At 46.8% G+C, this 261,765-nt stretch overlaps 6 protein-coding genes, 3 long non-coding RNA genes, 1 other non-coding gene and 3 pseudogenes across 19 annotated transcripts; 9 read left to right on the top strand and 4 right to left on the bottom strand.

Moving 5' to 3' along the window:
• Positions 1-4,759: 4,759 nt before the first annotated feature.
• CD19 (CD19 molecule) lies at positions 4,760-11,693 on the top strand. Its single transcript, XM_006201235.4, has 15 exons — positions 4,760-4,847; positions 5,097-5,384; positions 5,703-5,906; positions 6,026-6,319; positions 7,346-7,456; positions 7,733-7,781; positions 8,095-8,183; positions 8,580-8,693; positions 8,817-8,921; positions 9,007-9,054; positions 9,162-9,218; positions 9,329-9,385; positions 9,946-10,038; positions 10,138-10,239; positions 10,397-11,693. Exons 1-14 carry the CDS (start codon positions 4,760-4,762, stop codon positions 10,227-10,229), a joined length of 1,689 nt encoding a protein of 562 aa, XP_006201297.1. The 3' UTR covers positions 10,230-10,239; positions 10,397-11,693.
• Positions 11,694-16,089: 4,396 nt separating this feature from the next.
• NFATC2IP (nuclear factor of activated T cells 2 interacting protein) lies at positions 16,090-24,541 on the top strand. The gene is made up of 8 exons (XM_006201427.4): positions 16,090-16,624; positions 17,330-17,402; positions 19,653-19,767; positions 20,466-20,546; positions 20,640-20,826; positions 21,929-22,073; positions 22,198-22,307; positions 23,521-24,541. Exons 1-8 carry the CDS (start codon positions 16,238-16,240, stop codon positions 23,677-23,679), a joined length of 1,257 nt encoding a protein of 418 aa, XP_006201489.4. The 5' UTR covers positions 16,090-16,237; the 3' UTR covers positions 23,680-24,541.
• Positions 24,542-31,743: 7,202 nt separating this feature from the next.
• Positions 31,744-39,435, top strand: SPNS1 (SPNS lysolipid transporter 1, lysophospholipid). Of its 2 annotated transcripts, none has more exons than XM_072942842.1 (13): positions 31,744-31,841; positions 32,087-32,365; positions 32,462-32,527; positions 34,247-34,383; positions 35,491-35,642; positions 35,739-35,805; positions 36,495-36,640; positions 36,946-37,101; positions 37,376-37,565; positions 37,927-37,992; positions 38,257-38,355; positions 38,627-38,798; positions 39,088-39,435. In XM_072942842.1, exons 2-13 carry the CDS (start codon positions 32,125-32,127, stop codon positions 39,180-39,182), a joined length of 1,587 nt encoding a protein of 528 aa, XP_072798943.1. In that variant the 5' UTR covers positions 31,744-31,841; positions 32,087-32,124; the 3' UTR covers positions 39,183-39,435. The 2 variants fall into 2 exon arrangements, with proteins under 2 accessions (XP_072798943.1, XP_072798944.1); XM_072942843.1 differs by having other exon boundaries at positions 31,752-31,841; positions 32,161-32,365.
• Positions 39,436-39,773: 338 nt separating this feature from the next.
• Positions 39,774-45,327, top strand: LAT (linker for activation of T cells). 5 transcript variants are annotated; one of them, XM_072942840.1, is made up of 12 exons: positions 39,774-39,810; positions 40,149-40,465; positions 40,653-40,680; positions 40,806-40,840; positions 41,089-41,176; positions 41,299-41,363; positions 41,464-41,641; positions 41,712-41,806; positions 43,408-43,470; positions 43,704-43,766; positions 43,869-43,943; positions 44,114-45,327. In XM_072942840.1, exons 2-11 carry the CDS (start codon positions 40,363-40,365, stop codon positions 43,934-43,936), a joined length of 786 nt encoding a protein of 261 aa, XP_072798941.1. In that variant the 5' UTR covers positions 39,774-39,810; positions 40,149-40,362; the 3' UTR covers positions 43,937-43,943; positions 44,114-45,327. The 5 variants fall into 5 exon arrangements, with proteins under 5 accessions (XP_072798941.1, XP_006201488.1, XP_031543338.1 ...); XM_006201426.4 differs by lacking the exon at positions 39,774-39,810 and adding an exon at positions 39,891-40,063 and having other exon boundaries at positions 40,304-40,465; XM_031687482.2 differs by lacking the exon at positions 39,774-39,810 and having other exon boundaries at positions 39,892-40,465; positions 41,464-41,493; positions 41,578-41,641.
• Positions 45,328-50,138: 4,811 nt separating this feature from the next.
• On the top strand, positions 50,139-55,970 carry LOC140686955 (uncharacterized). The gene is made up of 3 exons (XR_012060962.1): positions 50,139-50,207; positions 53,426-53,499; positions 55,389-55,970. It is a non-coding gene; the product is annotated as an uncharacterized lncRNA (long non-coding RNA).
• Positions 55,971-68,434: 12,464 nt separating this feature from the next.
• On the bottom strand, positions 68,435-72,988 carry LOC140687007 (MICOS complex subunit MIC10-like; annotated as a pseudogene).
• Positions 71,569-95,095, bottom strand: SBK1 (SH3 domain binding kinase 1). 2 transcript variants are annotated; one of them, XM_072942839.1, is made up of 5 exons: positions 94,226-95,095; positions 92,520-92,666; positions 77,507-77,739; positions 75,939-76,141; positions 71,569-75,157 (listed from the first exon to the last, which is right to left on the bottom strand). In XM_072942839.1, exons 3-5 carry the CDS (start codon positions 77,730-77,732, stop codon positions 74,348-74,350), a joined length of 1,239 nt encoding a protein of 412 aa, XP_072798940.1. In that variant the 5' UTR covers positions 77,733-77,739; positions 92,520-92,666; positions 94,226-95,095; the 3' UTR covers positions 71,569-74,347. The 2 variants fall into 2 exon arrangements, with proteins under 2 accessions (XP_072798940.1, XP_072798939.1); XM_072942838.1 differs by lacking the exon at positions 92,520-92,666 and having other exon boundaries at positions 94,226-95,094.
• Positions 95,096-140,429: 45,334 nt separating this feature from the next.
• XPO6 (exportin 6) lies at positions 140,430-236,658 on the top strand. Of its 2 annotated transcripts, none has more exons than XM_006201228.4 (24): positions 140,430-141,084; positions 169,272-169,362; positions 172,331-172,443; positions 173,489-173,686; positions 178,745-178,904; positions 180,798-180,875; positions 189,107-189,560; positions 192,802-192,928; positions 197,693-197,802; positions 205,394-205,502; positions 206,920-207,012; positions 208,155-208,224; positions 213,347-213,506; positions 216,760-216,852; positions 219,891-220,035; positions 221,595-221,741; positions 222,604-222,793; positions 227,573-227,728; positions 228,699-228,813; positions 228,981-229,152; positions 230,544-230,705; positions 233,178-233,276; positions 233,421-233,651; positions 235,966-236,658. In XM_006201228.4, exons 1-24 carry the CDS (start codon positions 141,082-141,084, stop codon positions 236,065-236,067), a joined length of 3,378 nt encoding a protein of 1,125 aa, XP_006201290.2. In that variant the 5' UTR covers positions 140,430-141,081; the 3' UTR covers positions 236,068-236,658. The 2 variants fall into 2 exon arrangements, with proteins under 2 accessions (XP_006201290.2, XP_015092328.1); XM_015236842.3 differs by having other exon boundaries at positions 180,798-180,896.
• Positions 222,861-223,483, top strand: LOC140686996 (EKC/KEOPS complex subunit TPRKB-like; annotated as a pseudogene).
• TRNAA-GGC (transfer RNA alanine (anticodon GGC)) lies at positions 225,987-226,059 on the bottom strand. The gene has a single exon. It is a non-coding gene; the product is annotated as a tRNA-Ala (tRNA).
• On the bottom strand, positions 227,030-228,300 carry LOC140687098 (uncharacterized). Its single transcript, XR_012061194.1, has 2 exons — positions 228,136-228,300; positions 227,030-227,331 (listed from the first exon to the last, which is right to left on the bottom strand). It is a non-coding gene; the product is annotated as an uncharacterized lncRNA (long non-coding RNA).
• Positions 236,659-240,563: 3,905 nt separating the features above from the next.
• Positions 240,564-240,681, top strand: LOC116284267 (U11 spliceosomal RNA; annotated as a pseudogene).
• A 2,537-nt stretch (positions 240,682-243,218) lies between these two features.
• Positions 243,219-258,944, top strand: LOC140686954 (uncharacterized). Of its 3 annotated transcripts, none has more exons than XR_012060960.1 (4): positions 243,219-243,361; positions 257,153-257,346; positions 257,715-257,889; positions 258,509-258,944. It is a non-coding gene; the product is annotated as an uncharacterized lncRNA (long non-coding RNA). The 3 variants fall into 3 exon arrangements; XR_012060959.1 differs by lacking the exon at positions 258,509-258,944 and adding an exon at positions 258,120-258,314; XR_012060961.1 differs by lacking the exon at positions 258,509-258,944 and adding an exon at positions 258,120-258,314 and having other exon boundaries at positions 257,680-257,889.
• Positions 258,945-261,765: the final 2,821 nt, after the last annotated feature.

Raw genomic sequence — 261,765 nt, 5'->3', positions numbered from 1 at the left:
TGAAACTAGACAGGCTCACTCCTTGGATACACCTGTCCCGTGTAAAAGGTTGCCGCCCCGCCGCCGGCATTAAAAATGGGTGAGGCATCACCAACAAATACCTCGTCCAGCTGTGAGCCTCTGGAGGCTCTCCGCCTACCGTTCAAACGCAAATCGGTGACACTAGTCCCAATTCCTAGCTTAATGCGTGCCACCTGCTGGGCTGATGCCAGCCAGCTGAGGACCTTGCCTTCTTACCCACATCTTCTTACCAGCGCTCTGCCTCACTATACTTCCTGTTTGCTGTTGTCCCAGCGCGCTAATCCCTTCATTTCTCACCCTTGTTCTAGCTGCCCATGAGTTCCTGACTTGATGTCTTTTATGAAATTCTTCTTTCAGAATTAACTACAATCCCCGCCGAAGATCTTCTCTCTTTCTCTGCAACTCAGTTCAGGGGTTTCATTTTTGATCTGTATCTTCAAGGCAGTTCAACCAATTTTACATCTGATGAGATTAATCTCTATTTAGAGTACTAAAAATGACACTCCTCTTTGTTCTGACTCTCCTCTGCACTTTACCTCTACTGTTACAGGAAACAGTTTCTTAGAATGGGCCTTCACATATGCTAGTACATTTAACTACTCTAACTGCTGGGTTTGTGGCCGACCTGGTGTCTGCATTCTCCGGGTTGCCATGGTGGGTTTCACCCCTACAAGGATCTGATTGGAAAGAGTTTTCCACACTTATTCGTCAATTGATATTTGCTATGAATGAAAACACAACTCGTCATGACCCCTTAAACCCTCCGCCCTGTAAAGATTTTGAATTCCTATGTGAAATTTCTAACTATGATCCATCAAAAATGGCCTATGGAAAACACCACTAATTTGCCAAGCCACAATTTTTCATTCTCTTGAACGGCCACAATTCAGGGAATGGATAAGTTACCTAAAATGCCACACCAGAGAAGGTCTGGAGATGTTCAAAGTCCTCATGAGTAGCTGAAGGCTTCAACCAACTATGGGATGGAGCTAACTGGTTAATGCCTAAATACGGCAGATTGAGCATAAAAACTCCCCAGTGTTGGGAACAAAAAAAAATCATTCCTTGTCTCAGTGGCTAACTCCGCTCGACATCTGGGATGCATTCTTTTAAAATAGTGTGTTCATCGTATAATTTTATAGGCTACTGATTATCTGGCCACCAAATGGCAATTTAAACCGTGGCAATACAGACCCACCATATGGCCAGCCCCCAGTGGAACTCACTGGATCTGTGGCATTAACCTCTGGCCATGGTTGCCCCCAGGATGGATTGCTTGATGCACTTTGGGCTTCCCCTGGGCACAGGAACACAGATATTCCACCCTACAAAGTACAAAAATTGCAGATTTTCCTTTTATGCATGCCCGGTGGTCTCGATCTGTTTTTAAATGATACGATCACCTAATACATTTTTATTTTCCCTCCAGTGGTCCTGGAATATGTAATTCTGCATGTGGAAGCCTTAACAAAATCTATACAACAAGCACGAAATGATACCAGGGAAAGTATATTTTTGGTCAATACAGAAATGACCTTAATGAGGAGAACGATTTTGCAAAATCACATGGCTTTTGATATCCTCACAGCTTCCCAGGCAGGCACATGTACAATAATACATACTGAAAGCTGCCCCCATCTCCCTGGTGTGTGGTAATTTCACTTTGCTCCTCACTCAACTACAGAGTGACATAAGTACTCTAGGGGATAGCAATGCTCACAGCAAAGAGGTTAACAAACAATTTTCTGACATGCTCTAATAGTTTTTTTTGGATTCCAGAGGGAATAAGGTCCTTTTTCACAGGGATTTTAAAATTTCCCCTCTCCATCCTTTTCTTGAGATTGGCTATTTATCTTGTATGCATTTATTCTTTATGTTGTTCCCCTCTCTTATAAAAACAATTGTCTCTCTCTTTGAGGTCCAAGCTCCAAAGAAACAAAAACAGACGTCTCTCGCAAGCCAGAGATGCCATGGCCCTTACCAAAGGGATGCAGCCCTTGGATGTCAAAGGGGGTTATTTTCAGGCTGCCCCTTAGGCAGTCAGATTCTTGGGGAGGACCATCTTGGCCCCACACCCTGGACAGATTAGCACGATAGTTAGGGACAGCTTGACACTCATGTTCAGCAAGAAGTAGTTCCAGAAGAAAGAGACCTCCACCCATGTTCCAAAGATTGGTCACTGCCAATCTGTCAGGGGGAAATGTGGAGCCGGCTGGCTGGCGTTCTCTAAAGCCACTCTGAAGTCCATAAAACCCCCACTCCTGGGCTCTCCATGTGCCTGGGGCCCACTGGTACCCTTAACCCCCACCCCCCACTTCAGGACCCTCCACATACCTGCATTTCTGCAAGATGAAAACATCTCCCTTGACATGTGTTTATCTTAACAAAACTAACCACCCCCAGAAAATGGCCAGTCTCACAACACCCTAGGCAGACAGGCCTCACGGCGCATCTGCCCTTAGGAGAGCCGTAAAGTCCTTTCCTCAGAGTAGCCCCTGACAAGTCTTACAACCAATCAGGTAGCTGTGCACAAACTGATCATGCAGCCCACCCGCCCCTTGTGTTCACAGCCCCTTCCCCCAATAAAAGACCCTGCACCTTCACCCTCGGCGCTCACACCTCTCGTCTGTGTGGCCCACTGTTGCCTAGAGCAGCGTATCCATTAAACTCTCCTTTGTCTCTTAAACGTTCTATGTTTCTGGTAAATTCTTTTACTGCCCTTGCACTGCCCGCCATGTCCCCCAACATAGTTGATTTACCGTGTTGTATTAGTTTCAGGTATACGGCAAAGTGATTTTATATATATATATATATATATAGCCCATATATATATGGGTTTTTTCAGATTATTTTCCATTACAGGTTATTATAAGATATTAAATATAGTTCCCCGTGTTATACAGTAAATCCTTGTTGCTTATCTATTTTATGTATGTTTGTATCTGTTAATCCCATACTCCTAATTTATCCCCCTCCCCTTTCCCCTTGGGTAACCATAACTAACTTCTTTCCTTTGTATGACAAATACTTATTGAGCACCTACTGGATGTCAGCGAGCCAGATAGTAAGGAGTCCTGTTGTAGCAGAGTGAATATTCTAGGGCAGGAGACAAACTAACAAGTAAGCAGGCCGACTTTAGGATGGGGGCAAATGCTAGGAGGGAAATAAAACAGGGGTATAAGATTCAAAGTACCTGGTGGGTCAGGGAAGGACTCTCTGAGGAAGTAACATTTGAACTGAGGCTTGAGCCACAGCAAGGAGCCAGTGGAGCGAAGAGCCGAGTAGAGAGATCCAGGAAGAAGAGCAGCAAGTGCAAAGGCCCTGAGCTGGGGCAGAGTGGCAGAGGGCTGAGGTGGGAAATGTCGTCAGGGGCAGCTTCCCTCAGGCCCTTGGAGGCCATGGTATGGAGTGTTTACTTTGACATAGATGAAAGTGGTTGCAATGTTCTAAGTTGGGGGCTGACACACTCCAGCAAGAAGACTCAGCATGTGAGGCAGCTGGGAAACTGGTGAACGGGATTGGAGAGATTTTGTTGAGTGAAAGGCAGATGGGGTCCTGCCCCCTTGCCCGTTCCATTCCCCTGATGCCCCACTCTACCCCCTCCCAGCCAACCCAACCTGACCAAAGAGAAGTGAGGGCCCTGCCAGCTGGGGGGAGGGGTCCCCTGGGGTTTGCCCGAGGCAAACAGGAAGTCACAGCTCAGTGAGACTGGCCTGGGAACCAGCAACTGAGAGAGCAGGTCTCCTGGGTCCCTGGCCCTTTTCCCTGAGTGATGGCAGCAGTAACACAGAGATTCACAGGCAGAGGCAGGGAGAGGCGAAGAGAGAGAGAGATAGGGGGTGTTTGGCAAAAGAACAGAGTTAACTTTAAGAGTTAAGACTCCTGGATTCTAGTGCCCGGTTGTACCCCCAGCCCAATGTGTGATCTCAGGCACCACTCTGCCCTTTGAGGAGGCTTCATTCAGCTGGAGCAGCAGAATGGCTTGAGCCAGTAGCCATTCATGGATGCTGTCTCTCAGATCTTGCTGTGTGCTGTGCTGGGTGGAAAATGCCGAACATGTATTGCCCTGTTTAATCTCCACAGAAGCTATTTTGATAGTACTATTCTTATCCCCAGTTTACAGAGAAAGAAACTAAGGCTAAGAGAGATGAAGACATTTAGCCAAATGGTGGAGGTGGAGGATTCAGACTCAGGTCTGCCGTATGTGTGATAGGCTGGGAGTATGGAGATGGAAGAAAGCCTAGGAAATGTCAGTTGAATGAATGAAGAGGCCATGTGTGAAGGGAAGTGAATTCAGAGCCTGAGGTTGAAGGGTGGCGGGGGCATGTAGGAGGAGGAGAGAGGACACTCATTCAACAAAGATTTCTTGGGTGCCTACAATGTGCCAACCACTGTTCCAGGGCACTGTGTGTACAGTCATGAACAGGGTGAAGTCTCTGCCGCAAGGGGCTTACAGTCAAATGAGGGGAACAGAAAGCCAGCAAGTAAGTAGACATGCAAATAAGATCATTTCACATGACAAATGCTGGGATGAAAATAAAAGTGTAGCAGGGAGGAGGCGAGTTTTGTGGTTCTGGAGGGGTGCATGGAGAAAGCGCCTGAGGCGTGACCACCCCTTCCTCTCGGGGGGACTGCCCACCCGCCCCCACAGACGCCCATGGTTCAGTGCCCACCAGGTTCCCGCCTACCCCAGCATCCCCCGCGCGCAAGGCTGGGCACCCCAGGGAGTCTGATCACCATGCCATCTCCTCTCCTCCTCTTCCTCGCGCTCTTCCTTGTCCCCGCGGGAATCAGGGCCCGGGAACCACACCTAGTGGAGGTTAAAGGTATGTCCAGAGGGCAGAGGTAGACGGAAGGGCTGGAAACCTGGGTTCCGGCTGGGTGCCCTCGGCCAAGTAACTTACCCTCTCTGAGCCTCCATTTTCTTATTTGTAAAATTCAGAGAGGGATTGAAAGGAATCTGAGGACTCATCCACTCCCAGATGGTGGGGTTATTGGGTTTATAACCCTGTGCAAAGAGTGAAGGGGCCTAGAGACTCCTCTCTCCTCCTGTCCGTTCTTCTCTCTCTCCACAGAGGGAGGCAATGCTGTGCTGTCGTGCCTTGGAGGTCCCACAGATGGTCCCACTGAGCAACTGGCCTGGTTTCAGGGGCCCCAGTCGAAACCCTTCCTAGAGCTGAGCCTAGGGTTACCAGGCCTGGGCGTCCATGTGGGGCCTCTGGGTACCCTGAAGGAGCCCCAGGGAACCCTGCTGTTCATCTTCAATGTCTCCGACCAGATGGGGGGCTTCTACCTGTGCCAACCAGGCCCCCCTTCTGAGCAGGCCTGGCAGCCTGGCTGGACGGTCAGCGTGAAGGGCAGCGGTGAGGTCCGGGCTGGGGCAGGGAGGGCTGGATGAGAGGAGGGAGGCCCACTATGGGTGGAGGGGCTCTGGCAGCTAAAATGGATCTGGAGGGAGGGCCTGGAGGGTCGGAGGGACAAACTGGGAGCCAGTTTTAGGTGGCTTCTAAAAACTACTGCGGCTTCATGACGTCAACCCTGAGCTGCTCTGTGTCTTCCACTCTTTCTCTCTGAGTCACCGTTTCTGTCTCTCTCTGGGTCTTTGTCTCTGCCTTTCTGGGTCTCTGTATCTCTCTGTCTCTCCTGGATGTCTCTGTATCTGGTTCTGGGTATCTTCCCAGGGGAAATGTTCCGGTGGAATGCTTCAGACCTCAATGACCCAAGCTGTGACCCGGAGAACAGTCCCTCAAAGGGCAGCAGGCCCTCTTCTGGTCACCCTACAAGGCCTCAGCTGTATGTGTGGGTCAAGGATCACCCTGAGATCTTATACACAGACCCTGCATGTGCCCCACCTAATGGCAGTTTGAACCAGAGCAATAACCAGGGTAAGGTGCTAGGGAGATGCCAGGAAGTGGGGGGATGGTGACTGGGAACTGGACAGTCTGTGAGGGAGGAGACCCCCTCACATATTACACTTTCTTAGCCTTGGCTCTCCCTGCCCCAGACCTCACCGTGGCCCCTGGCTCCACACTCTCGCTGACCTGTGGGGCGTCCCGTTCCTCTCTGGCCAGAGGCTCCGTCTCCTGGATCTACGTGCATCCCAACAAGCGTAGAATCCCATTGCTGAGCTTAAAAGTGAGGGAGGATGCCCAATCCAGAGAGAGGTGGGTCCTGGGCACCCCTGGAGGAAAGGCTGTTCTAGTGCTGCCCGAGGCCACAGCTCAAGATGCTGGCACCTATCATTGTAACCATGGCAACATGACCACCCAGATGCGGCTGAAGGTCACTACCCAGTCAGGTAGAGTTTCTTCCAATTGTGGGGCATCTGACTGGGGCCACTGGGAAGAATGGGAAGTCAGGCAATCTTGGCCCCCCAATCCAACCTGAGGGCTAGTCCAAGCCTCATCTGGAACCCCAACCTCTACACTGACCACTGGCTCCAACTCCTTCCTCCTTGCTTCCAACACACGACTCTTCTCCTCCCACTAGGTCGCTCCTTCCCATCGACTCTGGGAGAGTACTTCCTCCCTCATGCCTCACTGTTGGAGCCCTGAGCCCTCTTTTTAACCTTGTCTATATTTTCTCATCCTTGTCTACACACTCCTGTTTGACCTCCTTGACTCCCATGGCTCCTTAGGCCACCATGCCTTGGTGAGCCCCACACCCAGCCATCTCCTGGAGTTGCCATTTGATGTCCCACTGACACCACAGGCTCAATATGTACAAAATCAAACTTGACATCCTCCCCAGGCACAGTCTTCCGGGTGGCCCTGTGTAAGTGAAGGACACTACCATCTGCCCACGTGTGCCAGCCAGGAACCTGGGCATCCTTCTTTTTTCTCACCCATCCATCAAATTGGTTACAACTTTCTGCCCATTCTATCTCCCTTAATTCAATCCCACCATGTGGTTACAGTGGTAACCACAATTCTCCAGCTCAGTCTGAACTTTCTCTCCAAACTTTAGCACATTGCCGCATCTCACCTTTAACCTTGAGAACTGAACTCTGCCCTTCATATTGACCATGGCTGGCCTTAACTGCAGCAGGAAGCTGATCATCACGCTCCCCTTAATCTGAACATAACCTCTGACTATAGTCATAGTTTGTTGGTGGTTTACTTAATAGATGCTGCTCCAGGCTTTATGCTAGGCTCTGGGGCACAGTCCCTGTCTTCACAGGGAGGGAGGAAGGCCCTCCTTATAGCTTGAGACACTGAGGATCTATGTCTTGCCCCTGTTCCCCAGACTTATGGGCCTTTGAGGTCTTGAGGCTGGGAAGCAAGATGCCAGCCCGGGTCTCCATCTCATAGCGCTTTTCCCCTAGCAGTATGGCACTGGCTGCTGGAGACTGGTGGCTGGATAGTCCCTGTTGTGACGTTAGCTTATCTGATCTTCTGCCTGGGTTCCCTGGTGGGCTTTCTTCATCTTCGAAGAGGTGAGTCATGTCCCCCAGCTGGTCTTCCAGATCCTTAGGTCTCCTTCCTCAGGAGAGCCCTCACTGGTCACTCTGACAACCATCTTTCTCTCCTCCCTCACCTCCCTCATGGACCTCAGAATTCTGCCCCCACTCCATCTCTAACCCCCGCAAACTACTCGAGCCCTTTGGAATTGGAACTTCTGTCTCCTCCATTGACTCAAGTGACTTCCCCAGCATCCCCTAAATCTTCACTCTTGAGCTTCTCCTCTGATCACTCCCCTTAACTCCCACCAGCCCTGATCCTGAGGAGGAAAAGAAAGAGAATGACGGACCCCACCAGAAGGTAATGATGCCAGTGCCCTCCCAGCTCCCCTTCACTTTATGCTTTGCGTTTACTGTTGCCTCTGCTGAGAGTGTCTTTTCTCCATCCCTACGGTTGAAATACTGCCTAACCTTCAAAGTCCAGCACCAAAGCTACCTACTCTGTGAAGTATTCCTTGGCGTAATGGCACACCCCTCTGTAGACTGTGGCAGAACAGAGGCGCTAATTACAAGTGACCACATTTTAACCTCTGAGGGTCTAGCCTGAATTTTGAGTGTCCCCTCCAGTCCCCTCCAGGCCTGGCCTCACAGTGCAACTCCCCTTCGTTCCCCAGGTTCTACAAAGTGTCGCCTCCCACGGGAAACGGGGCCCAGAGCCAGTACGGGAACATGCTCTCCCTCTCCGCGCCCCACTCTGGCACGGGTAGGAGGCACCGCCAGGCTCCTGACCCAGAGCTAGAGTCCCACCCATTTTCCTCATCCTTCCAGTTCCCAGAGCTCCAAGCCTTCCCAAGCTCCGAGCCCCGCCTTCAGAAAAGAGCCCGCCCCAGGGTGCGGAATCCTGCCCAGATTTTAACCCCGTTCCCAGGACTCCGGACCTGAGGTCCTTCTCTGAGAGCAGAACCTCGCCCAAGACTTCAGGCCACACCTCTAGATTTAGATCCCGCCCCTGTCTCGCTACCCCCACCTCCCCCATCCCGGCTCGAGGCTGGGTACCTGGACCCGGAGTCCTCCAACAGAGCCTGAAGCATCCTCGGCCCGTAGCCCTGACCGCCCCCATCTCTTCTCACCCGCCTCGCTCCAACGCTCCTCTCGCCAGGACGCGCCCTGCGGTGGGCTGCGGGCCTGGGAGCCGCCGGGCAGTCCTACGGAAACCCGCACAGCGACGTCCAGGAGGCCAGAGCCGCGGGGTCCTGGAGCCCTCCAGGAGGCGGTGACTGAGCGGGGATCGATACTCACATGGAGGGTGCTGGAGGGGTCTGTGGCGGGAATAGTGGACTGGGGCCTGGAGGAGGTGGGCCGTGACCTGATCCCCATCCCCATCCCCAAACCCCAGGCCCAGAAGAAGAGGAAGGGGAGGCTTATGAGGAGCCGGACAGTGAGGAGGGCTCCGAGTTCTATGAGAATGACTCTAACCGTGGGCAGGACCACCTCTCCCAGGGTAAGACTGCCCTCCCCCATTGGCTCCCTCACTTTCTCTGCGGTGGGCTGCGGGCCCCCGCTAGATCTCCCTCCTTCTCCACCAGATGGCAGTGGCTATGAGAATCCTGAGGATGAAGACTCCTTCTCCAATGGTAATTTGGGGTCCTTGTGGGGCCTCAGAGACTCGGGAGGACCCACAGGACCATGGATCCCCTACAGGGCAGGAGTGGTCCCTGGAGTTCTCTTTTTTCTGCAGCAGCTGAGTCTTATGAGAATGAGGATGAAGAGCTCCCCCAGCCAGTCGCCAGGACAACAGGTGTGTTTGAAGATGGTCACATTCCTGCAGGGATGGGTAGGTGGTGGTGGTGGGGGGGGAATGTGATGGGAAGGCCAGGAGGTGTAGTGACTTCCTCCTTCCTTCTCCAGACTTCCTGAGCCCCCATGGGTCAGCCTGGGACCCCAGCAGGGAGGCAACCTCCCTTGGTGAGAAGTCCTTGGGACCTTCCTGTTTTGTCCAGACTGTGTTGATGTGGCCTTGGCCCTGACTTCAGGCCTAACCTTAACCTTGGCTCTGATCCCAAACCCAAGTCCAATCCTAACCTTAGATTTGACTCCTAACTCTAATCTCAATACTGACCCCCAATACCCATCCTGACCCCCAGTATTTACCCCATCCCTCACCATCATCAGCCCTGATCCCAATCCAAGTCCAGACTGGAATTTGTCCTCCAGCTCATCCCAGCCCCAATGCAGATCTCAGCTTCAATCCCAGCTCTCTCTACAACCTCCTCGCAACTCAGACTTTGACTCCTTCCAGTGCCGTTCTTGACCCTTTCTCTGACCATGACCATAATCTAACCCACGCCTGATCAGACCCTACAACTAACAAGGGCCCCGAACCTCACTCCTTCCTCGTACAATATTGGTCAACCTTCTACCTTCCTCTGCCCCTAATTTTCCCATCATATCTTAGGCTGCCCTTCCCTTCCCCAAGCCCCTAGTATGGCTCCAGGCCTCCAACTCTCCATCCCCTGCCCAAGCAGGGTCCCAGTCCTATGAGGATATGAGAGGGATCCTGTATGCAGCCCCCCAGCTCCGCTTCGTTCGAGCCCAGCCTGGTCCCAATCATGAGGAAGGTGGGTGCTTCTCCAGCTGTATCCTGTTGTCCTCGGAGACTTACTCCCTCCCAGCCTACTTTCTGCTACCTCATCTTACTCCTTCCTGGTCCTAACCAGATGCAGACTCTTATGAGAACATGGATAATCCTGATGGGCCAGAACCAGCATGGGGAGGAGGGGGCCGCATGGGCACCTGGAGCACTAGGTGATTCCCTCCAGGTGAGCTGGGAACTGCCCTCTAAGGATGGGAAAGAAGGAAGGAGAAAAGCAGGGATGGAAGTGAGATTCTGGTTCTCAGGAAGGGGGAAGGGAAAGGGTTTCCAAGGCTGATGCTCAGGCTCCTGGACCCCTCCCCATCACCATTTTCTCCATATAGCCTGGGCTTCCTCAGGCCCCTGAGATCCTCACCAGACTCTGAAATCCGGGACCCCAAGCAGATGGTGTCGGCCTCTGGAGCAGTGTTACTCAGGATGTCTACCCATGTGTGTGTACACAAGTGAAGCTTTGACCCACTTTGCACTTCCCAGATAAACTCAGTGAGCTCTTCCAATCTTGTGATGTAGTGCCCTGTATGGGAGGGGAAGGGAAGGTGAGGATGGCTGTACTCCCATCCCTTCCCTAGCCAGCAGAGGAGGGAGAGCTGCATCTCGGGTACCACAGGGCCTTTACCCTCCTGTGGCTTGGTCTGCACTCATTTTCCTCGCTTGCCTGCCATTCCCACCATACAGTCATTCAATTATTGTTCATTTAGCAGTTGTATGTGGGGCTCCCAGTGAAGAGAAAGCAATCCAGGAATTGGCAGCCATCACTGCCATTTACTGAGCATCTACTAAGTTCTAACATCAATGAACATATTTAATCTTACCATAACCTCAAAGGTTACTGAGCTCTTATGTGCCAGGATTGTATCAAAGTATTTTATGTATATTTTATGTATTTTATGTATATTAGTTTACGTGATCTTCACAAACAACCCTATTTCATGGAAGAGTATTTAACATCTGAGGCAGAGATGCTAAATAACATGCCCAAGGCTTGCCTACCTAATAATTGTTGGGGTCAGAACTTGACCTCTGGCAGTCTAATTCCAGAGTCTATATCATTCTTGACACTCTCTTCCTAGGTGCAGTTTTGTAGATGGAAAACCAAGTGCCAGAGAGGCCAAGTAACAGGTCTAAGGTCATACAACAAGCACTTCACAGAGCTGGAAGTGAATCTCAAAATCTGGCTGCAATTCTAGCCCTTGTGCCTACTACCTGATAAGCTGCCTATGATATAAACCAGGAACACAAAGACTTTCAGAGCTAAAAGTCCCCAGGCCCTGAAACCATTACGTAGCAAGCGCCACCACAAACTCCTGTCACAGGCACAGGCAGAATCAGTCACCTGAGGTGGATAGTCCTGGTGTCTACTGCCTGGTCTCCCCAACTCCAGTACTCTTCCGAAACCCAGGACTGCTACCTGAAACCCAAGTCCCTCTCCTGCTCCAGAAGTTTCCATGCTCTCTGTAAGACTGCCTAGATTTTTTCAGTACCTACGTTTTTATTTCTAGCATTCCTTTTCTTAATGTTCCAGTTCTTTCTACATAATGTCCTGTGTTTGTTTTAAAGACTCTGTTTCTTCTTCATCTCTGAACCTTTAAAATGGGCATTCTAATAAATTCTAATAAATGCTTTACAAGTAGCATCTCATTTTATCTTTATGACAATCCTATGAGGAAGGTATGCTTAAATTATTATCACCTTATAGCTGAGAAGACTGAGGCACAGAGAAATTAAATACTTTAATTGCTAACTTACTTTAGGCTACTTACTTAACTCAGGGACCCTCAGTTTTCCCAGTTATAAAATAGCATTAGGGAGGAGGTAGGGTGTGGTTACTGTCATCTGTACAATGGGCTGAATTCTCCCATGGCAATGTCACCATGGAAGGATTCTTTGACTTATCTGTGTTTCTCCTGTAGGAGTCCCGTGAGTTTCTTGGGCCCCACTCACATCTCCTAGAGCCAGCCTGATTTGGCTTCTGCCACAGTCTTACATACTACATGGGGTTCTGACCCTTTTATTCATGAGTTTCTCAGAGCAGGCTTTTGCCTCAGAGGTCTGGTCTGAATCCAAGCCCACACTCTGGTGACCATGAGGAATTCTAATTTCCTGCAGTAACTTTTTCCAAACTGCATTCCAAAGTCTGTGAATGGATTATTTTTCCCTCTGTCTTCCGTGCCCAGAGGAGACAGCCTTTTCACAGCTCCCAGCTTTGGGCAGGGGGCTTAGATTCAATTCTCTGCTATTCCTGGGCCCTCAGCCTTGACTTCTGTCCTCATGTGACTCCAATCCTAGGGATCTCACCACTCCCATGGGCTGCCGCCTCGCTGTTGTGGCTTTGATTTCCCATTAAGAAAAAGAAAAGAAAGCAGTGTTTCTTGTTATATTTGCATAGGGTATGTTTGGAGTGTAGGAAGTGGGAAATGAACCTTCAGCATTTCCTTGGGCTTCCATCTTGGGCACATGGGCAAAAATAAAATAAAATAAATAAATAAACATCCTAAATCCAGCTTAGAATTTACACCCACACCTTACCCCTCGGCTAACATAAGCTTTCCCTATCACCATGGTCCCCACCATTCTCTATTGCCTTTCCCCAGCCTGCTGCATTCATGGTTTCCTGCCTGAAGCACTGGAACACATGACTTCTGGTGAAAAAACATCCTTCTTTTTTCTTCTTTGGCGGGACATAATTAGGTTTGTTTTTTATTTTTAATGGAGGTACTGCGGATTGAACCTAGGACCTCATGCATGCTAAGCATGCACTCTACCACTGAGCTGTACCCACCGCACCATCCTGCCTTCTTGAGGGTAAATTCATGTCTGGGTCTTTTCTGTGCCCTTGGTACCCAGCCAGGGGATGGCAAAGATCAGGAACTCAGGAAATGAGTGGGGGAAGGAGGAGTGAATGAAGGATTGTGGCAATTCCTGAGATTCAGGGATCAGGGAATGGAGCGACTCCTATGATCATCCACCACCCAGGGAAGTCTCATGGGAAGATGAGGAACTGATGTGTGCTAACTCCAGCGTGGTGCTCTGGATGCACACTATCTGGATTTGAATCCCAGCTCCACTTGTTCCTGGCTGTGAGACTCAAGCTCTCTGTGCTGCAGTTTCCTGGTCTATAAAATAAGGACAAGCTACCTTAATGAGCCTTACATGAGATGGAAAGCACAAGACAGTGGCATAGGGGGCACTCGGACATTAGCTATTATTATTATTTGGCACTGATTAAGGGCCTACTGTGTGCCAGGAGCCAGAGGGCACCCAGACCGTTTGGACTGGGACTTTTTCCAGTGCAGGGACCTGTTCAGAAGAAAGCCACATTCTAAAGCTTCTCAACTTCCCACTCCATGATCTTTTTTTTTTTTTTTTTGGCAGGGGCTAGACTTTTGGCATAGCTCTGGAGTGAGATTTAGGGAGAAGGAGGCTTGAGGGAAGTTTCAGACCCTCAGGGTCACTCCTGGTTTGCAGTGATCTCCCAAGTGGGGCCCAAGGCTGCAGAAAGGACTTTGGTGCAAACTCTGCATCTCCAGCCTGGCAACAAAGAGTGGCTGAAGGTGTCCTGGGGCTGGGAGGTCCTTGGAGTCCCCTCTGTTCTTGGGAAACAGCCCCACCTGCTGGGGGTGTCTGCCTTCAATCTTGGCCTTTGGCTGAGTCTACGTGGAGGACTTGGGATCTGGGCTGAGTTGGGGTCCACATGTGGGGGATATTAATTTGGTAGAGGAGAGGGATGGGATGAGATGTGGGTGGTCGTCAAGATGCTATATTGGATGGGTGTGCAAAGTACAAGTTATGTGAACGTTATATGTGTGAGAGACAGGTGGTACTGGGTGTATGCTGTGTGGGTATTACGTGTGAAGTGTGGTGTGGCATTTACGGTGTGAAGTGTCAGGGGTGTGAAAATGAATAAAGGGAAACCTCATCAAAATAGAGTCGGAAGGCTAGAAGCGGGGGGAACTTTCACACAGTATACCACTAGCCATCAATTACAGGAAGAATTGTCAGTAAAGACCCCAACAGAAGAATCATGGACAGAAGAGAATCATCAGTTACAGGTCCCAACAGGAAAAGATATACGTTGCATCTCCTAGAAGAAGTCTACTACCCCAGTAACTCAGGCTATGAGAAACCATCATTATCCTGAACTCTCACTTTTTTCCAATGGACTTTCATTCAAAACAACCCTTCCCAACACCCTCCCTTTTCTCTATAAAATCACATTCTTCTTTGTTTGACTGGTCAATGGCTTTTTGCTATAGCTTACTTGTCCTAAATTGCAATTCCTCTGCTATACCTGAATAAACCCATTCTTGCTGGTAAAATAGCTGACTTTTATTCTTAAGGTCAACAGGGTCATGCAGTTGAAGGCAATATGGGGGTGTCTGTGTTGTACTGGGGTGCACGTTGAACAGGAGTTGTAGTTGTGTGGAGGATATGGTAGCCTCTGAGGTATGTGATGTCATTCATTGGTGGGTGTGTTGGGGAAATATAATGAAAAAACAAAGTCTTCTTCCAACCCAGAAAACCTCTCCACAGAGATAGTAGGGACAGAAAACAGTTTTATTATTGAATAGGCATTAAACCAGAATGCATATCACAGGCAATCCGCTAAGACTGATTGCAAAGGCAGAATGAAATCTCACCCTCTTATATATAGCCAAGCAGGTACAACCCATTATCCTGTTTTCAGGATAAATTTTCAAAGACCCACCTCTCTCTCTTCCGATCACAATGCTATGAGACTAGAAATCAACAAGGAAAAAAACTGCAGAAAAACACAAACTTGTGGAAGCTACGCAACATGCTACTAAACAACCAATGGATCACTGAGAAAAATAAAAGAGGAAATCAAGATACCTAGAGATAAATGAAAACAAAAACACCATCATCCCAAACCTATGGGACACAGCAAAAGCGGTTCTAAGAGGGAAGTTTGTAGCGATACAAGCTTACCTTAGGAAATAAGAAAAATCTTAAATAAATGGTCTAATATTACACTTTGAGCAATATTACAATAAGAACAAAACCCATACCTCGTTTTCAAGAGAAACAATAACTAGGCGTCAAGTAAGAGGGCTTGACAGCACCTTTTGTCACACATAGTTCATCCTAACTTTATCGTGGTGATTGATCGGCTTTTATCCAAGGGAGAAAAACTTTTCATCTGTTTTTGATGAGGGGTGGTTTTGTATATTGCAGCAAGGCCCCCAGGAAGTTAGGCTCATTCTCCCGCTGGAGCGGAGATCGGGAGGCTGAAAGCTATTTCTTGACGCTTGCATTTCAAAAAAAGACTGCTCACAGGTCCTGGAGTTCCCGACTTACGGGCAAGAGGCTTATTCAGCCATTATCAAGACTTACAAACATTTCGAAAGAAATTCCGAAAGACAAAGGAGGAAGGGGGAGAAGTCACGTACCTTATTTTCAACAGGGAGAATTAAGTTTCCAGTTTTTCACATGTATTTGCCCTTCCAAGTGTTGTTTGTGAGGCGAGTGGTGTTTAAGCTTATATTGTGGGAGGGTGTCGCAAGGATGTACGTTGCGTTGACTTTGCGCTTGAAGCTGTCTGGTGTGAGGGAGGGTGTGTATGCTGTTGGAGGTAATTCGGGGAGTTGCATGGTGTTGAAGTCTTGGTCCAGGTTGTGTACTGTGTGGATTCTGCAAGTGAGGAGGGGTGTCTGCGAGGAATCGGTGTTGAACGGGATTACTCCGCCCACTTGTGGTCAGGGGATAGAAAGAAGAGGATACCCTTGTCGCCCGCTGTTTCTGGAAGCAATTTCCAGCCCGCCTCGCTCCTCTCTGCGGCCTGAGGACTAGCCGCCGGCAATTCCCAGGATGCTCTGCTCCTTCACCAACCGGAAAAAAGAATCTCTTTGATGGGCGGGGCTAGGAGAAGGCAAGAGAGGCAGCTCAGCCAATGGGTGAGCCGGATCGAATCGAAACCTACGCCGATTGCGTTTAGACTGATTGGAATGTTTGGCGCCTTGGTTTCAGTGGTGAATGCATGATGGGCGGGTGCAGTGACCAGTGAAAAGGCGGGAGGCGGACCCAAAGGGTATGGGCGGGGTGAGGCGCAGACTAGCAGGCGGTTAGCCCAATAAAGGGCGGAAATCGCTGGAGGGGGCCGGGCGAGTCGACTAGAGGCGGGCGACTGTCGCGTCCCGGTGTGTGCCATGGCGGAGCCGGTGAGGCAGCGGGGCCGGCGGCCCAGAGGCGGTGGTGTCAGCCGAGGGGCTCGGGGGTCCCGGGGCGGCCGGGGTCGGCGTCCTCGCTCCCAGGGATCTCCAGCCCGACGCACCCTGGACTCAGTGCTGGTGGACTTGGTCAGCGACAGCGATGAGGATGTCTTGGAGGTCGCAACGGCGTGCGGCTCTGCGGACCCGGTCGAGGTCCCGCTCCCGGAACCCCCTTTGCCGGCCGCACCCCGGGACGACAGCGACAGTGACAGCGAAGGGGAGGACGCACGGCCGGCTGGAGCCCCTCCGGTCCTGGTCAGGCGGCGGCGGCGGCTGCTACTGGATCCAGGCGAGGCACCGGCGGTTCCAGTGTACTCCGAGAAGGTGCAGCCGGACACCCGGGAGGGCTAGGCTTGGGAGTGCTGAGGATAGGGTTTTCTGGGGTTGGTCTTGGGGGACGAAAAGGAAGCAGGGGTAGGGCCTTGGAGCCAGAGAGGTGGCAGGGTTCATGGGGTTTCTGCAAATTGGGGAGGTGAAGGGGTTTGGATTGTGTTGGGAGTTTGGGATTCCCGGGAGCTGGCGTGTCAGGAGTTTAGAGAGGCCAAGGGACTGGGATCCCTGATGGTTTACAGAGGAGCTGAGAGGACCTGGGGCTGGGATTTGGGGCACGTTGGGTTTGAAAGGTTGAGGCCCATTACTAAGGATCCAGGAGAACGGGGGCTGCGGTCCTTGGAAGTTCAGGGAGGACTGGGGGCTCCAGGAGGCTGGAGTCCTCACGTGGTAGGGTATGTTAGAGGGGCTGGGATTTCCAAGGATTCTAAAATAGCTAGATTACTAGCACCCTCCTAAAAATGGGAAACTACGCTTGTATTCTTATAGTGCATCAGGGAAAGGGGTGTAGGAGTCAGGGTATCCAATTCTGGATCCTGGGTAAGCTGAGCTTCTGAGTCCCTGTGAGAGGGCGGTGGGGTCTACATCCTTAGGGAGAACGTGGGAGCTAGAGGAGACCTGAATGGGATGGAAGAATCGACCCCAGTTTTCCCTTTAAGTGGAGGGAGGCTTTGGGACTGATCTACTTTTTCTTTGCAGGTGAAAAGCAGCCTCCACCTCATCCCAGATCACATGTCCCTCTTGAAATTCTGTCCCCCAGGGACTGAGGAAGGTAAGGGAGGGCTTCCAGGGAGAGGTGCCCAGCACTGGGCTCTCTGAGACTTTCTGGAGTTTTACATCCCTATAGTTAGTTGTTCCCTGAGGCTAGGGGAAGGAAACGGGAGAGGTGACTCCTGCATCCTAGCCTCCTGAAAGGAGCTGGATAACCAGAAGGCACAGAAAGTACTGTCAAAAAAAAATCTTCCCCCAACTCTAATAGACATAAGAAGGTGCTAATACACTGATTTCCAGGTTCTATCCTCAGAGATTTTGATTCTGTAATCCTAGAGGCTGGGGAGGAGGAGGTGTTGAGAACCTGTAACATCTTGTTATATCTGCAGCAAGTTTCTTGGGAACACTCTGGAGCCAACAGGATGTTCTTTGAATCTTATCAGGGCTGCCCAGTCTTTGTCCTCCCCGAGTGATGTGACTTTTGCAAACCATTCAAGGGCAGTGAATAGGAATCAAGTCTAACAAAGAAGTGATCCAGTGGGAAAACGCAGACCTTGGACTAAGACTTCTGTACCATGAGGGAGTATGGCAGGACGATTAAGAGCTGATTCAGGAACTAGCTGGCCTGGGTTTGGAGTCCCAGTTCCACCCCTTAGTAGCTGTGTGACCTTGGGTGAATTAATCTCACAATGTTTCAATTTCCTCATCAGCAAAATGGGGCTAAGTTATGGACCTAGGTCAGAGGGTTTTGATGACAAGTAGAATATATAGAAAGCCCCCTCGTGGGCTACATACATGGTTTAGTACAGTACCTGGAACATAGAATTACAAGGATACCTCTGTCCTTGCTACTTAAAATGTGGGCCCAGGAGTGCTGAGCATCCCCAGGAGCTTATCAGAAATGCAGAATCTCAGGCCTCTGGCAGCTACTAGGACAGAGTTCCTCAGCCTCAGTGCTACTGACGTTTGGACTGGATAATTCTTTGTGTGGGGCTGTCCTGTGCATTGTGGGATGTTCAGCAGCATACTGACATCTACCCACCAGATGCCAGGATCACACCCCAACCCCCTCCCCCTCTCATTGTGATAACCGAAATTGTCTCCAGACATTGCCACATGTTCCCAGGGAGGCAAAATTGCCTCTGGTTGAGAACACTGATCTAGGATTTATTATCAGTGTTGTGTAATCACAGTATTTATTTTTATGGTTAATGATGATCTTTTATTGTGGCAAGCAAATGGAAAAGAGCTATATTCTAGAATAGTACCTGGTTTCCTTTTGTTAGACATTTAAGTTAAAATGAGTAATTTGGAGGTGGGGGTATAGCTCAAGTGGTACAGTGCGTGCTTAGCATGCATGAGGTCCTGGGTTCAATCCCCAGTACCTCCTCTAAAAATAAATAAATAAGTAAACCTAATTACCACCCCCCCAAACAAACAAAAACAATGAGTTATTTATTTATTTATTTATTTTATTTGTGGGGAGGTAATTAGATTTACTTATTTATTTTTGGAGGAGGTTCTGGGAAATGAACCCAGGACCTCAGGCATGCTAAGCACATGCTCTACCACTTGAGCTATACCCTCCCCAACAATTAGTAATTTAAAGAAAGGTATTAAATAATACAGAGATATGTCAAAATGATAATGATGCTCACATGGATGAAATTTGAGAAACATGAGCTTAGCAGGCCTGTACTTACCTCTTTACCTCATCCCCTCCCCCACCACCCCAAGACTCACATATTCTCTCTGTGCCCATCAACTTGAGAATGGAAAGAAAATAAGAGAAATATTTTTAAAAAAAATCATCCTTTGACAACATTTGTTGTAATGTATGTTTTATACCATATATACTAATATGTACATGTATGGTAAGTAGGGTATGTGTGTATATTAAGTAAATATATACTTTCTGGGTTGTGTGCTCAGTTTTGTTCATTTGTGGGGTGCAGGTGATCACAACTGAGCAGAGCGCTGCTTCAGTTGGAGTGGGCCACCTTCCGACAGTCTGCACGTTGTCTCCTGCCTTAGTGCAAGGCTCGGACTCTCCTGCTCTATGTCAGACTCCAGCTCATCCTTTTCTCCGACTTAGGCATCCTTGTCTCCGAGTTAGGCATTCCCCTTTTGACTCATGTCCCTGGAGCCCTTCCCTAGTATTATTGTGTGGTCATGTGTGTCTGGGGGCCCCTTAGTCTCCTCCTTCCTCAGAACCTTCTGAAGCCCCTGACTTGTCTCTCCTTGGCCTTCCACCGCCCTCTCTTGGCTAACCCTTAACACTCCTCCCCCCCGGCCCCCTGACCGTCCCCAGAGCCGGACATAGCAGATTCCAGCAGTCCCCGTGCTGAGGATTCCCCATGTCCAGAGTCTCCCTGGAAGAAGAAGCTGAGGAGTAAGGATGGAGAAGAGAAGAAAAAGGTGTTACCGTGAGTGAGGCAAGGGCACTGGGGCTATCGGAGCAGAAAGGGAGTTGGTGGGGTAGGCTGAGGGGGGCAGGACCCTTGGCTAGCTCCTGAAAGGGTAAGGAGAAGGGATAGAAGGAGTCTGGAGGCGCCAGTGAGGAATGAAGCTCTTGGGAAAAGAAGTGGTCCCCACCTGTGGAGGACAGCAGACCCTCAGGACCCCGCAGGGGAAGTGTTTCAGCTTTTTGTCTAAGATGGTCATGATGCAGGGGTGAAGGAAGTAGCTCAAGACCTCCCTGTGGTTCAGATCCTGCCAGCTGGCTCTTAACCATCCTCTCTGTACATCAATTTCCTCTTCTATAAAATGGGGATAATAGTGGTACCCATGTCAGAAATTTTGAGTAGATTAGAGTGAACCGTTGGCATATAATAAGTGCTTGGTGTCTTTTGGATGTTATCAGACATTGACCTGGGAAGTCACTTTTCTTAAAAGTTAGGAATCCTCCTCCCTCATATTTGGGTCATATAAATATAAAAATGATGACTCAGATTTCTCCTGTCCTTACCTTCCCCTACCTTCCAATAAGATGGATATTACCAGAAGGTGCTCCCTTCTGATTCTCCAGGTCCCTCTCTGGTCCTCAGGGGTCTATAGCCCATGAAGAGAGGTGTGGGGCTGGGGTCTCACCTTGTTCTCCATCCTGTTCCTCTTTTGTCTGCAGGGTTGAGGACACCTCTCCTTTGCCCCCACCTCCACCACGAACCAAAAGCAGAAAGCATACTCGGGCACTCCAGAAGTTAAGGTGCCAAGGGCAGGGGGCTCTGGGCTGGAGTGGAAAGGGACAATATGGAGGTGGGTCCACCCTGGCTGACCCCAAGTCCTTTCTGCACCCCAGGGAAGTGAACAAGCGCCTCCAAGACCTCCGTTCCTCTCTGAGTCCCAAGCAGCCCCAGGGCCAGGAGCACCTGAGCCAAGAGGATGAAGTGGTCCTGGTAGAGGGGCCCACTCTCCCAGAGAACCCCCGAGTCTTGCGGCTCAAAATCCGGTGCCGGGCTGACCTGGTCAGATTGTCCATCAGAATGGTAAGTGCCTGACGGGTCTGAGAGAAGGGTTCCCAGGAGATGCGTGTGGAGAGACAGTGGTGTCCGGGCAGAAGGGACCATGTCTTCCTTTGCCCACCATGTCGTCTGGAGCTGCCCTGCGCTCTCAGTGCCCCCACCTTTGTGCTCACTGTTCCCTTTGTCCAGATTTTTTCCTCCTCCTCCCCTCTCTTTCTGGGAAACTTCCCACCCTTTTTTTTTTTTAATTTTTTTTGAGGGGTGGTAATTAGGTTTACTTATGTATTTATTTTTAGAGGAGGTACTGGGGATTGAACCCAGGACCCTGTGCTTGCTAAGCATGGGCCCTACCACTTGAGCTACACTGCCCCGCCCCCCCCCCCCATTCTTCAAGGCTCCATTTAAACATCCTAAGAAGCTTTGCTTGGTGGGGCCTCCCCAGGGATGTGTCCCTCCCTCTTTCCTTCTCTTAGACCCTGTGTTTCTCTCTCGTGCTTGCTTTTACTGCATTGGACCCCCAGATGTCACTCGCTCCTTCCAAGCTCCCCTGGCTTCCTGGTGAAGACTCCTGTTTTTGTAGGGATGACCCCAATTCTAAACCAAGAATTGATAACAGAAATGACCATTTAGTGCATTGGGCAAGCAACTAAGCCAGAGCTTGCACACTAGCAGCCTGTGGCCTGATCAACAGCACATCTGTTGCACTGTAGGGTGCTTTTAAAACATAGGCGTTCACAGCCAACCTTTGCAATGGGCAATTTCATACCAAGATCAAGATTTCCAGTTTCTCTTAAACAGGAAGATGCAGTACCTGGCTGCTGTTCCCATGTGGTACCAATCAGCTGGAGCTTCGGAACAGCTGGCCTGTTTAGATGAGGCATATCCGGTTCTGATTTGCTGCAGTCCCCACTGCTCCCTTTCTTCTCCTAACCCATGGCTGCTTCGTTTCTTTGTGTCACTTGCCTGAACCCTTCATTGACATGATTTTATTCTGTGCCTTGCCAGGTCGATCTGGTGGACCTCACAGCTGAGGAGTTCAGAGAGTGGTTAAGGACAGAAACTGGGCAAGGATTGGCAGGGAGCACACAGGCAGGAAGGCTTCCTTTGCTTCTTGTCCCCCTCCCAGTCGGAGCCCCTACAGAGTGTGGTGGACCACATGGCCGCCCGTCTCGGGGTGTCCCCAAGCAGGATCCTCTTGCTCTTTGGAGAAACAGAGCTGTCCCCTACCGCCACCCCCAGGACCCTAAAGCTTGGAGTGGCTGACATCATTGGTGAGAGGAAGGCAGGGAGGCTTGAGGAGGCTTTTCCACAGGGAGGGGCTGTGGGGAGAGGCCCGAAGGGGGCCCTGCTTCCAACCCACGCTCAGGCCTGGCTTCCTCATCCTTCCTCTTGCAGATTGTGTGGTGCTGGCAAGTTCTCCGGAGGCTGCGGAGACGTCCCAACTGCTCCAGCTGCGAGTGCAGGGGAAGGAGAAGCACCAGATGCTGGAAGTCTCGCTGCCTCGAGTGAGTGGGAGAGGTGGCTCTCGGTACCCCTGCCCATGCCCTCCGCTGTCTCTCTCGTCAGTTGGTGGAGGGTGGAGTCACCACTTTCTGTGGTCTTGGGTTCCCGCCCATCCTAGATGGTGGGAAAAGGCCAGGGTTCAGCTTCCCTCCCTCTTCTGCTGGGAACCTTGGCTCTGGTCTCCTAACTCCTTCTCCTGGTTAGAGTGGAAATCACCCTTGGACAGTAACCAATAAAGCCCATCAAACTAACAGGCACACTTCAAAGAGAAGTGGACAGTCCTTGTGCTAAGGATGGTTACATTCAGGGTGTTAGTGAATTTCACAACAATCTCACGTGGGAATGCACTGCAGTTACCCTCATTTAACAGATAAGGAGTCCAATATCCATAGAAGTGGAGTAACTTGCTGTATTAGTTTCCCAGGGCTGCTGTAACAAAATACGACAGACTGGGTGGCTTCAAACAATAGAAATGTATTCACTCCCAGTTTTGGAGACTCGAAGTCCGAAGTCAAGTTGTCGGCAGGGTCATGCTCCCTCTGAGACTCTGGGTAGAATCCTTCCCTGCTCCCTCTCAGCTTCTGGTGGTGGCTGACAACCTTGGAGTCCCTTAGCTCATGGCATCACTCCAATCTCCACCTCTTTTATCACATGACGTTCTCCCGGGTGTCTCCCTGTATGTCTGTTTTCTCTTCATACGAGGGCACCGGTCCAATTGCCTTAGTGCTCACTGTGTGTCCCATCACATATGACCTCATCTTAACCTGATCACATCTTCCAAACAAGGTCACATTCACGTTTACCAGGGGTGAGGACCACCAGTAATCTTTTGGGTGCAGTAGGGACACAGTCAACCCATAGCTCTTGTCTAAGGTCACACGTCCAGTTCAATGGGAACGCCTGGCCCCCAGCTCTGATGACACTCACCCCAGAGCCCAGGCTGGCTTCCTCATGGTCATACATGCCTCCACTGGTGGGAGAGACTGGCCTTGGAGAACCTGCCTGATCCAGAGCCGACGTCCCAGCCCTGGGCTCTGTGGCCCAGCTCCCTAGTGAGGAACCTAGGGAGGAACCGGCTGTGCTGGCTTCTTTGATTACTCGCCTTCCCTCTGTGATCCCTTGTCCTCCCTGTCCCAAGTCCTCCGTCCATCCCTATAAGTTCTCCTCAGCCCCTCTTTTCAAATTCTTGCATCCATTTTTTTCCTCTCCCTCCAGGATTCTCCTCTCAAGACCCTCATGTCCCGCTACGAGGAGGCCATGGGACTCTCGGGCCACAAGCTCTCTTTCTTCTTTGATGGGACAAAGCTTTCAGGCAAGGAGCTGCCAGCTGATCTGGGCATGGAATCCGGGGACCTCATTGAGGTCTGGGGCTGAAACCCCACTCCCTGTTTGGAGGCCCAGCCTGGACGTGGGGAGACCGGCTGCCCCCTTTTGGCCCCATAAGGGCCATCTGAAGCTGAGGTAGACCTTATCTTCAAGCTGAAGCAAAATCAAGGAGTGATCTTTGACCCCCTCTCCTGTCGACCCGTTTCAAGCCGTTAGCTACCTGATTAGTTGTGTGGTTGTCCTTGCCACCCTGGGTGGACCGTGGCTCCATGCACATCGGGTACTGAGTTTTGCAGCCCCCTGGGATACGCAGAAGGTATCCCTCACCCTTTTTTTCACTGAAATCTCTGTTATGAAACTGCTCGTATTTAAGGAGCAGTTGAAATAAGGGTTGGGTGTGGGATTCCAGGCCTGGAATTTATGCCACATCTAGGACCAGCAGTGGCCTCAGTGTCACTTGTGGGTGGGGGTGAAGTTTGCAGGAGGCACAGGGCTCCTTGGCTTGCAGGAAACTAAATGATCAAGCTCACGCACATATTAGCTTAAGCATAGCAGATCACGGGTTAGTCTTTTAAAGAATATGGTAGATTCTCAGCCTGGGGTGTCCTCCACCCCACGACCCTTTAGAGCCACCTTCCTGATGCACACACATTATTTAAGGCATAGTTGAGCACCTTGAGCCTTTTGGTTTCAGATCTCTGGATTATAGTCCACGCAAGGCTTCTCTAGTTTTGTGACTTGTCCCCTTCCTTCACACTGTCCTCTCCTGTAAACACCCATACTAATGTATTGATTACGTGTCTTTGAATGTGACTGTATCCTTGAAAAATGCCACGTTGTATGTGTGAATATACTTTTTCCGTATGTAATATTATGCTGTAGATCTTCTGCTGTTCCTTTTTTCACTCAACCTGTGTGGGGTTGTTTGTTCGTTTGTTTGTTTGTTTGAATGGAGGTCCTGGGGATTGAACCCAGGACCTTGTGCATACCAAGCATGTGCTCTACCACTGAGCTGTGCCCCTCCCCCGCAACATGCATTGCTTATGCTCCATCTGCATCATTTCTTTGACCTGCTTTGAGGGATTCCACGGTGGGTGTCAACTGCCTTTTACTCCCATATTTGCTAACTGGTGGACACCTGGGTGCCTCCGACTCCCTAGCACATATACGAGGCCACGATGAACATCCCTGAATGCATCCCCTTCTGCGCTTTGTGGAAAGTTCTCCAGCAGAGGTATCCAGGATGGGATTATGGGTTAGACAGGTTAATTTCTCTATTTTTTTTAAGAATGGTCACTGACCCTCCCACTTGAAGCTTCCCATGTCTCCTGATCCTCCCCAGCACTGGTTACTGCCCAGCTTTCTAATTTTTGCCAGTTGGATGGGTGCACAGTGGTGCTGTGTTTTAACATACATTCATCTGATCACCAATAATTTGGGGAATCTCTTCATAGACCTGTCAGCCTTTTTGGTTTCCCTTTCTGTGAATTGTTTATTTATCTTTGCTCACTTTCTCATGGGGGCCTCCTGTCTTTTTTGTTGTTGTTTAGTCTCAAGACTGCTCATCTATTCCTGGGCAGTTGCAAATAACTCTCAAAATGGCACCTATGTTTGCATATCCAGGGGTGTCCTTCACTGAATAGTGTAGATGACTTAACTTTTAATGTAGAGGAATTAACTATTTTGTTGTATCATTTGCTGCTTTTTTAAAAAAAAAATTACAGTCTGTTTACGATGTTGTGTTAATTACTGGTGTATTGCTTTTTGATTTCTCATTTAAAAGTTGTTAAGATATTTGACATTTTCTTCTGTTAGTTTATTAGCTTTTCTTTCACATTTAGGCCACTAAATATTAGGCTGAAGTCCAGCTAGTCCATGCTGGTATGTGTGCTGGCTGGCATCTGCTCTGTGTGGTCAAATATTTGTTCTCCTTGGCTGATGCCAGGCTGGACTGGCTGCTCACTGTTAATATGAATTTTCAACTCTTTGAAATTCACCTTTGCCTCTGGGATCCAAGTTTTATTTTCACCATATAATGAGCCAATTTTCTCAGCACTGTTTACTAACAAAGCCATGAATTTTCCACTGACATGTGGTATAATTTTGGCAAAAGCATATCACTTTCTTAAAAAAATTTTTGTGTTGGAATGTGGTATTCCTTTGAACTTATAAGATGGGAAATATAGAGAGAAAGAAATCTTTTTAACATTTAAATAATCCATGATATGGTGTAACTAATTTTTTTCAGATATTTTATGTTCATTACTAAGTCTGAACACATTAAAATTATATATTCAATCTCAGCAGAATAAATGGGAATACATTTAACTTGTGTATACTTGAGGATTTCTGTCTTTGTGTCCCTCACGGGAGCACCCCCCATGGCCCCTGTGGCTGAGACCATTAGTTGTCCCACTCACATTCATTCTTCCCTTTCCAGGGTAACAGAACCCCTGGTTTTTAGCAAAGCACAGAGACTTCAGCATGAAGACAGTGCTTGCCAGCCTGTTGTAGCCAGGTGTGACCAAATGCAGATTCAGGGGAAGGGGGTGTGACTTCCAGGACGTGTCCATAAACAGGCAGTGTGTGTCCCTCTCTTTCACTGTCTTCCTGCCTGTGACTAGAAGTGGAGCATCCTTACTGACACAAGGTGATCTTGGGGAAGGAAGATACGCAGGGCAGGACAAGGAGAGAAGGAGCCTGGGGTTCTCAGCTTCCACACAGCATCTTACCAGCCCTGCACTGCTGACATCTGGGCATTCGAGGGAAGGGGAACTTCCTGTCTTGTTTAAATCACTGCTATTGGAGAATTTCTGTCACTTGTAACCAAGGACGTTGCTACTGCAAGCAATATTGTAGTGATCCTGAGTGGGCATTTTCTCAGGTTTATATCCAGGTATGGAATTGTGGATTTGTCTATGCGTCTGCCCACTTTCTCTTGAGTACAGATGGTCGGACCTCTTTCTAAATCCGTTAGTAAGTGCTAGAAGGTTCCATTTTCTTCTTATCTTCCCCAGCATTTAATCTGGGGAGGATATGGGAAACACTACTCATTGTAAGAGAATTTGTATTACTTCTATGACGAGTGAGATTATTCGTCCTTTTGGTTAAAGAGACTGACCACTTGTCAAGAAATCTTTCTGAAACTCTCCTGAAAGAAACCTTCAAAACTTGAATGACCCCTGACCTGGTGTCACATACTACGCTTGGCACTTTTCATCACCTCATTTGTCCTCAGAGCAAGCCCGGGAGGAGGTGGTGTTATTACCCATTTTACAGGAGAGAAACAGAAGCTTAGAAAGATGAATCAACCTGTCCCAGACCACGCAGCCACTGAATACAGAGCCAGATATAAAACCAGATGGGCCTGTGGAGGACTCAGAATTCTTAATGAGACATGGGCTTCTCACACTTTAACGTGCACACAAATCAGCTGGGAGCTTGCAATAATTCCCAGGAGATCAGCAGTTCTGGGGCAGGAGATGCTGCAATTCTAATAAGCTCCCAGGTGTTGCCACACTGCTGAGTGGCAAGATGTTTTCCTTTTTTCTATAGCTTCATGCCTTTAAAGCCTCCCATGTCTCTACCCTTGCCAGTCCCTGCGTAAAGCCCCCCCACAGGACTGGCCACATTCTCTCTTGCGTGTCCCTCCTTAGCCTGGAACAGGGGTCTAACTCAGCACACTCCTGAGCTATGTTTTCCTTGGTCTACATCTTTCTTCCCTACTAGACTGTAAATTCCTTGAGAACAAATACTACATCTTGTTCTTCTCAAAGATCTCCAGCTGTGTCTGACAGATAGTTGTTACCTAACAAATGTTTGTTGAATGAATAAATTCTTTGTCTCAGAGAATCCCACTGCATCCATCTCATTGCATGAGTCCCAAAGCCCAAAACCTAAGTTTCACTCTTTTTTTTTTTTTTAATAGAAGTACTGGAGATTGAACCCAGGACCTGGTGCAGGCTAAGCATGCGCTCTACCACTGAGCTATTACCTTCCCCCATCCCCCAATCTTCTCCATCACCAAATCAACTTAACTGCCCCAAAGAAGTTTACTTCCCTTCCTCTGCCCCATCTTGGTATAAATATCACAGCCTGCAGCCTAGTTCCACAGCCACTGACAGTTCACTTTGTTGCCCCTCTGGCCCCTTCCCCATCCAGCCGGAGTGATTTTCTCAAATCCAATTCTGATTTAAAATGAAGAAACTTAAACATGGTTGAGAGGCCCTGCCCAGCCTGACCCCTGCCTGTTCCCCAGCCAGCCTCCCCATCACTGCTCCCACACCGCTCGTCTTTCATTCCTTCAGTTCATCATGCTTGCTTCTGTGGCAGGGCCTCTGCATGTGCTTCCTGCTGCCTGGATCGCTCTTTCTTCCCTCCTGGAAAGTCGATGATTGCCCCTCCCCTACATGTGAGGTTTTATTCAGGGTCTGACCGAGAACTATGGCCCAGGAGATGGCTTCTCAGATAGCTCTGAAAAACTGCTCCGAAGAGGTAGAGGGTGAGGCCAGTTTACATGTAATTTTTTTTTTTTTTTGGTCAAGGAATACAAGCCGTCAGCATATATTTTGGTAAAAGATACCTGCTACTCACAAGAACAGTTTTCTCAAGTTAGTGATTACAGCGCTTTTCTTTATCTTTTACACGACTCCCCCCACCCCTGCATAGTGCTTTTCTATGTACAGGAAGATGCAAGAAGAGGGTTCATTAAAATTCTTCCTGAAATGCTTATTAACTATCTAACAGCCTGTCTGTCCAAAACTGTCCAGAGCATCCTGTCATCCTTAATTTCCTCTGTCTGAAGCCCAGAAAGCTTCATCCGGTTATCGCCTTAACTTCTTTGTCCAAAGCATCGAGTGCACGGTCAGTCAGCAGCTGCAGGAGGTTAATCTCTGTAGACTTGGATGCCGAGCCAACTGCTCTTTGCTCTTCTTTTGTTTGCAGAGCCCAACGACCACTTCCTCAGAGAGGCTCTCAAACTTCCCTGACCCGGTCAAATGCCCCAGTTATTAGGTCCTCATGATACCCATATGCCAGACTTATTTTTTTGTCTCACTTGTCATACATGAACTTTTTTTCCAAGAAATTCCACATGTACTTCTATTTCACAAGCCACAATTTCCAAAGCTAATAAAGCAAAAGTTGGGCTCCACTTTAAACCAATAGGCCTGTACAGACATATTTATTTTATCTAACCTTAAAGGAATTTTAATAGAGGGATCCATTACATTAAAAGGAACCTGTATTTGGAGAACAGCCAAATATTTTTCCCATTTGGCAGAATCAATTAGCATCAAAATATTTGCCTTTATAACCAGAAAGTTTTTTTTTTCATTCACATCCAGTGGTATTGTGTTTGGGCTACAGGCTTACAAAAAACAACTTAATGGAATTTAATTTATATGCCTAAGCATTCACTCATTTTAAGTCTACAATTCAATGAGTTTTAGCAGATGTACACAGACCTGCAAACGTTTCCTGGTACCTGTTTGTACCTCCTCCTCCCCCCCGACACCAGGCAAACACCAATCTGCTTTCTATCATGTCAGTTTTGCCTTTCCTAGATTTTTTTAAACTTTTTTTTTCCCTTAAGGGAGGCACTGGGGATTGAACCCAGGACCTCATGCACACAAAGCACGTGCTCTACCACTGAGCTCTACCTGCTACCCTCTCTAGATTTTTGTATGAATGGAGCAGTACAGTATGCAGTCTTTTGTGTCTGGGGTCTTTCACTTCGCACAATGTTTTTGAGATTTATCCATATTGTATGTATCGTGGAGTAGTATTCCATTGCATGGATAAACTATTCACCAGTTGATGGACACATGGGTTTTTTTTTTCATTTTTTTGGCTATTATGAATAATGCTTCTGTGAAAATCTGCATACAGGTTTTTTTGGGGACAAGTTTTCATTTCTTGTTGATAGATATGCAGGAATGGAGTTGCTGGGCCACAAAGAAAGTGCATGTCTAATTTTTAAAGAAACTGCCGAACTGTTTCTCACAGTAGCTGTACTATTTGCATTCCCAAAAGCACTGTATGAGGTTCTTTTTGCTCCATATTATTTCCAGTACTTTATCAGGGCTTTTTTTTTTTTAAGCTATTCTAGTACGGTGGTATCTTAATGTATCTTCCATAATGACCAGTGGTGTCATACTTGCTGGCCATTCATCTGTCTCCTTTTGTGAGATGTCTGTTCAAATTTTTTGCCACCTAAAAAATTGCTTTTTTGTCTTATTGAGCTCTTTATACATCTGGATGTAAGTCCTTTGTCAGATACACACTTTGCAAATACTTCCCTCCAACCTGTGGCTTGCCTTTTAATTTTACAGGTGCAATTTTACATGGTATGAATATCTGTCTCCTCCAGATAAGCTCCGTGAAGGTAGGGACTGAATTTGCGTTTGCTTGACACCTGGCACAGTGACAGGCACATAGATGCTCAATAGTCTCAAGGAAGAAGAAACATAAATGTCCATCAACAGATGACTGGATAAAGAAGTCATGGTGTGTACACACACACACACACATGCACACACCCACACACAGGAATGGAATACTACTCAGCCATAAAAAAGAATAAAATGATGTCATTTGCAACAACTTGGATGGAACTGGAGATCATCATACTAAGTGAAGTAACCCAGAAAGAGGAAGAAAAATATCATGATATTACTTATATGTGGAACCTAAAATAAAGGACACAAATGAACTTATTTACAAAACAGAGACAGACTCACAGGCATAGAAAACAAACACGAATATATGTATGTGTATGACTGGGACATTATGCTATGCACCAGAGATTGACATATTTTAACTGACTATACTTCAATTTAAAAAAAAAAAGAAAACAAATTAACATGGTTGGGGGGGTATGGGGGAGGAGGGAGTGCGAGGGAGAAATTGGCAGCCGGGATTTGTAGATACTAAGTACTATATACATAAAATTAACAACAAGGTCCTGCTGTATAGCACAGGGAACTATATTCAATACCTTGTTATGGCCTAGAATGAAAAAGAATATGGAAAGGAATATATATGTATAAATGAATCACTATGTTGTATACCAGAAATTAACACAGCATTGTAAATTGACTACACTTCAATAAAAGAAAAAGAAAAAGAAATAGTCTTGAGGAAATTCAGTGACTACAATCCGAAGTTCCACTCCATCTCTTTCCTTTAGACCCTTAAGGGAGACCAGGCATAATGTTACGAAATATGAAGTATCTCCTGGGGCAACGCCAAGTAGAGCCATGACTGGAGTTTCTGATAAGGCCTCTTGGGGGCCCCCGTGCTCACAGGAGACTAGAATTTCAGCAGAGGGGCTTACAAGTCTGGTTGGATTATGGGTCTTGAAGCTGTATTTGCATAGAACTACACTAATTTTACTTAAAAGTATGTTAGCTGTAGCTTGGCGATGGGGATGTGGGGCACTACGGAACCAAGCTATGTTTTGGTGCCAGGGCTCTGTGGTTTGAGTCCAGTCCGCGGCTAGGAGTCTCCTGAAACCCCGCCTGTTCTAAGTGAGACCATCAGAGGGCGCATGGGCTTCGGTCTCAGTTGGAGGTGAGGAAGGACCGGCTCCGGATGCGGTGGCTGGGGTCTAGGAAAGCTTTTTTCAACTTCTGCAGGGAAAGCTCAGGGCTGGGAAATCCGAAAGATAGGGACCAGGTCGTGTGAAAACCCAGGGCTAGGGACCGTTGTTCACCATTCATTCACTCATCCAAAACTTACTGAGCATGTATGAAGCCCCAACGGGACACCGTGGGGAAGAGAGTAATTATCGAGACCAAGAACTGTTCGTTGGCACTTCTAGAGATATTTACTATTTCGAGAACCTTTTAAGGTTCCATTATCTCGTTTGATCTTGGGTAAAAAGTGCGCCGAGTGCGCACTGCAGATAAGGAAGCCGAGACTCAGCGGGAGGGGCTGTACCAGCTCACCCAGACAGCTGTAGGTCGGCAGTCACGGCGGGAACGCAGCCGGGTGAGGACCTCGGTGACCGGCCGCAGTCACGTGGTGCGGGCGCGGCGGAGAAGTCGCAGGGGCGCGCGCGGCTTGCGTAGCCGTGTTGGGGGCTGGCCCGCCGTGGCGTCTGCCGCGCGGGCTCCAGTGTCACATGACTGGCTCGTAGGCAACATGGCGGCGGCCGTGGTGCAGGGCCAGGGCTGAGTTGCTGCGAGTGCGGTGGGCTCCTACCCGGGGTGAGGGGTGGCTTCAGTCGGGGGACTGGGAATCGAGCCTTCCTCAACAGTTGCTGTCCTCGATCTCGCCCGAGTTCCACTCGTCCCCTCCGTGCGGTCTGTCTGCCGGGGCGGGGACGCATGATAGAGCCCGGGTTCCATCCCCCGTGCTCTGTGCTTCGGGGCAAGCTCCTCTCGGTCTCTGGGCGCACCTCCCTGTCCTGGGCTCCCTTCATCCTCCTTTCTCCAGCCTCCTCCCCTCGCAGGTGGGATCGTCGGTGGGACCCGAGCGCTGGCGGACACGATGTCCGGGTCCGACACCACGCCCTTCCTCAGCCAGGCAGATGACACGGACGACGGGCCGGTGCCTGGTATTCCGGCGATGCCAGGGTCCATGGGGAACCCAAAGTCCGAGGATCCCGAGGTTCCGGTCCGGGAGGGATTGCAGCGCATCACGGGCTTGTCTTCGGGCCGTTCGGCTCTTATAGTGGCCGTGCTGTGCTACATCAACCTCCTCAACTACATGGACCGCTTCACCGTGGCTGGTACTGACTTCTGAGAGAAATTTTAGACGAGGGGAAGGGAGCGGGGTCCCGAAGATGCGACTGCGTGGCCGAGCCCATCCTGAGTCTTCTTCCCAGGCGTCCTTCCGGACATTGAGCAGTTCTTTGACATCGGAGACAGTAGCTCCGGCCTCATCCAGACCGGTGAGTGAAGGTTCTTCCTCGGCAGACAGCAACTCTTTTTTCTTTTCTACCCTAGTTGGGGCCACGTACGTGGCGTGCCTGGGACCTCATTTATGGGAGCTATGGTGACCAGGAGCTAGGGGAGGAGATGGCCGTGATTCTGCTCTGGGGCTGTCCTGTTTAGTTAGGAAACCACATTTAAAGAGGGAGTCAGTTTAGTGTAATGATTAAGACAGACCTGGGTTTAAATCTCAGCTTTCCACTATGTGGTGGTAGGCAAGGCCCTCAACCTCTCTAAGCCTCACTTTCCTTGTGGGTGAGATGGAATTAGTAACAGTTCACCGCATAGGGCTGATGTACGCATTAAAGGAGATAATGCCTGTGGAGTGCACTGTACAATGTTGGGAAATGGTAGGCACCCAGTAAGTAATGGCAGAAGAGGGTGTCTGGAAGGGGGAAGGGTGAGTTTTACTTGTTTAGAACTTTGGGATTGGTGGGAGAGGCAAAGCCAGGGCCAAGTCCTCTTTTCCTTCCTTCCATCCCTCCTTCATTCATTTCTGAACACCTCCCACTTGCCAGACCCTGGGGAAGTGCTAATTGACATCCAAAGAACTTGCCTAAGACCTTTTATGCCCATGGTTTTCTAACCCTTTCAGCAGCCCAGGAAACAGTGTCATTATTTTTATTTTATAGGGGAAGTAGGTGGTATTATCTACATTTTTTTTAATAAAGAAACTGAGGCTTGGAGAAGAGTTAAGACTTGCCTAGGGTCACACAAGTTCAAGGCTGAAGAGGAGTTTGAAACCAGGTCTTGCAGTGTTCTTTGCTCCATTCCAGGCCGCTAAGGAACTGGAGGCATTTAAGCCAAAGTTTAATGGAGTGAGAATGGGATCATAGGTCCAGGGCTGCAAAGCTCTAAAGAGTTGTTGAATTAGAGAAGAAACAGGCCTTTCTCAGGTGCCCCATTCGTGTTTTCATTCAACACACGTTTATTGCGCACCTATTTTGTGCTAGGCTGTGTGTTAAGGGATGGAAAGGCGGTCAAGGCAAGGTCCTTGTCATCCTGGAGCCAATGTTCTGCTGTACATGGGGGGCAACAGTCCCTAAAAATCTAAACTAATAATGAGATAATTTTCTGTAGGAATAAATGTTACATAAAAGATGGAATAAATGTGGGGGTTGGGTATAGCTCAGTGGTAGAGCTCATGCTTAGCATGCACAAGGTCCTGGGTTCAATCCTCACTACCTCCATTTAAAAAAAACACAAAAAAACGACCAAGTAAAAGTGATAGTAACTGGATATGTGGCGGATGGGAAGGTTGGGAGCTGAAGGGTACAAGAGCTGAGGTCTGTGAAACTCAGGGGAGAAGACAGACTGTTCCCAACAGAGAGGACAGCAGGCGTCCAAAACCTTAAGATGGTATTGAGCTTGGCAGTTGGGTCACTGGGGTGCAGAGAGGGAAAGTGGATGAGCGTGAAGTGAAGTTGGAGACATAGGGAATGGCTAGATCAGATAGTGCACCCCTGGGCCATCCATTCTTCAATGGAAGATTTGAAAGATGTTGCAGATGGGGCTGGACAACACCCTTCCCACTGCTGGTCCCCTCCCTCCCCCACAGGAAGCTCTGATAGTTTCAGGGTTGGGAATTATTCCTGCCCCGGCTACCCGCCTCCCCCAAGCTGGGGTGGGGGTGGTGGAGGGGTACTGGGGCTGGGCTGTGACTCTCTGCTTCCCCCCAGTGTTCATCTCCAGTTACATGGTGTTGGCACCTGTGTTTGGCTACCTGGGTGACAGGTACAATCGGAAGTATCTCATGTGTGGGGGCATTGCCTTCTGGTCCCTGGTGACACTGGGGTCGTCCTTCATCCCCAGAGAGGTGAGGTCCCGCGCTGTCTCCTGCTTCTGGCCCTTCCCACCCCTCCCACTCCCCTATCAGTCTTTGCTGCTGCTCTTTGGAGTCACTGTAGACGGGGCCCGGGGATATTCTGCAGTTTCCTTGGTCCATGCCATCTTATATCCCTTGCTTGCCTGAGTTATCTGCCCACCCTATCCTCTCCCCCTTTTCTTCCAGAACCTTCTTCTGTCCATCATCCCCTCTCCCCCTGACCATTGACTCCTTCCACTGCATACCTGAACATTCACGTTTCTCTACCATGGGAAAGACCTTACCTGGGCCGTCCTCTCCCTCTTTCTCTTCCTAGTCAGACTTCCCCAAAGGCCCCCTTGACATAGCTCCACTCTGGGTGAAGAAGCAGCCAGGGAGGAGCTCTCATTTGCCTGCACTTCCTCTCCTCCCGCTCCTGCCTTGAGCGCTGCTGGCTAACCTGCCCCCACCACTCCATTGCCAAAGTCAACAGTGCCTCCTACTTCCCAGTCTTGTTCTCGCTAAATCTCCTGCAAGCCTCTGGCTCTGTTGACCCACTTCTTCCTTCTGGAAACTCTCTTCTAACTTCTGTGCTGCCGCTTTTCAGGTTTTTGTCCTGCTTCCCTGCCTGTTGCTTCTTAGCGCCTTTGAAATCTCCTCTTTCTGTTCCCACTCTCTGCCCCAGACACTACCTCCTGTGTGACGATCTCCTTGGGTGATAGTGCTTTGTCCTTAGCTTCTGCTGTCTTTGGCAGACAAATCAATGCCCCCACCTAAGATCATTATTCACTATTGGGATGTCTAGAAATTAAGATTTATTCTGTCCCTACTGGGGGCCAGGTAATGAATAGACCTTTTGTTGTCCAGCTCTCACAACAGTGAACAAATTGTTATTATCCCCCTTTTGCAGATAAGGAAACTGAGGCTCAGAGAGGTTAAGTTGCTTTCTCAAAGTCATAGATAGTAAGTAGTGGAGCCAGGATTCAAGATCAGGTCTGTCTGATTCTAAAACCCAGGCCTCTCCTGCCATCCCTGGCACCTCTCCAGAGCTGGCTGGTGAAGTGGGCTGGGAGGCTGGTTGTAGGGTGGGGTGCCACCTCCCCCATTCTCGTTCCCCAGCAATTCTGGCTGCTCCTCTTGACCCGGGGCCTGGTGGGAGTCGGAGAGGCTAGTTACTCCACCATCGCGCCCACCCTCATCGCTGACCTGTTCGTGGCAGACCAGCGGAGCCGGATGCTCAGTGTGTTCTACTTTGCCATCCCAGTGGGCAGGTGAGTGGATCTCTGGCCTGGTGGGGAGGTGGAAAGGTCTCGCCTGGGACATGACTGACCCTCTGTCTCCTCTCCTCCCCCACCCCTTCCCCACAGTGGTCTGGGTTACATTGCAGGCTCCAAAGTGAAGGATGTGGCTGGGGACTGGCACTGGGCTCTGAGGGTGAGTCTGGTCACAGCTTGGGGGGAGGTCGGCAATGTGCTCACTGATTCCCCCTTCCCAATCTTTAGACACCCCTCTTTTAAGGCAGTGCTCACTCTGCCAAGCCTGCAAGAAGCCTAACTGCCCTCACCGTGAAGCTGTGTGTTAGACAGAACTCTTGGTTGCAGGTGACAGAAGCCCTTTGTAAAACTGTAAGCCCTCACATGAGACTGTATTGTTTCTCATAATGGAAAGTCCCAGGGTGAGCTTCAGGTAAAGCTGGTTCCAGGACTTTGACACTTTGACAGGAATTCGATCATCCTTTTCTCAGCTCTGCTTTCCTCTGTGTTAACTTCACTTTCAAGCAAGTGAAAGCTCCACACTTTTATCTTCCTATTTAGAAATATTGCCACTCAGGGTCCTTGAGTAATAGTCCTGGAACAGGGGTCACCTGCCTGCCATTGAATCAATCACCAAGGCTGTTAGGGTGCTGTTACCAAAGAGGGAACAGTTAGGCTTGCAGCAACGGGGGACCCCCAGTGGCAGTCACCCCTCCCCTCAGTCACAGGTTCAGCTTCCTGGAACGGGCACTCACAGGGTGTTTGGGGTCCTGGGGCCTAGGTTGACTTTACACACCCTCGCATTCTCCCAGCCCCCAGGATTGCGTGTCTCCCTGTCTATGCCTTTCCTGAAGCCCACTCTGTCCCCAGGTGACACCAGGTCTGGGAGTTGTGGCTGTTGTGCTGCTGTTCCTGGTTGTTCGGGAGCCCCCAAGGGGAGCTGTGGAGCGCCACTCAAACTCACCACCCCTGAACCCGACCTCCTGGTGGGCAGATCTGAGGGCTCTGTCAAGAAAGTGAGTTTAGTTCCATCCTAATCCAACATCTGAGGCCCTTGGGGAGATCCTGGGGTCTAGTTTTAAAGATACATGTGGGTGTGGTCTTTATTTTCTGTCCCGTGGCCCTTCCCCAAAGCCAGGAATTCTGTCACCACTGCCCCCTTGTGGCAGCTGCTTGAATTACAGGCCCAGATCCCGGCAGCCAGGACAGCCTCCCCACCTAGTGCCCTGACTTTATTAAAATAAGACAGGAAGGGAGAACAGAGGCACCTGACTCTGATACCTCAGTGGAGTCTAACTTCCTCCCTCCTAATTGTCTGCAGTCCTAGTTTCATCCTGTCTTCCCTTGGTTTCACTGCTGTGGCCTTTGTCACGGGCTCCCTGGCTCTTTGGGCTCCTGCTTTCTTGCTGCGTTCCCGTGTGGTCTTGGGAGAGACCCCACCCTGCCTTCCTGGAGACTCCTGCTCCTCCTCTGACAGGTACCCAGATGGGGCTGGGCTGGGGGGCCTGCAGGTGGCAGTGGATGAAGTGGAAGGAGTCTTGTGATTCAGACTCAGGCAAGGAGAGTTTGAATCCTGACTCTGCAAGCTACTTCCTCTCCCTGTCTCAGTTTCTGGTCTGGGACATAGGTGCCTTCCTCTTGCCTGGATTGTGAGGGTGGCTGGGATGGACCATCTTTTTGGGCCAGGAGGGTGAGGCTAGGGGGCTTTGCTGGCAGAGGGTCTAGTCTCCTGCCCCTCCCTCTCCCCTCAGCCTCATCTTCGGGCTCATCACCTGCCTGACCGGGGTCCTGGGTGTGGGCCTGGGTGTGGAGATCAGCCGCCGTCTCCGCCGCTCCAACCCCCGGGCTGACCCGCTGGTTTGTGCTGCTGGCCTCCTGGGCTCTGCACCCTTCCTGTTCCTGGCCCTCGCCTGCGCCCGTGGTAGCATCGTGGCCACCTATGTGAGTAGCCAGCAGGTGTCAGAGGGGGTGTTTTGGGTCCAGAGGGGAGGAATGGTGCACTGGGGTAGGACTGAGGTCAGAGCCGACTCTGGAGTAGGAATGCCTGGGTTTGAATCCCAGCTTTGGCCCTTCTGAGCTGTGTGACATTGAGCAAGTGACTTAATCTCTCTGTGCTCAGTTTCATCTTCTGGAAAAATAGGTATAATAATAGCACCTGTCTCCTAGCACCTGTTGTGAGGGTTAAATGAGTTAATAAATGGGCCCGGTACCTGGTGAACCCTCCATGTGTTTGCTCTTCTTGTAAAGAGACTGATGCCCACCCCTGTTGCCTCTCCTTCACCACCTACCTCCCATTCTCCAGATTTTCATTTTTATTGGAGAGACTCTGCTGTCCATGAACTGGGCCATTGTGGCTGACATTCTGCTGGTGAGTAGGTGGGCCGCTGCAGGATTACCCCAGAGGCTGATGGGAGCAGAGAGTTGGGGCAGGAGGCCTCACTCGCCTTGAAATGTGGCCTTTACCCCTTCTTCAAAACCCAGCCCTGACTTCAGAGTTCAGCCCCAGATGGGCTTGTAATCTGGGCCTACCCTGCCCTTCACCCTAGCCACAGCTCTGAGCTGGGGTTCACTTGACCTCAGCCTAGGCTGAGCCTTGGCCCTGTCCTCACGCTCTGCCCCTCTCTACCCCCAGTACGTGGTGATCCCCACACGACGCTCCACTGCCGAAGCCTTCCAGATTGTGCTGTCCCACCTGCTGGGTGATGCTGGGAGCCCCTACCTCATCGGCGTGGTGAGCACTGCCCCTTGACCTGGCCTAGGATGGGGCTTGTGGGACCCTACATTCCCAGCACTGGCCGAAGTAGAAGGTCTGACCCTAGTGAGGCATCCATGTCCCCTGTGCGGGGCACCCCTCACCTTGGATCCTCAGCTGGATGGGCAGGGTCTTGTCTTTGCAGATTTCCACCAGAGGGTCCAGGCCTGAGCCTTCTTTGTCCTTCTGGAGTTTGGGGGTTCCATCTCCATGACTTTCTCCTGCTTTTTCTTTCCTTGTCTCCCCACAGATCTCCGACCGCCTCCGCCGGGACTGGCCCCCCTCCTTCTTGTCTGAGTTCCGGGCCCTGCAGTTCTCGCTCATGCTCTGCGCCTTCGTCGGGGCTCTGGGTGGTGCGGCCTTCCTGGGTACCGCCATCTTCATCGAGAGCGACCGCCGCCAGGCCCAGCTGCACGTGCAGGGTCAGTCAGGCCTTCCCTCTGTGTATCCACCACTCCTTGCCTAACTTCGTGATGCTACCTGCTTGTCCATCCATCTGCCCTCCCAGTCCCATGTACCTGGCAGCTCTCAGTCCCCAGCCCTCCCCTCACTCGGCTTCTGGTCTGCCTGTCCCGTGGGCTGATGCCCTGCTGTGTGTCCACAGCACTGCTGGCTCTGCTGCCCCATCCATTTGTCACTGCCTGTTTGTCCCTTCCTTGGCCTTGTGTCTGTCTGTCCATCCAGCCCTGGCTCTGATCCTTCCCCTGGCAGGTCTATTGCATGAGGCCGGGCCCGCCGATGACCGTATTGTGGTGCCCCAGCGAGGCCGCTCCACCCGGGTCCCTGTGTCCAGTGTGCTCATCTGAGGAGGTCACCGCTTGCTACTTGCACACCTACCACAGCTGGCCCTGGGCCCACTGCAGGGGGTACCGGGGCCCAAATCCTTGGCCTGGCTCATTTTCTACGAGGGGCCTTGGGCCGTGTTCCAGCTCCCACACACTACGCGGGCGGCCAAGGAGGGATGCTGGGGAACGCTGGGGGTCCAGGAGGGAAATCCCCCCATTGGAGCAGCCCCAGGGGCTCGGTGCTATTTGTAACTGAATAAAATTTGTAGCCAGACCCCAAGTGTCTGCTGGAGTCTCTCTGGGTACTGATGACCTCTGACCTCTGGATTGCAGGGGATGCCCTCTCTCAAGTCCCAGGCTCCCAGGGGCTGTTGGGTCACTCCTGTGGGGCCTCGGGCAAATCCCTGCCCTTCTGGGCTGGTGAACAAGGGGGTGGACTGAGCTGGCTCTGTGTGACCATGAGTCACGCCCATATCTCCCCTAGGGCCCGCCCTATTAACAGGCCAGCCAGGGTGAGGTGGGGGTGGGCACTGCCCACGTCCCTCAGAATTCCTGGGGCAGAGCCTCCCTCCTTGCTGCCTCCTTGGGCCAGGGCTGTGGAGGCCACGGAAGCTGGCTGGCCTGCTAGTCTCTTTACCCCCTCCCACTGGTATGAGTTACCCTTGTCCTCCTGGAGACCAGCAGACCCTTCTCAAGGGACTGGGCCTGGATCCTAAGGCCTCCTCCTCCCCCTCCCCACTGGCTGGGTTGGGGTGGAAGGGGGCGGGTGCAGCCGGCTGAGGAGCCCCGATGATTTCCTGCCCTCACCCGGCGCTCACCACAGCTTCCTGCCACAGGCAGGCAGGCAGGCAGGCAGGCAGGCAAGCAGGCTGAGGAGAGGCGGGTGCAGAGACGAGGGGCAGGTGAGGCTGGGGTTCAGGGTCTGTGTAGGGGTGGCTGGTGCCCCAGACTCCAACCCAGGCCCTGGCCTGATCTCCCTGAGATCAGGGGTCTTCCAGAGCCAGGGCTGACGCCTACTCAGCCCAACGAAGGGAGAAGACCCCGGGAGCCCCCAAGGAGGGCACAACTGTCCCGACCAGGCTCCCAGCCCGGTGCCCGCTGGGTCCTGCACCCTTGCCAGCTTAGCCCTTGCTGTGCTGCAGCTCTGCTCCTGAGGGGCCTGCGGCGAGCAGGCAGGCCTGGTCCTAGCTCCCCGCTGCAGATGGAGGCGGTCAGCCTGAGCCCCTATGTGCTGGGCCTCCTGCTGCTGCCTCTCTTGGCCGTGTTGCTGATGGCACTATGTGTGCGTTGCCGAGAGCTGCCAGGTGAGTGGGAGCTGGCGGGGTGACCAGATGCTCAGACATACCGACAGGGATCCTCACCCCCTCCCTGAACCCCTCACTCCCTCTTTAACTGTCTCTCTTGCACTTGGAGAAGCTGAGAGCCCCATACTCTATCACCCTCTGCCCTCATCATCCCCTTTTCCTGCCTCACCGGCCCTCTTTTCTCCAGGCTCATATGATACCGCTGCCTCTGATAGGTGAGTCTGCCCCACTGACCCCGTGTGTCTCCCTCAGTACCCCATGCGAGGCTAGGCCCCAGGGAACTGGGGTGGGAGCTGGGGCCTCTCCTGGCCTCTTACCCAAACTGTGTCTCTCTTGCCAGTTTGACCCCAAGTAGCATCGTGATCAAACGGCCTCGTGAGTACATGGAGGGTTCCCTCCCTCGGGAGTGGGAACAGGGTCCCCTGGCATGGGGACCTCGTGCCTTTGTTCAGGCTCCCCCTGTGGCTGCCCATGTGACCTTGACTCGAGCTGGGAATGGGGAGGGAGATAGGTGCCTGTCCAGGGCACGGGGGTGTCAGGAGTTAGTCCGCCCTTCGAGGCCTTGACCAGGGTAGGGGCGTGATGTTTGGAGTCATTCCTTCAGCTTGGTCCTGTATCCTCAGCCACTCTTGCCCCCTGGCCACCAGCCACATCCTACCCGCCTGTGACATCCTACCCACCCCTGAACCAGCCAGACCTGCTCCCCATCCCGTAAGTAGCCCCTTCCCCTCCAGATTCTCCCTTTTTATCCTCTCACCTCCTTGGATTGGGGGCCTCAATCCCGCTTGCCCCAGAGGCCCACACCAGCATGACTTCTGACCCTTGACTCCCAGGAGGTCCCCACAGCCCCCTGGAGGCTCTCACCGCATGCCATCTTCCCGGCAGGCCTCAGATGGTGGTGAGCGTGGAGTGGGGGCCTTAGGGCTGGGGCTGGGGCTGGGCAAAGGGGATAGACCCGTCTGAGCTGACTCAGTTTCTCTCTTGTGCTTTCTCTGCAGCCAACAGCGTGGCGAGCTACGAGAACGAGGGTGTGCCTGGGACCCTGGCAGCCCTGACTGGGAGGAGGCTGGGGCCTGTCTGGGGATCGACTGACCCTGTGTCCTTACCCCCAGAGCCAGTCTGTGAAGATGAGGATGAAGACGAGGATGAGGAAGACTATCACAACGAAGGCTACTTGTGAGTGGCCAGGAGGGAGGTGGGGGCTGAGGCCGGGGTCCTTGCTCACCTGCTCCTTGACTTCCCTCAGGGTGGTGCTTCCTGACAGTGTCCCAGCCACCGGCACTACTGTCCCACCAGCTCCTGTGTCCAACAACCCCGGCCCCCGAGACAGCGCCTTCTCCAGTGAGTCGGCCATCTGACCGCTCCCCTGCCTCTTCCCTCTCCCCCGGATGCTCTCTCCCCCTCCATGTTCTCTCTTCTCTCTTTCTAGCTCTCCTGTCCATCAGAGAGTGGACTTCTGGCTCTGATCTTCTAATCTTCTTACCTTTTCTCTCCCTTTTCCTCTTTGTCTTTTCCTTTTATTGTCTGCCGGATTTCCTTAATGTTATTCATCTTTTGACTCTCTGCTTTTACTTTGTCTTTCCTGTCCAGAAGCTCTTTCTTCATTTCTGAGTGCTCCTTTTTCATAGCCTCCTGTTCTTGTTTCGTGAAGGGGATATCATCTTCTGAATCTCTAAGGATACTGACTCTAGGTTGTCTTTTCTGGGTTTCTTTGAAAAGTTTTCTTCTGCTTCTTGGGTTGTTTCAATTTCCTTTGGCCTGCTTTTTTCTCTTCATTGATCTTGATCGCATTCTGCCTGTTAGAGCCTTTCCTCAATGTCTTGTGATTGTCAGTGTTCTGTTACTCTCCTTTTTCTCTATACTTGCCCTGGGCCATCACTTCCACTCCCCGGGTTCATTTGCCATCCAGATTACCAACTTGCTACCTCTTCCCTGAGCTCCAGACTGTCTGTCCAAGTTCTTATCTTCATTCATTCATTCACTCATTCATTCATTCATCATATTGACTGAGTGCTTCTGATGTAATCCCAGCTAATGAGATAAAGTCACGATAAAAGAACGAACATTATTGAGGGCCTACTACATGCTCTACTAAGAGTTTTATATGTATTAACTTATCAAACCTCACAGTTCCCAGGTGCTGTTGAGCCTGTCCCTTCCCCTCCTGCCCTTCACTTATCTCATCTGTACGATGATGTATTTATTTGACGCTTGGCAGCACTTACTGTATGAGAGGCCCTATTTTAACTCACTGCTTTAGTCCTCACAAACCCTTATGCCATGTGTACCGTTTCTCACCCTATTTTACAGGTGAGAAAACTGAGGCCCAGAGAAGTTAAGTCGCTTGCCTGAGGTTACATGGTTAGTTAATGCTAGAGCTGGACTTGAGCCTGGACAGTCTGGCTTAGAAGCCTGCCTTGTCCACATCCTCATGGAGAAGTAAATCAACACCTAAAAAATAAGATGCTGTCAATGGCAACAGGCACTATGGAGGGACAAGGACAGGAGAGAGGGTCAAGGAAGGCCTGGGTGGGGAGGAGGGCCCAGCTGGGCTGATGGCGCCTCTGACTCAGCCCAGCCCTGAATGTTGTTTCCTTTTCCACACTTGCTGCACAGCCCCACTGCTCCGAGCTCCTCTCCACCCCTGCTCCTCAACCTGGGGGACACACTAGGATCTGCTGTCTCTCCTCCCATAATTCTCTTCCCTCTAATCAGTTCTGGCCACATTGCTCTACTTCTCTCCATGGCCACCAGCATCGCTGGTCCAGACCACCCTCTCTACATCCTCTGGGGCCAACCGTGGGCATGGTCTCGGGGTCTGTGTGCCAAAGTCTCTGGCTGGTTGTGTTGAAAGTCTTTGGTGGCTGCATTGGGAGTCTCCGGGTGTCCGCACTTAAGGATATCTGGGTAACAGCACTGGGGGGGCCCTGCTTTTCCTGTAGTGGAGTCGGGGGAAGATTACGTGAACGTTCCTGAGAGCGAGGAGAGTGCAGATGCGTCCCTGGGTGAGTGGCTGGGGCCCCCCTTGGTGTTCTCCTGGGGTCTCCCTTCCTTCTCTCATCCTCACCCCTGCTACCCCCTCCCCGCTCTCAATGTGGTCATTCTCCATCCCTGGGGGTGCCCACAGCCCCCTCTGTGGCTCCCTTGCCCTTGGTCTGGGTGGCCTCCTGTTCTCACCCTCAGTGTGGCCTGTCCCCCTTTTGGTGTGGCCGTCCCTCCTTCTGACCTGTCCCCACAGATGGGAGCCGGGAGTATGTGAACGTTTCTCAGGAGCTACAGCCTGTGGCAGGGACCAAGCCTGGTGTGTGTGGGGCAGCACTGGGGGACAGAGGCTGGGGGGGCTGCCTTGGAGGAGAGGCAGGATGGTTTGTGAGCTGAAGACCAGCCTCCTCTTCCCTTGCAGCCACTCCAGGCTCCCGGGAGGTGGAGGATGAGGAAGCTCCAGATTATGAGAACCTGCAGCCTAACTGAGGGCCTGGTGAGAGGCCCCACCCATCCCAGCCCTGCCCTGGGCCTGTGGGCTCGTGACCCTCCCAGCCCCTCTCTGCCATCTCAGCCCTCTCCTTGCTGACTCTGGGGACCCCTCTGACCCCCACGACCTCCTGAACTCACAACCCCTCCTTCTCTCCCCGTCCTGTTGTGTTTCAGGGCGAGGCCGTGCCTGTTCCCGAATCAACCTGGCCTGGGAGAGCTGAGCTGGGCGGCTGGCAGTGGCTCTGAGGCACCCTGTCCCGGCTCCGGCCTGACCACAGCCTGAGAATTTTCCCTCTAACTTATTGTCACTTTGGGGTCCAGTCCAGTGTGGCCCCAGTACTCTGCACCTTCTGAAGCAGCCTGAGAATGAACTTCCCTGGCCCCAGCCCTACTCTGTAATAGAATAAAGGCTGGTGTGGTCTGGAGCACTCTTGGCTTTGGGGGGTGCCCAGTGGGTTGGAGTCAGGATGAAGGTGGGCTGTGTCCGAGGGTCTGTGTGTGTGTGTGTGTGCGTGTGCGCGCGTGCACACGTGTGTGCGTGTGTGTTTATGGGTCTCCATCCTCACAGGCCCTCCGAGCTCCCGAGGGTCCTGACCACATCTGTGTGGGTGACCCTGTGGACCAAGCCCGGGACACGTCACCTTCTGAGCGAGGCAGTTCTCATCCAGGCTCAGACGCGTCTCTCCATGAGGTTGTCCACGGAGCAGGCAGACAACGGCTGTGATGTTGGGGGAACAGGGTGTGGGGAAGTACTGGGTGGGCATCTAGGGAGAGACCCATCCCCCAGCTGGCCCCAGTTTCTCCATCTTTAAAACAAGGGGGTGAACTTGACAACCTCAGAGGGCTTTCTTAGCTCTTACTTTCTGTGGATCTTAATAAAACAGGACTTAAAAGATGTCTAAGCAACTAAAAAAGTTAACGTGCTGCCCAGTCCTCTTCAGACCAACTTGCAGGTGGCTCACCTGGGAGGTTGTGCTAAAATGCAGATTCTGATGCAGTAGGTCTGGGGTGGGGCCTGAGACTCTGCATTTCTGAGGATCTCCCAAGTGGTTCTGCTGCTGCTGCTCTGAGACCACCCATGAGGAGCAGGGGCTGGTGGATGCCCCGGTCACTGTGACTGGCTCTGGCGTGGGCACATGATGACCAAAGTGAGACTCAGCGCTGGACGTGGGCAGAAAGTGTCAGGAAGGAGAAGCTCTTTTTGTTCATGGCGGTTGTGCAACTGGGAGAATATGGTCCTGGAACCCTGCCTGGAGAAGGAAACCAGCATGGAGGAGAGGAGGCCCGGAAGTTGGCAGGGCTGGCTTCCTGGTGGTGTCAGAACTCCTGGATCCAGTCACACCTGAAGCCTGACACCCCCTTAGACTTCAGTGGCTCAGGCCAATAAATGACCAGTTTTCTTCAACTGGCTTGACTTGCGGTTTCTGTCGTGTACCATCAGAGTCGTCCTGAGTGAGACACAAAGTTGTTGGCGTCCTCTGGGCTCCAAAGGTAATAATCACAGCTCCTCTATGGAGCATCTGCTGCATTTCCTTGCTTATTTCGTCATCGTCACTCCCCTGTTGTTGGTTACTGTGTGTATCCCTGATTTGCAGGTGAGGAAACGGGCTCAGAGAGGAGCAGTGATTTGCCCAAAGGCATGCAGCCAAAGTGGCAAATCTGGGCTGGGATCGGTGGCTGTTGGCCCCCAGGGTCACTGTTGCCGGCACCCTTGCTCTGGGTGTTGTACAAGATGCCGGCTGCCCCAAGCAGGGAGGTTGTAAGAGGCCTATTGGAGAAGCGGGAGAGGGAGGGAGGTCTGAGGAGGGGCTTGGACAAGCCGTTATCAACAGGTAGAGTTAAATCATTGTATCTGGAAGAAACAGAAAAGGGCAGAGGCACCTTTATGCCTGGGCTGAGGGACAGAAACTTTCAGCAAGGTTATGTGGGGACAACCACCCTGAGAATAATCTAGCAACATCAGTGAAGCTGAAGATGGTGTGTCCCTTTACCCAGCAAATCCCTGGGTACAAACCTGGACAAACCAGCACATGGCTAAGGGGGTGGGGTACAGGGGGCTCGGAGCAGATCGTAAAGGCCGATAGCTGGAAAGAACAGATACCGTCACCAGGAGAGTGGACGGAGGGGTTTCAGTCCAGTGACACTGTGGGGACTCACCAGCAGAGAACGATGAGTGAGCTGGGGCCGTATCTATCAGCTCCGATAACTATCACCAACAGAATGTGGAGTGAGAAAAGTTTTATTGTGGAGTTTTACTTACAGAGACTGAAAAACATGAAAAAAAACCTGTACATATTGTTCAGTTCAGGGACACACATAATGTGAGGGTATCAATATAGGGAAACCAGAGGGAAACCAGACTCAGGAGGATGGTTACCTTGGGCCGAGGGGGAGGATGAGCGAGAAGGAGTTCAGGAAGGCCTCAGTGGTATGTGTCATGTCTTATTTTTAAGCAGGATTGGCTACACACGTGTTTGGTACCTGATTCTCTTAAGTATTTGCATATCTGAACGATTTTGTGGGAAGAAGAGAGACCAAGGCCTAAGGGGGGAATGGATGGGGGCAGGGAAGTAGGGCGGCTTTAAGAGGCAGTAAACTGGAGGCTGAGAGGTGCTGGTCTGTCTGTGCCAAGTGCGTGAGTTGCATATGGCGCTCCAGGTCTTAGGAGAAGCATATGCAAAGGCCCTAAGGTGGGATCAGTGAGGAGGCTTTTGGAGTGATCCTTGTGAGAAACTATGCTAGGTTAGCTGAAGAGGTGGCAGGGGCAAGGGACATGGGAGGCAGAAGTAAGGGATGTGGTGATGGGTTGGCTGTGGGCTGTGAGGCTTGAGGAAGTCCAAGGTGACTCTGGTCCTTGCCTTGGTGGATGCAGGGTGGGGGCATCCCCTGAGCCACTAAGCAGCTTCCCATTCGTGTCTCTTGCACCAACAAGAGGGTGTGACTTTGCTTCTACCAGTCGATGAGCCAGGCAGGACAGACAGTCAATGCAGTGAAGTCTACTGGGCTGAGACTGGGGTTCTGAGCACAGTGGGGTGGTCAGGGAGAATCCCTGCAGGTGGGATCTAGGGAGCAGAAATAGATTTTTTCGTGAAGTCTGTTGTTGGAGGAAAGGTAGATTTAATGATAAGTGTAAGGAATGTTTTCTGGAATTGCTGGGAGAGACAATTGGGTGCTTTTAAAGGAGGTAACAGCCCTCTTGCTTTGTGGTCTCTCAGAAGCCGTCCTTGAGACAAGGGTCACAGTGCAAGTAATTTATTTGGGAGGTGATCCCAAAAACACAAGCAGGGGATTGAGATAGGAAAGAGAAGGCAGCCAACAAAGGGTGCGTCACAGAGCAAGTTACCTCTGTGGGCAACTGTGGGCATGGCTAGGGCATGCCGGGAGCTGCATGGAGCAGGTGGGTGTGAGCCTGCCTGGGGAGGGAGCTGGGGTATCTGTACAGCCTGTCTCAGTATTTGAGGGCTGCTCTGGAGGGCGGGGGGGGGGGGGGCGCTGCTAATTCTTCAGAACTTCTGGCCAGTCACTAACACGGGCACAGTGGGCTCTGGTGGCCCCAGCAAGCCTGGAGCAGAGGAAGGCAGGCACCAGCAGGTGCGCGCGGGTCAGTGTGCCCTGATATGGTGAGGAGGGCTATGGACGAGGCATTCACAGTACCTGCTACAAGAGCTTGGGCTGTTTGTGGTGTTCAGTGCTGTTTTCCCCAAAATGCACTGTATGGCCCATGAGTCCCGGAGGAAGCTTCTCAAGAAAGGATTCTGCCATCAGGAGAATCTGGGAAAATCATGTTCTCTAAACCCTCCTGGCAGAGTTGAATGCGCTTTTATTTTATTTGGGGTTTTTTGGGGGGAGTGGTGAGAGGTAATCAGGTTTCCTTATTTATTTTTGAACCCAGGACCTGGTGTATGCTGAGCATGCACTCTACCACTTGAGTTATACCCTCCCCACTGAATCCATTTTTAATGGATTCATGGCTCTGAGGGATCCTGTGACACATCTTTGTTTCCTCTTTGTCTGACCTAGTATTCCCCAAATGTATTTGACTTTAGATCCTTTAAAAAATGTTATTATTAGCATTTTTCTAGCCACTCTTTAACATTTATAGAGAACTTCTTTTGTTTTTCCTTACCAATATCCATGCCTCCTTCTTCCAGTGAGGCCATCTGGGTTTGAAATGTCTCTGTGGCTCAGGTGGGACTGACTTAGATGTGCATGTGACCCGGGACTGGCCAATCATTATATCCCACCCTCTGGCCACCATCATGGGTTGATAGAAGGGCATGTGATCCAATTCAGGCCAATGAGACACAGCCCTGAGACTTTTGGTGGAACTAAGAGGAGAGAAATTGCTTTGTCCACTGAGGGTGTGAAGCCCATAAGACCTAGCGCTTTTGCAGGCTCCCATTGGAGGGAGCCTGCCTGAGAACGAAGGCTCCAGAGAGGAAAGCAGAATCGACAGAAATGGAAATTGGAAAATTGAATCCTAATAGCTTGTATAAGCACCCAGCTCCAAAGTGTGTGAGGCCATTACTCCCTGATCTTTTTTTTTTTTTTTTCGGTTAGGCCAATTTGAGATAGGTTTTCTTTCATTTGCCACAAAAAGATTCCTAATGAATAACCATGACTTCTGTCATTTCCACCAAATCCCAACCACAGTCAGGCCAGCCTAGGCTGGTGATGAGCCCCTGGTGACCAATGAGTGGCACCTTTCCCTCCCCCTCCACTCTTCTAAGTGCCCCTCAGAGACACCTGGGTGCACACTTTATGGCAGGTAACGCATCTGTCCTGGGCGCATGGGTCTGCGCTCCTACCTAATCCCCTGCAAGGGTTCCATCTTCCTCCTCAGCCCCCCAGGGAAATCTCAGTGGGTTTACCTTACTTTCATTTTATTTACTTGGTGTTATTAGTCTCAGAGCTGATGAGCAGTAATTCCAGAAAGAGGACCGTGTTTGGTGGCAAGAGCTCTGGAATACAAACAAAGAGACTTGAGTTCGAGTCCCAACCCTGCCACAAGATTTCTGGTCTCTGGGGACCTTTGAGGATGTTGGACTTAATTCTCACAACCTACTCATTCTGGAGTCCGTAGCCCCAAAAGGTATCCCTGAAAGTAAAAGAATGGGATCCCTTGTTGCTGAGAAGGTTGAAACTCAGGTATGGCTGGAGTCAGAGGCCTAACTGTCATCACTAACTTCTAGTTTCTCTTCAGTTGTCCTTTCTCCACTGACCCATCTTCGCAGTCTCTCCCTTCCAGTCATGTGAAGGTGCTAGCAGCTGCAAGGACCATGTCCTTCCAGGCCTCTATCCCAGGGGAGCAAAATGTCCCAGCACCTTCAGCAAAAGCTCTAAACTTACACTGATTGTCCTAGTTTGGGTCACAAGACTGTCTGAAGTAGTTACTGGCCAGCAGAACGCCATGTGCTAATTGCCTTGGGCCTAGGTCATATGCTGCACTCTGAGGGACTGAAAGTGGGGAAGGCACCCAGAGAAAATTAGGGGCTCTTGCTGGTAGATGGGAAGAGGGCTGCTGGGGTGCATTTATTCCTCATTTATTGTGTGCCACACTCATGATTTCTCTGAGTCTCAGAACATTCCTGTCTGTAAAGTATAAGGAGCCCCTTTTGTAGAGAAGGAAACAGGCTCAGGGAGGTTAAGTGATTTGCTTAAGGTCACAGAGCAAATCCCAAAGTTACTTATGGATGTGCAACCTAGTCTGGAGTGGAGGGAGGGAGGCTATGTACTGGTTAAAAGTTGGTGCAAAAGGAGAAAACAAAGAGGCCAACCAAAATTCCACAGAGGGCAAAGTCTGCTTCACACAAGGACTTTTGCTAGAACTTTTGGGAATAAGGCTCTCTCTCTTCTGCGACCCTTGCACAGAGAGGACATGGGCCTGTAGCTGCCAGGGGCCACCACATGAAGGGCACCTGTGAGGGAGAAGGCAGCATAGAGGTGATCAGCCCCAAATAGGGGGAGAAAGGGTCCTGAGAACATGGGTTGAGGGCCTGGATCCCTTTGTTCCTGAAACTGGCTCCACCCATGAACCACTTGGTTACAAGAGTTGATTAACACCCTTGGCTTGAAGTTGATTAACTTCACTTGGCTCAGCTCCAGCTGGGTTTCTTTCATTTACAAATGAAAGGGCCCTGACTCATCTAGACAGGATGCTGTGGAGCATCGACCTTCAACAAGGCCCACCTTCCACCCTCAGGCACGGACAGAGGCCACGCGAGGTGCCACAGACTTCACATATGTTTGGTCGTTACCGTGACCCTGAGTAAGTTCTCATTATCATCCTTTCACAAAATGACAAAACTGAGGCTCAGAAAGGGCAGGTGGCTAGACCAAGCAGGGTACTGGCTCTCCCTCCCCAAGCGGCCCAAGCAACCCCTATTCCCAAGTACCTCCTTCTGTACCCACCAAATCCCTCCTCGGGCCTCCCTATGCACCGCTGTCCCTCAGTGGGGTGGGTAACAGAGGCCACTCAGCTCATTCCCCTGCTGGACTTCAAACTAGGGCTGCTGGCTCTGGGCCTATGGGCAGTGGGCCTGAGCCACGTCCCTCTCCCCTCCTATGAGAACCCAAGGGGTGGACGCTTAGAGCATCTGTGGCCCCGTGGGGGTGGGGGGCCCCCTGAGCTCCAAGGACAAAGAGAGCATGGGGCCTCTAGCCTCCTCTCCCAGGGCCCTTCCTGCCTCCACACTTGGGCTCGCTGTCCTCATCTGTCTCCTCATGCACCTTGGCTGGGCCTCTGAGCACTTCTCACCCTCTCCCACCTCTCAGGCTCACTGCTTGTCTTTCTGCTTCTGGGTCCCCCACAGCACCCCCACACCCCAGCTCTCACAGGGCCCCCTCGCTCCCTGTCCCGCTTGCCACCACTTCCAGTTCTGCCCCGGTCTCAGTCTCCCAGCCTCCCCCAACTGTCTCCCCTCATCTCTGTGTGTCTCTGGGTCACCTGTCCCCTTTTTGACTCTATTTTTCTGTCTCTCTCCGTCTCCGTCAGCCTCAGTCTGTTTCTCAGTCTCTGTCTTGGAAGCTCTATCTCTCATCTGTCTCTCTTTGTCTCTGTGTGTCTCTTATCTCTCTGTGGCTCTCTGTCTCTCTGTGATCTCTCTCTTGTTCTCTCTCTCCCTCCTCCTCTCCCTGCCCCTCCCTCCCCACATCCTGAGTTGTCTTTGGGGAACCGGAAATTTGGGGGATCAGAGAGATACCGGGAGGCTCAGCTGCTGCCGCCTAGAGATAATGTGTGTTGGGGGGGCTGGGGCTGGATGGGGGTGGGGGGAGCCCAGAATCTGCTGCGTCTTCCTCCCAGCCCTGGTGCACACAGAGACAGGCAGGAATGATGTCACCCCTCTGGGCCTCAGTCCTACCCTCTGTGGACTGGGCCTGATGAGCCTGCCTCCTTCTCAGGGTGGGTATGGGATTTATATAAGGTAGCCTGGCTGGCGCAGGGGTTCAGGGAGACTGGGAGAGTGAGGGGCAGGAGGGAGGGCACATGCCGGGGTGTTCCAGAGCGAAGCTGGCTGGGGCTCGTAAGAGTCTGAGAGAAGGAAGGCTCCTGGGTTCTCTGAGTCCATCCTTTCCCCTCCCTGCACCTCAGGGCTCCCACTTGAATCACAGGGAGTTGAGGGGGGGTTATTTATTTAACAATATTTGCCAGCACTTACTCAGTCACAGAACCTGTCTACTATTCATTGCTTTAATCCTCATGACACCCCTAGGAGGTGGATTCTGTTATTTACTTTAACTTAAAAATAGAGAAACTGAGGCACAGAGATGTTGATTGACCTGCCCAAGATCACACAGTGGGAACCCTTGACCTGATAGGACACTGGTTATAATTAGACTGGTCATTGCCAGCATCTCAGTGCACCACATAATTGCTGTTTTAAACAGAAGCAGCATTAACTCACCTTAAATCCCACGAAGAGAAAGTTACTTTCTTCTCGATTCTGACTGTAGTTTTGGAGAAAGGCTCTTTTGGGCACTATTTACTGCCTTTAGACACTTACTAATCTCTCTTTTTGCACAGAGGCAGGAAGCCTTCAGCTTAGTGCCCAGAGCAGGGAGCTCAGTGGAATTTAATCATTTCTTTTGGTTTTGCTGGATTTGTTTTTTAGGGTTTATTTTTGTTTAGGGCAAGCAATACTGGGCTTCCATTTCAGAGTGTGATATGTAGTTGCCTATGAAATAAATCTGAGTTTTAAAAGGGAGTCGTTTTAAAGAAAAACAGTAAGACTGAGAACAGAGAGGTCCAGCTTGTGGATTCAGAATTGAATTTTAGGAAACCCAGAGCCAGCTGGTGGCTGAGAGCCCTTTACTTGCTCCACCACGGCCCTCCAAGCCTGGCAGAGCCCACGATTGCCTCCCTCAGACCACACAGCCAGTCGGTCCCAGAGCTGGGGCCCAAGGAGCCATCACAGGGGCTGCAAGGATGATTGTGGAGGCAGTGCAGCCTAGGAGACCCTCCGAATCCTCCAGAATTCCCAGGAGAAAGCAACAGAAACCAACTGGGGCTGTTTGATTCCAAGAGATTCACTGGACGGGGAGCCAGGCCCAGAGGATCACGGGAGAGGGCTGACGCCGGCTTGGAAAATCAGCAGAAAGTGAGGGGTGGCGGTGCCCAGACACCCCGGCCCTGCCAGTAGGCCATTGACTTGACCCTCAGCTGTCCCTGCCAGGCCCCACGCCCATGTCTAGGCTGCCTGAGGGCTGGGGAGAGGGTTCTCCCCCTAAGGGAAGCAGGGCCAGGGCCCTCCAGGGCCCCACAATTGTGGCTCCTCCCACAGAAGGGAGGGCCATGGGCCGTGGACACTTTTTCCTCCAGGCTGCCCTACCTCTGACCGGGGAGCCAGGCACCCCTCACCTCCAGGCCTAACTCCTGCCCTGCCCTGGACTTACCTGGAGCTCCTTCTCTGCTCTGGGCCTCAGTACACCGAGGTGTTGAGTCAGGGTGACAGGACCCAAGCACATCAGTGGTTTTAAAATCACTCCAGGGAACTAATTCAAAGAGTCAGCAGACACTGGCTGTGTCGAGGCAAATAGGAGACTCTGAGGGGCATCTGTAGCCCCAGCCTGTCTCTAGGACAAACCTGTTGTTATAATTTATTTATTTTTTACCATAAAAGAGAATGATACATCTGAACTCACAAATCAAGTTTATGCTGCTAAAAGACTGCTTTGCATCTGTTTCACGTACGGGGCCTGCTGGCGGTATTTCAACCAGCCACCTCCCCCTTGCTCTGCGTGAGTCAGTCCATGTTCCGTCCTCCCCACACAGGCCAGGCTCATTTCTTTCTCCGGGTCTTTGCGCATGCCCTTCTCTCTGCCTGGAGCTCTTCTCCCATGTGCTCACGTGGCCCTCTCCTTCTGTCATTTGGATCTCCAAGTAATCTTGCCCCCCTCCCCGTCACCCGGGAGCCTGTCACCCCAATGAACTGACATCATAACAATCTTTTGATGCATCTGGTGTTTATCATTTGTCCCCCTTTCTAGACTGTGAACTAGTTCCCTGTTCGTCTCTGTCACTCCAGGGCCTAGCAGAGAGCTTGGCACAAAGTGCTCGGCAGGTAAGTCTTGCTGATTACAAGAGAACTTGAGCAAGCACGTGAGCCCTTACGTGCCAAGTTCCCCGTGGTCCTTGCAGTCCTAATACATGGTACCCATCCAGCCTCAGGGAAGCACAGTCTAAGACAGAGATTGCAAACTGGTAGCCCACTGCAGTGTTCAATTCTTTTTTAAAATTGTGGTTAAAAGAACCAAAAACCCGTAACAGAAATTTCACCATCTTAGCCATTTCTAAGTGGGCAGTTGATTAGTGTTAAGTATATTCATATGGTTGTACATCAGATCTCCAGAACGTTTCCATCTTACAAAACTGAAACTATACCTGTTAAACAACTCCCCGTTCCCCTTTCTCCTCAGCCCCCCACAACCACCATTCTACTTTCTCTTTCTATGTATTTGACCACCCCATGTCCCTCATGTAAGTGGAATCTTACAGGATTTGTCCTTCTGTGACTGGCTTATTTTACTTAGCATATCTTCCGAGTTCACCCATGTTGTAGCATGTGACATAATTTCCTTCCTTTTCAAGGCTGAATAATGTTCCACTGTATGAATGTACCACATTTTATTTATCCATTCATCTGTTGATGGACACTTAAGTTGCTTCTACCTCTTGGGTTTTGGGAAAAATGCTATGAACATTGGGGTGAAAATAGCTCTTCAAGATCTTACCTTCAATTTTTTTGAGTAAATATGCAAAGTGAAATTGTTGGATCATAAGGTAATTCTATTTCAAGTTCTTTTAAGAACTGCCATACTGTTTTCCATAATGTCTGTACCATTTTGCGTCCCCACCAAGAGCACAAGGGTTCCAGTTTCCCACATCCTCCCCAATACTCATTCTTATCTGGTTTTTTTGATAGTAGCCATCTTAATGGATATGAGGTAATATCTCACTGGGGTTTCAATCTGCATTTCCCTAATAATTAGTGAGGCTGAGCATTGTTTCTTATGCATATTGGCCATTTGTATACCATCTTTGGAGAAATGTCTATTCAAGTCTTTTGTCCATTTTTTAATCCGGTTATATGTTTTTTTGTTGTTGTTGAGTTGTAGGATTCTTCATATATTCTGGATATTAACTCCTTATCAGATAAATGATTTGCAATTATTTCCTCCCATTCTGTAGATTGCCTCTTCACTCCATTGAGTGTGTCCTTTTAGGCACAGAAGCTTTTAAATTTGACGTAGTCCCCTTCATCTATTTTTGCTTTTGCTGTTGTGCTTTTGGTGTCATAGCCAAGAAATCATTGCCAAATCCAATGTCATGAAGCTTTCCCCCTATGCTTTTTTTTAGGACTTTTACAGTGTCAGGTGTTTAATCCATTTTGAATTAATTTTCTAATGTGGTGTTAGGTAGGTGTCCAACTTCATTCTTTTGCATGTGAATATCCAGTTTTCTCAACACTATTTGTTGAAAAGACTATCCATTCCCCATTGAATGGTCTTAGCACCCTTGCTGAAAATCCATTTGACCATCTATGTGAGGGCTTATTTCTGGACTCTCTATTTTACTCCCTTGGTCTATATGTCTGTCTTTATGTCAGTACCATACTGTTTTGATTACTGTACTTTTGTAATAAGTTCTGAAATCAGAAAGTGAGAGTCTTCTAAATTTGTTCTTTATCAAGATTGTTTTTGCTATTCAGGGTCCCGTGAGATTTCATATGAATGTTAAGATGGATTTTTTTTCTATTTAATTTTAAAAAGTTACTTGCTGTGTTAGATTGAAATTTGACTAAGACCTAACTCTAGTAGCTCAAGCAAAATAATAGTCTAATTCCTTGTGTAAATTAGGGAAAGATGCCCTATTTTGCAGACTCTTTCCCCGCCTATTGGAAAATTGTCATAATAGGCTGCTTTTGTAAGACAGTCAATTATTGTATTCCAGAAAATGGTCACATACACATATAAACTGCCATGTCCACCATGCCATGAATGTGCCCTGTGAGACGAGCAGCCCCCGGTCCAGGGAGGTGTGCCAGCCCTGCATCATCACCGAGGACCCAGCTTCCTTCTGTATTTCTGTGTCACCATCCTCAGCTCTTCACTCCATCCTCAAAGTCACAAGATGGCTGCCAGTGCTCACATCTGTGTTCTGGCAGGAAGAAGAGTTGGGGGCACAAAATGGGCTCCTCTCCCACCAACTCAAAGCACCCCCCTTCTAGATTTTACACATCTTTTCTCAGGGAGACCACAGCTTCTATTTCATTAGCCAATCCTAACTGCAAGGGAGGCCAGGAAATACATTTTTTATCACAATTGTGACTTCAAATCAGAATTCTGTAATTAAGGAAGAAGCAAGTAACAAGAGGGCAACTGTGGGCTCCCCACAGTTGCCAGTGAACACGGGTAATTTCCAGATGAAATTCCAGTTCTAGCCTCTCCTAAAGATGAGCAAGGTCTGGCAAGGCTGGATCTGCATTACCACGTGGCAACCACTTGCCAGAGCTGTGCAGAGCATGCCCCGTTTTATTTTCAAAGTTTTAAAACAAAAAGTGAATATGTTTTTAAAAATAGTGTTCCATTCCTGCATTTCAAAATCCCAGAGGTACTAAAGGGTATACAATGGAACATCTTCCTCTCACCCCGTCCCCTGCCACCTAGTTCCTGACCCAAGGCAAGGTGGGCGCTATACGTTCCCCAGGGATTTTTCACACACATATAATCAACTATGTGCAAACTCTCCACCCCTCCTTTTTTACATAAATAGTATAATCCTATGTGCTCTTTGTGTGTTGCTTTTTACGTGTAACAACATATTGGAGATTATCCTGCGCATGCCTCAAATCTTTACTCATTCTCTTTTACAGATGCATATTTTGTCCTTTTATGGATGACCCTTAATTAGTTCCTATTGATAAACATTTCGATTGTTTCCAATAGTTTACTTTACACACAAGAGCAATTGCAATAACGATCTTGTACCCAAGTCATTTAGTGTGGGAGTATCTCTGTATAACACATCCCTAGAAGAGGAGTCATTGGGCCAAAGGCACAAGCAAGTGTGATTTTGATAGATATTGCCAAATTCCCCTTCGGGGGAGGAGGCAGTCGACACTCCCACGAGCAGTATCCCACAAGGCCTGTCTCCCCACATCCTGGCCAATTTAGTGCTGTAAAACTCTTTAATCTTTCGCCAGACTGTCAGGTAAAAATTGGTTTCTAACTGTAATTTTAATTTGCATTTTTCTTATTATAAGAAAGGATCAGGCTCTTTTCACATGTTTAGGAGTCATTTGTATTCCCTTTTCTGTGCCCTGTCTGTATCTATTGCCCCTTTTTTGAGTAGTTAGTTTTTTTCTTATTTATTTCTAGGAACATTTTATATATTAGGAAGATGAATTCTTCATTGATGATATGAGGAGCAAACATATTGTCCCAGTTTGTCACTTATCTTTAAAAAAAACCAAAAACCTTTCTGAACTATAACAAACACAGCAAAGTGTTAAATCAGGAGTGTGCAACTTCACGAATGAACTTATTTACAACACAGAGACTCACAGACATAAAAAACAAACTTATGGTTACCAAAGGTGAAAGCAGCGGGGAGGGATAAATTAGGAGTTTGGGATTAACAGATGCAAATTACTATATACAAAATAGATAAACAATAAAATCCTACTCTGTAGCACAGGGAACAATATTCAACACCTTGTAATAACCTATAACGAAAAAGAATATGAAAAAGAGTATATATATATAACTGAATCACTATGCTGTACACCAGAAACTAACACAACATTGTAAATCAACAATACTGTAATTAAAAAAAAAAAAGAAGCGTGAAGCTTGAAGAAACTTCACAAAGCGGGTCACCTGTGTCCCTGGTTGTTTTGCGTGTGTATCGTCATTTATCCTAGGCTTTGTCACGAGAAGTTTCCTATTTTCACATAGTTGAGTTTATCAATTTCCTATTTTATGACTTCTAGGTTCTGTGTCAAAGTTAGGCTTTCCCTCACTGAGATTAAAAAAAAATTCTGATGATTTATTTTAGTATCATTGCTGTTTTGTTGTTTCCACTTAAATATTTAATGTAATTTCTGCTGGTGTAAAGTGCGAAGTATGCAGTCATCTAATTTTTTTCCAGGTGGCTAAACCTTGGTCCCAACACCATTTATGAAATAATCCATATTTTCTGTGTTAATCTGAAAGGGTGCCTATATGCTAAATTCCCTGGACCTGTTTCTGGATTTTTGGTCCATTTGTTAACATCTGTCTCTTCCTGGGCCATTTCAGTTGGTGACTCCTGGTTTGGGGGTTACTGCGCCATTCTGTGATGTGTGTTTTACACAAAAAAGCCTTGAACCCTCAGTTCGAATTACTGCCTCCAGTGACCTTGAGCAAGTGACTTCATCTCTCTGACCTGGTTTTTTTCATCTATGAACTAGTACCTACACCGGGGGGTGGTCGGGAGGGTTAAGGTACTTCACGTATTCTGTAAAGTGCCTCGAACAGTGTACGGTGTATAACACACGCTAAGTGAGAACTATTTATCATCACTATTTCAGGCCACTTTAAATCCTTCAGGCCTGAGATGTAGCAGGGATTGTTGATCCTTTTTCGGGACTAGGGAACTGAGACTTGGAGCCACAAAACGACTTTGCCGGTACTTTTGCGAGTGGCCACACTAGTTCTGAAAGGGGCCTTGCTCGTTCCGGAGCCCCACACACAGGGCCCTAGCTGCCTTAAACAGACAGATTTCTCCGCGTTCCCAGGGGTGGGAGGGGGCCCCCTCTTCCTCCCGCTCCCCCAGCCCAGGGCGGCTGTGGCTGATCCTCAGAAAGGAAGTGTCACACGCAGGCCCCAGCTGCTGGGGGTGGGATGAGGCTTCACCCAGAGGCTGCAGCACCAGCTCCTGTGTGAACAGACCTTGTGGGCTGAGAGGCCTGGAGCCTCAGCTGCTCAGCCCCTTCCGACAGGGCCTGCTAGTCTCTGCAGGGAACCCAGGTCTGGGCAGCCCCAAGGCCCTTGAAAGAGACCCCCAGCCCACCAGTCACCAGCTGTGTGACCTGCGGCAAGGCCCTGACCTCTCTCAGCCTCAGTGTCCTCATCTGTCAAATGGGCAGGTGGCAGCAAGACTCAAAGGGGAGAGTGTGGGTACCGCAGGATGGCGTGGAGGGGTTGATTTGTGGCGGCCTTTTAACGTGAGACATGAAATACTGTGTAGTTTTCTACCACCCCCCGCAAAAGCAGCTGGGGATGGAGCCGAAGAGCCCAAACCACCAGTTCAAAAGATGGTGCCAGGTGTGAGACAGAAGGGACCAGGGACGGGAGCCAAGTGGGAGAACAGGGCTTCTCCTGCCAGAAGAGGGAAAATGTACACCATCTGGAAAGGGGTCAGAGGGGAGAGTTTGAGATGGCAAGGAGCTGGGGTGGGGTTTCCTCCCTCCCCCTCCTGGGGGCCAGTCCAGAGGCAAGGATGTGGTGGGAAGAGGGCAGAGGGAAAGAAAGGCAGCAAAAGGGTCCCCCAAGAAGTGTGGGTCTTTGAGGGAGAGGGAGACGAACAACTCCCTCCCTAGCTGAATTTGCTGGCCCAGGTCCTTACAGACACATCCAGCCCCACGAGTTGCACTACCAGATCTGGCAAATAAAAATGCAATATTTGGGACGTATTTATACTAAAACATTATTTGTTGGTTTTCTGAACTTCAAATGTAACTATATGTCCTGTATTTTCTCCAACAAGCCTACCTACCCATGGGCGTGAAAGAGATGGGGCAGAGAGGGGATGGGAGGGTATTTCTGGGGAAGAGGGAGGGGCATTGCAGGGCCCCTGCCTGATGAAGAGGCCTTCCAGAAGTCTCTGCAGGCTCCGAGGGGGACACAGAAGGAAGCTGGGAGGAATGGCTAGCCTACCTGCCAACAGGAAGGCAAGTTCTTAGGGGTGGTGCGACCATGTAGCTGAGAGCTGGTGCCAACTGGGTGTCAGGCAGAGAGTTGAAAAGCCTCAGCAACAGCAAACACGAAGAAGAAAGCCTTGAAGCTGCAGGGGAAACCACAGCGCTCCTGCTCTTCCTCCCAACTGGGGCAGGTGGGAGGGGGTGGGACAGAAGTACCAGCCAGGCCTCAGCTCAGTCCAACTGGTTGTTTCCCCCTGATGCCCAGTAGCTTCAGGGGGCTCCTACCCGCCCCTCACCGGCCATGTGGCCTTGGGCCCCTGGCCCAGCCCAGAGGCAGCTGATGGGGGAAGAATCTCGTGACCACTGTCATAAAATGGCTGGAACTCAGAGTCTTCAATGTGACTAAAAATCACCAGTTCGGACTGGATTTCCCTGAACATGTCTCGATGATGTTGTCAGAGGCGGTGGGGGGTGGGGAGGGGGAGTCAAGTCAACAAAATTCAGTTTGGAAAGCAAGGTTCTACCATTTTCTTCTGCTCCTGGATTCTGGGGATTTTCTCCTGCACAGAGTATCTGGTGTGGAGCTGGACACCCAGCCCCGGAAGCTGGGACCAGAGGCTCTGCTGGGAGCAGGGCCTTAAGGGTCATGGCATAACCAGGGCATGGCATGGTGGAGGAGGTGGCCGGGGAAGTGAGCTCCTTGTGACCCAGACCTTGAGGTGGCCGGGGCAGGGAGTGAGAGCTGGCCAAATGTGGAAACTTGAAGGGGGTGCAGCTGCTTATTTGTGTTTCAACAACTATCATGCAGCATTCCTGTGGCCAGCCCTGCCTTAAGTGCTTTATAAATAGCCATTTGGTTAATCCTCATAAGAGCCCCTAGAGGTAGGACTACTGTTATCCCCACTTGGCCAACGAAGGCACTGACTTGCAGAAAGGTTAATTGAAGTGACTTGCACAAGATCATGCGTCCAGGAAGAGGCAGCTCCCCTTCCCCCAATCCAGGCTCAGCCTGGCCTGCCATTCGGTGAGTGCTGTGCTGGGCACCAACCCTGAGTCACCATTCACCTTCAGGGACCTGGACCCTCTGTCGTTCATTCAAATAAATCAAACATGTATTGAGATGTCCTCCAGGGCAGGCCCTGTGCTGGGCTCTGGGACAGGCATGGAAACAGGACACCGTTTCTTCCCTTGCAGGGCACTCAGTCCAGTCGGAGAGAGCGACCCATACAATTATAACCCAGTGTACACAAAGCAATGCTATAAAACAAGCTCATTTAAGGAGCATCCACCGTGGGCCAGGTCCTGTCATAAGCGTGTTGCCCAGCTTATCTCTTCATCTTTGCAACAACCCTTGGAGATATCGTTGGACCCATTTTATAGATGAATAAACTGAGGCTTAGAGAGAGTCAGTAATTTGCCAAGGTCACAGCAAGCAAGCGACACATTTGAGACTCACTAGGGGAAGTTTAAGGTTCTATGGGAACATATCCCAGAGGGCTTCCCAGAGAAGGTGCACTGCCACTGAATGGTACCAGAGAGGGTATTGGTCCAGTGGAGAGAAGGAAGAGGGTGTTCCAAGCAAAGGAAACTACCTACAAAGTCCTGGAGGCTGACCTGCCTGGCAGCCTGGGGGAGCCATACACCCATTCTCAGGGGCTCTGGCTGGGCTGAGCTCCAAGGGCAGGTCGAGGTCCAGGGCAGGGACCCAGGGCCCTTGGGCAGTGCTGGTGCTAGATGCTGCTTGTGGAGGGGAGGCCCAGAGGAAAGCAGCAGGCCAGAGAGGCAGGATCATGCAGTGAGTCTGTGCATGGACTCGGGCCACAGAGTGCCTGGGTTGGGTTCCCTGCTCTGTCCATTGCTGGCTCTGTGACTTTGGGCAAGTCACTTCCCCTCTCTGAGCCTCAGTTGCTTCATCCATAAAATAGGGACAATAGTACTTCATGGGCTTTTAGGAGGATTAAATGTCTTCTTCGATGCAAAGGGCTTTGAGCAGGGTCTGGCTGAAGTCAGCACTCCAGAAGCGTCAGCTGTTATTAGGACTGAGGCTGTGTTTGCCTGGCAGGGTCACTGCTTTCCCTTAGTTGAGGGAGGACAGTAATGGTTATAGGTGTCCCCCAGGCACCCTGCCCACATCTCAGGACCCGGCCTCGCCAGCCCCACCCACGGGGGGTGGCACTGGCAGCTCTGGCTGGGGATACAGAGGCTCCCGGCAGTCGGGGGAGGGGTGGGAACCAAGAGAAGTGGTGACTAAGACAGAACCCGAAATGCACTCACACAGAGAACTCCTCCAGGCGGTGGCTTCTTTCACTCTGGCTCGGGCGAGTGACTCATGCGGGGGCAGGTACAGAAGGTGCCAGGGCACAAGGTGGGTGACGCCTGTCCCTCCCGAGAAGCTGGTGGCACTGTGGGCTATGGAGGGTTTGGGGTTTCTCCCAGATTCTGGGGTTGGGTGGATAGAACCTGTGACTGGGGGGCCTGGAGTTAGAGAGACCCGTGTTCGGATTCAAGCACCGTTACTTTGTCGCCATGTGAACCTGGGCAAGGAAATTCCCCTCTCTGTGCCTCAGTTTCCTCACCTGTAACCTCAGACTAATTAAACCCACCAGCCAGTACTAAACCCTGCCTATAGCGCTTTATCCGATTGTGGTAACTCCCCACCTCAAAGACCTGCAGTGGCTCCCCGTTGCTCACACAACAAAGTGCAGCCTTCTGTTAGGGGGAGGGGGAGGGGACAAGGAAGAGGCACGTTTGTGGAATATTTGCAGACACTGCACAGCTTTTATCTTATTGAAACCTCACACAAAGCTACTTACAGCTGAGAAACCAACCCTGAAAAGCTGCCCAGGTGAACCTTGGTGACACAGATGTGTAATCTATAAAGGTACTATAACTTGGCTCTTGGGTCTTTGTTCTCTGTCTCCTAACTTATATTTTATGTTACATCACCTTTTATATGTGTATATATAATTGTTTATAAAGGCACTGGCCGTGACAATTTCAAAGACAAATTTAGCTAATCTTCAGATAGTTTAAACTGATAAAAATAAAGGTAATTCCAAAGTAACTTAAACTATTCTAGGTCACTGAAAAGATAGAAACTCTCCAATTTATGTTTTGAAGGCAGCGTGACCTTAATATAAAAATCTGATAGGGGGGCGGTATAGCTCAAACTGGTAGAACACATGCTTTGCATGCACAAGGTCCTGCGTTCAATCCCCAGTACCTCCTCTAAAAAAAAAAAAAAAAAAAAAAAAAAAAAAAAAAAAACTAATTACCTCCCTCCCCTCTCCAAAATCTGCTAGAGTGAAACAGTGAACAAGTTATAACAACAAAAAACCACAAGCCAATAAATTGCAGACCATTCTCTCTCTGATTTGGATGTAAGCATTCCAAATAAAATGTTAACAAGTAAAATACAATTGTATTTAAAAAGAATAACATACTTTGAGCAAATAGAGCTTTCTTTTGGGAATGCAAGACAGGGAATATCAAGTAATTGATCAACATAATTCTTTACACCACACTAAAAGAGTAACCACGTGATCATATCAATTGATGTTGAAAAAATTCAATAGCTTTTCCCACACAACTACTAAAAAAATGAGAATAAATGGGTATAGCTCAGTGGTAGAGTATGTGCTTAGCATGCATGAGGTCCTGTGTTCAATCCCTAGTATCACCATTAAAAAAAATAATAAATAAGCCTAATTATCTCTCCTCACAAAAAACAAAAAAAGGGAATAAATTGCTTAAGTATGATAAAAGTTCTCTGCCGAAACCTAACAGCAAACATCATTCTAAATACTAAAGCCATTTCCCTTAGAATCAAAACAAAACAGTATTTTGGAGGGTCTATCAAATATACCAGGATTTAAAAAACAAAATGCTCATTATTGGAGAAGAGATAACTCGATATTGTAAGAAATCATTGGTAGAAATATAAAAAGGAAAATATTTCATTCTCATTTATATTATTAGGGGATAAATTCAAGAGAGAAAATGCAGGACCTTAGTGAAGAAAAAACATGTGTTGAAGGACAAAGAGAAAGAGTTAGCATCAGAAAATGGGATGACTTAAAACATCAGAGAAAACATGAATGTCCTTACATGCAATTCCCATTGAAATACTGATGGGGCCTTTTAAAAATTAGATAACTTAATATAATGAACTTTGATATACGCATTCACGTGGAAAATGTCAAAAATCTGCACCAGGGCAACTAAGTAGACACCCCAAAAATAGATCCCATTACCTACAGGAATTTAAATCATAACAACAGTGGAATTGCAAATCAATCAGAAGCGGGTAGTTTATTTAGCAATAGGTGACAGCACAACTGACTATTTGGAAGAAATAAGGAAGTAAAATTGGATCACTACCATAAGCAAAAGTAAATTACAGATGAATTAAAGGCTTAATAAAAGTCTTAGAAGAAAGCATAGGAAACTAGACTTATGATCTACGGTTTGGGAAGAAAAAAAATTAAACCAAGAAAAGAAGCCAAGAGGCTACCAAAAATCTTTTAGATGAATCTATGTTAAAATTAGAGGAAAAACTATAGGAAGATACTGTAAGCATAGGTAAAGGAGGATTTGTATTTGCAAATATGGCAGATGAATGATCCAGGTCTGTTCTGCGAAGACAATACTTGCAGACTTATGGCAAAAAAACAGAAAAACAAAAAAACAAAAAAAAACCCCAAAAAACAACCAAAACAGCCCCAAAGAAAAATGGCAAAGGGTACAAAGAGACAATTCACAGAGGAGCAAATACAAATGACAAATAAATCAACTGGAGATGATCAACCTCAGTAGCAAGCAGGAAAAGGCAAGTTAAAGGCACTTTATCCCCGCAGGTAGGCAAAAAAAAAAAAAAAAAAAAAAGAATTGGTGGGGTTTGAGAGATGGGGGAACCTACTCTTGTATATTGCTGGTGGAAATGCAAACTGTTAACAGCCCTTTTAGAAAGCAATCTGGCAATATCCCATACAAATATTTGCAAGATTTTTTGCAAGGTCTGAAAAATTTTACTTCTTATGAATGCTTATGGGTGACTACAGAAGAATATGCTCCACTAAAACAAGAGAGGAAATCAAGAAAGAGAAACATAATTCACTGCAGGAATAAGAGCTCCAACACAGACAAGAGGGGAAGGGACTCCTTGGGGCAATGATGAAACCAGACAGACCCCAGAAAGACACAGCAACAGATCTAGAGAGCAGTCGGTTCACATGGGAGCAGGGCAGGGGGCTCCAGCGGAGATTTTCTTTAAGAAGATTAAATTTGTAAACCACTGAATCTAACTGATCATCTTGAGAAACAATTTAAACAACAGGTGGAGAGTTGGAGTTGGATGAATATGTTCCTAGATTTTTTTTAAGCAAATGAAAAATATTACTAACACCAGGAAAACAAAAAGTACAGAAAGGAAAGGTAATCTTAATTCACTAAATGGCTCAGCTCTGGGTTTATGTGTCTTTGTGAAGTTCTCTAAGATTCTTGGATGGACAGATTCATCTTTTTCATCAAATTTAGAAAGTTTTCAGCCATTATCCTTCAAATTTTTTCTGCACCAATAACTTTTTAAAGGATGGCTATTGCAGCAGGGATTGTGGCAGCAAAAACTGGAAACAAAGTGAATGTCCACCCAAGGCGAGATGGTTGAATGAAGGATCCACCCCTTGAATCACTATGGGGTTGGGAGACAGAATGAATTTGGTAGAACCATCCCAGCTGCCCAGCTGAGGGATTCCATCAGGGTTCTTAAGTGAAGAAAGCAAAACAGAAAGCAAAACAGAGAGAAGTGTGGAGTGTGGATTTGTAAAAAGAAAAAAAAAAAAGCAGTCTCCTTTCTATGTATATATGTGCCTCGTGGTTATATAAGATGGAGGAGGTACAGGAAGCGACACACTGCATTGTTGGCTTTGGTTACCTGGGAAGGGATGGAGAGGGGAGAGACAGGGTGGGAGGTAAGCCCAGAGAGGAGTGAAGACTGCCCGTGGTAAACAGTGCTATGACCCTGCCAACAACATACATCTCTATGTGTTTGTGCATCTAGCCTCTTAAAGGAATACCTGAAAGGTGGTCACCAAGCAAAATGGAAGCTGTTTCGGGGTAGTGGAATTCTAGGTGACTTTACTTTCTTTTTTATACTCTTATACATTATTTTAATTCTTTATAATGTACATGGATCATTATAATTAGGTAAGTTAATTAAGTGAAGATGAGAAGAAAAAGTGAGAGGTCTTAAAATCTCGGAGGGTAGGTTTTCTTGGCCTTGGCCCTCCTTGGTCTGTCCTTGGGAGAGGTCCAGGGTGCAACGACGGGTCCTTGCAGTTTAGTGTTTCTATGCGCACCAAGGGTTGGCCTTGTTCTCAGGGACTCTGGGAGCTGAGCTGTCACAGGCTAGCACTCATCACCCAGGACTGCAGGCTCTGTCGGACTGTAAGTAAGAATCATCTGGGGTTCTTTGAATAAATCCTGGTGCCAGGAATCTGATTTAATTGGTCTGGGTGGTGCCTCAGCGGCTGTGCAGCTGTGTTATTATTATTATCTGAACGTGATTATGAGTTTTTGTTTTCACATAGCTTTTGGGAACCAAAGAATCTAGGTTTATTCAGAGTGATCAACACATGAGCCAGCTTCTGGTTTATACTTTGATAATTATGCTTTCCTGGTGCAGACATTGGCAATTCTCCTGTGCTTGTCCATGAACCTTTTTCTATGTCATCCATTTTGCCAAGCCTTAAAAGGAAAACATCTTTTTTTAAAGCTATGAATTAAAAAAAAAATCAGATCATGTCACACCCTGCTTAAAATCTTCCAGGGCTTCCTCATGCACTCAGGATAGAATCCAAGGTCCTTAAACAACCCAAAGGGCCTGACGAGAGCAGCCCCTATTCAGTTATGCTGCAGCCACACCAGTCTGCTCTGCCCCCCAACTTCTCCCCAGCTTTTTATTTTTGAAATGTTCCAACATTAGAAGAGCGGAAAGAATGATCAATCAGCTAATTCAGTAGTTACCAATAATTGCTGTATTGCTTGGACCATGTGTGTGTATTTTGCAAAAACATTTGAGAGCTGTAGACATCATGACACTTAATCCCTAAATACTTCAGCATGAATCTGCTAAAAATATGGATATCTTCCTCCGTAGCCCCAGGCCATCATCATACCCAAGAAAATTAACAGTTATTCTCTAATATCGTCTAATTTGAGTCCACATTCAAATGAACCCAGTTATTCCCAAAATGAGTTTTCTAGAGGTTTAATTTCTACGTCGAGATCCAGTAAGGTTTGTACATTGCAGTTGGTTGTTGCCTCTTTCAGTCTCCAGTAGTCTAAGAACAGTTACTCACAGGGAGGTTTGGGACCAGCAGCTTCAGAGCACCTGGAACCTATTAGAAGAAATGCAGCTTCTCTGGCCCCACTCTGGACCTCTTGTCTCAAAACTCTAGGGATGGAGCCCTGGAATCTGTGTTTTAATCAGACAGGTGGCTCTTATTCATGCACAAATTTGAGAAGCACTGATAGAACAGCCTAATTCTTCTTCCTCCCATAATGTTTACTTAAAAAAATTTTTTTAAAATTATTTTTTAATGGAGGTACTGGGAATGAACCCAGGACCGTGTGCATGCTAAGCACATGCTCTACCACTGAGCTACACCCTCCCCTGCAATGTTTACTTTTTGAAGAGACCAGTTGTCTTGTAAATACCCCACACTCTGGATTTGCCCGATTCTTTCCTCATGGTGTCACTTACCTTGTTCCTCTATCCTTAACTATTTAAAAAAAAAAAAAAAGAACAAGACCCTGATGATAGTGACGCTAATGAACAGCCAGGTTAAGAGCTGCTGTGACAAACTTCTGGCCTCAGCCAGCAGAGCTCTGAGACCCCCTGAGTCCAGGATTCTCATGGAGCTCCATGGCTGGGTCCGGAGGTCAAGACCACAACAGACACCGTGGATGAACTGTTAAGAAAGAAATTCTCTTTTCTCATCATAAGCCAGCATTGCACCTTCCAGATCACTGAAGGGAAGTCACTTCAGATTGTTTTTTTCCAGCTGCGGGAGGGCAAGCAGATGAAGACAGAGAAAGTTGGACCATCTTCTGAGACTGGGAGGAGTTCAGGGACCTGAGGACCCCGGATAGAGAATGGCTGCAGGATGTCAGGTCTGCTTTGGGTGGAGAGGGCAAGGCTCACTTCCTCACTCTTTCTCCCTCTTTTCGGCTTCACTCTGAGATGATGCAAATTGGGGCGACTGGCAACCATCCTACATCACAAGGAGAAAGGAAGAAATCCAGGAATACGTCTACCCAGAGGAAGCAGAGCAGATGGAGAGAGAAATCCATCCTGGCACTGAAGTTGAAGCCTCTGCGTTAAGCTGCACCTGAAGCTGGTTCTACTTCTGGACTTTACTTTTTCAAATCAGTTTCAGATCAAGCAGTCTGCATTGGGTTTTCTGTTTTTTAGATCAGGGATTGGAATATGCCACTTGACCCGACCTGGGTCACGTGATCATCCCCATGGAGCCAGCCCCATTGGAACCACATGGGGAAAGAATATGGAAGGGTAACTTGGGGTGCTGAACAGGAAATAGCAGATGTCCACTACATCTTCAATTATTCTTAGCGTTCCATGGTCCTGTTCACAACTGTAATTAAATATAACCCCAATTCTCCACCTTCTGCAATAACCCTCCATTTTCCTTTGGGATTTTTTTTCCTATTTTTGTTTATTTCTTTTTTCTTTTCTTGAGGGGAGGTAATTAGGTTTATTTATTTTCAAAAAGTGGAAATACTGGGGGTTGAACTCAGGACCTCAGGCATGCTAAACATGAGCTCTACCACTTGGCTGTACACTCCCCCCGTTTTGTTTATTTCTTTTAAGACCACTTCCTTGCAATTTCCAGAGAGAAAAATACAAAACAAGAAACAAACTTGGTTTCAAATACATAAACAGCGTGCTGTAGTTTAAAGCATTACTGATAACATCATTACAGAAGAATGTCTGCTTACTCCAGGGCACTTCAGTATTCCTGAGGAATAAACAGGATTTCTCCTTCCCTCCCAGTGGGATGTTCTCAGGTGTGAGTCACTGCTCCTGCTCTTTGACATCTTTTCCATCTGTAGAAGATACAGAACCTGGAAATCATGCTGACAGAATGGAGCAGGCCATTCTTAATGCCATTCCAGAACCAAAGGCTAGTGGCCACATTCTTCTTTTAAAGAAGGTAAGTGAGAAAAGAAGTCCTAATATAAAACCAGTACCTATCTTCACGACCTCGTATGCCAAGCCCGGTCCCACTTCCTTGCTGAGCTCTGAATCTGACCTGTTCCCCACCGGCAGCTCCAGCTCTCCCAGAGGTCGTGCCCTGCCTCCATTTTCCTTTAATATCAAAATTAATTGACTTGAGCCCCTTGCCACATACTAATGATAGCCAGGCCCCTCCACGATCTCTCTGAGGATTCTCAAGTTGGGGCTCACTGTCTCATGAGTTAGACCATGCCCAGTCTTCTACTTCTTTCATTCTTAGTTTTATTGAGGTATAATTGAGAGATAAAAATTGCATATATTTAAAGCATACAACGTGATATTTTGATATATGTGTATATTATGAAATGATCACCACCGTCAAGCTAATTAATACATCCATCATCTCACATAGTTAGAATTCTTTTGTGTGGGGAGAACACAAGATATACTTTCTTAGCAAAATTAAAGTATACAATACAGTACGTTAATTATACAGCCTATTTCTTGGCTGCCCCATAAGCTCTTGATCTCTGAAGCCACCATCCTCTTTCTGCTCTTCTTTGGCTCCAAAAGGAACCCCCTGAATTCCTCCATTGCTCCAAAGCTCCATTAACCCAGCACTGAGTGATGAATATTCTCCTCCCCTCAATTGCTGGTAAATACCTCTGATTTACTTTTCTTACGTCCACATTTCCACCCTGAACCGGGCACTAGGTGGGTGGATGGGGCTTTACATTTTTGAGACAGAGATGCTGTCCGAGGACTCTTAGTCCTTCACAGTGATGTAAGTGAGTAGGCATCCATTGTCCTGCATGAAGAGTATAATGGAAACAGTGAGGTTGCCCTGCCAATACTCCTTGTCTTGGCATGCTTGGCTGTTATTGGCGAGGAGCTGGGAAATTTTGCATAATGCTCAAGAAGCATCTTGGGGGAAAAGGAACCAAGAATACAATCTCTTCTCTTCTGAAGTTCAATGTTATAGGATCCTTTCTGATGGACTGAGTTAGTCCAGACTGAAGACTGTGGGCACAAAAAGACACTCACTGTTCTCCAGAAAGAATTCTCCATGACCAAGAGGAGGTGGCCCAGGCTAAATAGACAGACATAAGGGACTTCTACAGGTTGGGCTGGTCTGTGAAATTGTGTGTTTGCGCGCTTGTGCATGTGTGCGTACGTAAACTCTTTGTTACACCACCTTGGCCTGGCGGGGTGATGGTTTTATCACCCCCAAAGGATGCGAGTTCAACTGCGACGCTGAGTGGCAGACAGAAGCTGACAGCGGGAGATTAACGCCCCCTAGTGGCCAGTCCTGGTATTCTCTTACGCCTTGAGAGTTGTAAAGGGGGATGTTGGTACTTTGGTAGATTTCCACTGAAGTGTTCTGTTAAGTAAAGGGGTTATTGTCCCCAGGTATCTGCCCTTATCACTACAGACAAGTAGCAGACATCTTGAAATGGCAGGGTTTTGATCAAATTCTTGGGTAGGAGCCTTTCCCCCTCTGATCTAGTCTGGATTTTTTTTTCTCTTATTATATTCCCCCTCTTTCTCTTTTACCACCCCCCCACCACCAATTTCATTGATAATTATGTGACCTATTTAATGTGTGTCTTCATCTTTAGAAAGTAAGCTTCAAGGGCTAGGGATTGTTTATCTTCCTTATTGCTGGATCCTGGGCCCCTAAAATTGGGTATTCATTAGTTAATTTGACAGACCGTGATGCAGTGCCTCTCACGTGCCAGGCATGGGGGTGGGGGCGGGGAGAGGAGCAGCAGTTTGCCAAACACTGACTCTCCTCTTGAATGGAACTTACCTTCTAGGGCGTGAGATGGAGAAGTACCTGGAGTTGCGAGTGGTGGTGAGTGAAGCAGGGTGGGGGGCATCTGTCCAGGAAGCAGTTTCTGATCTGTTGGCATTTGAGCAGGGACCTGAAGGAGGCGGTGGCTAGGGGTGGGGCTCCAGGGAGATTTGGGAAAGTCCAAGGCAAGGCCTGAAGGCAGCAAGGGGTGGAGCTGGGGATGGGGTTGGGACTTTGGAGGCCACCATAATGACTTCAGCTTTGATTTGTGGTGAAATGGGGCGCCGTTATAGGGTTTCCAACAGAGGGACAGGTGTTGTTTATGAAAAGACTCACTCTGGCTTCTGTACTGAAAAGAGCCTGAAGAGGCTCAGGAGAGGAAGCTGGGAGACCAGTGAGGGCCAACAGACAGGAGCAAGGCTGGGGGTGAGAGTGCTCAGACTCTGGGTAGATCCGTATCTGAAGACGGACCCAACAGAATTGTTCTGTTGACACAAGTAGGTAATTAATCAATATTTGTTGGGTGAATGTTGAATCACGAAACTCCCTACAGCCGGCCCCAGTTCCCCTGCTTTAGAACCACCATTTGCCTGTTGCCTCTGAGTCTGGAGCCATGGCCCAATCAGCTTCTTCCCACCTGCTGTGCCGGATGCCCAGACAACTCAGAATCCTCTGGTCTCCATCTTTGGGGAGTTCCTGACACCTCCAAACTCGATCCATTTCCCAGTTATGTAATTTCCCAGCACCCAGCCTTCCATGTGGGTAATGTCTGCTCCATCATTAGGTCACTGGCTGCCCGAGGACAGGTGCCCCATCTGTCCTGTTTACTGGCGTGTCCCCAGTCCCCGATAGGAAGCCAGGTGAACAGAATGTGCTCAGTAAACATTTGCTGAGCAGCAGCTGGATGAATCGCCTACTCTGTTCCTCTGGGCTTTTTGCCTCTATTTTCTGCCCAGTCTGAAGGATTCCACACTGAAGCTGGACTCCAGTCCCCTTTCCCTTCCCTCAGAACCCAGGTCCTTGTCCCCTTCATGCTCAAGCCCTGGCCTGGGCCTACTTGAGGCCAGAGAGGTCACGGAGGTAGCTGCCCTTGGACTCTGCAGACCCCACTTAAAACATGTCAGGTTTTCAGTTTCCCTCTCTACCCCGTATCTGAGACAAGACAGCCACCCAGTGGTAGTTTTTCTAAACTTGTGTTTATTTTATAGCAATTGTCATGATTAGAGAAGTAAATAACACATTTAAAAACCTTCTCAGGGCCAAAGGATGCCAGAGTATTTACAAACACAAGGCGGGGGACAGTGGCAATACATGAGGGTCTGGAACTGGGATTCCACCCAGGCCCTGAGCCAGGCTTGGATGCTGATACCAGCCACTAGGACTGTCCCACTGGCCACAGCATGGGCTTGGGGTGCATCAGTGGTCTTGGGGCTCTGCTCAGGGGGCCTGGTGGAAGACCCTCTAGCTAACTAGTGGCCCTACCTCCTGCCCTGGGGCTCCCCACACCCCACAGGCCAGCTCAGAGGGGCCTCTGGGAAGCACCGAAGGACAGGGGCAGTGTGGGGGGTCTGGGACAGAGGTCGGGGGTGATCCGGCCAGCCCAGGGTGGGACAGAAACACACGCGCTCGCGCGTGCGCGCGCGTGCACACACACACACACACACACACACACACCTTCACAGAAGAATTGTAAGGGTTTTTTTTTGTCTTCTAAGTCTTCATGTCTACGGTGTTTTTTTTTTTTTTTTTGCTATTTATTTTTTTCTCTGACAGTGACATAAACTGAGGTAAACATCTGTGACCAACACCTCTCCTAAGGGGCAAAGGGTCCCAACCCAACCAGCAGAGAAGCAGGTGGTGAGGGTGGCGGCAGCAGCAAGGCCCTGACGGCGAATGTGCGGACCTGGTTCCAGCCCTGCTTCCCCGTCAGGCTGTCACTGCCCCCTCTCTGTGCCTCTGAAAACAGGGGCTGGGCTACAGAACTAAGGTCCCTTCCCAACTCTAATATTCTAGATACTACGACGAGGGAGAAACTCCCAAACAGGATCTTAACAGAGAAAGAGAGAAAGAGAGAGAGGGCGCACGTGAGGGACGTCTACTTGGAATCTCGCTTCCTTGTTATTGCAGGAGACAGGATGTCGAGAGGCCTAAGGCAAAAGGAGAAGTCGCGGCTGGGAGAGGTGCCCGGATGGGCTCCAGGTGGGCCAGGGGCAGTGATGGGGGGGCCTTCTCTGAGACTGGGCCCTTGGTGGGAGGAGGGGTTTGCTACTTACCTGGCATGTGGAGGGCCCCAGTGCCCGCCGGGGAAGTGGGTCTCAAGAGGGATGGGCACACTGAGGAGGGGGAGGCCAGGCCCTGGGGCAACCGCACACTGTTTGTAAACTGGACCCGGGCAGGGCAGGGGGACCTATAGCCCTTTTGCGTGGTGGGAATGAGGGTGAGTGGAGAGGTGGGGTACCAGGCCGAGGGTCCCCTCTGGTCAGCCTGGCCCATTAGGGAGCCCCCTCAGATGGCCGAGAGCCCCAGGAGGGACCCTGGAAGGTGTGGCCTGGGACAGTGGGTGGGGCACTGCAGGCAGAGGGAGCAGCCTCACCCATGTTGAGGTTATTGCGGGGTCCCAGGCCTCCAAAGAGAGGGCGGGGCTCACGAGGGAGTACAGGGTGAGGCTGGGCTCCTCTGGTCTGTTTTGCTGCCTGGGGGCCTGAACCAACCTTCAGGTGCCTCCTGGCCGGGTTCCCTGAGGGGTGTGCTGAAACGCAGGCCTGGATGCCCTCTGGCAGCTGCCTGGTGGGAATCCTGGGGCAGAGTTACTGAGGTGTCTGGATGCAGCCACTGAACACACACGGCTACGTGCACACCTGTGCACATTCACCCCTCCTTCCATGGCCCCCCATTCTCACACCCACACTCCAGTACTAGCAACCTGGGGGACATGGGATGGGGTCAGCCCCAGGCGGACATGTTGGGCCCCAGGAGAAACCCAGGAGACATTCCCAGCACAAATCACCTTGCCGCCTGCCAGAAGCCCAGGGCACTGAGTCTGGACTGAGGCTGCGGGGACTGAGAGGAGCTCTGGACCTGGGGAAGGTGCAGGGACAGGCAGCAGGTGGAGTTGGGCCTGGTCTTGGGCTCTGCGCTCACTCCCCTGACCTAGGGATGTTGAGGCCCCCGCCCTGGGAGCCCTTCAGTTGTCTTGATATCCCTGTGGGGGAGGGGGAAGGCTGCCAGAACCCCACCTCTCTGGCTACGGGGAAGGGGACGCAGCAGGCCTCCCTCTTTGTGGGCTCAGTGTCCTCATCAGGGGACTGAGAAAGGGGGTAGTCATTGGATCCTTGGGGCCTGTGCCTACACACACAAGCTTCAGCAACATCCAGACATTTGCTACATTTTGCAGGGGGCTTGGTTCCTCGCCTCCAGCCTCCCAGGAAGGGGGCAAATCGCAGCTGAGCCACACCCCTGCCCTCAGCTCATGCCCTCCTCCCAGCCAGCACCCAGGGGCCTGAAGCCCCTTCTCTGCCCAAATACTTAAGTCTCTTTCTGTGCCCAGGGTGGGTTGGGGGGAGGGCAGGAGCAGGGGTGGGACCGCAGGAGGATGTGCCAGGGGGTGCAAAGGGCAGGAGCAACTAGTCAGGGTTCCAGGGTTTAGGGAGGTGTGGGGGAGTCTGCCGGCAAGCTCCCTTGCTCCTGGTGTCGGGGGCCTCTGAATCCTCAGTCTGCGGGGCTTGGCTCCCACAGGCGGGGCAAGAGGTCTTTTGGTGGCGATCTCACCAGCCCGCCGCGGACCGGGCGCCTGCCTCATCTACCGCTACTCCCTCCTGCCGCCGCGGGGGCTGGCCGGTTTGGCCCAGGGCGGCTCCCGGCGCCCCGGCCTGGCTGCTGCACGGCGCCCGGGCCCGAGGGCGGCGGGGGCGGCTCAGACGCAGATCTCGATGGCCGTGGCCAGCACCACCTGCCCTTTACTCTTGTCCGGGCGGCCGTCGGTCCTGCCGGGGGGGCCCCGGGGGGGCCAGGCCGGGCTCGGGCACGGGCACGGGAACGGGGACCGGGACTGGCACGGGGACGGGGACGGGGACGGGCCCCGGCCCGACGGCGGGGGGCGCGGGCCGGGAGCCGCTGCCGCTCTCGGTCAGCACCGTCCGCTTGAGCGGCCCGGGCGCCTCGAGGCGCAGCGGCCCGGCGGCCGGCGGGCGATCCCCGGCGGGCTTGCGCGCGCGGTGCGAGGGCCGGCGCCGCAGCTCGGACGTGAGCTCGTGCTTGAGGAAGCGGAAGACCTCCTTGGCGGGCCCGCGGCGCTCGGGCTCGAGCGCCAGGAGCCGCTGGAACATGCGCAGCGCCGGCTCGGTGAAGCGGCGCCACTGCGACGGCAGCCCCGGCAGGCGGCCCCGCTGCCAGCGCACGAACTCCTCGAAGAAGGCGTCGGCGCCCGACGCCGCCTCCCACGGGAAGTTGCCGGTGAGCACGCAGAAGATGAGCACGCCGAAGGCCCACACGTCCACGCCCGTGTCCACCGCGAAGCCGTCGGCACGGCCCGCCTGGCACACCTCGGGCGCCGTGTACGGGATGGTGCCGCTGACCCGCTTCACGCGGCAGCCCACGCGGCGCGTCATGCCGAAGTCGGCCAGCTTCACGCGGCGGCACTCGCGGTCGAAGAGCAGCACGTTCTCCGGCTTGATGTCGCGGTGCACCAGCTGCCGCCCGTGCATGAAGTCCAGCGCCAGGCCCAGCTGCTGCACGCAGCGCTTCACCGTGTCCTCAGGGAGCCCCACCTGCGGCCGGCGGGGCGGGGACAGCCGCTCAGGGGCGCCGGCCTGCCCCAGCCCTCTCCTTCCCTTCCCGCCACCGTCGCCGCCGCCGCCGCCACCGCCACGACTCCCTCCCGGGTCCCTTTCCCCATCTGGGATTCGCCTCCCTCCTGCGGCCCCGCACCCCCATCCCACCTGGGCACCCCCAGCTCCCTCCCCGCCCCCGTGCTCGTCGCCACCCCCTTTTCCCCCAATAACTATAGGTATAGTTATGGGCCAGGTGCTGTGCTAAGCGCTCTGCCCCGCACTGACTCAGCTCTGCTTGGGGCTGCTATCTGCCCATTTCCCTTATTCTGACGCTCTGAGAGGACTTGTCACTTATCCAGTAGTCCGCAGAGCAGATTCAGACCCTGTAAAGCCAGGTGCCTGGAGTCCCCCGGCATTCTGCCCACTCCAAGTCACCTCCTCTGGGAAGCCTCTCCTGGCCCTGCCACCTCTCCTCTTGTGTCCCCACGTGTTCCTATGCAGCTGTGGAGGAGGGGGGCTGTTGAACTTCGTCCCATCACTCAGGCTGCTCCTCATCTCAGTGTGTCATCCGGCTAATTGTGAAGTGTCTGTTTCTGCCACTAGGACCAGAGCAGGAACCTCTTTTCTTGTTTGCTGTGTATCCCCAACCCTCCAAAGAGTGACAGGCATACAGTAGGTGCTCAATAAATGATTAAACGAGTGGTCTGACTCCTCCCAGGCTCTCACACTTTGGGGACCCAGACGACCATCTCCTGTCCCTCAGCCCCCACCCAGGTACCTGAGGAGGAATGATATCGAACAGGTCCCCAGCAGGCGCGTACTCCTGGGCGAAGACGTAGCAGTCCTCTGTCTCAAAAACCACGTCGAAGACCTTGATAATGAAGGGGCTGGAGGAGAGGCTGTTCGTGATGCTCACCTCCCGCAGGAAGTTCTTCAGCTTGGTTTTGCTCTTGTTTACAAACTTCAGTGCCATCTTCGTGCCTGGTGGGGCAACAGTGACAGTGGTGAAGACCCCCCTTGCTGCGCCCCTGCCCCTCACATACCCATGTCTGTCTGTCCTCAGCTGAGGCCTAGAGAGACAAAAGGACTTGTCAAAGGCCATGCAGCAAGTGAGGGGTCAACCTGGTCTTCTATACCCAGCCCGCTGTCCTGAATGAGGAGGGTGGTAAGGAGAGCCTGTTGTTCCCTCCACCCTCCCCTTTTCTTCCTGACATACTGTGTGCTTATTTTGTCTGTCTCCCCCAGCTAGAGGCAGCTCCCTGAGCGCAGGAACCTTTGTCTTGTTCGTTGCTGTATCTCCAGTGCCTTCAGCAGAGTCTGGTACAGAGTAGGTGCTCAAGAAATGTTTGTTAAATGGATGAATGAATAAGAAGGAACTAGGCTCGGAGAGGTGAGGGTCTGCTGGGCACATGTCCTGGACTCTGAGCTTGAGTGGGCATCTGTACCCATGTGGGTTCCTGGCTGTGTGATGCATGTGTGCACTTATGTACCACACTTATGCACCATGGTCCCCGCCTTCTGCCCTTCACATTCACAACTCACTCCTCATAATGACCCTATCAGCTGGGCATTAATGCTACCTTTTTTACAAAGGAGGAAACCTAGGCATAGAGAAGTTAAGTCACTTGCCCAAGGTCACACAGCTAGCAAGTGGCAAAGCTCAGGTGACCCCATGTCCAGTGTTAACTCCCACTGCCCCCTGCCCCCACTGTGTGCAGCCATGGGCGCTCATGCTGCCCCCATCCCTGGCTGGCTGAGTTGGCACTCCTGTGAGGGAGGCATCAAGTTCAGTGGCTAAGTGAGAAGGCTCTGGAGCTGACCCCTGGGGTCATTCTAGCTCACACCCTCTGTAGCTGCATGACCTTGGCTGAGTGACTGAATCTCTTTGGGTGTCAGCGTCCTCAATGACCTGAAATGGAGGTGGCCATACTGACCTCACAGGTCACCTCCCACCCCATTGTAAGTATGGTGCCTTCTTCCCGAGGACCCCCTGTCAGCTCAGACCACCTCCCTGATGGCAGCTATCACTGATATGCTGGTGATTCCCCAGACACCACGACCAGCACTGACTTCTCCCCTGAGCTTCACATGTCCCTGGGTGCATCCCCTTGGCTCTCCCAAAGGCACCTTATATGGCCCCAAAGTAGCCCACCCTCCAGTCTAGATCCTCTGCCCAGAGATTTCGCCCTGTTCCATCTGCCTGATTCCCTCTTCCCTGGGCCACTTCAGACTACATGTTCTCCATCCGGACCACTAACTGCCTCCCTGATGGCCTCCTGGCCCCTGTAGAAAGCCCCAGCCAAGTCCCCACTCCTGTCTTAGAACTGGCTACCCACAGACACTCACCTGTGCCCTTGTAGGCTACCAGATCAACTTTCCCATAGGTGCCCTTGCCCAGCTCCCGGACGAGTTCATAGTGCTTGGTGACGTCACTCGCAGCCAGTGTGCGGAGGGTCAGTGCCTGCATGTCTTCAGTGAGGAGGGGCACGCCTGCACCCAGCCCAGGGGTGGTCCCTGGCCCGCAGCAGGGCAGGGAGTGGGGTGGCTCGGGCTCTGGGCAGCCCACGCTCATCTTCTCCCTGGTGTGGGGGGTGTGGCATGGAGTGTGACATCAGGCCAGGGCCCTCTCCTCCCTCCCCAGGGCCCAGGATCCCCAGGGCTGGGCCCGATGCCTGGCCTAAGATGACCACGAGGGGGCGAAAAGCATCTTCACTGCATCACCTTTACCCAAAAGCTTCAGGGACAGCCTTGAGCCAGCACTCCCTGGAGACACAGTCACTGCTCCCCAGCCCCTACTTGGGAACCGTTGGTCTGTCTCATGCTATTATCCAGACACAATGCCAGAGAAGGCACACGTATTTATTTCACACACAGACACACATGAGTTCACATGAGTGCTCCCATTCACAAGTATTGATCAGCACCTGCCGTTTGCCAGGTGCTGTTCGGAGCCCTGGGTACACAGCACCGAACACACAGATCAGAATCCGGCCCTCAACAGGACTTAGGTTCTAGGGTGGAAATGGACAATATACAGTGAACGCATGAATGATATACTGTGATTAAAGGTGACGTGGGCTGTAGAGAAAATAAGGCAGAGGTGGGGCAGGTGCGGTCTGAGGGCAGGGGTCACAGGATCAAACACCTCAGCCACAGGAGCCTCAGACAGGAGCCTCAGCCTCTGGCAGGGCGGTGCAGGTGTGGCCGCACACCCACCACAGCCTTATAATCCCTCCCCCAATCACAGACAACACAACCCCAGCTCAGCTACACACAACTGCAGCTGCGGTCCCAGGGTCCTGCCCAGCACCCCCGGACTCAAGGACAGAACACCTGTTCCACAAAGACCCAGCCCTCTACCACCCTCACCCTCCACCTTCACGGCCTGACTGACCCCTTCAGTGTCCACCCGCACTGGTCACCCCCTCAGGGGTACTGACTTTGTCTCCAGTTGGTGCTGGGGGTGCAGAGAGCTGCCGTAGGGAGAGCTCAGGGCTGGGTGACAGTGAGCATCCATCTGGGGCCTGCTCTTCTTGTCTGTTTAATGGGGGGAGGCTTAGGCCAGGGAGCTGAGCCTCCAGGAGCAGGTGTCCGTGTGTCCATGTCTGTGTGCGCGCCAGCAGCAGAGGCCAGCGCCGAACCCTCTCTGGGCTTACCCTGGGGCACTGCCTCCTGGTGCAGCTCCTCTGCCCTCACTCCCTTTGCCCCCAGTCCTACCCTGCCCAAGTTTGAATCCCAGTTCTGACTCACTAGCTAGATGTCCTCGTGCGAGTTACTTCATGTCTTTGTGCCTCAGTTTCCCCATTTTATAAAAAGGATGTAATAGTATCCTTTCCCTAAGGGTCAACAGCATGGAGCCTTGGTGCCTGGTACAGTGAACTCCCCCTCCCGAAGTGTTGAGTGTGGATGTGTTCTCACCCTCTCTTGCTGAGCACGGCTGGAGGCCGTGGGCAGGGGTGAGCCTGGCATCTTCACCCTGGTCTGCCTGCTCCCCTTCCAGGCCCAAACCCTCTTCTCCTCCCTCTGCCTTCCTCTTCCCTCTCTGCACGACCCAGCCTCCCACTTCACACGGAGAGAAGGAACATCAGGAGGGAACTTCCTGGCCTCCCACCCAGCCCCAAACGGAGCTCCATCTGCACGTCCTCCCAGCTGGCTGACTAGGGGAGCGGAGAGCCGTCCTTCCCTCCTCCGCTTGGGCTCCCGCCCCCTTCTGCTTCCTCAGGATCCTGTTCCCCGTCCGGCCCCCGCTCCCCACCATTCATGAATGAGCTGAAATCCCACATGATGCCCTCAGACAGACCCCTAGACGGAGGGATGGTGCCAGACCCCCAACACCTGGTCCCGTTTCCTCTGCAACTGTCAGTGTGTTGAAGCCAACCTTGCCTGGCACCATCCCAAGTCTGTGCAACCTCAGCTCCGGCCTGGACAGCACTGGGCCCCTCCTGCTACAGGGCTGAAGTGGGGTGGTATCTCCCCATGATAGTCTTTCTCTGGCTGCAGGGCTGGAAGGGCCAGCTCTCCAACCCCTGAATGAAAAAACCCAGGCCACCTGCTCTGGGGCCACTGGGACAGGTAAGGCCATTCCTGCGGAGAATGTGGGGCCACCCCCAGGGGTGCTGATGAGCACACACCCTCTTTGCCTTGAACTCTGCCCCCTGCCCACCAGGAAAAGACGCTGGGCTGCTCTGCTGACCTACTTCTCCCGATGTGTGTGGAATCCCCAAGGGCTGCTGAGGCGGGCAGGCCACGTGTGTGCAGGCACATGTGCGCACACGTGTGGCAATGCTCCCACTTTGGGTTCTGGCCCTGTCAGGTCACTTCGGGCTGTTTGCTGCATCTCTTGGGAGCTTGACTGGCAGCTGCAAGTTGCTAGAAGCCCTTCTTCCCTGCCCCCCTCACTCCCCCAGGGACTGCTGGGTGCCTGGCTGGTCTCTGCTGCTTTGGCCTCAGAGTTGCCCTGGGCAGGCACTGGGCTGGGTTAGGGGCACATCAGCTCCTCCCAGGCTCAGCCCACGCTCTGACTGCTGCCCAGCACTGCCTACCTTCAGCTCTAATGCCCTTCTCCAGTGCCCTCCACCATTCCCGCTTCCTGCTTCCACTGCCCCCTGCCCCACACCCCATCTCCTGTATCTTATGCTCAGGTCCCACTCCTCCAGGAAGACTTCCCTGCTGCCCTAGGTGCCAATTCCTGTCTCTGAGGGGCCCCAGGATTCAGAGAGCATCTATATGTCTATCTCTCAGGTCCCCTGTTGAATATCTTGGGTGGTCTCAGCTGTGTCCCTGTCTGTCCCCATCAATGGGCCAAAAGCACCACGGAGGCAGGTGCTACATCCAATTCAACTCTCTATCATCTCTTTCCTTGTTTCCTAGGGTCCAGTCTGGGGGTCCTCCGTATAGCCCCCTCACTCGTTCAACTTCCCTCTCCCATCAGGTCTGTTCTCTGCAAGGTGTCAGCAGGAGATAAGGAACTAACCAGCACACCGTCCCTGCTGGTGTGTCATCCCCCCAGGTACACCCTGCCTCTGACCCAGTTACGAGGCACGTGACTTAAGAGGCGCAGTGGGGAGTGACAGAAATGGTACGGGCCTTGAGGCTCAGTGGGCTTGGCCTTGATCCTATCGTGTGCCACTTTTTAGCTGGGTGACCTTGAGTAAGTCACATCACCTCTCTGGGCCTCAGCTTTCACATCCATAAGATGAATAATAACAACAGCAGCAATAATAACAGCAGAGGCCAACGCTAAATAGTGTTCACTACGTGCCAGGCCCTGTTCTGAGGACGAACTCATCTCATTTTCACAGTTCCATCAGTGGATAATAATACCACAACGTATTACTATTATCCCCATCTTAGGGGTGACGAGAATGAGGCACAGAGAGACTAAATAACTTGTCCAAGGTCATCTAGCTAGTGCTGGCACTGGCTCCAAAGTTGGTGCTTTTAACCACTATTTTTTCCCTCGCCACGATGTGGTAACATCACATCCAGATCCCTCAGTACCCGAGTGGGGAGACTGAGGCCCAGAGAGGGCAGCGCCTTGGCCAGGGATTTGCGCGCATTCTCGGAGCTCCTGTGGGGAGCTGACTGGGTACCAGGCACTGGTCCAGGGGTGTCACAACAGTCCCCGTGGCAAGTGCACCAGATCCTTTTTTCAGGCAGGGACTTGAGCCCACAGAGCAAAGTGAAACATGTCAGCTTCACCGAGTGCTTGAAGGCACAGAGGTTTGGCGTCAGGGGGAACTTGATCTAAAAGTATTTTACTCTCATTGTTGTCACTGCTTCCACTTGAAGGAGCAGCTGTGGACTAGATGACCGTGAACTTCCCAGCACCAGGCAGTGGAGGCCCCTGGCTGACCTCCATTCACCCTGTATAGTTGGAGCTGCATCTGTGCACACTTGAGCTGACTGTGCTGCCTCAAGTGCATGTCCTCACTGTCCCTGAGAGAGGCCCTCGAGCCCCCATCTGTGGTGCTGAAGGCGGGAGGGTGTCACACAGTCTTCATGGCAGCGGTCATGCTCTGACCACAAGGCTCTGGCCCTGTGGGCTGGGTCTTCCGTCGCATGCTGGGAGGGCTACGGTGGGGGGAAGGGAAGAGTTTCTCAAGCAAGAAGCAAGACCGAACCACCTACCACTTCCTGTTCGCAGGTGGCTCGAGCTGGGTGTCACTTTCATGAAAGCTACACCCAATTGGTAACTCAACTCAGGCCTACTTTGGGACCCCCTTCCCCACCACACACACATACACACACACAGTGCCAGCCCGGCAAAATTTCACTCACTGAGTCTTCATAAGTACCTTGAGAAGGGGGCAAGATGCTTTCCATTTTTAAAAAACAGTTGAAGTGACATATAACTTGCATATCACAAAATGCCCCCACAGCAAGTGTACAACTCATTGATTTTAGTAAATGTACAGAGCTGTGCAACCACTGCCGCAATCAAGTGATGCTTTCACTTTATGGATGAAGAGCAGAGGCTCAAGAGGTTGACGACTTCCTTTGGTTACAGAGGGCAACTGCTCTTCAAAACTTTGCGTTCCCACTTCTACGATACAGAGCTGCTTTGGACAGTGGCTGTCAGCAGGGAAGTACATTTCTCCCCTTCCTTGTATCCAGCTGTGGTCACCTGTGTGACCACCTGGGACTGGTTTTCCCCAGTGGCGTATGAACAGAAATGAGGTGTGTCACTTCTAGGCTAGGGCTTTTAAGAATGGCTGAAGTTTCTCTATTCTCTCTTCCGTGTGCTGGCCTGAGGCAGAGGACTTCAAGACTCTAAAAGGCGGTGGGCAAGCTGCAAGACAAAAGGAGTCTGGGTCCCCTGCGTGTGGGACGCCTCCTGCTGATGAGGGTCATCCGCTCTGCATTTTGTGAGCCAGAGGTAAACGTCTGTTTAGTTAGGCTGCTGAGATATATGGGGCTTATCTGTCACAGCAGCTAACACTACCCTAATTTAAGGCTTATGTAGCAAGTATGCAAAAGAGCCAAGATCTGAACCTCAGTGTGTCCAACTGCCAGGAATGTGGCCAGAGTAGGTAACCTGGATGGTGACAACACTGGCAATCAAGCAATAAGAACACAGTTGCAGGAGTAGGTGGAGGGTGACCGCCTGTAAAGAGAAGGGAACCTGCTCTTATCCTGTCTTGCCAGAGAATAATAACACTGGCAAATATTTATAGAGTGTTTACCATATGCCATGTGGTGTGTTAACACTGGATTAAATCACTTAACAATCACAAGTCTAGGAAGTGGGTGCTTCTATTATTATCCCCATTTTACAGAAAGGGATACTGAGGCACAGATGGGCTAAGTAACTTGCCCAAGTAATAATCAGCAGAGTGGAATCTGAAATCAGGCTATCAGGCTTTAGATCACATGCTCTATGCACTGTGTACTGTGAGGCTCCTGACGGCAGACCCAGGCAGATAGCAACTCAAAAGTGAGACAGTTCTCACGGTCTCACAGTCTCACAGCAGGGAGGAAGTATGTTCTCTGTCGCTGGGAGCAGAGACGCAGATACTGGAAGCCCATCTGTTGGGGAATCAGTGGGGGTTGAGGCTGGACCAAGTCAGCCAGGCCTTTCTTACTCTCACTCTGGGATTCTAAGATTCTCTGTCCCCATGCTTGGGTCCCCTCCCTCAGGTCCCTGGACCCATGCTATGCCCCGAGCACAGGTAAACCCCAAGGGTATCCTTAACAAAGCCCTGGCCTGGAAGGATGCCATTAAACAGTGACTATGCGTGGGTGGGTCACCTCTCTGGATCTATACTATTATTAAAAGTCCTGGGTAAAAGCAGCCACAAGGTGGAATTTCAGGTACTGAGTGGGGACAGGGAATCCCTCCAGCCTCTCTCACTCGCTTCACTTTGCTTCTATGTCATGTGAAGGACTAAAGCTTCATTCTCTCAGCCTGTGTGGCTGAGCCAGCTCCCCACACCCCCACATGCTTGCCTTGCCTGCCTCTAGGTTTCTCCCCTCCTATCCTCCCCATCCATGTGGTCAGATAAAATGTCTCAAGACCAGATTTGACCCGATCCTTGCCTTGCTCCCATGTTTTCGGTGGTTTCTTGTATCGGCTTGTGGTGTTTCTTCCTACCCAGCATCAGTTTCCCTTTCTTTGGGGAATGGTCCCTCCCTCCCTCGGTCCGTGTGGTTCAGTAGGGCTGTCTCCAACCAGGCTTTAAGGGCAGGCCTGACCCACGGCCAGTCAACCAGGGGATCCATCCCATCTGCCACGTCACCATGACTGGTTCAGAGATGAACACATGACCAAAAGTGACTCACTGAGATCTTGCCTTAGGACTTTTTGCTGAAGTTATCTGGAAACTGGAACAGCCTGGAGCTGCTGGGGACTGGCTCAGCCACCATCGGGGGTGGGGTGGGGAGAGCCCGAGAATGAAGCAACAAAGAGATAGGCAGAGCTGGAAGAGGGAGAGATTTCTGATGACCCTGAGCACCTGGCTCCAAACACGCCCAAAGCAATTTATACTCCTGAATGTTTGTTTCATGAATCAATACATTTCCTTTTTGGCTTAAGCCAGGTTGAGTTGAATTTATGTAACTTACAGCCTAAAGACTCCAGACAAGCATATCTACTAAAGCCCAGGCACCATGCTGGGTGCTGGCAGAGGGTAAGTCAGATTGAGGGTATGAGATAGATGTTATGAGCCTACAAATCAAGGAGGCAAATAAAATAAGGACTCAGATAATCATGAGACCAGGGAGGCCATGATCAACGCTCCAACATTTCCAAGAAAGGCACTGGCAGTGGGGATCGAGGTGCCTTCCTGGAGGAGGTGACACCCGAATGGGCCTTGAAGGGGATTAACAATCTAGCAAGAAACCCAAGAGCTCCTTGAAAGCAAGGCCCATGCCTTAATCTTCTTGCTATTCTGAGCACTTAACCAGGATGTGACAAATACTGGGTGAATAATTCTTTACGTGTTTGGGAAGCTGTAACTTTTTATATCTTGGCTTTCCTGAATGTGACCCTGCAGGCACATAGCTATTTTCCCAGGGGCCTGCGTGAGATATCATTAGCCCCATTTTACAGATGCAGAGACTGACGGTCAGGAAACTGATTTGCTAGAAATCACATATAAAGTCAGTGTCAGGGCTGGGCTAGAAGCCAGGGGCAAGGTGCTGTCTCCCTCTAACAGCCCCAGCCCCAAGCACAGCAGAGATAGGAGTGGCTGTGAGTGACACTGGCCCCTGTGAACACAGAGGCTGGAGTGCTATGATAAGAATGATGATAATGGAGAGGGAAGTTATAATAATAGCTGACACTTAAGGAACCCTGTCATGTGCCCAAGTCCCTCACATAAATTAACTCATCTAATCCTCACAACATTCTATGAGATGGGGACCATTATTTACTCCAATTTACAGACAAGAAAACTGAGGCACAGAGCAGTCATGTCACTTGATCAAGACCATCCATCCAGTAAGTGGTAGAGCCAGGATTCCAATCCAGGCATTCTCTCTGCAGCATCCAAAAGCTTAACCACTATGCTTTACTGGCTCTAAAATGATAAAGTTAAAATTATGATTTATTTTCTCAATTGCCAATGCTTTACATTACTGCTGTCACTCAATCTTCATGGCAATCCCATTTTACATATAAGGATGCTGAGGTTCATAGGGGTTAAGCAATTTGCCGGAGGTCTCTCAGCTGGTAAGAAGCAGAGCCAGGGACTGAAACTTGAACATCTCCTGCTTTGGCTCCCTTTTTCTACTCTTGGTCTCTGGTTTGCACCCCAGACCTCCCTCCAGCCCCGTTGTCTTCAGCACCATGGGAGTGGACAGCACCCAGGCCGGCCCAGCACAAAGTGCAAGGCTAGGGGAAGAGCAAGGAGGCCGGGCAGCAGGATGGAGGAACTGCTGACAAACAAAACCCAGGCCCCCAGGGATGGAAAGGTATGTATGGATATATGGACTGCCATTTATTTAACCACCTTACAGGTGTTGGGTGTATTCAACCTTTGCTGCCACAAACAATGAGTAGCCTTGCAGATAAGTCAGTTGCAGTGTGCAAGTGTGTCTATGATCAATTCTAGAAATGGGCTGCCAGGTTAAAGGGTGAATACATTTGGGATTTCTGTGGAGTGTTTTTGTCTCCAAGAGGGTGTGCCACTGGCGTCCTCCAGCCATGAAGGATAGGGTTGCTTCTTGGTGGAACACAGCAGCTGCCACCAGCTCCCTTGCCCTCTCAGGGCCTCTGTATCACTTTGTTTAGTATGTTACTTTGAAGTGCGAGAAAACAAGAATAGGTTCCTCATTTGCTTGTGTTTGCATAAAGTAACTCTGGAATCAACCTGACATTAATGAGGGTGCTTGACCGCCCTCAGCACTCACTCACTCCCACTGGTCTGAGCCATCATCAGCATTCAGCTACTGCAGTAACTTCCTAACTGCTCCCCTGCCCCCAAAATCTCTTCTTGACACAGCAGCCAGGGAGCCCATCCTATCCCAATTAGATCACACTATCCTCCAGCTCAGCACCCTCCACTGGCTCCCATCTCATTCCAAAGTCCTTACAATGGCCCTCAATTTACCCCTCTGACCTGTCTCCTCCCTCCCTCTGCTCCAGACACACTGGTCTCCCTGCTGTTCCCTGACCACACTAGCTCTCTGCCTGGGGGCTGTTTCCTCTGCCCCCAGATATCCACATGGCTCATTTCCTCCAAGTTCTGCTCAAATGACACCTTCTCAACTAGGGCTTTCCTTCTGCACTCCCCTTTTCCTGCTTTATTTTCTTCTCCAGTAGAGTGTATTACTTTCTAACGTAATGTCTATTGTGACCATCTCTCTTCTCCACTAGAACTTAAGCATCGGGACAGCAGGGACTTTGTCGGGCTGGTCTTGTTCACTGCTGTATCCCCAGCAGCTAACACAGTGCTTGGGGCAGAGTAGGCAGTTAATAAACATTTGGTGAATGAATGAATGAATGAGTGAATGAACAAATGAATACCTGGGGAGAGAAGTGCGAACTGAGTAAACAGAGGCAGGGTGAGAATTAAACTTTACACTAGATACAATCCTGTTGGGTCTGGGGAGCATAAGGAGCCATGTGTGGTTGGGGGTCCAGATGGTACCAAGTGACAGTGTGAGGGGAGGTTGTGCCCACCCGCCCTGGCTCAGCATCCCAGGGTGGGTATCCCCGAGAGGAGCCTGAGGAGGTAGGGTGGCCCAGCTTGGTTGACCTGAATTCCCATAGCAAGCCAGCCCATGCTAAGGAAGGCGGGGGCAGCTGGGAGCCCCAGAGATACCCACCCCTGAGGGGGGCCTTCCTCCTACGTCCCCAAGGCCAGTGTCCCAGTCTGGTTCTCTGCCACTTAACACCTTCCCCAAAGGGTGTCCCTGACCCTCATACTTTTTACCCCAGGGCAGAAATCTGGTCACATGTGGGTTCTCCTATTTGCTGCCAGGGAGTAGGGGATCCAGAGCTGGGCCCTCTGGCTCCAGAAAGCCCTGTCCAGTGCCCACCACCCCGCCCTTCTCTGTAGTTTTCCAGTCTATGAAGTGAGCTATCCAAGTGGTTCTTATCCCTTTATGGGTCCCCGAAGTCTCAGTACCCTTTCCCCTTAAAAAAAAAAGTCCCCAGCTACCACATGCACACCTCTATATACAACATCAGGGGGTCAGGGCCCTGGGGAGCTCACAGGAGACTCCAGGTAAGTCCTCTCCCTCCCCTTGACCTTTGGCACAAATACAGCGTTCACCAAGCGTTCTATTCCGGCTCAAAAGGAGGAGGAGAATCTTCTCAAATCTCTTCCTCGTCTTCCCCTTTTGGCACAAATTCTGGCTCCATCCCTTCTTGCTGCATGACTTTGGGCAGGTTATACACCTGCCTAAGCCTCAGTTTGTCTGTTAGTAAAATGGGGTGAGAATGCCTGCTTAACATGGTGAGCTTCTGTAAGAATTAAAGGGGCCCTTCCTAAAGTGCTCGGCATAGAGCAGATGCTCAGTAAGAATTCGGTGGACAGAGGGGCCTGAGACCTTGCTTCTGTCCTGCACTCTGCAGGTCTGCAGCTGGTGCCCAGAGCTGGAACAGGCTCTCCAGCCTCTTTCCGGCCTCCTCAGCCAGGCCGTGTGGGGAGGTGGGAGTCTTGGGTCTCCCCTCTCCCAGCCTCCCTGTGGTAGCCCCTGTGGGTGTGAGAGGAGGCATAAGCCTTATTGTCCGGGTGAGCCGGGCAGCCCAGCACTCAGGGGCCTTGGCTGGGGGTCTACCAATGGACAGGCAGAGGTCAGTGGAGAGACAGCCGGGTGAGTAGAGGCTCCCTGAAGAGACGAGCCCTACCCTAGCTACAACCCTCCCCACTCCCCTCTTCCCTGAGCCCTTACAGAGGGATGGAATGGGGGATACAGCCTAGCTTAGGAGCCTAGAGCCCAGATTCAGCCCCTCCTGTGTAGAACCAGTCACCACCATTTCTAGCCAAGAAGCTTTGTTAAGTCACTTACTCTCTCTGTGCCTCTATGTCCTCGTCAGTAAAATGGGGTTAATAATGGTACCAATTAAAGTGTTATTAATAATAGCTGACATTTATGAGCCACTTAAAGTATAAGTACTTTATACATTTTGACTCATTCAAACCTCATAATCACCTTAGGAGAAGCTGCTATTGCTATTCCCATTATACCCCTCACAGATCAGGAAGCTGAGACTCAGAGAAGGGACGATTAAGTGACGTGTCCAGTAGCACTCCAGCACATTCAATAAATATTTGCTGAGCATCTACTATGTGCTTGGATCTGGAATACATTCATGAACCAAACAAACAGCCCTGCCCTCAAAGAGCTTATATTCTAGTTTAGAGACAATGATAAAAGTAAGTAAGAGATGTATGTCAGACAGTAAGAAGTCCTAAAGGGAATAATAAAGCAGGGAGAGGCGAGGAGATGCCAGGGGTTGGGAATGAAATTGTAGATGGAGGTCAGGAAAGGCTCCACTGAGGAGGCTGCGAGCATGTGGAGGCTGTGGATTTAGTGATGGAAGAGCCTTCCCTGCAGAGGCACAAGAGGCCTGAGCTTGGTGTATTCAGGGAACAGTGAGGAGGCAGGCATGACTGCAGAGTGGTGGGTAAGTTCCAAGGGGCCAGAGTGGAGGGTAGAGGTGAGGGGTTGGGGGCAGGGGCCTTGGAAGCCACAGAGAGGACCTGCCTTTCACTAAGTGAGATGCACTCTGGATCTGAGCAAACCCTTCCTGAAGCAGATCCCGAGAGACAAAGAGGCAGCAAGGACCTTACCCTGCTGCATTCAGAGACCCCCAGTCTAGCCCCTGGCAGCATCCCGCCACTGTCCTTGGAGGAGGTTGAGGGAGGAAGGAGTCGGGGAGCCTCAGAGGTTTCCTTCGAAGATTCTTCTGTGCTGCAGCTCTCGCCTGTCGTGGCCCCAGGTGAGAAGAGGTGTGTGGCAGGGAGGCCGAATGGTAAGTCCAGGAACTCGGCCAGAGCCCAGATGAGGGTCCGCCAGGTCCTTCTGGCTGGCCATGCCCTGTGGACTGCATGTGAATGATGGAAGGGTGGGCAGAATCTTCCCTGAATCCTAGATATGGAAGCTTGAGTGAAGACCCTGAGCCTCCATTTTTTTTTTTGAACCAGTAAAAGTGGGGCTAATATTCCCCTTCTGAGGACTGATATTAACAGCACACTGTAGAGGGTCCCAGTTCCCATTCACAGCACTTTACAAACCTCTACTCACTTCACCCCCACTATGACCCTACAGGACAGGTACTAGTATCATCTCCCTTTTTGGAGCTGATGAATCTGAGGCACAGAGGCTAAGCACCTCGCCCAAGGTCACACAGTGGGTCTAGAGGTTGTGCTTTCTGCCACTAAATCATGTTAACTATGGGCCCTGCTGCCCCTCCTGGAGGTACTTCAGATCAGGGCTGGCAGGCACCCGAGCTCTTGGGACGGCACCATCTCCCCACAGGACCATGGGCCCCGGTTCGAGAGAGTAGAAGCCTTCCTGCGATGGTGGGGGGCCAACAGACCAGGAGCTACCATAGGGCGGAGAACTGTGCAGCCTCTACAGGGCCTGATCAGGAAGAAGAAGAGGCGGCTCTGTCCTGTCCAGTCCCCACCCCTGCCCCTCAGGGTCATCCCAACACCCAGAGGCAGGTGGAACATTCTCTGCCTCTCCCAGGACTGACTAAAGCCACAGGGAAGGACAGCTGGTGCTATGGGGAGTCCCGATGGCTTCCCCTGGCCTAGACCCCTTATTTGCATACCCCGACAGCGTGTGGCAGAGGTAGCAGGAGCCAAGGCTAAAGTAGCAGGCACTGCTAAAAGTGCTTTATTGTTTAATCTTCCCCACAGCTCTAGGAAGAAGGAGCTATTATTATTCCTGTTCTACATCAGAAGAAACTGAGGCACAGAGGACACTGCCTTGTCCAAGGTCACACACCTAGTGCGTGGTAAGGGGCAGTTTGATGCCAGTTTCACACAAACTTTTGGGGGCTCACAGAGCTGGGCTCAAACCCCCACTCTGGATTAATGTGGGTGCTCTTCTCAGTGCTAAATGAGAAAGGATGTCCAGTGGCTGGCATGGGGCACTTGACACTGAAAACTGCTCCCCTCCAAGTGAAATACTACACGGCTCCCTGAATGGGGGCTGAACTGGGAGTCTGGGCCTGTCCCCTCCACACTGGCCAATCTACATGGTGGGGAGAGGGGAGGGTTGATGGAGGGTAGACAGAAGAGGAGGGGGGCTTTAACGGGCCCCACCAGTCCTGATGGCCAAATGGCCACAGCTTCCTGAGGCCTGGAAGGGGGACCAAGGGAGAAGTGGAGGGAGGGGGTAGTCGACAGAAGACGGAGTCTTTTGGAAATGCTTGTCCTGGCTCTGGCCCGAGGCCCATCTGTCTGGGGCAGGCACCTCACCTAAAAAACAGCTCTGGGCAGGAAGAGGGTGTCAACTCCAGCTGCCATAGATCCCACCCCTCAGGCTTGAACCCCACTCATAGCAGGGACCCTATGGCTTCCCCAGACCGAATATAGAAAAACCAAGAAAGCATTACCACCAAGGGTTACTTACCCACTTGCCAACTCCCCTTTCAATAGGAGCCAATGGTTACTGAGCACTTTTTACAAGCCAGACCCTGTCCTAGGCCTTCTTATGCTTTAGCTCATTTAATTCCCGTTGATCCTAAGGTAGGGATTACCCTTGTTTTTCACATAAGTAAACTGAGGCTCAGAGAGGTTAAGTAACTTGCCCAAGGTCACAGAGTAGCTAAAAGGGATTCAAACCCAGATGGAGTCCAGAGCCTGTGCTCTCATCTATGGTGCTCTGCTGTCTCCTTTGACCTCGGGCTGCTGTAGACCTTCATCCAGGAAGACGGCCATGCCCAAGGGCTGGGGACCAGCGCTGAAGCCCAGCGCTGACTCCTGACCCCTGATCCCTGGCTCGGCTACTTGGTATCACCCCTTGGTTTCCTTAATGTTTAGGGCATGTCAATATTCTTCACTGACTTCTGCAGCTAGGCCCCCACCTCTCCTGCCTGATCAAAACTTAGAGCATCTTGGACTCAGTCCCAGAAAGTTAGAATAAGGAGGAAGCTTATAGCTAAGAGAACCTCTAGTCTAATTCCTCTGTGACACATGGGTAAACTGAGGCCCAGAGAACAGTCCTCAGCAAGCCCTGGGCAGAGAATCTCGGGCTTTGCTCCTGGGCAAGTGGGACAGTTAAAACAGGTTTCTGCTGGCTGACTCCTTCCAGTACAGGGGAGGGGGCACACAACGGGGTCCAGAGTGGAAAGTGGGCCCAGGCTGGAGAGGCTTCTGGCTGGAAGACTTCGGGCTCACTTTACCACTTAGCCCTAAAGACTTCACAGGGATATATTCTGTGCACATTCTAACTTGGCCGTGGGGGAGGCAGGGAAGACCCATGTGCGCAGAACACACAGACAAAGGTCATCCTCTGCACAAACATTTTCTGGCCTCTACCCTAGACCTGCAAAACCAGATGCCTACAAGAGGGGCCAGGAGGCCATGCCAATGAGTGAAAAGGCCAGGTGGGGCCTGAGGCCAGCTGGAGGGTGACAGCCAATCTAAGGGTCGTCATTCTTTGGCTCTGGCCGGGGCTTGCCACAGCGTCTGATTTTTCAAGAGGATCCAAAAAACAACATTCGTTTGTTAAATTACATGTTTGTTTAGCATTGGCAACAAATACAAACATGAGAAAAACACTGTTTGGATCAACAAAATGTGTCTAGAAGCTGTGTTTTACAATATGTGCTGTACAATATGCTGGCTCTGGGTTAGACAAAACTGATGCAGCGGGGACGAGACAGACCTGGTCCCGACTCCCGGAGCTCGGGGTCTGGATGTGGAGACACTCTCACAGCATGTGTAGACACACGTCCCTGTCTCCAAGCCACCAACACATCAACCAGTCCAACTCCGCTCTCTACTCTGTGCCAGCCCAGGTCAGATCAGAAGGGGAAGTGGAAGCAGAGAGCTGCCCTTGAGCCATCCTACAGCGGGGCTTTTCAGTTCGGTGAGGAACAGCACATGGCAGGGGGAAGGAGTTGGGGGACACGGAGGAGATGAGCCAGAAGTTGAGGATGGAGAGTGAGGAAGCAGGAGCCGGCGCTTGGGAATTGGTTTCGGGCAAGACCAATAAGGGCTTTGACCCTGCTTTATTCCAGACCCGACGGGGAGCCTTCACAGGTTAGCGAAGAGGGGAGACTTACTCCCTGTCCCCCTCTGGCTTCTTGAATGTTTTTCCCTAGTCACAGTGACTCAAATCTCCACTCTTTAGCCTCACTCCACTCCCTTGCCAGTGGGTTGTCTGAAAAGGCCCAGGGCTCCTGGGAACCCACTGGGGGAAATGAACCCCGTTAGAGATGAAAAGGACCCACCTGGATGGTTCTGTGGCCCAAGTGCGATCCACATCTGCCTTGCCGGCTGCAGAGTGAGTGGCTCACTTGTCATTATCTCCGGAAGATGCCACATGCTTGCCCAAGGTCACCCAGTCTTCAGGGTTGCTGGCTCCCCCACAGCCTGTGCTAAGGGGGACTGCCTCAATTATCTTTGAATTTGCAGGCGGGGCTGCCAGGGTTCTGGTCTGGAGCACCCCAACCTCTTCTCCTGCTAGTCACATCCTTCCCCGTGGGTCAATGCCCACAGCAGGTAGGGGTAGAGGCACTTGGTATTGGGAAGTGGGGAGAAGAATTGGCCACCCAGGCTCAGGGGCCCTCAAGTCTGCAGCAGGATGAGAATCAGGTGCTTCAGGTGTGGGGTCAGAAATGCTCAGTTGGGCCTGACCAGGCCCACTTCAACTGGTCCGACCAAGCATGGCCTAGGTAAATGAGAACAGCCCAGAGGTCTGATGAACAGGAAAGAGCAGGAAAGGAGACCTGGATGAAGTGGGAAAAAGGACCTTGATTCCAACGCCAGGTACATCACAGACATTAGCTAAAGGTTTGTTGAATGAGTAAGTGAACAAAGAAACTCCTGCTGGGGCACCTGTACCCAGAGTCCTACCCTCCTCAGCATCACTGCTTGCCTGCAGAGGGCTCAGGGAAAATACCCTGGCAGAAACCACAGCAGGCCAGAGTGCGTTCCCTTGGCATAGTCCAGTCCCTTGTCAGAATCTCTGATCCAGAATTTCAGAATAAAACATCTCCTGGGCCTCTCATCTTCCCATGAGATGCAGGACTTGGGGGTCAGGACCTCACTGAGGGCCAGTCTAGGGTACTGCTTTGTATACTGCCTGGAAAGCTAAATCAAGAACCTAGAAAGGTCCCTTGGTTGTCCAGGACACACTGACCCCACCTGAGGTTTGGCCCTGGGTGTTTTGGAGGAGGGAAGGCCTAGAGTTTGCTGCCCCTTGGGGCACATGGGGACAGAAAGGTGCCCTGACCTGAAATGGCTTCTTCATCCAGACTACCACCCCTCCCTAGAAGCCAGCACCTCACTTTGGAAAGGGCTTGCCCCCTCCCTGTCCTGCAGGGAGCAATAAGTACAGCCTGGGTGAAGACCCTCCCCTGTAGCCCGGGTGCAGGGCAGAGCGATCACAGAGAAAATAAGGGAATCCCACCCATTCTCTCAAACACACCCTTTCCCTGTCTCTTGCAGACAAAGACACACACCCAAAGCCCCAGCCATCACCCTAGGGCTACACACTGCAGGCCCCCTCACCTGTGGACACCCCAAATCTTCTCTTCCCGTGGGGTGGGGGAGGACTTCACTTGAAAACTCAGCCTGGCCTGGGGGGGGGAGGGGTACATATCCTCCAAGGACTGAGGATCTAACAGCTACAGGCTCACAATTTTGGGGGGGTGAACTCTCCACCCTCTTCTCCCTTCTCCGGGGCGCCAGGGGATGTGCCACCACTCCCTCGCGGGGCCAGAAAGCTGCGTCCAAGCCCCAGGACTAGAATGTGGGGTGGGGGAAGGGAGAGGAGGAGGGGGCGGCTCCTCCAAGCGAGACACAAAGAGACGTCCTTCAGCCTCGGCTCCATGGCGACGCTGGGGAGGGGGCAGCGCGCACCCTATACTTCCTTCCCCACCTGCGGGACCTTGGCGGCCACTCACCTGCTGCCCCTCACCTGGGCCCTGCTTACCTGGGCTGGGGCCGCGGGGACGCCGCGGCAGGGGGCCTGGGCGCCGTCTCGGTTTTCGTCCTCAGCCCGGCCCGGAGGGCTCAGGGCGCCACAACCATGGGCTGGGATGAGAAGGGAGCTGCGAGGGGCTCAGTCGGCCCGGTCCCGCAGCTTTGGCGGGGGCGGGGGGGTGGTGCTCCCCGAGGCCTCTTGCTGGTGACGGATAGCTCTTGCTGTCCTCGGGTCCCTAGATTTGGGGTTTCAGTGTACCGTAATTTGGGGGGGGTCTAAGACCCCTGATCTAGGGACGTTCTGAGCTGGGTCTTCGTGTCTTGAGGTGTGGAGTTGTAGTGAGCAGGATCTTGAGAAGGGGTCCCCACAATCCCAGATAGGGGGGGTCACTGCCTTCTAGGTCTTGTGGGGGCCCAGACTGAAGAGGGGGAGTCTTCTCAGTACCGCAGGGAGGTTGCTGTCTTCTGAATACGGAGGTAGTCTCCGCTTTCCCCAGCTGGGGAGTCGCTCTGTGTTGGATCTGGAGAGGCACCCCGCTTTCCTGGGTGTCTCTGGGTCCTGGATGTGGTGGGGGGACCCCCGCGCTCCCCGGCTGCGGGGGCTTGCTGAGTTCCGGCCACCGGCAGGAGCTAGGAGGAAGCCCCTCAGCCGCTGGGGGCCTCCGTCGCCGCCGCTACGAGCAGCCCGGCCCTGCGGTCCCGGACCCCGGCCTGGCCCGGGCTCTGGCTGCGGCTCCGGCTCGCGTTCTGCCTGGTGCTCGGGCCCCGGCCCCGGCGCCCGCCGGGGCTGCGCTCCATCGCGGCATCGCGGCTCCGCCCTCCGGCCTGCGCGCACCTGCCCGCCTGGCTCGTGGCTCCGCCCTCCGGCTCGCGCGCCGCCGCCCGCCCCTTTGTCCGCCCCGCTTGGCGCGCGCTCTCGCGCACGCGCACTAATCTCGGCGCGCGCTCGCCCTCCCGCCGCGCCCTCCTGCCGCGCGCCGCTGGGCGCAGATTCTCCCCGCGCGGCGCTCCCACCCCGCCTTCCTCCCGCTCTGGGTCCTAGTGCCCGTGGACTGCTTCTCTCTCCTCCCAACCCCGTCTTTTCTAGGTCAGAGCCCACAAGGGGGCGAGAACGAGGTTAGAGAGGACTCGGGGGAGTCTGAGAGGGTCACCTGGTCCAGCTTCTTGGCCCCTGCGGGACTAGACTGCCCCAGACTGTCCCAGTCTTCTTGTCGGGGCGGAGCCTGTCTCTTTTTCAAGGAGGGAAATATCTAGCTATGCAATCAGATAGAAACCCTTCCATCCATTCATCTATGCACCCATCTGAACTAACAGACTACTCAGGGAAGACGTTCTAAACTGGGGCCTTGAGGGTTCCGCCCAGGTTGCGTTTTTGACCCCTGTTATAAACAGGCAGTGTCTAGTCATGGGATGCAGCTGGGAAACACGATGCTCACGACATAGAAGGGAGGAAAGGGGATTCTAGGCAGCAGCATGTGCAAAAGCACTACCCAGGTATGAAGGACCATTGTCTGTTAACTGGAAACTGGTGACCTGGAAGGAAGTTGGGTGGGTGAGGGTGGAGATGCTCAGCCACATCCATGCAGCCTCCCTCACACTATTTCTCTGAGAAGAAAGCCCCTAACACACCCTGCCCCTTTCCCTATTTGTCCACCCAGCATACTCTTCCCAGCCCCCACCCCCGACTGTTTCTAGAAGTTTTAGGGCCAGGGATTGCAAACTCAAGTACTTATAAGCGACTGGGATCAGGTGTAAGGTGATAGGGAATGATGGAGATGAAACAACCGGGAGCATGATGGGCCCTGTGTGGACAGATGACTTCATGCAGAAAATCCATATTCTAGCATAAAATCTTCCAACTTCTAAATGTTTGAAACTAGTTTCCCAAATTCAGAAATACTGAGTGGACCAATTGAAACATTTTTGGGGGTCAAATCTGGCCCATGGGCCATCAGTTTACAACCTCTTCCAGGGAGAATACTGCCTTATTTCCTACTTTGTCTCCCTCCAGCCTCTATCTAAACTTTAAAAAAAAGAATCCAAGTCCTTAAAGAAGTTGTGGTATACATATGTAATGGAATACTACTAGGCCACGAAAAAGAATAAAATAATGCCATTTGCAGCAACATAGCTGGACTTGGAGATCGTCATTCTAAGTGAAGTAAGCCAGAAAGAGAAAGAAAAATACCATATGATATCATTTATATGTGGAATCTTAAAAATGACACACATTAACTTATTTACAAAACAGAAACAGACTCACAGACATAGAAAGCAAACTTATGGTTACCATCAAGGAAGAGAGTGGGAAGGGATAAATTGTGAGTTTGAGATTTGCAGATACAAACTACTATATATAAAGTAGATAAACAATAAGTTTCTACTGTATAGCACAGGGAACTATATTCAATATCTTGTAGTAACCTATAATGAAAAGGAACATGAAAATGAATATATGTATGCATATGTATGACTGAAACTTTATGCTGTACACCAGAAATTGACACAATGTAAACTGACTATATGTCAATGTAAAAAAAAAAAAAAAAAGAATCCAAGTCTTATGTGACCATCAGCTCTGTAAAATACAAGGTGAGTTGGATTGCTCCCCTGCATAAAATTGCCAATGACTCTCTGTTACCTCCAGGATAAAAATCTAATCTTATTCGAGTGTTCAAAGCCCTTAGCCTTTGGGGCCTCCTACCTTTCCCCTACTGAGGCCCCTCTCCTCCATTCAGCCTTGACGTCAGCCAGCGTTCCTAGAACATCTGCGTCTCATACCTCTGTGTCTTCATACACTTGGTTTCCTCTGCCTAGATCTTTCCCCTCTTCTTTGGACTCCAAACAACTTTTCTCCAAGATAACTCCTCTATGTCTGTCCCCGCTCCTCTCTCCTCCCAGTCCTGCCAACACAAGTTTCAAATTTCATCCTAACTCTGTTCTAATCCTCTCCTAGTAAGGCCTTATTGCCCAAAACAAACTAATGGAGGGGTCTGAGTTATTGGGCAGGTAACAGGGAGACTAGAGAGGGAGGAAGAGGAAAGGGAATATCTTCCTTGTCTAACAACTGAGTCCCAGAACATTAGAATTTAGAGAGCAAGTCCTCTTTCTACAGATGAGGAAACTGAGGTCTAGAGAGGGGCAGAGGGCAAATCAGGCCTTGTAATGCTCCCAGCCATGGTTATCAAGTGCCATTCAAGGTCACTTTCTGCAGCAGCCTTCCTTGAATCTTTAACTGGGGTTTTGATTAATGAAGTTTTGCCAACATGCACTGTGGGTAATCAAATCCCCCCACCCTGAGCTCTGCAGGGTGGGAAGTCCTGGTCCCCAAAGGGGACACAGTCTTACCAGGGGACATAGCAAGGGTCCCATTAAAATTTAAGCTATGGAGACTGCCAGGATACTGCGGACTCCATGTGTTCTGGGACCAGCAGGCAAAAAGAGGAGTCAATGTCCTGACAGCAGTAATTGACCCTGATCAGTTACTAGAAGTTACTAGAAGTACCCTGATCAGTTATTAGAAAGTAGGGCTGCTTTTACAAGGTTGGCACAGAGAGAAATACACATGGAGCCCAGGGATCCATTGGTTACGATGACCAAGAGTTTAGACCCCTCAGCACTGCCCAGTGACCCATCAAGACCTGCCAAGGTGCCAGTTGTGGATAATTGAGAATGGATAGTGGAGGGGAGAAGGGATGAGTACCAGTTATGTCCCTGAGATCAAGTGCAGCAGGGGAGAGGGGAGCTGTAGTTCGTTCTACTAACCTCCCTCTTCAAAGTTTCCTCTTAAAAAGAGAGGCTCACGGCATCCACAGGGGAACTGCGCTGCACAAAGGGTGGGATGTGGCAGCCGTGAAAATGCACCGCCCATATCTCTGTCTGTAGGGAAGGTGACTGTTGAGGGCAGCAGCTGTGGAGACTGAAGTTTCACAGAGGAGGCTCCTTTGTTTCCCTCTAGCCCATCCCAGCCATGATTAAGCGCAGCAGAGACTAACTCGCCCAGTTCCTTTGAGACACAGGGCTTCTCTGATGGGCAACTTGGGACCAAGGGCTCCCCACTGGCTTTGTTGAAACTTTCTTAACGTTATTGCACTGCAGTCTAAGACTATTTCTATCCCATCTTCCTTCCTTCTTTCCCTTTTCCAAATCTTGGACCTGTTGCAGTCTGATGGTTCTCCCAGCCTCCTCTGGATCCTTTCTTATTTTCCCTCCCAAGCACTTTTCCCAACAAATCGTTTGCATATCTGACCCCATCTTGGCCGGCTTCTTGGAGGACAATGGGTCCGAACAGAGGGACTAAAGCAGCTGTTTGTAACGCTGTAGTCCTTTTTCCTTGACAGCCAGAGATAACCTACTCTTGCCAGCTCAGAGTTTTGTATCCAGAGCAAATGCTGCCTTTCCAAGAGAGGGTCTTGATGGGTGTGATTCGGACAGCAGAAGACAAAAGAGAAAACTTGACCATGACCTCCAGAGCGACACAGAACAAACACTGGAAGATTGAGATCTCCATTTAGATTCCTCTGCCCGCCCACACCCCTCTCCAATGCTGACATGTCCTCATGCTCTCTGGGCAGCTGGGTGTTGCTTCCCGTGCACAGGGAAGCACATGAAACCAGGAACCCCAGGACTTTTGATTATTATGTACTTTCCCTTTGGCTGCATTTTCTATTCATTGATGGGTCAGAAGTTTCTGTTACAGTTTCGGGGAGCAGGGAGAGAATCATAATAGAGTCCCTGTTTTCTAGAATCTATATATCATAATGTTACAAATTTTATGAGTTTGAGTAACTCTACTGGCTGTACTGAAAGTGCTCTGTTAAGACATTGTTGGAGGGGAGGGATAAATTAGGAGTTTGGGATTAACAGATACACACTACTATATACAAAATAGATAAACAACAAGGTCCTACTCCTATAGCACGGGGAACTATATTTAATATCTTGTAATAACCTATAATTGAGAAGAATCTGGAAAAGAATTTTTGATATAGATATGTATATATATAACTGAATCACTTTGCTATGCACTTGAAACTAACACAACATTGTAAATCAACTATACATCAAATTTATAAAAAGATCTTTTAAAAAAAAAAGACATTATCTTGGCCATACTGACAGTCTCCATCAGTGGAACACTGATGGCATTTTGCTGTGTTCTGTGATGACCCTTATGGCTCCTGTCCCCAGTCATGACAGGAAGGAGAAGTTCCTGGCTTGCTGGTCTGCATTACAGTGGTCTTGTTATACAGGAATAATCTCTTCCCCCAGATGGCCACCATTATGCCATTGCTGCTGGTGACTGGCTCATGCAGCATGATCAGGGACCCTGGTGGCACTGGTGACTGAGCAGCTTAGGGAACCGATCTGGCTTAGGACGCTGAAGACAGTGACATTTTAGGCAAAGGTACAGAAGCTGCTCAAAACCAGGAGCGGGAGCATGCTAGGCTGCTGGGAGACACAGTTCAAGTGATAACTGATAATAAAACCAAGAGTCCACCAGAATGTATGATGAATCAGAAAGCAGACGGTGGTGCAGCCCAGGACGTACACCAGCTGGAAGCGATGGATCTTTGAATTTCTCAACACTTTTTTGAAGAATATATTCTGAAGCGAGAAACACAGTGTTCCAGCAAAAGTCCTGTTGGGATCCCTACCACCAGTGTCAAAATACAACTCAGTGACTGTGGCCAGCAGGATGCCACCAACAATGGGAAGTTCAGAGTGATGGCAGTACAGAGAGGGAGGAACCTGCTTCTAGATGACATCGCAGAGCTGCTCAGTTGTACTTGGCACTGCTTTGAAGGGAATTCTCTTCCTGGCAGCTGAAAGCATGCCAACTGATTTGAGAAGACTATCTGGAGTGGTTGCCCTGGGGGATGGTATCCCGGAAATGGGAGTGGGGCTAGATCATGGGAATTCATCTTTATCTGTCATGGTTTTTTATTGAAAATACCTGACACAAATATGATACAAAGTTAACATTGATTCTAGCTGTGAATGTGCACAGGGTTACACTTTATTTTCTTTCACTTTTTCAAAATAATTAAAAGTACTCAGTGGAAGTGTTTCTAAATGGTATTTCAAAAAAACAAAGAGGGGTGGTGGTATAGCTCAGTGGTATAGCATGTGCTTAGCATGCACGAGGTCCCAGTTTCAATCCCCAGTACCTCCATTAAAAAGAAAGAGAGAGAAGAAGATAACTTTTTCACGGTGTGATTCTATGTTTTCTAAAGCTAGGTCTAAGAAATGATGATCTTAATGATCTCATCTCTTCCTCTCCTAGGAACGTGGGGATGGGTAGTACATTTGGCTCCTTGGCTGCCGCCCCCCTGTACTGACTGCTCATGGTGGTTCTGAATGCCTGGGCTCTTTAGGGCTGGATGTGTCTGTTTCTCTGGGAAGTTGTAGAGTGAGGATCTGAGAGGACTTGGCTCTCCCCTGCCACGCTTATTGCAGGGGACCAGGGAGCATCCTCTGGAATCCTCAGACCAGAGACAAGACTACTCAGAGCCTGTTCAGTGCCCACTCCTTCCCTGGGGATGGGTCATCAAAGCCAGCCCCAGGAATGAGGACATTTGGAAGGAAACAAGTGCTGTCTTGTCCACACCCCTAGGGGGCTGGCTTTAAGGATGTCCTAGTTTGGGTTTCCCAGAAACAGACCCTGAGACAGGGATTCGAGATCAGGTTGGTTTTTGGGAGGTGATCCCATGGGGTAGAGAAGAGAGAGAGGAGGGCAGTGAAAAGGGGTGTGCCATCAAGCAAGTTATCCGTGTAGGACATGAACTGACATAACCCGAACATGTATTATGTCCCAGCTCCTGTCGGTCATCTGTGAGAGCTGCTGGGTGCAGGGTGCAGGCAGCGCTGCGGGTGTGGGCAGATCAACCTGGAGCAGAGCAAGCCCTGGAGAAAAGAGGTGAGGATGCTGGCAAGTAGAAATTGGGAAGGGGCCCAGGAGATATGGGTGGGGAACGGACAGTGTCTGCCACAAATAACCAGCACTAAGAATGGGGTCCTGGGGCTGGAGTGATGCCTACCTGTTCCAAGAGGAGTGGAACTCCATTACACAGCATCATCTGTCCCCCATTTTTAGCAACCGAACCCCAGTTTTCCTTTGGGGACCCACATTCCTTGACATACCCTTTCCTATTCTTTAGAGGTTCTGAAGGTGGGGCTCTCCTGTTCTACTCTAGGCTTATGACACAGCTCCCACCAGTCAGTGTCTACCAGCCCCCTGGCCATAGGGATTGTTTCTGAGATGGGTCTTTGCCCCATGGCAGGCCAATAGGATAGAACTCTCTTTCCATTGCACTGAGAGAGGGTGGGATGTAAGCCTGGAGTTGCTTCTACCAGAGAGAACCTTCCAGAGGGTGAAGCCAACACAGCAAAGCCAAGAGACGGAGAGCGTCAGAATCCCTGTGCCATCATTTGAGCCCCTGGATCCAGCCGTGCCTGAAGATTCTGGACTTTTTGGCTGTGTAACCAAATAAAGTCCTTTTTGTGATTGGACCCAGTTAGACTTGGGTCTCTGTCACTTCCAACCCCAAGCTCTTTACACTGTAAATGTGGGTTTCTAAAGTGTTTAAAAATGCAGGGAGAGGGTATCGCTCAGTGGGAGTGCACACCTAGTGAGCATGAGGTCCTGGGTTCAATCTCCAGTGCCTCCCTTAAAACAAACAAACAAACCTCCCACCACCAACAAAAAAAAGTCAACAAAAAATGCAGAGGTAAATGAAAAGTCCTCCCCTCTCCCCCATAATCACTATTTCCTCAGCATCCCAGGCTGTACAAGGGGATTCTCAGGCAGAGCCCAGCCCACCAGGAGCAGGAGTTTGGAATCTCTGGAGTCCAGCTCCTGCCCTCAAAGGGTGGTTGTTTTTGAGGAGCTGGGGGTGGTTCAGAGCCGAACATGTAGGGTGGGTGCCTGCGGTGTCACATGGGGCCCCTTCTTTAAGGATCAGGAACCTCTGGGTTCCTGGCCAAGGCACAAATGCATGAATTCACACTTATTCCTGGGCACCTACTGTATGAGGGCACCAGGATTAAAGGGTGCGCTAAACAGACAATCCTTACGTTTGGGAGCTTCCGGTCTAGTAGGGGAGACACTAAACTAATCACACCCACAAATGTCAAACTCTGAGCTAAGTAGGTAAAGGGCCACCCTAGTGTTCAGGGCCCCATCTCACTCCTTCCTGCTTATTGCTGATTGGCCATCTCTCCCCTGGAGCCCTCTCAGCAGCCCAGACACACTTTCTCTCCTTCCCACCTTCGGGATCTTGTACTTCTCAATCCTGGAAGTTCCGCCTTACATCTAACCCACAACCTGCCTGCTGCTGGCACCACCCATTTTCTTTACTTTGGTCCCAGAGGAGGTGAAGGTTGTTGAGCACCTTTTCATATTACCTCACTTCTCAGGGATGAGTCTTTGGACATTTATTAGGCATCTAAGATGTGCCAGGTGTTTCCACAAGGTTAGGCCTTCCCCTCCATGGGGAAACTGAGGCACAGAGCATAGAGGTCCTGAACTAACAGGGCCAGCCTCTTACACCCTGGAGTAGGAGCAAGATACTGTGTCATGTATCCTTCCTGCCACCTGTCCCTTTAACCTCTCCCCAGCCAAGATTCCCTCCCAGATGGCAGCTTCCTGTGGAGTTTCCAGGCCCAGTCTATTGCTGGCACCCAAGAACTTGCCTGGGGGTCTCCCTGACCCCTGGGGACACCACCCTCTGGCTGTCCTCTCCGTTCCTGCAGCCCCTCACTCACAGGGACACTTGGTCCATTTCTACCACCCACTTATTTAACAAACACAGATCTAAGCGTTTTACATATATTAACTCGTTTAAGCCTCACAAGGACTTTACAGTGTGGGCGCGCTATCACTGTGGTCCCGAGACACAGGGAGGCGAGGAGTTGTAAGGTTCACATGCTAACTGGGGCTGGAACCCAGGCAGGCTCCAGCGTCCAGGCCCCGCACCACCCCGCTGCCCAGCTGCCCAGCCCGTCTGTCCCAAAGAGCCCTCACCTCCTCCTCTCACCTGACTCCCCATATCTCGTTTCCATCCCTCTCCCCACCTGTCTCTCTATCTCAGTTTCCACTCCTCTGCCTGTGGGCTGCTGCCTGAGAGGGGACAATGCGCTGGGCTTGGGCCTGGACGGAGGGACCCAGGGTGGAGGCTTGCAGTGTTGGAAGGGCCAGGCCCCACCCTCATCCCTTCCCAGGCTGCTGGAGGCTTGACTGAGCCAGGGGCCTGGAGGAGGTGGGCAGGGTTGGAGCAGGAGGGGGCTGGGTGGAGCCAGGCCTGCAAGCCCTAATTAAGTCAGTTAATTAGGTGGGGAGGAGAAGCCCGTGGGAGTTAATGAGCTTGGCTAATTAAGTGGATCCTGGAGAATGGCTCAAATTCTAGCGGCTGGGGAGAGATGGGGGCTTAGGCAGGACGGAGGGAGGGGGGATGAAGTGCCTGGCACCACCCCAGCGTCACCAGATCTGCAGTCACTCATGGGCTCTGAGGCCACTGAGGCCAATACCAAGACCTGCAGTGACCCTCAGGGTCTACAGCCACCCCCAGGGTCTGGCCTGAAGTTCCCATCAGGATCTGGCGTCCTCACCAGGGCCATGTATGCTATTGATGTTTGGGTTGAAGTCATCTCCGAGGCCTGGTCCCCTGTCGTCCATCCCTCAGGGGTTAAAGCTATATTTATTACCCTTTTGAACATTTTAGGGGATGGGGGCAGAAATCGAGCCCTGACCCAGGGACCCTACAGAGCAGCCACGACAATCCCTGTGACAGGTTGGGAACCATGACTGCCACCCACACATCCCCCAGGTTTAAGCTGACAAAGCACTCACTGTCACTGCCAGAGGGATCCCAGCTCACAGATGTGGCGACTGAGGCTGAGAGGAAGCGCCACGGCCTGACTCCTTCTCAGCCCACTGCTCACGCTCACGGCACAGACGCAAGGCAGGTAGTGGGGAGGGCAGAGGAATGTTCTCTTCCAGGCCTGGGCTGGTCCCCTGGGAGGCCAGCAGCTGGCCCAGGAGCCTGGGGGCTTTCTCTTGCTTCGCCCTGTTTTCCTCTCATCCCGGTGTCTTGAGCAACAACAACAACAGCGCCCGCCCGTGGCTACAGCACTTGCCATTGTGAGGAGTGCATCCTTGACACCAGGGCCAGCTACCCAATGGGGGAGAGGCCCTCTCTTTCAGGAAGCAGAACAAAAGCTTTCCCTTTCTACCCAAGCCGGTCTCTCAGCCTGCCATGGTGTTTTGCATTTGCTATTTAATGTCATGCTCCTGTGGGCATGGGGATGCTCTTGGGGCTGGTGCAGACCCTCAGGGTGCCTGGGGCCACCTCGATGAACATCCAACATGGAGCCTGCCTGCACCCGGGCCGCTGCCAGACAAAGGACAGCAGTGATGACTGGCGGGAGGAAGGAGTCCGTGGCCAAGACCCCATCCAGGTGATGTGAGGAATGGGATTGATCACTGTACCTGCTTCATTGTCCCATCAGACCTCAGTCACACTTCAAAGATGAAATGATTAAAAATTGCAAGATGCCAACCACAGAGCAGCAAAGCCCAAGTTTGGGGCCCAGCGCGGGGACGCTGGTCACACTCTGCATGACACACGCAGTCTGAGTCCTCAAGCCACTTTGCTTACTTCTGTTACTGCCCTCATTTCTCATATTCATTCATTCATTCATTCATTCATTCAATTACCAAATAGTATTGAATGCCTTCTATAGGCTAGGTGCTGTTTGCAATGAATCAAACAGAGAAAAATCCCTTCCCTCATCCATGGTAGTGAGGGGAGAAGGCAATAAACAGGATTCACGAGTAAATGGTTCTGCTTCGCGGGATTAGTGTGAGGGAAGACATAAAGCAGGGAGGAGACAGGGCATATAGGGAAGTCCTCACAGAGAAGGATACATTTGAGCAGAAGCTTGAAGGAAGTGATGGAGGAAGGGAGCCATGCAGATATGGGGAGAGAGGAGAAGTACAGTGGGCCAGGCAGAGGGAACAGCTAGTGCAAAGGCCCTGAGGTCAGGGTATGTGCTTGGGATGCTCAGGAACAATGAGGAGGCTGATGGAGCATGGGAGGAGAAGAGAGGTGATGGGGACAGTTCATTCAGGGCCACTGTAAGCTTTTTATCATTGACTCTGAGTGGAATGGGAGTCCTTGGAGGGTTTTGAGCAGTGGAGGGATGAGGCAGTTTGTAGGTGTCAAGAGGGTCCCTCTGGCTGCTGTGGGGAAGACAGACTACAGGAGCAAGAGCAGAAGTAAGGAGGCTCCTGTACCTAGCCAGGTGAGAGAAGAGAACAACAGGCCACACAGTAGAAATAGAGGTGAGAAGTGGCAAGATCTGCTGACAGACTGGATGATGGAGTGGTATGTCCATGTGTGTGTGTGCGTGCAGTTTGCTCTTGGCCCCTGGACCATGAAGTTCCACAAACGCCTGAGGACAGCAAGCAGCTCTCTAGCCCCCAGGATTCCTTGACCCTGGGAGTTAGCTCACATTTCTGGGGCACCCCACCCCTCTACCTCTGCATTTATGCCTGCCTTGGGCCAATGGCTGCAACATGGACCTGTTTACATGAACCCTCTTTGGTACAGTTCTCCCTTCACAGGGTTGCAGATTGAGATGCTTGTGGGGGCCAGGGAGGGGCTGTGAATAGGACACATGGCCCGGGTGGGACAGTGGTGAGCTGGAGAGCACTGGTTCATCTGAATGATCCTCTCCTGTGACCTGTTACCTGTGACCTGTTACTGACATGTGGGAATATGAACTCAGGTTTTCAGAGCTTCCAATTCTTAAGAGAAGTTGGAAATCTGGATCCTAAGGTGTAATGCCCTAATTTTTAAAATATTGGCAAGTCATTAAAGAAAAAAAAAAAGGTCAGGCAGGCTATACCCTTCTGTGGACCATGAACAGGACAGAGGAACTGCTTATGTGGGCCTTCTGCTTACTACAACCCCTACAACCTGGGGTCTTGGCAAATTTGGGATCGCAGACACCACCTGGGGTGTGGCCTCATAAGTCAGCTCTTGGCTGGGCTGGGCAGGAGCTGGGAAGGAGCCCATCCATCCCCTCACAGCCAGGTACTGCTGTGGGTACTGACATTGCTCCAGGGATGATGTGGTTGCCAGGCAAGGGCAGTTGCTGGTCCCTTGGGCACCTGGAGGAGGTGAGGAAGGCCTGAGGTCAGCAGGATGACACCATGCCAGGAATGAGCCACAGACTGAGGTTGCCCATCCCAGCCTCTGCTCTCCCCCAATCCAGAGGTCCACCCCTATTTCTCATCCTGAGTCTAGGCTGGGCAGGTCTGGGCTGAGGGACTGCGGGAGAAGCAGAGAGAAACAGAAGCCGTGGCAAAACGTCCTCCACTGTCAGGTCGGGTTAGCCATTCCCCAGTGTGGCGCAGTGCTTCACACGCCTGACCTCATTCAGCCTCTGAACCATCTCAGGTGAGAACGATCTCTCTGCCCATAGTACTGCTGACGAAACTGGGTTACAGAGCGGTTGGGTAACTGGCCAAGTTCACACAGCCTAGAGGTAGTGGGACCTGGAGTTAAACCCAGGGGTGTGTGACTGCAGACTCTGAACTTTGAATATAGAAATTGTCAGAAAGAGGTTGGAAGCTTCACTGAGGAAACCTGCCGGACCATCCCCGCATGTGCGGGCGCGGCGCTCCCTCTAGCGGCCGATCCGCCGCAGTGCTGGACAGACGATGGGCTAGCCTGGCGCTGACCTCGCTGTCTCTCGGTTTCTGCCTGTCTTTCTCACACACGCACACGCACGCACGCACGCACACATGGGCACGCACACATTTACTATCCAGTTCTCCCGGGGAAGACCACCGCATCTTCATCTTCTCACCTACAGCCCAGGACACGCGGTCCCTACCCAGCTGCTCCTCTCAAGGCCCCTTTCTCCAGGTACCTTCTCATTTCTTCCCTGTGTATTTTTCTCTCAGAGCCTTGGTCTCTGTATACACCAGTGGTTCTCAGACTCTACTGCGCATTATAAACTACCGGAGAGCTTTCAAAAATTCTTATGCCCAGGCCACGCCCAGAGCAAATGATTCAGTCTCTTCTCTCACCATCTTTACACTTCCAGGGTACAAACCTCAGAGGATAGGACAGAGGAGATCTCAGACAGCCTACAGCAGGCCTCTTGGGTCCCTGGCTTTTTCTGTCACCTTAACCCTCTCCGCTCCCTTCTGCCCCAGCTCCTAGGCTCACAGCCCACGCCTTGTAATTACCGCAACTTCCACCCTCTCTGAGATCTCTGTGTTGATTATCTCCCTCTACCTTTCCCCCTTCCAGCCTCTTCATCCCTTGCTCTGGTATCCACAAGCAACAGCTCTTTGCTCTCATTAAGGCCACCCATCCACTGCTCCCATCACTTTCTCACTGCCCATCAGCCCCTTCTGCCATGACTATCCACCTTTCCCTGCTTGGACTCTGCACACCATTGCCATGGCTGCTCCCTGGAACCCCCTCACTCCTGTGCCCGGCTTTCTTGTGGAGTACCTGCCTGGCAAAATGCCAACTGTCACCTGCTCTGTGCCTGTGTTGCACAAGCCAGCACTGCCCAGAGGGTCCCACACCAAGCCAGAAGTTTCCTTTCATGGTCCCAAAGGGACACCCACCCTGGTCCACAACCCCACGATGCCTGCCAGTTGCTTTCCCTCACTGTCTCTGAGCAATGCTTCTCAAGCTTGAATATGCTGTGAAACTCCTAAGAATCTGGATGAGGCCTGAGATGCTGCACTTCTAACCGGCCCCCAGGTGGTGCTGATGCTGCTGGTCTGGGCACCCAGCTCTGAGTGGCAAGGTCTTGGAAGACCCTCCCCAACTTCTCCTCTCCCCTCAAACTGTGGCTCCCGTGTCACTGAGAAAACAGATGGATCAGATGCAGTTCCATTGGCTCCCGCCATCAGAGCACGAACCTCCCCCAGCTCCTTCCAACTGCTTCAGCAGGAGGACGCCTTTCTCCTGAGGCCATCCCCTCTCTGGGGTCCTGGTTTCTTCAGGATTCCCCTGCACCCGCTCCTCCTTTCTCCAGGATCACCTCTCCCCTTCACCACGTGTCTCCATCCCTTTCTTCGACCCTCTGCACAGTAAATCTTCCTCTACAACCTCCCACTTTCTCTTTGGTTCTCATGGCTAGTTCCACTTTCCTTTTGTAAATATGGTTTTAATTTTTTATTTACATTAAACATGCTCACATTTCAGAATCCAGAAACATGGGCAGCCCCCCACTCCCATTTCCCAATTCTTAGGGACAACAATTTCCAATTATTAGTAGTTTTCACCCCTATGTTTCCTTCACAGCGTGTTTTAGGTTCTGCTTTTTCTAGTTTTAGGCTTTGCCTCTCTATTTCCCACTTTGGAAGATGAGGATTTAGCTCCCTGATGTCAATTCCCCTCCACTTCCTGTCTCCCATCCACCCAGAACATCATAATATTGGTTGCATTGTAATATTGGTTAGATTGGTAGTGTTCAGGGAACTCTATTCAATATCTCGTAGTAACCTCTAATGAAAAAGAATATGGATACGAATATATTCATGTCTATGTATGACTGAAACATGCTCTACACCAGAAATTGACACAACATTGTAAACTGACAATACTTCAATTAAAAAAAGAAGATTGGTAGTGTTTACATATTGTGGAAACATTACTTACAACTTTCAGTGGAATACTATGATCTCTTTCCCTTTTTTTTCTTGTTTATCATAGACTTTACTTTTTTGGAGTCGTTTTAGGTTTATAGAACAACTGAGCAGAAAGTACAGAGAGTTCCCATGTACACCCCTCCTCATTTCCCCCTATATTAGCATCTTGTATTATTGTGGTTTACTTGTTACAATTGCTGAACCAATACTGATGCACTAACATTAACTGAAGTCCATAGTTTACATGAGGACTCATTCTGTTGTGTATCTATGGGTTTTGACAAATGCATGTTGTCATAGACGCACCATTACGGTATCACACAAAATAGTTTCACTGCCCTAAAAATCCCCTGTGCTCTGTCTATTCATCCTTCCCTCCTCCCTCCCCACAAGCCTCTGGCAACCGCTGATCTTTCTACTGTCTCTATAGTTTTGACTTTTTCAGAATGTCATATATTTGAAGTCGTGTAGTATGTAGCCTTTTCGGATTTGCTTCTTTCACCTAGCCATATGCACTAAAGATTCTTCTATTCCTCTTTATGACTTGGTAGCTCGTTTCTTTTTTATCACTAAATAATATTCCATTGTATGACTATATCATAGTTTATCCATTGGCTATTGAAGGACATATTAGATGCATCCAAGTTTTTGGCAATGATGAATAAGAATGCTATTTGTTGGATGGTAGGTAAGACTGTGTTTAGCTTTGTAAGAAACTGCCAGCCTGTCTTCCAAAGTGGCTGTACCATTTTGCATCCCCACAGCAATGAATACCCGTTGCTTCATATCCTCCCCAGCATTTGGCGCGGTCAGTGTTTTGGATTTTAGTCGTTCTGGTAAGTGTGTAGTGATATCTCATTGTTGTTTTAATTTGCTATTTCCAAAGAGCATATGATGTTGAGCATCTTTTATGTGCTTATTTGCCATCTGTATTTCATCTTTGGTGAAGTGATCGTTCAGATCTTTGGCCCATTTTTTAAATTGGGTTGTTAATTTTCTTATTGTTGAGTTTTACGAGTTCTTTGTACACTTTGTTTAACAGTCCTTTATCAGTTATACGGTTCTATATCAGAATCAGATTACTCTTGCAAATATTTTTCTCCCATTCTCTGGCTTATTTTCTCATTCTCTTAATAGTGTCTTAGAGCAGAAGTTAAAAAATTTTAATTTCCCTTTTCTGCCCGAAAGTTTTGTTTCCTGGGTTTAATAAGTCTTTTCTTAGGGGTAGGCCCTGTTTTTCTAGGTGTTTATGTCTAATTTAACCCACACTCTGTCTTAGTTGTGTAAATCTCACAAACGTTTAAATACATTAGGTAGTCTATCAGTTTCATCTCCTTGAAGAAATCTTTTCTAGAACCTTCTGACTTATGCCAATGTGAACTGCCTGTCTTCTAGGCCTGCTGCCCAGAGACGCTGCCCTGGGAGCTCCCTTCACCAACATCTGGGAGACGCCCTTCCCCTCTCTCTTGTTTTGGCTCCCCTGTTTCCTGGATCCCAAGTCCTACTCTTTCTTGGTTTACTCCCTTGTTTTAGTGGAACACATCCTCTAGTAGCTTTCTTAAGAAAGAGTGTGTGGGAGATAACTTTTTTGAGCCCTGGTAAATCTGAAAATATCTTTTTTTCTACTTTATTAATGGTTTGGCTAGGTGTAGAATTCTAGGCTTAAAATAACTTTCTTTCATACTTTTGAAAACTGCTCCATTGACTTCTGGTTTCCAAAATTGCTACTGAGAAGTCTGATGCCATTCTGTTTCTTGATCCTTTGTAGAATCTGGTAGAATTATCTTCTTGTCCCTGTGTTCTGAAATTTAACGCTGTAGGTCTATTTTTATCCTTTGGTTGGGCACAGTGGGTCCTTTCAGTTTGGAAATTCAGGATTGGAAATTTCACCAATGTGAAAGCAGTCATAGGCAGTACATGAATGGGTGTAGCGGTGTTTCAATAAAACTTTATTTAAAAAACAGGTGACAGGCTGGATTTGGCCCACAGGCTGTCGTTTGCTGACTCCAGTCCTAACTCTTTTAAATAAATTTTCCATTTCTGCTATGATATTCTTTTTTTTTTTAATTTTACAACTTTATTTCTTTTGTTTTTGTTTTTGGTTGAGGTATTGGGGATCGAACCCAGGACCTTGTGTACATTAAGCATGGGCTCTACAACTTAGCTATACCCACAACCCCATGATATTCTTAATTTTTAAGAATTGTTTTGTTCATTCTTAGAGGTTTTTTCTTTCAAAATCATCTAGTTTTTGTTTCATAGTTGCAATATATTTTCCTAAATCTCTGAATATAGTAATAATAGTTTTGTCTTAAAGTTTTCTTTTCCCTGCATATTCTGTTTCCTCCAAATTCTCTTTTTCTGTTTTTGTTCTGCCCCATGTATTGGAGGTTTTTTCAAATGCTGATGGTCCCTGGTTATCAGCTCATAGTTAAGAGAGTTGAGGAGCTGATAGAATGGTGGTTGCCTGTGTGCATGGTGGGTATTGACTGGGGCATGCTAAAACTCTGAGTATGTTACTTCCCACGGCAATATCTTGATTGAGGTGTGGGTTACGCAGGCATCTACATTTGTCAAAACTCATTAAACTGACCACTTAAGTCCTTTGCATTTTGCTATAATTATGCCGTGATTAAAGAATATGAAAATACAATTTATCCAAGCAAGTTGGGAAGTTGGGCTGACTCAGGGGGTTAATACAGAGAATTCGAGTTGGGCTGTTTCAGTGGGAAATCCTTGATGCCAACCTATTTAGGTGTCATTTTCTTGGAGAGTTGGACTCTAGGATAAAAGAACGAATACAAACAGGAAAAAAAAATTTTTGGAGGAAACAAACCATGCAAGGAGAGAAGAAAATTAAAACAGGAAAGGAGAGAACAGCAAGAACAAAATACCCATCGTTAATATATCCAGAGATTGAAGGGAGTGAGCTGGGCAGTGTCCTGCCTCGAGAGTTGAGACCAGACTTCATCGTTCTGGGAGCCTAGTGGGGGAAGAAGGCCCCAAAGTGATGGGGGCGGGGGCAGGGCTCCCCACATTCAGGATGCAATATCCAAATAATCCCGCCAGTCGGGTGCAGATCTCCCCCCTCCCCCTCGCGGTGCCATGTCCTCAGTGCAGAGACCCTGTGTTTTATCCTCTCTGCAGAATACGCCTTCTGTCTTTGTCAGGGTGGGGGAGGGGCCGCTGCCCAGCCGTGCTGAGCGGAAAAGGAAATCTGAGAATTTAACGCCCTTCTTAGACCAGTCCTCCTGTTTTTGGCCCCAGCTTTACTCCCATTTCCATGGGTACTTAGGTCATTAATACGTGCGCCTTTTGGGGTTTTGAAGAGGGAAACTGTGGTGCCCCTTGGTTTTTCTCACGCCCAACGTAGAGTTCACTTGAGGTGCGAGGTCTTTGACCACCACACCGCTTACCACCCGTTCCTCTGCTTTCTAGATTCCAAAACTGTGTGGCTATTGTCTCCGTTTTCAATGTAATATTTCTTGCTGATTCATACTGTGGGAGGCAGAAAAATGGCCCCTCCCAATCCTCAGAACCTGGGATTATGTTACCTTAGGTGGCAGGAAGAGACTTGGCAGGTGTGATCAAGGTTAAAGGACCTGGAGGGTGGGGAGTGAGCCTGGATTACTCAGGTAAACCCAGTCTAACCGCTAGCAGCATTAAAAGCAGAGAACCTTTCCCAGTGTGTCCAAGACATGATGGGAGAAGCGGAACCAGAGAGATGCCACCTTGCTGGAGGGAGAGGGCCCTCTGGAAAACAGCACCTTGGAAAAGACAAGGAAATGGAGTCGCCCCTAGAGCTTCCAGAAAGTTCTTCCAGAAAGAGGCTTCCCAGAGCAGCCCTGTCAACATCTTGATTTTAGCCCAAGGAGACCTGTGTTGGATTTCTGACAGAGTCTGTAAGATGATCAGTCTGGTTTTCAACAACTAAGTTTGTGGTCGTTTCTTACAGCAGCAACAAAACACTCATATGTGTGCATTAAAACCCCACTCACTTCCTTTTAATGGGGTTTCAGGACCTGGAGAAATTAAATGTGTGTATTCAATCCACCATCTTTAACCAGATGTCTCTGCTCACATCTGCTTGTGTCTCTACACCTTTATGAACTGTCCTTATCCAAGTCACTTTCAATGTCTGTGCTGCTGAACCTAATCCCGTTTTCCTTGGCTGTTCAGCATCTTGGAAGCCAACTGTCCACCTCTCTCTCCTCTTGGTTTCCGTGAATGCCCACACCCCTGGTTTTCCTCCTGCTTTACTTCTCTTCCACCCTTGTCAGCTTCTCCTCCTCGTGACCTCAAAGATGTGGAGTTCCCCAGGGCTCCATCATGGGAGCTCCCCTTTCTCCCACTCCCTCCAGTGCAACCTCATGGGTTTCAATGCCATAGTCAGGTTGGTGTCTGTGATATCCTATCACCAACCAAGAGACTCCAGCTTTGAGCTGCAGACTCAGTGTCAAATCCTCACTTGATATCTTCACTTGGACATCTCATGTGCTTCATGTGTTGAAAACATCTGTGGCCGAATTCTTGAGTTTCCCACCAAGCATCTTCCCTCCCAAGACTTCCTATCCTCCACGTACTTACCCAACTCAGAAACCTGAGATGCATCTTTGATTCTTTTCTTCCTTTTTTTTTAATAATTTTTTTTCAGTTTTTTAGGTTTTTTGTGTGTGTGTGTGTGTGTGTGTGTGTAGGGGGGAGGTAATTGGGTTTATTTATTTAGTTAGTTTTTTTAGAGGAGGTACTGGGGATTGAACCCAGGACCTCATTCATGCTAAGCATGTTTTCTACCACTTTGAGCTCTACCCTCCCCACTCCCTTCTTCCTTTAACCCGTCTGCAAACCCTGTCTCTTAAATATTTCTAGACGGCATCTATTTCCACCATTTCCAAGGTCCACCTTGGTCCAGGCCAACGTCATGACTTCTCCATCATCACCACGACCCCCATGCTGGTTTCCTGAGTCCACTCTGGCCTGGCTGCTGTGGATTCTCCCCAGAACAGCCCAAGGGATCACTGAAGATGTCCATCAAATTTTATTGCTTCCCCGACTTAAAAGCCTCTAAAACTTTCTCAATTCTTTCCAGAGTAGAATCCATCCTCCTCACCATGGCCCACAAGACCTCTGTGATCCAGCCCATCCCTGTCTCTCCCCATCACTCATGTCACTCTCCCCATCATTCGCTTTGCAATAGCCATGCTGACCTGATATTTTCTCACACTCCCCAAACTCCAGCCTGCCTTTGGGCCTTTGCACTCTCTGTTCTCTGTGCTTGGAATGCGCTTCCCCCTACTCTGCCCAGCTCCTTCTCATCCTTGAGGTCTCAGATGACTTGTCCCTACCTCCCCTTCCCCTTTTATGCAAAGTGGATGTCTCCCCCACCATCCCTCTGGTTATTTCCTTACCACTGGGTTTTGATCAGGGATGATCGCATTTGTTTACTGGTTTACTTGTGTTTTGTTTGACTCCCCCATTTGATGGAAGCCCGGCGAATGTAGGACTGCTATCTTCACCGTCCAGTTTCTAGTGCTAGTCTACTGAGGGTGCTGGGTGAAATTTAGAGAATGAATGGATGCATCTCCCATGAACACGCTGGGCACCTGTGTTGTGCTGGCTAGTTTCATGTATACCGGCTATGTCATTTTCACAACAGGACTACATTTCCCAGTTTCTTTTGCACTCAGCTGCTCTAGCCAAGGAGTGTGGGCAGAAGTGAAGTAGGCCACTTGCAGCTTTGGCTCAGAAAACCCTCCCATGTGAGCTTCACCCTCTTTCTTCTTCATCTGTATACAGAGAATCTGGCAGTGGATTCAGAGGCCCTGGATGATGACAGAGTCGTAAGGTGGGAGGAGCCTGGGTCCCCAAAGGACTGAGTGGAGCAAAGTCTCCCCCACACCCAGCCCCCTCTAGACTTTCCACGAGCAGGACAGGAGGCTCTGTGGTGTGAAGCCGCATGGTTCCGGGCCTGTTTGTTAAGGCATGGAGCCTCATCTTAGTTACACACACACATTCAAGCACCAGATGGAGGTGGCTGTTGGGTGATGCTTTTGCTGACAAGTGTTCATCAAATGCGGGCGTGTTCTCAGTGGGGCAGTTTCTTGCATCATCTCACAACAGAAGCTGAGGGCACGATGTTCACACCTCAGTGACAGCACATTGTAATCGTTCCTGTGTGCTGCATGTCCTCACTGGGCTCTTCCCAGGCAGTGCCTGTGTCCTGTTCATTGCAGTGGCCTCAGCATCCAGTCCCCAGGTGGACTCGGGGAAAATTTGTTGAATTCACAAATGAGTGAATTGGTTGTCTGCACCCCACATGGCTTCTCTGTCCCTAAAGGTGCCCAAGCTAGTCCAATTCTTTAATTTTACAGAGGCTCAAAGAGAAGACATGACTTCCCCAGAGTCCCAGAGAAGCAGAATTAGCAATGCCCTGGGGCTGCTCAAGACGGCAGCTATTGGGAGTGAATCCTGGCACCTTCCAGGGGCTGGAGAAAGGCTGGGAGGAGAGGGGTTGGCTGGCAGGCTCCTCTAAACCCCCAAGGTGACCCCACCAAACCTCACTGCCCACTGCCCCTCCTCCAGTAGGAAAGAAACACTCCGGAGCCTTCCCTCCCACCTTCCCTGCTAGCCCTGCCTGGCTCCTGCAGCCTGGGCGTCCACATCACTCAGTATTTTTAGCTTCACCACCTGGCACCTGTGGTCACTGTCTCTGCCCAGCCTGGCAGTGTCCCCTCTTGAAGTCTTAAAGGGCCAGCGCCCACCAACTGGAAAGGAGACTGGGTTCTGTAAACACAGGCCACCATACCGCTGGGGCAGGAGGCAGAGGGGCATGCCCTACAGGGGGAGTCCCCAAAGTTTGAGGGGGAGATGGGGGAATGAGGGAAGAGGGCAGGATCTCCTGGCTGCCTGATCTCATTCTGGGGTTTCCCAAAGGCTGGTTTGCTCAAGCTGCGGGGGGTGGGGAGGGGCTGATTAAAATTACACATCCATCCCCTCTAACACTTGAGGCCACAAAGTCTCCAGGGCAGGGCCTAGAAGTGTGTATTTTTAAATAGTCAACTCAGTGATTCTAATGTCCTGCCTCCCCACATCATATTCATTCATTCAACAAGGATTTTGAGCTCCTGTTGTGAAAATAGTGATGCTCTTAGGAGTTCATTGCTTAGGAGTTTGAGAAACACTTCCACACCTGTGATCTCACTGAATCACGTAAGTCAGCCCCATTTTGCTTCGAGCCCTCCCCATCATTCACTCCATTGCTTACAGATCGAGTCCTTGGCTCAGCAGTCAAGGCCCCTGGTGATCTGGCCCCTGTGGCCCTGCCAGCCCCATGTCCACCATGCCCACACAATTTCTTTCTCATACCACCAAGCCTTTGCTCTTGCCAGTCCTGCTGCCTGGAATGCCCGTTCTTTAACTCCACTCACCACCTGGAAGAGGACCCATACTTTAAGACAGATCTGCAGGGTCTCCAAGGGCTCCTGCGGGCAGAGGTGGGTCAGTCCCCGGCCTTACTCCCTGAGCACAGTACACCCGCGCCCACCAAGGCACCCACCACTCTGTCAAACTGATCTGTTCGCTGGCAGGTCTCCCAGCTGGCTGGACCCCATGAGAGCTTGGGCCCTGGTGCTCTCTGACTGTTCAGTCACTGCCGAACGAGCTGACAGCCATACAGGGAGCATCCCCCCCTTTCACAGGGGAGGAGACAGAGGCCCACAGAGGGGAAATGACTGATCCAAGTCCAACAGTGAGATTCAGGGAGGAAGCTGTCCTAGGCTGCAGAAGCCCATATCCCCGCCCTCCAGCAAGGGGCCTGGAGGGCATATCTAGGCTGGCCCTGAGCCTGCCCTTCTCCCCACCCAGGGCAGTGCTGACTCAGGCGATGATGGAGGCGTGGGCGGGCTGGGCTGGAGCAGAGGTGACCCCTGTCTCCCCTGCAGACATTCCATCTATTCCCGGAGTCTGTGGTCACAGCTTGGGAAATGCACTTGGCTGGGGCATGGGTTTCCCTGAAGGTGGGGGTGGGGAGATCTGGCAAAAGGGACAATGATCTCTAGGGCATGAACCCCCAACCCCTGAGCACAGTGCACAACCCCTCCCTCACAGAAGTACACAGAACTCACACCCACCGCCATAAACACATGCACATACTCACAATCACATACACTCACCCCCAAATACCCGATCATACAGCCGCACAAACCTCCATTCCCCTCCCCTCACTTTCTATTATACCCACACATTCATACACACATGCATAAGCATGTGCAGACATTTCCACTCATTCATTCAACAAAAATTGAACACTGTTAAGTGTCAGTGCCAGGCAGGGGGGAAAGGTGGCTCTCAGCTTGGGAAGGGTCAGGGGCTGCCTAGAGGGCTTCCTGGAGGAGGAGGTATTGCAGCTGGGCCTGGATGGAGGGGGGCCAGGGGATGGGAAGTCTGGGGGTGAATACAAGAGAGCAGAGCGAGATGAGGTGGGTGGGGCTGGCCTGGTCACACAAGCCTTGAATGCCGACCTGAGTGTTGACTTCATCCTATGGGAGCCAGGAGCCATGGAGAACTCTGAGCAGGGGGGAACATGACCACAATTGGGAAGGATAGGAGGGTCCCAGGGAGGAGGCTATGATGACACCCAGGTGAAAGATCTGAGAGTCTGACCAGGGTGGTGGTAGTGGGCGGTCAGGAGTGGACAGACAGAGAAACTCGGAAGCAGGACTACCTGAGGGGCCCTGATCCCAGCCCTGTGGCCTCACCCTGCCCACCCACTGCCCACCACGAGCACTGACCTCTGCAGTGGGACCTCTTCCAGCAGCTCCTCCTCCTCCTCCTTGTGGAAACAGATGAAGCAGAAGGCTGGCACATCCTCAGTTCCACAGCCCAGGGGCCAGGCTGGAGGCAGCTCCAGGACAGGGCAGGGGTGGCTGGTGGTGGCCTCAGCAGCATCGTCTCTTGTCTGGGCAGGGGTCCCCGAGCCAGCGTGCTCCAGGGTCAGTAGCCCATTGGCCTCAGGACCCCGCGCCTGCCCACCTGCCACCTGTGCCTTTTCACTCAGGTTACCCGTCGCCTCGGTGGGTGGAAGAGCCTGTGGCTCTGGCTGATGGGAACTGCTGTCCTGACCCGCAGGGCTGCCAGCCACGGGGCTGGGCCTGGGGAAGCAGCTGCCAGCCACCGGGACTCAGAAGTGGCTGGCTGGTGGACAAAGGTCCGGCAGGGCCCCTCGCTGCCCCTCGTGGTGCCTGAGGCCCCTCAGCTGCTCACTCTGCTGCTGACTCTCAGAGGCAGGCCTGGGAGGACAGGCTCGCAGATGCCCTGTCCATCTGTTCATCTGTCTGTCCGGCCGCCTGCTCCTCCCCGTCCCTGCAGTGGAGGTGATTTCCCTAAGAAAGTTTGTTCTCCCCTGCTGGGGTGGTGGGTGGCACGGGTGGCCTCCAGGAGGGAGGAGGGTCAGGACCTGAAGGTGAAAGGTGGGCGAGGACCAGGTGAGGTGCAGTGCCCACGCTGTCCCCGAGAAAAGTTCTGGTCCCTGGAGCCCTGGCTGCAGCTCCGGCTCTGACTGGAGCTCCCTCTGCTCCCTGCTCCTCTGACTCCAGTGGCTGCTCTGGCAGACCGGCTTGGCTGTGGGTATTAATAGCTCCACATTCACGCAGAGAAGCCGGGAGGTTAACTCCTTCCCTGCCAGAGCTGGGAGGCCGTGGGCGGGTGGCCACGGGAGCAGAGAGAAGGAAGGCGGTATCTGAATTCCACCCCTGCCTGAGCCTGGCTTGCCTCCCACTGGACCCTCAGATGCCACCCATGTCTGTGAAGCACTCAACAGGCATCTGGATCTTGGTCAGATTGCCCTGGCCGCTGGAACATGCCACGCGCATCTCCAGGGAGCTGGGGGAGACTAGGGGCTCAGGGCAGCACCCCTGTGATGGGCAGGGCTCTGAGCTCCAGGAAACATCCCTAGGACCCCTTTACTTACCCACCCACTCCTTGGTCCCCACTATGTTCCCTTAAGAAGCAATTACTATCACTGACTCTGGGTCTAGTTCCATCACTGGCTTCCTGTGGGAAACCCCCACCTACCCACCCACTGAAAAGAACCACATACAGCCCCTATGGGACCCAGAGATGGACCACATGCAGCCCCCGGTGTATTCTATTGAGTATAGGAAGAGGATGGGAGAGGGGGAATCTGAGTAGAATTTGTTTGCTTCAAAAATTGTTTATTGAGCACCGGCTACATGCCAGGCACTGCCCTGAGCACTGGGCAAACAGCAATCAAGGGGGCGGACACTATTCCTACCTTGGTGGGCTTGTCTGGGAGGACTCTGGGGCTGAAGCTCGTAGATCTTGTGCCGATGTGTAAATTAGTAAAAGGCATTCCCTCTAGGCAGGTGTGGCATCCCCCAACTAAGACCAGCTGAGAGTATAGATCATAGGCTGGGTTTCAGCCCCCATCACCTCCTCTGCAATCTGCAACATGCACAACCATTCACAGTGGCCCTGGAAGCACCAACACACAAAGGAAAAATAAATTCAGCTTGTGAAAAGTGTTATGAAAAAATAAAACAGTGAGATGTGAGAGAGGCTGATGGGGAGATGGTTTGATAGGATGTTCAGGGAAGACCTCCCAAGGAGGTGACACTGGAGCTGTGACCAGCAGGAGGAGGAGCCAGCCAGAAGACCTGGAAGGAGGACAGGTCCAGGAAGAGGGATGAGCAGGTGCAAAGGTTCAGAGGCAAGAACTAGCCGAACTATTTAAGGAAGAGAGTGAGGAGCAGAGGAGGTCTTTAAGCTGAGTTTTCAAGAGTGAGTAGAGTTTTTCCCAGGCTCTAGAAGTGGGGCATCACCAGCAGAGAGAGCAGGGAACCTACAAAGGCTCAGAGGCATGAAAGGATGCGTGATGTACTGCAAGACAGGAAGGAGATGCAGGTGGACATGGTCCGAGATGTAGGAGGTATTCATTCCAGAGCTGCCCCTCCCGGGGCTCTGAGGAGGAAGGAGGGAGGGGAAGAGGATGGAAATGGGAACCTGGGACAGCTGCGGGGCTAAGGAGATGCATGGGAGGTGGAGAGGCTTGGAAGGAAACATCATTTCATTTTTTGAACTGAATTCCACTGACTAGAAGGACAGACCTGGGCTGCCTTGGCCAAGAAAAGGTGGGGGTGGGGTCAGAGCCCCCATGTACAGTTGTTTAGGTTGCACACACTGCATAGGGTGCCCTGGCGGATGGTGAGTGGAGGCTGACATCCAGCCCCACCTCTGCTCTGCCAAGTCTTGCACCTTTAGAACTGTGACTGCATGGAGGGGTGGGTGTCACCTTTCTCTCATCGGTCCACTCAGAAGGGTTCCTTTTTCGTACTGGTCAGCTGAAGAGTACCTTTGAAAAAATGAGTCCACCTAGAAAGGTCTCTTTTTTGCATTGGTATGTTCAGAGGGCATGCTGTCAACTAATTGGTTCATCCAGAAAGGTGCCATTTTCCAATTGGTCAACCCAAAGAGGGTGACTTTTTTTCTGATTTGCACAAAATTGCCCTAGATGCTGGTCTGGGGGGAATGACCTAGGGGCCCCAGGTTTTAGTGTGGGCTTTGCTACAGACCTGCTGCTTGCTTTGGGTCAGTCACTGTCCCTCTCTGGAACCACAGAGCTGTAGGCTTAGCTAGAGGAATGAGCCCAGAAGGGGCAGACTCCCCCGAGGTCACAGTGACACACAGCAGAGCCAGGCGCTCTTTCTTCTCATCTCAGTGCTCTGTCTTCCTAGGTGGCTTGTCTTGGAGACTTGATGTTTATTTGAGGAGAGGACAGGAAATGAGAGGGGACAGGAGGAATAGTAGAGATTCATGGAGGAGGGAAGGGGAGGGGAGGTCAGGCCAGGTTAGGGCTCCCTGGGGTGGGAGTCATAAAGGGTCAGGTGCCCCAGGCCTCCAGGCGCCCCTTCCCCCTCCCCTGGGCCCTATGGGGCTGTCATTTGTGGATGTTAATTATTCATGATGCTGGTGCTTTGCCTGGTTTTAATGCACTCTGATGGCTTTCTCTAGCTAATGGGGAAAATCAATAGGTTTTAATTCTCAGTGGCTGTGAAGCTCTGTCTGTCTCCTGTTTGGGTGGCTGGGCCTGGCTCTTGGGCTGGGGGTGGGGGTGCAGGCTCAGACCCAGTTCACAAGAGCCTGAGACGCCACTTTTCCCTCTCTTGGCCCCACTGCCTTCTGACTCCAGCCTGGGGAGGGAAGATTAGAGTCACCAGGCAGTTTCAAATGCTTCTTCAAGCATCTCGGAGGGTCTAAGCACTTACGTCTCAGCCATTCAACCCCCCTCCAAGAGAGATGGCCCCTGCGCCAGAATTGTGGATCAGAGACGTGTCAGCAGGGGCGGCCCCACCAGCTTTTGGGGGCTGGAGTTAGGCCTGCAGCCCTCCCACTTGGGACCAGGCCCAGTCCTCCTCCTGGGCTCAGGCCCGGCTCACAGACCTGTCTCGGGCGTGGCGGGGCGGGAAGGAGGGTGGATTCTGGTCCAGGCCTCACATTGCTGAAGAGACTTAAATGTAACCTTTGGATATTATTTCTACCTGCCGTTGACTGCTCAGCCATACACATTTTAAAAAATTAGGTCAGGGGTGGGGTATCACTGAAAGGAAGAAGAGAGACTAGAATACAGTGAGCAGTCAAGAAGGCCTAAATCACAGCTGAAACAAACCTCCTCTCTGCTTCCTGCCGTAAACTCTGTTTACCAGTCCACTTCTTGGTCTTTTAAATTGAGGAAATCTGTGGTGCACGACGATTACTCTGACAGGACTGAGAACCGAGAACATTCATGGGACGTTCAGAGCTTCTCCCGTCTCCTCCTCTGACTTCCCATGGGGTATCCCTGAGTCAGTGTCCTTATGAAACCTGTCATTATCTTGTGAACGAAACAACTATCTTGTACTTGCATGTGTGTTAAAAGTGTTAATTAGGCAAGTGTAAACATTTATGATACACTGTGGTCTTCATCACACTGTTTTTGGCATTTCTTTTTTTAAAATTTTTTAATTAATTTTTTTAGTGGGGGAGGTAAATAGGTTTGTTTATTTATTTTAATGGAGGTACCCAGGATTGAGCCCAGGACCTCATGCATGCTAAGCAAGCACTCTGCCACTGAGCTACACCCTTCTCCTTGTTTTTGGCATTTCTTAATGTTTCCAGAACCAGTGAGACCCCCTAAATGAAAGAGGCCTGAGATGTGTCGACCTTAGAGGAACTTGCCTCCTTCCCCGACAACCTAGGCCTTTCCCAATGAACCCTAGATACATGCCTGGTTGGCTGGATATACTCAGACCATCTGCAGGGGCTGTCTGCTGGATTCCTAGCCTTAGGTGGTGGCCTTTGGGAACCAGGAACTAGGATGTGAATGGTGACTGCCAGGCCTCACCTGTCCTGTCCACCCAGACCCCAGTGGACACTCCCCCACGCCTCTTATTTTCCATTTTGGACTCAAGTATTCAGAAGGCGGAGTTAATCCTTCTGGTCTGTTCGTGGCATGTTGTTATTCTTGGTTCATGCAGGACCCCTCCCTTGCTTTGGTTTGCTTGCTTTCATTTCTCTATTCTTTTTCATCCCCGTGGATGACGGGCAGGCAAAAGCTGCTGAGCTTTACTCTAAATACCCACCTCGTGGGATTATGGGGCATGTGAAATGCCTGGCACGTGATAAGTGAGTGGGCTCTCTCCCCCAGGGGCCTCTGAAGCTCAGACAAAGCCCCCTCCCCCTTGGCACACCTGGCTGTGTTTTCAAAGTCTTTCACTAAAGAGCTGAATGATCTGCTGGGATAGAACCTAAATTGCTCACAGTCTGAGCGGGGAGTAAATACAGACAAAACTAGCTCCCATTTTAAGCTCAAATTCAGTAGTCACTGGGTACACACTCTAAGCCAGGCCCCAGGCTGGGCAGTTCATCGGGGGCCCAGACAGGCTCAGAGAAGAAACAGTCCCACCGTAGGGGGTTCTCTGCCCAGTGCGGGTGGGTGAGAGATGGCTTTTCTCTTTCTACTAAATAGGGTTCAGCTAAGTTGCTGTAACAAAGAGGCCTCACATCACAGTGGCTCAAACAAATCTTCTGAGAAATTAATTAGGGGCATATGCCAAAGTTTTATTTTAGGTTTGCCGTGAGGAAAGAGGCTTATGATCAATTTAGTTCAAAGAGACCTTTCCCTTTTAGAGGAAAAAGAATGGTTAGATATTTGTTGTTCAATCAGACACAAGAAAAAAGAAAGTCTGATTTCAGATCGCTAGCACCCTGAGTGATTGACAGCTAAGTGGATGGGAAGCTCACTTCCTAGAAGAGGTCTTTTTGTTTGTTTTTTTTGGGGGGTGATTAGGTCTACTTATTTATTTACTTTTTAGAGGAGGTACTGGGGATTGAACCCAGGACCTTATTGTTGCTAGGCATGTGCTCTGCCACTGAGCTATACCTCCCCACCCCCACCAGCTTACTTTTTGGTCTTTTTAATTGAGGAAACATATGGAGCAATCAGTCTATATTGGACCAGTAGGACAAAGGCTCCAAGATGTAGATTAGATATGTTTGGATATACTAAGAAGAGATTTTCAGTTTTGTCAGGAGAGTTTGAGAATGCGTTAAGGGAGGTGATATGGAAACAATGAAGCAATTATTAGCTCCAGGGAAAACAAGTTTCACAAAAAAGGAAATGTAATCATAGTATACTACCTGGCTGAGCTGTGAATGTTATCTATAAATGAATAACAATATAAATAACAAAATTATTTTAAAAGAAAAGTGTACATAACCATATTGGGAGAATGAATAGGATGCATGTGGAGGGGCAAGGGTATAAGAGAACTAAAATGTTCATTTCTATATTAGGACATAAGATCAAAAAAAGAAAAATCAAGAATTAGCTGTATTAGCACATTATGTAGAAAATTGCCACTTAAAGGATGATCCACGGACCAGTACCATCACCATCACCTGGGAGCTTATTAGAAATTCAGACTCTTGGAACCCGCCTCAGACCTGCTGAATAGGAACCTGTCTTTTAACAAGATCCCAGGTGATTCATGTGCTTTTTAAAGTTTGAGAAACCTTGATTTAGAAAGAGAATGGCAAACAGAAGGAACAACTAAAAAAGTTGAATTCATTGCATTTAGGAAGAGACCTGGAGTACAGAGGGGTGGGGTAGGGGACTGCTAATTTTTTATATAAGCTCTGTAGCTTTATTTGAGTTTGCAACTATGTGGAAGATATACATTACTGGGGGAAAAAACTTAATTGTGTGCATGATTTAAAATTCCAACAATACCAAATAAAATGCAAGGGCTTTCTCCCCCTAGAGACCCCAGACTCCCCTTTGCCTTGTCAACAGCTTCTAGAGTATCCATTCAGAACATTTTTCTGCACATCCAAACTACGTGTCTTATTATCCTGTTAATTTTTTTTACAGAGAAGAGCCCAGGCAATGCACTGTTCTACATCTTGCTGTTTTCACTCAACAATATCTTGGAAATATCATTCCAAATAAGAGCATATAGATCTGCTTAATTCGTTTATAGATTGCTTTTACAGGCTCTTACAGGATGCCTAGTATTGTAATTTATTTAACCGCTCCGCTACTGATGGGAAATTAGGTTGTTTCCAGGCTTCCTCCGTTATAGACAACGCTGCAATAAGCATTTTGTAACTGCCATGCAGTGTGGCGTTCAGAGCACAGGCCCAGGACACAGGATGCCTGGGCTGGGAGACCCAGGGCTGCTGCTCAGGCCAGTTATTTCATCTTTATGTGCCTCAGTTTCTATAGTTGTGAAATGGGGATAAGAATAATACTTACTTCTGAAGGTGGTTGGGAGGAATTTGGTCAAGAGACATTTATTGAGTATCTACTGTGTTCCAGGCACTGTTTTAGACACAAAGGATTCAATGATGAACCTAATAGGGAAAAAAATCCCTGCTCCTGTGGAGCTTCTATTCTAGTGGTGGAAGATAAAAAATGAACAAGATCAATTAATAAAATATATGGTGGGAGGAAGGTACAGCTCAGTGGTAGGGCGAATGCTTAGCATGCACGAGGTCCTGGGTTCAATCCTCAGTACCTCCTGTAAAAAAAAATATAAATAAATAAATCTAGTTACTCCCCATCCCCCTAAATTTTTTAAAAAATATATGATGATAAGTGCTAGGAAAGTGGAGCAAGGAAGAGGGATGGAGTGGGAGGTTTTAATTTTAGATAAGGTGGTTGGCAGATGGCGTCACTGGTAAAGTAACACTTGAGTGACACAGACCTGAAGGAAGTGAGTGGTGAGTTACATTAATACTTGGGAGAAAAACATTGCAGACAAAGGATCAGGGATGCGGAACTGACTGCCTCCCAAGAAGGCTGCTGGTCATCGGAAGGGCCCTTGTGTCTTCCAGCCATCAGCCCCAAGTCTACCCTTAGGGATTCATACAAAGGAAGTAGAATCCCTCCCCTGCGTACGGCAGCCCTTCTGTCAGATGCCAGCTAGAGAGCTCCTACCTCCCGAGCATCCCCTGTGTTGGGATGGAGATGCCCAAAGAAGTATGGTGGCACCAGCCACAGCTAAAGAAGCCTGATGGCCTTAGAGATGGGGCTGGATTCCCAGCCCAGCAGTGTCAGTCCCCGGCACCAGAGGGCTCTGCCTCCAGGTCTGGGTCCTCCTTCTGGAGTGGTATGCAGTGGGGAGGAGGAACCAGAGAGTGAGAGGCTGGGAATTTGGTCTTTGGGTCAATAGACATGGGTGGGCTCGGCTTTGCAGAGAGAAGTGCCGTGGGCTGGGTGTACTGTGTGCAGAGCTCAGCAAGGTGGGTCTTGGATCTGGGAGAGCAGACCCCTTAGACCTTGATGATCTCTCCTTCTGAATCCAAGTAAGGGCAGTTCCAGAATTTCTCTGTAGACATCTTTGAGAGGGCAATCTGATTGGGAGAGGAAGAGAATCTTGCTTTGAGGCAGGGATGCAAAGCCAGAGTGCTGTCTGTTGAACTTAGAATGCTCATTTGGGATGACTTTGGTGGTTGGGGGTGGAACTGACAATGCGGTGGGAGGGCTTAAGCCCCTCAGTCATACTTAGCATCACCACTGCCCCCGCACCCCCAGCAGTGTGTGTCCTCATTCCTCTGGCCTCAAAGTCTACCCCTAGCGCCTCCTATGGGCAGAGTCTACCATAGAGCACTGACCAGCAGAATGGTGGTTTGCAGAGCCCCGCTTCTGCATTACAAAACCACCTATGGAAGCAGTAGGTTTGAGCTTAGTACCTGGCACCGGGACCTTTCAAAGGAGTGGGGAAAAGATGGGCTGCTTGATAGTCTTTGAAAAATATAAATCTGGATCCTCAGTCATGGGATGCCTCACTCAGTAAAGCATGGGAAACAACAGATGGATCAAAGATTTCAAAATGAAAAATAATAGTATAAAATAATTAGAAAAAATATGAATAAAAATTAAAAAAAAAACTCAGTGGGAAAGTGCTTTCCAGGTAAGAAACCAAGTTCAGAAATTATAAATTTGAGCCATAAAAAAAAGGAAATTCTGCCATTTGCAACAACATGGAGGGTATTACGCTAAGTAAAATAAGTTAGAGAAAGACAAATACAGTATGCTATCGCTTATATGCGGAATCTAAACGATACAACAAAGTAGCAAATATAACAAAAAAAGAAGCAGACTCATAGATGCAGAGAACAAAGTAGTTGTTACCAGTGAGGAGAGGGAAGGGGAGGGGCAGTATAGGGGTAGGAGATTAAGAGGTACAAACTATTGTGTATAAAATAAGCTACAAAGGAAATATTGTACAACACAGGGAATATAGGCAATATATTATATTCCCTATAATAATAACTGTAAATGGGGTATAACCTTTAAGAATTGTGAATCACTATATTGGACACCTGTTACTTGTATAATATTTGTACATCAACTATACTTCAGTAACAAAAAGAAATTGTGAATTTGACTATAAAAAGTAAAAAATTACACAGTGTAAACTACCAGCAGCTAAATAAACACAAATGGCCAACTGTTTTTAAAATGCGTAACACAAATGACAGGAAAAGGCTAAACTAACTCTTGCAAATGAGAAAGAAAAGGACCATGAACCCAATAGGACAAAGAGCAGAAACCCCGAACTGGCAGTTCCAAAATAAAGAAACAAAAACAGCCAACAAGGATGTGAGGAAGATACTCAACTTCTCTCATCCCTGAAGGGTCTTTGCCCTTCCTGTTCCTTTGTCTGAAACACTCTTCCCCCAGGTGGCAACATCACTTACCTTCAGGTCTGTATCACTCTAGTGTCACAGTATAGTCTAAGGGCTATAAATGACCAGGGGCCTGAATTTCACAATGTCTAAGGTGGGAAAGCCCCTGAAAGATCATCTGTGTGTGATAAGACCAGCAGGGACCAGGCCATGCCAGCAGGTTAAGGGTTTTGATTTGATCCTAAGAGCAAACAGAGATTAATGACAGCAAGGGAAAGACAGAATCAGATTTGTGATTTGAGAAACTCTCTCTGGCTGCTGGGGGCAGGGAACCCATGCGGGAGGTGGTGCAGTGGTCCAGGCTAAAGGTGATAGTGGCCTGGAGCACTCCGGAGGCAGTAGGAATGGGAGATGTGGATGAACTCGAATGATATGAAGAGGGTGATTCTCAGGCCTTGGTGAGGCTGGAGGAGGAGGGAGGGGTTAAGAATAACTTCTAGGTTTCTGGCTCACATATCTAAACAGACAGTTTTGCCAGTCACTGAAATAGGGTGGAAAGAGGGCTCGGTATGGAGGATCATGATGGCAAGCTTGGCCTGATGAGCCCCATGGGCCTGGGAAACATCCAGGTGGAATTGTGGGGCAGGAAGTTAGATGTGCAGAACGGAACCTCCGGGGTGGGTTTTGGCAGATTAGAGTCAAGGGAGTGAATGACATCCACAAGGGTTAGTGTGGAGTGAGAGGGAAAGGGGGTCTGGGACCCTGCCTGGAGGAACCTCAACATTCAATGGCCACTTAGAGAGGGATGAGTCAGTACAGGGGATGAAGAAAAGGAAACCCGTGTCACAAAGGACCAGTTTTTCAAGAAGGAGAGAGGGAGGGTGAGGCGTGCTGAATGCTGTTGAGGGGCCAAGAGAGGACGACTTAGAGAAAGTCCCCTGGCTTTAACTTTGACGTCAGAGGGAACCTTAATGCCTGGATTCTCAACCTTGGCACTGCTGACATTTGGGAGGGATAACTCTGTGTTGTGGGGCTGTCCTGGGCCTTGGGTTGGAGGATGTTTAGCAGTATCCCTGGCCTTTACGCACTAGGCGCTAGTGACACCCCGCTCCCCAGCTGTGACAGCCAACATTGTTTCTAGATGTTGCCTACTGTCCCTTGGAGGGCAGAGCCGCCCCGGTTTGAGAAGCCCTGCCTCCACAGTGTGTTTTGAGTAGGAATGCAAATGAGGCAGTTCCGTTAGATAGTTGCAAGAGAAGAGAAATAAGGTAAGCGCCTGTAGAGGGCAAAGGGGAGAACTTTGAAAACGTATGCATATGATGACGTGGCAAACTTAAGCATTTTCTTCGCCACTCTGATTGATGAAAAATACTCTAAGTATGGTCTTGCCATGTGTTTCTCTTATTATAAGTGAACTTGGCATCTCTTCATTGGTCTGGGGGAAACTTTAAAGACTCTTTTTCATGTTTTTAACCCATTTTTCTACTGGCTCATTGGTTTTTTTCTTACTGACTTGGAGAATTCTATATATTAGACTGAAGAGCCCCTCATTATTATAGGAGTTGTAAATATTTTCCCCTCAGTTGTCATTTTTCTTTTGACTGCTATGGAGCAAGAGAGACCTAGGCTTTTGTATTTATTTCTGATGGGTTGTGCAAATTTGTGCAATTCTTGTGATTGTCAGTTTGTCATTATCTATCAAAATTACAAATGCCTTTATACTTTGATTTAGCAGTTTCACTTCTGGGAATTTATACTATAGAGCTACTTGATGTGGATGAAAATGTGTGTGTGTTTGTGTGTGTGTGTGTGTGTTAGCTATTGTTTCTGTTGACATTTTTTCTCACAATTCTGGAAATAGCCAAAGAAGCTATCAATTGGGGACTGATTTGCTGTCTAAGAATTTTTGATAAGAAAAATAAATAATTATCAAGCTTTTAGACACTAGAGCATAGAAAGAATAAGATCATATGAAATTTGAAAGGTTAAATATTGTCATAGTTTGAAGCATTTTAAAGGTTGTTGGATGAAATTATTTATCATTCACTCAAGTAATAAACATTTAATGAATACTTGCTCTAAATTTTAAAAAAGACTGCTACCAAAAATGAAGACGTTTTCTATGTACTGTAATGGAAAGATCGCTAGAATATATTAAGTGGGAAAAAAAAGTAAAAGAAGGAAGAATATATTTTGTGTGTCATCTTTTGTATAAGTCATGGAGGAAATGGGAAATATGAAAATATGTTTTATTTACATAAAAAACCCCCACTGGGGCAAAAGTAAAAAGTGGTTACCACAAAGGGTTGGGGCATAAGGAAAATGGGGAACAGGAATGATAAACAGGGGGAAGGGTACAGCTCCATGGTAGAGCATATGCTTAGCATGCATGAAGTCCTGGGTACAATCCCCAGTATCTCCATTAAAATAAATAAACAAACAGACAAACCTAATTACCTTCTTACCCCACCAAAAAAGAAATGACAAATATAACTTTATTTTTGTTTTTAGTTAGTTTGTTTTTTTAACCCAGTAAATTATTTACTCTTTAAAACATTAGTTGGATGGATTCCCATTGAGAAAACGTGGCTGAAAATATAGAAGAGAGAAGTTCTCAAGGTAGGAGGGGTAAGAGTCAAGGCCCAGGTGTAAGTGTTGGGATTTGCCTCAGTTTCTCCATCTGTAAAATGAGAGTTTGGGAGCTAACCATGAAAAGCACTTAGCACTGACTTGTATCAAATGTAACTCTCACTTCTTTCTTGGAGGCCCTGAGTAGGCTGGGTGCAGATGCTAACAGCAAGAAGAAGCCTTGTTTGTAACTCCTCCAAGTGCATCCTGGGAGGATAGTCGATGGTCAGTGGAGGACCTGAGCCAGTCCTGAGCCTCACTGTGGGAGGGGGAGGGAGACCAGGAGTGAGGCTGGCGGGGGGTGGGGGGGAGGCTGTAGGCCCGAAGCCATCACTTCACGAGTCCACCCACACCCTTCTCCAGCTCCACAAGCCCACGGTGGGGACAGATTGGCCCTAAATTTAGCTGAAAATCACCCCCAGAGGGAGCTTGAGAAGCAAAATGCACAACAGCAGCCATCAGCATGTTAAACCCTTTGCTTTCCAAAAGAAGAAACTGAGGCTCAGAAAGGGCGGGGTGGGGGGCGGTTAATAACCCAGAGCTGCCCAGCAAGGTAGGCCTGGCCCCTGCTAGCAAGTACACGTTCCGGGGTGCTGTTACCCCCTCCCCTCAATTCATATGTTGAAGTCCCAAACCCAGTACCTAGAATGTCACTGTATTTGGAGATGGTGTCTTCAGAGAGGTAATTAAGGTAAAATGAGGTCATTAGAGTGAGCACAAATCCAGTATGACTGGTGTCCTTATAAGAAGAGGAGATTAGGACACAGGGACACACAGAAGGAAGACCATGTAAAAACAGGGAGAAGACAGTCATTTATGAGTCAGTGAGAGAGACCTGTTGACAATTTTGGATTTCCAGCCTCCAGATGTGAGAAAATACATTTTGGTTGTTATCTGCAGGGTGCCAAGCAAGGGGAATGTGCAGCTTATGCTCAAAAGACACGAACTCCTCGATGGCTTTCAGGCAAGGGTTTTTAAAGACAATGTTAGGTGAGAGGGTTGTAGGATGCGTGATCAGCTCTTGAACCTTCTTCTGATTGGTTGGTGGTGACGTAACAGGTGATGTTTCAGAAATCTCAACCTTCTGGTTCCAACCAGTCTGGGGTCTGCTGTGGTCAGTATGTAGTCACCATCCTCACCTGGGTGGAGGGGGTCTTAGTTTCTGCAGAACAACTCAAAACTATGCATTGGATTGTTATCTACATCCCTTCAGGACGAACTGGGAGTCTGGTGACTCTTGTTCTAATCATTAAGTGCTTGAGCCTGCTCTTTGGAACTCAGAGAAGGCTCAGGAGACTAAAGCCTTTTTTTCCACAAATAAGAAATGGGGGACACGGAGGGGTTTTTGTAACCGAGAAGGCCCCACAGTGTCCTGCTTGGTTTCAATCCCCCCTCTTCTTTGAGATTCCTCTATCCTGAGGGTAACAGGGGTGGGACAAGAAAGGGAACAAAGTTTTGGATAGAGAGATTAATCATAAAATCAGCAGGGGAACTCAATTTTAGGGGGACTTGTTTTCATATTTAATAAGAGGAGGAAAACCTCAACAGGGAACCAAGGGAGAGATGGATGCTGGGCAGGTTGGAAACAAGTGCTTTCCAAATAAACACACTCCCTTCCCTCAGAGCTCCAGCCTAGGGGGAGGCCCAGACTAATCGCGTACTCCCACAAGGCAGTACAGTGGACTGGGCTGACCGTCAGACTCGGGCCCAGAGGTCAAGGAGGGCTTCCCGGAGGAAGTGACATTTGATCTTGGGCCTGAAGAGTGATGTGGATCTCCTGTGTAAAGGGAGAGGTGGTGGCAAACGAGAGAACATAGGTAAAGGCCATGAGGTACTAAAGTAGATGCAAACTCCTCTCCACTTCCTCCTTACAGAACACACAGGGACAGATCAGAAGGAATGCCCTCCTTGATTTTTCAGTCATCTCTAGAAAATGGAAAAAGGGAGGTAAAATGAACATGATTTTCAGATGATCAGATGATACCATTTTATACCTGGAAAGCCCAAGTGAGGCAGTTGAAAAGCAAACAATAAAAAATACTCAGTTAGTTGGCTGGGTCCAAAATTAAACTAAGGAAATCAATAGCTTCCCTATTTATATCCACAACCACCACTTAGAAGATATAATGGAAGTGGTGACCCCATTTACAAAAACAACACGAAACGTAAAAGACCTAAGAATAGACTTAATAAGATATTATAAAATCTATATGAAGGAAACTTTAAAATGCTGCTGAATGACGCAAAAGAAGACTGAACTCGTGGATAGACAGATTTATTCTTAAAAGAAAAGTCAATAGCATAAGGATGTTGCTTCTCTCTAAGATGATCTATGTAATAAATGCTATTGCCATTAAAAAAAAACTCATCTATTCAGAGCTCACTAATTATTAAGGCTCAGCTCAAATGCCATCACCTCCTACATGAAGCCCTCCTGGTCAGAATTTATTGCTCAGTGTTCCTTGATCTTTATTCTGCTTTCAGTCTTTTATTTGAATTGGTGGCAGATAGCGGTGACTCTCCCTTAAGAATGAGAATTTATTAAGGGCAAGGACTCTCTCTCACCTGCCTCCATGTATCAGGTTAGTGGGGTTCAAGGTAATGTTGAGCATGAGGCTTGGGAGGCCTGGAGCCACAGGCTTTCCCCGAGGTCAGGCCACGTGCAGGCTTTGTCAAGAGTATGGGGGCAGTTTCCCAGGCCCTGTCCTGGTCTTCTTGTCCCTCTGCTGCTCAGGACATTGAGTTTGCCATCTGATTCTGCTTCTTTCCATCATCCTAACTGAGACGTGGTGTTGGGTCCTGCTGTCCTGGAACCTAAACTTGGCCAGTTTGGGCACTTTTTTCATTCTGTGTATCAGGTCCTGGCAACTGGCCTGGCCTTTTTCTGGGAACTAAGTCACCTTAGTCCATGTCTTATTTGGGTTTGACTTCTCTCTCAAACAACAGCTTGGATTCATACCTCACACTGTATACCAAAACAAAATAATCTCTAAGTAGATCAAGGACTCAACTGTTATTGCTTCTTTGAAGCTATAAAAGTACTTGAAGTTGGGGGAGGGTATAGTTCAGTGGTAGAGTGCGTGCTTAGCATGTACAAGGTTCTGGGTTTAATCCCTAGTACCTCCCTTATAAATAAATAAACCTAATTTCCCCCAAACAGACAAACAAACAAAAGTACTTGAAGAAAGCACTGGTGAATTCCTTTAAACATTGGCATTGAGTCAGTCTTACTAAATATGACTCAAAATCCAGAAACCATTGGTTAATTCAACCACACACAAAAAAGTAAAACTTCTTTGTGGAAAAGTAAAACCATAAACAAAGTCAAAAGACAAATGACAATATGGGGAAAAACATCTGCAAGTTAGTATCACAAATAGTTAGTCTCCTGATCACAAAAAGAACTCCTAGAAATATAGACAAGAGTCCTACAATTCAATAGCAAAGAGGGGCAAAGTACATACAGACAGTTCACAAAAAATTGTTATGTCACCTCTCAGTTTGGCAAAAAAAATCCAGAAGTTTGACAATACAACCTACTGCCAGTCTGTGTGGAAATAGATACTCTCTGTGTAGCTGGTGGGAGCACACAGCTCTTCTGGGTGCTGATTTGGCACAGTCCATCAAAAACACCTTTTGACCCAGCAGTTCTACTTTTGTGAACTTATTCTACAGACACTCCTGCACACTTATATATGTTTATGCACAAGATGATTTTTTTATAGGATTGGTTTTGTTAGTAAAAGAATGGAAAACATATTTTCTTGGGTCGCACACTTACCTGACACCGAGGAGTGGGGTCAAGTCCACCCAAACTTCAAGCACTGAGAGTAGAGGAGAGGTAACTTCAGAGCTAAATTGGGGAGAAGGAATAGGCAAAAAAAAATAGGTGTCCCCTGCATCATCTGTACTCTTCCTGTGTAACAAGGTGGAGACAACTTCCTTCATCAGAATGCTCCAGAGCAATCACAGCTGATAGGGCACTTGGGGTGAGATTTCAAGGTGTGTTCAGGTAACCACTGATGGCGGCTAAACCACCTTCTAAGGATGGTGGGTTCTGTTGACATGAGGGCCCTTTGTTTTGCTGAGAAAATGATGAGTGTGATATGCAAATATTGGGTAGCATCCAGGGCAGTGATGTCTCCTCTTTGCATAATATCAAGGAGAAAAACTTGAGATTTGGATAGAAATTCTGGAAGGAGGAGAAATAAACTAGGTATCCAGGCACTATGAGTGATGACGAGCTAGGGAAAAAGGACCCAGGAGCAGTTCAGCTGACGAAGGGTTGTAGAAAAAAGCAAAAAACGTGAATGAAGGTTTTAGGTGGTTTGCAATGGACATCCCATTATGAAATCTTTCGTAAAGATGGGTTCCTTGTTGCCCTGGTGCAAGGTTGCTCCATTGAGGATGGTACTGGCACCAGCAACATTAGAAACACGTGGGCTGGTTTTACTGGTCACAATGACTGCTGAGGGTGAGGGCATGGTCATTACTAACTTGGTAACCAGGACCGTACCAGCTGGTGAGATGTTTCTCACACAAGGCCAGTTGTACCCCAACTGGAAACACTGCTTTGATGTGAGTGGATTGTTCTGGGAAATTTAAAGGAGTTTTGGGTTTTGCACCCAGGTTGTTAGGCAAAAGGCAGAGCACACAGGAGCCAGAGGAGAAAGATACAGCTGATGCCTGGGTTACACCTGCATCTAAGACTTTGATTATATTGTAGCTGCGTCACTTTAATTTCTCTTTTAAATCTTCCTTCATTACAACCCTAAGTTTATTTCCTCTTTGTCATTGCTTCATAATAAGTTGTCCTTTTAATTTTCTGCATTTTACATTGTTTTATTAGTTCTAATCTGCATATAAAATAGAGGTGTTTTGCACTCAATTTGTATCCATTTGTCCACAGACAGGGCTCATCTTCTCTTTTGTCAGCAGTACATTTTTGGATCCATTTGTGATCTTTTATTATCCTCCCTATTTTCGTTTGTCATTTAAAAAAAAGTAATTATTGTTCAATAACACACTGGACTTCCTAAATATAGATGTTGTTTAGGAAATAATTTAGATAAAAAAAACTATCACACACACTGTTCAGAATCAAGGTAGTGCAATTCCACAATTTTTTTTCAATTGATAATACTTACACCCTGCTTTATTCTTCCAAAGTTTGCCAGGTCAACAGAAATTCATTTCAGCAACCACCTAACAGTGTAGGGGGCTCAGCTTGAGCTGGAGGGTCTCTGATCTGAAGGTTGTCTGGGGCTCACTGAAGCTGTGGGAGACCTGGGTGTGTCTTGAGTTTGGATGAAGGGTGATCTCGCATGATGTGAGCCTCAGGCACTTTCTGTCTTCTAAGAACACAGTCAGTGGATGCTTGGCCAGGTCTCATGTCAGGGGTGGCCCAGGGTTGATTGGGGTTATGGACACTGGTTTTTCATGGCCCTTCAAAAAAAGGGGTGTGATGTCTCCTTATGACTTCTCTTAAAGGGCAGATTCTTACTTTAGTGTTCTAGTTACAGACTGTTGCATGTTCTTGGTATGATCGTTGTCCCCCAAAACGTAATGACTTAAAACAACAACTTACTATTATTTGTCACAGTTCTGCACAGGCCTAGCTGGGTGGTTCTCATTTGGGGTCCTTCACACAGTTGCAGTAGGAGAGGTGTTGGACCTGGAGTCTTTCCAAGTCATGGCTGGGCTCAACCATCGAAGATGGCCTCTTTTCTCACATGGCTGGTGCTTCAGCTGGGCCAGCTGTGACGGATGGAAGCTGGTCAGCCAACACTCTCTTTCCTCCTGCAATCTTTCCACGTGGGTAGCTAGAACTTCCTCACAGTATGGCATTCTTAGCTAATCGGACTTCTTACGTGGTGGCTCACTCATTCAAGAGGAACTATTCCAAGAAACCCAGAAAAAAAGCTATAAGCTTTGCAAGATCTAACTTTGAAAGTCATGTTCCATTCCACTCTATTTCATTGGTCAGAAGTGAATTCACAGGGCCAGCCCAGGTTCAAGGGCAGGGGACTACCTAAGGCTGAATACTGACAGACATGATTTAGTGGGGGCCCATCTTTGCACACACGATCATATGTACCAGTCAGGAAAGGCCAGGTTATGCTGCAGTAACAAACCACCCCCAAACCTCAGTGTCTCAAAACACAGAAGTTTATTTGTGCTTGTTCTGCTGGTCTGGTGTGGATCAGGAAGGGGTTCTGTCCCATGTCATCACTCCATTTTATGGTGCCACAGTTTCAACAGGGTGCCTCAGAGTTCACTATGGCAGGGGAGAGCAGAATGGAAGGGACTTGCACAGGCAGGGAAATGCTCTGGCCCAGAAGTGACACGGGTCACTTCCACTCAGTCGGCATCATCCTACCGAACTGCAAGGAATAAGGAAGTGTAATCCTCCCCTGTAGCTGGAAGACAGCAAAGGCAGGTATATCTGGACACTAGAGATCTCTCCCCCAAGATGCTGTATCCATGGATAATTCCTGTTGGATATTTCTGGTGGATGTTACAACTAGGTAAGTCTTCAGGTAATATCTCTCCATTATCATATTAATGAATGTTTATTAACTGCCCTTTATTCCACAAGAGGAGGACACTCATGGGAGACATCTGAGTCTGGTCTTTGGGACGAATAGAAGTTTTAAAGGAAGGGGAAAGGATGAGGGAAAGGTCATTCCAAAAGGTGGAACAACCTAAGCACAGGCTCAGAGACATGAAGGAGCCTGCTATTTTCTAGGAGCCATGAAGATTCTAGCGAGGTGGATTTGTAAAGGAAGAGGAGTTTGAAAGGAGAGCTGGATGGAAGTAGGCTGGAAATAGTAATTCATCACTAAAATGATTGAGAATCTTTTAATACACCAGGCATGGTTCTAAACACTTACTAGTGTTCTGCTGGACTCTTCCATTTCCCCTTCTCTGCCTAGCCGTGTGCCCAGGAAGTTGGCCTCTATGAACTACATCACCAGTCTCCATTGGTCTCTGGCTCCTAGTTGGATTTATGCAATGGGGGAACCCCAGCAGGAGAGAGAGGGAGGGAGGTGAGTGAGGTCAGTGTATTTATTCTACTGGCTTCCTCCCTGCAGGATCACCTTGGCTGGATGCTTCCTTCAGCTGCTCTTTCACACGATTCTTCTTTGCCAGATTCTGGCAACCATTCTTCCTCTTGTCCCTTTAGGACTAGGGGTACTAGTAGTCTTGCTGTTACTAGATCTGGGGTACGGTAGTAGCCTTTGTAGGGTTTCCTTACACCTCTTTTAGAATAGCCTCCTTGTCAGTTCTTCAAATCTGAATTAGAGTTTCCTCATAGAAACTGACTGATACAGGTATCTACCTGGCCAGATACGTCCTTGTGTTGTCCCCATTTTATGGATGAAGAAACTGAGGTACAGAGAGTTTAAGTGACTTGGTCAAGGCTACACAGCTATGTAAGAGACAGAGTAAAGACTCAAAACCAGAGAGTCTGGTTACAGAGCTTCAAAGACTTCAAAGGCCTTGAATGACAGGTTAAACTGAGTGTGTTCTTGTCACCTATAGAGGGTGCCAGTCACCCTATTCTTCCTTCTTTCATTAAATCCATATTGAATGCTGCTGTTAACTCCTATGCCTTTTGAGAAACTAACATGTTTCCTCATCTGCAAAACAGGAGAATTCTCCAAGTTGCTGACAGCCTGGTAGAATAGTGGGGCTCAAAGAGATCTTGGCCATTGAAAAGAGCTATTCTGGAGCTTGGGGTGGAGCATGGGACCAAGGTCTACCAATCAGAGCATCATATTCTCCCTGGTTGCAGTGATTGGTTCAGGAGTAATCCAGTGAGAGCCAATGGGATTATTTTCTTGGAACATTTGTAGGAGAAACACAGTCTTCTCAAACAGGCTTCAACCTGATAGAAGATAACCCCTGGGTATGCAGGGCTCACCGTGGGGGTCCCCAATCAAGGAAGCAGAACCAAGAAATGGAGAGAAATTGAGTTCTGTGATATCATTTCAGACCCAGAATCCATCCATGTCTGAAATCCATGCAACCCTTTGGATGATTCTCTCACATGAGACAATATAGTCCCTTTTCTTCTTATGATAGAGTCCCAACTCTACAGACCCAACTTTGTCACTTGCAGTGTAAAGAGACTTGACACAATAGGAGATAGCTTGGAGTGGAAAGAGGAGTGGGGACTCGGTAGTAGTTGGGTGAACTTCTATTTATCCGGCAAGGCCCAACGGAAATGTTACCATCGTTGTTCAGTCTTCCAATTACTCCCCCTGCCATAGCTAGTTGTTCCCCCACCCATACCTCTTTGTGTGCTTCAGTTTGTACACACCTCTAGTATAGCACCTCTCACACCATGCTGTCATTGTTTGTGTGGCTGTTTCCACCATGAGGCAGTGAAATTTGCCTGAATTTTATTCATTTTGGAACTCAGGTTTTGCAAAAGGTCTTGTACAAAGTTGATACTAACTCCCTGAATATTTGTTGAACAAATAACTGAATGAATGAGACCAAGGCAATAGCAAGAGGAATGAGCAGAAGGAGATGGATGGGGGCCATCCCTGCAGTGCCAACAAAAAGTAATAGCAGCCTTAAATCTTTTTTTTGGAATAGGCAGGCTTGAGATTAATATTAATAACAAAATGTTATTTAGTTGACTTGGACAAAATCCCTGGAGTAAAATTAATAATAGCTATGATTTATTGCATGTCTTATGTGCTAGATGTTTTGTGTACATTAAATTTAATCTTCACTTTAGCCTGGCAATAGAGGTATGGTGGATATGTGGTGACTCCGACAAATCCCCTTTATCCTGAGGAATTGATATCCACCCCAGGGCAGGATTCTTTCCGTCGATCATAGCAATTCCACCTTCCTTCACATGGCAAGTTCAGGGATGGGCAGGCCTGGGTCAATTAGGACCAGTAGGATAAAGCTTATTGCCATAAGATAGGACATGAGAAAAAGTGCTCTCTCTTGCTGGATGTCAACAGGGAATTTTGCAGCTGTGGCTGGTCCTGGCAGCCATTTTGAGGACTAGGCTGATACACAGAGGATCATAGAGCCAAGAAAATCCTAGAGGAACAGATTCTGGGCTCCCATCACTCCCAGCCTGAAGCTGACCTATTTCTAGTTGTTCAGTTCTGGGAGTTATGTGAGCCAAAGCTTGCCTCTTATTGAGGGTGAGGTGACTTTCTGTTATTTCATTCCATTACACAGTGAGGAAATTAAGATTTTGACAGTCCCTTGCTCAATATACCTCAGCTACTGGTAAGAGCTGGATTTTCCACTTCAAATTTCTCTCATCCCAAAGCCTTTGCTCATCTCACTAAATTGAGCTAAGAAAGGACAAGTCACTTGGCCTCAATACATTTACCTTCCGAAACAGCTCCTTTGTACATGCAGTTTATACTGTCTAGGTGATTCTATGCCCCCTCTTTTTGACCAGCAAACTACGGTAAGTCTTTCAGGCTACAGCTAAATAAATGTCACTTCCTGACCTCCTCTCCATTCCAACCTCCAAGATTACCTTAGCTTCCTTGGCTATTCACTCTCAAGTGGTTTGTATTTTTCTTTAATGCCCTTATAACAATGATAATCGATTACTTATTTTGTAACATTTTAAAGATAATTTCTTTCTGTATTGATAAGGGCCCAAGTTTTGCTCAGCACTGAGTCCTCGGAACAGTGGTTGTCACTTAGTGGGCAACAATAAATATTTGATGAAGGAATAAATGGAAGCTGTTGTTTTCTGTGGTTATATCAGCAGTTCTCAAGTGTGACCCCTGGACCTGCAGCATTAGCATCACCTGGGAACTTGTCAGAAATGTAAATTATTACGTGCTACTCCTGGTCTACTGATTAGAAGCTCTGGGAGTGGGGATTGGCAATTAGTGTCTTAACAGGATGCCCTCCAGGTGATTTTGGTTCATGATGGAGTTTGGAAGCCATTAATACAGATTTGCTCCTGTCTGTGCAGTAAGCACGCCCTAGCAACACTTCTACTGCTTGGGACTGTTTCATGATTCTGTTTCGTAAAATCAGCATTTTCACAAGTGAAGTGGGTTGGAAGATAGGAACAGGAACCCATCATATCTTTACCCTCTCAGAACCTCTGCAGTTGCCGTTCCTTCGACTTTGATCATGCTTCCCACTACTGACATTATTCTTTGGGCTTCAGTTTACCTTTCCATTCCTCTGTTCCATTTTCTATCTCGGGCCCCGCGTATTCGTTGCGTTCATAACACTATTAGCACTCCTCACTTCTTACAATTAACTTATTCACTTGCTCTCTACTTGCTGCTTATCTGCCTCCTCCAGGGGCAAGGACTACAGCAATCTCGTTTACTGTACCAGTCCCAGCACCCGCAGTGGCGCCTGGGCCACAGAGGGCTCAAATGAGTATGGACTGAATGGATGTAAGCTCCACGAGGGCAGAGGCTGCGCGCCGCTGACTTCCAGCCGGGTCCTGGGCACGTAAAAGGCGCTCCGTCAACATTTGCGGAATGAATGAGCGAAGATAGCGAAAGAGAAACCGCCCCTTTACTAAGATGGCAGGCCCAGCGCCCTGTACCAACATGGCCGCCGGCCCGCGTGGACGGGCGGAGGGCCGCGGGCACGGGGCGGGGCGGGGCGGAGGCGGGGCCAGACGAGAGCCGTCAGGTGCGGCCCCGCCCCGCGCCCCCACCCCCTCGCCCGCTCGATTCCGGATTGGTCCGGTTCCAGCGCCGCAGCCCGGCGGCCGCGCCGTGGGGCCGCGCCGGGCGCTCGCCACTTCCGGCGCGTTGGGGCTGTTGGTCGGGGGCGGCCGCGCGGCGCGAGCGGGCATCTCCGGGGCGGGCGCGCGCAGGGATGCTCCGGGGGGGGCGGCGGCGGCGGTCGTGTGGGCTGAGGCTGCAAGGATAGCGCGGGCCCCCGGGCCTTTCCCTTGAGCCGGCCGCCTGGGCTGCGCCGCCGAGGCCCCTTCAGCCTCCGCCCCTTCAGCCTTGGGGCCGGGCCCGCCGCCGCTTCTGAACGCGGGGGCTGGGGAGCCCCTGCCTGGGTCCGGAGCCTCCCTTCAGGGGGTCCGGCCCGGGCGGGGGGCCCCGAGCCGTTGCCCTCCTCGCTGGCCTCCGAACCCCATTTCCTGCTTTTTCAGTTTCCTTGGGGAGGGGCGGTTGGGTCTGGATGAATTGTTCCGGGGGGTCCCCGATGAGGCGGGCCGGGGGGCCGCTCTCTTTTTAGAGGGTCCCCGCAGGACCCGGGTGGGGAAGCGGTTGTGTTTGCATGGGTGGGGGACTTCCCGAGCCTGCTGGGACCATGACCTGAACTGTGCGAGCCGGACGTGTCCGAAGCCCGAGAGCCAGCTCACCTGAGCCGCCCCTCCCCCGGCCAGCATGGTAAGTAGGGTCCGAGCCTCTTCCCTCCCCGGGTGCCCAGTCTGAGCGGCGGGAGCGGGCCCGGGACTGCTGAGCCATCGCTTCTCCCCAGGGTGGGGAGAGGCGCGTGCCGAGCCCGGCAGTGACACATGCGTGCAGGGTTTGCAGCCCGGCTCTGAGCTCCCATCCCCCTCTCCCCCACCGCCAGGGATGGCTCGGGACTGGGAGGGACTTGGACACGCAGCAGGCACAAACCTTGCATCTGATATATTGGCCTCTTATATTGTAGTTTATCATAATAGTTATTATTTTTTGAGGGCTTCCTACGTATCAGACGCTGTGCTAAGTGATTGACATGTATTATTTAATTAGCACACCAGCCCTCTGTTCTGAAGTGGGGAGATTGAGGCAAACAGCAACTAGTTACCCAGCTCAAGGTCACTCCTAAGTGACAGTGGGACGATTTGAACCTAGGTAGTCTGATTTCAGAGCTCCTATTAGATCAAACACACATAACACAGATGGAGAGAGTTTTGTTGTAGATTTATATATGGGGCAGCTGAGAGGGTTTATGGTTTTCAGAGGTCATTTACCTAAATAATAGCAAAGTCAGGAATGTCGTATTCTTTTGACACCAGTCTGCTTTTCTTTCTGCTACACGCTCTGGCCTTTTCCCTGGTGGTGCCTGGAGAACTCTTCGTCCTTCCAGATCTAGTTCAGAAGCCACCTTTTCTGAAGATAACATTCCACGTTTTCCAGACCCACAGGCACTCTCAGTACTCCCATAGATTTGTGTAGTCACATCTGTTTTTAAGCATTTGTCTTATTGTTACTGTAATTATTTCTGAGACTTAACTTGTCTACTGCAGTAGACTCAGTTCCCTCAGAGATGAAATTGTCTGAAGTTTTATCTGGCCCAGCTCTTGGTGCATGGTAAGCCCGTAGGGAGTGGTTGATTCCCTAGCCTGTGTTTGAGCACCTCCAGATACAGAAGTGTTCTTAAGGCTGCCTGTTTTACCCCTCCCATGTTAGGGGTTTAGTAGAGAAAGGGACGGAATGACATATGTAATGTTCAGGCCAGTGGGGTTTTCAGAACATTCAGGGGGCCTGTGGGTGATGTGTTAGGTGCTGGGCATAGAAAGAAAACCTAGGGTATAACCCTTGTCTTCGTGGAGCTTACAACTAGTCAGATAAAACACACCATTAATACAGAGCAGTACAATATAATAGATACTATAGGATAGTGGCAGATCAGATAATCTCTCAGTCTTGATTTCCTCAACTATAAAGTGTGGAGGCAGGAATTCTCTCTGAATAATCCACAGGTATGAGATATAATATTTAGTGAATGATGAAAATAGTACTCAGTATTCCTTACTTCGTTTATTCTTTCAATGAATTTTCTTTTGCTTTTACTTTTAAATTGTGGTGTTATATGCATAACAAAACTTACCATTTTAACCATTTTTAAGATTATGGTTCAGTAACATTAAGTACAATCACATTGTTAGGCATCCGGCCCCAGAAATTTTTTTCATCTTGTAAAACTGAAACTGTACTCACTGAACAACCCCCATTCACTTTTCCACCTGTCCCCTAGCAACCGCTATTCTACTTTCTGTCTATGAATTTGATTACTCTCATAAATAGAATCATACAGTGTTTGTCTTTTTATGGCTGCCTTATTTTACTTAGGATAATGTCCTCAAGGTTCATCCGTGTTGTAGCATCTGTCAGGATTTCCTTCCTTTTTAAGGCTGAATAATATTCCGTTGTGTGTATATCTCTCATTTTGTTTATCCAGTCATCTTGTTGATGAACACTGGGTTACTTCCACCTTTTGACTATTGTGAATAATGATGGCTGTGAAAATGAGTATACAAATCTTTTAATGAATTTTAAGTAGCCACTATATGCCAGGCTCTAGGGAATGTCAGGTAAACAAGAGAGACATGTACCTCCCCTCGGTAGCTTACAACATTGCTTTAGAACCTTTCGATAGAATTTTACTGGTTATGGACTTCAGCTAGCTAAGCACCCTTGTATTCAGGTTTCATTTTAATTGGCAGTCAGGAGAGCATTATAAAAATGACCTTTTAGCAATTAGTTGTAAAATAGTTGACTTCATGATCACCATTTACATTTTTTTCAGAGATAAGTTGTTTGTAATCTACCCCTCACTAACTTGAGCATGCAGAGGATGACCACAGCAGATGTAAGGTGAATAGGACTGTCAAATCGTGTCCTTTCTGCAGCACTGACACCAGGGGTTCATCTTCTGTAGGTGTCTCAGGGTTAGGAATGTGGGTGGGCAAATCTTGTCCCCCCAAAACAAGGAAGTCATTGCCTGGTTTGTGTGGTACAGGATAGGAGTCTTTTGCCTGGGATCACGGTTCTAAATTGTTCCAGGAACTTTTTTCCTCTCTACTTATTAGTGACTAAACATTTTTACTTTAAAGAGTTGGCATGTAAGTTTGGGCCTTTTTAATATCTTCTTTCTAAAACTTCTACACTAATAAGATGGAAATGGTGTAATATGATAAAACTACCATTTATTAAATATCTTAGGCGGGTGAGTGTAGCTCAGTGGTAGAGCACTTGCTTAGCAGGCACAAGGTACTGGGTTCAATCCCCAGTACCTCCATAAAAAAAATTTAAAATTAATAATAAACCTAATTATCCCCCCCCACAAAAACATAACGTATCTCCACTAAGCTAGCTATATTTCATTTATTGGGTTTTTTTTTTTTTTAAGTCACTCAGTATCAGTTAAGTACACCAATCCTGCTAGGTACATTATTACCGTTACTACCACGGGGGAGATGAGCAGAGCTGCTGTAGGATACCTTTTTAACAAATGGTGGAGTCGACATTTGGGCCCAAGGTGCTCTACTCCCAAGCCTGTGCTCCTTGCAGTGCAGGTGCTGCCTGAGATGGAAGATGATGGGGAATGTCATCCAACTGTGTTTTATTTGGTTCTGAGCCAGTAATGCAAGCTGGGGAGTATGGGAGTGTCTTTTAAACTGTCCCTCTGCGAGGAGGGATCTTGACCTGCAAATTTAGAACTAGTTAAAGTTTTGTAGTTGCAGCACAAAATTACTAGAACAGTTAAACTAACTACATTTGATTAAATCATCATTTGGGGTTAAATTCCCATGAGTTCTTAGGTGATGTAACATCTTAGAGGTTCCCACTACTTCTCTGAAAAGTTGTTACTTAATATAGAATGAGCTTTGCTTATTACTGAAATTTTGTGGGAAATTGAATCCTTGCTTGAAGTAGCACTTTTTAAAGTAGTTTAGAAAATTACTTGGGTTACAAAGGCTTCTCATTTTTGAATTTTAAACTTCGTGAGTGATCCCTGTAACGGAGGCAAGATCAGATCTTAAATTTGGCCACTCAAATGGTGTTTCTTCCGTTTGTTCAACAGCTGTGTTATATTGTGCTCCCTGCAGTGAGAGGTATGAAGAAGCCATGGCGGTGGAGGGAGATGGCAGGAAAAGGTTCAGTGGTACTTAGAGGTTCCCTCTGGCAGTCTCGACATTAGAGATAGTCTGGGAGACTATCAAGAAATGACCTGAACAGCTTTTGAAAAAATTAGTACATGACATGGTTCAAATGATGAAATTACTTAGCTAACAACCTTCCCCAAACCCTGTTAATGTGTTTGAAGAAGTAACTTCTTGCATCAAGCTTAAAATCCTGGGTACTGTGGATACAGTATTATAATGAGATAGTTTATATTTGTAGGGCTTAGCATATGCCAGGCTAATGAGTTTACATATGCTAACTCGTTTACTCTTTCAAGCAGTGTCAGGAGGCAGAGGCTATTCTTATTTCCCATTTTATAAATGAGAACATTCAAGGCCCAGAATAGTTAGGCAACTTTTCACGGTCACTCTGCAACCAAGTGGTGGAACTGGCATTCAGAGCCAGACAATCTGGCTCCAGAGTCAGTGCTCTTAAGTGTTAAACTTTTTACCCCAGGAGGGGTAATATTGCTCCCGCCCTCTAGGAGTCGGTTTAGTGAGGAAATGGGACATGTTCTGATAATTACAAGAGACTGTGGTAAGAGTGACCATAGTAGATAAATGCATTGGTACAAAGGGGCCTATCTGAGGGAGATTAGCTGAGGAGAGGGGCCAGGAGGAATATTTGAGTTTTGAAGGATTAGGAAGAGTTTGAGTTTCACAAGGAAAAAAGGGGCTTTCTACTTAAAAGTTTGCAGATAGTTATGAAGATTAGATATATATCAAGAAAGATCATAGAAAATAATAGGTGTCAAGGGTTGAAGTGAAGGAAGGAATTAACATTTGAGTGCTTAGGGCATTTTAGGGCTTTATGTGCATATATGCACTCACAGACATGCTATTTTTTTCTCATCATGAATGCCTTTACTGCTACTTTCCTGGCCAGCTACTGCCCCATTTCCTTGTTCCTCTTTGCAACAAAACTCCAGGAAAGAGTGGTTTCTAATTTCTCACCTTCTACTCTCTCTTAAGCTCACTTGTCAGGCCCAGCCCCCACTGTTGTTAAACGCAGTAGTTCGTCCTCATCTTACTTGATCTGATGTAGCACTGGACAAGTTGAATACTCCCCCTTCTGTTAGGCCTGCCTTCCTCCCTCCATCCCTCCCTCCAGAAATGTTAAGTCTTTCTTCACTTGGCCTCCAGGACACTGAAGTGTGCTTTTGGTTTCTCCACATCTTGCTGGCTATTTCTGCCTCATCCCACTGATCTTTGAACAGCTGGAATGCCCTAGGCCTCAGACTTGGTGAGCTCCCAGGCCAGACTTCTCCCCTCAGCTGCAGTTGTGCCTACTTGATATGCAAGCTTGTATGTCAGGCCCTTCAAATGTAATATGTCTAAAAATCAGCTCTTGATCTTCCCCTCTAATTCTTTTCCACTGACAGCCTTCTCTATCTTAATTGGGGACAACTCCAGCTTCTAGTTGCTCGTGCCAAAAACTTGGAAGTCATCCTTGAGCTTGCTTTCTCTCACACTATACATCTGGTCCATATCAGGAAAGCTGACTGTTTTCTACCTTCGAAATGCAGCCAGGATTTTATCTCTTCTTGTTCTCTCCACTGCTACCTCTCTGTTTAGGCCTTCATCATCTCTTGCCTGAATTACTGCAGTTGCCTCCTAACTGTTCTCCTTGCTTCTGACCTTGCCCCGTTATAGACTGTTTTCAACACAGTAGCCTCAGTGATCCTTTGAAAAATCTAAGGCAAATCATGTGTCAGCCCTGTTGCCGTGGCTCCTCATCTCACTGAGGGTGAAGGCCATAGCGGCCCACATGTGCCTCCATGACTTACGGTGCCCCCCAGGCCCCAGGTTACACTCTGATCCCATCTCCTGCTACTCTTCCCTTGGCTCATTCTGTTCAGCTACCTGCCCTCCTTGCTGTTCAAATGTTCCGGGTGTGTTCCTGCCTCAGGGCTTTGGCCTAGCTGTTGCCTTTGCTTGGATCGCACTTTCCCCGAGATACCTACATGCCCAACATGACCTTCTTCAAGTATTCTCCAGAGTCACCTTCCCAGTGAGGCCAGTTCTGACCACCCTACTTAAAATTTTAATCCCATTTCAGAACTTCCAGTCCTTCGTATCCCACTTTACTTCTTTATTTGTAGCATTTACACTTTTAAACACTTCACATGCTTTAAGTTATTTATGAGGTCTATTTTTTGTTACCTCTTTCTGCTAAAATATTAACTCCCTAAAGCTTTGCTCTGTTCACTAATATATCCCAAGAGCCTAGAGCAGTTTCTGGCCTAGTAGACAGTTACATTGTAGTTAGGAATGCTGTGGAGGTCTTGAGTGTTCAAGACCTTTCGAGAAAGGGAGTAAGCGATGTTCCCTATGATGACTAGAACTTTCAGAGAGGGGGTGTTTCAGAAGAGAAGGGTATAGCTAAACGTGTAGTGTTAAGAAATCATCTAATAGACTGGTTTGGCCATGGTGGAGATTTTTGTGAAGTAGTTGGAGAGAAAGCTTAAAAAAGCAGTTAAAGGCTGGATGATGGAGAGCCTCCAGCACTACTCTGGGGAGTTTGGCCTTGTTTTTAGGCTAATTTTTCCTTAAAGGAAAATTAACCCACCTACTGTGTATAGGTTAAGAGTGGTGTGGGAAACCAGATAGGACACCAGGCCTATATGGATGTGACAAAGGCCTGCTCGTGGATGAGGAGTTACGAGTGGAGAGAAAGACTTGACTAAGAGAGTTGTCACTTAAAACTGATTCCATACTCGAGGGTTGAAGGAAGGGGTGAGCTTAAGCTGATTTTGGAAGCCTCTAAACTAGCAATTGGGAATAGTGGGAAATTTTAATTAATGGGTGATTTGGTAGGAATGAAAGAGACACCAGGTAAAGAAGCTGACATGAAGATGTAAGCAGATGGGCTGATAGAATAAGGGATTTGACTCTGTCTGTAGGCAGGCATTTGCTGCTGTGTTGAGCTGAAGGTAATTGACTTTGGGCAGAACAAGGATCTTGATGGTTTTAGGTAGTTGGATTGTCGACATACATGTCCAAGTCAAGGTGGATGTAACAGCACAGGCTGGGGTGAAGAGGGACCGAGCTCCTGAATGTGCGACTGCTACTTTCTGTCTCTACTTTTTCAACCTCCCTTTCCCTCCCTACCAGTGGTTCATTGTGCAACCCATTGCAGACTGGTTTTTTTGTTTTCACTACTTTTCAGTGATGCCTGTATGTTGAATCCAGTGTACATTCGTCCCTCAGTATCTGTGGGGGATTGGTTCTAGGAGCCCCAGTGTATACCAAAATCAGCGGATGCTCAAGTCCCTTATATAAAGTGGTGTAGTACAATGAATACATAAATAGCCTCATTTCAGTCCTTGTGTCATCTGACTTTTCCTTTTGGCAACCACTGGTCCTCCTTTCCCCCACCCAAAACCCTTTTTCTTGGTTCCTTTGGCTTCCATTATTTTAGTTCAGTTTCCCTTGATCTTCTTTCTTATGGCCTCAGCCATGACCTGTGTACCAGTGAAAACTCAACCATCCTCTCCAGCCTTGAATATCCACCGGGGTGTCCTGTGGACATCAAATTATACATGTGTTAACCAAATCTATCATCCTTCCCTTGGGGTAGCGCCTCCACCCCCATGCTTAGTTCTGTTACTGGTCTTATTCACTGGATACTCAAGTGATCAACCTGAGTCATCTTTAACTTCCTCTTTGCCTGTAGTCCCTCACTTGTAGACCTGTTGATGCTGTAGCTAACTTATTTGTGTCCTGAGCTTGACCTTTCCCTCCATTCCCTCCACTTCGGTCAGGCCAATTGTCATCTCTTGCTCTCATGGTTGGTGTCTCGACAGCTTCCAGGTTCTTCTTCCTCTAGTCCATCTTCCTGTATTCCTGCCAGAGCTACCTCATGGAACTGAGATGTGATCATGTCACTTGACCCCAAATTATTCAGAGCAGAGGGTCTCCAGTGTTGTCAGAGACCAAGTTTTTACCATGGAAGAATAGTGGAAAGCACATGGGTTCTGGATTTTCATAATTTCACCTACTTTTAGTTGTCTCAGTAAGGATGAAGATGATTAAATACTTAAAGTGATTTGTTTGGAATATCTTTTAAAGACTTCTCGAATTATATCTTGTTCTCTAACCGCAGCAAACCACTTGTCATTCCCAGAACACCAAGTACCCTTTCACACTTACCTGCCTTTTTCACTACTCTTCCCTCTGCTTGAATGTCCTTTTCTTTTTGCAGGTGAGACCTTACCTACCATGAACATGACCTCTTTGAGGCTTTCCAGCCAGTGATTTAACATTTATTATCTTTGATTATAGTTATGTTTTCTTTTTGCTTTTATGTTTTGATTTATTTGTTTTTCTTATATAAGAATTACAAGACTACATTCTTGTAGTAAGTGTCAGATAATTCAGAAGTTTCAAGAGCGAAATGTGAACTCCTCCATCCTTTCCCTGGCTTCCTCTCCCTTCCTCCCCCTTCTTCCCCCTCCAAGCCTGGGGATGGAGAGGATTAGTTCTTTCACTTTATTATGAGTCCGTATCAGATGAGTCTCACTCTTTACGTTCCCAGTGCCCAGTGAGCATTGAATAGATATTTATGTAATTGAAGAGTCAGATTTGAAAACAAATCCAAGATGGTCAAGGTAGGCCCTTGAGGTTAGTAAATGATAGTAGCAGCATTTGGAGACTGTAGTAAGATTGAAAAATGAAGTAGAGTATGAATATAGTAAACACTCTGTTTTTCCAAAACCCATGCAGCCAGCAAGCTCAGATAATAGTATTTTACCCCTGGGCAGGTTGGGGTGGGGAGCAGGTGAGCAAGAGGAATTGTTAGAACAAATGCTGTGTGGATGGTATACTTGTGAGGCTCCAAAAACTGCTCCTGAGAACTGCTGGAGAGGGGGGGTGTGTGGGAGGTCAGGTGAGGGCTGTGGATAGTAACTGAGGAAACCCACAGGCAGAGGGAAGTGAGGGAGGTGAAAGAGGCTGATGGGAAGGGAAGGAAGCTGGGGTTCAGAGGGAGAAAAAGGTCTGTTTGTGTTTCATAATTATACTCTGTGCTAGTCATTGTTTAGGGGCCTGATGTATACTGCATGCAGTACCTCGTGTAGTCCCTTACAGCCACCCTGCACGGTTGGGATTTTCCCATTTTACAGTTGAGGAAGATGAGGACACTGGCTCAGGGAGGGTAATGTAAGTAGCTTGTCCAAAATTACATAGCAGGTTTATAAGAGGATTCAGACCCAAGCTGCTAAATGTGCAGCCTATGTTCTTTCTGTAGCACTAGGTTTCTTTTTGAGACTGTGCACATTTACATAGGCATTTTTACTTGAAATGTAACCCAACTGGGTATGTTGTCCCAGGAAAAACGGTACATCTAGTCATCTGGCCTTAAAACATGCATAATTTACTTCTCATAATGGTAAAAGGCAAGATAGTAAAAGTTTGCTGATAACAAACAAGAAAATAGATATTTCTGCATATGCTCTAATGTGATAGAATAGGAAAAAAATGTGACTTTGGAAGGCAAAGTGGTAGTTGGACCACATTACAGGACAACAGAATGGAAGGTTGCTTGACTTCTCTGTGTGTTTCAGTTCACTTAAGCTCATTAGGCTTAGCATATGCAGTAGTTCATTTACATCAGAGCAGCCTGCTGTTGCTTTATATGAGGGTTATAATGAAAAAGATCTCTGGTCTCAGACTCTCTGAATAGGTAAAGGTATTTTGTGTGTTAAATGCAGTCTGGGGAAAAAAAATCACTGGTTCCTGAATTAGATAATAATCAGACCTGGGTAGATTTTTTTTTTAAAGTAACAGCTGGATAATTGTTATAAAAATTATGTGTGCTCAAAATCAAGCAGTGTCAAAAGACAAAGAACATGGCAAAAAAAAAATCATGCTAAATCCTACTACCTAAAACTGTGATTAACATTATATAAATAGTCCATATATCTTTGTATCTATTTGTCTATAGGATAAGGAGGGTAGATACCTAAAATGAATACTTTCATTAAAGAAGTGATCATGCTGATCTTTTTAGGTCGTGAGAGTTTTAAAATAAAAATCAATTTACTGTTGTATTTAACAAAACTGTACTTTTTGAAATATTTATATACTCACAAGAAGTTGCAAAATGAGTACAAGGAGTCCTGTGTATCCTTCACCCAGATTCCACCAACGGTGACATCTTACATAGCTGTGTGCAATACCAAAACCAGGAAGTTGACATTGGTACTATTCAATTATTGGCTTGACTACGGACCTTATTCAGTTTTCACCATTTTTTGACTTGCATTCATGTGAATGTGTATGGTTCTATGCAATTTATTTTATGTACTGATTCTTGTAACTACCACCACAGTCAAGGTACTGAGCTTTTCCATCACCACAAAAGAACTAACTCTTGCCTAATATTCTTCGTATTTGTAGCCCTCCTCCCTTTCTCCTAGCAACCGCTAATCTGTTCTCCATCTCTGTAGTTTTGTTGTTTTGAGTTGGTTTATGAATGTAATCTGAAGGCTGTACCCTTTTGATACTGATTTTTTTTCCACTGAACATAGTGCTCTTGAGGTCTCTCCATCTCACTTGAATTTAATAGCAGAAGATGAAACAAGTGAAACTGAAAAATGAATTGTCAAGTATCTTCAATAATTACTTCAATAATTATTAGCTCTTGGTAAATCCCTATATGATAAAGAAAAAAGATAAGAAAAACATTACAAAGATGGCATCATTTTTTATAAATAAATTTCATGTTTCAGTTAGGCAATATCAGTGAACTTCATAATAGGAAAAATAAGAAAATTTTTACTCCTTCCACTTTTCCTTCTCCCTCTTTTTATTTTACTTTGTCAGTGTCTTTAGAGCATTTGTAGCCTGTTCTGTAACCATAATACCCTTGGTATTTAGTCTTAGTTTTTTATTTTAAAGGATTGAAACGTTCCCCACTAGTTCTTTTAACTGTAGTCTTTCTGTATCTGAATTTTTTGATTCATTTCTGTTAGCTAGATTTTGTTGTCCGTTTTTTTTAATTTAATTTTTTGTACTTTTAATTTTTTTTCAGGGGGAGGTAATTACATATTTATTTGTTCATTGGTTTATTTATTTCAGTCAAGGCACTGGGAATTGAACCCAGGATCTCATGCATGCTAGGGTGCTCTACCACTGAGCTATACCCTCCCCGCTTGTCACTTTTAAAAAAGGATGCCTTATTTAGTGAATTAAGAATGTCTGTCTGCCTTTATATTTGAAGGACATCTTGGCTAGGTATAAAATTCTTAGGCTACACTCTTTCCCTCAGATCTTGTGGACATTGTTGAGTGTTTTCTTGACCCTTTTAATCTATTTAACATCGATTAGCTGATACATACATATTTTTCTGAAAGAGTTCATGGTTGTTCTATTCTCTGAATTATTTCATTTTGAAAATGTCTGTTGTCCTTATCCATAAATGGTAACTTGGCTGGGTATAATATTCATAGTTCATACATTATTTTCCGTGAACGTCTGTGGATATTTCTCCATTGTTTTCTTCCATCGAAGGTGGTTGTGTAGAAAAGCTTGGTTAGCCTAATTCATGTAATGCTCTCCCTTTACCTCAGTTAGAGAGAACTTGCCTTTTTTGTATGATTGCTGGGAGAAATCTGTATTACTGAAGTTCAGTAATTCAATTAGGGTATCTTTTAGTGTGGATCATTCTTTCATCAATTTGCCCTGCAATATGGTATGCCTGCCCGAAAGTTCTTACCTAGGTCTTTAATGTTAGTTACATTAGATTTTTGGTATATGCTGTTAATGCCATCAGTACTACAATAAACATCAAATATATCTTTGTCCATTTTGTGAGATTGTAGGATAAGATTCTAGAAATGGAATTGTGGTGGCAAACAGTGAATGCGCTTAAAAATTCTGGTAAAGAAGAATTCTGATAGCTAGTGCTCTTACTAATAGGATAGTTCCTGTTTCCCCATCTTCTGGCTGACACCAGTAAAACTTTTTAGTATGAAAGATGAAAATGGCACCTCAGGAATTAAATGTGCAGTCCTTTAGTTATGAGTGAAGTGGAACATCTTTTAATGTTTTATTTCCCTGTGTCAGCTGACCATTCCTGATCTCTCTACATTTTTCTGTTGGCCAACAACTTTTTTTTTTTAAATAAAAAATACAATTTGGGTGAATAATTGTAGAGTGATAAAGTTAGGCTTGTACTAGGTTGCACATTTAGTTGATTAATCTTATGCTGCTGATTTTAGACAGATTAACAACACTATCATTTCTTGTGTACTAATACTTAGGCTTGAATAAAATGATTACCTTGGTGATGGGACTATAATCTGATAGTTTTCTGAACCATCATACATTTACCCTTTGTCTGATGATCTATGTAATTAAGTTATATATTGCTCCCCACTTGGTTTTGTGTGTATTTGTCATAATACAATGTAAGAACAGGTTTAATTGGAGGAAAGCAGTTCCATCGCCCGAAAGTTGCACAGCTCACCTTGATGAAGTGATTTTTCCTGTAATCATTTGTTGCTGGTTTTGTTAATTGGGCTTATGAACCAGAGCCTGAATTTAAAATGTTAAAGGATGTATGAAGTAGCTTCATGGGAAAGTTTATAGTCATGCTTAGGGTTTCTCTGATTTTCTACTGAAAATTCTCTAACGGCAGAGAGAGCGTACACCTGGTTGAGAAGGCATCTGTCCTGGGGCTATAGGTAAACTTGAAATTTCTTGAAAATTGTGGATTGTTAAACCTTAATTGTTTAAAAGTCAATATATATTTTTTCTTTCTTCCTCCTCCCCCTTTTCTTTTTTTCCTCCCTACCCTCCCCATATACCCCCAACCTTTACAAGCAAATTAAAGATCCAGGCACATATGTTATCTTTGAGGAACACCGGTGGCCTTCATTGCGTTTTACTGTGTGGGTGACTGACTGGTCCATGTCTCCAGGGCTCAGTGGGCAGACATGTTTTTCTGAGAAGTGCTGAAAAATCCTATCCTTGTGTAGCTGTAAAGGAGACTTTTTATGAAGAGAAAAACTTGACTTTTGAAAAGATCTCAAAGAAATACAAGAAAATATTTTGAGAAGATCCCCCTTTACACCTCTATAGTGAACAGATTAAAAGAGCTTTGAGTGGACAGCTTTTGTTGGTATACTTAGTAGACACTTGATACTTAACTCTTGTGTTTTTGACTGTTTGTCAGTAACCTTCAAAGCCTTTGATAAATCATTTGTTATTCTAAAAAAAATATGGCTTGCAATGCTTTCAGGTGTCTGGAGTTAATCATTTGCCTGGCAAGAGTGGGCCCAGCTGATCTAGCTCATTGCAGCCTGGAGGTTCTTTATTCATCAGGGTTATGACTTGGGAGTTATAAAAATCTTTATTACTTTATAGAAGATAATCCCCGAAAGAAATTAAGCTAGTAGAACTGGTGTTGCAGATGAGAAGATATGAGGAAGTTTAAGTTCTTAGCAGAGAAATTATGGATAAATTAAAGAGTAGAATGTTAAAATTTGGTGTCTTAGATCCACCATATTCTGGGTGTAGAAAGAGAAAAGCAATTCCTAATATTAAGTAAATGCTGGACCATTGCTAACACTGCTGATTTTTTTGGAGAAAGTTGAAAAGACACTTGTGTTGGTGTACTCAGTGGAATGTGTGTAATTTGTAATTCTTTACTGAAATGGAAAGTCAGGAGCTGGAGGGAGCATTGTTGGTAAATTTGGGGGCTTACTTGAAACAGAGTTACAAAATAACTGAGAAATCATTTGGCCTACAGCTATTGAATGTAAGTAGGGAAAAGGGTGACTAGAAGTTCTAGAAGTTTATAACTTCTGGAAGAGGAGATGTACAAGTCAGCAAATGAATACAGTTTCTGAGGAATAACTATAGACATAGAACCTTATAAGAGGTACAGCATACTTAAAAAAAAAAAAAAAAAAAAAGGCCTGGCCACGCTGGGAATGGGAGGGTTGTTATCAGGGAAGACTTCCCAAAGGAGGTGACATGAGTTGGGTTTCAAAGCAGAAGTAGGAAGTCACTAGGCAAAGAATTTGAGGCATGAAGTGGGGAAGCAAAGGGCCATTTTGGGCAGATGGAGTCACAGATATACACAGAAGAGTGAAAAAACTCAGTTCATGAAGATGAAATCTTTGAAATATTGAAGAAAAAGACGTCTAATAGGCAGCACAGGTGATTTCTGTGAAGGCAATTAATCCTGGAAAGGGTTTTATTTAATTCATGAGGAAGGGAGCCATGTACTTTATTAGTGCCCAGGAAATTATTTGTCTATACTCTGCATTCTGTTTTTAGAGAAAGACAAATTAAGTGATCTGTCAAGGATTCATTTATTTAATTTAAACATCTTATGTTGAGATATTTTAGACTTGCAGGAGAGTGCAAAAATAGTATGGAGAGTTCCTGTGTACTCTTCTCCCATAGGGATTTTTAAAGACAAAAACAAAAACAAAACTGCAGTAGCCAAGCTTTCCAACATTTGTGGGCAGTGATTTAGCTCAGTTTCTGCACCTTCTTCTTCCTAGTAGTGTTTGGCAGTTAATGCAGGTACTGATGTGATCACAGGTCTTTTCTGTCATCTTTTGATTTTGCTTATTTTTTCCTGATTATAAAAAGTATCTTGAACCCTGTAGACTATTTGATGAGTATGCAATAGACAAGAAATTATCACCATCTGATTCAACCTCTAATAACACTTTTGTTTCCTTCTAGTCTTTTTTTCTGTTTGCTTTTTAAATATGGTTGATCACACTGTAAATGTGTTTTTTTCTTCTGCCTTTTCCACTTAGTGTAGTATAAGTGGTTTTTCAAATCATTAAATACTTCATAAATATTTACAATGGCTCTATAATATTGCATTGCGTGGATTCTTCAGTAGTTAGATTGTTCCATTTTTTTGCCATTGTAAATAATATGTGATTAATGTTTTTGCAAAAAACTTTTTCTGTATTTCAGAAAATTGCCTTAGGCTAGATTCCCAGAAGGGCCCAAGGGGTATGAAGATTGTTTTTAAAAATAAATCTTTAATTTTAAGATAGTTTTAGATTTAATATGAACATTTTAAAGGTATGTCAGCACCTATTTTCTGGACAGGTTATACCAGTTTATTCTTCCACCAGCTGTAGATAAATATACTTATCAGCTTTGGGTAGTCTTAATATTGTTGCAAATTTAGTAGGTAAAAAAATGGCTTTTCTTTGTTCCTCAGTATTTTTTTTTTTGGTAGGAAAAGTTTTCATCAAGTTAAATTTTATTTATCTGCTTATAGGAGACAGATCCCGTATGCTTACTTTACTTAACTAAGTATCCTTTATACTCACTTTACTATATTGGAAATGGTGCCTTAACATATTTTTTTCCCACAGTCTTAAGTTGGTTATTATTTTTCGACTGTGGTAGAATAACACATAATGGAAAGTTGATCATTTAAAGCCTACAGTTCCGTGACATTAAAGTACATTTACCATGTTGTACAACCACTACCACTCTAGTTTTAGAGCTTTTTATCACTCCAGAGGAAACCCTGTACCCATTAACAGTCACTCCCCATTTCTGTCTCCCTCTAGCCCCTGACAGTCACAAATCTGCATTCTGTCTCTATAGCTATGCCTATTCTAGGGATTTCATATAAATGGAATCATACATTATATGGCATCTCAGTATCTTTTAGAGCAGAGAAAAAAAGATGAATTAGAATAAGTAAAGCTTAATTTGAACCTGTATTAATATTAAAGTTTGAAAATTGACAATCTACCTATGGCAGCAATGTTAAATTCAGCATATTTAGTTGGTCATGATGTCCCATTTGTCATTTACGGTTGCTGTTGGTGGGTGGAGGGCTCCACAGACTTTGAGGGAGGAGGGAACCTAAAACAGGGACAAAGCTAGGAAGAGGGTGGTGCTTGGAGAGTGAAAGCCGATGAAATGACAGCATATTCCATGATTGGGAACATATGGGAAACTCTTGTAGAAGTTAACCTCTACAAGCAATCATGCAAGCAGCAACAAAGTAGCCAGCCTAAGAATAAATGAGTAAGTTTGTTACAATATCTAATACATAAGACCTCAGAACTGTGTACATTTTTGCTTAGAAGTAAGAGTGATGTTGAAGACAACAAGGACAACCAGAGAGGGTCCAGGGGTGTCTATTTTTCGTATTGGACAACTTCACTGGAAGTCCTGGGTGGTGGGGGAAGTTTAGTATTTCTAGGTGAGTGGTTTTCATTTTTCAGGAAGTTTTTCTAGAGGCCTTCAGAGTTTGATCAGGCACCTACTGAGATGGAATGCTTGGTATAGATAGAGGATTTTATTTATTGAACCAAATATAGCTTCCATGGTAAATTCGTAAGTGGGCAAGTCCATGTCTTGTTTTCATTAGTCTGTTAATCATTTCTCCAGAGCATGACCCCCTTGAGGGTGGGGTGGGGTCAGTGTGAGTCAGCCCAACCAATGATACCCTGGGTGGTGGGGAGGGGCTTGCAGTTTGAAGATAATTTGAGAATTTGCAAACCAATCTTTCAGCAACCATTTAGTACCTGAAGAAAACCTCCCAGACTCGGTAGAACCTGAATCAGATCTGGAAGGGCTGTAATGCTTAGGTATTTACATGTGGTGTTTTCTGTGCTCTGTAGGCCCTTAGTATTTCTTGGAGGTGTCCAAATGCTGGGTGGGCATTTGTGTCCTCCTCCACCCCCGTTAACTAAGCGGAGTCTCTGATTGAGTCTGTTTTATATATTATGATTCTATGTAATATTTTTTTCTTTAAAAAAAAAAAGCTTTTTTTTTGCTGGAATCAATGGATCTGATTCCTATCTTTGTTCTAAACACAGATAGAGTCTGAAAGATGGTGGTGCTGGTCTTAAATTCTTTGTTTGCGGCACTAGTAGGTTGATCTGTAGAAAAATGAAAGTGAAGACAGTGGTATTCTGGGAATTTTTTTGAGCATTTAGTTGACTTATGTGGGATTTTTGTTTATTTGGTTTCTCCCCCCACCCCCCTTAAACTCATTGACTCACCAGTGATGTATAGTGAAATAGCTTTGCTCATTTGTGGTTGAAAGTGCCAAGGGATATACCTACATTATGTCGTTCGTTTCTCACAACTACCTGGTGAGGGGGAATACTGTTGTAAATTCATTTTGCAAGTGAAGAACCTGAGACCCAGAGAGGTTAATTTGCTGAAGGCCATGCACAAAGTAAGAGGTGAAGTTGGAGATCAGATGCAGATCTGGGCTGTCTCCTGAGCCCACACCCTTCACAGTTACTCTGTGGCAAACAATTCATCTTAAGGTGTTCCCAGGATAGGGAGCACCTAACCACTTGTATAGTAGAAGGGCACAGGTGGAATGGTGTGGAGTTTCTAGTCCTTGGCTTTGCCTGTTGCCCATAGTGAGGAACAGAGCTGGGAGGTGTGACTCAGAAGCAGCACATTATCTTGACCTCTTTTCCACTACTTTCCCCTATGGTCTAGCAGGGTCAGTTGAGAACTCTGGGAAGGGTGACTACATGCTCCCCTCTCAAGCTCATTGTGCTTATTGTGTGGGGATTGGAGGCTGATGGAGAACTGCATGTTGAGTCATCCCTTCATTATCCAAGGATGTGAGCAAGGCCAGCGTTCCTGGCATGGTCAGACAATTGGACAGGAGCTAAGTATCCATTTCCTTTCTCCTGCGTACCTCCCACCTCCAGTCCTCCAACTCCTCATTGCCTTCCTACCCCCCTCCCCAAAATATCCAAAAAGCTGCCACTGTTCTGTCTTTCTAACCCAGTGAGTCTTCAGTGGAGTGGAGGAAGAGAATCCTGTATAGTTTTAGTATTACAGTAGCTTTCCATATTGTAAAAGTTACAGCTTTTAAAAAAATCACAGTTTTGATTACCAAGCATACTATTGAAAGTAAGACTTAAGAAAATCGCATCGACTAGTGGTACTGGGCAGAACCTGGGACATAGGAGAGTCCCTGGCCAGAGACGGTTGCTCTCACCAGAGCTTTTGGTATCTTCTTTGTGGCTAGTCATTATCTATGGTGATGGGAGGAGCATTTAGAACCCTCCAGCCAGGAAGAGTCACTTCCTACTGAATGCAGATCTCTGCTTGTGCCCCACCATCAGGCTTCCTGTATAATGTGTAACACCGTCAAAGGTCCTCCAGCAGCTGCTCTCGTGGCCATTATCATTTATATTGTGTGGGATACATAAGCACTCTTTGGCAGTTGGTAATGGTACTTTGAGAGCCTTAGAGTAATGTGATCATAAATTAAGAATTAAAGTGTTAAGGTGGTGCTGGGTGTATTAAGAGGGACGAGCTGATGACAACTTAGGGGACTTTGCCTTTATAAAAGCAAATCCAAACAGGGAAGGCCAGGTGAGAGAAGCTTGTAGTCAGGGAGGAATGACTATATTAGGCAGCATTTGCATAGTGCTTTATAATCAACACGCAGTACACACACCTGCTTGCATTTAATACCGAAGATACTCCAAGAACTTGCAGGATTTGCCCTAAGTTATGCAGCTGTACTCTGGAGCTGGGGCTGGCTCTCACCTAGTGTTTTCTCTGCCAGGCTGTGGCTGAGGACCTCTCTCTCAGTGGTAGCAGTGGTTCCCATGAAGCCTGTGAGTTCTCTCATTGCTCATGTAGAGAGTACCTTTTCTATGTCCCCTCAGCCCTGCTTTGGTGCACATTCAGGGGGTCGTCTGTACCCCAGATGGGAGCAGTACTGGAGCACATTATTCTGGGCCCTGTCCTCCTCCTCTTATTTCCCACAGGAGTGATTTATCTTCTGGTTCATCTGTGATGGGTGCACTGAGGGGAGGCTGGCACGATGGCCCACATCTGCCAGGTGCAAAGTCCCTGTATCAGAACACTGCCCAGCTTTATGCTTGTGTCGTCTCACCTGCTTACCCTCAGGAGAAGCTTGTCTTTCTGTGTCCCACTTCCAATCGTGGCTTCTGTTTGTTTTTTCAGGTTTATTTCTTCATTTTATAAGTTAGACCAGGGGATCCCCAAACACAAGTGATGGTGGTGGATATGGATATGGCATACTGTTTTGTTCAGGTAAAGGAGTCGGAGGAGGAGGAGCAATTCCTGCGGGTAGAAGTGGCGCTGGTAGAGCTGGTGGTGGGGAATGGCCCTCTACCTGTCTGTGGATGTGGGCAACCTGTGAGTCCATGCTCCTTGGTTTCAGGCTGGAATTCTGTTCCAAGGTCTTTGCTTTTTCTATTCCTATTTTTGCGGCTTATCTTGAGTCTATGTTTGAGTTCTGAATTCTTCATTTTTCTATCGAAAGTGTGAAATCAGTGTCTTATTTTTGTCTGTGCTTGAACTCTGTCCACACCTGGGCATTGCGTGAGCTGTTGATCACGCTCTTTGGTTTTCTTACAAAACTGTGACCTGGCTGAGGGTGCGTGCAGGCGGGAAAGATCAGCCTGCACCCAGTCATGCAGCTCTGGGCCACCCCGGCTGCCACACCTTGGATCCTGGATAGGCAGCCACCACCTGTCCCCATTTCCCCTGCTTCTCTGCCTTGTTCCTGGGAGAGGTGGTGGGCCAAGTCATTTTGGGAGCGGAAGGAGGTTGCAGCTTTGCCAGTCATGAGAAGGACATTAGATTTTGATCTGTTCTTGGTCTCTTGAGGCTATGTATCAATGAATAGAACCAGGACAGGGGAAAGGAAGTGATTATGCTCCTCCAGATTCCAATAGTCTGTAATACAGTCTGGAGATTTTAACCAAAATTTCAAACAAGTGTTATTTTAACTGTTATTTAAAATGCTAGTTCTGTCTGGGAGTAATTCAGGATAAAGGTGGTGTGGGTTTCATAAGAGACTTGCTCTTAAACAGTGCATTTGGTAACAGCAACTGAAATGAAATTATTTACATAGGAGTTGTAGCATTAATTGTGATTCAGATTTGCAGCATGTTCTTATGGTGGTCTGTCAACCTCACACCCATTTGTTAACCTGATTTCATCAGATGCAAAGTAATGCCAGCTTATTCATCATCCTTACAGCCGTTAGAGCAGAGCTCCTGTGCTTTAAGGGGTAAAGTAACCATTGCTGGGAAAGGGGTCTGGTGGCCCTGCCTGGTGACTTGCCCAATAGCTAGTCGATTTTGGGCAAGATCCTCTCTCTGAGCTTCATTTTCCTCATCTGTAAAATGAGATTGGACTTGCTGTTCTCTGGGGTTTGCTTATTTCTCACTTAAGATTCTGTGATCCTGTTTTAGGAATTCTTGGTAGCATGCCTTGCGTTAAAGTACTCAGTAAGTATCTTTGGAGTTTAATTGACTAGGCATGCAGATGTAAACACTCATCCTCCTGGGATGTGTACCTGGGAAAGAGAAGCAGATGGGATTGTGAAGAGAGAGCTTATTCTTGGCTATATTACTTATTTATTTTAGACAGTTTCTTGCAGAATAACTTTTTATCATTTGCTTTTTTGGCTGTCTAATCAAAGCCTTCTGACTAGAATGTAAATAAATAAGCATATAAATTATATGTATTTTAGCTCTTAGTAGGTTATGATTGTTGCCCAACCAACAGATGTGAAATTTTTAATGTCTAGGGTGTGTAATACCCTTTTTCAAAAACAATGTGCAGTAATAAATCTGGCATCTGAGAGAATCAAGTAATCCTCTCCCTCCTGCTGTACTCTTTTTTCACGTTTTCTTTCCACTTTGGCCAGCTAGCTTGGAGCAGCAAGGAGCAAGGTGGAGGTTACCAATCCAACAGATGCAATTAAAAAAAACTTTTTATTTGGAGAAATTTCAAACGGACAGAAGTTTTCAAGGAAAGAGTAGTGCCAAGAACACTCTTATACTCTTTACTCAAACTCACCTCTTGTTAATATTTTGCCATGTTTGTTTTATTATTTGCACTTTCTAGGTGTATATATATATATGCACATACATATATAAACACACAATATTTTCTGACCATTGGAGAGTAAGGTGTCTACATCGTGGTCCTTTGCCCCTATATAGTATATTTCCTAATAGGGATGTTCTCTTACATAACCATGGTGCAGTTGTCAACTTTAATTAATTTAACACTGATTCAGTACTTGAATCTAATCTACCATCTGTATTCTAGTTTTATCACTTGGCTCAATTGTGATCTTTATAGAATTTCCCTCCAGTACAGGATCTAGTCTAGAATCAGGTATAGCATTTACTTGTTATGACTCAGTAGCTTTCTTTAGATTTGTTGGAAATTTTTGAAACCAGTGCATCTGTTTGTTGGTAGCTAATTGGTACTTCTTGTTTTTATAGATTGTCCAGTAGTACATGGATAGGTTTTTCCCAGCATAAAACACACTGTCCTCTGTGTACAAGATGTTTCCTCTAATTGGTCCCTGTGGGGACAGAATATGCTGCCTTGACTTTCTTACTACCACAGTGGGACCAATTGGGCTTTCTGGCCCAGACACCTGGCAGTCAGCCTGCTCCTAACTCATGGTCCTCAGCAGTAAACAGATCCTTTTGTTCATGAAGGAGACAGAGAATCTGACTGGGCACTTTATGCAAACCCAAGAAACACTAAGGGGGAATGTCTTGTTGTTGCCAACTTTATGGTATTTTAGACTAAAGCAGAAAAGTGCCTTTTAATGATAAGAATTATGTTTAGGTGCTGCCAAAGTGTACATTTAATCAAATATTAAGTATTTGCTTGATGATATCATATGAAGTTACGTCTGTAGTTATTCTTAGAGGGCAAATATTGCTCAGCTTTAAGCTGTAGGCAAGACAAGAAGGAGCCCTTCTGAGGCAAATGTATATAACTTGAACAGTTAGTTCCAGTCGTGTGTTCGTAGAATTGTGGTGAGTGCGTCTGCCCCAGCCTTGCTTTCCCGGAACATGGTGTGGCTCTGTTTCTTTCCTTTAGTAGAAAAAAATTTTTTTCCCTGCAGCTTTTGTGTCTAACTTTCAGAGTTAATTAATTCAATATATATCTGTAACCCTAGTCTCCTGTTGGTCTTTAAGCAAGTCATTCAACATCCCAGGGCCTTAGTGGCTGCACTTCTGAGTGATAGACTTTGAAGATTTGGCTGGTTTCACCAGTTTGCTTTTAGAGAAATAAAGTGAGTTTTCTACTTCATCATGACGTATATAGTTTGTTTTTTGAAAGGACAGTCTCTGCAGGTTGAGACACAAAGAGCAGCCACAGGAAAGATGGAAAGAAGACTTGTTCTGAGTATCATTCTCCTGAGTGGGGCTTCCTTTCTAGTGTTTTGAGCTGACTTCAGTAGGGGATGGATAGATGTCACATTGATTCCTATTGTGTCTTATTTTAAGCTTAGTATTTCATCTCATACTTCTCTACAGGCCTAAAGGCCAAAGAGATTTTTCCTGTCATCTGTTTTCTTTGCAGCAGTGAAGGGTGTAGGGAAGAATGTGAGTGTTCTTTTGAGAGTTTAGACATCCATGATAATCCTGTTAGCTTCCAGAGAGAGTTTATATGAGATTGGATTTCTTTGTTAATGGCCTCTGTTGTAATACACCAGATATGTTTTACATACTTTTAAACCTTGGTCAGCAGTCAGTATAGAATCACTTTGCTCAGAAACCTTCTTTATATATAAGCAAATAGAGTAATAAAACTATTTTAGGTATGCCACAGGAATATTTGAATTGTGACTGGTATTCTGGCCCTCAGTTTTTTAGGTTTAGTATCCAGGAAGCATGAAGCTGAATACAGAAGGCTCATGTAATTTACCTCCTTGAAGAACAGACAAAATGTGGCTCCTGGAAAAATGGCAAAAAGCTTGATAAAAGCTTGTGTGAAAAAGGGTCATCCCCCTCCCCACCTCCCCCCTAGTACCAATTTTGGAAAAAGGTTATGATTTGGAGAGGGCTGTTTTAGAGGCAGTTAGGTAAAACATTACAGATTTAATCAGGATTTGAGAAAACTGTCATCTAGGTATCTTGTCTTAAGGGTCAGCATCATATCCACCTTCAGTCTCAATGTTTTTAAGATAAATTATTAGCAGTCTTATGTTTTTCAAAACATTTTCATTGAGTGCTTTTGAGCAAAGGTCATTATGATCAGAGCCGTTGGCGTGGGAAATCTAAACAGAGTCATATGTCACTTGAATTCTGAGGAATTACCAGTATTCCTGAGAAACTAAAACTGATACTGACAGTCAGCTTGTTCCTTTTGCTCTCCTGAATTTGGCCTGTAAAATATTTTGAGTACCAGTTTATATTGGGTGTTATAGGAAATACAAATATATTAGGCAGAATCTCTTTCCAATTTATGTTCTGGTTAGAACAGGCCTGATATCTATGAATTATTAACTGTTACAGATACGACTTTCAACCATTACTTTATTCCTGGCATTATGTTTTACTACATGCTTTACATAGCTTATTTTATTTAATCCTCAGAACAACCAACCCCATGTGTTAGGTTCTCTTGTTATCCCCAGTTCACGAGAGGAAAAGGAGTGATAGTAAATAACAAGGCCAGGGTTGTGGTACATTCTGATTCAAACCCAAGGAACCCGACACCAGAGATTGTGCTCTTTAATTGTGCCTTTCTGGAATGAGCAGAAAGCAGTGCCATGGGCAAAATTCTGATACTGGTTACAAGAAAAGACAAAAGATGAAAACAAGGAAGGGATCTGTGCTGTAAACTTGGTAAGAAGTTTCATGAAGGTTGAATTATGAATTGCAGACCCAGGAGTAAATGCAGGATGAGAGTAGACATTTGTTATGAGACTGAGTATTGAGACTGGAATGATGGCTTCCTGTGGTGAGTAATGGTAAATTAGGCGTGCTGTCCTTCTTCCTTCCTAGTAAACTCTGCATTCTTCAGAGCCCAAAATGTGTTACCACTTTTGTGAAGCTTTCCCCATCTCCCTCAGACAGGGTTCTGTTTGGGCTCCTGAAACCTTTTATATGTGTGTCAGTACTATGCCATGTAAACTGTCATATTCTACATTTTTCTTCATAGGTCTCCCCTTCTTCTCCCGATCATCTCCATTTCTTTGAAGTAAGGAACACATCCTTGTATTTCAAGGACTTAATGCAGTATCAGTTACTTAGTGAATATTGAGCTTACTTGTTTGTTAAATGAACAGCCAAGATTCTCAGTTGGTTCAGATTTAAAGCTCCTTTATAACTAGGTTTAGAATATATGGAGCAGAAAATCTGTTTAGGAGAATTTAATTGGTAGTGAAGTACAGATTGGAATTGGGAAAGCTGACTCCAGTGTGACTAGGTAAAAGAAGTTACAGTGATCTAGGCAGGAGGTGATTAGGGCCTGATAGAAGTGGTGGTGAGGGAAAAGGCACAAATCTAAGAAATAGTGTGAAGTAACAGTCAGCAGACCTGACGACATTTGTAGGGAGTTTAGGGGATATGGGGAAGAGTCAAAAAAGATTTCAAATTATGTGACCCTTCCCCTTCTTTCCAGTTTTTCTTATAATTTATTAGGTGATTGTGAGTCTTGGTTGACTTGGTAGTTCCATAACAAATTAATCAGTCATATAGTGTAGGTCTCTGAACTGCTGGACCATGAGCAGTGCAATAGAAAAGCAGATAAATTCAAGGCACGCCCCACTTGGCAGATTTTAACTCTTTCTGGAGCAGAAAAAATATTTTAGATATATACATAGCTCTCCAAGAGTGTATATATTCTGGAGCCAAGTTTAATTCATCATCCTGCCTAAGGATTTTAATTTGCTGTTGAAGTAAGCCAAGTAACTCTTGGGGAAGCAAAGACTCATAGGATTGTAGTACTTTCTGTTGTTACTCTTGCAGTTTTGAAGACAAATAGGTGATGGTCCAGGAGTCCCACGCTCAGACTTCACCTGTAGGCCCCCACACTGCTCTTAGCAGTTGTACTAATAGAGGAAAAACACAATTTCTAAAATCAGAGCCTGCAAATACCAACCTGAGCGTTAAAAATAAGTATTAACATTAAGTTTTAAAAATTCTGTATATGTACTTACAGAAGAATACAGAAAGCAATCATCCTTGTGTAACTAAACATTCAGATCAAGAAAATAGAATATTACTCCTCTCCAAAGGTTAACCGCTATTCTGATTATAACACCATGGATTCATTTTGCTTATTTTTAAAAGGTTAGTGTAAAATGAATAGTGAAGAATGCGTTTTGGCTTCTTTCACTCAACATTGTTAGATTGATGCATGTTGTTGTATGAAGTAATATTCGTTCATTCTTCTTGTCTTACGTTATCTTCCTGATGAATAAACCACAGCTTATTCCACTGGTGATGAACACTTGGGTTCTTTTGACTTTTTGGGTGTTATGAGTAATGGTGCTGTAAACATTTGTGTACATTTTTGGGGGTATACATATACAAATGTCTGTATTGTCAAGGAGTAGAATTACAGAGTCATAAAATATGCATATGTTCATTTTCCAGAACGGTTATACCAGTTTATACTTTCACTAGCAGCAGTGTGTGTGTGTCCCAGTTGCTCAGTATCCTCACAACACTTGTTACTGTCTTAAATTTTAGCCATTCTGATAGGTTTGTAGCGCTATCTTGTGGGGGTTGTTTTGTTTTGTTTTTAATTTAGATTTCTGTGCTGACTGATGAAATTGAGCACTTGTTTTATGTATAGGCTTTTTGAATATCCTCTTTTATAACTATTTGTCTATCAAAAAATTGAGTCATTTATCTTTTCCTCATTGATTTGTAGAAGTTATTTTATACTCTGATATGAGTTCTGTGTTATCTATATTGGAGATATCTTTTCCCATTTTGTGGCTTTCTTTTACACTCTCTTCATTGTGCCATCTGATGAATATTCTGACTTATCAATCTTTTCCTTTATGATTAGTGTTTCCAAGAACTTTTTCCCTGCCCTAGGGTCACGAGGATGTTCTGTATTATCTTCCAGAAGCCTTACTATTTTACCTCTCACATTTTATATCTACCATCTAACTGAAATTTTTTTGTGTGAATATGCTTCGCTTGGTTTTAAGCTGACCTTACCTTTCCTTAGTTTAGCAAGATCTGGGTCTTAAATCCCAAGTACAAGCTAAGAAGCAATCACATGTGTCTGAATCCTTACTGTTCTTCATAAATTAGTCAATACAGTGCTTGAATAGCTTTTAGGAATTGAAACCTTCTCTTCCTACCATACCATGGCATTTGGTTTTTGTTTCATGCCTTTGTGCTTTTATTATTTGAAGGTGTAGTCTGTGTGGAATATTACCATGTATTACTTGCCACTAATTTCTTAACCCACTGCAATCTGCTTCAGTACCTGCTTAAAACAGTGGTAAAGAGCCTAGTGGCCTTCTTGCCAAATGGCGGTAACTCTCAAGTGATACTATCCTTCAACCATTTGCAGGTCTTGAATGTATCCTTTGTCTTTATATCTCTGTTCTCATTGTATGACCTTGGCAAAGTCTCAGCCTCCTTTTCTTCTGAAACTTACTTAGTTTTGTTTTGAAATCCAGTTGGAAAAGCCCCGTTAGATATGACTGGGACAAAGCCCTTATGCCTGAGGGCACAAATCTCCAGTTTCAAGGTAGGCCTAACCACTTTTGTTGTTTTGCTTTTGTCTGTTTTCATTTGGTATCTGAGACCAAACAAAAATGATAGCAGCCATAACTATGAATTAGATAACTCCTTGGAGTTTACATAGCAACTTTACGTGGAACACTTCATTTGATCCTCTTAACACCCTGTGAGGTAGGCGTTTGTACTGTAGTTAGAGAAGTGATTGAAAATGCAAACAGCACATTATTTGTTCTTGTTGAGAAACACCTGGTGATGCCATGGGATTATTAGGTTTTGGAGTTTCCTTTTTCATATAGCCATCATTTGATGAGAGCATCATCCCTGTGATTTTTTTGGGGTACTTTTGTCTTTCCACTTCCTGTGAGAATGTTAGCTTCTTGGGTTGGGGCGGGGAGGGTGGGGTTGATGGGACTGGGAATGGAGGTAGAGTTGGAATCTTTGGGGAGTCAGCAACTTGAGTCAGCAGCCTTTGATGTGTGGCCGTATATATTGCAATACTTTCTGTTGTCACCCTTGCAGCAAACTTTTTAAAAATAGCAAACCTTTTTTTTTTGGATGAAATGGTACACCAAGTTGATTTATGAAACAGACCAAAGCATTCTTTTATTTATATTAATTCATTTTAGGAATCTGAATTTATAGCACTTAGAAAGTCTGTCAGTGAGAACAGTGAGGCTGTTTTGATCAACACAAAAACTTGAAACAGGTTAAAAAGGATGCAGTCCTATTTTTGTCCCACATCCCAGTTATTTCTGCATTTGAAAAACTGCAGTTTGTAATAAAACAGCTTAGCTTACAATTCAGAGGTATTTTTTAGTTGAATGATATCTTGGTGTGACAAAGGACTGATATTTAGCATAAAATTCAGACAAGGCAGTCCCTCAGACTCACAAGTGCTTGGACAATAATTCATCCCTCAACATGTCAGAAGTTTGCTATCATTGCACAGCCGTCATGATGACTGCAGCATGGGAGGGACAGCTGTGCCTGGCATTGCTTGAACGTGGCCCCCGTGTGCTGTGTAGTGTGCTTACGTGTGCTCGTTGATGTAGATGGGCTGATACAAGCCTGATTCAGCCTCTATAATTAGTACCAGTCCTAAGAAGTGCTGGTTTATCCACAGAGATGGTCCAATTTCCTTAGTGTCCTCAGCAGCCAATTACCAAATGGAGGCCCCTGTAATATTACAGTTTGATATGTGACACATTTGAGTATGGACTTGTTTTAAAACACAGTTTTTATAGTTAGCTTCCATTCTGGGGTCAGTGGAGTGAATATGCGCAAGATGGGTGGGAAGAAGGAAATGAAGAGACAATTGAGAAATCAGAACTGTGGCTGGCTCTTGATTATCTCTGGGCACATTAATGCCTGTGAGGATTCAGAAATGGTTTGGGGATGCTCACCTTTTTTGCAGGCTAGTTGTGTGAAGGAGTGGTGACTTAAGTTCATTGCTGTACCTGATGTCGCCTACTTCAGTGAGAGAAGAGGAAGTGGATTTGGGGGTCCACATGGTAGAGGGAGAGGATGAGCCTTGGGAAGGTCGAGGGCCCCTCTCCTCTCATTGTCCACCTGAGTGGTTCTGTGGAGAGTCTGTATGTCTGTGGGCCAGTGGTTGGGAGGCACTGTCTAATTTTGAGTCCTTGCTTGGCTTGGCTCTTAGTTGCACCTTAATCTCTGTTGGCTGTTCATGTGAGATGAGAGTTGAGTGGATGTTGGCTTTTGAAATCCCTTCAGAAAACCCCAAGAATCCATGCAGCAGTTTGACTGCAACTGCTCTGAATCAAATATGGCTAATTATTCAGACACTGGGCAAATATTCTGTTGATGGATAGTCTATAAAGCACCCTCACCTCCCTGAATCTCTTCACTCTATTCAGCCAGGGCCAGGGGCTGTTAATTTGCTTTCAATATGTTTCTAGAATTACATTTTAAGTAATTTGCTCCTTTTTCCTTAGCATAAATCATTGAAAATCAATTGAATTTATAGAGTGTACTAAAACTGTGTTTTGAGCCAGCCAGGAAATTCCCTGCAATTTTTCTGGCTAATCTCATGTATTTGAAGAATGTTGAACCAAGGTATTTTTGAGGAAGTAAATTACTATGGCTGTTGAATGTGACCTAGAAGGAACTGAGGAACAGTAGAACTGAAAATACAGTTACTAATTTTTTTTGCTTCCAATTCCTTTGTTAGGCATCTGAAGAAGCCTCTCTCAGGGCATTGGAAAGTCTGATGACAGAGTTTTTCCATGACTGTACAACCAACGAAAGAAAACGGGAGATAGGTAAGTCAAGTGTTGAGTTGTAAGGAGTCACCTATAATGAAAGGGCCCTAGTGGGGAGGAAGGAGTTGGTAGCCTTGACTGGTCAAGCCTGCAATTTTCACCTTGAATTCTTGCTCTTTTTGCTCCGGTCCTGCTGGTTGTTGGCTGTGAGGTCCACAAACCTCTCTGCAAGGGTGATGGTCCACGGAGCCCACTATAATCCATAGTGATGAATTTTCTTTCCTTTGGCCACGTGTGGAAAACAGTCCCCTGTCTCTCGGCTTTGCTCTTAATTTCAGCAATGTTGAGCTTTTATTAGAAGTCTGTGATAATTAAAAAAAGAAAAACCCTCATGAAAGTGTCAAAACAAACGTTTTTGGTGTGTAGAAGTGTAACCTGCACCTCATCTAGTGCCCAGAGATCCTTTAATGGGTATTACCTTTGGGGCTTATTGCTTTTTCCTTATTGCCACTGTTATTGCTCTCATTCTGTAAGTTTTGATGAACAAAGGCTTCAAACAACAGAGAGATGTAGGTATGATAACTTTAGGTCTTCTGGGAACCTCAGCACTTTGTAGAATCTTTTTTTCAATTTTATAGTCACTGATAATGCACGACATTCATTAAAACATACTGTAAACTAGAAAGTGTATTCAAGTGTCAAATCTCTGCCTCAGGGACGTGCTGCACTGAGGTCCTGGAGTAGGCTTTTTATTCTGAGTCCTCATTTAACCCTTGAACTTGAAAATGAAAAATATTTTTCTTGATCCAAACCTGCAGGCTTTTCCCTGCATGTCTGACTGCTCTGTACAACCTTCATTGTTTTCACCTCTTTGGAGGCCTTTTTCTGTGTCTCCAGGACTCTGCAGACCCATTTCTCTCCACGTGGCTTCTTTAAGTCGTATTATCCAGCTAAGTGTTATGGCTAAGTTCTGCCCTTGGTCGGAAGCTTGATTAGGGTTTGGATTTTCAGGTGGCCAGTAAACCTTTGGCTGCAGCCCATTTTCCCTTTCATCCTTTGAGCATCACATCAGCTCCTGGTAGATGCTAACTTCTTACCTCTTTTAATTTTAAATGTGGTGGTCTCTTTTGGGCCTGCCCTGTATATATCTTTTTTTTTTTTTTCTTTTTCTGAGACTGTGCTGTAGGGAACTGGAGCATTGATAAACAAGGGATACTGACAGAAGCTGAGCCCAGTAGATGATCAGGCACCTGGCTTAGAAGATCCACTCTGCTTGCTTCTCTAGGTTTTCTCCTATTACTCAGTTGGGCTAACCCTCCTCCTGCCCCAGTGATCCCCTTGTTAGTTTTATGCTACTGGTTACCTTTTACTTACAGTAAAAATGTCACTGGTGCTTTCTACCAAAAGAGGCAAAGGATCTTTGCCTTACGTTAGTCTGTTACATTCCAACACTAATTTCTCTGAAGTCCTATTTTTAGCTTATAATTGATATGCTTTTGGTTTTTCTCTTAAATTTTGGTTTACAAAGCAGATATTGCTTACGTTCAGCATTCATGAATTAAAAGCGGAACCTTTTTAACATGTTCCTATTTTAATCTGATTTTAAAACAGTTTTAAAGTACAAATATCTAATTTAAATGCTGACTAAGGGGAATCTGGGGGTTTGATAGTGGGCGTGCCTTAGTTCAGTTCTCTTTGTACCTAGTCTTCATAGCTTTGAATGTGTAGGCTGAAACTGCTGCTTGCTTCTTTTTTCATGTCTTAGGATAAACTAAAGGCTTTCCTAGCTAGGTAGGAGAAAGGAGGGAGATCTTTTATTGTAGGGGCTCCACCCACCCTCCACCAAAAGTGTGTTTTTAGTGCTCTAGAGATAGAGCTGTTAGGGAACCTCAAGAAACAGTCTGATCATTTTAACGGTGGAGATGGGTGAAGCATCAAAGAGGAACAGTGATTTGCTTGGGCGCAGACTCAGTGATTAGTGGTAAAGTCTAGGACAGAGTCCAGAGTTCTTTATTTCCAGCCAGAGATCATTCTCTCTGGTTGGACTTCACCTCTGGGATTCATAGGAACTTTTGCCTACTTAAAAGAACACGCCATCAGTTTCCTTTTATGGAATTTGTAATGAGACTGTCTTGGTGCATTTAGCCTAAGTTGTAGGATGCTGGGAGAGCAGTAACTTTAGGATTAGAATGGCCTGCTGTGCTTGCTGCTTTCCCAAGGGCTTCCTGTAATTTCTCAGGATTGTTGCCTTTGTGTTTTTACCCTCTTTGTGTTATATTTTGTGACCAGCGCAGCGGGTCAGGGTGACTAAGGGGCAGCATGTCCAGAAACATGGTGACAGACTCTTCATGCTTGCTGTCTGTGGGTCTGGCTGATACTACCAGCAGCCCCGGGATGACGAAAACCATTTCTAACTGATTTGAGGTAGACAGGGCAATCCCATGATTGCTACTCTTCTTTTTCACAGACTTTTTTGGGTGATATTTTTTAAGAAAACCAACCCAAATGAGGAGAGTTAGCCATTTTGTATTCTCTTACATTTTTTTCCAATCCTGTGTTTATAAAGTTAGTTTTAATTTTTTCTTTCCCTACTTTTCTAGCCATCATCTTGTGTATATGTGAGTGAGAACAGTGTTGAGTGGTGAGGAGATATATATATATATATAGTTGTACCCCAGAGGAAACAAGTTACCAATTAGCCATCATTTGTAAGGTAAAGTGGTACTCTTACAACTATCTATCCACACATTAGGTTAAGTAAGAACTTCAACAGTGAAGGTTTCTCTGCCTGAAAAAGTGTCCATAGCAAGGTTATTGGTTTTTAGATGGCTGAATACACTGTCAGTGTTCATGGCTACCTCAGAGTCAGAAAAATATTGTATGCTCTGTCCTTTGGATCTTGAAGAATTAGCTGAATTTTGTGATTAGTTTTGATGTAATTTATATTATATCAAGAGAGGTGTGTTTACTATTTTATTAATTTCGTGTATTTTCATAGCCTTCTCTTGTTGCTATTTAACTTTTCCAGAGGAGCTTCTTAATAACTTTGCCCAGCAAATAGGAGCTTGGAGATTCTGCCTGTATTTTCTCTCCAGCACTCGGAATGACTATGTAATGATGTACAGTTTAACAGTTTTTGAGGTAAGTTGTCAGAAAATTTTATACTATTCTGAAGAGTATTTTGTAAGGGGGTGGGAAGGGATTAATTGGGAGTTCAGGATTTGCAGATCCTAACTAATATATATAAAATAAACAAGTTCATACTGTATAGCACAGGGAACTATATTCAATGTCTTATAAGTGATGGTGAAAAAGAATATGAAAACATATATATGTATGTTCATGTATGACTGAAACATTATGCTGTATGTCAGAAATTGACACAACATTGTAAACTGATTATACTTCAATAAAAATATATATATTAAAAAAAAAAGTATTTTGTAGTCACATTGCCATGTCATTGGACTTTACTTTTGATGTGTACCTGGCTCGGAAATAGTAGCTCAGCTCAGAAACTTCTTCCCACATATCGCCTTTGTCAGGATGTCTGGGTTTCCAGGGCACCTATCTTCAATACCAAAAGATAAGATGGAGTTAGGTCATTTGTGGCAACATATAACTTCTTCCATGTTATCATTTAAAAGAGAGAGATAATTAAAGAAAAACAGTTTGGGAGGGGGGATGATACCCATTATGCCATCATCCCAACTCCAAAAAATTTTCATTTGTATCAACTCTCTTCTAATCTTTGTCTTCCCATGCACACTTAAAAAAAAACCTAATTATAATCATATTGCTTATGCTGTTTTGCATTCTGCTTTTTTCCCCACTTACCTTTATGTTACAATCCTGTACGTGGTTGTACTGTTATTCACCAAGCCGTTCTCCTATTTTTGGATGTTGAAGTTGTTTTTGTCATTATTTTTTGGTAGAGACAATGGTGTAATAGAAAGTTTTTGCACCTATACCTTTTTGTTTCTGTTAAATTATGTAGCTCATCTTTTTAGGAATGGGATTGCTGTATCGTAAGATTTGAATATTTTATTACTCTTATTGCCAAATTGCTGCAAACTTTTATTTAAAAGCAGAGTTTATCGATTGAGGGATATAGCTAATATTGGATGAAAACCAGTGTGTTTTGTGTATAGATTATTAACTTAAAAGGTGTATACTTGTTTTTCAGAATCTGATCAATAAAATGTGGCTTGGGGTCCCATCTCAGGATAAGATGGAAATCCGTAGCTGCCTGCCCAAACTCCTCTTGGCTCACCACAAAACCTTACCTTACTTCATCCGGAACAAGCTCTGCAAAGTGATTGTTGACATAGGCCGTCAGGATTGGCCCATGTTCTACCATGACTTTTTTACTAACATTTTACAGGTAAGGAGATACCTGTGGAAACCTTGTAAATTGTTTTTAAAAGTGATTATTTTCTTGTCTTGAAGAGGAGTTTTAAGATTAGCATTTTGCAACTGCAGTAGTGAGGTCATTGTGGGATAGATTATCTTATTCACTTAACTTTGTGTTCTTGAGACATGTTGTACCTTTGTGCAGTGGAGAAGGTGGTGTTGGGGGAACCCTAATCGCTTTGTTAACCTCTTGTAAAATTTTGTTCAGCAAATATTTGAAAGCCTGTTAGATACTGTGCCAGGTGTTGGGTGCAAGGATGTGGCCTCCAATGGAGTTTAGTGGGGAGATAGCTCTGCAAATAATAAGTACCCAATAATGTGTTAATTACTATTAATGGAGTATTGTGCAGAGTGCACTGGTAGTACAGCATTTAGACTCAAGGAGCTGAGATGTTTTCAGTGTTGTTAGTGATGAGATGTGGAGTGGTAGAGTGGAGGCAAGACTGATGGGCAGGACCACAGCAGGAGGGGCCTTGCTCTTGCACGGGGCTTCAGTGTTTAATTCATAGTCCTTCCTTGGGAACTAATGAAAAGTTTGGAAAAGGGAGTCAACATGGTCACATTGTTATATTGAAATGACAATTCTAGCTATAGTGTGGAGTCTGGATTGCAGAGGGGCAAGGCTGGAGCAAAGGAGGCCGGGAAGGCTGCTGTTGGAGAGGTCCCAGTGAGCTAAGGGGGCCTGAGCCAAGCAGAGGCCTGGCTGGTGGACGGAGGCAAGGCATGTAGGAAGCAGAATCAAGACGCTTTGGCCAAGGACTAGGGTGCAGGGATGAGGTGGGGGAGGACTCTACAGTGCCTTTCAAGTTCCTGGCTTAGATGGCAGATTTTCTAGATCAAGGATGAAGGAGGAGGAAGTGGGTTTGGGTAGAAGATGGTGAATTCAGTTTGGCAGAAAATGCATTTAAGATTTGTTTGTTCCTTCTGTGCATATCTGATGAGACATTAGGAAGTGTGGATCTGGGGTTTAGGATTTGGAAATCATTAGAGAATAAGTGGGACCTAAAAGCCAAGAAGGAAATGCTTTTCTTCATTTGAATCCTGTGATAAAGTTGGAAATGTTTTTATATAATTGAGGGAGTCTTGGTATGCAGGGAGTAGGTATTAAGCACAGTTTATAGAAATAAAATTCTATGAAAATTGATTATAGTCTCAGTGACTGTAGGTTCTGAATTTTCCGGGAAACAATACCTTTCCTAATGTTCTGCTTGCTCTCCCTATGAAGTATTTGAATGATGCAGCAATTTAAAAAAAAGATTCGGCATCCATATTGCTTCTGTCAGATTGCTTCTCAAAGTGGCACAAAAATTCTCCATTCCGTATTGTTTTGTATAGTGATTTATTTATCTAGAGAGTTATAGAATTGATATCGTAAAGGAGAGTCATGAATTTCTTCCATCAACTATTTGTTGAATTCCAGCCATGTACTAACCAAGCACATGGGGGGATATAGTAATGAACAAACACTTGCGTTATAGTCCCAAGGGGGAGGCATCAGTAAATAATAAGCAAATAAATTCTTTCAGGTAGTTATAAGTATTGTGAGAAAACTAAATCCAGGGTAAGGAGGAGGAGAACCATAGATGGGATGATCGTGGAAGCATTTTCTGAGAAGCAGACATTTGTGCAGAAACCTGAGTAGAAGTGATGGAGTGAGCTGGTGGGCATCCAGGGGAGCAGTGTTGTGGGCAGAGGGAATCACAGTGCAAAGAACCTGAGGAATGGCAAGGGGGCAGGGAGCCTGGAGCGGTGGGTTAGGAGGCGAGAGGCTTTGCTGACTCTCTGATGACACTTGCTTTCACTCCAAGTTGACAAGCAGTTGTGGTCACTCTTCATGGCTCTCTAAGAGGGAGCCAGGAAGTCCTTTGGAGGTGGAAAGGACCTAGAAGATTGGGGGTCTTGTGACTTCCTTCCTGGGGTTGTTCAGTGGCACGTCTCGTGGGGAAGAGCAGTGGAATGTGAGCCAGACAGAGAGCCACAGCCCTACCAGCAGCAGTGAGGAGGAGCTGTGCTTTCCCCTGGCTAGGATCAGTTCCTCTGATGAAGAACAGATTTCATCTGCTTGTGAAACATAATTAATGATGATAAATGAGAGTTTGGAAGAGCATTTCTGGGTGAGGTGCTCGTGGAGATTTAAAAAAGGTAGTTGTCTTCCTCTCTCCCCCACCACCTCCTTCTGTCTAGCCTTCAGAAATGACTCCTTTCACCTCATGCAGCCCTCATGACTTTGAAACACCCCGTAGAGGAAGGAGTGCTAGATTGGGAAGCAACTGGTTTGCGATCTGTGTCCATTTTTGTCACAGATCACCTTGATTTTAGCAGCTCTTGCCACTTACGTGAAACTCCATTTCCTTCTTTGTAAAATGGGAGGATTGGACTAAGTGATCTTTAAAATTCTTTCCAATTGTATTATTTTCTGCTTCTTATTCATGCATGAGAACCAGTCAGTAGCATGAGAGCCATGTCAAGAAGGATTGGTGCTCAATTGCTGACATTTCTGATAAAGATAGTAAAGTAAATCTTTTCTTCAGGTATTGGTAAACACGACCAAATTAGTTCTGGAATCAGCTTCACCATCATTTAATCTTTTGATTAAACCATTTGAAAGATTTTTTTTTGCCTAGTTCCATTATGTCTGCTTGTAGCCTGGGGTGTGTAGTTTTTTGTTTTTTAAAAAATTCTGTAACATTTGGCTTGGGGACATCTGTGCAATTTATGTCATGATCATGATGACTGCCATACAGGCAAAGAGGAGTTGATTTGGGAGCCGCAGAAAGATACTTGGAGTTCTGTGTGTTGGTTGTAGCCTTTCTAAGCCATTGGAGAAGGAAGTAGTTGAAGTCAGAACTGACCTTGCTCTCCCCACCTCCCCTCCACCTGCACCAGCACACATCACACCTTTCTAGAGACTGTTCTTCAGAGTCCTGAAACCTGCTGAGCTGGACCTGTGGTCACATTGTGCCTGGGGCCAGATAATAAAGGGGCAGGCACTGAAAAGAAGCATAGGAAAGAATTGATGTTTCTTCTCGATTGAGTGGTGCAAGAAAAATTGTCAAACCTTTTCTGAAGCTGACACTAAGAACCTGAACTTGATCTTCAACCTAAAGGTGCTTATTCTCTATTAAAATAAATTGCAGAGGTTACCTGTGTTGTTACTTTTGTTGTGAGCTTTAATCATATATGTGAAGATAGTAAAAGGAAATCCTTTTAATAAAAAGCTTTCTGGACACAAAGCTAGTGAGAAGGAAAGTTACACATTTCATCAGGCTGTTGTTTCAAGTAAAGAAGAACTTTCATTTGCAGCCAGCTTCTTGCCTGACTGTGTTCCCATCTCCCAAATGATGAGAGAAGATAGGGCCTTTAAGATACATTTTCCATTTTGTAGGAATTTTTAATTTCTGGAGAGCACAGAAGCATTTCATATGTACAGGAAGAGTACTGCCCAATGGAATGTTTGGTCTCAGCTGAGTTATTCCCAGCTGAGAGTAAAAATGAGGTCTTGGGGGAAAATAAAGACAGATGAGGTGGAGGAGAAAGACAGAAGTGGAAGGGGAAAAGTTATGGAACTCTATTAAAATATAGATTGATAATCCAAAGGTGTCTGATGAAAAGAAGTGCTTATGAAGGGTCAATTCTATTTTACTGTATAAAGAAAAATTGTTAGAGGAGAATATTTGTTTCTCTCCCAATGCATTACCTGAATTTAAGTTAGTGTTACAAATAGTCCAAACTTATAGAAAATGAAGGGAAAACACGTAGAGGATGTACTTTAAGTTTAGCGTTCAAGAGAACCGATTTAATAGAGAGCAGTTTAAATGTGTCATTACTTGCTGCTGGTTTTCTGTAATCTGCTTTGAGGGCAGTAGGATGTCTCTGAGTTTCCATTATTGCGTGCTACTCTTTAGGGACGCGCTTCCGTTGGTCTGCAATGGGAAGAATTATTTTTAAGGGACAGGGAAGTGCCCTGTTTTTTGAAACAGAATATCCTTTATATCTTTCTGTGCGGTCCCTGGTGTCCTCCTCTTCCTTAAGGCTTACGTGTTGTAGACTGAATAAATAAAAAACTTATTTTTATCAGGGAGTGAACTACATTTAAAGTTAGTTATCAAAGAAGATGGTCAAGTGTTTGTTAAATTGTTTCTTTTTTATAGATTATAGCAAATAACCCAACAGAATTTTAATAGCACCTTGATTACTTTGTTCTACCATTTCTGGAAACTAAAAAATAAATGTTTTGAATTTGTGAAATTGATTAAAAAGATATAAGTAGTGTTATGCTGTTGAGTGCACCTTTTTTCTGTCTTATTTAAGGAAACTTTCCAAGGATATAGTGGATATTGCAGGTGATAGAAAAAGTAACTTAATTTACTGTTTAGGTATTTGAAAATCATAATAACCATATTATAGTTTAATGATACATATGCATGTTTCTGCTCTGCCACATGTTTAATCTTGAATGTTTATGAAGCATGCAAAGCTTAGAACTGTAAAGTTGATTTAACACGTGAATGTTGGAAAAATATCACAAATTGGTTTATACATATCTTAATCACTAATATTTTAACCCCGGCAGAGTAACTAAGGCTCTGTTGGGAATGTGGACATGTATAAAAATTGTCATGTTGGTTGTCAAAGAGCATTGTTTCCTTGTTGTTTTTAAGTTCATGGTATTAGAATTTTGTCTTTAAAAATAAGATGAGAATATATTTTGAATGGTTGAAAAAGGTACATCAGTGTACTCTGTCATTTTTCTTAAGTGTTGATTTATGTAGCCTATTCATGTAGGACTACCACATACAGTTGACATTCTGTATCCATGGGATTCACATCCTCAGATGAGGAGGACTGACTGCACCACACCACTGAATCTAAAGGACTTGAATGTCCTTGGATTTTGGTATCCACGGGGTCCTGGAACCAACCCCCGACAGATACTGAGGGAAGACTGTACTTCACAGGTTTAACATTCTTTAGTCTTTTTTATACCTTAATTGGCCAGACACTACTCAGAACTTAATTTTCCCGGCAGTTAATTCAATCCCCTGTGACAACTCCCCTCGGGCTGATCATGTTGAAGACAACTTCAGAAGAGCTGGCTTGTCCGCGTGAGGACCTCAGCGTGGCTCGGAAGGAGGAGTTGCGGAAGTTGCTGCTGGATCAGGTGCAGACAGTACTCGGGCTATTGACAGGTGAGCAGTCGGGCGGTGCCACAAGTCGGGGGCCTGCCTGCAGACGCCCAGAGCGCACGCCCTGGTACTCGGACTTCCTAGTAGTTGTTTCAGCTGTTACTGAGCCTAAGCGTAAAAACAAAGAGTGAAGTGTTGTATTCCCAGTACCTAGCTCAATGGTTTGTACACGGTAGGACCTCAATTTATTTTCCTTTAAAGTCTTTCATTAATTTGTCCTCGTCATAGCTGTGATTAGTGAAGTAGAGACTGGGTCATAGGAATGTGATTGAAATGCTGATTACTGCATTCTAAGTAAGGTGGGTGGCAAGCACTTTAAGATGATTTGAATCTAAGATCAAGAGAAGTTGGAGGAGGAAGATGTGAACATTTCAAATCCTGTGTCAGGAAGTGAGACAAGGTGTGGAGTCGGCACCCGGTGCGCTGGGTTGTAGTTGTACGTAGCATTTGCCTCGTCCTCCTGTATGTTTTAGTAGAGCCTCATGACGATGAGTGAAGAGTAAGAATAAGCAGAAGGCAAACTGCAGATGAAACTGGAGGGTGGGAAGAGAGTGGAGCCCCCGCATCACGAGGGCGAGGGCCGTGCCTGCTGCGTCGTCAGTGGAGCTGCTGGTTCTGAGGTGTGAGTGCAGCACCAGGCCATGAGGCTGAGCCACGCTGCTCAGGGAAATGTTATACTGAAAAGAAGTGTTTTTATCCCCAGCTCTTCTACCCAGGTTTCTTCTTGGATGTCTAGGAACTTTTTTTTTTTTTTACATGTGTTACAGAAGTGCTTGGCATGTAATGGGTACTTAAAATTGTTTGTAAGAATGTTTGATCAAAAGTAAACTTGTTATCCCGCACCCCCATCCTTCCCCAAATCCTTAGGGGGAAATGCAAACCTCAGAGCATTTATTCATTCAAAGCACGTTTATTGACACCCCAAACTAGAAACTAGATATTAGATTTCTAATGTTAGGGACCATGTCTGATACCTGTGTCCTACTTGGACGGACATTAAAATTTTTAAATTGAGATGTAATTCACTTATCATAAAATCTTTTTTAAGTGTAGTTTAATATAGTCACAAGGTTGTGCTACTGTTATACTATCTAATTCCAGAACATTTTCATCACCCCCAACCCCTGGCAACCACTAATCTATTACTACCTGTCTCTATGGATTTTCTTATTTGGATGTCTCATAAAAATGGAATCACAGAATATGTGACCTTTTGTGTCTGGTTTCCTTTACTTAGCATGGTATTTTCAAGGTTTTCCATCTTGTAATTTTTATGATCATTTTAGGTGCCAGGTCCTGTAAGGAGATTAAACAGAGGAATAAAACACAGTCCCTGACCTCTAGTACTAAATATTCTAGTATGGGAGAAAGACAGCATGTTAAAAGAATTATAGTAGAGGTATGTTTTATGTACAGCTAAACTGAGGAGGGACTTCCTGGAGGAGGTGACAGCTGATTGGAATTCTGATGGACAGACAGGTAGCAGTTAGTCTGGTGAAAGGTCAAGTTGGGATTGAAGGTAAGAGAGCAAGTTAGAGGTTGAGAAGAAGGACACATGAGGAAGAACAGCTAACAAACAGTTCAGCATGATGATGCCTTTGTGTGGGGGGAGGGTGGGGCCAGATGGGGAGAGCAGAGGCCAGATGCCTAGATTATGTGGGATGGTATTGTTGACTGAGTGAGGAATATAAAAAGATTAGCGGAAGGTTTGTGGGAGAAGATAAATTGAGTTTGGAATATCCAAGTCGTGTTGTCCAGAAAAAGCAGTTTGACATACAGATGGACATTTAAATACTGGTATTTGATGAAAGATATCAATACATCGTTTTTCTAAATCTGATTTTCATATGTTGGATTTTATTTCTCTCTTGAACTCAACCTCTCCTTTCTTGGTAGGTATCTTGGAGACTGTCTGGGACAAACACAGTGTGACTGCCGCCACCCCACCACCATCCCCGACCTCAGGAGAAAGTGGTATGGTCTGCACCACACATGGTATTCCTCTTTTTAAATGCAGTTGGGGGTCTCGGCTGGGTAGTAATTGCTTATCTATGCGAGATACAGATGCAGATTCTTCCTTAATCTATTTTTGGCCTTTCTGCCCATGTCTTCTGAGTAGCTAGCTTTCTTAGTTCCTTGTAAGAACTTTTCCTTTCTAATACAGTATTTTGAACAACATATTTTTTTTCCTTACCCATATGGAGGATGGCACCTTTGATCTTCTGTCATCCACTCCAATTCCCTTCAGCTTATGGCTGTCCCTCCTAGTTTTTTTTTGTTTTTTGTTTTTTTTTCTTTTTTCTCAAATTTCATGACAGTTGCTCATGTTGAGGTTGGCATGAGCCTGTGGGTGTGATGGGTCTGCTTTGCAGTTATTCAGGGGTCGGGTCACAGGAGGTGGGTGGCAGGAGGAGGGGTCGTGGGAATGTGGAGTGCTTTCTTCCCCACTGGGCTCAGGGAAGTCATGCTGGCCTGGACAGATTGGGGGCCAGTGTGTAGTAATCAGTGTTGACTTTCTATCAGTTTAGATTCAGCTGCCAAAGGATGGACATATTTACAGTGGTTATTAAATAGTTTACTGGTGGCTAGTTATTGTCCACAGTAAAAGTCAGAGTGCAGTTCACCTAAAAATGGCTACTTTCAAGGATGGATGGAAAGAGGAAATTGTGTCTGAGCAGCAACTTTTAGTTTCTAAATGGTTTCTGTTTACACTAAATGATCACAGATGCTTTTCAAGTACAATACATCCTGTGAAATGGCACATACTTCTTCCTCTACTGTAAAGGTTGATATGGCTAATGAGAAACATTTCTACATCTTTCTCCTTTACCTCAAGGAAATGGGCTGTTGAAATCAGACATTTCTAAGCCCAAGCTGTTTTTTGTAGCCTGTCGTACTGTGTGGAAGTTAAAATTCTTGCAGAATTACTATAGAATTGAAAATATTTCCATAAAAAGAGAGGAAATATTTCATGAAGTTTTGAGGACTGCTCATCGTCTAGTAATTTACTCTAATTCCATTTATCATACTTGGATTAAAAACTATGAGAGTCATTTGTCATACTTCTTAGATTAAAAACTATTACAGAGTTCTAGAGTATATTAAAAGCCTATAGGAAATTGAACTTTATTTGTACTTGGTGGCAAACCTTCATTTTCAAAGTAGGTTTTTAAGGTGCGGTAGATTTATTGAATTTTTTTTTTTTTTAATGGAGGAACTAGGGATTGAACCCAGGACTTTGTGCATGCTAAGCACACACTCTACCACTGAGCCATGTCCTCTCCTGCAAAGTAGATATTTGAGGTGACTTAGATTCATATTTTGCAATATTTGAATGATTAAAGAAAAACATTACAAAGATGCAGAGATTTGATTTTACGAGTGTATGCCTTCGAATCTTGTGTAGTTTGGCTAATCTTAAAATTTGTCATCTTATTTAAACAATTGTTTGCAAAGGTTAGTTCTTTTGCATTAGATTTGTTTTAAGGTAGTTGAATACTAGCTTGGCATCCAAACTAAGACAGCAGCAGCAGTTTAGTAAAGTTTTAGTAAAGTATAGTAAAACTTTGTTTTTCTGAAATCGCTTTCTAGTACCAAAGCTGGGAGTTTTAGTTGGCGTCATTCAGGTATACGTTCTGAGCTGACTCAGTTTATATTTTGCTAGACTTATTTTTCTGGAGGCCGGGTTGGGGAATATCAGATAATACAAATCAAAAATAAATGCTTGCTTCTTTCTTATATTGCCTATGTTTAGTTTATGAGGTTAGGTGAAATAAAATAGGAACTCACGTGACATTTCCATATAAACAAACCTAAAAATATGGTACGAACTTCTCACAAGTTGCCTCTTAGCCATTGTTAAAATTTTCGAAGTTTTGAATTTTAGTATTTGAGAAAAAGTAAACTAAATTGAGACTGGGGCAGGTGGAGTAGGAAGTTAAGTAAGTTTTCAAACTGATATACTTCCTCTTTAAAAAAAAGAATTGCGTGTTCATTTGTTACTTTTTCTTCTCTTTATGACTGTTGCAAGTGAAGTCATCAGATGTTGCCCCATTATTTGGGCAGTGCTGATGATTTAATTAACATTTATTTTGATGCTTTTGCTTAACTGCCTTTGTGCCCTGAAGACACCTAGTTAAACAGTAAAACTTCTAGAAAATTATTTAGCTTTCTTGATTGTGAGCTCAGTTTTATGGAGGAAGTTGATTCTGAGAAACCTTAGGGCCTAATGAGTAAAACAAATAATTCCTTAACACACCTCATCAGCAGTCCCTGCCAGGCTCTCATTATCCTGCCCAGCTGCCTGTCACACTTGGCTTTTGGTCTCTTTTCTCGTCCACTTTCTTGTCATGTCATTTTCTACCTGATCACTTTCAAAGAGTGAAACCTGGTTGGAAAATGAAAGTAAAAGTGAACAAAATGAAATTATATAAATACTGTAGTTCTGAGTTAGCTTTGTTCTGCAGTAAAAATTAAGGGTCCGTATATCTTGTCCAGATAGCATTTAGTTTCACATATAGATCTGTACATATACTGGTGATAGAAAGTTTTTCAGGGTGTAGATGTCTTAGCTCGAGTTGATTGAGACAGATTTATACCTTCCTGTTTTCTCCCGAAGTCTTTCCAAGTTGCGCATGTTCGTGCACTTGCAGTTCTTTTCACTTAAGGAAAGAAGGGACTTGAGAGGGTCACTCACAACTCCTGTAATCTTGTTTCTTCCTTCCCAGGGGTTCCCTGAAAAGAGTTTCTCCCCATTTTACTGGACTGAGGCTACAGTTAGGTCAGAGGTTCCCAGTTGGGGTGATTTTGCTCTTCAACGGGTATCTGGCAATGTGGAGAATGTTTTTGGTTAACATAACTGAAGGAGAAAGTACTACTGGCGTCTGGTGAATGGAGGCCAGAGATGCTGCTAAATATCCTGCAATGCGCAGAACAGCAAAGAACTATCCAACTCCAAATGTGAATAGTGCTGAGGTTGAGAAACTCTGAGTTAGTAAATAGAGAGCTGAATAGAAAAACATGAAATTTCAATAATTAGAATGAAAAAGCTGAGAGGATCTTTGCTTGAAAGTCCATTACAAACGTTCCAGCCACGTGTGAGTCACTTCCAAGTTAGTAAGTGCACTGGAGTTGCCCACGCACTGCTCTGGGCATGCGTGCGTGTTGCTGCCTGGGCCTGCCCAGGTCTGCCCAGGTCAGGGATGATGAAGTCGCTCACAGGTTTTCTGACCAAGGCGCCCTCTTACACAGGGTGCTTGTTAGAAAGCTCTCTCAGCTTTGCTTTGGACATGCTGCAGCATGAAGCAGGGTCTCTGTTCTGTGGCAGTTCCTTCCACTTTGATTAAAATACAGTTTTGGAAAAACTCTGCTATAGTTTACTAAAATTTCTTGAAGTATTTAAAGTTGAGTAAAATAATTTTTATTAAAACATTAAAAGATTATAACATTAAAAGATTTTTTTTATAATTTTATTATAACATTATAAGATTCTTGTTCTGAGGGAAAAAAAAATCAGAGCTCATCCTCTCCACCTAAATGGTATTTACCTTTGCATAATCCTGTTCAGTCTTTGTTCGTGTGCTTGTCTTTCTACGGTTGTAGTCATGGTGTATACACATTCTTTTACATATGACTTTAGAGCCTACATATTTTTCTATATTTGAGTATTAGCTTTCTGACTGATCATTTTCCCGGCTGCACAGTCTTGTAGTTGACTGCCTTCAGGGAAGGAGCATATCGCTTTGGGGCCAGACCTAGGTTTTAGTTTCTGCTCTGTCTCTTAGGAGCTGAGAAACATGGTGGAAGTGCTTAATCTATTTGTGTTTTAGTTATTCTAACAGTCTGTAAATGCAGATAATAATAATACCTACCTTAGAGTTATGAGATTTAAATGAGACTATGTATGTAAAATGCTTAGTGCAGAAGCAACCTATGTCCATCGACAGAGGAGTGGATAAAAATGTGGTATATATACAATGGGACATTACACAGCAATAAAAAAGAATGAAATAATGCCATTTGCAGTAATATGGATGGACCTAGAGATTATCATACTAAGTGAAGTTAGGCAGAGAAAGAGAAATACCATATGATATCAATTATATGTGGAATCTAAAAAGAAATAACACAAATTAACTTATTTACAAAATAGAAATAGACTCACAGACATGGAAAACAAACTTATGGTTACCAAAGGATAAGTGGAGGGGAGGAATAAATTAGAAGTTTGGGATTAATGGGTACCACTACTATATATAAAATAGATATGGCACAAGGGACTATATTCAGTATCTTGTAATAACCTATAATGGAAAAGAATCTGAAAACATATATATGTGTGTGTGTTTAAAAAAGAAAAAAGTGCTTACACCTTAGGGCAGCACCAAGCAGATAACAGCACATGAAATGGTAGCTATTCTTAACAACATTATTACCATTAATATTTTGCTTTTTTCCCCCGCTTAGCAGTCCCACTCTGGAAAAATTCTTCTGAGCAAGAGAATAGGGCCAACTTTGTTTGTTTGCTTTGTTTTGAAAGCCAAAATTTACTTCTACTTAACAATTTTCAAGATACTTTTAAAAAGGCCCAAGGGCCCAGAGATGTCCAGGTTTAATACAAGATCATGTTGAGGTGCTATCTGTTGGTTCCTCCATTGCTAAAGCCTCAGTTTGATCCTGGTTGATACATGCCCCGATAATTCTAATAGTTGAGTAATGATGATTTCCTCTGACTTTGGCATCTTTCATAAATGGCTATCAGAAAAAAGCAATGCCAGAAACAGTCATTGATAGAAAATTGCATGACTCAAGTGGAAAGCCACCACAGCAAGTCAAAAAATCAAAAATTAATCTAGTAACAAAACAAACTGAAATGTTTGCAGATTCTGCTTGAACATCTTTCTTGCATTGTTCTTTGAAACCAGGTCTTCTGATTATCAGTTTGGATAGCTGAGATCATGATGAGGCTCATCTGGTATTAAATGTAGCTCTTACAGAATAGAAACAACAAATGCCCTTCAAGATAAGATGCCAGGGGACAACTTTGTAATCTACTTTTAGCAGTGTAAATCAAATCTCTTATTAATAAGTCACAGAAATCCTTATTTTAATGGTTAGGAAGATGGAAGCTAAGAAAGGTGAACTACTTTGTTCATGTTAATCCAACATTAGTGTAAGACAGCAGTTCTGAGTAGGTTTGGGGACCCCTGGAGGTCCCCCAAACCCTTTAAGGTCAAAGATGTATTCATAAAAATGCTAAGATATTGTTTGTCATTTTTATTCTCATTCTCTCATGAGTATACTGAATAAAATAGCTTATTCAGATTCTACCTTAGCAATTAACCTTATAGAAATTAGTACTCATCAATTTTTAATATTATATTAAAGCAATAGCTGCAGTTACCTGAAAAGACCACTAAAATACGTCTTTTCTTTTTCAGGGGGAGGGGATAGCTCAGTGGTATAGTGCCTGCCTCACATGCACATGGGTTCAGTTCCCAGTACCTGCACTTAAATCCTGGGTTCAATCCCCAGTACCCTCACTTAAAAAATAAGTAAATAAATAAACCTAATTACCTTTTCCCTTAAAAAAAAAAAGGCATTTATTTTCAGTTGCATATCTATGTGAAGCTGGGTTTTCTTCATGTACTTCAATAAAACAACATAGTGCAACATAGTGAATACAGAAGTAGATGAGAGAATCTAGCTGTCTTTTTTAAAGCCACACATAAAAGAGATTTTTTTAAAATGTATAAACAGTGCTATTCTTCTCACTAATTTTGGGGGTGGAAATACAATTTTTTCCGTCAAAAATGTTATTTATGTTAACATGTAATGGGTTCACCATTAAATGAAGTATTTGAAAATTTCTCAGTTTTAATTTCTAATATGACAAATAATCAGTAGAAATAACCTACATAAACAAGCTTTTTGATGGCCTCAATAATTTTTAAGAGTGTAAAGGGGTTCTAAGACCAAAGCATTTGAGGACTGCCTGCTATAGGGTAAAAAATAAAATGTAAAAATTTACCTAGTATCCACCATACAGAAATAACATCATTCCAGACCTCTCTCTCCATATCTATAGATAAAGATAGATTAAACTGAATAAAGAGATAAAATGACATACATATTTTTGTTTTTGATAAAAACAATTATATTTTAGTTTTACTTGGATTTAACAGAAAGTATTTAACGGAAGGAGTACTGACCTTGAGATGCTTTTTCCACAAAGAATATTAGTTTGTAAAAGATGCCTTTAAGGTTAAGAAAAAAAAGATTATGAAAACCAATTTCTATTTTAATTTTAGACCATATAATTTGAGACTTCTTGCTTTTGAAAGATGAGAAAGTTAGCTAGCACACCCTTCTATAATTCCTGCATTTTTTAGTCCTGATTCTATATTTAATTCAAATTCAATGCTGGTATTAGTCCCTGTGCCACAGCCTCTCCATTCCTTCATTCTTTATTTTTGTTTATTTCTTTATTTGCATGGTTTCATTGTTCAATATCCTCCTTAAGAATTTGTGGGCAGTGTATCATCTGAATTGTGCATGTTTGAAAAAATGTCACCTTTCTTAAGGAGACCTTTGGATTAAGTCATTCTTTGTCTAGAACTTGTAGACACTGCACCACTGTATTTTAGCTTTGTTACTGTGGTGAAGTCTGAGTTTGATGTTTTCTCCTTTGTAGATGTGCTCTTTCTTCCTCCATTCCTTCCTTATTCCCAAAATTTTTGTATTGACTACTCTTTAGATTTTTTTTTAGATTACTTTTTTAATGGGTTTGTTTGTTTGTTTGTTTGTTTGTTTATTTATTTATTTATTTATTTAGTATGGGGAGGTAGTTAGGTTATTTTTGGAAGAGGTGCTGGGAATTGAACCCAAGACCTCATGCTTGCTAAGCACAGGCTCTACCACTTGAGCTATCCTCTCCCCCCATGTATTGACTACTCTTCATAATTTTTTCTTGGGGCAGAATAAGCCCTTTTGCATAGTTGCATCTTTATTTCAGGAAAGTTTTCTTCTTGTTATAGTTATGAATATTTTTCTTCTTTAGAAATCATTTTATAGCACCCCCCCATTTCATTTTACGTGATTTCCTTTAGTGTTTGGTTCAATGCTTCTCAAAAATTGAGCAAGTATAAGAATCACCTGGAGAGCTTGTACCAGCATGGCTTCCTGTCCTGCTCCCCTCAGGTTCTCCTTCAGTGGGTGTGGGTGGGGCCTGATTATTTGTGTTTCTGACAAGCTCTGGATTATGTTGATGATGCCAGTCCTTGACTAGCCTAGTATGTTCAAAGTTTTGGTCTCTGGACCTGTTTACTCTTTTTAAAAAATTGTGATATAAATTACATATAACACTGTTAGTGTTAGTTTCAGGTATATAATAACATAATGATTTGCTATCTGTATAGATTGTGAAATGATCACTACAGTAAATCTAGTTAATATCCATCACTATACAGTTACAAATTATTTTCCTTGTGGTGAAAACTTACTTTACTTTCTTAGCAACTTTAAAATACACAGTACAGTATTGTTAACTATAGTCACCATGTTGTATATTACATTCCCAGGACTCCTTTGTCTTACAGCTGGAGGTTTATACCTTTTACCACCTAACCCATTTTGCTCACCCTGGACTCCTCAACTCTTGAGAATTATTGAGGTCCTCAAAGAGCTTTGTGGGTTTTATCTACTAATATTAAAACTGGGAAATTTTAGAAATATTTATTCTTTAAAAAAAAAAACTGATGAACTCTGTGTATAACAAATAATATATTTTAATGAAAAATATTTTTAAAAGCAAACAAAAGTTTTTACTAATAAGAGCAGCATTATTTTTACATTTTCACAAATCTCTTTAATATGTAGCAAATCTCTTTAATAAGATAGCTTTTGCTTTTCCACTGGTGCATATCACTTGTATTGTAGCCTCTGGGAAGCTCTGTTGTACACCTGCGAGATAATAAAAGAGAAAGGAAAATAACATTCTTTTGAAAATAATGTTGAATTTGTGACCACCCCTTCACCCACCCCCACCCCAAATGGTCCTAGGAACCCTCGGGGATCGCTGGACCAAACTTTGGGAGCGTCTGCTTTATACTAATGCTTGGATTTTCTTGTTTTTTAAAGGAGAATTACTTAAATTGGTTTGTGAGAGATTTGATAGCATTGTATCTTAAAAGCCTTTTGTATTTCAGGTGACTTACTGAGTAACCTATTGCAGAGTCCTAGTTCAGCCAAACTGTTGAATCAGCCAATCCCCATCCTTGATGCGGAGAGTGAGTATATCTGTTCCCTGGCCTTGGAGTGCCTGGCTCATCTCTTCAGTTGGATTCCTCTGTCTGCCAGCATCACCCCATCCCTCCTTACCACCATCTTCCACTTTGCACGCTTTGGCTGTGACATCCGGGCCAGGAAGATGGCATCAGTTAATGGCAGCAGCCAGAACTGTGTGTTGGGTCAGGAGCGCGGCCGGCTTGGGGTTCTGGCCATGTCCTGCATCAATGAACTCATGTCCAAGAACTGTGTGCCTATGGAATTCGAGGAGTACTTACTGCGTATGTTCCAGCAGACTTTCTACCTCCTGCAGAAAATCACCAAGGATAACAATGCCCACACGGTGAAGAGCAGGCTAGAAGAGCTTGATGAGAGGTAATGAGAACAGGTGTGGAGTCGGCTGTGCCCTGAGAATGGGCCTTGGCTGTTTTATCACATTGTACTGCATAGTGTCTGTAATCCTCTTTGGTTTCAGAATTTGGGGCTCCTGGTGAGGAACGGAGAGGTAGGTGTGTACCAGTAAGTCTGAGCTTAGCTGGAAGGGCTAGGGTGGTTAAGGGAAAGAGTTGAGTTGGAAAAGTGGTTGTGAATTGTGTAGGTTGGTTGTCTTCTTTGCCCATCCATCTTCTGTCCTCCCTTCCACCCTCGTCCGCCCTCTTCCTCACTCTTTGCCTGCAGGTCTGAGGTGGTGCAGGAACTGAGACTGCCGGTCATGCGTAGCCAAGAACAGGAGAGGAGGCCCGTGGAGGTACAGGAGTTACAATCGCCCTTCCTCACTTGATGTTGCCTGTCGAGTCTTACTATTTGACTTTTCTCAAGTGAACATCGTGCAGTACATAGAAATACTGTCATTATTTTGAATTTTATACTGATGATGAGTTTATACCTAAAGAAAGAAGATAATTTGGGCACATTAATGGGGGCACACACCTGTGTTTCTTAGTTACTGTCCTCTTAAATGGAGCCTCAAATCACCTGGCCTCTCTCTAGTAAGAGCTCTAAAGGATGACTCCACAGTATGCTGAGGCACGGTCTCATTTATTTCCCTTACAGCTGATATCATTTATGTATCTTACAGCCTTCATTAATATGATGCTACTACTGTGTGAAAACAAGGGGGAGAACCTGGAAACTTATATTAAGAATGTTATATTGACTGTTCAGAAACTTCAAGCAGATGAATCGTATTGAATTAGTAAATATAGACTGCCTGGCAACAAAAGTTGTTAGTATTTTAATCAATTTTCCTTCGCTTGTTTTTGTTATTAAGTCATACAGAATTAAGCCATTTCCTTTTCCTTAGAGTAGGTAGCAGAATATAAAGTCAAGTGCCTAAAGTTAAGACAGTTTGGTGCTTCTTAAATTGAGAAATTTTAGTAAGTTTTTCTAAAGTTAAAAAAATTGGCACAGAAGATTATTTTGGTTTGGTTCATTGTAAACAAGCTTTGTGTGAAATTTTCTTTGTATAATCACAAAAGAACTAATAATCTAATATGGTAATGTGTTGGTTTTATTTGTATTATTTGGTAATGGCTTTCTATTTGAGTTTAGAGGCATCAGCATTCAAAGACACAATTTTATATCCTTTCTAGCTTTGGTTAAGAAAGACTGTATTTTCATATGTAAAAAAAAAACCACAACAGTACCTAGATGCTTGTACCAACCATCAGATATCAGTTGTTTTGACTTTGACTTGTAGTCTAATGTTTGTTATGGCTTCCGTTTGGGTGGTGTAGAAATGTCATCATGGATCATCTATTTGCTGATTTTGTTACGTATAACTTGTGTGCTCTCGGTTTTATATTTTAATCCTATGCTTCCTATTGCCCTGTGAAAGCTGAGAGGTGCCTGGAAGCAGAAAGGTGACATGACCAATACTGTGTGTTTGCTTCTTGGCTCGTGGGCCCCTTAACCACTAATTCTCAACAGCTAAGTCCATTCTCAGTTGTTTAGGAGCTTCTTAACCAGGTCCTTTGCTTCTCTTCTCCCCTACTGCCTTTTTTCTAACTTTCTACTGCTCATTAGCACCTGTACCAGAAGGTGGGCCAGGGAAAGAAAATGAGGTGAAATAAAATCTGAAGTTTTAGCAACTGAACAGTCTTGCTTGTATTCTTTAAAAGAAAAAATTGGGTTGGAGATTACAATAAAATTGAGATTGCATAGCATTTGACCCGTGACTTCTCTTTATTCTTTTATGGGTGGTAGGGAAATGAGTGCACCTTCCTAAAGAGCAGGAAACTGAGCAAGGAATGAGCAGTTCCTGCTCTGGAGGGTTAGTGACTGAAGGTCCCAGAGAGAAGTCTTTTTGTACTTCCCATCTCTAAAATCAGTTGATTAGTGCTTTACTGTTTTTGAAGTATTTAGCCCCATGATCCTTATTAAAAAGATTAGTTCTTGTTTTTCTTTTTTTTTTTTTTTAAGCCACACATAAGCGCCCAGATGTGTGGTGGTCACACAGACAGATTGGCCACCCTCAGGGTGATAGGTCCCAGGAACAATATGGGACATTTTCTTTATGGGCCAGTTTTGTTCTTCACAATAGTAGTTATCTTCTTCCCCTTTATTGTTTCATGTATCTTCACTTAAAAAAAAAACTTTTTGCAGTTAGAGGAGTTTTGGAATTGCTTTTAGCCATTATTCAGATTTTGGTGAAGGCCTAGTATATCTTTATCTTTTTTCAGCAGTCTTTGAAATGTGATTTATGAAGGTGTGTCCATCTCATTTTCGAATCACCTTTTGGTATTTAGGGGCTCAAAATGACAGTTTCTTGAAATGTGAGAGTGGTGATGTGCTGTGTATTTAATAACAAAAATCTCTTATCCTTGCAGCTGTGACCCACGCTCTTCTGTGAAATGATTTTTGAATACAAATGAATTGGGAATTCACTGTGATGTGAAAAGAAACAGCACTGGAGTGGATGGTAGTCCTATTCTGCCATGTGCTGGCTGAGTGACCTTGGGCCACTCACTTTTATCTCTTGGGGCCTCATCTGTAAAATGAAGCATCACTCAATTGTCCCTGAGTCTTGTCCAGCTCTAACAGCCCTCCTCTCTTACACTGAAATCACTTTCAGAGTGGATTGGGATGTGCTATGTTTAGTTAGCACCAGGAGCCAGAGGGTGGGGGAAAAAGGGAACACTAGGTTGCAACTAAACATATCTTACCTGGATGCCATGCCTTTTTTGTAGCCTTGTCTTGTTTTTTGGCTTTTATTAGCACATTCATTTTGATATTTTGGCCTCCTAGCAGAGAAAACCAGCCTTCCAGACCTCCCACATTGAAATGACACATGATCTGCCCACTGACTTTTTAGTACCATTTCCTTTACTTTAATTGGGTCATAACACTGACTTAGAAAATATGAGAGCACTAGCTTATAAGATGCCTTACAAGATAGTGTCTGAGGATTAAAGTTGCTTTTCTGCTATGTTTCAGGTGGTAATGGAATGAAGGGTTGCCTGACCTGTAGGTAATTGTTGCAGGCCTTTATATTTTTAACTGAAAATATGTTATAAATCTGTATAGTTCTATACTGAAAGAAATTTGGATTGAATTTGAGTTCTGTTCAAAGAAGGTGGCTGGGTTTCTCATTGTTACCTTTTGTCTTCTTATGTAGCTACATCGAGAAGTTTACTGACTTCCTGCGGCTCTTTGTGAGTGTTCACCTAAGAAGAATTGAGTCCTACTCCCAGTTCCCTGTGGTGGAGTTTTTGACACTTTTGTTCAAGTACACATTTCATCAGGTAAAGCATCAGAACTGCCCATTCCTTCCTGCCCCCAAAGTCTACTTTGTTTTCTTTGGGAGAAAGAACTTCTTTATTTCTCAAACATTTATATAGTGCTTACTATATGAAGATTAACACATTTATCCTTCATAACGCCCCTATGAGGTAGGTGTTATTATCATCCCCATTTTGCAGATAAAGAAACTGAGGCACAAAGAAACTTGCTGAGGGTCATACAGTTAGTTAAGTGGGGGAGCCAGAACCCATAGAGTCTGTGCTCTCTTAACCACTATTATGTTGGAGAAGCAAAATATAGAAAAAGTCTGAAGTTAGGGCCATTAGTTTTAGCCTGCAACTAGCACTAAAAATTCCCACAAGGAGATTATAAATAGTGAAGCTCTCAAGAGTTACGTTTTGGTGGATCCACTTGTTTCCCCCATTCAACAAAACAAAGTTCTTGCCTTCACTGAGTTTACATTCTGGTGACCCAGTAGTTTTTATTTGTGTATATATTTTAGCGGCTTTATTGAGGTAAAACTCACATACTAAGAAACTCATCCGTTGTAACTGTACAGTTCAATGAAGTTCAATAGATTTGTAGACTTGTACAACCATCATCACAGTCCAGCTTTAGACACTTCCATCGTACCCTATCACTTGTGTGTCTTTTTAAAATCAGCTTTTTATTGAAGTATCACACACATATGGAAAAGTACATACATCATACATGAACAGCTTCATGAGCTTTCCCAAAATGAACAGACCATTTAACCATCACCTAACTCAAGAAATAGAACGTGACTAGCACTCCCAGAAATCCCCTCGTGTCCCTTCCCAGTCACTCCCCTCCTCCCGAGAAGTAACCCCAGTCCTGACTTTAACCTCCTAGAACAGTTGTGCCTGTGGTAGAACCTCTCTAAATAGAAGCACCCAATGTGTATTTGTTTTGTTTGGCTTTTTTCGTTCAACATCGTGTTATGAGATTCATCTGTGTTGTGTGTGGCAGTAGTTCTCATTGTTTTATAGGAAGTCATTAGAAAATCCACTTTGCTGCTGATTTGGGCTGCTTCCAGTTTTTGGCGATCATGAATCACGTTGCAGTGAACGTTCTTGTCCGTGCTTTTTGGTGTCCGTGTGTGGCTCTTCTGTTGGTGCATACTAGGGATGAAACTGCTGGGTCAGTGAGGGCACCTGATTTTATAAGTAGACTTTTTTGGTTGTTTAAATCACTGATGTTGTAACTTAATGAGGCTAGAGGAGAAGGCTAGGGTGGAGGCTGGAAGGGGTGTGTGTGTGTGTTGCAGGGGATTTGGGAGGGTGCAGGTGCAGGAGGATCAACGGTTGAAGAAGTGACAAGATGTCTGATAGAGGGACCAGTGAGTGCAGAGCAAGGAAACACGCTGAGCTCACCAGGCCTAAGAAGGGATAGAAGAGGTAATGAGACGTAGGAGTTTGAGGATGTAGGAGAGAAAGCTCAGAGGTGGGAGAGTTTTGGGATGGATCCAGAGAAGTCTTAAGGAAAAAAGAGAAGGATTTGATAGATACCTTAGAATAAGTGTAGCAGAAATGGAAGAGAGATAAAGCGCCGGTGCTGAAGTCAGAGAGAAGGGGTTTATTTGGAAAAACAGAAGGAAAATGTCTTGCAGTTTTGTTCCCTTTATTAAGTGGGGTCTTCTAGTATACATGGTATAGAGGAAAGTGAAAGAAATGTGTTCAAGTATACATGTCTTATGCCTGCTTCTTTGGACATGGACCCAAAAGTTCTGTGTTTGAGCTCTTGTTATTCTGTTAGGTCTGTCTTTGGGCAGGTCTTTTAAATTTCCTTAGATTTCAGTTTCCTCACCTAAGGAGACTGTAGTGGGCACCTCTAGGGTCTTTCCGTGTTCATCTTCTCTGATTGTTCACTTGAATCCTACATGTTAGTTTTCTGTTGAACTGGTTTTATATGTTTATATGTGTTATGTACTGAGAAGAGAGCTAGACTGGTCATGAAGCAAACAGCAGGCTTCTCTCTTCCTCCCTCACCAGCAGGTCACTGTCAGCTGAGCTCCCCGTACTCTCCTGGCCTCCCGTGTGAGAACTTTCTGGGCGCAGGCTCTCGACTGTGGGGGTCGGTGGCCTTGAGGTGCAGGCAGAAGCGGGCTCTGAGCCTGGGCGGTGCCCCGGGCAGTTCAGCCTCAGGGAGGCCGCCCTTTTCTAGAGAAGTGGGGAGGGGAAAAGATGGCAGGGTGCACTCGGTAGGAGTGGAATTCTTTGGGATAAGATTTAAGAATAAGAAATTGCTCTTAAGAGAGAGCTTTAAGTTCTCATTTATTCATTAACAGTGTATTCTTCCTTTATCATAGTTTAATTATTTATAAAATGAGAAAACATGTGTTTTCTCTTGTTAAGAGGGTTATTATGACTGTACTTAGCCTAAAATTCATGGAAATTTTAGTACTGGTCAGCACATTTTCAAAGAACAGTAACAAGACAGAGACGGCGTTAGTATCGTCCTTTAACTGCTCCCTCGCTGTCTTTTCCTGCGTCTTTTCTTTCACCTGAGCGTCCCGCCGTGGTCCTTCCAGCCACTAGTGCACACCTCGTGTTTGCCTCCACGGTTACTTTCCTTGCTTGCTGAGGCCCTGGGGTGTCTGTATAAGCACATGATTTCTGTCCTCCTGCTCTTTCTCTTGCTGTATCATCACCAGTTCCTTCTTGGTCTTGCAGTTTCCAGTTTGCCCCTTCTTCCTAAAACACGCCTGAGATAGTGTGGCAGAGGGGGAAGGGCTCTGGACCTGGAGCCTTAAGATCCATGTTCTAGTTCTGTTTTTGTTCCTTGCCACCTTGGGCAGGTGACTTTACTTCTGAGCCATGGTTTCTTTATCTGTAAAATGGGAAGAAATAAAATACCTGTCGACTTTCCAGGACTATTGCAAAGATCAAATAGACCAGTTCCAATGAAAATAAGCCACTTGGAGACAAGAGTGGTATCATTAGTTTCTTAAAGAAACTTGTCAGGATCGTTAGTGACTAACCAGCCCTGGGACCTGAAAGGTAAATCTGAGTACAGGTACATTTTAAAAATGGGTCTGGGAGGGCTCTGAAAAGTTACATAACTCAAGTTCAGTCAGCCTGTCTTTGTGACCTTAATGATCTGCTCCCACAGCACTTGTCAAAGGCCAGATTGCAGTGTACACAGTGCACTCACAGTGAGGGCTGTAGATATGGATGTGAACAGTGGTGTTTCAGGTCCTGCAGAGAGTGTGTCTGCTCACCCTTTTTTCCTAGCCTCGAGCCACATAGTAAATCCTTAATTGAAAGATGTGGGGAAGATGCGTATAGTTGTGAAGAACTTTGACATAGCCATAAAATTTGGATTTATGAGGTGGCTTTTCTCAAAAGCACTTCCACATTCATCTGATCAGTTATGTTTTTTTGGCAAGGGGGGCTGGTAACTATTTTTAAGCCAAGGAAGGACAACTGGGTGACTTACAGGAAGCCAGCAAGCCAAAGCCTGGACAAGACTACAACTCCTGGCTACAAGTCGAGTACCTGTCTGCTATATTATTTCCACATGGCTTATTAATTATTTTTCCTGCTTATTCTTCTGGTTCATTTTGTGTTCTGAGGACGGCCCTGCCTGTGGTTCTGACTGAGCTGTAGCAATCTAGTTCCAGGGCTACCCTGTGGGTTGTGAGTTTGGAGTCTGCCATGTTTTTTAAGTTTACAGTTTTTCTGTCTCAGACTCAGCCTGAATACAGAACTCTCACTGTACGCCACCACCATCACTGTTAGTTATTCCTTGGATAGATTCCATATGTGCCCTTGTAAACTTCTGGATTTTCTTGTGGATCAGAAATGAAAGGAAACTGATAAACCAAGAAGGTGATGGTATTATTTCTTTCCATATCAAACCTGCCATCAAATTGTAGTTCAATGAAGTAATCACAGGTAAAACCAAAGAGTTCTTGTAGGTAGCAAGAATTCGAGTGGATGTATAAGGGATTGGGGGACCACAAGTTAAAACTGAATGTGTATGAGAAGGACTAGATGTTGGAGAATATAATGCCTGTGTTTTGCATAAAATAGAATCTCAAGGCTCTTGAGAAGGTTGATAAGTGCAGTGGTCCAGGTGCTAGGACCCTGCAGAGACTTGCTCTTCTCTCCTCACTTTGTCCTTATCAGCACCTGGCTAGAGGTTGCTGTATGCCTGTTTGACACCCCTGCTTTGCAGATGAGCTAAAGCCTGTGGGTCAGATTTAACAAGCTCATTTTCAATCTGTTATGTAGGAAAACTGCAAATGTTACTTTCCCAGTGTACAAATATGTAAGCCTGTCACTTTGGAGCCACTGAAACTTATTTTTGGTTTTGTAATAGTATGTAGTGGAAAGAGCATTGGCTGAAGGTAAAGGGACCTCCTCCTGCTCCTGACTTTGAACATATCTCTGCATCTCAATTTCTTTTTCTCTAAAACAGATTGGAACTGGATGATCTGTAAGAGCTATCTGCATCACAGTCTCAGATTTTAGGATATGTGTTCACCTGGCTTATTTTGTAAATCATTTTGTCCTGCATAGTATCTCCTCAGCGATGTGTTCCATGGTACCCTTGTTTTTGTTAGGTTTACCAGGGACCAATCATGAAGACCGAATAAAAGACACCAATTGTGATTATCAAGAAGCTGAGGGAACCTAGGCTTATGGTTGTACCATTCTGGTGGAAGTAAATGCTGGTGGGTGTGTTTCTAAGGAGTAGCTGCATTAAGTAATTTCATTGTCTGGATTTCTTTTGCATCATAGCCTACTCATGAAGGTTACTTCTCTTGTTTGGATATCTGGACGCTCTTTTTGGACTATCTGACAAGTAAAATTAAAAGTCGTCTGGGAGACAAGGAAGCAGTTCTCAACAGGTAAACCACAGAAACATTGATAACTAGAAATAGACCTTTTTGTTAGTTTTTCTTATGACCATGTAGAGGCAACCATGCAGTCAGACCACTTTAGTGAAACTGAGTCATGTAAGCTATTTAGGTAGTAATGCCACTGAGCAGTTTCTTCTTTTTTCCCCTTAGATATCTTTTTAAAAAAACATTTTTCTGATTAAAAAAGTAATATGTATCATTAATTTTTTTAGGTATGATAATACTTTCTTGGTCCCCCCCATAACCATGTGGCCTTTACTTGAGAGATATAAATGGAAGTATTTATTGGATGCAATGATATGACATCTGGGATTTGCTTTAAAATAATTCCCTGGGAATAGAGGGGAAAGTGGATTGGCCATGTGCTGATAATTGATGTCAGACTTAGTTGATAGGAACTTGGGGTTCATTATATTCTTACTCCTTCTGTATGTGCTTGAAATTTTCCTTAATAAAATAATAAATAATTGTCATAAAAATACTTATTTTAAAAACTAGCAAAGACAGAAAAATATGAAGAAGATAAGTTATCCGTAATCCCACAGTCCAGAGATAATTATTTTTATACTTATTATATTTTAGAAAACAGAAAATGGGGAAATGTTGTTTTCCTCATATGTTTCTCAAGCCCATTTTTCTTGTTCGCAGGCAGAGAGTATGTTTCCTGTACACTGTGGTTATTATATATCTAATACCTAAAGCTAGTATATCTAGAACGCCTTGGCACATTGTGTTGTGGTATAATGGAGATGGTGAAGACACGCTCCCCCTCCCTCCATCCCTGGTCTGGGAAGAGTTGGACTGAACCTCTAAAGCCCTTTCTATTACTGAGGTTTTATGAGTTTTAAAAATTCTAAACAGTATTTGCATTCCATGTTTAAGCATTTGCACTTTTGTTTCCAAAATTATTTTTAAAGTTATTATGGTGTCAAGTCATATGGGTAGTATATTTGTAACTCAGAAACCTTCTTACACAACAGTAGATCCTATTTTTAGTGAATTTGCCAACTGTGAGTAATTGTGTTTTTGAATGAGATTCTTCAAAGAAAAGGCACTTCCGCCAACTTCTCTTTCTTGTATGCCGAACAGTTGCATCCTTTGGTTCTGGGGCTGTGCCTGATTTTGCTATATTTAAGTGGTAGATACTTTTTCACATCTCTCAGGCTTGTTGAAAGAATAAACTGAGGAAATGATTAATATGAAAATGCTTTTTAAAGCACAGTACAAATGTGCTTTAGGTGTGGAGAATATGGTTCCATTGAGAAAATATATGCTAGCACATTATTAATATTAAATATACGCTTGTGCAGATGATTGCACCAGTAGAAGAGCAGTGGTGCAGAGTTTAAATTCCTTTTCTGCTTCGTGGTAGCAGTGTTACTTTTGGTCAAGTTACATGCTGAGCACATTTCCTCTTGCACAGTGAACATACTAAGAACTGCTCACAGGACGGTTAGGATTCAAGGAAATCGTGCGTGTAAAAAACCTGGCACAGCATCTAGCATGTATTAGGCACTCAATCAGTGGTCACAGTGATGACCACACTAGTCATAATAAGTAATAGATGATGCTGCTGCCATTTAACTGAGGTGGTGACCATGGAGTTAAGTGAACAGGGCCCCTGGACAGCAAAGCCCAGTTACAGATGTTGACCTGCCTGCCCAGGCATCTGCCATCTGCTGTCTCAGTTGTCAGTGGTTCTGGCTGACCACTTTTAAACACTAGGGATTTTTCTCATTGATCATTTGATTATTATCCAAGCAAGGCTTTATAGTTTTTCATGGCTTTTCTTTTTTCAAACATATACGTGTAACACTTATGCCTTTAAAAAAACAAAACAAAAAAACCCCCAGACCTTCAAAGCTGGTCTGTGGTTTATGCTGTTAAATGGTAACCATCATCTGGGGAACTGCTTGTCCATCAGACACCTCCTGGTGGTCTAAGGTAGTAGAGTACAAAGAAGGGTGTATAAGGTAGTCCTCTGGGGTGCACAGAGAAAATAGTTGGCCTTTAATTTTTATGTTTTTCCTATTACCTCTTAAGGCTGTACGTTTATACAAGTGTGTACTCCAAAATTTTTAATTGAAAGTTTTGAAAGTTTGACAACCACTACTCTAGGTTGTATTAGAGACCCCAGTATATTAGAGATGCACTGTTTTGCAGAAGCAGCTGATAAAGAGCACTGGCTACTGGTAATTACCATTTTCATTTTAACGAAGAGCATGTAAATGCGATCAAATGTGTTTCAACTGATAAAATATATCTGTAAAGGAGTTGGGGGGCTTTTGTGGCTTGAGCCAAAATTTCAGAAGCAACTGATCTTGCAGGAAGTAGTCAAGAATGTTTTCTTGGTGTCTTAAATGGGAAACGTAGGTGTGGTTAAGTCACAGAAGCAGCATTCAGTTCCTGTCCCTTGTGGTTTAAAGGTTTTGCATCATTCATCACAACAAAGTGGTAGGCATTGTAGGCTACGAATTTAGAAGCACAATCGTACATGGATGTATTTTTGGTCCTAGGAGCTTGGAAATTGGAGCTCTACATGCCTTGCTCAGTGAGAATGCTTAAGGGTTTTTTGATCAGAGCTGGTGGGGACTTAGAGAACTGAGTCCCAGTTTTAATGGAATAAGTGTTCTGTAACATGCTAAGCTGAACACAGCTGTTCATGGGGTTCGTTGTCTAGGTTTGCCATTTTGAAGGGGCGGTGTGGGAAGACCTGAATTTCAGTCTTTTCCTCTTTGTACTTGGGGAATGGTTGTGCTTACTTTACAAGCTGAGAATATTAAATGAAGCGATGTGTGTAAAGTATCTTGGTTGACATTAGGTGTTCAACAAATAAGTACTGGTTGTCTTCCCTTTTCTCTCTCTCTCACTCCCTTCTCTTTGTGCTTGTCAATGTGAAAGGAGACACCTATGTAGAAACTTCTTTTTACAGGAAGATGAGGAAATCTGAAGTGAGTTAAGCAACCAAAAGTTATTGAGTCATGTCCTGTGAACCTCTTTGTCATGAGAGTGCTGGCAAGTGCTGACCACAGCCTGCCAGGGATTCTGGGTGACATTAGATTGGCCTGTAAACAAACGTGGCTAAGCGTGAGAAAAATGGCTACCCCTTTTTTCCAAGTGTGTCTTTCTGTTTAATAAAGAAGAAGTGCCATTGTGACACATGGCATTTTCATGCAATTAATAAAAGGTACTAACGAGGTTTATATCAGGGCTCCAGTGGCATTCTAGCTCCTGCTAAGAGAAATTCATGCTGTTGACTTGCCCCAGAGAGCAAGATCTTAGTTATTTTACTGAGTTGAAAAAGCTATCCAAGATTGTGCTTCAGTCCTTTGTACTTACCTGACTTGGAATTTTGTCTCTTTATTGCCTGTGTTTTTATTCATTTGTTTGTTCTTTAAATCATTATGTATTTACTAAGCACCTCTTCTGTAGTTGCCTTTACATATATATAATTTTAGTTATTTCTCAGAAGAAGTTGGGGTGCTTTTGGAGTCACATTTGTGGCTTGAGCCGCACAGGTCTATAGGTTATCTCCATTCTATATTTAAGCATTTTAATGCTGTAGATTTCCCTCTGAGCACTGCCTTAGGTTTATCTATCAGATTTTAATATATTGTATTTTCCTTTTCATTCAGTTTAAAATATTTTGTGATTTCTCTTGATATTTCCACTCTGTTGTTTAATTTCTAAATCTTTGGGCATTTTCCATGTTTTCTTGTTAACTATTTTCTAGTTTATTATGATCTGCAAGCATATTTTATGTGATTTCAGTTCTTTGCAATTTGTTAAGGTTTGTTTTATGACCTGTGTTCTTGGTTGTTGTTCATTATGCACTGGGAAGGGCTATGCATCCTGCTGTTGCTGAGTGGAGTGTTCCAGGTATGTCTGTTCTGTCAGGTTGTTGATAGTATTCTACATGTGGTCTTTATCCAGTTTGTTGTAACCATTACCAAGAGACAGGTGAACTCTCCAAAGTATAATTGTGGATTCATCTATATCTTCTTTCAGTTCTGTCAGTTTTTGCTTCACTTATTTTGAGACTCTTGTTAGTTTCATACAAATTTAGTTTGCCTTTTCAGTGTCTATTGAATGTTTGACTGTATCTCTTCATGGGTTTTTTTTTTTTAAAGATTGCTCTGGGTATTAAAATACATATATATTTAACTTTTCAAGTTAACTGAATAGCACTTCAAGTGTAATGTAGAAACCTTACCACCAGATAGATCCTTTTGCCCTCCCTTCTCTATATTGAGTTTATGTATTTTATATCTATGTACATTGAAAACCCCCTCATACAATGTTCTATTACTGCTTTCATCAAGCTTCATATTTTAAAGATCTGAAGAGAAACAATAGAAAAACAATCTATTGTTTTTACCCAGACATTTGCCAGTTCCCTTGCTTTTTCCCTTCATTCTTGAAGTTCCAGGTTTCTTTCTCATTATCATTTACCTTCTGTATTAATTAGCTTGGATTGCCATAATAAAATACACTGGTTGGGTGGCTTAAACAACACAAATTCATTTTCTCATACTTCTGGAGACTGGAAGTCAGGGATCAGGGTGTTGTTAGATTCAGTTTCTGATGAGGGATCTCTTCCTGGCTCGCAGACACTGTCTTCTCTGTCCTCACGTGGCCACTTTTCTGTACATGCATGGGGAGGGGGAGGGAGACAGCACACTCGCACCCTCCTTGTCTCCTCCTCTTCATATAAGGGCACTAGTCCTGTTGGATTAAGGTCCCACCCTTATGGTCTCACTTAACTTTTATTGCCTTTCATAGGCCTTATCTCTTAATACAGTTGCACTGAGAATTAGGGCTTCAACCAGCTTTGCATTTTGAGTGGACACAGTTCAGTCTGTAACACCTTCCATCTGAAGAACCTCGTGGAGAATGGTTGTAATAGCTGCTTTAAAAATCCTCGATAATTCCAACATCTGTGTCATCTGTGACAATCTGTTGACTGTCTTTCCCTTGACAAATGGTCAGTGTCTCCTTATTCTTTGTATGTCACCTAATATTTTGGATCTCTTTACCTGTTTGTTTTACCAACTTTAGTTGTGGCTTCCTTGTCACCTTATGGTCAAAAATGGATGCTGAACCTGTAGACATCACACTCATGATTCAGGTGGCAGGAATAAAGGGAAGAGGTGGGACAAAAGAAGCTTTCCCAGAGGCCCCACCTAATGACTTCTATGTCCTTGGCCACCTCTGTCTGCAGGGAGGCTGGGAAATGCGGTCTTTCAGTTGGCCTCGATGCCTAGTGTTCTCTTACCAGGGAAGAAGGGAAGGATGGATTATTGGGTAGGGAAATGACAAAATGACAAATACAAGTTCTAGGCTTACGTGTTAAATCTTACCTTTCTCTGCAGTTTACCAAAGTGAAATTTTGAGTCTGTCAGCAGTTCTACCCACAGATGTTACCTATTTTATTAGTGATTTTCTCTGCCAGCATTCTTCTCTGGGCCGTCATGCTCAGTTGCTAATCTTGTCTAGGTTGTTAAGTTGTTTGTAAAACACTGAGTGACTCATTTTGTGGGGAGGGATGGACAATGTTTGTCTCTAATGAAGAAATGAGCTCTTGTGCCCACCCAGCTCTGAAGTGAGACAGTTCAGGAGAATTTTTAAGTAGTTTCTACAGTCTCATCGCTCTTAGACTAGGGGGACTGTATTTGATCTTGGCATTGGATACCTTTTAGTTTTGATTACCTTATTGTCTTGCTACTCACATATATAAGATTAGGTAGTTTATTTGAGTCCTGTTAGGAAAATAGAAACCACATTTCATTATTTTAAGAATTCAGTGTAGGAAATTGATTAAAAAGGTTTTAGAGGAGTGGAAAGCAAAAAGGGAACACTGAGACAACACAGATGATAACTAGAGGAAGCAGCTCCACCCCTAGGGCTAGGGGTGCAAAGGAAAGAGGTGTTGGGATCATTAAAATCTAGGCTATCAGAGGGACGGCCCCCATGCAGCTAGAGCTCAGATCTCTGAGGAGAGGTCACCAGCTACCATAGGAGCTCAGAGGAGGGGTCCCAGGGAGCTGGGATTTATTTCTTTGAAGAGACGATGTAACCTGGCTGCTGCTTGCACCTCTGAGAGTGCATGATGAGTCTGATTTGGGGAATATGGAAGCTGGAAACTGGAACCAGTTATTACTGCCAGGTGACATTGAGGTAACACTGCCAGGACAGCAAGCCCACAGGAAGAATGGAGTCCCTTCAGCCCTCCTTCTGCCTTCTGGTTTTCCTCCAGTGCCCCTGTCGACAGAGCCTAACAGATAGAGGAGAAATGTGTTTTATGTAGTCTCAGCCCCATGTCACAAAGTGTGGCGAGTGGACTGGTGCTGAGAGCTGAATAACCAGCGAGGGTGGTTTGCTTTGTGAGTGAGAGCAGCCCTGAACTTCTCTTAGAAACATTTCAGGACAGGCATACATTTAGGCCCCATGATTTGTTCTTGGAAATTAGTGGTGTGTTGGCCCTTGTGGTAGTGTTACATATAACTTTGGTGTCTTCTGAGTTAGGTTCTTACCATGTGTAGGAAGTATCCAAGCCTTAGGCTCAAATGTTTCTTTGAGAAATTATTCTTAGACATACATCAAAGGGTCAGGGTTTCCCTAGGCTTTTCCCATCTCTTCTTTTAGGTTTTATGTGTTCTTAAAGGTTGACTGAAGTTTAAGTTTTGGGGAGTGGGTGGAGCAGGCACAAAGCCTGTTGGTGGTTTATGTGTAGAGAGAAGAACATGAGATGTTGCGTTAGGGAGCCCTAGCTTCGTGACCTTAGGCAATGTATTTGACTGCTGTTAACTGTGGTTTCCTCATCAGAAAAATACCGATAATACCACCTACTTCTCACAGTTGTTAAAAGGACTGACTCATTAAATTGACACTCATATATAGTACTTATAATCCTAGGGCAACCACTGAGAAGAAAGCTTTAAAAATATGATAAAATGGCAAGGGAATTAAAATAGGGCACTAGAAAATATCTGTTTAACACACTAGGGGACAGTACTGGAGAAACTGAGGAATAAAAAGTATGACCGAGAAAACAAATAGCAAGATGGCAGAAGTAAGTCCTTCCTTATCAGTAATTACCTTAAGTATAAAAGATGAACTTCTGCAGTTAAAAAGCAGAGACTGGCAGAATGGATTGTACAACAGGTAGCTGGATTTTTTTTTTTTTACAAGAGACTCATTTGAATTGTAAAGACACAGGTATGTTTAAAGTAAAAAGATAGAAAGAGATACTCCATGCAAACAGTAACCAAAGGAGAGCTAGCATAGCTGTACTAATAGATTTTAAGACAAAAATTGCTGCCAGAGCCAGAGAGGGACATTGGGTAATGATAACATGGTCAATCCATCAAGAAGGTGCCTAGAACATAACTAAATAAATACACACCCCTGCTACTGTTCTACTCTCACTTGCCATCCCATAAACTAAGTTTAGTTTAGATGCTTCTCGTGCATGGTAATCCGACACAGACACCATTCCCTTCATAGTGTAGAGGCCTTTTTGAAATCCTAGGCTAAAAGCCTGCTCTCACCTGATGTTGCATTTCTCTCTGCCGCATAGGTACGAAGATGCTTTAGTCCTCTTGCTCACGGAGGTGCTGAATCGAATCCAGTTCAGATACAACCAGGCCCAGTTGGAGGAGTTGGATGACGAGACTCTGGATGACGATGTAAGCAACACCCCCGATTGACCTTAGTCATTGCCATGCTGTGGTGTGAATGAAACGGAGACTTGGGACCTGTAGCCCTTTGCTCTGGAGACTGTTTTTAAGCCAGAGTAGTCTTAAAGTTTGAGTTATGCATTTGAAATGTATATCCTACTGGTTTCCTTGGGTTCATTAACTGTTTTAAGAAAAGAAGTTTTGCAGGCATTTACCTATATAGACCAGAGATATAAATAGAGAAACCACATGTACAGCGAAAAATGGTTTAGTAAGAGCTCTGGATCCCTCCTATTTCTCCTACATTGCACCCAGACTCTGGCAACAAATAAAAGTTAGCTGGATGCTGGTGGAACTGGTTAAAAGAGATATTTAAATGATAAGGCTAGAATGAAAGGAAGTCTTCTTTGACTGTATTTTGTAAACTGATATCTCTTAAAATTAATCTTGAATTTATTGATGCTGGTGTGCCCAACGCTGGTAAGGAAAATGTCTTATAAGGACACAACCCAGTGTCCCTTAACCACCCTGCATTTAAAAATTTTCAAGTTGCTGCTATGGCTCTTAAAATAACAGTGATTGTGGCATGATCAAGACCTTGAGGGCAGCCATACTTGCGTTAGAAATAGCCTTGTACTTGGAACCAGATGGCCAGGTTTGAATCTCTGCAACCTTGGGAGATGGAGATCTGGTCACTGAATTTCTCTGAGCTTTAATTTCCTCAGCTCCTAAAAGGGGAAGGATATATCTGGCTGACCTGTGTTGACAGTTATGTGAAGGTAATACATGTGGGTATACTGGCTCTGTGCCTGGTGGGTAGTAGGAGCTGGGTAAACTTTGGCTTCACTTCCTGTTAACTGTCTGATATAGGCCAGCGAATCTCATATTTTAGCATGGGTAAGAATCACTAGAAGACCTTGTTAAACAGACTTTGATTCAGGAGGTCTGGGGCGCAGCCACAGAGCATGCATTTCGGCAAACCCCCGGGAGATGCTGAAGCTGCCTGTCCATAGACCTTGCTTTGCGCGACGCTAGTGTGGTCAGTTCTGCTTTCTCCAGCTTAGTAATGGGCTGTCTCAGAAAGTAATGAATGACCAATCCCTATAGCTGGGATGACGTAAAGAGGACTCGAGCATTTCACAGGTGGCTTTTTAAGTCTCTTACTCTTGTGACAATAGGGAGAAAAGAAGGTCATTCTATGGGATCATTTGCTTTTTGAGGAAATAACTTCTTATGAAATTAATTCATTGGATTAAACAATTTTTTTAGCTTGGCCTTTTTAAAGTACCAAATAACCTGGTTTCATTATTTGTTATTCAGAATATTTATGTCTAAGGGTGGACTTGAGGTTGAGGACAGATTGGCAGGGAAGATAAAGAGACTGTGCCTGCCTGGGAAAGCTGATCCCTCTGTGTTTCCCCTGCAGCAGCAAACAGAGTGGCAGCGGTACTTACGCCAGAGCTTGGAGGTAGTGGCCAAAGTGATGGAGCTCCTTCCCACACACGCCTTCTCAACACTGGTAACTCAACCATTTGGAGGGGAACAAAGAGCCTAATTGTTTCCCTGCATATAGCATGAGTAGTAAGGCTTTTTTTGCTCACCAGTATTATAAAATACATATATTTTAAACAGAGAATAGTACTTACCATAACCGATCCTCAAATTTAACGAATGTTAACATTTTCCCAAAATATTTTAAAATCAACTTTTAGAAGCCCTGCTTTTCTTTCCTAATCTCTTGGATATAATGTGTACTAATGCCTTCATGCTTTCATCAGTAGCTCGTAAGTGGCAAAGCCAAGTAGAAAATTTACCTATAAAAATTACGTTGCTGGAAAGCTAGCCTTTAGAAAGTTTACTCTTGGCAAATTGCTGGGCACTCTTATGTTTATGTGCAAGCACCTTTAGTCACAAGGATTGATTTCATTCACTAAGTGATGCTTGTTATTTGAGGTGATTTCATTAAGTCCATCTCTCCTTCAAAGGCAAGATGACTTATTGGAGCCAGCTTTGCATTGCACAGTCCAGCTGTATCTTGTGTTCTCTTACGGAGAGTGCCATTTTATTTTGCCATCTGCCTTTCTGTAATATTAAAGGCTTAATTTTATCTTCATGGTGAGTTAGCAGCTTTAGAAAGAAGGATACAGCTCTGGTTATGAAGGTCCCTGTCTGCTAAATGAGTAAGGCACACTGACTTGCAGATAATTTGGCTGTCTTTTCACTGTGCCATGCACTTTAATAAGACTTATCTGCTGCTTCTTTCAAGGGCAGGGTCTCCCTTGGACTTGAAGGGAGGTAGGCCCTGTCTCAGAGCTCTAGAAGGTGTAGATCATTTGGGGGCTTGATGTCCTTTTTTAGGAACATAATAGTGATAATAATCATACCCGGCATCCAGTGCTTTGTTTAGAAAAAGAGTATCAGGCTGATATGTTATTTTCTTTCTTAATTCAGATATTAACTGATGCTTTCAATTGTAGAAATTGTTGGGGGTGGGAGGCACCGAAAGCTCTTCTTAGCTACGTGTAGAGGTTCCCAGAGAAAAGTTTTTTGTCCTGCTCCCCCCTTGCCCCCAGCCATAGGTACTTCTTTTAATGTTGAAATGCTATTACAATTCACATTTTTGGTTTTTTTTTTTTTTAATCTTTGTTTCTTTGTTTTCAGTTCCCAGTTCTTCAGGACAATTTAGAAGTTTATCTGGGGTTACAGCAGTTTATAGTTACTTCAGGGTCAGGTAAACTGGTTTTTATTTTCTAATTTAACCAACATTCAGAAAAAAGTGGACTAATATTTAATTACTGCCTTCTTTGTTGTCAGAACACCATTTCTCCACTGCCCCTTCCCCGCGGCTCCATCTCCCTCCGTTTCTAAACAGAGAAAATTAAAAAAAACAGAAAAACCCAAAAAACATGATACAAGGGAGCTGTGGGGGAGGTAAAAGATGGGGCTGAGACAGTATATTCTAAAGAAGTGTTTCAGTGAAAGAAAAGAATCTAATTTGGAGCAAAGAGGAAAGACTTTTTTTTTTTAAACCTTAGAAATTAGAATATTTCTCTGTCTTTTAAACCAGCAAGAAAAAATTGGCCTTGGACTTTCCTGCGATGTATTCTTCTGGCCTTTAGGGTCAGGAGGACATAGGAGCCACTCAGGACTCAGGGAGCTGATCCTAGGGATTGTTAGCTCTCCTGTGTAAATGGCCCTGGGAGGCTCTGACTGTAGCGGGTTGAAAAGGCTTTGGCTTGTTGTTTGCAGGTTTCACCAGCTTGGGATTTAGGGTTAGTATTTTTGGTTATTTTGCTAATAATAACAACAATAACTTCTATTTGTAGAATACTCATTACATACCAGGCACTGTATTATTCGCTTATGATATCTTAATTTAGTTCTCTGAACTGTCCTGTGAGGTGTAAGTGCTAATAGTAGTTACCCTGTTTTATTTACAGAAGAAGAAATTGATTTTCAGAGATGTTAGTTTACCGAAACTCACATAGCTGTTAGTGCTGGTCCTGAGATACCGTCCCCAGTATAATAGGGGATGATTAAAAAGTTCAGTTAACCAAAATCTGACATTCATTCTGCCAGCTTAAAATACCAGAAACTTAACATTGTGCTTGCACACACACACCTGTCCTGCACACACACACAGTCATTTCACACCACTCTTTTACTCAATTTTCCTTTCAGGAGTTATGCCTGGCCCTGGCCTGTGGTTCCTCTGTTGTGTAACTCTGTTGTTTCAGCCTGGCACAGAGCTGCGCAGGGTGCAGCCTATCGTCTGGATGGGCTTGCTATTTGTGGCAGAGCCTCCCCGGGAGGCTCTTTCTGAGACTGCCCTTCTTGGTGGCCTGTGACAGCTTGTTTCCATGACTATATTAGCTCCTAAATAATCCACTGGGCCCCAGGAGGTTGACGGGACTTGGCATGCCCCAACTACAGGCCTGGTTGTGTAGATAGGCTAGGAACAGCTCATGCAGAACTTTAGAAAGACCACTTTTCAAAGCAAACATGCCTGTAAATATGCTGTCAACATTAATGGAGGTCATTTGACTGTGTACAAATGCTACAAATGTTTCCAGAATCCATTCTTGGGAAAAATCGTACTGTGGTGGTCTGTCCCTCTTGATCCTAAAGGCCCTAAAAACATTGTTTTTGATCTTAATTAAAAAATTGAGCATGTATTCCTTTCCCCCCAAATTGACCCCTAAACTTCCTTTTCAGTGTTAGTAGCTTACTTTTTTATATTTTGTTGAGTCTATCTTCAGGTGAAAATCTGTAGTGACCCTTAAGTTCTTTTTCTGAGACATATCTGATAACTTAGAGCTTCTCAAGTGAGAAGGATAGTCTAATTTATTTTTCCCTAAGTGAAATATCGCGTAAACCTGTGCTCACTGAGGCGCATTTACTGGCAGTTTCATAGTGCGCTTGGTTCTTCCGGGTCATTTCTAAATTTCATCCCTAGCACCGATCCTTGGTGCATATACTCCAGTGGCAAAACCTCTCCAGCCAGAGAAATACTTATTTCCTGTTTTAAAATGAGCTCTCTTATCCATGACAAAGCAAAAGCCAAGTTTCCAATGCAAAGGCTATTAAAAAATGGAAACTCTGAAAACGTTTTGTTCCTTGGTTCCCATGACCATTTACCCCTCACATAACCTCCATGCTATGTTAGTCAGCCTTACTGCCTCTTCCCAGAAACCACATTGTGTTTTCCCCTGGTGGGTTATGGCCTGTTCCTCTCAGTTGCATTTACCCTCTGGCCAGCTTGAGTTCTTGGGTCTCCTCTGGAGCCTGAGATGAGATGAGAGCCTTAGCTTTGTGATTGTTGATCGTCCTGCTTCCACTTCCTCAGTAAACCCCAGGGCAGAGCACATTGTGGCTGTGCCTCTCCTGCCACCGGGAGTCGTCCTTTGCTCCCTGTCTTTCCCACCGGTTGTGGTTTGAGAAATCCTTTTATTGGTTGTTGTGCTGCTTGTGTCCTTACTAGAGGTGTATTTCAGCCAAGAGGAGATTTGCACGAATGTGACCCTTGTCTCCACATCTCCCCAAGACTGTCATGTGGCCACAGGCTTAGGCTTATTCTTTGTTCTGCCCTCAAAGGGTGAAACTAGGGATAATGAAGAGGAATCATAGGGAGACAAAGATTTCTTCTGTGCTTTTGACCAAGCTGTTCAAAGATGGAAGAGGTGCTGGGCTCTGTAGTGGTCAGTTGAGGTGTCCAGGAAGAGGCTGAAGGGCCAGGTGAGAAAGTGAGGAAAGCATGCATCAGATGTGTGTGTGTAGATGCAGGGGAAGAGGGGCAGGCCTGTTCAGGATGACTTTTAGGCTGTCTAATGATCATTTATTAGGGAAACCTGATTTAGGGTGGTGTTTTGGTATAGTTTTTAAAAGAGAAACACAGAATGTTTCCCTTCATGCTTAAAGTAGTTAAGAAACTAGTTCTTTGGTTGTACCTAGGGGTGCCTAGTTCTATATATAAGAACAGTGAATAAGTTGAAAACTAGTCATCAGGGTAGAGCTCGGTGGGAGGTGGAGTGGACAGTGAAGATGGGTGCGTGCAGGGAGAGTGAGGGGTTACTGATGCTGATTGAAAACCTGTGCACATTGCTCTTTGAAAGAAAAGCTGACCTCATCTCTTTTTGAAGCCTGTACCACCACCACATCCAGTTCCAGGGTATATTTTTCTTAAGGGTTTATTTCCCGCAGAGCCCGAAGGCTTGGTTGGAGTGCAAACAGGTGGAACAGCAGGTTTTAGTTTACCCTGGGCTTTGGTTACGTAGCAGTAACTGAAAATCCTTGACATTTGGAAAGGTATATACTTGTGGAACTTTTGTTAACTGGAAGAGGAGAGAGGCATTGTTCTCTCATATGACCCGCATGGCCAAAACCACTTCTTGGTTCTGTGTATTCTGAGAGTTCATCTGGCTGGCGGTATGGGGTGGTCGCCCACTTGCTCTGACTAGAGGAGCTGGCCCACCCTCCTTAGATGCCCACCCAGTGGCCTTGGCAGGGCTGCCTGCAGGCTGAGAATCCCACTGGGTGTCTTCTGCACTGAGATTCTGCTCTCCATGTGGTGTGGGGGGATAGGGTCATGGGACAGGCTTTGTCCCTGGCTGTCTCCTTCAGTTGCCCTTTCCTTTTGTTCTCCTGCTCCTTGGGGTGTGACCCTCTGTAACAATGTCCTCGCCAAAGTATCCCCTTTTTCAGGCTCCTGTCCCCCCCTTCAGGGCTATCACAGGCTCTGTTCTAGCTTCACCACTTGGAAGTTGGTATAGGAACTGAGCACTGAACTTGCTACCTCATCCATCACTCTTGTAGGTATCAGCCTTCCTTTTTCTTCTCCACCCGTGTTGATTATCCATATTCACCTTTAAATAGTAAAGTGAATATTCCCAAGGGCAGTAGGAGGAAATTCAGCCCCCTAAGTCTCCCTCTCCTGCTCTAGCTTGCTCTGTTCTTTTGTATCGAATTCATTAATACGTGTGGTCACTCATTCTGTCCCAGGTGCTGTGCTGGGCATAGCCCCCTCACCATGGAGGAGTTCATAGTCAGTGAGGAGACAAATTTGTAAATCAGTAGTTTTTCTCTGTGTGCACAAGGTTGCCTGGAGGGATGGAGGAGGGGAGGGAAGCTGATACTTCGGTGAGTCTGCAGGATATGTGAGAGTGTGCGAGGTATGAGTGGCCAGAGGGTGAAGTGGGGAGTCCAGGCAGGGACACCAGCTTGTGCAGAGACAAGGCACTGGGGGTTATCAGTGGGTCCAGATGGTAGAGTGGAATTGTAGGAGGAGGTGAAGTCACAGAGACCTGGACTTGAGGCTGGGGAGGTCAGGCTTTCCCCCTTTGGCCGGAGGGATCTTACTCTTAACTGCCTGTCCCTTCCTCCTCCTGGATGCAGAAGTGGGACTTGGTGTTCTAGCTTGGCAGTCCTTACTGTCTTTTGTGGACCTTTGTGGGGAGAAGGGTCCAAAGGGCAAGAAGGTGGCTGAATTGAGGATGTTTTTGTTCTTCACTTTTGCCTCCTCCTTGCTCAGCTTGAAGGCATTATGTTGAAGGAAAGTTTTGGGCCTTAGAAAATCACTAGCTTTTTGTTACTCATTATGAACAATGAATAATACTCTACAGTTTACAGGATTCTTTATGCATTCTAACTCAGCCCTTACGGTAGCGAATTAGGTAGTAGTGGTTGTTTCCATTTTAAAGATGAGGAAACTTATAGAGGAGCTTTAGAAGGGCTCCCTGAGGTACAGAGCCTGCAGATGACAGGGAACTTGTGTCTCCTGAATCCAAGTCCTGTGCCTTTGTTCCATACGGTGTGATCTGCAAACCTTCTGAGGTGGAGTGCTGAGTACACCCAGTGCTTTGAACAGGGATGAGCCGGACCTGTGAGCCCAGGGAGGTTTCACTTCTGTGAAATGAGGCTGTGTGCAGAAGGTCAGCAGATTTGGAGTCACATAGGCTTAACTTAGGAGACCAACTCTGCCCCGAAAATATGACCCATGTTGGGCAAGTTACTAGGCCTCCCTGGGTGCATTTCCTTGTATGTAAAATTGGCGGTGTTTTACCTCACAGGGTCAAGAGGAATCCGCTCATGAATCAGATTGGTCCATGGGAGCATGCCCCAGGCCATCTGTCCCTCTCCCTCCAATCTATCTGTCTCTCCCTCTGGCCTCGGGATACACGTGGGTCTGGCTGGAGACCAGCCAGTTTCCCTGCTCAGTTACTGGGCAGCAGTCTGTGGGTTGCTGTATTTCAAAAATTGTTTTTGCTAAATGTTGCTTGCCTGGATGAGCTGTTATCTGTAGTGGTAACGACAGCGTGTTCTTCCTGTGGAAAACCTTCTGAGGTGCTTTGTTCCAGGTCACAGGTTGAACATCACGGCGGAGAACGACTGCCGGCGCCTGCACTGCTCGCTGCGAGACCTGAGTTCCCTCCTGCAGGCTGCGGGCCGCCTGGCCGAGTATTTCATCGGGGACGTGTTTGCCTCGCGCTTCAACGATGCCCTCACCGTGGTGGAGAGGTGGGTTGGCGCTCAATTGTCCTTGCTTATGTGAGGGGCGGCGTCTTGCCAGGCCGCTTCTGCTCTGGTGCCAGGTGAATGGAGGCTCTGCCGCATACAAGGGAATAGGGAGCAGTCACTTACCCTCTCTGAACTTCAGGCCCCTCGTCTGTGCAGTGGCGTAGACGTCATATCCTGTGGGCTTATTATGAGAATTAAATGAGATAAGGCAGTGAGCACGGTGCCTCGTGCGTAGCAGGTAATAAATCTAAGCTGTTATTTCATGGGAGATCTTACATATATATATATATAGGTGTGAAGACAGGATTAACCTCGGAAGGAACGAATGAGGTCAGTCTTAGGTCTTTGCTCATAGGATAAAGAGGCGTTAGGAAAGCCCTGTCAATAAAAGGACAAACAAGTAAGCAGTAGGCGCTATCCGAGTAGGCAGTTGAATGCCAGAGGGGGGCTTTTTGCAGTCCTATTAGAAGGGGATTGGTTTTCCTAGTCCTCTTAGGGTCCTCAGGAATTGGAGCTGGGCGGCCTCCAGGTCTGACCTGAGGGGTAGTTCCCGACCTTCCCACCACTGAGCTCCTTTTATTACTTTTTCCTTGAGACTCCTTCACAGGGTTCATGGCTGCCTTTGTTGAGGGTCATTGCATACTACCTAGTCCTCCCCCTCCCTTCTCATGAACGCATACACTTAAAAAGTCATTTGCTCAAAATACAAGTGACAGGAGGGTCAGATCATTTCAAGGTAACCAGCGATTTGATTAGATCAAAACTGGGTGGGTGTGGGTCCAGCTCAAATTTGAGACACCTGATGATTTCACTGGCCCAGTAGCTGTATCCTTGGTAACACATGATGGGGAACTAGGCCCCAAGCCTAAGTACTTGCATACCAGATTTTTCATTAGTCCTAATTTAAAAGCAAAGATAACTAAGAATTTTAAATAAATCTTAAAAAGTCAGATTAATATTAATAATAAAAGTGGCATACAGTAGCAGGAGGTTTTCAAAGTAGTTTTGTACATTTTCTTTCATTCTGTACTTTGATGGCCAGGTATTGTCATTTCATCCGAGTGGATTATAGCCCAGAGAAGATGAGTGCCTTGCCTCAGTCACACAGTTCATGAGAAGGGAGCACGTGGACTGTAACCAGTTTCCTGACCAAATGCTACACTCTTTCCAGACCACAGAGCGTCTACTTCCAGAGTCCTTTTTCCTCTTCTTGCCCTAGGCCTGTTTCCACTGATAGTAGAAATAGAACATGTCTTTCTATCATATTTTTAAAATTTAAACATAAGCAATGTATTATTCATCAGATAGTTCAGCTTCATAGTGAGATGACTGATTAGAGATCCTGAATTGTTATTTTATAAGTCCTTATATGTACACGTTTCTGCACTGCTTAGTTTACAGATTCAGTACTTAAAAGATACTTTGCTATCTTGTCTTCATTTAGAATAAAGCAGGAGAAAAGCCTCCTTGTTAAGGCTACGTGATCTTAATAGCCATTATGATTAGTAGTGTTTTCACTTATAGGTTACGTAAAATACACCTAATATTAAAAACATAGAAATATTAAAAGACACATTTAGAAGTTCATTTTTAGTGTAGAACAACATTAGCGAATGCTACTGAATGTAAAAACACAACGTAAAGTCCCAAACTATGATTTCACTTACGTGAGGTACTTAGAGTAGTCAAAATCATAGACAGAAAGCAGAGTGGGGGTTGCCAGGGACTGGGGTGGGAGGAGGTATGGAGAGTTGTTATTTAATGGATATAGAGTTTCAGTTTTACAAGTTAAAAGAGTAATGGAGATGGATGATGGGGGTGGCTACACTTATGAATACATATATATATTTTTAAAGATTTTATTTTACTTATTTTTATTTGTTAATAGAGGTATTGGGGATTGAACCTAGGACCTCATGCATGCTCAACCTATGCTCTGCTACCCCCCATTATGGATATATTTAATGTTCCTGAACTGTACACTCAACAGCATGGATGTAAAGAATGTAGAACAGTTTAAAAAATTGAATACGGAGTGCACATTGGTGTATTACTTACTGATAGTAGTTGTTTTGATGCCTAATTATTACCACTACACCCCCCTTCCTAGGACTTCAGATTGAGAACTCTTGGCTCTTTTACCCTTACTTCCTTGGCTGACTGGAAATGCCTTTCTGACTGCTCCCTAACCCTGAATAATTTGTGGCTCAAGCTTGTGGTTTTCTATTAAAGTCCTGCTTTCTCCCCTCCTCAGGGAGGAACATTTTTCAGAATATGCGCCACATGCATCAGGGTCCCCTGGATGCTTCTCAAAGATGCAGATTTCCAGACCTCTCCCCACAGCTACGAGTCAGTCTGTGGGCAGGACCAGTGAGCTGCATCTGTAACAAGTTCCTCAGTTGATTCTTATGCTCAGTGAAGTTTGGGACCCTCTGCACTGCTGAATTGAGGGCGAGAAACACACCCTGTCTTCCCTGTGTCCCTCGCAGGCCTGCTCCCAGGATTCCTTACGGAGTAGGGACAGATAAAACTTAGCCACTCGCCAGTTGTTGTTTTTTAACCTCGACTCAGAAAGGAACGTCTGTCTCTAATGAAAGAGGCATTTCCCATTTCCAGTAGAGCTGGCTGTTAATTACTGTATTTTATGTTCATTTGTGTATAGTGAGCCCTTGGGCAACCAGAGGGCTCAGTAACTTGCTTCTTAAAGAATTGTGCTTGAAGTGAAAAATACTTTAATCTATTTTAGACACTTTTGTGTGCCTCCCGCTCCCAGTGTTTTATCATGAACATTTTCAGATCTTCAGAAAGTTAAAATAAATTATATAGGGGATATCCATATACCCATCACCTAGATTCTACAGTGAACATTTTGCTGTATTTTGTTTATCATATGTCCATCCACCTGAAACATATACTTTCTTCCCAATTTTTTTTACTGTAGTAAAGTACACATAGCATAAAATTTTCCATCCTAATCATTTTTATTGTGTGTATTATATTACATTATATTATGTTCTCTGTGTTGAATATTTATATTGTTTTCAAAATTTGGGGGGACTATAAGTGAAGCTTTATATATAAATCTATATGTACATCTCAGATTATATCTTTGGGATAAAATTGAACACCTGGTCTTGATTCTTTTCTGAATGAAAAAAGTCTGTCCTCAAGACCTTTGCTGGTACCTTGTCCATTTTGTCTGGTTTTAGTCTGTGAGCTGAATGTTTTTTCTTACCCGCTTCCTTGCCGACAGGTTGGTTAAAGTCACTTTGTATGGATCTCAGATAAAATTGTACAACATTGAGACTGCCGTGCCATCAGTATTGAAGCCTGATCTCATTGATGTGTAAGTATAGTTCTCCATCTGTGTGTTCTCAGAAAGACTCTGTCCTCTGGCCCCAGATAATTTTAGAGATGAAAAAGGAACTGTAGTGGCTGCCGTGAAAAGAAAAAAAACTCCTACCTCCAAACTTAGAAAGGGAGAAGTTTGTTTGATTATATCTGGGGCAAGTGTTGGTTGGAGTAAGTGGAATTCATCAGATGAGAGCTAGGAGCAGAGGGTATGTGGAGCAGGCATTTCAGGAGGAAAGAACAGCACAAACCAAGACACAGACATGCTATAGAGTCACATGGTTAGGGAGGTGGTGAGCAGTTTCTGTGGTGGGAGTCGAGGCTGGATGGGCATTTTAGGATGAAAGTGTTTCACCTTGAATGCCATGAATCTTACCCTGTAGACCAGTGACTGAAACTGTAGGGTGCAGAAGAATTGCTTGAGGAACATATTCCCTCAGAGATTGTGGTAATAGCAGAATGGCATAAGGCTTGGGTATTTGCATATTGAATAAGAACCTCAAGTGATTTTGAAGCAGGATATCCAGGGACCACACTTTAAGAAACTTTAGAGATAGTGGGAAGCCATTAGGAAAGTGACATATAGAAGGGATAGAGGAATGGGGACTAGAGATGGGGCCATATCGCAGAGATCACACTGCCCAGAAGGCTTGCTCTAGAGCAAGAGCTTTTGTAAATGATGATTTATTGGAACACAGCCATGCCCGTTCATTTACGTATCATCTGTGGCTGCTTTTGCACTACAGTGGCAGAGTTGAATAGTTGAGACAGAGAGTGGATGGCCTGGCAAAGCTAAAATATTTATGCTTTAGTTTCTGCAGAAAAAGTCTCTGACCCCTGTTCTAGAAATAATAGAGTCTTATTTACTGTGGTGGTTAAAGGTTTTTTGTTCTTTTTAAAAAAATACTGCTTTCCTTTTTAAAATTTAGAGAAAGCTTCTTCCAAGAAAGACACTCTAATTTCCTCATAAACACAATGTCTTGCACATTTTAGAGCTCCTCCTTTCACCCTTAAGGAGCTCTATAAATTTGGTAGGTTGACTGAAATTCTTAGATTCCCAAAGACAGACTTTGATGCCTTCCTCCTTATGTTTGGTACTTTATTTAATATAAAATACAAATAACTGCCTGGTCACTATGAATTTCAAACTCCCAATATCTTTATTTTCTTGCTTTAATGTAATTAGTACTTAACTATTTTCTTATTTTCTTGTCTAACTTCTTATCTTGAAAAAGTTCAAACCTATAGATAAGGGCAAAAATAAATGAATACTCATATACTCTCAAGCTAGATTCGTCAGTTATAAATATTTGCTGCTTTTTTCCCTGTGCTTTCTCTCTGTATATACATGTGCACACACATACTTTTTTTGTGAACTGTTTGAAAATAAATTGAAGACATGTCACTGCATTTTTATATCCTTCAGCATGTATCTCCTAGGAACATTCTCCTATGTAACCATAATACCATTATCAACACTCAAGACTTTCGTAGATACAGTTATGTCATCTCTTATTTTATAGAGTATATGTATATATATTCCATATTCAGGTTTTCCCAGTTGACCCAGGAATGTCATTTTTACAGGTATATCTATAGATATATATTTTGTGGATCCAAGTTATAACTAATTGTGAAACACACGGTATGTTTATCTCCTGTAATCTAGAGCCAACTCCCCAAATTATGTGTGTTTGGCAGGGGTCAGGTGGAGAGAGAGAAAGAGAAAGTGACTTTTTGGAGATCTGGACCTTAATTTTTTTTTTTTTAAGAGAATCTTAAAAATCTGTATTTGTCTAGTTGTTTTTCTCTGTATTACATTGCAGTTAAACATTTTTAGCAAGAATACTACGCAGGTTGATGATGTGTCCTTCTTGCATCATATCGAGGCACTAGGGGTCAGTTTGCTCTGTAAATTCTAAATTTGCCCTATGTATTCTAAAATACACTCTCCATTAATGGGAACCAGAGCTCCTTGGAGAAATGCTCCAAGTCTGGTGCAGGTTGATCCTGGAGAATCGTGTCAGTAAAGAATGTTGGGAGCATACAAAAAGGACACAGAGGCTAGCTTGAAAGGAATTTTCCTGGTCAAACTTGACAATTTGATCCTTAAAGAATACAGAAGATAATGAGTTACAGCATATTGAATATAAAGAATCCATGCATCCATATGATTGAAAAAAAAAGATCTGGGAGGGAAAGCTCTTCTTACAGAGGAATACTTAGCTAATAAACAGAAAAAGAAAGAGAAAATTTTCACCAGTTTGCAACCACTAAGACAAGAATGATTTACGCAGGATCCTCAACAGGTGTTTGTTGGGAACGGCATGTTTTACATAGTCTCAAAGTTACCACTCCACAGATTACTTGGTAATTTTTTCAGGAAAGGGAGAAATTACCCACTTAGGCTTATTAGAAGGTCTGGTGTTTGTAAGCTCTGAGATGGCTGCTTCACTTTGTTTAAGGTTTATTATTTATTATCTTTGAATTATGAGCTTTTATATATTTTGTTAATGTCTGTGGTGCTGTACAAAATTGGCAGAAACCAAACATAGTCTTCACTGCTTCGTCTCTAGCCAGATAACTTGCATGGTGTGATGGAAGCTTAAACTTGAGAGTCTCTTATCAAAGCTTATTTCTGAAGCTGTAATTCCTGGTAGTTTACATCTTCACCTGTATTTATGGGTGTAAAATGTTTACTAGTTCCCAAGTCAATACATTATCACTTAAGGTCTTTGATTTTTTTTTTTTAAATATTTACCATTCTCTCAGGTGAACTCACTGTTTGTCACGGAAAGATTGAATGAGATCTGATAGGCAACTGCTTTCTGTATTCCAGGCAGTGGTGGCATATTTAGATGATGAGTTTTAACTTTTAGGTTCTACTCAAGCAAGTAAATGGTTTCCATGCTTTCACATGTGACCTAGAATAGGAAATGTGATGGATGGAATTCTTACCTCCTGTGGAAACAAGTTTAGTACTAATATATTTTGACCATAACCTTTAAAATCGCGTCTCCTCTCCTTTCGCAGGCATGCTCAGTCCCTGGCTGCTCTGCAGGCTTACTCTCACTGGTTAGCGCAGTACTGCAGCGAGGCTCACCGGCAGAACACGCAGCAGTTTGTTACGCTCATCTCCACCACCATGGATGCAGTCACACCTCTGATCAGCACCAAGGTCTTGAAACAGCGAAGGCTACACCTTTTATATAACTCTGTGTCTGTCTTTCTGTTCACATACCCACTTTATTATAAAATTCAAATATAGGATTAGGTCGAATTCTTACTGCTGTGATAGAACTGTGTGTCATTTCATGTTCCTCTTTAGATATAAATGTGAACTCTAATTTTTTTCAGTTCAGTTCTCCCACATGAATACTGCTCATTGTGAAAAAGTAAAATATTGTTCAAATGTACAGACTAAAAAAGTTATAATACTCTTTAATCCCTTCCTTCAAAACATTTTCCTTTCCAAGATGAACACTGTTGCAGTTCACTGTATGTTCTTCAGACTTTTTTCTGTGCTTACATATATAAGTAAAAATTTGTAGATAGCTGGAAATGTATCTTCTTTTGCTAAACAATATACCTCAGAGACCTTTCTATATGTAGAGCAACTTTAGTTTTTCAAATTGTCCAGTGCTATTCTGTAGTAGGGGTGTATGATAATTTTTCTGTTGATGGAAATTAAACCCTTGTATGTACATCCTTGTAGGATGGATTCCTGGAAGTGTAATTGCTGGGTCAAAGGTTATATTCATGTAAAATTTGATAGATTTTATTAAGTTGTCCTCCAAGAAGACCACCAGTTTATATTACTAAAGCATATAGACAGATGTTTTTCTTTTCTTTTTGTAGTTTTAATCATACATAGCATTTTGTACCACTATTAACAGAACAGTGTATTGTTTCCCATAAATTTTTGTTGTGTTTGTAATTTATAAATGAGTTATGATATCCTGAGAGGGGGGTGTTTCAAACTTTATCCATTGATGGGCTTTTAAGTTGCTTCCATTTGATAAAAAGTCATTACAAATAATTCTGAAATGTGTGTACTCGTGACTGTAGCTTTATCCTTTTAGGTAATTTTCTTAGAATAAGTGGGATTATAAGGTTAAAGGTTAGGGATATTTTATGGTTCTAGGAAATTATGGTAATTTTTTTTCCTAAATAATTCTACATGCCACTGACTCTTTGGTGTGCTGTTTTTACTAGTCTTGCCAGTGTTAGTTTCTGTCTACAAAGAGTTTTCTCTTTTGCTAATAGAATGGTACTTGAACCAAGGTTTTGATTGGCATGTTGAGATGAAGGATGTGTAGGGCCTGATTGGGTATAGAAAGGTGGGGTGGAGAGAGAGGAGCAAGTTTGGTTTGGTTGGAGCAAGAGGAATGAGAGGAACAATACCAAATGGTTTGAATGATGTGCCAAGGAGTTTGTCATGTGATTTAAGAGCTGATAGGGAGCCACTGTAGATTCTTGAGCTAAAGAGTGACTGAGTTCGAAGATGCGAGTGACTAAGAGCCAGAGGAGCTAGAGATGGTAATCCTGATTTGAGGGCAGGGGTTATGGGTGTGGCAAAGAAGAGGATGCCTAGTTGCTGGGCATCATTCAAGGAAAACTTCTTTGAGACAGAGCTTAGGTGGTATAATTTGGCATCTGAGAACCACATTTAGCTGCTTTTAATACTAGTGTCACAGGGAATGTAGTGTGAGCTGACATGCCCTCTTCCCTCTCCAGGTCCAAGACAAGCTGTTGTTATCCGCGTGCCACTTACTAGTCTCACTGGCCACCACAGTGCGACCTGTCTTTCTGATCAGCATCCCCGCAGTACAGAAACTATTCAACAGAATCACCGATGCCTCCGCCCAGCGACTTGTCGATAAGGTGAGGCCCCAGAGCCATGTGGCTCAGACTCAGGGAAGCTGAGGAAGAAGAGTCTGGCTTTTTTTTTTTTTTCTTTTTTGCACTCAGAGCTTACAGGCTGTGCCAGCATAGATGGATATAGTACATATGTGGCACTGATGCAGCCTCAGTGCTCTCTTGTTGTCACTCCCCAGCACAGTCAGTGTGCTGATTCAGACATAAAAAGTTCCTCCCAGTAGGCACCGAGGTGGTGCTCCTTTGAGAACTGGGAGTTTGGTATTATGAGCATCCTCTCTGCATTCTTTTTGGTTTAAAACAGTCTGCTTTTGTTGTTATATGTTTATTTTCTTAAGGTTGAGACACTCCAGACAAATATACTCTGCTAAAATCCTCCAGGAAGCTTAGGCTGGAGGTTTAAAAACAATAAAACGGGTGGGGTCAGAAGGGAGTTAAAGTGGTTACTCTTGAGCACCTGGGACATGAATGTATTGCTTCTAACCTGGCGCTGATAGATTTTCTTAACAGCCCTGTTCTGAGTAGCTTCTTGGAGGGTGTCAGAAGCCAGCAGCTGAGGGACAAGTTAGATCCAGTCTCTGTGATTGCTCCCTCTGTAATGCTTCCAGCACCAGATTAGAGGGGAAGCGACAGCAGTAAGAATGATTATTGAGGCTGGCCCTGGGATGTGATGGACCCACTTAGTATTATTGCCTCAGTTTCTCTTTTCCCTTGGATGCCTGAATTGGACCAAAGTCCCAGGTCTGGATTGTAAGGAAGGAGCCTGAGCTCAGTGTGTGTGGTAGGTGTCCAAGGTGGTGTCAGGCATAGCTGCTCTGTGTCCACATTGCTCTTAAACTTCTGATGGATGCCTTGGGGTCTCTTCCAGGCCCAGGTGTTGGTGTGCCGTGCCCTCTCTAACATCTTGCTGCTTCCATGGCCAAACCTCCCAGAGAATGAGCAGCAGTGGCCCGTGCGCTCCATCAACCATGCCAGCCTCATCTCTGCACTCTCCCGAGATTATCGCAACCTGAAACCCAATGCTGTCGCCCCACAGAGGAAGATGCCACTGGATGACAGTAAGTGACCCCTCAGCAGGGGCAGCCTCAGGGGATAAGTAGGGCAGGCATTGTTCTTTCGTGGCAGATGGGGCTTGCCTCTGGGGCTCATGGGTGAATCATCTGTCCACAGTCACACAGCTGCTAAGCAGAAGAGTCAGACTCGGGGGTAGAACCCTGCTCATTCGTGGAATTCAGTGAACACATCAGCTGGGCCTATTTCCTGAATGCAGGAGGTCCCTTCTCTTACTTAAAATGTCAAAAATAAGAAAAATACCCATTTGAAGGCACTACTGATGGTGCCTTCCATGGATAAAAATCCTACAGTGATTATCGATCCATTTCAGATACGTGTATAAGCAGTCAAAGCAGTTCACTTCTACACACTGGGAAACAGGAATTTAAGAACTATCTTTTAAAACTGTTTTTAACCTTTCTCCAAATACAGATATTTTAGAGGCTTTGAAAGAGCTTAGTATCTTCACAAATGACACTTCAAATTTGATTATATTAAAGGAGGAAAAAAAGAATCAAGAGAGCACAATAGTTCAAGTAGAAGGCATCAGATTTTTCTGAAAAATCTTCCTAAAATAGCAAATATTACAGAAATATTTTGAAAATACAAGTCTATTTTCACAAAAAGAAAATAATAGAACATTATCAGATGATGTCATTTATAGAATTCAACAAAAATGTGTTGTAAAATGTTAGAAATAGTAATAAATACTCAACATTTTTTAAAAAACATTACTTTTATGATCAGGAATATTAACATATGCTCATTGTACAAAAATATGAGAATAGTATACAGAAGGAAAATGAAACAAATCTCACCATTTTTAGTATTTTAGAAAGTAACCCATTATTTTAACTATCTTGTTGTCCACCTTAATAATATAATAGACAATTATTTTACCAGCAAAAGCTAGTTTATTCGGGAATAGCCAGAGGAATTGCACTTTGGGATATGAGACCCATGGCAGAGGATAGGCAAATCCAGAGAATAAGAAAGAGGAACTTGCTTTTATAGGGTAAAGGGGGAGAGTTGGGAGGAGCTGTAATAACCAAAGAGTTCTTTGGAGAAACCTGGGAGTTCAAAGTATGAAGGCTTCTCATTGTTTGGGCTCCTACAGTCTCTGATTGGCTGGGCTGTCTTCCGGTGGAAGAGTAGTTTTCTTCCTCCTCCTGGATAAAGTAGGCAACACCTTCCTGTTTGTAGTAATTGACAATACATGGTGGGGAATGGGAGCTCCCCCTGCAGGCCTGTCCTGACTCCTCTCTTAGCTGAGGTTCGGTTCCCCACTGTCTTCCTTTTTCTATTTGTAAATATATTTTATAGTCATATAGTTGCATAAGAATGGCTGTCTTAATGAGGACATCCTGTGTGCTAGGCTCTTGCCTTGGTGATCTTAGCATCCTCGTCAAATCTCTGGCTATGCCAGCATCAGCCTTCAGAGTCTAGTATTTGATCCTTGTTCTAAGTGTTCTGCATTCAGTAATTCATCTAATTCTAACATCAGCTTTATGAGATAGGTACTGTTAAATATCCTCATTTTATCCCTGAGGAAACTGAGGTATGGGAAGATCAAGTAACCTGCTCAGGGGTTACATATAGCTATCGTGGAATCATGTTTTATAAAGTTTAATGGTGTTTTCTCACTTTATCTTACATGTACTTACATCAGGCAGCATAGGCTAGGTTATGCTATGGTAGTAGCAAACAGTCCCCAAGGCTTAGTGGCTAAATGCAAGAAAAACATTTATTTCTTGCTCATACTACATATCCAGTGTGGGTCCGGGGCTTGGGGAGGTCCTGCTTACTCTAGTCACTCAAGGCTCCATTGCAATATGCACTTACACTGGGCAAGCAATGTGGTGAACTGTGGAGTGGTTCTTAGAAGTTCTTGCCTAGAAGTGACGCTTGTCAGTTCCACTCACATTTCATTGGCCAAAGTGAATGGTTATATGGCCATGGCTTGACTGCAGAGCAGGTAGGAATTGTGATGCCACCATATGCTGGAAATACTTGCTGCATAGCATTAATAGTTTCCACAGTGAGCATAATGAAAAACATGGTTAACACTTGTTGAGTGTTTACTGTGTGCCAGGCGCTGGGCTGAGAACTTTATATACATTATTTAATTTAGTCTTCCCTATAGCCCTGTGAGGTGTGTCTTATTATCCTTATTCTACAAGTAATGAAATGGAGGCCTGGAAAGTTTTTCCTATCTCAACTTTATACTTTGCAAAAATGTCCAAACCTACAGAATAGTTGAAAGATTAAGAAAATGAGCAGCTGTTTATCTTTCACCAGGATTCACCAGTTGTTAATATTTCGCCGCACTTGTGTTCTTCTCGACCTCACACACGCTTTTTCTTTTTAACTGAGCCATTTAAAGGAAGTTGCTGACATCAGCACTTTAATCCCTGAATATTTAATTAACCTTTATCTTTGAGAACAAAATACTCTCTTATATAACCAGAACACCATTAATGCAACCAACCAAGCCGTGGGACATTGTTATAGTAATGTCATTTAACAAGTAGACCGTGTTTAAATTTTCCCCAGTTGTTATCAAAATGTGCCTTTTGCTTTTTAAAAATCCAAGATACTTTCAAGGATCATGAGTTATATTTGGTTGTCACATCTCTTTAATCTCTTAATATAAAAAAAATTCCTTTTTTTTTTTTTACTATTTTTTTAATGACATTGACTTTTTTTTTTTAAATGACATTGACATTTTTAGAGTCTAGGCCTATTTTCTTATAAAATGTCCCATAATCTTGTTCTGTCTGATCGTCTCTAGGAGTTATTGGTGATGTTTGTGGGATCACCAGCTTTAGGCAGCGGCTGCCAATCTCTCCATCATAAAGGTTGCTGCCCCCCCACCCCTACCCTGGCCCAGGCTCAGCAGGTGTAAATTGCTCCGGATCATAGAGGAAGTAGTAGTGTCAGGAATGGTTCTGAAAAGTTTCAGATCCCCTGCTCTTCACCACATTGCCCTTTCTTCTTGAAAGCATTGTTTTTAATGGCTTTATGACATCCTATCCTGTGGAAGTACCACAATTTACATACCCATTCTCTTATTACTACATAGTAGTTTTTCAGTTTTACATATTAGTGCTTTTAGTTTTCCATTTTTCTGAGTAAATCTTGGCTCTTGTTTAAAGTTTTGTTTGTTTTTTTTTGGTCTTTTTTTTTTTTATTTTTTAATGGAAGTACTAGGGATTGAACCCAGGACCTCGTGCATGCCAAGCACATGCTCTACCACTGAGCTATACCCTCCACCCCCAGTTTTTGTTTGAATTTCCTTATACATCATAGGTCAGAGTTGGGTCTCTTGACTCTGTTTTCTTTTCCCCCTGAGCTGTTTTCCCTGTGCCTCGTGTGTTCTTGGGGAAGGGTCTGCCCAGTGCAGTTTCCTGGTTCAGTGACTGTCCCTGTGCTGGTAGTGTTGAGAGCGCGGCTCCTTCAGGAGTACAGCTGCCTTTCCTTCACTTTCCAGCATCCCCATGACCCACCTTCAGTGGCCAGGCTTGTTGTGCCATGTTTTCTTCATGCCCGGTCCTCTGAGTGCGTGATGAGGAAACTGAGACTTAGAATAAGCAGTGTCAGGAGTCAAACCTGATTCCACCTCCCTCCAAAGCATGTAACCTGTCTGCTGTCTCCTTCCTTGGGAGCTGCTGCTGCCTACACAGAGGCTAGTGAGCCCTGGGAGCCAGAGCCACCCAGAGAGCTGCCAGGTGGAGGCTGGCTCTCAGCCCAGCCTGGCTCCACTGCTGGAGCTCTGCCAGGGTTGAGTCTGCCAGGCTCAGGCGGAGCCCCAGGGGGCTTCTTGAGGCAGCTGGTGGGAAGAGGAACCCGTTCCCACCAGAACCAAGGAATGTTGACAGCCTTCCTGTGCTGGACTTCTTATATGCCAGGTGCTTCGCTGGAATCATTCTGAACCCTGTCTCTAATCCTCATGGCAACCCTGCAGAGGTGGGGGCTGTTGACCAGCCCTGGTGTACTGACAAGAAACGTGCCCCTGGTGTATAGCTGTGTTGACCATGTGCAGGTCATGCGCAGGCTCCTCTGGTCCGGGCTCTCGCCGTGTCCTGTGAGGTCCTGCTTGTTTGCTAGCTCCTGCCTCTGTTTTCCCTCTGTGCTGTCTGGAGTCATCCACGAGCTCTTACATGGGGTATAGTTAGATGTATTTATTGCCAGTGTCGTATAATATAATGCATAATAATAATAAAGCCCATAGGCCCAGTAGGCCAAGGATTAATCAGGTAGTTTATTCCTTACAGCAGTGATAGATGTGCACAGCGGGTGTGGTGTGGATGGCCAGAGCCTTGTCTGGAATTGAAGGAGGGTGTTTGATCCACATGTGCCCATTCTTGCCTGTGGTAATTACCATGTGACACTTACTCGCACTAGTCTACTCACCGTCTTACAGTCTTAAGTCCGAGACACCTAAAATGAGGGACATTTCATCTTCTCTGTGCATTTGTTGCAGGTGGATAGAGGCAGAATACAGGCAAAAACTGAGCAGGCTGGCTCACAGGCAACTGGCATCCTGGTAGGAAAGGGGGAACAAAAAAGAAAGAAATGGATGTAGAAAGAGGGATACAGAGAGAGTCTTTGATAACTCAGTCAAGAGAGACTGAAAAAAAAAAGAGAGAGACTGAGTTCCTTCCCGATTTCTGTGTGATTGTCCTCTGAATACCTTTGCAGATTTCTCCCCTTCCCTGTGTTCCCTCTTAACTCTGCTTTATCCTCAGACAAGTCATAACATGCAACTTAATCTTGGTTTGCAGCCAAAGTGATTATCCACCAGACACTTAGTGTCTTAGAAGATATCGTGGAGAATATCTCTGGGGAATCCACCAAGTCCCGACAGATCTGCTACCAGTCCCTGCAGGAATCCGTTCAGGTCTCCCTGGCCCTCTTTCCAGCTTTTATCCATCAGTCAGGTAGGAGCTGGTCGCAGGCCTCACTCCTGGGTGGTGCTGACAAGGACCAGAGTAACTGCTTAACTCTGTAGAGCATGCCGAGTTTGTCGGCAGAGCAGGCCTTGCTGGTGAAGGCAGAGGGCTGTGACATCCTGTGACACTGGGTCACTTGGGAACATAAATGGATGACAGAAATAGGGGCATTATGTAGGAGCGGACAAAGAACTTTTTCTGATGAGTTCTGCTTATTTTATGGCAAGGTGGGGTTGCTGAGATGCTTCCCCTTGCCACACTCTGTCACTGTCACTGAGAGAGGCTCTTGCTAGGTCCCTGTGCTTGTGTCGCCTGGCTCTCATGAGAGCATTTACAGTGGTCTTGTCAGTCTTATGAGAGAAATATCGGGAGCTTCCCCATTAACAAATATTCACTGATTGCCTCTTGTGAACAATCAGAGTGTGCTGCTCAGGCCAGGACATACTGTACAAGATGATCGTTTAGGTCTGGAAGTGGAACCACATTAAATGTAACCAATATTTTCTGCAGTTAATCCATTTAATGGCCCAGAGCCATGCAGTCTGAGTACCCCCTCATTATCCACTTTCAGCCACTTAACCCCTGACCCAACTGCAGGGATTATTGAAGCCCTCAGGTGCTGACCGAATTCAGTTGTTGCATCAGTGAGCACAAAATGACCCATTTGCAGTGAGAATTCTGCATGTGTCTGGATGCTGGGCAGTGAGGATGGCTTCAAGATGACCTTCATTTCCTATCGTGAGCTATCAGGCAGAGTTCACTGTATCAGAGCTGTTTTCTTAGCACGTTCTTAATTTTCTACTTTCCATCATTGGCTCTGATGGTGTTGGGGATGTGTCTTCCAGCAGGAAGCCTTAGAGAGGATAGTGCAGATTGCAGAAGGAAGTCCATCAAGCCCAGGGCTTCTGTTTATCCCTGAGTGTGTGCCTCTGATCGTTTGCTTTGTCCCTGTATTTAGATGTGACTGATGAGATGCTGAGCTTCTTCCTCACTCTATTTCGAGGCCTTAGAGTACAGATGGGCGTGCCTTTCACTGAACAGATCATACAGACTTTCCTCAATATGTTTACCAGGTAACTGCAGACCTGCTGTCCTTGGTTTTTGGACACCACTTAGAGACTTGGTGGGACCTGGCTACAAAGCATGGGACTTTTTGCTCCTTTTCTTCATGTGTCATAAGCATTGGTTTTCATTGCTGGTCCCCAGAGAAACATTTCTTTGTGCTTTCTCTTGTCTGCAGAGAACAGTTGGCCGAGAGCATCCTCCACGAAGGCAGTACCGGCTGCCGGGTGGTTGAGAAGTTCCTGAAGATCCTGCAGGTGGTGGTCCAGGAACCTGGCCAGGTGTTCAAGCCATTTCTCCCCAGCATCATCTCCCTGTGCATGGAGCAGGTGTATCCCATCATTGCAGAGGTATGAGGGGCTGGGGTGGTTCCCTGTGCTGCGACTGAGGAAGGAATGAAATGTTGAGGAAAATGTGTTTTAAAGCTAATTTGTTATTTTATTTTTCTTGTAAAGTAATTTTTCTTGCAAGAACAAATGCCATTAGCTTGGTACAGTTTTTTTGTTTTCGTTTTTTTTAATATGTGTTGAGTTACTTAGAAACTAGTCTAGTGTAAGCATAGCAGTTTGATGTCACAAGTTTGGTTGGTAAGGAAAATCAGTCTCCCATGGCAAACAATTTATAACTTAAGGTGAATATGTGGTTTTCTCCAGCAAACACTGTTTTAATAACAAATGTTCATAATAACAACAATATTTTATAATACTTTCCTATTAAGAACTTTCATGATCTGAAGGATACAAAACAAGTTCTTGGAACCATTCAGAGCTTTCATTGTTAGAAAGCTCTTTGTCCTTCTTTGAAAACAGACACTCAGCATGACAAAATCCAAAATAAGTATAAATGTATATTTAGTTTAAGCTTTCTATAATAGGTAAATAAGTGCCAGCCTTTCTTACTGCTCAAATTTAGGCTTAGGTAAGTCCGGTTGCTTTGCCTCATTAAACACACCTACGCCCTCTGAGGATTCCTGCCATGGAAGCTGGTGCCCTCTGGTCTTAACTTAATTTTAATCAAGGCTGAGTTAAAAAGATCTGGGCCTTATAATTTTGAATTCTGCTGAGACAGCTTGAGTAATGTGACCTGCCATGCTCTTGAGTGACTTGGAGGTTTTTGGATAAACTAGAAAATACTGCCTAGCCTGCCTCCCTCTCCTCTCGTCCTCCTGCCAGTGAAAGAGGAGACAGGCTCAGAGAGCTGCCTCCACCTGGAGGTCCTCTAATGCTGCTTTCAGTGGTTTCTTAGTGCTCTTTAGTCTCCTTTTCTGTAGCGAGCAGAGCCACTTTGAAGTCTTATTTGTCTTTATCCTTATCCTTATGTTGGCATAAGACCAACAGGTGAGCTGGGACAGCATTTTTTAGTCCTGGAAAAGGAACAGCACAACCAGGATGTGACAGATCAAACCAGCTGTTTTTAAACAGGAAATCCATATTCCTAATTGTTCTTCCATTTAATAGCCTTTTTTCCTAGCTTAAAAAGCTGAGTGCCTCCATCAGAAACAGGGCCCCTTGGCACCCACCCAGGCGTCCTGTGTCAGCCGTGGCCCTTTCTCTGCCGCGGTACTCTTTGTTAGAACTGCTGGCCCACAGGGGCTCAGGAGGATGAGAGCGGGGGTGGGGAGCTGACACGCTGCTTACTGTTACCAGGCCTCTCTCAGACCCCTTTGTTACCTGGGCCCAGGCTATGAGTGACTCCCTCACGTAGGAAGGGAAGGTTTGAGGGTCTGTGTGTGTCTCCACAGCGCCCCTCCCCTGATGTGAAGGCTGAGCTGTTTGAGCTCCTTTTTCGGACGCTCCATCACAACTGGAGGTATTTCTTCAAGTCCACTGTCCTGGCCAGTGTCCAGAGGGGGATTGCTGAGGAGCAGATGGAGAATGAGCCCCAGTTCAGTGCCATCATGCAGGTAACGTGGAAGAGCTGGTGAGGCTGCCATTTGATCCAAGATCAGACAGGCCCTCTTGGACACCACCTGGGTCCGTTGGCTGACTGTCTCTTGGTTTGCTCTCTAGCATACAGTCCCACTTCCTCAAACGTGGTCACTGCAACAAGTTCTGTTTTTGAAGCCTTGTGGTTTTGGGTCTGAAGCTCATCTCTGCCTCTTAGTACCTGTGAATGAAGTTAGTTAACTTCTTGGCGCCTTAGGTCTCTCCATCTGTCTGGTAGGGATAACACTGCCTATTTCCTGGTTTGAGGAGTTAAATGAGGGCACACACAACATTCCCGGCACAGGGAATGCTGGGTAGATGTCAGTTCCCTTGGCCTTGCAGCAGTGTTCCCACGTGTAAGGAGACTGCCTGCCTCGGGATCCCCTGGGGCCCTGCTTAGCTGCACGCTGACTGAATGGACTCCTGGGGAGGGGCCAGTCAGCTGCATTTTTTAATAATAATTGAAGTATACTCGACCTGCAACACTATGTTAGCTGATCTGCATTTTTAAAAGAGAACTGTGACTTGCCCCATGTTGGGAGAAGCACTGCCCTGTGGTTCAGTGCTCCCTTTTAGATCAAGTGAGGCTGTTACACCCTAGAGAGCGAGTTCTCTGGGGGCTGAGCACATGCTGTGGAAGACAGGGGCAGCCTTCCCCTGGCAGGGTGGCTGGCCGGTCAGCGACCGCTTTCAGGCACTCTCCTTGTTCTGCACTCAGTTGTGTAACCTTATTATTCTGAGCCTCAGTTGGAGTAGAGGGTTTTTCTGTTTTTTTTTTGTTTGTTTGTTTGTTTTTTTAGTGCGAGCTTTTCCTCACAGGGAAGCCAGGGGGAAGCCAGAGGGATTCTACCACTCCTCCCTTCAGCTCCTCGCCAACTCGCATGCACTCCCTGTGTGGAGATTCCTCTCTGGAAGAGCAGATGTTCCACCCCTGGTCTCTGCGGTTGTTTTTCTGTACTTTCATCTCCGACGCCCCGTCGCGGGCTTGGGTTTGGAGTATTCAGTGCTTGCCCCTCTCGCCCTCATACCTCCCTCTTAAATTCTGTCCTTGTGTAAGACTTTTTTGGTAGACTGATGCCTGATCATCCATTCAGGACTGTAATAGCCACTCTGGGAAACAGCTTCACGTTTGGCAGTTAATTTATAAAGTTAAAACGTATAGTTACTATGTGATCTAGCATCCCACCTCTAAATATTTTACTGAAGATGAATGAAAACATATATTCCCACAACCTGTACACGGATGTTTATAGCGGCTTCTTTCATAAAAATTGCTAAAAGCTGGAAGCAATCCAAACATCCATCAGCTGGTGAGTAGATGGACTGTGGCAGGTGCTACCTAGCAGTCAAAAGGAACACGTTCCCACGCACACACAGCATAGATGACTTCCGTGTGTGCTGTGCTAGGTGAAGGAAGCCAGACCAGGAGGGCTGCTTGCTACGGGATTCCATGCCGTTATATGACGCATGTTCTAGAAAAGGCACATCTAGAGGAACAGAGAATGAGCAGTGGTTGCCTGGGGCAGGGGGAGAGTACTGACGACAAGGGGGCTTGAGGGAACTTTTGGGGAGAGGGGGACGTTCTATGTCTTAATTGTCATGGTGGGTAGGTGACTCTGTGGTCAGAATCACACAGTGGTGAGCCTCAACAGGGTGAATATTACTCTGTTACACTTCGATAAACCAACTTTAAAAAATAAAACCATTGGGCACTCTTCACTGCAGCAGGGATTACATGATCCCCTTACACGCAGTTGAGGAGGCCAAGGACAGAATGGCAAGGGGTCACCAGCTTCTAGGGAGTGTCCTGCACCCCAGTGGGTGTGCACGTCACTGGCCCTCCCTACTCCTCCACTGTCACTTTCTGTCAGAGCAGGGCTCTTTGTGTTTTAGGGGGCAAAGGGGTATTTCTTTCTGCCCTTGAACTAGTAACTTCCACAGCCCAGAAACAGCAAAGCAGCTTAAAAATTTGCTCTCACTTAACCCCAAGGTAGAGGCAGCCAGTTGGGAAGGAGCCTTCAAGGATTTGTGGTTTATAAGACCTGGGATGCCAAGGAGAGGGTGGGCAAGTGGTTGGCGTTGGGTTGAGGGGAGGAGGGCAGCCTTTGGTGCCTGCCAAGATGGCTGAGGTATTTGACTAGGGGTGTTAGCCTCTTCCTATAAAGACAGATCCTGTTGGGGTGGATGGGTAGAGTTTTATTATAGAAGGTGTAAGATGAAACCAAACAAGAAATGAGGCACAAGGGGGAGGACTTAGGAGCTAAGACTACTCCAGAGCGTTCCACAGATCTGAGGGGACAGGCCAGGAGAACGAGGCAGCAGAAGCCCTCGCCCTGCATCCAAGGAGCTGGCTGCAGAGTGTCGGTTCCTTGGGCGTAGGTAGTGCCCTAGAAGGGCTGGGTCTGAGGGCGTTTAAATGTTGCTTACAAAATGGTGGTCTTATTTCCTAGGCTTTCGGACAGTCCTTTCTGCAGCCTGACATCCACCTATTTAAACAAAATCTCTTTTACTTGGAGACTCTCAACACCAAGCAGAAGCTCTACCACAAAGTAAGTGCCCCTCCTCTCAGAAATCGGTTTCTTCATCAGAGGTGTCCTGGGCCGGGCTGAGTCCCACCCTTCTCAGGTCAGCACTGCAGAGCATGACGGGAGCCCTGCCGGCTGTCACTCACCCTGGTCTCTGTCTGTCTGCAGAAGATCTTCCGGACCACCATGCTGTTTCAGTTTGTGAACGTGCTGCTCCAGGTCCTGGTTCACAAGTCCCACGACCTTCTGCAGGAGGAGATTGGCATCGCCATTTACAACATGGCCTCTGTGGACTTTGATGGCTTCTTTGCAGCCTTCCTCCCAGAGTTCCTGACCAGCTGTGACGGTGTGGATGCCAACCAGAAAAATGTGTTGGGGCGGAACTTCAAGATGGATCGGGTGAGGAGAGAGAGAGAGAGGCCAGGCTGAAGTGAGGGCAGGTGTGGGCTCTCCAGCCAGCGCTTGTTCGGTGAGGCAGGGGCAGGCTGCCTTGTGCGTGGTTGTGCCCCTGGTAGTGGTGGCTCCACTGTAGCTCGTGCGGCTCCCGGATGACTCGGTGCTGTGGCTGGCTTGAGGGGCACATGCTCTCCCCCAGCGGTGGCTTCTGCAGCACGTATGTTCTTCGTTGCAGCCACTGGTACTCAGGTCCAGCCCCAGCTGTCCATCTGATTAGTCTCAGCTTCTTTGTACTCACTATGCCCTGTCGAGCACACCTCCGACTGGGGCCCAGCTGTTGTGTCCTCATTGGTTGTGAATCAGTTACAGCTGAACTTGCGGACAGGCTGAGAAAGAAGATTGATTCTTGGAACTGCGTCTCTGGGTCCCCAGGGTTGGAGGTGGGGCCCTGGACTCTTTCCAGATGCCAGGCTCTGCAGGGGCTGACCTGCTGCCGGGTCTTGGGAGGAGCCCTCACAACACACACGCTCTTGCCCCCAGCGGTCCACCCGGGGAAGATGAGGTGGGGCTGTCCTGCCTGTGCAGCCCCTTGGGTGGGAACTGGGCTGGTGAGGTCTCTAGATGCGCACGAAGCCGTCGTTACTAGTGTGTCTGGGTATAGTGGTACCCAGCCTCTCCTGTCCCAGGGCCTCTTTTCTGATTCCTCACCTGCCCTCCTTCCTATGTCAGCTGTTAAGTCTCTGCTTCTCACCTGAGAGGCTCTTCCCGGAACTTCTCCTGTAGAATAATTTTTGTCTTTCACCACCTCACACTTGATACAGTGACATCTTCTCTTTCTCCCACGTCCTCTTGGTGTTGCTGACCCTACTCCTGCACACGAGCAGCCTGTCCACGGTTCCACTTCAGCGTTCAGGGTTACATGTTGCTCTGGCTGGAGCAAACTCTACTTATTCCTTGCAGGTCTCACCTGTTAAATGTGTCAGGAGAGTTCTTTCTCAGACTCAGCTCCTGTCTTCCTTTGACTTGGAGTCTTTCTCTCCTTTGGATCGATCTTGTTTTCTCCTGAGCTTGATGTTCACGTCAGCTACTTGGGTATTTTGTCATCTTTGTCCTGGAGGCCAAATCCTAATATTTAATGATCAGTTTCTGATTACATCAATATCAGTCAACTTCTCCTCCTCCCTCTTCCTCCTCCTCCTCCTTTTTTTAAGTCAACTTCTTGATTTAAAGTGATTTCCACATCTAGGTATGCATCAGAGCTCCTGGGGTGCTTATTAAAAATGCGTAAATATACTCCTGTATTCGATTCAAGGAACTCGAATTTGGCATTTGGGAGCCACTGATTAGGAAAACATCCCTTGGTTTGTTTTCTTGAGGATGAAATAAGTAAAGAAATCAGCACCTTCACTCATTCATCCACTGTGTATCTGAAGTTGGCTGCCTCTCTGGCCTTGCGCCAGGGGTCCAGAGCTCCCCACTCCCTGCCTTCAAGGAGTCTTGCTGGAGAGACAGGCAACAGCGCCCTCTGTGGACCACACTGAGCCAAGCACCTTGTGTGCTTTCCAACAGCTTTCTCAAGTGTCAGTCCTGTTAACCCCATTTCACAGATGAGCCCAGGCTCAGAAAGGTCAGCAGTTAGTTGGCAGTTACAGAACTTGGGACTGATAGAGCTGGGAAGCAGGCTCCAGAGCCTGCACGCACCATCCACAAATACAGTGAGCCCAGGGCCTTGGAGCAGAGGCGCCAGCCTAGCGCACTGGGGCCAGGAAATAGATGTCCGAATGGCCTTTTTGGAGGGGGCAGGCTTTGAGCTGAAGTTTGAAGCGGAGGAGAGATTGGCCAGGTACCTGGAGCCCTAGGTGGAAAAGGTGCTGCAGACGTGGCTGGGCTGGCCGTGGTGGGGGGAGGCGTGCGTTGGCAGCCACACCAATGCTCACGGGTGACACCAGGCTGGATCCCCTCCCTTCCTGTCTGTGTGACCTCCGCCAAGTCTTCATCTCTCCGAGCTTCCCTTTCTTTACCTTTAAAATGGTGGTACTGATGAGCCTGAATCACAAGCTGGTGTGAGGATTAGATGAGTTTGTACCTGAGTTGCTTGGGACGGGGCCTGGCACGTGGTGGGCTCTCGGGGAGCATTAGCTGTTGTTCCTTCTCCCACCGTGCCTTTACTGACACAGTGGGGCAAGAGTGAGTAGAAGTTTCGAGTTTTGTAAAATGCAGATCTCCAGGGTGCGCTGTGGGGTAGAAGTGGCTGGGGGGTGGGGGTGATTTGGGGTGTTGGGTGGGGCTGGGCTGCAGCTGTGCCCCTGCCTTCCAGGACCTGCCCTCGTTCACCCAGAATGTGCACAGGCTGGTCAACGACCTGCGTTACTACAGACTCTGCAACGACAGCCTGCCCCCTGGCACCGTGAAGCTCTAGGCACAGCCTGCTCACCGCCCGAGGGACGCCAGCTCCCGCCACTGCACCACCTGCACCTGCTGCCACAGGCGTCTCCCAGCCAGGCCGAAGCAGCGTGGCCTGCCCCCGCCCTCCTCCATGCTCCTCTCCTGCCACCTGCCCAGCAGAGCTGGCTCCAGGGTGTCCAGCACTGGTTGGAGTGCCCGGGGCGTTTGGAGCAGGCAGGGGTCACGCAGCCAGGTACCAGGGAGGCACCGGGAAACCCCGTGGGGTGGTCTGTGCCGACCATGCGTGTGTCAGTCATGAGGCCGAAATGCCAAGGACAGCTGTGACGGTGCCACCTTCTCACCATTCCACCTCCCCACCCCTCCCCGGCCCAGCCGGCTCAGGAGAGGCATGATGTTGGAACTGTTTGGCACTTCTGTCAAGCCTCTCCCCTCTTCCCCCCTCAATTGCCTTGAAGTCTCTGCTCTTTGTCGGAGATTTGCAGACTCGTGGGTTTTTTTTGTTTTTTGGGTTTTTTTGTTCTTGTTTTCTCATCATTCCATTGTGATACCAAGAAACTAAGAAGCTTAATGAAAAAATAAAATGCTTATGTTGTTGTTATATAAATGCTGGTTAGGGAGGTTTTTTTCCCACTCACAGCTTCCTCCAGGGCCAGCATCCAAGTGAAGGGGACCCTCCTAGTGGGGAGCAGGGCAGTGAGGGAGAGGGCTGTGCCCTGGAAGAGCCTGCCAGGGGAGGACTGACTTGGGTGGTGTCTGGTGATGTCCCGTCCTCTTCTAGATAATGTCTTTCACCCTGAGAAGATGCAGGGTCCCGTTTCTTCTGTTCAGGGAGGGTAGGGGACTTGGTCTTAACTGACAGTTGGCATAGTGGTGGAGGTGGGTGTGGAACCAGGTGGTGTCCACCCTCCTGCTCCTCAAAACGTGGGCTCCTGCTCCTTCCCCTCCCAGAGAATGGACCCCTCGATGGACCAGCATCTCGCCTGAGGATGGCCAGGACGTGGAGTTCTCTTGATGAAGATTATCTGAGAGTGGTGGTTGGAGAGGGGAGGGGAGATGGTGTAGCCAGCGGGGGGGAGTAGGTGGGACTCAGGGCTCACTGGTTTGGCCTTGGTCAGCTGTTCATGTGTGGAAATGGACTTGTCCTCGAAGTTTCTGGGAAAATGGATCAGCAGTTCCTCCTGCTTTAGGTGTCACAGGGACTGGACAGACAGGACTGGGTAGCTTCTAATGAATACCATGCCAGGAGGTTCGCTCACCTGAAAATGAGGGTAAGGGTGTGTTCTGTGAAGGGGAGGATGGCCATTAGCTAGATCGGGGGAGGAAGGGAGTTGGGGGCCGAGGGCTTCTACTTCTGAGATCATTCTGTACAAGAATCACTTTGGGTGGGAATGGGGACCTGGGCTGAGTCTGAGCAACATGTGAGGTGGGGTGTGTGTGCGCACAGCCCTTGCTCCGTATCAATCACAGCCTCCCAGCTGCAGCTAGCCTCACTAAAGAGTTCATAGAGGAGGAAATTGAAACTTCAGTCGCTCTTCTATAGAAGGAAATTAACATCCAATTATTCCCAGGCTGTAAATACCTCCTCACCTGCCTGCTAGGGAAGGCCAGGAGCACTCTCAATGCCTGAGATTATGAAAGGGCTTTTTGAGTGCCTAGAGGTGGAGTGGGTGAGGGAGATGGGTTTTGTCACCTGTGAATCCTACCCTTGGACAGAACACAGGCAGGACTTGGGATGGTAGGGGAAAGGCCTTGAGGACTAAGGTGGGCTGGGATGGAGGATTTTTCTCAAAGACTGATGGGCACAGCGCAGCTGTATGGACTGTGTTGAGCTCCCAGTCCTTGGAGGTGGGCATAAAGAGGCTGGGTGACCTGCAGGAAGGGTCCCACCCCTGGGATGGAGTCAGATTTCTGATCCGATTCCTCTTGACTGCAGTGCCCCATGTAGGGGCTGGCACAGAGCAGGCCTCAAAGAAGCATGGTGGAATTGGATGAGTTCTCAAGCCCTTGGCAAATCCAGAAACAGCCCTTACATGCTGAGGACGGGGATACGGGAAGCCTAGAGATGGACCAGAGGGAGACTTTAGGTCAGTCTCAGCTGGGGACAGATAATGGCTGGGAAGTTTTTCAGCCACCTTTGTGTGCAAGGAAGCTGTCCTAGCTCCATTCTGGTCCCCCTGTCCAGCTTCCTCCCTAGGTTATATCATTTGCATCCTGCAAAGAAAGGCGCAGTCAGTGGCTTTGGGAAGGAAGGGATCTGGTGAAACATTTATCTTCAATTTATCTGCGATTTCCAGTATTTTCCTCCACTGCCTACCATTGGCCTTATGCAATGAGGACTGACTTTTTTAACAGCTCTTTTTTTTCTTCGACTATAAAATGTAGAAGAATATGTGGAAAATGCAGAAAACTGGCAGTGGGGCGGGGGGAGCTAATCCCAGTTCCCAGAGAAAACCAATTAATATTTTGGTGAATTTTCTTCCCAGATTTCCCTATATGTGTGCAAATATGTATGGTTTTCCATTTCCTTTTTTTTCTTTACACACTGAGTTTCTGTTTTTGTAGTCTTCCAAAAATGTACCTAACATGACCATTTTTCTCATTACGTAATTCTGTGAAAACATTATTTTTAACAGCAGATGGTATTCTATCATATGGCTGTACCGTGGTTTGTTTATAATTTTTCTTATTACAAATGAGGCTGCAGTGAGCATCCTTCTACATAAATCTTGGTGCTCGTCTGATTATTTCCATAGGTCCAGTTCCTGTACGTGAAATTGCTGGGTCACACATTTTTGAGGCTTGTGATATCACTGGGGCCCAATTTCTATTCAGAAGAAGGATAAAATTTAGAGACTTCAGAGCTGCAAAATGCCTGAGCTGTAAGGCTCCGCTGGGACCATTTGACCAAATCAGCCCCTAGTTTTGTGGGTCCCCAGAACTCTGAGCCCCAGGGCCTCTTGGCTGGTTGGTGGCGGCCTAACACTTCTGAGGAGCATCATTGTCCCAGACTGACCCCCCTGCAGGGTGGCTGGAACTGGGCAAAGGAGAGAGCTTATAGTTCCAGTTGGTTCCTTGAGCCTTGACAGGAGCCATGATTGATGGTGGCTCAGCAATTTACCCAAGTTACTGAGTGCCTCTGTGAGCCAGAGACTGGCCTGCGAGTGAAGGATTTGGAGATTAATAAGACACAGCCTGTGTCTGCAAGGAGTTCACAGACCAGTGAGGAGGCAGGCAGGCAGACCTTTGCAGAATCTAAGTGCTAAGTACCGTGATGGGGGTTAGGAGTCCAGCAAATGGACACAGGGTTGTAGAGGGAACTAGGGGAGGGCCGGGAGAAGGGGTGCCTTCACTGCTGGTGACGATCATCTGAGCAGGTCCCTGAAGGATGGGGAGGAGCTCGCCCGTGGGCAAGTGGTGTGGAAAGGGTGAAGACGCAGGTGTGACGGCGTCTTAAGGCTGGCATGCTGACTGCAGACATTTGAAGATTGCCGTGAAGCTTGGGTGGAGAAATGGGTAGTGACGGTAGAAAGAGACACCATTAGCAGTAATTCTGGGACAACAGGTGTGCGCTGGAACTTCAGTTCTCCCAAATCCTGGAAGGGAAACTGCCCCTGTGAGGCTTGTGTCATGGAGGACAGGTGACCCCTGGTGTCCTTCCTTCTAGATTCACACGCAGCAGCCTGGCTCCTGCAGAGGGATTGGCTCTGAGCTGGTCCCAAGCACTGAGACAAACAGATGACAGGCAATGTCATATTCGTCCCAGCAAGCATTTTGACTAATTTGGGTCACCTCTCCACCAGCTCTTGGGGGAAAGCTGGGGTCTTCCCTGACCCTCTGGACCTTAGCTGGCTGTCGTCCTCCAGGTCCTCCTCTCCTCGGAAGCTCTCATGCACACCCCTTGACGGTGAGGCTTCCTTACTGGCCCCATGGCACCTGTGTCCCCCACCGGAATGAGATCTCCTGGAAGACAGGGGAGCGTCTGTGTCCCCAGCACTCAGTGTAGGACTGGGCCGGGCCTGCAGCAGGTGCCCCCAATATTGAGTGTGAGAATTTTCCAGATCTATCCAAGTGGGTTTTTCCCTGGGGTCACACTGAGGCCTCTTTTCTGATTTTGAACATAATGAAGCCACATCCTTCATATCTGCTCAACACTCCTGGCCTTAATTTTAGGGCTCCTTGGGGAAAAGCACTTGAGTAAACGGCTCTCCAATGTAGGGTTTCTTTAGCTCAGGGATTCCCTTTTCTGCTCTTCCCTGTCTGCATCATTTGGAAACATCTTTTAAAAGCCATGTTAATTGATTGGCTCAGGCCCTTGATGGGGCGGTCGGTTTCACCACAGACATGGGATATATGGCCTCCTGGGTCTAAGCCGAGAGTCTTGTGTGGTGCCAGCTGCGGGGGGCAAGAGTGGCGGAAAATCAATTATTTAAACACATTCAGCAGCTCCACAGGGCTGACATAGGTGGGCAGTTTGGCAACAGGTATATTCTCCTTTTAATAATAAACTTTAAAAAGTGGCACACGTAGGGCAGCCTGATTGCTCTGTGTGTGGAATCACCATCAAGAGATTTTGGAGGCATAATTTTTTGGCATTTGGCAGCTGCGGATCACTGGTCCTGGCACCCCTACTTATAAGTCTCAGATAAAAGGGCAGTGTTTGCAAAAAAAAAAAAAAACAAAACCAAAAAACACTTTGCTTTTTGTCTCTTTATGATATAAATAATACATGTTTCTTTCTGATAAACAAAAAGAAGAAACTAAAAATCTCAAATCATTTAATGACTCAGGTGGGCTTCCAGACCTTTCTCTGCTTATGCACATACACCCACCCACTCACCTCTCAGGGTGAATCAGACGATGTTACACGTATGGCAGGGCTCTGCCCTCTTCAGCCTCTCCGCATGTACACAACTTTCGGTGGGTCACAGACTCCCAGAGACCCCAGTCTAAACCATGACTGGGGCCAGTGAGGCCCCTTGAACGTTGCGGAACGTAACCCGTGTCCTCATCTCTCAGGCCCACGATAGTGTCTGAAATTAGACGTGGCCTGAGGCCAGAGACTCATCCAAACTGGCCTGGAGGTGCAGCTTCTTCCGGAAAAGCCAGGACAGTTACTGTTGTCATTCTTGGAGCCCTGAGGAAGGCTTAATACCCACGTGGCCTGAGGTCAGGAGGCTGCGACCAGCCCATGCCCCCACCCCCTGGCTCTCCCTGCTCAAATCCATGACTTCTGATTCCCCCGGAGTCGCAGCGACCTTGCTTCCAGCCTCTGAAGGGCACTGGAGTAGAAGTGATTCAGACTCCGGAGAAGGATGTGCCCAGCATCTCAATCTTTTCCCACTGCTGAGCCCGCCTGGGGCGGGGCCAGGAGCCCTGAGGAAACTAGGGGCTTTCGTCACATTCCTGATCTGCACTGTGGCATTTCCAAAACCAGTTCCCACCTCCTCCGCTGCAGGAGGAGACAAGCCACCACTGCCTTCCAGGTGCCTGCCTTCTGCAGTCACCCACACCACTCCCTTAAGATTCCCCTGATTTCAGAGCAAATGCTTACAGATGAGATGATTGAGACTCAGAAGTGACTTGCCCGAGGCTACACAGCAGGCCATTGGCAAAGCTGGGGTCCAGTTTTAGGTTTGTGTGGCTCCAGAGTCTGCCAGTGCTCATGAGGAGTCAGCCTTTGTGCAGCCTCACCAGCGAAACGTTGGCCTGGGAAGTTTCTGTGCACATGTCAGTCATTTGTCACTGTTCCCCTTGAACCTGAAGGATATTGAGTCTCAGGTTTCGTGGCTCACCCAAGGTCACACAGCTGGAAGTGGCAGGGCAGGAAACCAGGCTCGCAGGATTCCATATTCTGTTTCCTGCCAGAACTGCGATGGCTTCCTGACGAGCCCGAGTGGAGGTACTCTGTGGGTGGAGCTGCTGGAGGCGGCCCAGAGCCGGAGCTGGCTGTGGGGAGAGCGGGAAGCTGAGAGCCGGGAGGCCGGGTCCCCGTGGGCCCGGATACGCTGTGTGTGCTGCATCCTGGCCGTTTCTGTTTTCAGAGCCTGTGCATGTGAGGAGCAGGCCTGCTTCTGGTGCACAGTGGGCTCCACACCTAGTTGGTTCCGCTTCCCTGTGGGCTTTGAGAGCTGTTTGCAGAGTCCAGTTTGTATCAGTGACCCAGGTGGGCACCCTGGCCCATCCTTGAATACAAGGCTCCTTGGAGTTTCCCTGTGCACAGGGGCTGTGGAATCAAAGGCCAGCTGTGTAGGCTTCCCTTCATATGATGATGTGTGTCTGAGCCATCCTCAGCTCAGACACACGTTATCACAGGCCTCACTCACCTGTTCAGTCTGCCAGTCTGTCACCAGACATTTACTGAGGGTCTGCTCTGTGACAGGTACTGGGTCCTGGACTAGGCCTGATGGGTGGATACCCGTGGGTCTTGCCCTCCAGAAAGGGAGGGGTGGATTCTACGTGTCATGTCCTTTACATCATCATAATTATGAGTGTGTGTGTGTGCGCGCGCATGCACACGCCCATGTGTAGGGTGGTGGACAAAATGTACTCTGTGCTCTGACCCGACTCAGACGTGCATAAAATGGATATGTTTCTAGAGACAGTCATTTTACTCTGGAAAACTGGTGGCAAGAAAAATGCATTTTAAAAAAAATTAGCTCATTAAAGAGAAATCATTCTCTCCAGATTTAAAACAGGCTCTTCTGGATAAAAGAGTCAGTTCAAGTTGAAACTTTAGACAAGTTGTGTAAGAATTTCTAAAGGCACCTCTTCCTCCAAGCAGGTGCAGCTCTATACCAGGAGAGTGGGATGTGGGCTTTCAACCCACACTTGCTCCCTCAGCCAGGCCTTCTTCGACGGTAAGCAACCTGCACAGCTGTCCATGGTGGATTTGTCAGACTCCCCATTGAAACTGTCCTGTCTCAAGAGATCTCCCTTCCCCCCATCCCTCCTCTTTCCAAGACGGCTTTCGATGCAGGCAGCTTGTGTCTTTACAGGGTTAGGGGAGGGCAACCCTGCTCTTGTTTTGGACTTTGGGTCCGCAGACCAAAAGAACACTGTTAGATGGCCATGGCCCCCTGAGGACTGAATATCCAAAACCCACTCAATCCTGTATCTGAGGCTAAGTGCTTCTGTGTGCCACACCCCTGCCTGTGACATCTGGCTTTCACCATCCCCCACCAGGACACAGTAGGTGAAGTATTCATTAAAGTGGTCACTGGTTCCTGAAGCCTCCACCTTCCCGTCAGCAGAGGAGAAAATCAGAGTGAGTGGGCTTAACACTGCAGCACTGTTAGGTGCCACAGCAGGTAAGTGGGTGGTGGAGCTGCCCCTGCCGCCCCAGCCCTCCCAGTCTGGGGGTGGCCTGTTGCCTCGGGCAGGCCTGGGGCCCTGTTCTTAAGCCGTAGTTTCCCTCCCCCTACCCTGGGTACCCAGCTCAGGTGACCCTCGGTGGCCTCCCTCCAGTCTACCCAGGTCCGGGGTTTAGGGCTTCCCTCCTGGATCCGGGTCCCACCGCTCTTCCTGGGTGACCTGGCCTGGACTGTGGAAAAGGGAGTTGGCAACAAGGGGTGATGTCACAGTGAGGCAGAGCCGGGGCTCCAGCACAGAGGGGCCACAGTCCTGCCAGTCAGTCCTTGGGCAACATGCTGCCCACGGGAAGGCTCATCCCATGTGGTTCCCAAGGGGTCTGGTGCTCACTGGCTGGTCTTCAATCCAGCATTTGGATGTGGTGACAGTTGACAGTCCCCTCCCCTGGCCTCATGTTCCGTCTTCTCTCTCTCTCCGGCCCCTCTGCCCACCTATCCAGCCTCCCAGGGGCAGAGTTTGGGATCAGCGCTGATCTTGCATCCTTGAGGAGACAATCAGAAGAACCAAGAGAATTCACTTCTCTGGGGCTGGGGTGGGGGCACTTCATTATCACATCCAGTCTCTCACCTTTCAGTGCTGACGGGCAGGGCTTGGTAGGGACAGGAGGCTGCCCAGGGAGCCCAAAATCAGGCTTGGAACTCCACTCCCTGGAGCTGAACTCCAGCCCCTGATCAGTCCCACCTCTGCCTGCTTATAAAATCTCCATGTCTCCCACCACGCTCTGCCTCCTACTCCAGGAAGTGACTTGACTCTTCCAAATTGGAATCCCATGTGGGCGCATCTGATGGGAAGGACGTGAATATTGCCATTAAGGGATGGACTTACTGCATGAGAATTTCCCCCAGACACAAAGGATATTTAAAAGATAGCGAGCAGCTGCGTGTACTACCCATGCCCACTAGGTGGCAACATGAGCATTTATGGCTAACCTAGGACTCCTCCAGCTAGACCCACCCCAGAGACCACAGCCTCAGGTGTTAGGACGGGGCAACAGTGCAAGGGGGCTGGGCCTTCCTGGGAACCCCGCCCTCTGTCTTTTCCCTCCCAGTCCCAGGCCCCTCTGGAGGTGCCGTGGCAGCCAGAGAGGTGGGAGTCCGCGAGCTTCGTGGAACTCCAGAGTCCATCTGTCCTTGCTGGAAAAATGTAGTGCCAAGCCCCTCCACTACCAACCCCAAAGTAATTTAAAATAATAACAATGCCAGTACCTCAATAAAACTGGAGGGGAAATGAAAAAAAAACCCTCAATTCTATGTCATAGAATTAGTTTCACTATTCCAAAGTGATGCTACACATGTAGGTAGGCTGATTTCTCTCTCTTGTGCTTCTAAGCACAAGTCAGTCAGCCCAGCTGTGTGACCTCAGGCACATCACTTAGGCTCTCTGGTCCTCAGTCCTCAGCTATAAAGTGGAGTTAGTACACGTTCAGTTGTTGAAGGACCACATAAGACAATGGATGTAGACTGTTCAGCTTCAAGCCTGGGTTGCAGTAGTTGCTCAGTGAACAGTGGTCCTTTGGGTTGTTATTGATACGGGCTCCTTTGAGCTGTTGGGGTGTGTAACCCATAGCGCAGGAGACCTGGCTCTGGCAGGTCAGGAGCAGTTGGGGTGATTGGGGGTTTAGTTGATACTCAATCAGAAAAGTTGGGGAGAGCCTGAGCGAAGCATCAGGCACACGGGCCAGGTATAGACATGAGGCAAGTGTCAGGAGAGTAGACGGTCCCAGGCTAGGCCTAGGCATCTCCCCAGGTCCCTCAACGCTCTCCCCGGAAACTGGCCCCTGTGAGAGGTGGCTGGTTCTTCTCACTTTTGGACAGAAACATGGAGATGCTCAGAGAGGAACTGAGACTTGCCCAGTGTCACGGGAGAGTGGGGACGCGAGCCCAGGTGCGGTGGCAGCCTGCTGGTCAGCCCTCTCCTGCTGCATCTGACACAGAGGGGGCTCTTCCTGAGCACTCCTGCCCCGCAGTGCTGGCCCTGGGGTTGGGGGATGGTCTAGGCAGGTACAAGGGGGCTGGCGGACAGTGAGACTTCCCTGGGCTGTCCCTGTGACTGCTCCAGATCTTCTGCCCTACACTACTTCTACACGGCTGCCAGCCTCGGGACACAGCCTGTGCTTTTGACACACACATACATACCCATCTGGGAGAGCGGAGAACACATGACCTCCCCGGGGGGTATTGGCAACGGCCTCCCTGATCACAGCCAAGACCAATGCCCCTGTTTGACAGCTCGGGAGCCTGAGGCCAGAGTGGGGAACCAGACAGAGTGGAGGGGTCCCCATGGCAGTGGCCCAGGTCAGTGGGAGGAATAGGCCAGGGAGCTATCATTTCTTCATCACCTACTAAGTGACTGGCTTAGTGGGGCATTTAACTCACAATGGTATAAACATGAAATGGTCTCATTTCTTAAAAAAAGAGACAGTATAGCTGTGGACTCAGAGTTTTAACTGCACTAGGCACCTCCTCAGGCCCCAAGGAAGCTCTCTGCCCCTGCTTCTCTCTGATAGGGGCACCAGTGTGGATCCGGGGAGCCTCCAGCTCAGCCAACATCCAGCTGGCAAACAAGATGCCCTTCCTTGCAGGCATCCTGTCTGTCTCTATAATTCTCACAAGGCCTCCTCTTTCGAATGCGGGATCCTTGACAGCTTTGGTCCTTGTCTTCAGACCTTAGCTGCCAAGCACACAATAGGAAAAAACTCCCACTAGGCTGTACTTGAGTCAGATTCATGGGTGAGGGTTCGGCTCCATTAGCCAGAGACAGAGTAAGAAAGGAGCGCGGTCAAGGTGCCCATGGCTGTGTCTGCCTCTCTCCTTTTTCATTTCTTTGACAAACATTCAGTGATAATCTGTTACATCCTGGCTCCGCTCACAGGACTCATTAGTGAGCCACAGGCCTGGTCCTGCCCCCGTGTAGCTGGCCTTCTGGTGGAGGAGAGAGAAGACACCATAAATGAACCGCAGTCCTAAATGACTCAACATGGCCATGTTAGATAGTGTTGAGTGGAGGAGCTAGTGATGGGATGTGTGCACTGGATGAATGGTCGGTGGGCCTCCCTGAGGAGCCGACCTAAAGCTGAGAGTGCATGAGTCGCAGGAGCGGTCTTCGGGCAGGAGGAACAGCAGTGCAAAGGCCCTGAGGTAGGAATCAGCTACATGTGCTAGAGAACAGAAGGGAGGCCAGTGTGGCTAAAATTTAGACAGGGAGAGTACGGAGTTTCATGAGATGTTATATGATTATTTTAATCTGTACATGTATAATTTTGATATGAATTTTAAACAATAATTGAAAATCAACAATAGTGTTACCAAGTCTAAACTCGTTCTGCTTGCCACATGACAGACCAATAAATCCAGAGACAAGTTGTTGTGGCAAGGAATAATGACTTTATTCAGAAAGCCAGCAGACAAAGAAGATAGCAGATTAATGTCCTGGAGACCCATCTTCTCCGAGTCAGAATTCAGGCTCCTTTTATACTAAAAAGGGGAGGGGGTGTGGTTGGTTGTTGCATACTTCTTGGTGTGGAAATCCTTTGTTCTTGCAGCTGTCCTGAAAGGTCAGGTCATGATGTTCCTGTACACCTCCAATAAGACAAATGTCATTCTCTGTTCTGCAACTTTTTATCTTTATACGAATGGAAAAGCGCTACACCCTTTAAAGGTCAGAGCCCTGAGAATGGGCTCTCCTGTATATTTCAGGCTACAGGCAACATTCTTTTATAAAAGGTGCAGAACCAGCATGACTTAGCACAGGAGTCAGAGCATAGGGTTAGAAACAAAGGAGCAGATCTAATGTGGAGTCAGGTTTGCTCTTCCCTATTACATAAGGGCTCCCACCCCTAGCACTGCCCAGGTCGGATGGAGCTGATGTCCTGCCCCAGCTGCCTTGTTGGGCAGGGGCGTGGTCTCAGCGCTTCCTTTTGGCAGCCCTTGCTGAGGCTTCCATGCTCCCCATCCCAAATTCGGACAGCCCGAAACCTCTCTGCCCCTCGGGTCCCGCACGGAGAATAGCGGACGGGCACCAGTTGGGTGACTTCCGGCGCTGGCAGGCCCTGCCAGACCTCGCCACTGGCTCTGCCGCTTGCCCACGGGGTCTCTGACTGCAAAGGCTGTTTTCTGTACTAATTGACCTCCTTGAAAGTCAAAGCGGGTCGACCAGCTGGCCCCCTCCCGAGTGCCTCCAGAGCCTCCTGCTGTTGGAGAAAACGAGTTTGTTCAGCAGTCTGGATGAGGCTTAATTCTGTTAAAGCCAGCGTCCTCCCCTTTCCTCCTGTTTTAAGAAAGGCCCTGAGTCTGTGCAGGGAGGAAGCCGGGGGCTCCAGGGCTGGAGGATACTCTGGATCCCAGCTCTGCCGCCCACAGGCTAAGTGACCATGCATGAATCCCCTGCCTCCTCCGAATAATCGAGGGAGGGATGTTGATCTTAATAGTTCCGAGGGAGGGCTGTGTGGAATTCACTGGAAGTGTGCACGCTGAGTGCAGGTACAGAGAGAGAACCGTGGTAGGGTGAGTCCTTCTTGTTCTGTTGTGAAGGACCTGAAACTGAGTAGCCCCTTGCCCACAGTACCCAAGACAGTAGTCATTCTCCTTTCCTGGTCTTGTTCACTCCCCTCTGGCCACAGGGTGACCCCTTGCTTCTCCTTACATGCGCTGACATTCTTCTTTTTTTTTTTTTTCATTACAGTATAGTTAGTTACAATGTGTCAATTTCTGGTACAGCACGATGTCCTAGTCATGCATATACATACATGTATTCATATTCTTCCTCTTTTGGTTTCTGCACTGCTGTCCCCCCAACTCCAACCTTTGTCCCCCTCCCTTCCCCCATGTCTGCATGACTCTCTCCCTCACTTCCTGGGGTCTCTGCTAGTGTGTGTAGATTCTTGTCCGTCCGCTCCCCCGGCTTGAGTTTTCCTCGGAGCTCTTATCAGCATCTGACCTGTTATGGTTTTTTTGGGGGGGGTTGGTGGTGGTGGTTATCATCAGTCTCCCTTCAAAAGAATGGAAGATTCTAGAAGGCCAGAAAGCACTTGTAGTGGTTGAATTGTGATCCTCTCCCCAAAGTTATATCCACATCCCAGAAACTGTAAACATGATCTTATTTTTAAAAAGGGCCTTTGCAGATATAAAATTAAGGATCTTGAGATGAGACCACCCTGGATTACCCAGGGGGCCCTGAATCCAATGATGAGGGTCTTTACAAGATGCACGCAGAGGGGAAGGTGGGAGGCAGAGACTGGAGGGAGGCAGCTGCAAGAATGCCTGGAGCCACCAGCAGCAGGAAGAGACCAGAAGGATGCCCCCCACCAGCCCCCGGAGGGACCTTGATTTCAGTCTTCTGGCCTCCAGAACTGTGAGAGAGTACTTTTCTGTTGTTCTAAGCCCCTGGGTTGAGGTCATTTGTTACGGGCAGGCTCAGGAAATGGAAACAGCTCTGTATCGCCAGTACCCTGAGTGGGGCCTGGAATGTAGCAGAGCAGGGGGCAGCGGGCTTTCTCTGGGAAGGACCAGAGAGCAAACATCTGAGGTTCTGTTGGCCAGATGCCTCTCCAACTCTGCCTTGGAGCCTGATGGCAGACGCAGGTAACAGGGAAATGAATGGGCGTGGCTACATTCCAGTGAAACAGCATTTGCGGACACTGACATTTGAATTTCATATAATTTTCATGTGTCACAAAATATGATTCTTATTCTGATTACCCCTCTGACCATTAGAAAATGTAAAAGCCATTCTTAGCTTGTGGGTGGGACGCAAGCAGGTGGAAGGCTGGATCTGGCCAGTGGTCCGTGGTTGGCTGTTTCCTGTCGCAGGTGCTCGGCGGGGATCTGTTGAAGGATTGAAAGAACATCACAGGCAGCAGCTGGAGGCTCCAGTCAAGGAGCCCAGAGACCGTGATGAAACCGTTTATAGACTAAGCCCCCTGAGGATTAAAATAGACTTGGATTCTGGGGCCCCGCAAGCTGCTGAAAGCAGAGGCCTCACCCCAGGATTTTCGGCCTCAGGGAGGGACGAGTACATGTTAGGGCTGACAGGTCACTCAGATGCCTGGCTGGGGAGTCTGTTCCAAGGTCCTCAGTGCTGGTCAGTGTCCTGGTGGCTGGAGTGATGGAGGAGACAGAGGGAGGCCATGACAGCTCCCTTCAAAGATCGGATGTTGAGCTGTGGGTTTAGTGAGAGTGGATCCCAGGATAAAGTTCTGGTGGAGCTCTGGGGACAGTGGAGCTAAAATTCCAATCCAGTGGTAGCTGGAATTAGGCCAGGAACATAAATGAACAAAGTAGGTCTGATGTATAACAATAGGGAGTCAAGGGGGACTGTGGCAAAGTGGGGAAACTGTCTCCCAGCTGAAGCAATTACTTATCTCCAATCAATTTGGCCAGCTGGGACTGCAGGCCCAGTGCTGGCAGACTTTTAGGTTGTTTGTAAGAAGCTGGAAAATTGAATTGTTTGTATGCAATCTCCTGATTTAAAATCTTGGCTCAAGAAAACAAACAACAACAACAACAACAAAAAACAAATAAAAATAATTTAAAAAGCATGCAACAATTAAAGAATAAGTAAAAAAATAGAAAAACAAAAACCAAAAAATCTTGGCTTAAATTAAAAAAAAAAGTCATGCCAGGATCTGTCCACAGTTTAAGTGGATATTGTTAAACCCATCTTACGGTTCAGAGGGGCTAGGTTGCTTGACCAACAACACACAGCTATGAGACAGCCAATCTGGGCATGGGGGACCTCACAGTCTTCCACGTGGGGGCCCTGTGTGGCCCCATTCACGGGATGGAGAGGGAGGGGCTCAGAAGATCTCTCCAGCTAGGGGGGCTGGGTCCTTGACGCCTTCAGTCAGAGCGGGCAGGAGGGGGATGCTCAGGTTCCTGGAAGGACAAAGCCACACACGATCCTCCTTCTTGGTTGATGGAGAAGTGGCTGGGCACACACTCCCATGTCTGATGGAAGTGGCTGTCACTCATGTTTGCGAAGGAGGCAGCCCTTCTGTGAAGAAACCTTGGGAAATCGGATGGGACTGCCGTGGCGGCACTCTTAGGGGCCTGGGAAAGCATGTCGCATGCGATTAGGGGATGAAAGTTCCCCTTCCCCTTCTGCAAATCTCCGTCTTGTCTTCGCTCTGTCATTTCACAGTTCCATCAGAACCGGTGACTGTGATGGTGGAGGAGGATTTGCTCTTAATGGGTCTGCCCAGAATTGCCTTGTTTTCTTGCCGTCAACAAACTATATCCCTTAATAAAAGTTTCATGACTCAATTTAGTGAAGGAGGCATGTAATCCCAGCCCCTTCTGCCCTGATCTCGAAGATTATCTCTGGCAGTGGGTCCCAGGAGCGTTCTTGTGTTTGACACAAGTGCCATTTCCAGGGTCATTGTCTACCGAGATCGCCAGGGCACTGGCAGGCAGATGGAGACACCCACGCCCTGGGAGGACCTCTTGGCCACTGCCTCCATCCGCCCTCTTGTGGTGGTCATTGGCCATTTGGGCTGTCCGGAATCCATTCTTGTGTCTGCTCTAATCGCCTGTGGGGATTGTTTGCAGGCCTACCAGCCCTTTGCAATAACACCCCAGCAACAGATCTGGGCAGAGGTGCTTAGACCAAGAGAGTGCATGGGGTTAACTCCGTGTGAGTGCTCAGGAGGCTTTGTGTCTTCCACCTTTGCCTCCTAAGACCCCGAGACTGCGGTGCAAAACGAGAGCCCCATCTAGCTGACCAGAGGGAAGGGCTCACGTGGGGAACTGAGGCACCCTAACCAGCATGGTGGCAACTTCCAGGTGTGCAAGTGAGGTCGTCATTGATCCCCTGGCCCCAGTCAAGCCATCAGAAGACTGCGGCCCTTGAATGATGCCGAGAGAGAGAAGCATAGCTGCCTAGATTCCAACCCACAGAATCATGAGGATAAAATTGCTGCTAAGTTTTGCGGGTTTGTTAGACAGCAACAGATAATGGTTGTAGCCACGTCTCTCTCTGTCTCAGGCATGATGTTTGGGCAGGGACTGACCCCAGATACAGCTCCAGGGGCGAGTCCTGACCCCCTCCACCAATCAGAGCATCCCATTCTCCCTGTCTACAGTGAGACATCAGGAACCATTTGGCTTCTAATAAAGATAAATTTCTCTGCTGTCTAAGAAAGAGCTGATGTGGTGTGAGAATGTGAGGTCAGGAATCATGGCAGCCATCTTGTGGCCTGGGGAGAGCCTGGAGCTTCTGGGGGACTTTCAGGTGGAGCCAGCAGTTGGAGAGATGAAGCTAACACAGTAGGAGGTAAACCAGAAGCCTGGAGAGGATGCACGTCCTTGACATCTTTGAGCTGCTAGATCAAACTACCCCTGAAGCTAGACCTCCCCCCGGGGTTTTCAATTATACAAGCCAATGAGTGACCTTTGAATGCTTTAAGCGAGCCCGAAATGACACATTTCCCTCTAAGGTGTGGCACAAGTACACCCAGGGATATACTTACAGATTCTTTATAAAAGAAATTGGGGCCTGTGTAGACCAAGATGTATATTAACAGATGTGCATCGGAGCATTGTTCCTATTGAAAAACTAGAAAAATATATAATTGCCAAACAATAGCTGATTGTTTAAATACATTTCGGGACTTGCATACGGTGCCATACTTCTGCACCCACTAGAGTACAGTGGAGGCCAGCAGATCTGAACTGAAGTCTTGACGGTGTGTGGCCTCTGTTTCCTGTGTGACCCTAGACTAGTTGTGTAACTCTCCTGAGCCTCAGTTTCTCCCTCTGTAGGACTGGTACAAGGGTATTCCCCACCTATAGGATATCTATGAAAATTAAATGAAATATGTGAAGAGCTCAACACAGTGCCTGGAACATTCCTAAATGTGTAATTAATAGTTATGATTAGCAATAATAATGGGCTGTGATCATGAGATGATTTCAAATGTAAAAAGCTGGATAGAAAACTGAGCACGCAGTGTAATTCAATTTTTGTAAAATGTATGTAAAAATTTGCATTAGAATACTGAAATGTCCACCAAAATGAATATCAGCTAATTGTGAAATTGCAGGCAGGTTAAACATTCTTTACACTTTTTTGTATTCCCTAAATTTTCTGAAATACATTATCTTTATAATCAGAAGAAAAAGCTATGAAAAAAGAAGGAGGGAAAGAAGGAAAAAAGGAAGCAAGGGAGGGGTGGAGGGTGGGAAGAAGAGAGCTCGTGGATGATAAAACATTTCCAAGACGATTAAGAAGCACATTTTCTATGCACTGGTGTTGCACTGTTGACCAGGCGTCAGGCAGCCCTGAAGATGGCCCCAGTGATCTCTGCCTTCTGTTCTTCACATTTCTGAGTGGTCCTCTCCCACGTTGGATAGTGCTGACCTGACCTGCATAACCCATTGAATAGATGGAAGTGAAGATGTGTGGTATCCAAGGCCAGATCATACAAGACACTGCAGCTTTCACTTGGCTTTCTCTCAGATTCCTCACTCTGGAGGAAGCCAGCTGCCGCATTGTGAGGACAGCCAAGCAGCCCTATAAGACAGGCCAGTGTGGCAGGGATTTGATGCTTTCTGTCGACAGCCAGCATGAAGCTGAGGGCCCGCCATCTGGGAAGTGGATCATTCGGCCCCAGTCAAGCTTTCAGAGACTGAATCCCTAGCTGGTATTTTAACTGCAACTTCATGAGAGACCCTGAGCCAGCAGCATCCCAGTGAGCCAATCCTAAATTCCTGACCCAGAGAAACCATGAGACAATAAATGTTTCTTGCTGTTTTGAGCTGCTGTGTTTGGGGTGACTTGTTACACAGCACAGATGACGAGTACACCTGGAGAGAGGAGTTCATATTTATCGAACACGCATCATTCCAGGGATCCCCCAAACATTTTGTCATGTCACCATCTCAACATGAAGCCCTTCACCAACACTCATGTAGTGTTTATTATAAGTCAGGTATCGTTGGGAGCATTTCATATATTGCTTATTTAATTCTCACACTAACTCTGTGAGATAGAAGATATTATTCTCATTTTGCAGATGAAGAAGTTGAGACCCGGAGAGATTAAATGGCCAAGGTTACACAGCCATTGGTGAGAGAACCAGGATTTAAACTCAGATGGTTTGGCTCCGGGGTCTACAGGCTTGCCCATCAGGCTATTTTCAGAGAGAACCCACGGCCCAGCAGTTAGAGCAGCTGGATGTCCTTATGCGTTCCCTTGCTTTCTTCCTCCTTCCCCATCACAAAATGTAAAGACATATTTTACATCTCTGGGAGATATATTGGCCATTTTTGCTTTTGACACACTTTTTTTTCTGTCGATCCTGTATGCTTTGTTTTCAGAGAAACATTGTGGGTTCTGGCGGGGAGACGCCTCTAGTTCATTTCTTCTTCTCTTCCTGGTAACCTGGTCTTGCTGAACTGGATGGTGGGGTCCACCAGGAATTCCCATCTGGTTCTTTCCTCTTTGAAGACATGCCACACAAAGGTCAGCAGGGAGAGGGCTTAGGGCTGGATATATGAGAGAAATAGCTAGAATATATCAGTTCGTCTTGTTCCAAAAGTGCTGTAGCAAATGACCTCTGCACCCCCAGCCCCAAGTCAGTGTCTTGAAGACACTCATTTGTTCGCATAGACCTGTGGGTTGGTCGGTTGACTGATTTAGGTTGGACTCGGCGAGGGAGCTCTGCTGGTCTTGGCTGGTCTTGTCACATATCTGGGAATCACTTGAGGGACTGTCAATCAGATCCTCCTCCTGAGGCTGGCGGTCTAGCCCAGGTGTGTCCTTACCATGGCAATGACAGACATGCAAATGGAAATGTGTAAGCTCTCATGAGGCCTACACTGAGAACTGAGCCAGTAACATTTCTAACTTCATGCTATTGGCAAAGCTAGTCACATGGCCAAGTCCAAAGTCAAAGGGCAGGGAAGCAGGCCCTGCCCATGTGGAAGGGCAGTGTGAAATGGCCCAGGGCACAGATACAGGATGGATAAAGAATGGAGGCCAAGGATGGAATCGACCCCATTTGTTCATCTCAACAGCCTACATCCATCCATCGTGCGCCCATCTTTGGTTCACTGCGCAAACCCTGGCCAAGCCCCTTCCTGAGTCAGCACTCCCTCAAGAGTGTTGGCTAGGAGGTGGATTTCCTCTTCATAATATCCTTCACCCAGTGAGGGGGCTCTCCCTTCCACTGAGTTGAACCCCCTGCTTGGCTCGCTTCACTCCTGGGGAGGCAGGGAGGGAAGACCCACCACTGTTCTTACTGCTGTTTCTCCATGTTTTGCTGCCTTCACCCTTTTTAAGAAAACCCTATTTCAATTCAATGGATTTCTTTTCTAGCCCAAACTCCACACAATGTGACATAAATATCTTCAATTAGAAAAACCATAAGACAAACAAATAAACAAAAACTTCTCCTGACCCACAGAGAACAGAGTTAGCCACGCAGAGAGTTCGTGGGTGGAACTTCCAGAGACGACAGCTGCCAGGTCAAGGCATCCCAGGCCATAGGAACTAGAGTCACACCCCTGGGGTGGAACCCTAGCTCTGCCATTGACCTTGCAGGGCACACTTCTTTCAGCCTCAGTTTTCTCATCTAGAAAATGGGGCTATAAGGGTACCTGCCTCATGGGGCTGTTGCAGGAAGAAAATGAAAGTCGTGTATATGTAGGTCCAGGTACACTGTGTGGCACATAATAGATGCTCATTAAATTGTCTTTCTCTTTGCTTTACTTGGGAGACTAAACCAATACAAGGAGCGTCATGCAGATGTGTGTGTGTGTGTGTGTGTGAGCATCTTCACTGGTTAACAGGTGGTGTGGTAAAGAGAAGAGGCTCCAGAAGGTGTGTCTCGGTCAGAAACCTCAGGAAGATGTGAGCACAGGCGAGAGTCACCCTTTACCGCTGAGTCCTGTGTCCCTCACCTTCCATCAGAGTGTGGGACTTGGGTGTCCCTTGCAGGCTGTGCCGAAGCCACAGGTCTGGACTCAAGTCCACTAGAAGCTCAGGGTGTCTCCTGGGTGGTGGGGGAAGCTCTGGTTCCCAAGTTTGAGAAGCCCCATATTCTCACATTGGTGGCACTGCCATCCCCCAGTAACAGTCTCCCCTTTGCCAGTCTCATCTGTCACGTCACAACAACCGTGTCCTCAAAATGCCTTCTGGTGGGCTTCTCCCAGTTTTGCCACGTCTGTGCCTCGGTTTCCCTATCTGTCAACAAGTCTAGAACCATACCTGCCTCAGAGGGTTATTTGTGGATGTAATGAATTAATCCATGGAGCCCCTCTTACATAGCACCTGACACAGGGTCCATGTTCTCTATTATCACATTTATGATTTGTATTATTACTGCTAAGGACAAGATCTTCGCAAAGAAGACTCTTCAATGATACTTTGTTATGAGATGGGGAGGGACCCCGAGTGTGACCTTAAACAACTGCTGAGCCTGGAGATGAGGCTCATGTGCTTCTTTTGTGAAAAAGACAAGCACTCACATCCCCTGACCTCTTCTTGGGTGCCACATGACTGTCAACTACTTGTCCCCCCCAAAAACAAAGCACCTAATCTGCTCCTCCAAGAGGAAGGTAATTTTTAAACAGTGTGAGAGAATGTAACCGCTTTTTGAGAGACACTCGTGTTGGAAAGAGCATTTTGAAAGCAGATGTTTGGAAATGTTTCCATTGTTATGAGCTTTTATTGCCAAAAAGCAACGAACGTGTGTTTCCCTTAAAAACTCTCCAAGTCTGCACACTTTGAGAACCTAAAAACAGGAAGTTCCGACCAATTTTAAAAAGCTACCAAAAGAAACTTTCAGGGGGTTTTGAATCCATTTGTTAAAAATACACGGATACCAATCTTCTGATTTGTTTGCAAGACTCAATGACCGACATCAAGGAAGATGGGTGTATATCAGCCAGATTTCACCAAAAACGGTTCCCCATCTTGAGAATGGGACTAAAATATGAATATTGATATTTAGAAAGCACAGTCCATGAGGTGCTTCTTCCATTTGGATTTATAAATCCAAATTTCAGCACTGTTTTCAGCTCTAACCGCCATTCAGATCAAGTATGGAAATAACCCTACATAGAACTAGACTCATTTATTCATTTAATGGCAGTACCGGGGATTGAACCCAGGACCTTGTGGATGCTAAGCACATGCTCTGCCATTGAGCTGTACCTCCATCCTAGAAATAGACTTTTGAATCACCATCTGGTAGAACATTAACCCATACTTAAAAAAAGAGAAAAGTATATGCAATTGCATTGCTAGCTGTAAAAAAAAATATTACTAAGAATGTTTAAATAAAGGCCAAAAGGTCTATTATACTGTTCGTAAATAAAATAAAAACATATAAATACAATGTTTGTTTAATCTATGTCCTTGAAAAGTTTCTAGTTTTTATATATGCTTTATACTGTTTGTAATATATTTCTGCATTATTATGTAATTTATAAATATTTATGCCCAGCTGGACACCTTTGCTCTTAATCACTTAATCGAGTCCCAGGTGTCCCTCAGGTTGCTCTCCTGCAGTTTTCGTTTCCTGGTGGTGGGTGGATGGGGAGAGAGGGGGCTTTCTTCTTGGTCCCGGGAGCCAAGGCCTGTGGCTCCGCTCTCAGCCCCTAGAGGGCAGCAGAGGGAAGCAAAAAACAGTTTGGAAAAAACCACTCAGATAAACAGCCCAGGAAGAGCTGGTTCAGGAGAACTTAAAATGCCTGTTTTCTCTCCAACCTTCCTCATTGTCCCGCCTCAAGACAGTAGTAAAACAAACCAGCTACAGCTCCTGAGGACTGGGAAAAATCCCGAGGACTGGGAACAAGGAGGCGAGTTTGCGCCGTGGGACTTTCACCTGGGCACTAAATGCACCTGGAGACCACAGAGAGTCAGCCCTGGACGCCGAACCCAGCCCTGCTACTTCTTGAGCTTCAGCTTCTCCAGCTGAGATCGAGTAAGGATTCCATAAGGGTTCAATTATATCCCTTTGGCCAAAGTGCTTGACATGCCTTCGGTCCCAAAGAAATGTTCCCAGACCCTTTCTTATGATTCATTTATGCTCCAGCCCCTAAGACCCTCCCTAGCCTGTCATCCAGAGGATGTCACAGCTGATGGTGGGGACCCTTGTGAGGCTCTCCTATCCAGGCCTGGCTCCTTTCCCTCCTGCCCGGGACGTCAGAGCCAAGGCTGATTTGCCGGTCACCCTGTCGCTGTGGTTTCTGAGCACATTTTTGAGCAGATGTCCTGGAGTACGTGTGTGCCCTGGCCTTGTTCTCTGTGAATGCAGCCAGGTAGCAAGTCCAGGCTTCCTTCTCATCCCAGAGGAGGCTTCAGTGCTCCGCATGGACCACAGCACGTATCTTCTGACACATCTCCAAGACGCCTCACCTCGCAGCCACCTACCCCACTGACCCCTGGGCAACCTTCCAGAAACACAACCCTGGGCATGTCGTGTTCTTAGCTCCCCAGTCATCACTGGATCCTCTTCGCTGATAGGGTAAGATCTAAGCTCCTAGGTTGATGTTCAAGGCTGTAGGATAGGCGTTCTTTCCAATACACCCCTACACCTAGTGCTCAGAGCCTCTTCTATGTGCCCTCAGTTTCCTCATCTGTCAAATAGAGGCAGCTAACCCCTTGCAGGTTGAGAGTGACAGGGGATGGAAGACTCTTCCTGTGGTGAGGATGCTCAGCACCTGATGATGTCCCCTTCCTCTACTCCATTTACAGATAGGAAAACTGAGGCTCTGAGAGACAGGTGTGGCCCAGATATGGCAGAGCCAGGATTAAAATTCAGATCTTCCATCCTCCATTCAAGACATCTGCTAACACCTCTCAGCTCAACTCACCCTCCTCAGCGAGGCCCCTGGTTGCTGCCTCTCGCGTCCTGTTTCACCATCTATGATTATCAAATTGACTAGCGGTTTCCTTGTTCATTATTGTCTCCTTCTCTAGAACGTAAGCCCGGTGAAGGACCTGGTTGGTCTTGCTCACTGAATGCCTGGCACAGAGCCAGGGCCTGATAAATTCTTCTTGAATAGTTGTTGGAAGCACTAAGACAGTTTTAGAGAAACTCCAGCTGATCACTTGCTAATGAAGTGGGTTTCTTTTTCCTCCAGAGAAGCCACCCCCTGGGACTTCTTTGATTGCACGGAGCTCCAGGGTCCCTTCTTCCCCGGGGAAGACTGGCCCTGAGTGGCAGGCAGCCTCATGTTACACACACCAGCAGTGTGAGGCCGGCTTTCATGGAAGCCCTGGAGAAGCATCTTAACCAGGGAGTAAAGTGTGTATTCGGCTTAGATACCTTGGGAGTAGATGTTTAAAAAAATCTCACCGGTAATTGGAAATTGGCTAATCCCTCGCTGTAATTAGGAGGGCCTGGAGGCCGGGGATGCTCTGGTTTCCCAAGCTTTATTTCAAAGGTTTAGAAAACAGGAAGTGACTTAGGAAGCCCAGAAGCTGGTGAGAGCCTTTGCAGCAGCTGACTCCAAATGGAAACCGAGATGCATGTGGGTCATGTCCCTTCAAAGCATATTCATGTTTTCTGCAAAGTATGAATTTCATTATTAATAGCAACAATTTTTCTGGTCAATTTTGTTGAATATAAAAAGGGTGCAATTCCCAGCTGCACGGATCCATGAGTTTTTATAAACTGCATGTACCTGTGTGACCAGCCCCCAGAAGACCCCCCCACCCCTCACCCCACACCATGGCCCCTCCCGGACACTACTCCACCTCCCGACTGTAATCATCATCCTGTCTTTAGCATCATAGATGGGTGTTATCGGAAATGTTTAGGGCCTTGGTTCCAGGTTCTCAAATTCAGATGCCCCCAGGGGTCCCTCAGCTGGTATCCCTAACGATGGAAGGGCCCCTTGGGACTATGGCCTCTCCTGCCCCCATGCGGGGACATCTGCCAGTGGTTGCCATGCAAAACTGCAGGCCCAGTGTCGGCAGGTAATTTGATCTTGCAGGAGAAGCTGGAAGTCTAGATTTTTACACAAAATCTCATGATTACTGAATGTTAGCAACTCATGAAAATTTAACACCCTGTGGAGGCCAATTCCAATCAGGCCAAACAAAGCATGCTTGTGGGCCAAACGTGGCCTTGCAGACTGCCGGTAGGGGGGACTTCGAGGGACCCCCCCAGGCCCGTGAGGGAGACAGGTGTCCACAGACATCACAGCTCAGAGTGGGGGTGACAAAGGGCTGGATGGTAGGGGCCAGAGGCAGACAAGGCTCTGCCGTGCGTGGAGCGATGTTTAAACAGCACTTTGAAGGCCGCACAGGATAAGTGCAGCAAGGGCGTCCAGGCCGAGGGCAGAAGGAAGGCAGAGGCCTGGGGCCTGTCCCAGCCCAGGGACATGAGGAAGAGGGAAGTGATGTGGTGTGGTGGTGGTGTGGGAGGGGCAGGCAGAGGGGCTGAGATGTGGGCAGAGACAGCTGCATAGGACCTGGAGAGGCAAACTGGGGCATCTAGACTTTGGGGAGTGCTTGGAGGAGGTTACGTGGAGGCGCTGGGCTTATCTCCCAGGCAGCAAGTGCAGGGGAGGAGAGCTGGTGGGGGGGAGCTGGGGAACAGCGGAGAGATGGGAGGCCTTGGCCTATGGCAGCGGCTGAAGAGGAGGGGGAGGGGTTTGGGCCCACATGTCTGGCCTCCTAAACAAACCCCGCCCCCACCAACCCCAGACAAAGACCCTCCTTGACCAAACCTTAGTCAGGCTTCTCTGAGCCCTCTTCTCAACAAGGCCCTGCCCTTGGATTCTGTCCTTGGCCTGCGTACTTCATTTTTAGCAAGAATCCTATTGGTTCAGTTTAACAAGAATCCCTCATTTTCAAAACCCAGTCAAACCTCTCATTCCCAACTCTGGGTATCTTATCCTCCCGGGCCACCTTCAGCAAGAATTCTGTCAAGTCACTTTAGCCAGAATCCTCCCAGCCCTGGTGTTTCCTCTTAGTAACTGTCCATCCACTGACCCCCTCCCTGCTCCCTCCTCTTGTCCGGGTTATTTTCAGAGTTGAGGGTGATCTCTCTCTCCTGGGGCAAAACTTCTGCACTGGTGCCTGAGTAAAGGCTGCCTTCCTGTCTTAACAAGGGTCAGGAATAATTTTTCTTTAACACCTGTCCACACCCAAGGTAATTCCAACTGAATCACTCTTTGAGGATAAAAATACCCATCCTATCTAGGGGACCTGCTAATGAGTTTGGATTCATTTCAGAAAGGGTGTGTAGACACATGCAGTGGCTCCCTCTGGTGGCACATCTCTGACCCCTTGCCCTTAGCTCCAGCTTGAGTACAAAGCCCAGGGCAAAATCAGTCAGAACTTCAGATCTTCTGGGCCATCCTCAGCCCTACCCTCCACCGGCTCCTCTTGAGGCTGTCAGACACCTCAAAGTCATCTTTCACGTCCCACAGCTGATCCTTGAACAAATGCTGCTGGATCTGCTTTTAAAATCAATGCAGATGCAGCCTGGTCTGCACCAGCCTGGTCTAAGCATTATGTGCCCGACTTCACTCACTAGCCCCCAGCTGGTCTCTGGGTTTCTTCTGTTCTTAACCCAGCATCTGGAATGGTCCTGGTATACTCAAAGTCAGATGTGTCTCTCCTCTGCTCAGAACCTCTCCAGGTTCCCATCCTACTCTGAGTAAATGCCAGGGTCCTTATAACAGACTCCAACCCTGTGATCTGTCCCCTCCCCCCATCACCTCTCTGGTCTCCCCCTGCCCACTCAACTCTGGCCACACTGCTCTCAGCCCCCCCCCCACCTCAGGGCCTTTGCACTGGCTGCTCCCTCTTCTTGGAACCTTCTTTCCTGGGGTATCTCCATGGCTTGCTCCCACCCTCCTTCAAGCCTCTGCTCCAGTGTCACCTTCCCAGTGACCTGAAGCCCTCATTTAAAAATCACAATATGCTACCCTCACTTCTATCTCCTTCCCTGCTTTATTTTTCTCCCTGGCCCTTAACACCTGCCAACTCTACAATGTACTTATTAATGCTGTTCATGCTCTTTTCTCCCTGGTGATGAGCATCCAGTAGGCGCTCAGGGAGTAGAAGAGTGTCTTAGATGGAAATTTCAAACTCCTCTGTGCTTTCTCTTGGTATTTCTTAAGAGAGTGTGGTCTCTGAGACATAAGTCACTTGGGCTCTCTGCATCTGGATGCCCAGGACAAGGTTCCCAACCTGTAGGTCTCTGAGTCCTGCCCACATGTACACAAACCACTGCCTGAAGCCCCCATCCAAGGGATTGGTTTTCAAATGTGTACAGATACTCCTCTGATGAATAGTGCATGCCTGTTTAGAAGTGTTACTGAATTCCTTGTAGCTGTTTGCCATGATTTATTTTCTCTGTCAACCAACACCCTCAGTGCCACCA

The sequence above is a fragment of the Vicugna pacos genome, chromosome 18 (genome assembly GCF_048564905.1).
Source record: "Vicugna pacos chromosome 18, VicPac4, whole genome shotgun sequence".
Taxonomy (NCBI): domain Eukaryota; kingdom Metazoa; phylum Chordata; class Mammalia; order Artiodactyla; family Camelidae; genus Vicugna; species Vicugna pacos.
This window is presented reverse-complemented; position numbering and strand designations above follow the sequence as displayed.

Excerpts from the sequence above, each read along its gene's own strand:
- NFATC2IP (XM_006201427.4), top strand. The coding sequence starts at position 16,238 with ATGGCGGAGCCGGTGAGGCAGCGGGGCCGGCGGCCCAGAGGCGGTGGT. Across the intron at positions 20,827-21,928 it reads TCAGATTGTCCATCAGAATG|TCGGAGCCCCTACAGAGTGT; the intron begins GTAAGTGCCTGA and ends TCCCCCTCCCAG. Across the intron at positions 22,074-22,197 it reads TGGAGTGGCTGACATCATTG|ATTGTGTGGTGCTGGCAAGT; the intron begins GTGAGAGGAAGG and ends TTCCTCTTGCAG.
- XPO6 (XM_015236842.3), top strand. Across the intron at positions 192,929-197,692 it reads TCAAGTACACATTTCATCAG|CCTACTCATGAAGGTTACTT; the intron begins GTAAAGCATCAG and ends TTTGCATCATAG. Across the intron at positions 207,013-208,154 it reads CACACGCCTTCTCAACACTG|TTCCCAGTTCTTCAGGACAA; the intron begins GTAACTCAACCA and ends CTTTGTTTTCAG.
- LAT (XM_072942840.1), top strand. The coding sequence starts at position 40,363 with ATGGAGGCGGTCAGCCTGAGCCCCTATGTGCTGGGCCTCCTGCTGCTG. Across the intron at positions 40,466-40,652 it reads GCGTTGCCGAGAGCTGCCAG|GCTCATATGATACCGCTGCC; the intron begins GTGAGTGGGAGC and ends TCTTTTCTCCAG. Across the intron at positions 40,681-40,805 it reads GATACCGCTGCCTCTGATAG|TTTGACCCCAAGTAGCATCG; the intron begins GTGAGTCTGCCC and ends CTCTCTTGCCAG.
- CD19 (XM_006201235.4), top strand. The coding sequence starts at position 4,760 with ATGCCATCTCCTCTCCTCCTCTTCCTCGCGCTCTTCCTTGTCCCCGCG. Across the intron at positions 8,922-9,006 it reads GCAGGACCACCTCTCCCAGG|ATGGCAGTGGCTATGAGAAT; the intron begins GTAAGACTGCCC and ends CTTCTCCACCAG. Across the intron at positions 9,386-9,945 it reads CAGGGAGGCAACCTCCCTTG|GGTCCCAGTCCTATGAGGAT; the intron begins GTGAGAAGTCCT and ends CTGCCCAAGCAG.
- SBK1 (XM_072942839.1), bottom strand. The coding sequence starts at position 77,732 with ATGAGCGTGGGCTGCCCAGAGCCCGAGCCACCCCACTCCCTGCCCTGC. Across the intron at positions 76,142-77,506 it reads GGTAGCCTACAAGGGCACAG|GCACGAAGATGGCACTGAAG; the intron begins GTGAGTGTCTGT and ends TTGCCCCACCAG. Across the intron at positions 75,158-75,938 it reads TCGATATCATTCCTCCTCAG|GTGGGGCTCCCTGAGGACAC; the intron begins GTACCTGGGTGG and ends CGCCGGCCGCAG.
- SPNS1 (XM_072942842.1), top strand. The coding sequence starts at position 32,125 with ATGTCCGGGTCCGACACCACGCCCTTCCTCAGCCAGGCAGATGACACG. Across the intron at positions 32,366-32,461 it reads GGACCGCTTCACCGTGGCTG|GCGTCCTTCCGGACATTGAG; the intron begins GTACTGACTTCT and ends TCTTCTTCCCAG. Across the intron at positions 35,643-35,738 it reads TTTGCCATCCCAGTGGGCAG|TGGTCTGGGTTACATTGCAG; the intron begins GTGAGTGGATCT and ends CCTTCCCCACAG.